Raw genomic sequence first — 257,122 nt, 5'->3', positions numbered from 1 at the left:
TCTTTTGAAATTCAGTGTCTTTGTATTCCCTTTATGTTTCCTATTTGTGTGATTTATACTGAAACTAATTGACCTGTGATCACTGTTACCTAAATTGCCCCGCATTTCCACATCCGTGATCAGGTCTGTATTGTTGGTAATCAGTAGATCCAGTAATGTTTTATTTCTAGTTGGTGCGTCTACCATCTGACCCATAAAATTGTCCTGCAAGACATTAAGGAACTGGCGAGCCTTAAATGAATGTGCGGTTCCCTCCGCCCAGTCTATGTCTGGATAATTAAAATCCCCCATTATGATAACACTTCCCATTCTTGCTGCTAATCCAATTTGTGATAGAAGATCCGTCTCCACTTCCTCCCTCAGGTTTGGGGGCCTATAGCATACTCCCAGTATTATTTTCCCCTTAGCTTTATCCCTTTGGAGCTCTACCCATAAGGATTCCACCTCCTCTCTAGCTCCCTCAGTGATGTCATCTCTCACATTCACTTGTACATTATTCTTGATATATAGGCATACCCCTCCCCCTTTTTTACCCTCTCTATCCTTGCGGTATAGGGTATACCCTTGAATGTTTGCCAGCCAATCATGAGAGCTGTTGAACCAGGTCTCTGAAATTCCCACAAAATCCAAATCCTCCTCGTACAACAGTATCTCTAGTTCACCCATCTTGTCCGCCATGCTCCTGGCATTGGTGAACATGCCACATAGTTTAGACCGGTCGCATATTGTCCTCGTATTGGGTGTTTCGAGATTGCAACTAGAACTTGCTACTATACTCACCTTGTGTTTTTGTGCTTTGGTTAACCTACCACTAATGCCCCCAATACTACCCTCTGGAATATCTTCCGCGCTGGCTATCTCTGCCTCTGGACCCTCCCCCCCATCGCCTAGTTTAAAAACCCCTCTAACTTTTTGGCCATCTTCCTTCCCAGCAGATCTGCACCCTCCTCATTTAGGTGCAGTCCGTCCCTTCTATAGTACCGGTTACCAACTGAGAAGTCAGCCCAGTCCTCCAGGAACCCAAACCCCTCCTTACTACACCAGCTCTTCAGCCACTTGTTTACTTCCCTAATCTCCCTCTTCCTTTCTGGTGTGGCTCGATGTACCGGTAGTATTCCTGAGAATACTACCTTGGAGGTCCTTTTCCTCAATTTAGCTCCTAAGTCCCTAAAATCGTTCTTTAGGACACTCCATCTGCCTCTGACTTTGTCATTGGTGCCAACGTGCACCATGACAGCCGGGTCTTCCCCAGCCCCTCCCAGTAATCTGTCCACAAGATCCGTGATGTGCCGAACCCGAGCGCCCGGTAGACAACATACTGTTCGGCACTTCAGGTCTTGGTTACAGATTGCCCTCTCTGTCCTTCTAAGAATTGAGTCCCCTACCACCAGAATCTGTCTTTCCTTTCCCTTTGCTGCCCCCCCACTCTCACTGGAGGAGTTCTTCCCCCGGCAGCTAGGAGAGTCCCTCATCTCCAGCAGTGCTGGTCCCTGACTGGTTTCACCAATGTCACTCAAAGTAGCGTACTTATTGGGATGCTCCAGTCCTGGATCGGCCTCCCTGGCATTTCCCCCTCTACCCCTCCTGACTGTCACCCATCTACTCTTTGCTAGTGCCAGCACCTCTTTGTCTCCACCCGCCTCTGTGCTGGCCCCTGCCGGCACCTGCCGTGTACGTTCCTGGCTCTCCTTTAGTATGGAGGGACTTCTCAGTGCTGACAGTTGCTTCCCCAGATTCAGAACCTGGGCTTCCAGGGAAACAATGTGCTTACATTTTGCACAGCAGTATTCGCCCTCGATCTGATGATCAAGGAACGCATACATGCGGCAAGATGTACAAAGAGTCGCCTCTCCACACCCGCCGGGCATCGTACCTATTAAATTTAGTGAGGATTTGGGGATTTTACCCTGTCCAAATTACCTAACAGCTAGCTTCCTGGCACTAATACTCAAGATGAGGAAAGTGTGGCAATAACCTATTCACTAGGATTTTTGAGAATAATTTATCTTGCTTGGGAATCACAATAATGTGGGCCCTCAAAGCGTCCTCTGTTTGCTTACCATTAGCAGAGATGGAGTTGTAAGCACATAGGAAGTAAGGAGAGAGAACGTCCTGAAATGTTTTATAGTATATAAGATTTAACCCGTTGGGACCGGGGGCCTTCCCTGGTTTAGAGGATTCTATCACCAAGTTCTTTCTTTGTTATAGGGGCCTCCATCCCTGCAATTACCTCTGGTGGAAGTAGGGGCATACCTGATTCTGTCAAAAAGGAGGAAATCAAATCTGCCCGGATAGAGCATTGCTGGGTTTGAGTATTTTGCAGATTATAAAGCCTCCAATAAAATTTTTGAAATTCCTGAGCTATAGCCGCAGAATCTGACAGCTTAATGCTGGAGTCGGACGTGATTTGTGTGATATGTGGTTTCGTTTGTGATCCTTTCAGTGCCCTAGCTAATAGAGCACCCGGTTTATTACCATACTCGTATATAGACTGTTTATATCGACTCAATTTCTCCTTTACTTCTGAATTCACAATTGATTATACTGCTGACATAGGGAGAGTAATTCTTACTGTGTCTGCTTAGCAAGTGTTTTTTTGTGAATGGACTCAAGTTTACCAATCCTGATGAGTAACATCTCAGTTTCCAACCGCCTTTATCCTGGCTCTGTGTTTAAGAAAGATTCCTCTTATAAAGCATTTATGCATCTCCCACAATACAGTTGGAGATGTGTTAGGTTGGTCATTCTGTCTAAAATATTCTGCTAAACCCTGTAGAACCTCAATCATGGTAGTTGGGTCTTTTAACAGTGTATCATTAAGCCTCCATGATAGGGTCCTTGAAGCCACTATATTTAGATCTATATCTAAGTGAGCCGGTCCATGGTCAGCAAGCAAAATTGGATCTTTTTTTGGAAGAAAAAAATAATTGATTCTTGAGTACTTGTATGATGAATGAACTGATGAGAAAAAAGTATAGTCTCTGACATTGGGATGTTGTAAACACCATACATCTACCAGTTGAGGAAGATTTAATTCTGCCTTTAGTCGCTTTAAATCAGAGAATGCTAGATGAGATACACCCCTTGAGACATTTAGGAGTGGGTCATATGCAAAATTAAAATCCCCTCCAAATCAATACCCCATCCCTATGCTCCAAAATCAAAGGAAACAAAGACCTTAGGAAAAGCAACTGATTCGAGTTAGGAAAATATACATTAACCAAGGTTACCCGAGTAGCGCCGATTACGCCCTTAACTATCAAAAATCTACCTTTGCTCATCGCTAATGTATGTACCTAGCGACCATGGAACAGACCTTGCTATAGGAATACTGACTTCCTTAGCTTTAGATATCGGGGATGGGCTATGATATACCACTGGGTAAGCTCTATTACTCGATTTAGGGATTTTCCCAGCCTGGAAGTGTGTCTCCTGGAGGAAAGCAATCGGACTTCGCATTTTGGTCAAGTCTCTCAGTAGTCTAGACCTTTTTTCGGGGACATTAAGGCCCTTCACATTAAGGGAGGTTAAAAACCAAGGAGAGTCGCGCTAAATTATTGGACTCGTGAGGCAGTATGACATGTACTCACAGTGACACAAGCCAGTGCACCACAGCAGGTGAAACCACAACAGGCTGAAACAAAATTCTACCCCGTGTGGATGCACTAGATGATGAATAATCAAAAGATGTTAAAAAAATTAAAGTGAATCCATGAAAAAAAGTCAATTAAAACCAAACAAACTAAATAATAAATGATCAAAACATAATATTGACATATATGAACAATAAGTGACTAAAGTCCAAAAACTGTTGGTGAACCAAAACAAGGGTGAAAAATGGAAAAGTCCATAAATTAATGGTCCAATAGTGATATCTTCAAAGGTCATGTGAAAACACCCCAAGGAAAAGTGACCAAAGTAGAAGTGCCTCCACCACAGCACACACTGCCGCTTACCAGATGATATTGGTCCCTTAATCACAGGGGACCACAATCAGCAGATGACTGTTACCCCAGCCTGGGATCTTTAAGGGGTACACCGGACTCTTCACTTCAAATGGTGATAGTCTCCACATAAAGTTAGATCAAACCCTTAGGATTTATTAAAATGAAAAAAGACAAATGCGCACTTACATTGAGGTAGACAAATAACAGCATGTAAAAAGATTGAGCCAGCCAGCCCCGTGACGACGTCCTGTTAGTGACATAACGAATAGGGAGGAGGAGCGACGCGCTGACGTCACCGCTTTATGCTTTAGTCCCGGAAGCTACGGGTATATTCGAGGCTGGCCGGCTCGATCTTTTTACATGCTGCTATTTGCGGGAACGATGTCATGTTTCCTCCTAAAAAAAGAAAAAAATTAGGGGGGGGGATACAAAAAGGAAGCAGTAGATGGAGAAAGGAAGAAAAAAGAAAAAAAAAACCCACAAAACTCTCCCAACTAAGCCCAAAGGGACTGGGAGAAACCTATTTGGGAGTGTGTCTATGGCCTGCTGTGTTGCCAGTGCCCTTAAAATACAAAAAACAAAACAAAAACCGAGCCAAAGCACTTCCTCCTCCGAGGGCATTAATGCTAAATAGTTACCTCTGGGCCTATTGTAGAAAACTGGGGGTCCAAAAAATTTCCAAAACTATCCATGGAGAACTCAAACCAACATAATCCACATAGATATACTCTATGAAGTAATACCAACACAGTAACACAAACGGAAAAAAAAAAAGAAAACCAAAAAAAAAAACCCCCCAGAAAACACAGACTTGCTCAGGTAGGGTCCAGCCAATTTGGAACTTGTATTGGATCACACCCTAAAAAACTAAATAGTTTAAGCTGATCCTGTGTGTGAAGTAAAAAAATACTGATTGTCTTTTTTAACGCTCAGATGGAATGGGTGTCCCCAGGAGTATGTAGCCCCCGAAGCTTTAATCTGATCTAAGGGTGGACGCGTTCATCCTCTCATGCGTTGTGTATTCCTAGATAAATCTGAGAGGACCATTATCCATACTTTTGCATGTTCAATCTGGCCCAGCTGCCATGCTCGACGCATAATCTGATCCTTTATATTAAAAAAATGAATGCGACAAAGAACATCTTGTGGACCTGACCCCTGGTGACTCCAATACGGAGTGACTCTATGTGCTCTGTCTATTATAAGCTCAGCTGATGAGGGTTTGCCCCAGATTTTTATTACAAATAGACTGTATTGTTGGTCTCAGTTCTGTGTCATCGACATTTTTGGGAATACCTCTAAAACGGATATTGTTCCTTTGGCTATGGTTTTCAAGCTCGTCTACCTGTAGTAGAATTGAGGTAAACTTTTACTGCGCTGCAGAATTCATTAATACCAGTTCATCCATGAGCATATTCACATTATCTATTGCAGATTCTAGGTTAGTAACCCTGGTCTCCACAATATCCAACTGTTCCTGCACCTCAGAAATCTCTTTCCATAAGGCCCCTTCTAAGCGTAATGCCACTGCTTCCAGATCTCCTCGATTTAGTAATAATTCTAGATCTTGTTTGGTAGGGAGTGAAAGCAATATTGCCCTCAACTCCTGATCTTCTGTCCATGGATGACGAATACTTGGTTGAGCTGAATTTAGAGGAGCAGATATTCCTGACTGTATATTGACTATACTCCTGGTCTCGTCTAGGGATACTGAGGCACAGGATTGAGCGACAGTTGCTATGTGTTCGGGTGCCTCCATTATTGCTGGCGTCGTAGCAGAGGGGGCATTATAGCCAATAGGAGGGGTTGGTAGGATAAATGGCAAGTTCACCGGTCCTCCCGTTCTAACCAAGTTATCCGCCGGTACCAGAATCATGGAGAAATTATCTCCACTGTCGCTGCTGATGATTCCTGTTTCCGAGGCTACCATAAGTCCCTGGTTACCCTTCCCCCCCCTGAGCCCTCTGAGCCCTGCTGGACCTCTCTTGAACTAACAGCTATATCTCCCCTGTTATCAGAGGGGTTTCCAGAAATGTTCTAATTTTCCTGGTGATGTTCCATATCAACCATGTCAGCAGGGGGGCCTATAGATTTAGCATTCCGGGTATTTCGAGCTATTGCTGAGGAAGGGGTAGCTTTTATTTTTGTTTTTCCAGAAATTAAAGAAGGAGCGGATGAGGAGGTAGAAATAGAGGTGGAGGTAGGAGGAACAGAGGACATATACCGATGAAGGCTATTTGGCCTAGACAGTTTGGGCTGTTTAGCTGTTGCTCCTGTAATTTGTTCTGCGTGCTTCCTACCCCTAGTCATGTCCTTGCAAAGTCTTCAGTAACGCAGAACTGGCTAAAGGACTCCCCAAGAAAAACATTTAACAACTGACCAATCCTATGAGGTCGGTACTATGACCGGTATGACCAGTTCTAAGGCCTGAAGTGAGCTAGATTAGTCAAGACTAGTCTAAGCTTAAGCAAAGCTGGGCCAGACTGAATCACGCTAGGTTGAGCAGGTTAAGCTGAATTGAAATATCTTAACATTGGGGATGCCAAAACAGAAACACAAGACTAAAGAAAAAAAAAAAACACCACTGAAAAAAAATGAATAGGCTGAGATATAGAACAAATATATTCAAATATTCATATCCCTATATACATATATAATATATAAATAATATAACATACTGTATATACATATATATATATACATATATATCCTTATATACTTATATACCCATAAACCAGGACAAAAACATAAAAAAGCAGTAACAAATGGGTAATAACAAATAACTAATATCTAATATCTAATTAATAAAGATTATAGCAATGGCAATAGCTATATGGCTATGGCTATAGCTATAGCAAAAAAAAAAAATCGACAATTGTCCGCAATATCTATCACAGTTTATAATTGTTCCACAGTGGTTGTAGCTGAAACTGTAGCAAAAACTGTAACAAAAACTATTAAAGCAACTGTTAAAAAAAAAAAAAAAAAATCTTTGAAAAATCCAAAAAATGTGAAAAAAAAAAAAAAAATGTCCTTAGTAGCGATAGCAATCTCTAACAGTTCCAATGTGGTTAATTCAGCTCTTCTTTTCAACCCCTCAAATATTTCTGATTTTCTTTTCTTTTTTTTTCCCATCAACCTTCTTATTTCTTTCATTTTTTTCAGTTTTTACCTGTGAGAGGTTATTGTCTCTCTTATTCAAACTAATTCATCCACCCTCCATGCAGCCGTTTATACCTTAATATACCTTTATACCCTTATACCTTCATACTAGTGTAGCACTTACCCCCGAAGGAGCTGCTGGTATTTGATTGGGCCTGTACTCCGCTCTCACACCCCCTATAACTTGGCTCAGTCCCCTTGACACAGCTTTGGTGCAGTGTTAGTGTGAAGCTAATAGTACAGGATAACCCCACAATGTGCAATATAATAACAATATACCTTTGTTATCACCTGGGCATCCGATGCTTCACCTGCTGAAATGAAGAAGAACAGCACTCCACACCAATGGTACTTAAAGGGGTTGTAAAGGTAATTTTTTTTTTTTTTTTAAATAACAAACATGTTATACTTACCTTCACTGTGCAGCTCGTTCTGCACAGAGTGGCCCCGAACCTGCTCTTCTGGGGTCCCTCGGCGGCTGTCTCAGCTCCTCCCCGCAATAACTAACCACCTTAATGCGAGCTCTCTCGCATGGTGGTTAGTTATTGCGGGCGCGCTCCCGTGATACAGCCGGTGGCTATAGCCGCTCGCTGTATCACTCGGTCCCGCCCCCGGCGCGCCGCGTCATTGGCTGTGATTGACAGCAGCGCGAGCCAATGGCTGCGCTGCTTTCAATCCATCCACTATAGCCAATCAGCGACCAGGCTGATCGGCTGAATGGAGGTCGGGAGCGAGCGGCCGAGTTTCGAGGTGTCAGGTAAGTAAAACAGGGGGGCTGGGGGCGGCGGTATTTTCAAAAGTTTTTTCACCTTAATGCATAGAATGCATTAAGGTGAAAAAATTTATACCTTTACAACCCCTTTAGCCAGGAACAAAATTTTAGTGGAACTGGTATAAAATAGTAATTACATTATTTGCACTGTCACACAAACATAATGCAACAGCCCAATAGGTATTCACAACAATCTGCACACAAAGGATTGTCCTAGATGACCCCTGAAAGTGCGTCTCCAAGTGGGACTAATGCTCAGAGTGGGTACCTTCTCACTTCCAGCACGCTCTGGTAACCACAAGAAGACAATGTTATTCAATAAAGCACAACACAATTTCTAGGGAGCTCCCCCTGATTTATAATGCACTTCCTCTTATCTTTAGCAGGATGCAAGACCTTGCAATGAGAGATGCAGTCCTTTCAGTCTTCTGTCTTCTGCTAGCTATTTGTGTTATGTTAATTGCAATCTGACAGTTGAACAAACAAAGGGTTAATGGAAAATGAATGTTAGAACTATTCTTGTAGTGCAGTACACCTGCAACTGCCTCCAGTCCAATTTGGCTTTTAGTAACACAGTGTCAGTAGTACAGCAAAGGATAGGCTTGAGGCCTGTTCAAACGCAGTCCATTCTTGAATAAGATCTTCTCTGTGGGACTACAGGTCCCAGCAACGCTGTGTCTATAGTCTAAGTGTGAAAAAGTGCGGTACAAACATTCTGGGCATCAGCCCTCTCACCACACTGGGTCCAGGCAGATGGATGCCTCCGCTCCACAGTATCTCAGTTCGTTCGCCGCGGCCAAGCCGTCATGCTATTCCATCTCACAGATGACCGGGCGTCCTCGGTTACCCTTCAAGGGTCTCTGGATTGATCACACTGCTGCTCCAGCACGCTGTGATGTAAGGCAGGATTGCTGGCTGCTCCACACCACACGATGTAGGCCGCGGCTCTGTGAGACACACACACCTACGGAGCCTTGCTGGCAGGCCATGCGTCCCAGGAACAAGAGAAAGAAAATAGCCGCGCGGGCCCTTTTATAACCTACCCAGCATGCAGTTCAGTCTCTTGGTGCTCATGGGAGGTCACTTGGTATAGTGGGTAGGTCAGTTCCTTGTACAATGTAAACAAACAGTCACTTCCTGTAACATTTCTCCATGCACTTGAAACAGAAAATAAATGAAGTCCATTTCACGTTTTAGCCACTAGATGGTGCCAAATACCCATTTATAACACTGTCTATTAGTTAACATTACATAGCAAAAATGTCAGCACTACACTAGGGAGGGTGGGGGGGTTAGGATGGGGGATTAGCGCTGAAGAAGACACTAAAAAATAATCACAAAATCACACAGTTGCGCAATTTCACAGTCTCACAGGCAGTATTTAAACCATTTTTAAACAGTTTCCTTTTTTATTTTTTATCCTTTGGACTTTTAGGAATTATAAGATGCCTTGCCTTGCCTTGTCTTGCTATGTCCCAATACCGTTGCCGTTACTGTAATAGGCTGTAATAGGCTGTAATAGACCCAGAGAAACAATGCAGGCAGTCACTTTTTTAGCTTTTATAGCTTTTGTAGCATAGCACACTCACCACGCCCTCGCCTCTGGAGAAACCATAAAGTAGGGATAGGTAGGCGGTAGGTAGATAGGTAAGCGGGGTGAGCACGGTGAGCCTCGGCAGAGCGCAGATTTTCTAGGGGCAACAGCAGGTCCGGTCACCGGTGTGTTTCCCAGGTGTGTGTTTACCCTGTGTTTCTCGGCGGCTCTCTTTGTACTCTCCAACATGCCCCAGCGCGATCTAACGTGGTCCCTCAGCAGTCTCTCAGCGGCATATCTTCAGCCCCCACATCTACTGTGAGTTTTGGTTTCAGATATGAATGAATGAAATTGAAGAGGCCGGATGCAGAGTGTAGGGGAGATCAGAGAGACCGCTGATTAAGAGGAAAGAGGACAGTCAAAACCAACAAAGCAGCGATAAGACTAGTCTCAGACGGCAAATTTCAAAACAGCTGCTCAATCCGATATCCAACGCTCTCCACGCTCTGCTGTTATACACATTTTATGCCATTTTTGATCACAATTATTAATTGCTATGTGTTATTATGTTGACATTATGTATATGGACCGATATTGGTTGGTTGTGTTTCTGCACATGTTACCTGTATATATGTGTTTTATTACTACAATACACTTTTGCAATACCAATCTGTTTGGTTTTTCCTAACCCCAACCAGTCAGCTGCTTCACTCAAAGTCCCAAATGCCCCCCTTTTTGCTACTTGAATCTGGGATGGAGGCACATCTTTTGATGTGCTTCATCTAAAGTCCCAAAATGCCCCCCTTTTTTCATATCAATAGAAATCAGCGCAAATTATTGTTTTCAGGTGGATGAAATCGAAAAACAGTACATTTTTGGATTTTGTGTTGACCAAAAAAGGAGACAAAATAGGAACAAAAACCTTTTTAAGGATACAAACCACAATAGCTACTGGGAGCTGCCACCACCCTAAGTGGTTTGGAGGAATCCCAAATGGTCAACTCACGCGCATAAGGCGCAATTGTAATAATTTCAATGCCTTTCACCAGCAATTAGAGGTATTATTGAATAGGTTTAGGGAAAAAGGCTACAGGAACAATATGTTGCAATCTGTTAAAGACACAGTTTATAGAATGAATAGAGAGACTTTATTGGAGGATAGTAACAGAGATAAAAACAAAAAGTTTGCTATAGCCTTTTTTACTGATTTTAATAGAGATTATACATCTATTGAAGGCATAATTAAAAAGCACTGGCCCATCCTTCTTAGGGATAAAACCCTGGCTGATCTCCTTCCTGCAAGACCAAAATGTATTTACCGGAGAGTTCCCAACCTAAGGAACAGAATAGCTTGTAATATACCTGTTCCTCCCAAAAAAAATTTAATCAAAGTGTTTTTTTTCTCTTGCGGAAGGTGTAAAGCATGCAAAACAGTTAAAAACAGGGTAAGGAAAACAACTTTGTTTAAATCTAATAGGGGAAGGGATATAAAATAAAAAGGTTTATCACCTGCCAGAGTGACCATGTTACATACTTACGGAGTTGTCCTTGTGGTATACAGTACCACAAGGAAGTTGGAAATTAGAATAAATGAACATATTAAGAATATTATAAAGGGATTCCCTAAACACGGTGTATCCAACTATTTCAGGTTAAACCACAATAAAGATCAGAGTTTGCTAACATTGTGTGGTATTGATAGGATTGAATGAGCTTAGATGGGATGCAATATGAAACCAAGTGGATCTTTGAGTTGGATACTTTATGTCCAGCTGGCATGAACGTGGATATTGGTTTAAATTGTTTTATTTCTAATTTCTATTTTTTTTATCAGATTTTGGTATTATCATTAACTCAATCAACTTGGAACATTTTTATGAACATTTAATGTTTTGTTTTTTTTTGAGAAGGGAGGGATAGGGGTACTAGAACTTTCACGTTAAATGTTTTGAATTGACTTATAAAAATATATATTTTTTAAGAATTTATAATAATAAAAAAAAGATAATATACAAAAAAATAAAAATAAACATTGAGGCTGGGTTCACACTGGTGCGATGTTAAACATTACATGTGATTGGCACCGCACTGCTGTGCAGCCATACAGATTAAAGGCTGAATTTGTATCGCATTCGCACCAAAATGGCGAAAGACCCTTTTTTGGTTCGCACTGGAATCGGATCACAAGGGTGTTCACACCCATACTATCCAATCCCTGCACCATGTGGCAGTTCGCACTGCGATCTGTGAACCGATCTTGGACTGTCATTAACTTTGTATTGACACCCACAGTTGTTCACATAGGACAGTGTGAACTGCCTGGCAGAGACATGCGATGAGGGAACCTGCAGTGGAATTGCGCTGGTTCCCCCATCGCAATAGTGTGAACCGAATCTTAATGGCTTTTCTCATAGCGAGTAAGACCTTGATATAATTATTGAGCGGTTTATATATTAGACTTTTTAAATTTTTTTACTAGCTTTACATATTTATGACATCTAGATGTCTCTACTGAGATCTATGTGTTTTGGTTCTTTATGGTGACCGAGGGCTTTGAGCATATATATTAGAATCTTTTTAATTTTAGGTATAACGATATACATATTTTCATAAATGATGCTAATTATAAATAATATATTTGCTAATTATACATATAGAAGTCACTAATTGTTTTTAATGAAAGGTTGGTTTTTAATGAAAGGATGGTTCTGATTTTAATTGTATTAAGAAAGATTCTGTGGGCAGTAAGAGGGGTATATATAATGAGTGAGACGGACATATGACCCCTGATGACGTCAGACGATGCTGAAGAAATGCGTTGGGAAAGACTTTCCGAGACACATCAGAGGCTTAAAACTTCATTGGTGGACCGAACATTTGCTACTTATTTGGGATATACTTACCCTATGCGATATTGACCTCCTTTGAGAGAAGAGGTCATATATTTCTGGTGAGAGTGGAGTGTTTCTATCTGGGAGAAGAGGAAGAGCACTGTTTTTCTTCTGGGTGTCACTTCTCTTTCAAGAGACGATTCTCAATACTTTTGTCACTTTATGTTGTATGATTTGCAGCAAGAAATTTTTTGGGGACTTTTTGGGACTGATTAACACATATGTAATTTTGGTATTTTTGTATTTAATTGAGCGCAGTACAGTTTTCCTAATTTAACCACTTGCCGACCAGCCGCCGCAGTTGAATGGCATGGCTTGACGAAGCCACGTTATGTAAAGTCGCTTTGCCCTGTGGCCACTAGGGGCACGCGCGTGCCCGCTGCTCAGGGTCATTTGGGTAGTTTCTGTTACCATTATGATTTAATATGAGTTGATGAGTAAACATAGTTGATTGATTATAAATGGCTTCAGCCAAACACTAAGCATGAGTGAAAGAAATGTTTTTGTGTTATCATTCATATTCTCTGAAAAATGGCCAATAAATCATAAATTCTGCCAGGGTATGTAAACTTATGAGCACAGCTGTGCTTGCAAGGTCGGTTGTAACAGCCCTATCTAGGAGTGGGCCAGCATGTGAGTTTTCCCACAGGGGACACATACTGTGCATTGAAAAAGTATTCATTGAAATTTTCCACATTTTGTCATTTACAACCAAAAACGTAAAAGTATTTTATTGGGACTTTATGAGATAGACCAATACAAAGTTGCACATAATTGTGAAGTGGAAGGAAAATGATAAATGGTTTTCAACCTTTTCTACAAATATGTGAAAAGTGTGAGGGGGGGCATTTGTATTCAGCTCCCGAGTCAATACTTTGTAAGATCACCTTTCGCTGCAATTACAGCTGCAAGTCTTTTTGGGTATGTCTCTACCAGCTTTGCACATCTAGAAAGTAAAATTTTTGCCCATTCTTCTTTGCAAAATAGCTCAAGCTCTGTCAGATTGAATGGAGAGCGCCTGTGAACAGCAATTTTCAAGTCTTGCGACAGATTCCCAATTGGATTTAGATCTGGACTTTGGGACATTCTAACACATGAATATGCTTTGATCTAAACCATTCCATTGTAGCTCTGGTTGTATGTTTAGGGTCATTGTCCTGCTGTAAGGTGAAACTCTGCCCCAGTCTCAAGTCTTTTGCAGACTCTAACAGGTTTTCTTCTTACGTCGCGTACACACGAGCAGACTTTTCGGAAACAAAAGTCCGACGGCCATTCCGGCAGATTTTCGTCAGACTTTTGATGGACTTCCAATGGACTTTAGAATGAACGGACTTGCACATACACGGTCACACAAAAGTCCGACCGTCTAGTACACGGTGACGTACACCAGGTCCGACAAGATAAAATGGAAGTTCAATAGCTTGTGCGCCACCCGTTGGGCCCCTTCTGCTAGTCTCGTGTTTATCTTGTGTTAGTAGAAGTTTGGTGAGAGACGGTTCGAGCTTGTGAGACTCATATTTAATGTTGTTCAGTTCGTGCTTGTGAGGTTTGTATCTGCTTTTCAGTGCGTGTAGTCAGTTTGCATTAATTTATTCAGTGTGTTATTGTCTGCTCGTTGCTGATTTTCAGCTCGCTCTTCACAGGCCTTGCTGTTCTTCAGTGTGTTCTGTTAAGTTCGTTCTGACCAGCCGACCGTTTTGAAGCCATGTTGCGTGTACGTACTCATCTTAGAGCTCGTGCATTGTATGTGCTTGGTTCGTTCTTCAGCAGAAGCCCAGTCCATGAACAGGGTGAGGAGGAGTTCATGGATGAAGAATTGGTTGCTCCAGCGTGACCAATTCTGTCACATGCCTTTGCTTCGTGAGATCCGTGAGAATAACCCTGAGGATTTCAGGAATTTTCTCCGGATGACGGACCCCGTTTTTGACCGTTTGTTGGCTTTGCTGACCCCTTATATCAGCAGGCAGGATACCTGCATGAGACAAGCCATCACTGCGGAGCAGAGGCTAGTCGCCACGTTGCGGTACTTGGCGACGGGGAGAAGCCTGCAGGACCTTAAGTTCTCGACAGGCATCTCCCCCCAGGCTCTGGGGATCATTATCCCAGAGACCTGTTCTGCCATCATCCAGGTCCTGCAGAAGGACTATATTAAGGTAAGAATTTTATCCTTTAACACCACATTTTATTGTATTTAATGTTTGCTAATGTAATGTATTTCTTTACTCAAACACTAATTACCATGATTGCAATATAGTGTGAATGTCCCCTTTGTCCTCATGCATGCTGTAATTTTTTAATGCTCTTTTTTGTACTGCATGCATATTAGCATTCACTAACCTCCCCAGCATGCTATGCTGGGCCCATATCCACCTAGTCTAGTCACTGAACAATGTATTTTGTCAGCTCCATTGTATTGCTTTACCCTAAAATGTTTTCAAATGATCTGTGTGTCCTTAAATTGATTTAGAATCCTCCCCCCCTAAAATGTCTGCAAATGGTCTGTGTGTCCTTAAATTGATTTAGAATCCCCCCTAAAATGTCTGCAAATGGTCTGTGTGTCCTTAAATTGATTTAGAATCCCCTCCCCCTCCTAAAATGTCTGCAAATGGTCTGTGTGTCCTTAAATTGATTTAGAATCCTTCCCCCTAAAATGTCTGCAAATGGTCTGTGTGTCATTAAATTGATTTAGAATCCCCCCCCCCCCCAAAATGTATCAATGGGCCATCAGAGGGGGTGATGAATCTGATACGTGGGCCTTATATTTTAGTCTTTAAATAATACTTATTACAATTAATGTTATACTGATGCTGGGCAATAATATTTTTTGTGTAATGTGCTTGCAAAGTTATGTGCAAGAGTACTTATATTTTTTTTTCTTGTTTCACTCCCCAGTTTCCTTTAACACCACAGGAATGGCAGACTGTGGCATCCCATTTTGCCACCTGTTGGGACTTTTCCAACTGTGGAGGGGCTATAGATGGGAAACATGTCCACATCCTGCCACCACTCCATTTGGGGTCATACTATTTTAATTATAAGGGGTTTCATAGTATTGTCTTAATGGCGGTGGTGTCGGCACAATGTGAATTTCTGTATGTGGACGTGGGGAAGAATGGAGGAGTCTTCGCCCAGACGGAGTTTACCAGGGTCTCCAGAGTGGTGGCCTGGGATTGCCACCTAATTCAGATAATGTGGAAGGATTCTCCTTTGTCTTCATTGCAGATGAAGCCTTCGGTCTGGGCGAGCACATGATGAGGCTATTCCCCCAAAGGACCCTCACCCCCCGAGAGGAGGGTTTTTAACTACCGGCTGGCCAGAGTGAATAGAGTTGTGGAGAATGCCTTCGGGATCGTGGCCAGCTGCTTCCACCTGTTTCAGACAGCTATCCACATGGTGGAATGCAAACTAAATCAGCTTGTCCTAGCGTGCTACATCCTGCACAATTATTTAAACAAACATTCGAGCAATTATATTGCATCACTTGGGCCTGAGGCCGGACTTATAGAGAATCCTCTGATGGGCCTGGATACTGGCCGTACTGGCTTGGCCCCCCCAAAGCGCCCATCAAGTTCTGGATAAATATGTTGATTTTTTTACGGGTAGGGGGGCCATTGCAATGCCAGACAATCTATAATTTGTTTTAATAAAAAATAAGGATCAGATAAAATCTCGAATTGTATTTATTGCTTGCCTTTCTTTTTGGCTGTCTCCTAGGTTATTCTAGTGCACTTAACGTGCCAAGTGTATTTTCCTTTAGTAAATAAGCCCCATTGTCACCGTAAACACCAAATAACTTCCAAAACTGGTATTGAGCATTGAATGAAGAAGCCATACATCTTGTTGTTTAATAACAGATTTTTTAAATCTGTGCACATTCACATGTTAAAATTTTAGGATTTAAAATATATATAATTTTTTGTTCATACAATAGAATTTTTTTTATTTAAAAAAATGATGTTTATTTTTTAAATTTTTTTTTACAAACAGGCCTCTATTTTTTTTTTTTTATACAAACGGGCCTCCATTTTTTTTTTAAAACAAACAGGTCTCTATTTTTTTTTTTAAACAAACAGGCTTCTATTTTTTTGTTTTTTTTGTTTTTTAAAAAAACAGGCCTATATATATATATATATATATATATATATATATATATATATATATATATATATTTTTTTTTTTTTTTTTTTTTTAATAAAAATTTTTACAAACAGGCATAAAATGTTTAAAAGTCAAAGCCCAGAATGGGGTCAGCAAAAAAAGAAAATGAAGAACATGATCGATGTTTTTTTTGTGAAAAAGGGATTTAGGTTTTTCCCAAAACATTGATCGATCGATGTTCTTCATTTCCTGCTGCGTATTGTCCAGGCAGTTACGCATTAGGTCAAGGTTAGTGCGCATGGCATCAATATTCTTGTGCACTGTCGGTGCTAAATGGTTCCCCTTCCACATCCCCTAAAATTAATGAAAAAAAGAGGTATTTAGAAATATGCAGGCATACATAGATTACCATAAGCTGGGGTGTCTGGGGTGTCAGACACTCACCTGGTGGGGTGCACATGTCGCCCACTTCCTCCACCTCTCCTTCGTCCACATCCTCGGGGGAGACGCTGGCACTTGGACATGCTTCCACCGCTTCTTCCCCTTCCACAACCAGATCACCTAAAATTAATGAAAAAAAGATGTATTTAGAAATCTGCAGGCATACATAGATTACCTTAAGCTGGGGTGTCAGACACTCACCTGGTGGGGTGCACATGTCGCCCACCTCTCCTTCCTCCACATCCTCCGTGGGGCTTGGGCTGATTAGCCAAACAGGCTGGTGAGGTCGAGGGTCCCTGGGTTCAGGTTGTCTGAGTCTTTTCTCCCCTATGAGAATGAAACAAAAGGTATACTTAGCACACAGATATTTGAGTCCAGGAATAGGAATATGAAACATTGCATTGAAGTGGTATACAATTGTCTGGGCAGAGATCCAAGTTGAAGACATAATTAAAATTCCCTTGGAAACAAGCTGGAATACTTACCTTTTTTGGTCACGTTTCACAGATAGAGACAACCCAACATGTATCCACTGGAGCATCTGTGTGGGTTAACCAAAAAAAATGTATTCTGGTGTCCCACACTAGTGCTCCTGAGTCCAGATGTGTAAACAGCTGCTGAGTGTCCTCTCCTTACATTCCACTGTATGAAGTTTGCTATTCATTCTAGTTTCAAAAGACATCTAGACAACAATGTCCTAAACTTATTTTAATAAGAAAAACTACCAAGACCAAAATGTTGTTTAAACCCTATATCAACTAAATACATTATACGATGTTTACTACGAACGATTAGGCTGGGCGTACGGTCCACGCTTCCCATCGTAATCTTTTTTTTTAAAAATTGCTACCATCTCCACCATCTCTTCAAAGTTATATTGGAGGCCTTAAATCTCTTCTTCCCGGATCGGGACATTTCGGGCTCCGGGCTTTCCTCGTTACTTGAGTAATTAGTACACACCTGCTGTGTCTCCGCCATTGTTGCTCCTACTGAGCACCGCAGAGAGAAGGGGTGGAGAATATTCGTTAAAAAAGAATGTCAGGAGCGGGCGACGCAGGCGGAGTTTCACGCATGCGGCGTTTCATGCATGCGGAGTTTCACGCATGCGCAGTGTGTATACAAAGCTATCATGCATGTGCCGTACGTACGTTCTGTGCGTAGAAAAAAGGGGGCAGAGAATATTCGTTAAAAAAGAGCGTCAGGGGCGGGCGACGCAGGCGGAGTTTCACGCATGCGCAGTGTGTATAAAGCTATCACGCATGTGTCGTATGTACGGTCTGTGTGCGGAGGATAGAGGAACTGAAGTTGCGAGTGTCCAAAATGAAGGTAAATTTTATTAACTTTGTAGCAGCCTATACAGGCATACCCCACTTTTAAGTACACAATGAGGTTTATTTACTAAAGCTGGAAAGTGCAAAATCAGCCTCACTTCTGCATAGAAACCAATGAGCTTCCAGGTTTCATTACCAAAACTTAATTGAACAAGCTGGGGTTAGAAGCTCATTGTTTTCTATGCAGAAGTGAGCCTGATTTCACACTTTCCAGCTTTAGTAAACAAACCCCATTGTGTACTTAAAAGTGGGGTATGCCTGTACTGCTTAGATTGAGGCCTATGTTGGGATAAGTAAGATTATGAGAGTTTAGCCTAACATTAGTGTTTTTGTCTTGTGTATTATCTTTGACAGAAAACATGAATGCTAAGTTTAAGGACCCTGAATTTCTGACTCAATTTATAGAGAAGTACAGGGAGATGAGGAATCTATGGGAGGTCAAACACCCTGCATATTATGTTAAAACAATAAGGAAGTCAACGTTGGAGAAACTTACCGCATTTGTGCAGACTTTCATCCCAGAAGCAACCTTTAAGTTTGTGGAAAATAAAATTGGGATCTTGCGAAATATGTATAGAAGGAAGCATAACAAGATCCAGATTTCCCTGAGATCAGGGGCATCAGCAGATGATGTATATGTATCCAGGCTGTGGTACTACGATAAACTATGTTTTCTTGATGACCAGACTGAAGCCAGGGCATCACTTTCAACCCTTCCCTCCACCCTTCCCTGCACCCTTCCCTCCACTCTTCCCTCCACCCCAGCAGAGGCTGATGAGGACCAAGCTGGGCCTTCAATCCTGGAAGAACCGGATGTGACCATCTGGAGCCAGGTATATTATTTTTAGACATATTTAGTGTCCTAATATTAATGATGTTAACTAGATGTTATAATTGATTACCTATTAAAGGATTTTTTCCAAAAAAATAAACCATAAACTATGACAGTAGTGGCCAAAAATGTTTGTCACCAGCTTTAAAAAATGCTGGTGTCAGATGTATACTCTTTTATATGTATTAACATTGAATTTGCAAGTCATGAGCTGAAAATTGTGTGTGATTGATGAACCAAAAACTAAAACTATGTCCCTTTTTTATACACAGGATGAGGTCAGCCAGGAGGAAGGTGTGGAAAGTGGCAGGCAGGAGGAGGCCGGGCCCAGTGTCATCCAAGAGGAGGCCGGGCCCAGTGTCATCCAGGAGGAGGCTGGGCCCAGTGTCATCCAGAAGTAGGCAGGGGTTAGTGTCAGCCAGGAGGTGGCCGGGCCCAGTAGGAGCCTCACACAATCGCAGGTTTCTCCCCTCCGCCTTCATACAAAAAGGCCCAGAAAGGGACAGTGACAGAGGAGGCATCACTGCGCCTCATGAGAGAAGCTACAAATTTCCTCAAGAGCCCCCCTGAAGCTGAAGAGGCCTATGGCTCCTATATAGCCAGCAGGTTGCTCGAAATGGAGAAGGGCCAACGCCTCCTGTGTGAAAAACTTTTTTCTGATGTCCTTCACAAGGGGCTGAAGGGCGAGTTAACTGTCAACACCCAAATAAATGAGCAAGTCCCTCCTCCTCCTCCTCCTCCTGCCACAAGTCAACCACCAGAGCCACAGCCTACAAGGAAGGCTGCAGGGAAGGCTGCAGGGAAAGGTGCAGGGCAGCCTGGAGGGAAGGCTGGAACGAAGAGAAGAAAGAGATGATCTGGCTTCAGTCTGGTCTGACAGAAGACGCAGGCTGGTGTAGTACCACAGCCTGGGGACATACAGTCAGGTTCATAAATATTGGGACATCGATACAATTCTAATCTTTTGGGCTCTATACACCACCACAATGGATTTGAAATGAAACAAACAAGATGTGCTTTAACTGCAAACTTTCAGTTTTAATTTGAGGGTATTTACATCCAAATCAGGTGAACAGTGTAGGAATTACAACAGTTTGTATAGGTGCCTCCCACTTTTAAAGGGGACCAAAAGTAATGAGACAGATTAACAATCATCCATCAAACTTTCACTTTTTAATACTTGGTTGCAAATTCTTTGCAGTCAATTACAGCCTGAAGTCTGGAATGCATAGACATCACCAGACGCTGGGTTTCATCCCTGGTGATGCTCTGCCAGGCCTCTACTGCAACTGACTTCAGTTCCTGCTTGTTCTTGGGGCATTTTCCCTTCAGTTTTGTCTTCAGCAAGTGAAATGCATGCTCAATCGGATTCAGGTCAGGTGATTGACTTGGCCATTGCATAACATTCCACTCCTTTCCCTTAAAAAACTCTTTGGTTGCTTTCGCAGTATGCTTCGGGTCATTGTCCATCTGCACTGTGAAGCGCCGTTCAATGAGTTCTGAAGCATTTTGCTGAATATGAGCAGATAATATTGCCCGAAACACTTCAGAATTCATCCTGCTGCTTTTGTCAGCAGTCACATCATCAATAAATACAAGAGAACCAGTTCAATTGGCAGCCACACATGCCCACGCCATGACACTACCACCACCATGCTTCACTGATGAGGTGGTATGCTTTGGATCATGAGCAGTTCCTTTCCTTCTCCATACTCTTCTCTTCTCATCACTCTGGTACAAGTTGATCTTGGTCTCATCTGTCCATAGGATGTTGTTCCAGAACTGTGAAGGCTTTTTTAGATGTTGTTTGGCAAATCCTAATCTGGTCTTCCTGTTTTTGAGTCTCAGCAATGGTTTACATCTTGTGGTGAACCCTCTGTATTCACTCTGGTGAAGTCTTTTCTTGATTGTTGACTTTGACACACATACACATACCTCCTGGAGAGTGTTCTTGATCTGGCCAACTGTTGTGAAGGGTGTTTTCTTCACCAGGGAAAGAATTCTTTGGTCATCCACCACAGTTGTTTTCCGTGGTCTTCTGGGTCTTTTGGTGTTGCTGAGCTCATCGGTGCGTTCTTTCTTTTTAAGGATGTTCCAAACAGTTGATTTGGCCACACCTAATGTTTTTGCTATCTCTCTGATGGGTTTGTTTTGTTTTGTCAGCCTAATGATGGCTTGCTTCACTGATAGTAACAGCTCTTTGGATCTCATATTGAGAGTTGACAGCAACAGATTCCAAATGCAAATAGCACACTTGAAATGAACTCTGGACCTTTTATCTGCTCCTTGTAAATTGGATAATGAGGGCATAACACACACCTGGCCATGAAACAGCTGAGCAGCCAATTGTCCCATTACTTTTGGTCCCTTAAAAAGTGGGAGGCACATATACAAACTGTTGTAAATCCTACACCGTTCACCTGATTTGGATGTAAATACCCTCAAATTAAAGCTGAAAGTCTGCAGTTAAAGCACATCTTGTTCGTTTCATTTCAAATCCATTGTGGTGGTGTATAGAGCCAAAAAGATTAGAATTGCGTTGATGTCCCATTATTTATGGACCTGACTGTATACGTCATCTGCTGCTGCTCTTGATCTCTGGGATGCCTGGACCAGATTGTGTTCTCTATTATATGGACTTCTCAAGATCCCAATTTTCTTTTCCACAGACTTGATGTGTGCCCTGGGGCCAGAAGTCTTCACAAATTCGAAAAGTTTCTCCAGCGTTTACTTCATCTTTATTTTGTTAGCCATAATAAATGAATATTTTATTTTATGAAAATACTTGCCTATGTGTTTTTATTAACATCAATTTTTTAGAGACATTGTCAAATTAACAAGGGACAACAACTTCCTTGAAGTTCCAAAAACAAAAAATTATATAATGTTCTTGTGGTAACTTTACATCAAAAAATAAAAAAGCAAAAAATATTTAAAAAAAAAAAGGTTCTTCTGGTAACTCTACACCAAAAATAAAAAGATATATGGAGATAAATAGAAAATAATTTTGTAACAATCCTAAAAAAAGATCTAGTTGAAATAAAAAATAATAAAAGATGACTCCAAAAAACATTTGTGTAAACATTAGTATGTAGATATGGCTTTTAAAAAATACAATATCATTCATGAGATCAAGAGAAATAATTCAGAAATAAGTTTGTGAGAACAGCAAAACAACTTTGTTCTTCTAGCATTATAAAGAAGACAATTAATGCGCAGCATTCAACAATCACAGAATTTGTGCTACCTACAATACAAACACTAGTTTTACCAGACCGAGCACTTCCATTTCATACTTGCTTCTGAGCATGTGTCGTTTTTTGTCTGTCGGACTAGCATACAGACGAGCGGATTTCTTGAAAGGGACTGGGTCCGGCGGAGTTACGTCGTAAAGATTTGAAGCATGTTTCAAATCTAAAGTCCGTCAGATTTTAGACTGGAAACTTCAGCTGAAGGTCCGATGAAGCCCACACACGATCGGATTATCCGCCGGACTCGAAAAGTCCGCACGTGTGTACGCGGCATAAGATTGCCAAGTATTTTGCTCCATCCATCTTCCTATCAACTCTGACCAGCTTCCCTGTCCCTGCTGAAGAAAAGCATCCCCACAACATGATGCTGCCACCACCATGTTTCACAGTGGAAATGATGTGTTCAGGGTAATGTGCTAGTTTTCTGCTACACATAGCGTTTTGCTTTTAGGCCAAAAAGTTCCATTTTGGTCTCATCTGACCAGAGCACCTTCTTCCACTTGTTTGTTGAGTCCCCCACATGGCTTCTCGCAAACTGAAAACGGGATTTCTTATGGCTTTCTTTCAACATAGGCTTTCTTCTTGCCACTCTTTCATAATGGCTAGATTTGTGGAGTGCACGACTAATCGTTGTCCTGTGGACAGATTCTCCCACCTGAGCTGTGGATCTCTGAAGCTCCTCCAGAGTTTCCATGGACCTCTTGACTACTTCTCTGATTCATGTTCTTCTTGCCCAGCCTGTCAGTTTAGGACAGCCATGTCTTGGCAGGTTTGCAGTTGTGCCATACTCTTTCCATTTTCAGATGATGAATTGAACAGTGCTCTGTGAGATGTTCAAAGCTTGGGGTATTTTTTTATAACCTAACCCTGCTTTAAACTTCTCCACAACTTTCTCCCTAACCTGTCTGGTGTGTTCCTTGGCCTTCATGATGCTGTTTGTTCACTAAGGTTCTCTAACAAACCTCTGAAGGCTTCACAAAACAGCTGTATTTATACTAAGATTAAATTGCACACAAGTGGGCTCTATTTACTAATTAGGTGACTTCTGAAGGCAGTTGGTTTCACTAGATTTTAGTTAGGGGTATCAGAGTAAAGGGGGCTGAATACAAATGCACTCCACACTTTTCAGTTTGTGTTTTTTTTTGTAATTTGAAAAACATTTATCATTTTCCTTCCACTTCACAATTATGTGCCACTGTGCATTGGTCTATAACATAAAATCCCAATATAATACACTTGCGTTTTTGGTTGTATAATGACAAAATGTGGAAAATTGTAAGGGGTATGAATACTTTTTCAAGACAATGTATCTGCTTACCCAGAATTCTTTCTCTCTCCAGCCAGCTCGAACTTGTAGTTTGCAGCAGCTTTAGAGCTATTGAAATCCCTGCTTTTCGGATTACATGTTCCATGATCCCCTGCTTTCAGTAGTGGTCTCTTCCTCTCTGCAATCAGGAAATTATGTCATAAATCCCCATGCTGGGCACTAGAGTGAACAAGGCTCAATGCAATCTTCATTAAGGAATGTCCCATGATGGCAAAAGCGATATAGCCAGTACTTCTACATCTATAAAAAACTTCTTTGTTTTTAAAAAAAAATGAAAACAGACCACTTATTAACCATAAATACTTTTACATAGGAGGATGTAATGCACAGCATAGCGTACAAAGTGCAGTGGTCAAGGAAATTAGCAGAAGCAGTAAAAAATGCCCCAGTGTGGGCGATCAGCTGGTCTTGGCAGTCAGTCATGGTTGGTGGTCAGTGGGAGGAAAAATTCTCCAGCTTTCTTTTTTTTTTTTGTAGAAGAATAATGCCCTGATGTCAAGGGCCATGGGAGGAATATCACTCAGCCAGGTTGGCATCTTGCATTGACGCCTCCTCCTGTGCCCCAAAAAAGATGTGGGGGTTTGCGGGGGGGAAGAGTGGCTGCACAAATATTCAGTCCTATGTGAATGAGAACAAGGCACATACGGTAGTATACATTGTTATTCATTCACAAAATTAAGTGAAAAAATTGTTCTTTACTGGAAAAAAAAAACAATAACCAATAGCCCTCGATGTACAGTAAATTCAACATCAATCATGTTTCCCAGTTGTAGGCAGGTACTGGTACTGCAATGTATACTTTTCATTCAAATTTACTGTGTAGTAATGTGGTGTGTCTGCCATTTGGGCCGTTTATATTCCAATAGCTGGGGTATTAAAGCGGGAAGATGTTGGACCTAGCGCTGGCCTGTGAAGACTTAGTGGTTGGAGATTGGCTGAGGGAGTGGTCACCACTTTGGCAGGAACCTGAAAATGGGACTGTGTAGCGAGAGCTTCTCCGATTAATGCTCTCCTTGCCCGGGCTGTCAGTTTAGGTGGATGGTGTAGTAGAATTTCATATTAACCAAAATATATTTTATGTTATTCATATTAATTTGCATATGTTTATTGATAACATAATTATTATTCATATTATTATTCATATTATTATTATATAGTAGTGGTCTTATCAATATTATTATTCAATAGTAAAAGCAATAGTTATTATTATAAAAGATTATTTTTTAATGTATAATATGTTATTCCATATAGAAAGTTTTCATTTTTAAATGTATAAGACAGTTTACTGGGTGAAAGTGTATTAGGATACTTCATAGTTTTTAAATTCACTAATTAGAAGAAGAGAAACACTTTGACAGCAGTTGAACTATAGTCTGATAAGATAACATTTCTTAAAAGGTAATAAATAAACATTGTCAAGTATAAAAAATTTTATGTGGAATATGGGAAAGTTATGTAAATTAATTTAGTTCGACAGGGTCAAAAAAGGTCTGCTTGTGCCCTCATTAAAACTGTTAAAATACATTGAATAAGAAGAACACTGATGTGTATGTATGTATTGATGGGTGATGCTGGGTTCCCTATGCATGTGTTATGGTGGGTGGCCATTTTATTGGTGTCTATGGAGAGCTTTGTCTTCTATGTGGTGGCCATCTTGAGGGAGCTGAGCGGTGGCGGCCGTTTTGGCTCAGTTCTTGCTTGGTCTCCAATGCGGCAGACATCTTGGGGGAGCCGAAACGGCAGTTCTCATTTTGGCTGAGTTTTTGCCTGGTCTCCAATGTGGATACCAGGCAAAGTTTTGCATGTGGCAGTTTCCCAGATAGCAAGCAATTAAGCTTCAAGTTTAAAAATTACTTGCTAAGCTATTGCTAAACTTGCCAGGCTTCATGGGTGTCCGCAGAACTTTTTCAGGGGTGGGGGGCGGCATAATTTTAAGGTCACCCAGGCTCCGCACCTTTTTGGCATTGTCTTGAAGGGGAGGGGCTTAGTCATCATATAAAGCGCAGGCATGCAAAGGTTTGAGAAACCTGATGCAAAAGCTTAATAGAAGGATCAAGCTGCCATTGTCTGATTAGCAATTTCTGTTCAAAATTTTTATTCATTTTAGGTAGATAGATAATAACAAACATGGCATGATAGACAATGACAACATAGAACAGTGAGGCGGTGTCTTCGTACATGTTAACCAGATGATAACATTACAACATTAATAAAGGGAGCGTAGGGGAGAATGGAATAGATATAGACTTCTCCGAAATTAGTGTGACAAAGTTGCCATCATCCCTGAACAGTATGCAATGGGAACCTCATTTGAATGGGGATTTTAAGGCAACAGACAAAAAGAAAATTTTTTTAAAAAAAAGTTAGATAAATTTTATTTATACAAAAATTGTTAAAAGGTAATTAAACATATGAAGATATACATTTACAAATAATGCAAAATGATACACTACAGAAGTGGCAAAGAATTATATGATCCAATGCGTTTCAAAATGATTACATTTCTTCTTCAGGGATAAATTTTTGCCATTATCTGAAAGGCACAAGAGTAACATAAATATATATACATATCTATTTTTGAACAACCAGCAAAAAATATGTGTAAAAAGGCTTACAGTAATCATGATTGACCCAGCGAATTCTCAGTATGATATTCCAAAAACCCCCATCCAGCCAGAAAACGGTCTTATATCGTGCAAAAGAGCCCTCAGATATTGAGATCCAATGAGAGACGCTAGATGTCCCAAGCAAAAAGGAAATGCTTGGGGGAAGGGGAATGTGAAATCTGAAAATATATATGTATAAAATTGTAGTCATCATCTGTAAGGGAGATAATGCATCCATGAAAAAAAAAAAAAAAAAAAAAAAAAAAAACCCCAAAAACACCCAACTAACCTTGCAACAGACCTGTGGGCTTGTATGCCTTCAAAAATGAAAAAATTCAAAAATTCAGTATACAATGAAGAGGGGAAATTCCCTTTCCTAAAAACAAGAAGAAGAGGAATTGAAATGAAAAAATGCAAAAATGGATAGGAAACACATAAATGAAAAAGATAAAAAACGAAAAAAAAAAAAAAAAAAACCCACAACTGCCCATTGTATCCCAGTATTTTAGTGGGCTTGATCCAAAAAAGGACGTAAAGGGAGACAGGCCGGCTTCCCGCTCCGCCCACCCCCAGCGTCAAAAACCGGAAGAACACAGGAGAGAGACATACATTGCTGACACCAACTGAAACGCCCGCACATCAGGGCGCAGGGAGAGACAGGCCGACACTCCGCTCGGCACCCCCCCACACACCCGCCCAAAACCAGCCGGACGCATACAGGAAAAAACATGGACTGCTAACAAAAAAACGTCCAAAGCCAGATCTCGGAGGAGGCGAAAACGCCCCCCATTAGATCCGCACAAGCAGGAGGGCCCGTCCAGAGACAGTTCCCACTCCTGTGGATTGAAAAATTATTATACTTAAAATAAAAAATTGAAATAAAGTGTACAGCAGGGTCTCTAGAAAAATATAGCAAATAAATCAAGGGATGTCATAAATAGCTGGATATGTGAAAAAATATCACATATCCAGTATTGAAGCAGAGACTTTTTTAGAGGAAGCATATCCAAGAGGGATAAATCCTCAAAGGGAGAACAAAAGCCCCCGACACAGGAAAATCCATCAAATGCCAGAGGATGGCGTCAAATAGACGTCTCAAATGGCAATGGAAAAAACAGGGGCCCCCAAACTTGAGTTCGGGTCCCCCCCTGTGCCGGGTGCACGATATGACCACAGATCCGAGTGGGGGCAGTTGGAGGACCATCCGGGAAACAGTCTAATCATGAAAACCGAAGCAAACAAATACATATACATAAATAAGTCGATAAACAAATTATGAAAAGTATATCATGGACAAGACTGGGGGAACACAAGGTTTTCCCAGCCTGCCCACGAAACATCAATATACACAACACAAAATTTCATAAATCATATATAAATAGAAATATACCCCAATAGACATTATCATTCCAAATGCTGATCCATAGGCTATATGTGATGTAAATAAATGGGACGGTGAAAGGGAAGACACAGGGAGGGAGGAAAAAGAAAGGAAAAAGAAAAAGAAAAAGGTTTGAAACATAAAAATCAATAAAGGGCAGGGGAGATTGTATTCAGTCCGTTTTACCAGAACTGAAACCTTCCAAAAACGGTCTAAAACTTTCTGCCTCATTCAGGCCTGGCGGGGTGGTGGCATTCAGGTGTCTTATCCAACGCATTTCGCGTTGTAGAAGGATTTTATTCCAGTCACCACCTCGCAAAGGGACATGGACATGGTCTACCACCGTGAAATTCACAGATGGCATCCTGTATCCATGTCCCTTGGCTACATGTCTACCCAGGGGAAGGTACAAGTTGCCAATCTGCATACTTAGTAGATGTTTGCTCACGCGTTGTCTAAATTCTTGGCGGGTTTTGCCAATGTAAAAGGCCCCACATTGGCATTGTACTAAGTACACTACCCCTTGGGTTTGGCAGTTGGCAAAATGCTTTAATTGAAAACGTTCCCCATTGGGTAGTAGGAAAACAGTCCTCTTCCTAATAACATTGCAAAAGGAACAGTTACCACAAGGGAAAGTCCCCCATGTTTTACAAGGGTCCCCTCTTTTGTTCCCCTTGTATTCACTTTGTGTTAGTGAATCTGCTAGAGAACCTGCCTTCCGGAAGGTAATTTGAGGTTTGGGGGTTAGCAGACTTCCCAGAACAGGGTCGTCGGTCAAAATTGACCAGTATTTTGTAAGGATTCTTCTTATAGAGCTATGCTCGTTAGAGTAGCGTAAGATGATCCTTGTTGTGTCATCAGATTTATGAGTTTTGGACCCAAAAATTAAAGTATGCCTGTCTTGGTTTTTGACACGGTTAAAGGCTTTTTTCAAAGAAGATTTGGTGTAACCCCTTATGAGTAATCTTTTACTGAGTTTGTCTGCTTCACATTGGAAAGTTTCCATCGTGGTACAGTTGCGTTTTAGTCTTAAAAATTGACTAAAGGGTATGGATTTCTTTAAAGGTTCCGGGTGGAAACTGTTAGCATGCAGGAGGGTATTGCCGGCAGTTTCCTTCCGGTATAGTTTGCTAGCAACCTGGCCATTTTTGTCCTTGTAAATGGTTACGTCCAAGAAGTTGATCTGTTGATGATCATAGGACATAGTGAAGAAAAGATTCATGGTGTTGTGATTCATTGCTTTGAGACAGCTTTTTAAAGCCTCTTCTGGGCCATTCCATATTAAGAATATGTCGTCTATGTACCTTTGCCATAAGATGACATGTTCCGTATACATAGTCAACTCGTCATTAGTCAGAAATCCCTTTTCCCACTCACCCAGGTACAGGTTTGCATATGAGGGAGCGCAACATGTCCCCATAGCAACACCCTGTACCTGGAGGTAGTGGGAACCCCTGAAGAGAAACACATTGTGTCGAAGGATAAAATCCAGCATTTCAAGAATAAAGTTGTTGAATTTCCATTCCGTCGTCGCCTTTTGGCGTAGAACATGACCAACCGCAGCTACTCCCAAGTCGTGTGGTATACTATTATACAGTGACTCAACATCTATAGTTACTAGAATAGATGACTCTGGAATCACAAGGTTCTCCAACACCTGTAACAAATGGATGGTATCCTTGGTATAGGATGCCAGTTCCAGAACATGGGGTCTGAGGTGTTGGTCAATGACTTGACTAATCCCCTCTGATATACTGCCATTGCCGGATATGATAGGGCGGCCCGGAGGATTGTGTAAATCTTTATGCACCTTGGGAAGTCCATACATGGTGGGGATACGGGGGTGTTTGGTACGTATAAAATCCAAAAGCTCACCCGTGATGGCTCCCATTATAAAAGCTTCATCTACAAGTCGATAGAATTCCTGATTGAAACCTTCAACCAAGGATGCTGAAATTTTTTGATAACACTTACGATTATTGAGGATCTTTAAACACATCTCCTCATATTTGGAATTATCCATCAGTACGATGTTACCGCCCTTGTCGGATCCCTTAATGGTTATATCTGAATTGTTTTTGAGGGAGTGTAGAGCATTATGTTGCTCAGGGGTAAGATTCCTGATTGATTTGTCTTTATTTAAGGATTCAATTTCCTTGGCAGTTTGTTTCCTTGCTACTTCCTCTCCAGACTCCTTTCCCTACCTGTGGACAGTATCTGGAGAATGAAAAAACATTTCTTACTCAGCTAAATTGATATTCCCTCATATACTAGACTTAGTCCCTTTTTTGGATCAAGCCCACTAAAATACTAGGATACAATGGGCAGTTGTGGGTTTTTTTTTTTTTTTTTTTGTTTTTTATCTTTTTCATTTATGTGTTTCCTATCCATTTTTGCATTTTTTCATTTCAATTCCTCTTCTTCTTGTTTTTAGGAAAGGGAATTTCCCCTCTTCATTGTATACTGAATTTTTTGAATTTTTTCATTTTTGAAGGCATACAAGCCCACAGGTCTGTTGCAAGGTTAGTTGGGTGTTTTTGGGGTTTTTTTTTTTTTTTCATGGATGCATTATCTCCCTTACAGATGATGACTACAATTTTATACATATATATTTTCAGATTTCACATTCCCCTTCCCCCAAGCATTTCCTTTTTGCTTGGGACATCTGGCGTCTCTCATTGGATCTCAATATCTGAGGGCTCTTTTGCACGATATAAGACTGTTTTCTGGCTGGATGGGGGTTTTTGGAATATCATACTGAGAATTCGCTGGGTCAATCATGATTACTGTAAGCCTTTTTACACATATTTTTTGCTGGTTGTTCAAAAATAGATATGTATATATATATTTATGTTACTCTTGTGCCTTTCAGATAATGGCAAAAATTTATCCCTGAAGAAGAAATGTAATCATTTTGAAACGCATTGGATCATATAATTCTTTGCCACTTCTGTAGTGTATCATTTTGCATTATTTGTAAATGTATATCTTCATATGTTTAATTACCTTTTAACAATTTTTGTATAAATAAAATTTATCTAACTTTTTTTTTAAAAAATTTTCTTTTTGTCTGTTGCCTTAAAAATCCCATTCAAATGAGGTTCCCATTGCATACTGTTCAGGGATGATGGCAACTTTGTCACACTAATTTCGGAGAAGTCTATATCTATTCCATATTCTAGGGGTGGAGAATACACCCATATCCTCACTTTTCAGACTTTCTCTTTTAGTTGTGAACCCCATACTTAGACTACCATATACCGCTTTGTTGTGAAACTCCAGGGTTGGCCCTTCATTAAGGGAGTTACCTCCGTTTTCTGGTTTTTCCCTCTTTTGGTCATTGGTTGTGTTTTTTGACCAAAACGCTATAACTATTTATCTTTCACTGTGTTTTTTCGTGTGGCTATTCTAGGATGGGTGACCTTTTGGGTGAGAATTGGGAGGACCTTATGTCTACTATTAAGAGCAATTACCAAGTAAAAGAACAAGTTAAGACTGATTTGACCTCACTCTTCCATAATCTGACCAAAGCATTGGAAAAGAAATGTACATTACATTGGCACATACAGTCCTTGGATCGATACATCCAAGAAAACATCAACCCAATAGGTTTAAGGATTCAAATCTTTCCTATCTTAGACCATATCTCCGATAATTTGAAGAAAAATTGGGAATCCAAACTCAATGACTGCTCTAGGAATCTTATGATGTTATTACAGGATGAATACAGATTACAACTGAACAATCTTGACACTGAAATTGATGCTCTTTATATTCGCTTGACTCCCCTGAAAACACACGAGGACTATTCAACCCTCGAAGAAAAATTAAGGGAACACCTTAAAAACTCCAGCAAAGCCATTCTTCAAAAAAAAGATAAAAAATTCTGGAGGGACAAAAATGCGTTTGGGGAGAATAGAGCATATAGATGGCATCAAAAGAAGGATTTCAGGAATAGAATAAGTAAAAAATCTTCCAAAAATAAAGGGGAGAAAAATGACTACAGTTCAGATACTAATTCTAATGCCTCCTCCTCAGCCTCCTCTCTTGCAGATCGCTTTACAAGGAAAAGAAAGGGTCCTTTTGCCAAAACACAAGAAATGGATGGGGAATTACAACAAATCCATAAAAAACAAACTGCAGAGACCCCACATACATCAAGGGGCGGCAAAGGTGAGAATACACCTAGACCCATGGAAAGTAGCAAAGGACCTAGCTCTGGCAAAGGTAAAACAACTAAAACCTCTAAAGATTTGGGAGCTATCCCAAAGAATCAAACTCAGTTAGATACTTTTTTAGACAAAATGACCTTAACACAGGCTCTAACTTCGCAAAAGGAGCAGGCTGCGATACCGACTCCAACTGTGTAGATGATAGGCTGAATATTATTAACCTATCCTCACACATATTGACTGAGGCTGAGAAGGAGGTTCTTTCTCTGGGACTCTCCTTTTGTCCCAGCAGAAGCCTTGACAACTTTGAGGTAGTTAAAGATATTTTTTTGTTTGCAAGAAAACTACTCTTCAAGAGCATGTACACTAAAACTAAGAAAAGTGAAGAGATAATTGCACCAAATCTCAAAACAGCGGACTTTAAGGCCCTTCGGGACCTAAATCTATTGTTACAGGAGAATGAGGGAATTGAGTCAAGTTGGCTTGATGCCTGGGAAAGTGACGATAGTGAAGAGGAAAAAATAGATGATTCAAAACAACACAAACCATTTAAAAGGAAATCACACAGATTCCCAGCACTTAGTCAGAACCCAGCCTTGGCATTGTTTGTTAAACAAACTGCCAAGGAAATTGAATCCTTAAATAAAGACAAATCAATCAGGAATCTTACCCCTGAGCAACATAATGCTCTACACTCCCTCAAAAACAATTCAGATATAACCATTAAGGGATCCGACAAGGGCGGTAACATCGTACTGATGGATAATTCCAAATATGAGGAGATGTGTTTAAAGATCCTCAATAATCGTAAGTGTTATCAAAAAATTTCAGCATCCTTGGTTGAAGGTTTCAATCAGGAATTCTATCGACTTGTAGATGAAGCTTTTATAATGGGAGCCATCACGGGTGAGCTTTTGGATTTTATACGTACCAAACACCCCCGTATCCCCACCATGTATGCACTTCCCAAGGTGCATAAAGATTTACACAATCCTCCGGGCCGCCCTATCATATCCGGCAATGGCAGTATATCAGAGGGGATTAGTCAAGTCATTGACCAACACCTCAGACCCCATGTTCTGGAACTGGCATCCTATACCAAGGATACCATCCATTTGTTACAGGTGTTGGAGAACCTTGTGATTCCAGAGTCATCTATTCTAGTAACTATAGATGTCGAGTCACTGTATAATAGTATACCACACGACTTGGGAGTAGCTGCGGTTGGTCATGTTCTACGCCAAAAGGCGACGACGGAATGGAAATTCAACAACTTTATTCTTGAAATGCTGGATTTTATCCTTCGACACAATGTGTTTCTCTTCAGGGGTTCCCACTACCTCCAGGTACAGGGTGTTGCTATGGGGACATGTTGCGCTCCCTCATATGCAAACCTGTACCTGGGGGAGTGGGAAAAGGGATTTCTGACTAATGACGAGTTGACTATGTATACGGAACATGTCATCTTATGGCAAAGGTACATAGACGACATATTCTTAATATGGAATGGCCCAGAAGAGGCTTTAAAAAGCTGTCTCAAAGCAATGAATCACAACACCATGAATCTTTTCTTCACTATGTCCTATGATCATCAACAGATCAACTTCTTGGACGTAACCATTTACAAGGACAAAAATGGCCAGGTTGCTAGCAAACTATACCGGAAGGAAACTGCCGGCAATACCCTCCTGCATGCTAACAGTTTCCACCCGGAACCTTTAAAGAAATCCATACCCTTTAGTCAATTTTTAAGACTAAAATGCAACTGTACCACGATGGAAACTTTCCAATGTGAAGCAGACAAACTCAGTAAAAGATTACTCATAAGGGGTTACACCAAATCTTCTTTGAAAAAAGCCTTTAACCGTGTCAAAAACCAAGACAGGCATACTTTAATTTTTGGGTCCAAAACTCATAAATCTGATGACACAACAAGGATCATCTTACGCTACTCTAACGAGCATAGCTCTATAAGAAGAATCCTTACAAAATACTGGTCAATTTTGACCGACGACCCTGTTCTGGGAAGTCTGCTAACCCCCAAACCTCAAATTACCTTCCGGAAGGCAGGTTCTCTAGCAGATTCACTAACACAAAGTGAATACAAGGAGAACAAAAGAGGGGACCCTTGTAAAACATGGGGGACTTTCCCTTGTGGTAACTGTTCCTTTTGCAATGTTATTAGGAAGAGGACTGTTTTCCTACTACCCAATGGGGAACGTTTTCAATTAAAGCATTTTGCCAACTGCCAAACCCAAGGGGTAGTGTACTTAGTACAATGCCAATGTGGGGCCTTTTACATTGGCAAAACCCGCCAAGAATTTAGACAACGCGTGAGCAAACATCTACTAAGTATGCAGATTGGCAACTTGTACCTTCCCCTGGGTAGACATGTAGCCAAGGGACATGGATACAGGATGCCATCTGTGAATTTCACGGTGGTAGACCGTGTCCATGTCCCTTTGCGAGGTGGTGACTGGAATAAAATCCTTCTACAACGCGAAATGCGTTGGATAAGACACCTGAATGCCACCACCCCGCCAGGCCTGAATGAGGCAGAAAGTTTTAGACCGTTTTTGGAAGGTTTCAGTTCTGGTAAAACGGACTGAATACAATATCCCCTGCCCTTTATTGATTTTTATGTTTCAAACCTTTTTCTTTTTCTTTTTCCTTTCTTTTTCCTCCCTCCCTGTGTCTTCCCTTTCACCGTCCTATTTATTTACATCACATATAGCCTATGGATCAGCATTTGGAATGATAATGTCTATTGGGGTATATTTCTATTTATATATGATTTATGAAATTTTGTGTTGTGTATATTGATGTTTCGTGGGCAGGCTGGGAAAACCTTGTGTTCCCCCAGTCTTGTCCATGATATACTTTTCATAATTTGTTTATCGACTTATTTATGTATATGTATTTGTTTGCTTCGGTTTTCATGATTAGACTGTTTCCCGGATGGTCCTCCAACCGCCCCCACTCGGATCTGTGGTCATATCGTGCACCCGGCACAGGGGGGGACCCGAACTCAAGTTTGGGGGCCCCTGTTTTTTCCATTGCCATTTGAGACGTCTATTTGACGCCATCCTCTGGCATTTGATGGATTTTCCTGTGTCGGGGGCTTTTGTTCTCCCTTTGAGGATTTATCCCTCTTGGATATGCTTCCTCTAAAAAAGTCTCTGCTTCAATACTGGATATGTGATATTTTTTCACATATCCAGCTATTTATGACATCCCTTGATTTATTTGCTATATTTTTCTAGAGACCCTGCTGTACACTTTATTTCAATTTTTTATTTTAAGTATAATAATTTTTCAATCCACAGGAGTGGGAACTGTCTCTGGACGGGCCCTCCTGCTTGCGCGGATCTAATGGGGGGCGTTTTCGCCTCCTCCGAGATCTGGCTTTGGACGTTTTTTTGTTAGCAGTCCATGTTTTTTCCTGTATGCGTCCGGCTGGTTTTGGGCGGGTGTGTGGGGGGGGCCGAGCGGAGTGTCGGCCTGTCTCTCCCTGCGCCCTGATGTGCGGGCGTTTCAGTTGGTGTCAGCAATGTATGTCTCTCTCCTGTGTTCTTCCGGTTTTTGACGCTGGGGGTGGGCGGAGCGGGAAGCCGGCCTGTCTCCCTTTACGTCCGGATACACAGGCGCCTTTATGACTTGTATTGTGAGCGGCGGAGGTGACGTCGCCTACGTTTTGCGGAGTGACGTCATCCCCCCGCGCTCGTTAAACCTTTCACCAGCAGGGACTTATAAGGAGAACGCCGGGAGCCCTCGAGCTGCCAGCGTTATTTCTCTGCTGTTTGCTGCTGAGAGTGGGTAATTGTGGGTCTGTGCTTGGGCTCGGGACGGATCTTTGTTTCCTCCTGGACCCCTGGTAGATTCCGCATTCACATATGCTCATCTGCGGGAGACATGCTGTTAAAATTATGGTAAGCTTGAAACCACTATTTCCATCAATGGATTATTTATTATTTATTTTTCATTTATCTTTTATTCTTCATTTATTTTTTATGTTCTATTTTGTCACCTCCTCTGCAGACCCCTGTCCCTACCTGTGGATAGTATTTGGGGATAATTTTTCCTTGCTACTTCCTCTCCAGACTCCCTTCCCTACCTGTGGACAGTATCTGGAGAATGAAAAAACATTTCTTACTCAGCTAAATTGATATTCCCTCATATACTAGACTTAGTTCCTTTTTTGGATCAAGCCCACTAAAATACTAGGATACAATGGGCAGTTGTGGGTTTTTTTTTTTTTTTTTTTCGTTTTTTATCTTTTTCATTTATGTGTTTCCTATCCATTTTTGCATTTTTTCATTTCAATTCCTCTTCTTCTTGTTTTTAGGAAAGGGAATTTCCCCTCTTCATTGTATACTGAATTTTTTGAATTTTTTCATTTTTGAAGGCATACAAGCCCACAGGTCTGTTGCAAGGTTAGTTGGGTGTTTTTGGGTTTTTTTTTTTTTTTTTTTTTTTTTTTTTTTCATGGATGCATTATCTCCCTTACAGATGATGACTACAATTTTATACATATATATTTTCAGATTTCACATTCCCCTTCCCCCAAGCATTTCCTTTTTGCTTGGGACATCTGGCGTCTCTCATTGGATCTCAATATCTGAGGGCTCTTTTGCACGATATAAGACCGTTTTCTGGCTGGATGGGGGTTTTTGGAATATCATACTGAGAATTCGCTGGGTCAATCATGATTACTGTAAGCCTTTTTACACATATTTTTTGCTGGTTGTTCAAAAATAGATATGTATATATATTTATGTTACTCTTGTGCCTTTCAGATAATGGCAAAAATTTATCCCTGAAGAAGAAATTTAATCATTTTGAAACGCGTTGGATCATATAATTCTTTGCCACTTCTGTAGTGTATCATTTTGCATTATTTGTAAATGTATATCTTCATATGTTTAATTACCTTTTAACAATTTTTGTATAAATAAAATTTATCTAACTTTTTTTTAAAAAAATTTTCTTTTTGTCTGTTGCCTTAAAAATCCCATTCAAATGAGGTTCCCATTGCGTAGGGGAGAATAAACTCCCATCTAACGCACATGACACAGGCAGTTATTGTACAAATATTTACAAAGGAGAGTAATGATTGTGGAAAGGGCCTCAGAGGAGTACCACGGGAGGTCCTGACCACATATCCTCAGGTAACATCAAAGGAGAGAGATGAGAGACATCTAGGAGAAAAAGATAAAAAGAGAGAAAATAGAGAAAGAGAAAGAAGAGTGTAAGGGAAACAGCAAAGAGGGAGGGGGGGAGAGGCCGTCTCTTCCGCTACGGGGCAAGGGACTAACTAAAGTGGAAGATTAGGCTTGCCACTTTAAGGTTCCAGGAGCTTGGGGTTGAATTGTGGAGGGAGGAGATGATCCATCCACGGTTGCCATATTTTCATGTGTCGTGGGATCTTACCTAGGATGGTCGCCTCAATCTTACTATGGATCATAGCTTGGGTGACCCTATATTTAGTCTCTAGCTAGCAGAAAGATGGGGATTTCCAGGCCCTCGAGATTGTCTGTTTAGAAGCTGTAATGATGTATATTGCTTGTTTCAATTGGGCCTTTGTAAGATCGGGTGGACAGTGGTTTAGAAGGCAAAAGCTGGGTCGGGGGTGGCCGGCCTCTTTAGTAGAGTGAACAATATTCTAAAGAAATGGCTGCACGATCAGGCACCAGATATGTACATATGTACCCCACTCTCTGCAACCTCGAGAAAACATGTAGGAGGTCGAAAGGTATTTAAGCTATTCTTGCCGGGACCAGATAGGAGCGCAAAAGCACTTTGTAGTTGGTCTCAACAGCGAGTATGTTTTGGGACAAGGAATTAGTCGTAGCCCAAATGTCATCCCAATCTTCCTGTTCTAGAGAGACGTTCAGATCATTGGTCCAATGGGCAGTATAGGAGGGAAGGTGGGAGGATGTAGTCGTGAGGTGGGTGTACAATTTAGAAATGATACCTGGAGCGTGGGGATCAGAGTTGCAAATACCTTCGTACAGTGTCATGTTAGCCGGTGATGTAGAGGCGTGCAGGTAAGAAGCAAAAAAGTGGGATATTTGTAGATAATGGAAGATTTCCCTGTTTGGGATTTGGAATTGCTCCTGCAGGCTCGAAAAAATTTTCAGGGAAGAGGAAGTGACCAGATTGATTAGCCTAGTTAAACCGAAACGCTTCCAAATTGTAAAAGCATCTGGGTCTATGTGAGCCGGCAAGAACAGCAGGTGGCCTAGGAAGGATAATAGGGGGTAGTGTGGAAAGTATAGTTTAAAGGGACCCTCGAGCCTATCCCATAGCTGCAGGGAGTGTGCTGTCACCGTGTTATGTAAAGACTTACGTTCTGGGCGTTGTAACCAAAGCAAGTTTTCTACCAAAAGAGGGTCATGGTCTATTGCTTTGAGGCTCACCCACAGCGGGACCTCCACAGTAGCATGATAAAGGGCAATCTGGGCCAGTTGGGCCGCCCTAATAGTATTTGGAAAAGCAAGGGACACCCAGTACACCGTGTAATCTGTGGCGCATTAGTATAGAGGAAGACACTCTGGGTTTAATGGGTCCCCATATGTATTTATGTATACGGCTCTGGACTATACGAAAAAAATAGGAGGGCACCGCTATGGGCAATACCCAAAAGAGATAGAGTATCTTAAGTAATAGGGACATCTTCACTGCAGTTATACGACCCAGCTAAGAAATGTAAAGGGGTTGCCAAGCTGCCATAAGGGCTGACAGATGGGCCAGCATAGGGAGATAATTAGTTCGATATAAAAGGGCTGGGTCGCCAGGAGTTTGACACCGAGCTAGGGGAGATGTGACGTCGCCCACCTAAAGGAGAATGTTTCCTGCAAATAGGAGACCTCAGTTGGCGGTAGGGAAAAATTGAGCTCTATGGACTTCGATTGGTTGACTTCAAGTCCCAATATAGTGGCAAAGCGATCTAAATTAAGTATTAGGTTAGGTATTGTAATACAGGGTGAGGTGACAAACATCAGGGCATCGTCGGCAAATAGGCATAATTTGTGGTCATAGGAGGCAACTTCAATACCTTTAATATCCGGATTCGCCCGAATTGATAGGGCCACTGGTTCTAGAATGAGGCCAAAAATTAGTGGGGAGAGGAGACAACCCTGTCTAGTTCCCCAGGCAATTGGAAACCTGTCCGATCGGAAACTGGAATATCTGATGTAAGCTTGGGGATTATCATAAAGGGCCATCGAAGGAAATGGGGGCCAAATCCCCATTTCCGTAAGATGTAATGAAGGTAAGACCAGGACAAGGTATCAGAGGCCTTTTTGAAATCGAGGGACAATAGGTGTAGGGAAATTTGTCATTTGCGAGCTAAATGTTGCAGAAGGACTACACGCCTGACATTGTCACTGGCCTGTCGGCAGGGAATTTATTTATTTATTTATTTCAGTTACTTTTATAGCGCCGTCAATTTACGCAGCGCTTTACATATACATTGTGCATTCACATCAGTCCCTACCCTCAAGGAGCTTACAATCTAAGGTCCCTAACTCACATTCATACATACTAAGGACAATTTAGACAGGATCCAATTAACCTACCAGCATGTCTTTGGAGTGTGGGAGGAAACCGGAGTACCCGGAGGAAACCCACGCAGGCACAGGGAGAACATGCAAACTCCAGGCAGGTAGTGTCGTGTTTGGGATTCAAACCAGCGACCCTTCTTACTGCTAGGCGAAAGTGCTACCCACTACACCACTGTGAATTAAACCTACTTGGTCCTTCTGAATAAGGGTACCAATTATGTTGTTGAGTCTACTTGGTCCTTCTGAATAAGGGTACCAATTATGTTGTTGAGTCGCAATGCGAGAACCTTGGCCAAGAGTTTGATGTCTAGATTCAGTAAGGATATAGGCCTATAATTAGCCCAGGAGGTATGATCAGAGTTAGGCTTGGGAATCATGGAGAATATAGTGGTGAGTGTTTCCCCACCAAAGGAACACAGCTTTAGAAGGGAATTGAAAGCATTAACTAAAAGGGGGGCTAGCCAATCATCAAATTTTTTATAATATGTGGCAGACAGACCATCGGGGCCGGGACGTTTATGGGGTTTAAGGGATTTGATAGCACGTAGCACTTCTTCGAGCGATATAGGGCTTTTTAGTGCATCTCGGTTCTCCGTCGAGAGTGTAGGGAGAGTTATATTAGTAAAAAAAGTGTCAAGTAAGGATGGATCAACATCTGTCTTGGACTCATATAAATGTGATAGGCGTTTGATTAGCAATTTCTAATCTGTTTTTAACCCTTACCCTGCCCCGCCCCCAAGTCCGCCCCTAAACACGCCCTCGTAAATTATCTCATGAAATTACACTGTTAAATGTTTTAAGCAGAATTAAGTTCCAAAAATATTAACAACAACTTGAACAATAATAACATAAAGCATATCAGTGCCCATCAGTGCAGTCTTTTAGTGCCCATAGGTGCAGCCTCATCAGTGCAGCCTATTAGTGCCCATTGGTGCAGCCTCTTCAGTGCCGATCGGTGTAGCCTTATCAGTGCCCATCAGTGCAGCTTATCAGTGCAGCTTATTAATTCCACCTCATCAGTGGCCATCAGTGCCGCTTCATCACTGCCCATCAGTTTAGCCTATTGGTGGCCATCAGTGCAGCCTATCAGTGCCCATCAGTGCAGCCTACCATTGCCCTTCAGTGCAGCAGCCTACCATTGCCCATCAGTGCAGCGTATCATTGCCCATCAGTGCAGCGTATTATTGCCCATCAATGCAGCTCATCATTGCCCATCAGTGCAGCATTTCAGTGCCCATCAGTGCAGTGTAGCATTGCCCATCAGTGCAGCATACCATTGTCCATCAGTGCAGCGTACCATTGCCCATCAGTTCAGCATACCATTGCCCATCAGTGCAGCGTACCATTGTCCATCAGTGCAACATATCATTGCCCATCAATGCAGCCCATCACTGCCCATCAATGCAGTGTATCAGTGCCCATCAGTGCAGCGTATCAGTGCAGCATATCATTGGCCATCAGTGCAGCATATCATTGCCCATACGTGCAGCCTATCATTGGCCATCAGTGCAGCATATCAGTATCCGTTAATGTAGCCTATCATTGCCCATGCGTGCAGCCTCATCAGTGCCCAGAAATGCATCAGGGGGGAACCAGGAGGATCTGCCGGCCGGATGACACAGAGCGGGGGTCTCCCGATGAGACACGGCTTGTATATGAATAGCCGCCGCTGTCAAATGAAGTCCCGCCTCCTAGACCGGCTACTCTAATAGACAGCACACTGGTCCAATGTCTAGTTCAGGAGGCAGGACTTTGTTTGACAGCTGTCGGCTATTCATATACCAGCCACGTCTTAGCGGGACATCCCCGCTTTGTGTCATCTGGCTGAACGATTCTTCTAACAGTTTCCTGGCTGATCGCTTATGGCAGAAGTGGTGCGACCTTTTGTACAGGACATCAGAATGGCCCGGGGACAGGGAGCCCCCCTCCGGGCCGCTCTGATGGCCACACCGCTTCTGCCAGAAGCGATCAGCCAGGAAATCGTCATCCCAGTCCGCAACTGCTCCACACTCACCCTCCATTAATTTCCACTTGCCAAACGTAGGCAGGCGAGTGAAAATTTTGAGGGCTGCATGTGTGGACACCTTGTTTCGGGGGGCACTTGCCCCCCATGCAGATGCCCATGCCAGGCTTCACAAGTTTTTTGCACAATTGCAGCAAGTCCACATTGCATGACTCCATATCAACTTTCTTTGCAAACATTCTGCAAGTCAAGGCAAGTTCTGGTTTAGTTATGTTGTGCAATAGTCATCCCACCACAGGGATCACTGACTTGCAGAGCTCTTGCTGTAGACTCACCACTAGAACTTTGCTTTTGCTAGAGACTTGCCATGCTAATCTGCTACAAATTGGATAAGTGTCAGCTAGAACTTGGGCTTCAAATGCTCTGCAAGTGTACACGTTGCTAGTGAAAATGTGCAGCAAGTTAACAAGATTTACAATTCAACACTGCCATAAATTTGTGGCAGCCTACAGCAAGAGCTCTGTAAGTCTATAGCATGAAAATTAAGCCACGGGGGCAGGAGGCGGAGCCTAGCGGAGCAGACATGCATTGTTAGAGCTCCACACCGCTGAGGAGAGAAGAGAAGGACAAAGCGGAGCCTGCAGGCTCAAAAGGTATCCATTTGAACCTTTTTGCCCCAGGGAACAAACTGTGAAAGTTTGGGCAGGAAATATGGTACTGGGAGGAAACCGTGGCAGAAATAAAAATCACCTCACAAAGAGCTCACAGGCACTCACTGCAGCTGAAGCAGCTCCAGTCACCTCACAAGATACAGCATCAGGGCGCTCTCACAGACAGAAAATGTCACAGCAAGACTCTCCATTTGAGTCAGATACAGAACAAATCCTCTCACAAACTTCTCCACAAGCCTCCTCAGTATCCCCAGTAATATTATTACAATTTGAAAAGATGCTTCATAAGGCTTTAAAACAAACCTCAGACCAAATAACAAAAAGCCTAACCAAAGAAATAAGAGAGCTGGGAAACCGCACCGCAGCCTTAGAAATAAAAATGGATGAAATTGAAATTACAACCCAAGAAACTATAACAGAATTGGAACAATTAAAAAAAGAGAATTTAATACTTCAAACTAAGCTCAAAGATTACGAAAATAGAGCCAGACGTTCAAACTTGCGCATAAGGGGAATACCTGAAACTGTGACAGACCTGCAATCTACTATTACTGCTCTATTACAAGAACTAAAGCCAGATATCCCTATTGAACGTTTAGAACTGGACAGAGTACACAGAGCCCTCACAGCCAAAAAGAAAGATGGACCCCCACGTGATATAATCACAAAATTTCATTATTACAGAACGGAAGAACAAATACTAATTGCTGCAAGAGAAAAAAAGGAACTTAATTTTCAAGGACACAATTATCAAATTTTTGCTGACCTATCCCAACTTACTATTACTAAAAGACGATCCATGAAACCCCAACTAATAGAACTGCAACGCCACAACATTATGTATCAATGGGGCTTCCCCTTTTCAGTCAGATTTAACTACCAAGGTACAATTTACAGAAGCAGATCAGCAGATGAACTACAACAAACCCTTTTAAAATTAAATCTGACAGAACCCACAAGCAGCAACACTCCCACACGCAGAAGAATGGCATCATCTTCACCTTCAGGCAGCACCCAGAAAATTTCAGAACAAAATGGGAATCATCATTCTCACAAAAGAGGCCGTTATGCCACATCATCCATGGACCAAGAAGATTCAATGGACTGACATCCTAATTCCTGATATCTCTTCATTTATTACACTAAGAGATGGTTCTCTATAAAAAACCTATATTTATAACTGACGGTAACTGCATTCTGATAGTCACACACTGTGTGGGATCATGTTACATTCCAGTTATATTTCTTATTACTTCTGATTCATATAGCCTTAGAATATATAAGTGAAATAAGGAAATTCTTGTTCAGTTATATATTATCAGGTAATAACAATAGATTTATTACTTTTTAGGACAAATATGTTCAATAATCCAGAAGTAATGGAAGTTTTTTCTTTCTTTTCTTAAAACAAATATATTATTACCTAACTAGTTCCTAGAACTATGTTTTTGTTTATTCTAATCTGAAGCAATACAACCTCAATTTTATGAGTTAACATATCTAAACAGTTACATATGAATAAAATATGTAATTGTTTACTCTAAAAGGGTTAAAATCCCAAAATAATTCAAACTATCTTCATCAATACCAAAGTTATTAACAGTACCTTTCTAACTGAATTATTTAGCCTAGGGCAAGACTAACCATATACAACCACCCTGGAATAAATAATTTCAACAAAAACTATATTCTGCACTCCAATTAATGAAACATCATTTTGATGTCTTTTGACATAGCACTTCTCTCCTGTAAGCGGAAGATCCGTGTACCCCCATTAGCCCTCCTCATTCTCCCAACCATATTATGTGGGAGTGTGACGAAGGCACTTATTCCTCTGAGAGAGATATTTATTCTCTTTCACGGGTAAATTGTGATTACTTGCAAAAAATAATTTATACAATGTATCATCTAATCTCATATGTTTTTTGTTTACTCTTTACTCCAGAATTCACTGGTTTCTTTTCTATCTATTCATCTCTTCAGTCCACACAGGTTGATCTGCGCAGTCAGCTCTGCATAACAAAAAGTAAGTCAAAACTATTTGATCTATTGCCATGGCACCACTGAATATACTTTCCCTGAATGTTCAGGGAATAAATGTCCCTCAAAAAAGGACCAAAGCCTTCCGTACTTTCCATAACAAGAAGGCTCACATAGTATGCCTCCAAGAAACACACTTCACCAAAGATTCTACTCCAAAATATATTTCTCCTTTTTATCAACAAATTTACACAGCTTCTGCCTGTACCAAGCAAAGGGGAACTCTAATTGCATTTCACCGATCCACACCATTCACCTTATCATCAGAAATTAAAGACCCAGAAGGTAGATACCTGATACTCATGGGTTATATAATGGATACAGCAATCACGGTGATTTCCTACTACGCTCCTAACAAACAACCTACACCATTCCTCTCACATATATTACAAGTGATTAATACACACAAAAGAGGAACAGTGATAATGTGTGGGGATTCGAACCAGGTCCTCCTCCCATTTCTAGATAAATCACCTTTTACACCATCCAAAATAACCTCTAGATTACCTTTTTCTCAACTTCTTTCCAAATACAATCTGGTAGATTCGTGGAGAGAAAGTAACCCAATGAAAAAGAAATTCACTTATTTCTCGCACCCTCATCAAACCTTCACCAGAATAGATCATATTTTTCTAACAATAGGAATGATACCAGAAATTATTGCATCAGATATAATTCTGATTCCGTGGTCTGACCATAATGCAGTATACACTACTATAGCCTCAGCCATACCAAAAGCGCATGACCCAACGTGGTACTTACCGGACATAATGCTCAAACACCCACTACATCAGATGGCCATTGAACAAGCTTTAAAGGAATACATATCAATTAATAATACAACAGACATCTCCCCAATAGCACTGTGGGAAGCTCATAAGCCTGTCTTGCGTGGTACAATACAAAGACAAATGGCACTATTTAAACGGGAACGCAAAAATCTAGCAAAAAAACTAGAACTCAATTTTAATGCAGCCTACATATCATTTCAAGATAATCCATCTCAGAGTACAAAATCTCATCTGGAAAAATCTAGATTGGAATACGATCTATTTCTCACTGAGTCAGTTGATAAATCCCTCAAACGCTCCAAACACAATTTCTACATGAATACAAACAAACCAGGTACATATTTGGCTCGGGCATTAAATTCAACTAATAAATCTTTCAAACCAATACGTTTGAAATTATCAAAAAATGTTTACACTTGTAATCCAGTTAAAATAGTTCATAAATTTCACTCACATCTCGCAACTTTATACAAGACAAACAATGAATTTAATCCTACAGAGGCTGAATCCTTCTTCTCAAAAATAACCTTACCTGAGTTATCTCAGAATCAAAAAAGCAGTTTGGATGAGCCTATAACTATAGATGAAGTTGCTAATGCCATAAAAGACCTAAAACTTAACAAAAGACCAGGCCCAGACGGCTACTCGGCTTTATACTATAAAACATTCTCAGAAATACTCTCTCCCATTCTCACTGAAACTTTTAACAAACTTCTAGATGGACATTCTTTTCGGCAAGAAACACTAATGGCAATTGTTTGTATGATCCCAAAACCCCTTTCTGATGATACTTCCTGTGTGAATTATCGGCCTATCTCTCTGTTAAACCTCGATATTAAATTATTAGCAAACATAATAGCAAACCGCCTCAATAGCATTATAGGAAAATTAATACATAGAGATCAAGTAGGCTTCATGCCAAATAGACAGGCAGGCGATAATATACGCAGGGCAGTGTTATTGGCACATATTGCTAAAAAACGGAAAATCCCTTTATGTTTTCTATCTCTCGATATTAAGAGGGCATTTGACACAGTATCCTGGCAATATATGCAATATTCATTACAAAAATGGGGTTTTGGACCCCACTTTTTAACATGGATCAAAGCATTATATAATAAACCCAAAGCCTATATAAAATATGCTGGATACAAATCTGAAGCCTTTAATATCGAAAGAGGTACCCGACAGGGTTGCCCATTATCTCCCTTATTATTTGCCCTTATACTCGAACCCATGGCCCAATACATCAGAACAAACCAAACTATAACTGGCATTGAAGTAGGAGGTATTACACACAAACTATGTATATTTGCAGACGATATATTACTTTTTCTATCATCACCACAGGTCTCTGGTCCTAACTTAATACCAGCTCTTGATGGATTTGCAGCCCTATCCGGCCTTATGATTAATCCTAAGAAATGCCTAGTGCTTAATATTTCACTCACAAACATGGAATTGATCCCGGCTAGGGCTGCACTCCCATTCACATGGGCAGAAAAATCAATCCCATATCTTGGAATTCATTTAACAGCATCTCATTCTGACTTATTCTCAACCAATTATCCTCCTGTATTAAGACAGATCACAAATCTAATAAAACAATGGTTGCAACTTCCTTTATCCTGGATAGGGAAGATTAATGCAATCAAAATGACTATTCTACCCAAATTGCTTTATCTATTCAGAGTCCTCCCTATTCCAATTCCTTCCTATTTTTTGAGAATAGTACAAAAAAGAGCAACTTCGTTTATATGGGGCTCTTCTAAACCACGTATACCTATACACACACTACATCTTCCCAAAAATAAAGGAGGCCTGGGATACCCTAATTTTACTAACTACTACAGAGCAGCACATTTGGCCAGTCTGTCCAAATACCATGCAAAACAGGAAATCCCATTATGGGTATTTATAGAGGCTTCAGAAAATGACCCTCTATTAATATCAAATTTATTATGGCTTGATCCTAAAGACCGCTTTAAAATTCATAATCCCATAACTAAACACTTCTTATCTCTCTGGGATAAACTAAAAACCAAATATCAGTTACAATCTCCACACAATCCTCTCCTTTCTTTTATAAGAAATCCGGCCTTTTATCCGGCATGGATCTACCCAAATTCTTTTAAAGCTTGGACAACATCAGGCATTCAGACACTAAATGGCTTCATAGCATCTAAATCATTCCTTTCATTCCCATCGCTTAGAGAAAAATATGATCTACCAAACTCTGAGATATTTAGATATCTCCAAATCAAAAATTTCTATACACCATTCCTAAAGGGGGATACACCATTATCCCAATTATCCATTTTTGAATCAATCTGTACAAAAGATCCATTTGCTAAAGGTACAATTTCATCACTTTATAATCAATTATATGGAGTAGCAAATCTTAATAGACCCTCTTACGTTCAGAGGTGGGAGGAGGACCTGGGACGAACTTTAGAAGACACAGACTGGTCTAACATATGGCTCACATCTAAGTCATCTTCACCCAACATCTTAGCACAGGAGACAAATTATAAAGTCCTAACTCGCTGGTACCTTGTACCCGCTAGAGTGGCAAAATATTCACCTAATACCTCAGCTCTTTGTTTTCGAGGATGCCCAGAAATAGGCACATATTTACACATATGGTGGACGTGCCCAGTAATCCAAACCTTCTGGAAGGAAGTCTTCGTGATTGCATCTAAAATATTTAAAAAAATAATACAACCAGATCCATATTTAACTTTACTTAATCTAAAACCAGAATGGTTAACACTCTCTCAATTCAAACTTATGATCCAACTAATAACGGCTGCAAAACAAACAGTGGCCAAGGCATGGAAATCTCCTACATTGGTACTAGCAGAAACAATTCACAGAATGAATAATACAATGTCCCATGCTAAGATGGTAGCCATCGATCAAAATCAAATTCCAAAATTTGAAAAACTTTGGCATCCTTGGATAAAACAACAGTTCCTGTCAAACTTCAATGACTCTGTCCTGTTGCCATGGTAACAGATTAAATGACTTACAGAGACACCCATTCTAATGCCCCGTACACACGGTCGGATTTTCCGATGGAAAATGTCCGATCGGAGCGTGTTGTCGGAAATTCCGACCGTGTATGGGCTCCATCGGACATTTTCCATCGGATTTTCCGACACACAAAGTTGGAGAGCAGGAGATAAAATTTTCCGACAACAAAATCCGTTGTCGGAAATTCCGATCGTGTGTACACAAATCCGACGGACAAAGTGCCACGCATGCTCAGAATAAATAAAGAGATGAAAGCTATTGGCCACTGCCCCGTTTTATAGTCCCGACGTACGTGTTTTACGTCACCGCGTTCAGAACGATCGGATTTTCCGACAACTTTGTGTGACCGTGTGTATGCAAGACAAGTTTGAGCCAACATCCGTCGGAAAAAATCCATGGATTTTGTTGTCGGAATGTCCGAACAAAGTCCGACCGTGTGTACGCCCTATAAGGCTTCAAAGAGAACTAAAAAGAATAATAAACTGACGAGCGGGACAACCTTGTGGACCATACCTCTACCTTTCAACCCTTTTTCTTCTTTCTCTTTCCTTTTCTCCACCTTATGATTAAAGCTCATTATCAGAATTTATTTGACCTATATACACTCTACTTGTAAACAATATGTATAGTAGGTATAAATCATTTAAACACCTACAAAAGTAACTAAGGAAATTATATATATCTTTAATTTAGGTTTACGTGAACCCAATGTTTAATATTTGAAATTTCATGATATTTATCTATATAAACCCTACTGTAAAACAATGAGCTTACTTTATAGATCCTTGTAAACTTACTTTATGTATCTTTATAACATTGTATACTCAATAAACTTCTTTTGACAAGGAAAATTAAGCCACAGTGACAGCTGTGGTGAGATGACTATTGCACAACATAACTGAACCAGAACCTGCCACAGACTTGCAGAATGTTTGCAAAAAAAGTATATGGGGAGTCATGCAATGCGGACTTGCTGCATTTGTACAACAAACGTGAAGCCTGGCAAGTCTAGCAATAGCTTAGCAAATCATTTTCAAACTTGCAGCTCAATTACTTGCTATCTGGGATACAGTGGCTTGGCAACTCACTTGTCTTGTGTACTAAAGTCGGTTCCTGTTCGGGTAAGACGCCCCTCCCCCTCCACTGAATAGTATGAACTGCTGGACGTAGGTGTAAAGGGAGATTCCGGGCACCACAGAGCTGCTCCCCACCTCACTGTATGGCAGGCTGAGTCCTCTCCATGCTGTCTGCCTCTGCCTACCCCTACCTCTCTGCATATCGCTCAGTCACACTGAGAGAAGGAGTGGAGCTGCTTGCCAGACTGCTCCATGGGGACTACAACTGACACAAAAAAAAATATTTTACTGCCCCCCTGCCACGAGCCTCTCATTGGACCCCCCTGTATGTGCAGATTTCTGGCTGCCCCCGGTTTACCTTCTTGATGTTTACTGAGCAGAGATGTTTAGAGAGCATGGCAAGCAACCCTAGTTATTGAGAATGGTGAGATTCTTGCCCAGATCTTGCTGATTGGGCTGCAGCGAGACATGCTGCCTGCCCTTCACTACAGGAGCTGGCAGCGACCTTACCAGGAGAAGAGCAGAGCTGAGGATCCCAGATGACCCAGGGGAAGGGGGAAGAGGAGGAAGCCGCGGCGCCCATCTCAATGTGGCGCTCAGGGCAGATGCCCCCCGCCCTTCCTAGTTTTGGCTCTGACCTACCTGCTTGGTCCTCTTCTGGGCTCCCCCACTGGCACTCTAGGCTCCCCCTCTTCTCTAGCCGATTCCTATGAGGGAGCACCTGCGGGCTCGCTCCCAAGCCAGACTGTGTGCATCCATAGACACACAAAGTACAGCTCAGCCGTGCTCCCTCACTGGATTTGATTAACAGCCATTGGCTCCTGCTTCCTCAGCAAATCCTTTGAGAGCAGGGAGAGAGGAGATAGCTGCTACAGATGGGCAAAGCACTGGATTGAGTAGGGACTTTAGGGGAGTGAGGGGGTGATACTATTACTGGGGACACTTTTTACCTTGATGCAGCAAATATATTAGGGTAAAACATGTCTAGCCTTTAGAATCACTTTAAGGCCCCTTCCACACAAGGCGGATCCGTTTCAGTGGAGTCCGCCAGCTCAGCAGGAGATCTCTCCGTTGATCTCCGCGGAGCCGGCAGATGACAGGTCTGTCTTTGCTCACTGAGCGGGGAGGGGCCTGTCAGAGCGCCGCTGATTCCTATGATGAGATCTGACGAAAACTGACAGCATGTCCCTTTTTATCAGATCTCATCCAATCCAATCTGCCAGGACGGATGGCGAACGTATTGAGATAATTCTGATTATAGTGGATCGGATGGAAGACGGGTGTCAGCGGACACATCTCCGCTGACACCCGCCTGCCCTTAGGAGTCAATGGGTGGCCCGCTTGGATCCGCCTGAAAAACCGACAGGCGGATCCGAGCGGGCTTGTCGTGTGAAAGGGGCCTTAGTGTACAGCAACACACCAGATCCACAGCATTATTGTTTTGCTTGATTAGGTGCAGACACAAACTGGGGGGTCTTAAGCTGTTTTAAGTGACGCTGGGCTTCTGGTGTGTTGCTGTACCTTTAGGAAGAACAGGGCTGGTTCCAGGCAAGTCAGTTCTCAAAATTTTTCATATATGTTTCCCAGAAAATAAATAAAGTCAGTATTGTCCAACAAAGCAAATATCATCCATCTTCTTTAATATGATTTTGCTAAACTTAACTTTCCCCATATCCGATTCTCCACAACATAAAAGATAATTATTCTGTAATGCAAATTTTAGAACTGGGAAATCTTGAGGCTACTTAGGTTTCCCAGCACAGTTTTCAATTAGTCGGCACAAAAAAATCTAACCAAACTGTTCCAACTATCAGGTTAACAACAGAGGTTTTTTAAATGTATTTGCAAATACATGTGAAACCACACTGCCTAGTCTAGACGTCTTTGTAAAGTATGGCCCCTAACTGAAAGCTGCCTGAGTTCCCAACTATAGAACTTATAGTATGTAGCAATGTATAACTGAGAACTGGTTACCCCCAAACCCCTCCTTCTTAACGTGGTTGTGAACCTCAAACAGAATGTTTGCAAAGAAAGTTGATCTGGGGGCATGGTCTGGACATGGCTGCAGGTGGACGCGTGTAGTCCGAGCTCCTGACCTGTGCCCACCTATACAGCTCCTATATCTACGGCATGCCCTCAACTAGGAAGCCGAGGTTCACATATGTGAACCTAGAAAAAAGGGGGAAAGGGGGAAGTGGGACTTTGAATGAGGCACCAGGGGTGCCTCCATCCCTATATGCGAAAATTAATAGGAGTTGGGACTTTAAATGAGGTCATGGAAGAAATGCAGGTACCGGGGGTAACAGTGCAATTTTATTGATCAAGTAACATGCATAAAAACAATTCAAGACAGGACCACATCATGTAAAGAAAGACATTGTGATAAATATCATTCCAAAATCACAGCACATGTATTTGTGCATAAGCGATCGGCATCAAGGATACAATCAACTTGGCGCCGCATAGTGGTCTCGTTGAGCGATTTAGTACATGTACACAGAATGCATAAAATATACAAATAACAATACCACAGCACAACAAGAAAAAAAAAAAAATAATATGTAAAAACCATAATGATTATTCTTGAGATTTTGCAATATAAACATGTGTATCTGGCTCACCAGCGCGCATGCTGCTGCACCTCAGCTCCCGGGAGAGATGCCTGCTGGTCCTGGCTCTGTACTTGTCATGTCTTACCGCATTATTCACATGTAAGTGCTTTAGGGCGAATCAACCCCTCTTTCGCTGTATGCGCTAATAGTTAAACTCACTTTTTGTTGCATTACCTTTGTAGAAATCCCTGACCATCTGGCCCCTGATGAGTGTAATCCACACGAAACGCGTCGGACATTTGGGACACCAACATATGTTTATATTGCAACATCTCAAGAATAATCATTATGGTTTTTACATATTATTTATTTTTTATTTTTCTTGTTGTGCTGTGGTATTGTTATTTGTATATTTTATGCATTCTGTGTACATGTACTAAATCGCTCAACGAGACCACTATGCGGCGCCAAGTTGATTGTATCCTTGATGCCGATCGCTTATGCACAAATACATGTGCTGTGATTTTGGAATGATATTTATCACAATGTCTTTCTTTACATGATGTGGTCCTGCCTTGAATTGTTTTTATGCATGTTACTTGATCAATAAAATTGCACTGTTACCCCCGGTACCTGCATTTCTTCCATGACCTCATTTAAAGTCCCAACTCCTATTAATTTTCACATATGTGAACCTAGGGTGAACCACTGTGCGATTCAGGTGCGATGCGGGAATCGGCACTGGATTTGCTGGGTTCTCGCATCACAATAGTGAGAACCGGGCCTCAATTGAACTTGCAGTAAACTCGCAGCACACAGTTCACATCTCTGCGAATTGTTCACTGTCTGCTTCCTGAAATTTGCAGTAAAATCGGGGTAAATTCACTGTAAAATTGCACCTGTTTACCTCAAAATGCAAGGCAAATTCGCACCTCACACAGGACAAAAGAAATATCAAATTCGCAGTACATCGCATCGTAGTAGTGTGAACATAGGCAGAATACTAGAAAAGGGGGTAGGTTTACCCTCCAAAAACTGCCCTGAGAACCTCTAGAGCAGAGATATGCAATTAGCGGACCTCCAGCTGTTGCAAAACTACAAGTCCCATCATGCCTCTGCCTCTGGGTGTCATGCTTATGGCTGTCAAAGTCTTGCTATGCCTCATGGGACTTGTAGTTCTGCAACAGCTGGAGGTCCGCTAATTGCATATCCCTGCTCTAGAGGTTCAGGTAATAGAGGAGTATAGAAAGCCCCTCAGAGGTCTATGACTACATTTCCAAAGGGCCATGGGTCCAACATTGCAGGTATACTACATTTAAGAGACAAGTGCAAGCATGGATCAGCTATTAAGGTCTGCGATGTAACCGGCGGAGAAGGTGTACTCTATCCAATAAAAGAATGTTTTGCGGAATTGTTCCTCCTTACTGTTGGTGGAGGCAAGCATTTCTTTTCCTGAACGTTTTGTAAATTTGGCATAACCATGTGCTCACAGGGGGTGGGTTAGTCTGCCGTCAGTACAAAATTCTGTTACACACAGTCAAGGCATAGGACCCCCTCAACGTGACCTCATAATTGGACTTTATTGTGTACAATTCTCTTTACTTTCTGTATGCAACACAGTACACTACTTCTGCCATCATGACTTGGCCACTGAAGATGCTCGACATGCAATTCTTTTACACACTTTGCAGACAACATTCACAACATCTCCAAACACTTCCCCATTGTAAGCATACAGTAAGTGCTATTTTTAAAATATGTAAATCGGGTGTGAACTCTAACAGCAAACTTCTCTTATTTCATCCCCTTTGGCCCTGTACATATACGAGAGGAGGAAAGGGTCACATGTTCTTTTTACTAATCTAGGGTGCTTCTAATTCGATATAGTACAGTGAGTAAGCGTTAAAGGAGAAGTCCAGCCTGAGCTCATTTGGCTGGGCTTCTCCTCTGGGTCACTGGAGTACAACTCATTTTGCACTCCAGTGACCCGTTTTCAGCAGAGAGCAGTCTGAAGTCGCTCTCTGCTGACGTCACCAAGATCAGTCCAGGCACTGTGTCATCACGACAATAAAGTCTGGATCTGCCAGGTGCCTGGACTGATGCCTGTCTCAGCCTCTCAGCAAGCCGCTTGGTTGTGTAGCAAAAAGATTACAGTGTCCAGCTCGGACTCTTCTGCCTGCGGCTACTGATCCCAGCACCACCTCTTCAGGCACTGCCAACCCACCTGCAGCTTCCCCTCTACTAGCCCTCCAGGCTAACTCCTCCATGCTGCATCCACCTAGGTAAGTATAAAAGGGGGAAAAAAAAATATACTTCTCTTTTAAAAAAAACTAAAAAAAGAAAAAACAAGTGCAGGTACCACATTGCAGCCTACTACAAGAACAGGTAGGCTGCAATATATTAATGTTTACTCCAGTGATTAGATATGTTTTAGACCTCTCTTTCACACTGTCCCCCCAGCAGCCAATTTGAAGCCTACAATACAGTTGGAGGGTTCTGTTTACATGCCATGGCCGCAAAGCTTTTTGCTGCAACAACAGTTTAATGCAGCATGCTGAGTTGACAGGCAGCACCACCTGTCAAACTCACCCATTCAAGTGAGCCAAATTCTTGACTGGTTTCAGCACATAGGTCCCATTGCAAATTGCAAAAAAAAACAAGAAAAAAAAAAAACAGTCATTCAGGAAGTGGCAGGATCGCCTTTTGAATGCCTGATAGTGGCTGGTTACTGAAAAGTGGTCCATTAAGTCTGCAAGTCTGCCCCATTATTTATATATATATATATGTAGTACACCCCCTTAAGGGCCGCAGATGAACTGGGATCCCTGCACAGCCAGGCACACTGAATTTTCACAGGCACTCCAGAGTCAGAGAACAGTCTATGATAGGGATGAGCTTTGAGTTCGAGTCGAACTCATGTTTGACTCGAACACCAGCTGTTCACAAGTTCGCCGAACAGCGAACAATTTGGGGTGTTGGCAGCAAATTCGAATGCCGCGGAACACCCTTTAAAAGTCTATGGGAGAAATCAAAAGTGCTAATTTTAAAGACTTATATTCATGGTATTGTCATAAAAAGTGTTTGGGGACCTAGGTCCTGCCCCAGGGGACATGGATCAATGCAAAAAAAAGTTTTAAAAACGGCTGTTTTTTCGGGAGCAGTGATTTTAATAATGCCTAAAGTAAAAAAATAAAAGTGTAATATCCCTTTAAATTTCGTACCTGGGGTGTGTCTATAGTATAGCTGTAAAGGGACACATGTTTCCCTTGTTTAGAACAGTCTGACAGCAAAATGACATTTCAAAGGAAAAAAGTCATTTAAAACTACTCGCAGCTATTAATGCATTGCTGGTCCGACAATACACATAGAAGTTCATTGATAAAAACGGTATGGGAATTCCTCACAGGGGAACTCCAAACCAAAATTTTAAAAAAAATGACGTGGGAGGTCCCCCTAAATTCCATACCAGGCCCTTCAGGTCTGGTATGGATATTAAGGGGAACCCCGGCCAAAAAAAAATGGCGTGGGATCCCCCTCAAAATCTATACCAGACCCTTCAGGTCTGGTATGGATTTTAAGGGGAACCCCGGCCAAAAAAAAAAAAAAAAAACGGCGTGGGGTCCCCCTAAAAATTCATACCAGACCCTTATCCGAGCACACAACCTGGCAGGCCGCAGGAAAAGAGGGGGGACGAGAGAGCGCCCCCCCTCCTGAACCGTACCAGGCCACATGCCCTCAACATTGGGAGGGTGCTTTGGGGTAGCCCCCCAAAACACCTTGTCCCCATGTTGGTGAGGACAAGGGCCTCATCCCCACAGCCCTGGCCGGTGGTTGTGAGGGTCTGCGGGCAGGGGGCTTATCGGAATCTGGAAGCCCCCTTTACCAAAGGGGACCCCCAGATCCCGGCCCTCCCCCCTGTGTGAAATGGTAAGGGTGTACAAAAGTACCCCTACCATTTCACTAAAAAACTGTCAAAAATGTTAAAAATGACAACAGACAGTTTTTGACTATTCCTTTATTTAAATGCTTCTTTCTTCTTTCTTCTATCTTCTATCTTCCTTCGGTTTCTTCCTCCATCTTTTTCTTCTTCTGGTTCTTCTGGCTCTTCTGGTTCTTCCTCCGGTGTTCTCGTCCGGCATCTCCTCCGCGGCGTCTTCTTCCCTTCTCCTCGGGCCGCTCCGCATCCATGATGGCATGGAGGGAGGCTCCCACTGTGTGACGCTTCTCTCTTCATCTTCTTCTCTTCATCTTCTTGTCTTCATCTTCTTCTCTTCATCTTCTTTTTGGGCTGCTCCGCATCCATGCATGGAGGGAGGCTCCCGCTGTGTGACGCTTCTCCTTTTCTGACGCCATTCCCGTGACGCCACAGGGAAGACCCGTCAAGTCACCGTGCCTCAGAGGGGGGCGGAGTCACTGGGTGGCCCCGCCCCATTATTTAAGAACCGTCAGAAGAGGAGAAGCGTCGCACAGCAGGAGCCTCCCTCCATGCATGGATGCGGAGCGGCCCGAAAAGAAGATGAAGAGAAGAAGATGAAGACAAGAAGATGAAGAGAAGAAGATGAAGAGAAGAGCGGGAGCCTCCCTCCATGCCATCATGGATGCGGAGCGGCCCGAGGAGAAGGGAAGAAGACGCAGCGGAGGAGATGCCGGACGAGAACACCGGAGAAAGAACCAGAAGAGCCAGAAGAACCAGAAGAAGAAGAAGATGGAGGAAGAAACCGAAGGAAGATAGAAGATAGAAGAAAGAAGAAGCATTTAAATAAAGGAATTGTCAAAAACTGTCTCTTGTCATTTTTAACATTTTTGACAGTTTTTTAGTGAAATGGTAGGGGTACCCCCTTACCATTTCACACAGGGGGGAGGGCCGGGATCTGGGGGTCCCCTTGTTAAAGGGGGCTTCCAGATTCCGATAAGCCCCCCACCCGCAGACCCCCACAACCACCGGCCAGGGTTGTGGGGATGAGGCCCTTGTCCTCATCAACATGGGGACAAGGTGTTTTGGGGGGCTACCCCAAAGCACCCTCCCAATGTTGAGGGAATGTGGCCTGGTACATTTCAGGAGGGGGGGCGCTCTCTCGTCCCCCTCTTTTCCTGTGGCCTGCCAGGTTGCATGCTCGGATAAGGGTCTGGTATTGATTGTTAGGGGGACCCCACGCCGTTTTAAAAAAAAAAAATTGGCAGGGGTTCCCCTTAATATCCATACCAGATCTGAAGGGCCTGGTATGGAATTTAGGGGGACCCCCACGTCATTTTTTTTTAAATTTTGGTTCGGGGTTCCCCTGTGGGGAATTCCCATGCCGTTTTTATCAATGAACTTCTATGTGTATTGTCGGACCGGCAATGCATTAATAGCCGCGAGCTTTAAATGACTTTTTTTCCTTTGAAATGTCATTTTACTGTCAGACTGTTCTAAACACGGGAAACATGCGCCCCTTTACAGGCATACTATAGACACCCCCCAGCTACGAAATTTAAAGGGATATTACACTTTTATTGTTTGACTTTAAGCATTATTAAAATCACTGCTCCCAAAAAAACGCTGTTTTTAAAACTTTTTTTTGCATTGATCCATGTCCCCTGGGGCAGGACCCAGGTCCCCAAACACTTTTTAGGACAATACCATGAATATAAGCTTTTAAAATTAGCACTTTTGATTATTCATGTTCGTGTCCCATAGACTTTAACGGTGTTCACGTGTTCAAACTAATTTTTTGCCTGTTCGCATGTTCTGGTGCGAACCGAACAGGGGGGGTGTTCGGCTCATCCCTAGTCTATGACTTTGTTTCTGTTATTTATTGAGGGTAATAACTTGGATAGGGATAGGAGGTTATAGGATGCCCCCTGAACTTTAGCAGAACTTCAGGGACACTCTTCCTATATACAGTCTCTATATACAGCTCCACTTCTTCCTCCAGTACTTACTTGCTTGCAGAACCCACCTGGATCACTGTGAAGATCTGACGGGCACTCAGTCAGATTAAGTGTAATGGCCCATTACAGGCAGGAAAATGAGGCCCCGTGGTTGTGTAGCAAAAAGATTACAGTGTCCAGCTTGGACTCATCCTCCTGTGGCTACTGATCCCAGCACCACCTCTTCAGGCACTGCCAACCCACCTGGCTGCAGCTGCCCCTCTACTAGCCCTCCAGGCTAACTCCTCCACCACAGTCCTCCAGACTGACACTAACCAACCCACCCGGCTGACTCTCAGGAGATCTCCCAGTAGTGCTGACCTGCTCCTGTTGTCCTCTCTTCTTGCTCCCGTTCCTTTAGGACGGGCTTCCTCCACATGTTGGTAGAATCCTTCCAGGAGGTAGAGGGAATTATGAGCAGTTCCAAATACCAGTCAATATTGGCACAAAACCTTCAGGCTTCTGCTATAAAGCTGAAGATGAAGCTTTAACATAAAGCTGAACATGAAAAGGAACTTCATCTTTCAGCATGACAACGACCCAAAGTATACATCCAAATCAACAAAGGAATGGCTTCACCAGAAGAAAATAAAGTTTTGGAATGGCCCAGCCAGAGCCCAGACCTGAATCCGATTGAAAGTCTGTGGGGTGATCTGAAGAGGGGTGTGCACAGGAGATCCCCTCGCAATCTGACAGATTTGAAGTGTTTTTGCAAAGAAGAGTGGGCAAATATTGCCAAGTCAAGATGTGCCATACTGATATGAGTCTATCAGCATGGCACATCTTGACTTGGCAATATTGGCCCACTCTTCTTTACTCTTCTCTACCCAAAAAGACTGAGTGCTGTAATAAAATCAAAAGGTGCTTCAACAAAGTATTAGTTTAAGGGTGTGCACACTTATGCAACTAACTAAGTTGTACAGATATATATATTTAAATACAACTAAGGTACAATTTAGCATGCTGTAAGCCACCACAATGCATAAATATCTGTGATCAATGGAAAGTGGTATTAATTTCAAGGAGATCCTTGAATTCTGGGCAAAAGGCTAACCTTGAGCTCCATTTAAGTGACTTTACCTAGAAGGAAATGTCCTCACTCCCCTCTCCTTCAGTGATCAAACTGCAACATTGTAACTTTGTAGTAAGTACCAAGGTAAGAAGCTGCAGCAAAGGCTGATCTCTGTCAAAATAGAACATAGCCAAGAACTGCATAGGCACCAAAACTGAAATGATTCTATCCCTGAATCAGCATTTAAAGGGTGACTCCTTTTTCGTGGGAAAAACAATTGGCAATTAAAAACAATAATATACAGTACATAGCATACAATTGCAACACAAGTCATATTGTATTTGAATGTTATTAAAAATTACCTTTCCTTTTCAAACTGCAGCACTGTAATGCTCCGTAAAATGCAATGCAATATGGCAACCTGGAGGCGTCCTGTACACAGATGGTGTACAGAACGCCCCCCCAAGTATGTAATTTCCTGCTTGTGTGATCGGTTTACTTATTTTCTTAGAATTCTGCACTAAGATACAAATTTGATTTTGTGCATCCACTGCAACAAAAAAAAAAATTGCATTTTTGGTGAGATATTCCCAAAGGAAATCATGACTAAAGGGTTGCAAGCCCTGCAATTTTCCTCATGAGAGCCCTGTAGGTGCTGCAGCTGAGTGATAATTACAAAACCACTCCCATACAGACTCACTTACCACATGGACACAGACAAATACACAGGGATTTCTTCAGAATAACAAAAAGGTAGTAATCTGCAACAAAGTTCCAGTCTTGAAGTTACTCTTTAAGTACAGGAAGTAGATGCTGAACAATGGTTACCTGTTAATAGTTGCTGCATCATGCCACCCCTGTATAACTATTACTGTAATTTTTTTTTCTTGCATAAAATATTATTATTATTATCATACAGGATTTATATAGTGCCAACAGTTTGCGCGGCACTTTACAAACATACACATATTAGCATTTGGACAATGAATAAATATATTTTTTTGCGTCAAAAGTCTTTGAAGGTACTTTACACTAAAATAAATTATAGTATCTGAGGAACCACAATTGACGGGCCTGTAACCACAGTGCACCGCCTCAGGCAACACTTACATTAACTGACTGTAGACACAGCCCTTTACCTCGATATTGGACTTGTCCGTACAAAAAAAAAGAAGCCATACCCCAGATGGGTCAGTTTGCACTTTATCACAACCAAAATGGCCATCTTCAGTGACCTTCTGGCACCCACCCATGGAACGTGGGTGGGAAGCCATTTTGATGCTCACAAGCTTCCAAATTAGGTCTCTAAGACCCCTCATCCCAAAAACCTCTTCCTCCAATCAGGTAGGAAAGGTTCCCCCCATCCACACTTGCAAGTTGGATGAGAGAAATCCTCTATGCTGTGCCATTGTATTCTGACAGCTGTTCTCCTCCGCTTTCAGAATACATGGCTCAGTGACTACAATATATTGGCTGCAGTCGGCTGAGCGACAAATGTTTTCCAACAATCCTATTTAACAGAAGCTGATCGTTAGATCAAGTTCTATCGAGTGGGAACAGCCATAGATAGATTAAAATTTCAATCCATCTATAGGCAACTAAAGTTTTATCAGCTCCAGGCCTGTCTTTAGTCTCAGAATTATTGCAATGTTTACACAGTGACATCAGTTCCATTCTTGCAACATCTTCCAGTGTATCAGCAATTATTGGAAAACAAATTATACACTTTTTTCACTTTTTGTACTGTTTATTTAGCCACAACCAGCGATTGTTTAATCATGATTCATTGGGATGATGTACTGAGCACACAAAGGACCTTTCTGAAATTGATTTTAAAGGGATCATCACTTGAGTTGAAATCTCAGCAATAATCATCTCTTGATGGTCAAAAAACTGTCTTGAGTCACCTTTATCCTGGGATGGTAATTCTTGTTTCCCACAAAACATAACGCCTTCTACTATGGCAGTAGGGATGGGCTGAACACCCCCCTGGTTTGGTTCGCACCAGAACATGTGAACAGGCACAAAATCTGTGCGAATATGCAAACCCTATTAAAGTCTAAGGGACACAAACAAAAAATCAATAGTGCTTTTTTTAATAGTGATAAATTTACTAAAGCGCTGAAGTGGAAAAACTAAATCAAATTATGTGAGAATATATTAAAAGATGCCCAAATAATAAAGCCGCAATAAATATGTGAACTCCACAAATACGTGATAAAATAGAAATAGATAATTGCGCTATTATTAACCAATTAATATCACACTAGGTGCTTAAAATTCATAAATAACATAAAATACACTGCAAGATACGGGTGAATGTGTATGTTAGTAAATAAAACAGACCTCCTGTGAATAAATAGTAGATATAAATGAGTAAATAAATAGTCCACTACTATGAAACAAGCAGGGATCCTTTTCATAAGAAACCGGAACCTTAAAAAGCAAGCTTGGATAGATGGCAGCGAGTTCAGTGATAATGTTCCCCTGCCGGTACTGAATGGTGAAATTCCCAGCCCTCAACGGCCATCCACAATATGAAAAACAAAAACGGGAAACAAAACCATTGCGCAGGAATTAAGCCAGAGTGATATGACAAGATAAGAGTAATCTCACTCACATGTCCCCGTTTGAAATGATTGCATAGAAATAAATGATCAGCTGCATTCAGCTTCGAGCTGAAAACTCCTCATTCACCTCCAGTGTACATACACAGATACTGCTGACACTGCTGAGAGCGTCACAGGCTCCTCCTCCCGATGCATCACCAGACACGTGACTTTTTCAAGAGTGCTTATTTTAACCACTTCCAGACCGCCGGACGACGATGTACATCCAAACTTTGAAGGGGGATACCGGGGTTATGGCAGCAGCTAGCTGCCATAACCCCGGTATCCCCATTTTTGTGCGGCGGCCAGCTTTCTGATAAAAGTGGTCCCTGTGGCGGATTCGCCACGAGATCACTTTTATCGGTGGCGGGAGAGGGGCCCACCACCTCCCGCCACAATCCGGTGCCCTCCGCCGCTTACCGGAGCCGTCGGTAGCAGCGGAGGTGATCGCATCCGTTTCCATCCTGTGCCTGGAGATGAGTGAGGCTAAGATGGCGCTCACTCGTCTCCATGACACTGCTGGGCGGAAGCGACGTCAAAACGTCACTTCCGCCCACGCCTCTTAAAGGCATTTTTTTTAATGTCATTTTTTTAAATGACTTTTTTTTTTTTTTAATTGCATTTTAGTGTAAATATGAGATCTGAGGTCTTTTTGACCCCAGATCTCATATTTAAGAGGTCATGCTTTTTTCTATTACAAGGGATGTTTACATTCTTTGTAATAGGAATAAAAGTGACACATTTTTTTTTTAAAACAGTGTAAAAAAAAAATAAAATAATGTAAAATAAATAATAAAAATAAATTTTTTTTAAAAAAACCCCTTCGTCCCGACCAGCTCACGCACAGAAGCGAACGCATACGCGAGTAGCGCCCGCATATGAAAACGGTGGTCAAACCAAACATGTGAGGTATCGCTGCGACCGGTAGAGCGAGAACAATAATTCTAGCCCTAGACCTCCTCTGTAACGCAAAACATGCAACCTGTAAAATTTTTTAAACGTCGCCTATGGAGATTTTTGAGGGTAAAAGTTTGACGCCATACCACGAGCGGGCGCAATTTTGAAGTGTGACATGTTGGGTATCAATTTACTTCGTGTAACATTATATTTCACAGTATAAAAAAAATTGGGCTAACTTTACTGTTGTCTTATTTTTTTATTCAAAAAAGTGAATTTTTTCCAAAAAAAGTGCGCTTATGAGACCGCTGCGCAAATACGGTGCAAAAAAAAGTATTGCAACGACCGCCATTTTATTTTATAGGGAGTTAGAAAAAAAACATATATAATGTTTGGGGGTTCTAAGTAATTTTCTAGCAAAAAAACCTGTTTTAAACATGTAAACACCTAAAATCCAAAACGAGGCTGGTCCTTTAAGCGGAGGTTTGCTGAAAAAAAAATATTAAAAGCCAGCAGCTACAAATACTGCAGCTGCTGACTTTTAATATATAGACACTTACCTGTCCAGGGAGCCCGCGGTGCCGGCAGCCGAGCCGATCCGTCCTTTGGCTGCTGCCGCCGCCATCCTCGGTAAGGGAATAAGGAAGTGAAGCCGTGCGGCTTCACTTCCTGGTTCCCTACTGCGCATGCGCGAGCCGCGCTGCGCGTCCTCACAGGTCCCTGCTGTATTCTGTGTCTCACAGAATACAGCGGGGGAGGAAGGGGTAGGCAGCAGAAGTGGCGTAGGTCACCGCAATCACCGCGGTGATCTATGCCAGGAAGTGGGAGCAAATACCTGTATTAGACAGGTATCTGCTCCCTCCTCCCCCCTGAAAGGTGCCAAATGTGACACCGGAGGGGGGGAGGAATCCAAAAAGTGGAAGTTCCATTTTTGAGTGGAACTCCACTTTAAGTGGTTAAAGGCTTATATGCAAGTTATTGCCATAAAAAGTGTATGGGGATCCAGGTACTGCTCCAGGGGACATGTATCAATGCAAAAAAAAGTTTTTTCAAGATCAGTGATTTTAAGAATGTTTAAAGGAAATAAGGAAATACTTCTAAAGGAAAAAATTTAATTTAAACTTGCTTACTGCTATAATGAAAGAATCAAGGAAAAAATCAGCGTAGGTCCCCCCCTCCCAGTCCATAAGGGTCTGGTATGGATTTTAAGGGGAATTCCACGCCAAAATATAAAATAAAAACAGCGTGGGGTCCCCCCCGAAATCCATACCAGGCCATTTGGGTCTGGCATAGATTTTAAAGGAAACTCCATGCCAAAATGTAAAAAAAAAATTGGTGTGGGGCCCCCCAAAATCTAAACTAGACCCTTATCTGAGCAAGCAGTTTGGCAGGCCAGGAAAGGGGGGGACGAGCGAGCGCCCCCCTCCTGAACCATACCAGGCCACTTTCCCTCAACATGGGGAGGGTTCTTTGGGGTCCCCCCCAAAGTACCTTGTCCCCATGTTGATGGGGACAAGGGCCTCGTCCCCACAACCCTGGCCCAGTGGTTGTGGGGATCTGTGGGTGGGGGGCTTATCGGAATCTGGAAGCTCACTTTAACAAGGGGGCCCCCAGATCCCAGCCCCCCTATATGAATGGGTATGGGGTACATTGTACCCCTACCCATTTACCAAAAAAAAGTGTCAAAAAGTAAAAACCACAATAGACAGTTTTTGAGAATTTCTTTATTAACAAATAAAAAGATAAATAAAAAGTGTCCCGCGATGTACATCCATTGAGAATCATGCCACCGGACCCGAAAAATAGAAAAAAATTTGAAAAAACTCTGCCTCCATGGGAGGCCTCCCGGCGACTGCTGTCTTTTGGCTGTGACAGCTGTTATATAGGCAAGGGCAGGGCCACCCACTGATGTAACCGGATGACCCCACCCCCCCTGACGTCACATGATGTCAGAAAGGGGTGGGGCAACAGGCAAGAGACAGCAGTTGCAGGGAGGGCTCTCATGGAGGCGGGATTTTTTCTATTTTTCGTGTCCGTCGGGCGGCGTGATTGAAAATGGATGGACATCGCGGGACACTTTTTTTTTTTAATAAAGGAATTGTCAAAATCCGTCTATTGTGGTTTTTACTTTTTGACACTTCTTTGGTGAATGGGTAGGGGTACAATGTACCTGATACCCATTCACATAGGGGAGGGGCGGGATCTGGGGGCTTCTAGATTCCAATAAGCCCCCCATCCGCAGATCCCCACAACCACTGTGCCACAGGACCAGCACCCTCCCCATGTTAAGGAAAAGTGGCCTGGTATGGTTCAGGAGGGGGGGGCGCTCGCTCATCCCCCCCTTTCCTGGCCTGCCAGGCTGCTTGCTCGGATAAGGGTTTGGTATGGATTTTGGGGGGACCCCACACCAATTTTGTTTACATTCTGGCGTGGAGTTCCCCTTAAAACCTATGCCAGACCCCAAGGGTCTGGTATGGATTTTGGGGGGGGGGACCCCACACTGTATGTCCATCATAGGGTGGGACTAGGCGTGACTGTTAGCGGAACTAGCCGAGTATAGCCGAGCACACTCGGCTGGGGCCTGCGGGGCCCCCTATTGGGCGGGGCCCATGGGCTTGAGCCCAGTCAAGCCCAATAGTAAGTCCGGCCCTGGTCACCTTCCATTGGGGTCACCTGTTTGGTTGATAACCGTATAACAAGGTAATTCCCCTCCCTTTGGGCTACTTTCTGTTCATTTCTGTTGCGTCTCTGGGACAGGAGGGAATGATAAAGTATAGAGAGCAATAAATAAACTGATCAAGGGGTTTAACTCTTCCCTACTCTATTTAAAACTGAAAAAATGTGTTTGGCAATACATGCTATTCAAAATGCAAAGTTATATCGTTATGACCACCTTCATACACTTAGACAAATGATCAAAATGTAACAGTCGATGAACTGGAGAATAGAAATTAGAAATTGTTATTACTGCTAATATGATTAATTCAGATTCAGAATACTTTATTAGCCCCCGTTCACATCAGCGCAATTTGACACGCGATTTGACAAGTCAAAACACACAATTACTTCACAAGCCCCTATTGTCACAAACAATTAAGTATTACTGTCCATATGAAATCCCATATTGGAAGCATACACAGATGCTGCTATACAGTATATCAGGCAGGCTTGCAGAGGGGATGGGAACGAGAAGAAAAAGCTCTCAAACCATAGAGCAGGGAGAGAAATGTCCTTTCTCTTTGGGTGTCCTCCTCCTTCAGATGGTGATGTAAACCACTGGTTCCTGAATGCAGTTGTGTCCCTCAATTAACGATAGAGGGATTCAGGTTTTTCATGTCCTGCTGAAGCCTGCACTAAGATGACACATATAACCTGGCTGCAATGATATAAGCACACAATTCTCATCAGATTTTATTTTTAATAGCCCATAACTCCATCCACATGACTTTTGTTTGCTATTCTCTCCTTCTATCAATGAATGCGGCAGCTCTCTCACGATTTTTAAGTCCCCATGAATTTTGGAGCTTGCCTGATTGTCCACAGGTGTGCTGCCTCTAGTCCTAAGATTCAGGGCGAAGATGCTAAAGTATACCATCCTCCCCACAAGCTGAGACAGATAGACCTTACCCATTTGCATGAACAGTGGTCAGGCTGGTGCAGGAGGCAAAAATTACAGCCCTAAGATTATATTTTTTTAAAAATTCAAACCTAACAATAATTTAAAAAGGAAGGCAACAACTGTGGCATTCATTTATAAATGAAGATTACAATGGAGAGTGGTTCCCCAGTGACACTTTCTGCTGTCACATGGACAAAGGAACCATGTTGATTGCATTGGGGGAATTGTGCTATCAAAGTATAAACGAAAAGGCAATTATGTACTGTCATTTTTCACTACATGGTTCTACAGAACACAAGAAGCAGCTGGGGTGATATAACCCCATCTAAGTGCCTAATGTGGATGCCTCTTCTGCCTGAGCCCTGTATCTCTAAATCTTTCCTGTTCACTACTAGTTTGGTTGAAAACCACATGAATAAGAAATTGTTTTGATCTTCCTCAATAAATGTATTCAGAGGAGGTAGTGATGGTGGGGTGATGCACAGCCAGAAGAGGCTCTGGACCACATCATCCAAGGCGGGTGGACATTGTTTTAAGCCTGGTCTGAAGTCATTAAGGAGTGCATGATGGTTTCTGACATATGAAAGAACAGGGTCAGTGAAGCACATGTTGGGTATGAAGCAAAAGGTCTACTTGGTATGACAAGCAGGGGGAGGAATGCAGTTTTTAAAGGTAACCAGTAACTACGACAAGATACATTGCAGCCGGTCATAAAGCATGGTACCTGGCATGGCAGAAGGTCCTCCAGTAATGAGGGGTTAGATGATCTGGCTCCCTCCCCTGCAGTCGGTTCCCTGAAGGTATCAGAACCAAACCCGCATTACGGGGACCAGGGGCGTAACTAGAAATAGCAGGGCCCCATAGCAAAATGTTGTATGGGGCCCCCCTGCAAACAGCCCCCCCCCCCACAGCTGCCCTAGTGTCAATGCAGCGTGACCTGTACCACATACAGCGTGACCTGTGCCCAATACAGCGTGACCTGTGCCCAATACAGCGTGACCTGTGCCCAATACAGCGTGACCTGTGCCCCATACAGCGTGACCTGTGCCCAATACAGCCTGGTCTGCCTGTGCCCCATACAGCCCCACTTATGCAGAGGAAGAGGCAAGCCACCTGGATCAGCAGAGAGCGGGATTGCCCGCTGTAATAGCTTTCATTTGAATTTCCTGTCTTCCCGGGGCTCATCATCACATAGCCCCACCTCTTGGCCCGACGCCTTTGATGATGTCACATGTCCTGCATTGGATCGGCGTTCTGTCTATCAAAGGCACCGGGCCAAAAGGTAGAGCTATGTGACGTGAGCCCTGGGAACACTGGAAGTTCTAATGAAAGCTCTTACATCGGGCAATTCAGCTTTCTGTTGATACGGACAGCTCGCCTCTTTCTTTCCTCTCTCTTCCCCTGGCTGGGAGACTGTGCCGGTGGTGCTCTTATCCTCACTGGGCCCCACTCGGCTACGGGCCCCATAGCACCCTCATGGGTCGCTCTGGTGGTAGTTACGCCCCTGACGGGGACCTATAGCTTAGCCGCATGGTATGGGAGAGTGAGGAAGTTAAGAAAATGCATGCGTGAGGTCCACGCTAGGCAAATGGCGGGACCCCATTCTGTCACTGGGAGTGAGGTGACAAAGGTACGCTGGACTGGTGGAGAGGACATGGGCTCAGCTGTGTGCCTTTTAAATGCAATGTACAACAAGGAAGGTGTGTTGTGACACAGGACAGCACTCTACAGTAGGACTCTTGTTGCACACAGTCTATGGCTCATTTCTAAGCCAGGGAACCGCCATAATGTTTGATGTCAGATGAATGCGGTCCCTGCCTAGTCCTGGTCATCAATGAGTGCACTCATGTGAAAAAGGTGCCCCTAAAAGGCAGCCATCCCAAATTGTAAACTCCCAGTTCTCTCAGGTGTGCCTCCCCAGTCCTCCCGACTGTGCTTCACTCATCAGCCCTCCTGGCTGCGACCAGTTGTCCTCCCTGTAGTCTCTTAGCAGTGTTTTCTCCCACTGTCCTTTTCTTGCTCTCTCATGTGCCTCTTCTCCAGGATGTCTTCTCTCCTCCTGGATGCACCCGAGCCCCAGGTCACCCCCCCCCAGACTGGGGAGCTCCCTGTGGGCCCCGACAGCCTCCACACTCTCTCACTCCATCTCTTCCACCCGACAACTCCTCCCCAGCTGGGCTGAACCTGGGTATTTAAGGAGGCCTGCCCCCTGCCAATCCAAGTTGGGGATTGATCAAGGCTCCTCAAAATACCCCAAGCAGCTCCACCTCTCCTCTCCTCCTCCCTTTCTAGCACCTTCTAGAAAGAAAAGGGTGGTGACAGTGATGCTACCAGTGAGTCACCCAGCCCCACTCTGAGCCACTCCCAGTCCAGAATGAAAACAAACAGGCCTAGCCACCAGCCAGTTTTCCTACTCTGCTAGAACAATCTTCACTCTAGCACCTACCTAACTAGAGGGTGCTGCGCTTAGATTAGGATCGAGGCTGTGTAGAAGTGATTTTCACAATAATTTGGGGTGTCCATTATCCAACTACACCTAACCTTCTTTTAGAAGACCTCTAATCTACACAGGGTGCCTTTCAGTTTTTCAGTACTAAGTTGTATGCTGAAACATGCCCATGATTCCCTTAAGTTGTTGCTGGGTTAATTCTGTAACAAGAGCTTTGGACTGGGTTTTGAAATAGTATTTTGTTTGGGAATTTTTGTGCCTGATTGTGTCTAGTTTGGCCAATAACATGATCCTTTGGATTTGTATGAATCTCTTTTACTTCTTCATAAAGCCCCACACAAATAATCCCTGCAGTTAGGCCTCCCAGAAGGTTTAGCTGTAATTCTTATTTTATACCTCAGTCTGGTAGGCTTCCATCATACTCTGCGACTTACCTTTTGACAGTCACAAGCTTTCTGACGTCATCATGTATAATGCAGGATCAGCAGTCCTGCATAGTACATGAGAATGATGAAGGCCCACCCAGATTCCAGGGCCTTGGAAAGAAGAGGAGAATGGCAGCTACTGGAGGAGTGAAGAATAAGACCTTAGTTGAAAACTGTCCCAAATTTCCTGGGACATTCCCGGGATTTAGACCTTTGTCTTGATCTTGCCGTTTCCCGGGAAATGTCCTGGGAAATCGACATTTTCCCGTTTTTCCACTGCTAGAGGTCCGCGGCCGGAACTGGTAAAATGTCTCTGCCAGCCACCATTTTACTGAAGACCAGCTATCGTGAGGAAAAAAGAAGAGGCGGAACCTAGGCTCTGCCTCTTGATTCTTCCCTTCGGCCTCCACGAGCTGGTCTTCTGTAATGGCGCAGAGGCCAAATCATCAGCGGCCCACACCCAGGTGAAGAGTGGACACCTGATGTAAGGAGGGACTCTCTGCTGGCTGGGGACACCTGATGTAAGAAGGGACACAGCTGGGGACACCTGATGTAAGGAGAGACTCCGCTGGGGGCACGTGATGTAAGGTGGGACTCTGCTGGGGGCACCTGGTGTAAGGAGGGACTCTCCTGGTGGCACCTGATGTAAGGAGGGACTCCGCTGGGGACACTTGATGTAAGGAGGGACTCCGCTGGGGGCACCTGATGTAAGGAGGGACTCCGCTGGTGGCACCTGATGTAAGGAGGGACTTTGCTCTGGACACCTGATGTAAGGAGGGACTCTGCTGGGGACACCTGATGTAAGGAGAGGCTCTGCTGGGGACAACTGATGCAAGGAGGGACTCTGCTGGGAATGCCTGGTGTAAGGAGGGACTCTACTGATGGCATCTGGTGGCAGGCGACGTGGCAAGTGACACACTCAGGGCTCCCACTGATTCTGCATTATGGTGAGTTGAACTATTTCATTTTATATTACAATATAATAATAAAAAAAATGCGCTTCAATCATCTTGACACCAATACCAACCATGGTGCCATGATGATTGAAGCACCAACACCATGTGTTTGGAGTATCTTTATCTGCTGATTGTTAAACTTTCTGTCCCTCCATCGCTCTTTCTTTCCTTCTTTCTCTCTCCTTCCCTCCCTTTTTCGTTCTTTCGTTCTTTCTTTCTCTCTCCCTCACTTTCTCCCTTCATCCCTCGTTCATCTCAGACTCTAACCACACTCCTTTCGAGACACGCCCCTTTAAGCCATACCCAATTTCCAGTTTAAATCACACCCATTTTAACCACGTTTTTCTTTCCTCGCTGTGTCCCGCCTTCAAACGAATGTCCCACCCCCTAATTATAGCAAGACTCCGCCTACAGACAAAAAAGTGTCCCTATAATTTTTTTTTGCAATGTTGCCAACTATGTAAGACAAATATTACCTCTTATTCCTCTACCCCTAGACTAAGCAAGCATTTATTCTTGCAGTGTAGAGTGACTTAACTGGAAGGTTTTTTTATGCCAGATTTAAATACTTTAATGCAAATAGTCAAAACACAGGTGCATTTGGCAATGGGATTATTTTTAAAAAATCTGCACCTATTATAAATAACCCTAGGTTCACACCTATGTGTTTTTTAGTGCGTTTTGCAGTTTGCAGAAATGCACTACAGTCCATTGAACATGGTTTCCTATGGTACATGTTCACATATATGCGTTGCAGCCGGGGCATTTTTGGAAAGGGTCGGTGACTTTTTCCAGCGTTTTGTGTGTAAGTGTTGTGTTTGTGATGCGACTTTTGATGTGTTTGGCGTTTTTTTATTTATCCATTTAAACACTGTATATAGCTGGTTGCTAAGGAGCGGGCCGAGAAGAAGAGGAAACATTTCTTCTCCTTGAGCTGTCTTCTCCGTGTGCTGTCTTCTCCTTGTGCTGACTTCTCCTTGTGCTGTCTTCTCCTTGAGTTGTCTTCTCCTTTTGCTGTCTTCTTCCTCGCCACCGCTTACACGCTAAAAACAAAAAAAAACTGATCTTCTTCTAATGCTGTCTTCCTCCGGCGTGTTGTCTCCCACTGTCCACCATTTCTTATATAGCCATGGGGAGTGGCCCTCCGGGGACGTTACCCGGAGAACCGCCCCTTGGGACGACACATGGTATGGATTTAGGTGGAACCCCATGCTGTTTTTTTCATGATTTTTTCTTTTTGTTTGCCAGCAATTTTTTTTTTTACATTTAGCTGTCAGCGGGAAACCCCGCTGACAGCTGATGACTCATCAGTTGTTAAGGACACAGCGGCTAGCTTCCGAGCCCACACATTAGCTACCAGCAATGTACAGTGTGTTTAAAGAGAAAAGGGTTTAAAACAAGGGTTTAAAAACAAAAAAAGCTCTGCAAAATGTGCCTGAAAAACGCATCAAGTGCAGCCGCATAGATGTGAACCTAGACTAAGAGGTGATCACTGATCTTCAAACAAGTGATTTTGCCTAGGCTGAAATGATGCTATCCATCTGAAATGTTTCCTCAGTCTCCTCTCCCCCCGTGATCAAAATGCAACATGATTGTGTCATCTCTAAACATGCATCTCTGTCCAGGAAGCAAAAGTTGACTGGATGATGGCTGAACAGAAAAAGGCGTTGCCTTATCAGATGATCCCAGTAAGGGGTGATAAATACAAAGAAGCATTACACTTACACAATATTATACAAGCATGTATGCCACTTGAACATGTAGCGCACACCCCGCAGGCTCAGCTGAGAACATGCCCTGTTCTCCCTTACCTGTTTAGAGTCTGCCAGGCCTAGACACCAGTTCCAAGCACACCAACAAACACAGGCTCAGTCTAGGGGATGTTTTTTGTGGATTTATTGCAGTAATTAACAGGAAAAAGGGATGAGGGTGCTGGATGCGCTAAATGATAAAATGGGTACAGGAGGTCAGATTCTCAAGCTCAAATCCTATAGCAGTAGCCATTGTTAGAGGTAGAGGAGATAGTCAGCTAACCTGAGACTCTGTATACTCAGTCTTTGCAGCAACAGTAGTCTCGGTCTTTGCAGCAACATAAGCATGAACCCCCAAAGCACATGCACACCTGGAGTCCTAGGCAAAGGTCCTAGTCACAATGTCCAAGGACAGCTTTTGTCCATCTAACTTCCATGACAACTCTCTTCGGTGAGAAATGAGGTCCTTCCTCAGCCCAGCTTTCAAAGGTGATGCCTTCCAGCTAATATCTTCCAGTCAAAATTCTTCCAGGCCCTCAGTCTGTCTCGTCAGCTTCAGATCATAGCAAAAGGGCAAGAGCTGTGACAGCTCGGTCACTGTGCTGGGAGTGTGCAGCGAGTGCGCAGAAACAGAACAGAAACCTCGGCCATCCATGGACACATATGTGTAACATGTAGTCATTAAAGCCCAACCTCTTTGCTGCCTCACTTATGTGTAACGTGGGCAGAGGGAGGTAAAGGACATCCCATTAGTACAAAAGAATTCAACCAGTGATTATATCAACACACCATTTAAGCTGGCCATACACGTGTGGGTAGGTGCCTACAAGAGGGTTAACATGTCCTCCTGTGTAAGTTCTTGTTTTTCCTGTCTGTGCTCATGCCCTCATGTTAATTGATCCAGCCAGGTGCAAATTGTTGCACTGTGTCCTCAGGTTGACTTGGGAGCTGAAGGTAACCAGGCTGTAAGGGTTAGCTTTTTTTCCCGCCATTTTCAGCAAGGCTGATGCCCCATACAGGTCAACTAACATAAAAGGGGCTGGCTCCAAGCCCCTGGAGGAGTTCCTGTGGAAATCCTGCCAGAATGTAACCTGTTACTCTTGAAGGATCACCTTCTTGGGAAGACAGGGGGTGTGATTGTAGCCCAGTTGGGGCTCCAGGTGGGGTCTGGAGCCTAGAGACCCCTGTGGACTTATACTGACAATATTCGATTTTTTGCCTTTATGGACTAATGCCAATGCACGGACTCTAAAGATTTGCACTACCTCTTGTGGATTATTTTCCTGAATGAACTTACTGCCTAAAAAGGGCTGCTTCATGAACTTGCCTTCTGCCTAAGGTATGCACACTTTATGGGACTCTAGATGAGCTTCATATAGGAACTGTGTTGAGAATGTATAGGGGTTGATTTACTAAAGGCAAATCCACTCTGCACTACAAGTGCACTGCAAGTACACTTGAAAGTGAACTCGTAAGTGCAGTCACTGTAGATCACTGTAGATCTGAGAGGAAGCTCTGAAATGAGGTGAAGCTCTGCTGATTTTATCATCCAATCATGTGCAAGCTAAAATGCTCTTTTTTATTTTCCTTGCATGGCCCCTTCACATCTACAGTGACTGCACTCCCAAGTGCACTTGCAGTGCATTTGTAGTGCAAAGTGGATTTGCCTTTAGTAAATAACCCCCATAGTGTATATGTTATATGCAAGGTAGCCAATTAGCCAATCACTCTGGTAGTGGAGGGGGTTAAGCACTGGGCACCTCCACTAGCGGCTGCTTCCCCACTCTTTGGGACCAGACCCGCAGCACAGAGTGCCTAGGGACCCAGCCTGAAGTCATGGAGGAAGGAAAGATACAGAGGGGCCCCAGGAGAGAGAGAGCTAGCATGGAGAATGGAGAGAGTGAGAGAGTTTCCTGTATCCCATAGCAACCATGGGATTAGTCACTGGGAGAGAAGTTACATGAACTGCTGGATTGGTGGTACAGGCTCAGTGGTACCGGTCCCTAAATGCTGCACACCTGAGAGCGGTGTCCTTTTACGGAGGGAAGTGTCAAGTGAAACAGCCACGGAGCAAAAGAGTTAACTGTGCAAGTGCTACCTACTTCTAAGTTGGAGTGCCACCATAACATTGATTTCACATGAAATCGGCCTGTGCTTCAGGCATTAGTGGGTGCAGTTCTGCAGTGTCCCCAGTAGGGCGCTTAAGCCCCGCCAAGACACAGGAAGAATTTTTGGTGAAAAAATTTGATTTTTGAACGATCGATAGTATTAATAGTTGTTGGGGGTTACATTGATGATCATTTTCGACCATAGTGAAGAAAAAAACTGGAGGAGGAGGAGGAAATTCTAAGTGTGAATGTGGTTATTGTTCCGAAAAATCCATTAATCCCTGAAATCGAGCGGTAACCACTTCCCGATCACGCTATAGCCAAGTGATGGCTACAGCACAGCCAGACAGTTCTGGGAGAGCATCATATGATGTCCTTCTGTGATTGAGCCACTGAGATGCGCGGGCAGCTTGTTTGTGATTGCTGTGTCCTCACAGATCAGGGTAAAGGGCCAATCATAGCAGCCTTTTACCACATGATCAGCTGTGTCCAATCAAAGCTGATCAGGATGTAAACACAAACTGGTTATCGGCATACCTTTCCTCACGCTGACAGCATGAGAGGAGAGCTGATAACTGGCTTGTGTAAAAGGGACATGTACACTGATATTCAGGGCACTGATTATTTATCAATGTCCTGATTATAAGTGCAGTCCCAACAGTGCCCACCAGTGCTGCCAATCAATGCCCACCAGTGCTGTAAATCAGTGCTCTTCAATGCCCATCAGTGCCTCCTCATCAGTGTCGTCTATCAGTGCTGACCATCAGTGTCACTTATCACTGCCCATCAGTGTCGCCTATCAGTGCCCATCAGTGTTGCCTATCAGTGCCCATCAGTGTCGCCTATCAGTGCCCATCACTGCCACCTATCAGTGCAGCCTCATCAGTGCCTCCTCATCAGTGTCGTCTATCATTGCTGACCATCAGTGTCACATATCAGTGAACACCAGTGCCGCCTTGTCAGTGCCCAATAGTGCCACCTTGTCAGTGCCCAATAGTGCCGCCTGTCAGTGTAGCCTCATCAGTTCCCTTCTCATTAATGCCCATCAGTGCCACATCAGTGTGCATCAGTGCTAGCTATCAGTGCCCATCAGTGCAACCTCATCAGCACACAATAGTGAAGGAGAAAAATTACCTGTTTGCAAGTTTTTATATCAAACTATAAAATACTTTTTTTTTCAAAATTTTTGGTCTTTTTTCCTTTATTTAGCAAAAAAATAAAAAACCCACTGCTGATTAACCACTTGCCGACCAGCCGCCGCAGTTGTACTGCGGCAGGTTGGCTCAGCTGCGTGATTTGCCGTCATTGTACGTCGGGCGCATAGAGGCGGATCTGCGTACGCATGCCCATTCGCTAGCGGGGGGAGCCAATCAGCAGGCCCAGCTGACTCGATGTCTGCCGGTCACCCGCGATCGCTCCACAGAGCGGCAGAATGGGGATCTGTCAGTGTAAACAAACAGATCCCCGTTCTGTCAGGGGAGTAGAGTGAGATTGTCTGTTCCTAGAGATTAGCTACAGCGATCTCTCTGTACTCCCTGTCAGTCCACTCCCCCCCCCAGTTAGAAACACCTCCCAGGCAACACATTTAACCCCTTGATCTTCCCCTAGTGTAACCCCTTCCATCGCTGTATAAATGTCACTGGTCCCAAAAAAGTGTCACAAGTGTCCGATCTGTCTGGCGCAATGTCGCAGTCCCGCTAAAAATCACTGATCACCGCCATTACTAGTAGAAAAAAAATAAATAAATATGCCATAATTCTATTCCCTATTTTGTAGATGCTATAACTTTTGCGCAAACCAATCAATATACACTTATTGTGATTTTTTTTTTACCGAAAATATGTAGTAGAATACATATTGGCCTAAACTGATGAAGACATTTTTTTCTTCCATTTTTAGTTTTAGACCATTTTAGACATTTTTTTCTTCCATTTTTTTTGGATATTTATTAAATCAAAAATTAAAAAATGTTTTCTTTTCAAAATTGTTAGTCTTTTTTTTGTTTATAGCGCAAAAAATAAAAACCGCAGAGATGATTAAATACCACCAAAAAAAAGCTCTATTTGTGGGGGAGGGAAAAAAAGGACATAGATTTTGTTTGGGTACAACATCGCACGACCGCGCAATTGTCAGTTAAAGCAACGCAATGCGATAGTCATTCAAAGTGTGACAGGGCTGAAAGCTGAAAGTTGGGCAGAGAGTAAAAGTGGGGGGGTAAAAGTGGTACGTGGTTAAAAGCAAATTTTGAAATTTTTAAGGACATTGCTCCAGTCTCTGATGGCAGTATTGAATGTAGTGGTGAAATTTTTCGTATGATAATCTACCAGTCTATGACCAGCATTATACTTTATTCAACAAATTCTTTAAAAGCATTTAGAAAACAAATCAGTTGCATAGTCCATCTGATATGACATTAGGGGTTATTTATTAAAGGAAACTCCACTTTGCACCGCAAGTGCACTTGGAAGTAAAGTCGCTGTAGATCTGAGGGGGACATGCAAGAAAAATAAAAAACAGCATTTTAGCTTGCACATGATTGGATGATAAAATCAACAGAGCTTCCCCTCATTTAAGATCTTCCCCTTAGATTCAGAGCGACTGCACTTTCAAGTGCACTTGCAGTGCAGAGTGGATTTTCCTTTAGTAAATAACCCCCATTGTCAACAATCAGCATTCTCTGTGCATCATATAGAATTCCATCATTACAAATTTTCCTTGTCAAAAGAAGTTTATTGAGTATACAATGTTATAAAGATACATAAAGATACATAAAGTAAGTTTACAAGGATCTATAAAGTAAGCTCATTGTTTTACAGTAGGGTTTATATAGGTAAATATCATGAAATTTCAAATATTAAACATTGGGTTCACGTAAACCTAAATTAAAGATATATATCATTTCCTTAGTTACTTTTGTAGGTATTTAAATGATTTATACCTACTATACATATTGTTTACAAGTAGAGTGTATATAGGTCAAATAAATTCTGATAATGAGCTTTAATCGTAAGGTGGAGAAAAGGAAAGAGAAAGAAGAAAAAGGGTTGAAAGGTAGAGGTATGGTCCACAAGGTTGTCCCGCTCGTCAGTTTATTATTCTTTTTAGTTCTCTTTGAAGCCTTAGAATGGGTGTCTCTGTAAGTCATTTAATCTGTTACCATGGCAACAGGACAGAGTCATTGAAATTTGACAGGAACTGTTGTTTTATCCAAGGATGCCAAAGTTTTTCAAATTTTGGAATTTGATTTTGATCGATGGCTACCATCTTAGCATGGGACATTGTATTATTCATTCTGTGAATTGTTTCTGCTAGTACCAATGTAGGAGATTTCCATGCCTTGGCCACTGTTTGTTTTGCAGCCGTTATTAGTTGGATCATAAGTTTGAATTGAGAGAGTGTTAACCATTCCGGTTTTAGATTAAGTAAAGTTAAATATGGATCTGGTTGTATTATTTTTTAAAATATTTTAGATGCAATCACGAAGACTTCCTTCCAGAAGGTTTGGATTACTGGGCACGTCCACCATATGTGTAAATATGTGCTTATTTCTGGGCATCCTCGAAAACAAAGAGCTGAGGTATTAGGTGAATATTTTGCCACTCTAGCGGGTACAAGGTACCAGTGAGTTAGGACTTTATAATTTGTCTCCAGTGCCAAGATGTTGGGTGAAGATGACTTAGATGTGAGCCATATATTAGACCAGTCCGTGTCTTCTAAAGTTCGTCCCAGGTCCTCCTCCCACCTCTGAGCGTAAGAGGGTCTATTAAGATTTGCTACTCCATATAATTGATTATAAAGTGATGAAATTGTACCTTTAGCAAATGGATCTTTTGTACAGATTGATTCAAAAATAGATAATTGGGATAATGGTGTATCGCCCTTTAGGAATGGTGTATAGAAATTTTTGATTTGGAGATATCTAAATATCTCAGAGTTTGGTAGATCATATTTTTCTCTAAGCGATGGGAATGAAAGGAATGATTTAAATGCTATGAAGTCATTTAGTGTCTGAATGCCTGATGTTGTCCAAGCTTTAAAAGAATTTGGGTAGATCCATGCCGGATAAAAGGCCGGATTTCTGATAAAAGAAAGGAGAGGATTGTGTGGAGATTGTAACTGATATTTGGTTTTTAGTTTATCCCAGAGAGATAAGAAGTGTTTAGTTATGGGATTATGAATTTTAAAGCGGTCTTTAGGATCAAGCCATAATAAATTTGATATTAATAGAGGGTCATTTTCTGAAGCCTCTATAAATACCCATAATGGGATTTCCTGTTTTGCATGGTATTTGGACAGACTGGCCAAATGTGCTGCTCTGTAGTAGTTAGTAAAATTAGGGTATCCCAGGCCTCCTTTATTTTTGGGAAGATGTAGTGTGTGTATAGGTATACGTGGTTTAGAAGATCCCCATATAAACGAAGTTGCTCTTTTTTGTACTATTCTCAAAAAATAGGAAGGAATTGGAATAGGGAGGACTCTGAATAGATAAAGCAATTTGGGTAGAATAGTCATTTTGATTGCATTAATCTTCCCTATCCAGGATAAAGGAAGTTGCGACCATTGTTTTATTAGATTTGTGATCTGTCTTAATACAGGAGGATAATTGGTTGAGAATAAGTCAGAATGAGATGCTGTTAAATGAATTCCAAGATATGGGATTGATTTTTCTGCCCATGTGAATGGGAGTGCAGCCCTAGCCGGGATCAATTCCATGTTTGTGAGTGAAATATTAAGCACTAGGCATTTCTTAGGATTAATCATAAGGCCGGATAGGGCTGCAAATCCATCAAGAGCTGGTATTAAGTTAGGACCAGAGACCTGTGGTGATGATAGAAAAAGTAATATATCGTCTGCAAATATACATAATTTGTGTGTAATACCTCCTACTTCAATGCCAATTATAGTTTGGTTTGTTCTGATGTATTGGGCCATGGGTTCGAGTATAAGGGCAAATAATAAGGGAGATAATGGGCAACCCTGTCGGGTACCTCTTTCGATATTAAAGGCTTCAGATTTGTATCCAGCATATTTTATATAGGCTTTGGGTTTATTATATAATGCTTTGATCCATGTTAAAAAGTGGGGTCCAAAACCCCATTTTTGTAATGAATATTGCATATATTGCCAGGATACTGTGTCAAATGCCCTCTTAATATCGAGAGATAGAAAACATAAAGGGATTTTCCGTTTTTTAGCAATATGTGCCAATAACACTGCCCTGCGTATATTATCGCCTGCCTGTCTATTTGGCATGAAGCCTACTTGATCTCTATGTATTAATTTTCCTATAATGCTATTGAGGCGTTTTGCTATTATTTTTGCTAATAATTTAATATCGAGGTTTAACAGAGAGATAGGCCGATAATTCACACAGGAAGTATCATCAGAAAGGGGTTTTGGGATCATACAAACAATTGCCATTAGTGTTTCTTGCCGAAAAGAATGTCCATCTAGAAGTTTGTTAAAAGTTTCAGTGAGAATGGGAGAGAGTATTTCTGAGAATGTTTTATAGTATAAAGCCGAGTAGCCGTCTGGGCCTGGTCTTTTGTTAAGTTTTAGGTCTTTTATGGCGTTAGCAACTTCATCTATAGTTATAGGCTCATCCAAACTGCTTTTTTGATTCTGAGATAACTCAGGTAAGGTTATTTTTGAGAAGAAGGATTCAGCTTCTGTAGGATTAAATTCATTGTTTGTCTTGTATAAAGTTGCGAGATGTGAGTGAAATTTATGGACTATTTTAACTGGATTACAAGTGTAAACATTTTTTGATAATTTCAAACGTATTGGTTTGAAAGATTTGTTAGTTGAATGTAATGCCCGAGCCAAATATGTACCTGGTTTGTTTGTATTCATGTAGAAATTGTGTTTGGAGTGTTTGAGGGATTTATCAACTGACTCAGTGAGAAATAGATCGTATTCCAATCTAGATTTTTCCAGATGAGATTTTGTACTCTGAGATGGATTATCTTGAAATGATATGTAGGCTGCATTAAAATTGAGCTCTAGTTTTTTTGCTAGATTTTTGCGTTCCCGTTTAAATAGTGCCATTTGTCTTTGTATTGTACCACGCAAGACAGGCTTATGAGCTTCCCACAGTGTTATTGGGGAGATGTCTGTTGTATTATTAATTGATATGTATTCCTTTAAAGCTTGTTCAATGGCCATCTGATGTAGTGGGTGTTTGAGCATTATGTCCGGTAAGTACCACGTTGGGTCATGCGCTTTTGGTATGGCTGAGGCTATAGTAGTGTATACTGCATTATGGTCAGACCACGGAATCGGAATTATATCTGATGCAATAATTTCTGGTATCATTCCTATTGTTAGAAAAATATGATCTATTCTGGTGAAGGTTTGATGAGGGTGCGAGAAATAAGTGAATTTCTTTTTCATTGGGTTACTTTCTCTCCACGAATCTACCAGATTGTATTTGGAAAGAAGTTGAGAAAAAGGTAATCTAGAGGTTATTTTGGATGGTGTAAAAGGTGATTTATCTAGAAATGGGAGGAGGACCTGGTTCGAATCCCCACACATTATCACTGTTCCTATTTTGTGTGTATTAATCACTTGTAATATATGTGAGAGGAATGGTGTAGGTTGTTTGTTAGGAGCGTAGTAGGAAATCACCGTGATTGCTGTATCCATTATATAACCCATGAGTATCAGGTATCTACCTTCTGGGTCTTTAATTTCTGATGATAAGGTGAATGGTGTGGATCGGTGAAATGCAATTAGAGTTCCCCTTTGCTTGGTACAGGCAGAAGCCGTGTAAATTTGTTGATAAAAAGGAGAAATATATTTTGGAGTAGAATCTTTGGTGAAGTGTGTTTCTTGGAGGCATACTATGTGAGCCTTCTTGTTATGGAAAGTACGGAAGGCTTTGGTCTTTTTTTGAGGGACATTTATTCCCTGAACATTCAGGGAAAGTATATTCAGTGGTGCCATGGCAATAGATCAAATAGTTTTGACTTACTTTTTGTTATGCAGAGCTGACTGCGCAGATCAACCTGTGTGGACTGAAGAGATGAATAAATAGAAAAGAAACCAGTGAATTCTGGAGTAAAGAGTAAACAAAAAACATATGAGATTAGATGATACATTGTATAAATTATTTTCTGCAAGTAATCACAATTTACCCGTGAAAGAGAATAAATATCTCTCTCAGGGGAATAAGTGCCTTCGTCACACTCCCACATAATATGGTTGGGAGAATGAGGAGGGCTAATGGGGGTACACGGATCTTCCGCTTACAGGAGAGAAGTGCTATGTCAAAAGACATCAAAATGATGTTTCATTAATTGGAGTGCAGAATATAGTTTTTGTTAAAATTATTTATTCCAGGGTGGTTGTATATGGTTAGTCTTGCCCTAGGCTAAATAATTCAGTTAGAAAGGTACTGTTAATAACTTTGGTATTGATGAAGATAGTTTGAATTATTTTGGGATTTTAACCCTTTTAGAGTAAACAATTACATATTTTATTCATATGTAACTGTTTAGATATGTTAACTCATAAAATTGAGGTTGTATTGCTTCAGATTAGAATAAACAAAAACATAATTCTAGGAACTAGTTAGGTAATAATATATTTGTTTTAAGAAAAGAAAGAAAAAGCTTCCATTACTTCTGGATTATTGAACATATTTGTCCTAAAAAGTAATAAATCTATTGTTATTACCTGATAATATATAACTGAACAAGAATTTCCTTATTTCACTTATATATTCTAAGGCTATATGAATCAGAAGTAATAAGAAATATAACTGGAATGTAACTTGATCCCATACAGTGTGTGACTATCAGAATGCAGTTACATTCAGTTATAAATATAGTTTTTTTATAGAGAACCATCTCTTAGTATAATTTATGAAGAGATATCAGGAATTAGGATGTCAGTCCATTGAATCTTCTTGGTCCATGGATGATGTGGCATAACGGCCTCTTTTGTGAGAATGATGATTCCCATTTTGTTCTGAAATTTTCTGGGTGCTGCCTGAAGGTGAAGATGACGCTATTCTTCTGCGTGTGGGAGTGTTGCTGCTTGTGGGTTCTGTCAGATTTAATTTTAAAAGGGTTTGTTGTAGTTCATCTGCTGATCTGCTTCTGTAAATTGTACCTTGGTAGTTAAATCTGACTGAAAAGGGGAAGCCCCATTGATACATAATGTTGTGGCGTTGCAGTTCCAATAGTTGGGGTTTCATGGATCGTCTTTTAGTAATAGTAAGTTGGGATAGGTCAGCAAAAATTTGATAATTGTGTCCTTGAAAATTAAGTTCCTTTTTTTCTCTTGCAGCAATTAGTATTTGTTCTTTCGTTCTGTAATAATGAAATTTTGTGATTATATCACGTGGGGGTCCATCTTTCTTTTTGGCTGTGAGGGCTCTGTGTACTCTGTCCAGTTCTAAACGTTCAATAGGGATATCTGGCTTTAGTTCTTGTAATAGAGCAGTAATAGTAGATTGCAGGTCTGTCACAGTTTCAGGTATTCCCCTTATGCGCAAGTTTGAACGTCTGGCTCTATTTTCGTAATCTTCGAGCTTAGTTTGAAGTATTAAACTCTCTTTTTTTAATTGTTCCAATTCTGTTATATTTTCTTGGGTTGTAATTTCAATTTCATCCATTTTTATTTCTAAGGCTGCGGTGCGGTTTCCCAGCTCTCTTATTTCTTTGGTTAGGCTTTTTGTTATTTGGTCTGAGGTTTGTTTTAAAGCCTTATGAAGCATCTTTTCAAATTGTAATAATATTACTGGGGATACTGAGGAGGCTTGTGGAGAAGTTTGTGAGAGGATTTGTTCTGTATCTGACTCAAATGGAGAGTCTTGCTGTGACATTTTCTGTCTGTGAGAGCGCCCTGATGCTGTATCTTGTGAGGTGACTGGAGCTGCTTCAGCTGCAGTGAGTGCCTGTGAGCTCTTTGTGAGGTGATTTTTATTTCTGCCACGGTTTCCTCCCAGTACCATATTTCCTGCCCAAACTTTCACAGTTTGTTCCCTGGGGCAAAAAGGTTCAAATGGATACCTTTTGAGCCTGCAGGCTCCGCTTTGTCCTTCTCTTCTCTCCTCAGCGGTGTGGAGCTCTAACAATGCATGTCTGCTCTGCTAGGCTCCGCCTCCTGCCCTCCCATCATTACAAATTTTAATAGATGATTATAAACGCAAGAAGGGAAACGCACATCTGCTGACACTTTTCATTGAAGCAAGAGTCACCTTCTATCTGAGGAAGAAAGTTCTTTCTTAACTGAATATGCTGATAATTATTATTGCAGTAATCTGGATTGTTTCTGTGCAGATGAAAACATTATAGAATCTCATATGATAAATAAAATGACAATTCTTTTACTGGAAATCCTAATTAATTCCTCTTTTTTGATATTACTTTTAGAACAGTTACGGGGGGGGGGGGGTGTGAGAAACTTCCTCTTTAAAGCTGAAATTCCAGAAAAAATGTCAAAACTACTCTTGCAGGGCTAAATGCTTTATTTTGTCTAGGGTACCATTTAAAAGCATTTTTTTAATCTTATCCCACGCTCCCCCCACCAGCCAACGCTCTCCTCTTCCCTCCAAGGATGTGGGCAGGCCCTCAATGTCCCCACTTACAATGCAGGACTGTTGGTCCTGCATGGCACATGATGGCTTTGTCCGGTTTCACATTGGTGTGCTGCACACGGGTGTACCCGCGATTTTCCTGCAATTTACCCCATATTAGCCGCGATCCCATAGACTTCTATTAAGCAGCACATTTTTGTCGTGTTTTCTGAAAGCGCACCAAAAATCCCGCATGCTGCATCTTTGGTGTGCTTTGTGCAAAACATGTGACCTAATAGAAAGTCTATGGGACCACTTCTAAAATTGTGGGTAAATTGCATGAAAATCACGGGTACATCTGTGCTGCCGCCAATCCGCAGTGTTCCAGTGTAAAGCCGGCCTTCAGAGTGCGACTGACAGACAGAGAGCCAAAGAGAAGTGGCTTTGGGGGACCAGTCACATGGGGAGGAGAAACCTGTGGGAGAGAGGGATAAGGTAAGTAAAATGCTATTTCATGGGACCCTAGGCAAAAATGAGCATTTAACCCTTGCAGCGGTTCTAAAGTGTAGTTTGAAATTTCTCTGAGGCCCAGCCCAGTTTTTTTTCCTCGTTCAAAGGTTTTTATTGAAAGATCAACATATGGTAACAAGTATAATGTATCAATTAACCACGTGCTTGCTGGCCCCCTAAACCCCCCTCCTGCCCACACCAATTTTCAGCTTTTAGCGCTGTCACTTTTTGAATGACAATTGCGCGGTCATACAACACTGTACCCAAATGAAATTTTTTATCATTTTTTTCCTCACAAATAGAGCTTTCTTTTGGTGGTATTTGATCACCTCTGGGTTTTTTATTTTTTGTTAAAAAAATTAAAAAAGACCAATTTAAAAAAAAAAAAAAATACAAAACCGTTTTATATTTTGTTAATAAACTTTGCAAACAGGTCATTTTTCTCCTTCATTGATGTACACTAATGAGGCTACACTGATGGGCACTGAAAGGGCTGCACTGATGGGCACTGATAGGATGCACTGATGGGCACTGATAAGGCGGCACTGGTGGGCACTGATGAGGTGGCACTGGTGGGCACTGATGAGGTGGCACTGGTGGGCACTGATAGGTGGAATTGGTGGGCACTGATGGGTGGCAATGATGGGTGGCACTGATAGGCGGCCCTGAAGGGCATTGATAGGTGGCACTGAAGGGCACTAATAGGTGGCACTGATGGGTGGCAGTGATGGGCACTGATGGGTGGCAGGGATGGGCACTGGTAGGTGACACTGATAGGCAGCACTGCTAGGTGGCACTGATGAGGCACTGACTGGCACCACTGGTGGGCATTGATAGGTGGCACCTGTGGGCACTGATAGGTGGCACTGATTGCTGGCAATTATTACTGTGGGCACTGATTGGGGGCACTGTGGGCACTAATTTGTTGCACTGGCAGGTGGCAATGGCAGGCAGTACTTGTGGACACATATGAGCCGGCTTAGCCTCTTCCTCTTCGGGACTGATGTCCCTTCAAACAGAAGCCGGCGATCAGCTTTTTTTTCTCACGCTGTCAGCGTGAGAAGAAAAAAGAACGATTACCGATCCTCTGTTTAAATCACGTGTTCATCTGTCATTGGCTGGCAGCTGATCACGTGGTAAGGGGCCGTGATCGCCCCCTTACTCGGATCTGTGATCACCCGAGTCTCATTGACTTGGGTGATCACAGTGCACTCCGCGCGCCCTCTTCAGGGGGGCGTGGCCAGCTTTGAAAGGGGGGGACGTCAATAGACGTCTCCCGGCAAAGCAGATCTGCACTGTAGCCATCATTCGGCTATAGCGCCGATCTGAACAAGTTAACCAGTTCCGGACCGCCGCACGCCGATGTACGTCCCTATTTTGAAGGAGGATATCGTTGTTATGGCAGCAGCTAGCTGCCATAACAGCTAGTGTCCGGCCGGCGGTCTGCTACAAGATAAAAGTGGTCTCTGCAGCGGATTTTCTGCGAGATCACTTTTATTGGCGGCGGGAGAGGGCCCCCGCGATCAGGAGCCGTCCGCAGCGGCAGAGGCGATCGGGTCCATTCCCTAGCTGTGCACGAAGACGAGTGAGGGGAAGATGGCCTCATCCCGCCAAGCTCACGTGCAGAAGCGAGCACATATGTGAGTAGCGTCTGTATATGAAAACAGTGGTCAAACCAAGCATGTGAGGTATCGCCGCGATCGGTAGAGTGAGAGCAATAATTCTAGCTCTAGACCTCCTCTGTAATGCAAAACATGCAACCGGTAGAATTTTTTAATGTCACCTATGGAGATTTTTAAGGGTAAAACTTTGTCGCCATTATACAAGCGGGCGCAATTTTGAAGCATGACATGTTGGGTATCAATTTACCCGGTGTAACTTCATCTTTCACAATATAAAAAAAATTGGGCTAACTTTACTGTTGTCTTATTTTTTAATTCAAAAAAGTGTATTTTTAAAAAAAAAAGTGCGCTTGTAAGATCGCTGCGCAAATACGGTGTGACAGAAAGTATTGCAATGACCGCCATTTTATTCTCTAGGGTGTTAGAAAAAAATGTATAATGTTTGGGGGTTCTAAGTAATTTTCTAGCAAAAAAAAAGGGTTTTTAACTTGTAAACACCACATCTAAAAAAGAGATCCGATTTTAAAGTGGTTAAAGGTATTTTAGCAGTTACATGTAAAATAAAGAAGCAGGTTACGGCATTGTATTAATATAACACACAGATGGTAAAATTAATGTTAGATAAGTTCCCTATTTATCAAAATGATACAGAGTTTTTAGACTGTTTCAATGTTAGCTTACATTAATATTTAGAGGATCATTATCAGTTAATGAAAGAAAATTAGGTATATTTGTGTCTGAGTTCTTATGTGTGTTAAGCAATTGAATAAAGTATATGTATCAAACTACTGAGTGTGATATTTTAAATATATTCAATATCACCTGTTGCGGTTAGGTACTTTATGAAATAATAATAAGAGAGAAATAAGGAAGAGAAGAAAAAAGAAAGAAAGAAAATACAAGTAAGGAAAGGTGGGGGGACAGAGGGCACGGGGTGTTCCGGAAGCATAATCTATTCTTATAGTTTTATCAATGTTGCATATAAAAATGTTAGTTACCATGACTGGAGTACCTGGTGGTCAAAGTTTGTATGTAAACAATGTGTGATCCATGGTTTCCATAGACCTTCATATCCTTTCAGATTTTCTTTATTTAGGGCTTCCATTTTTAGATGCAACAATGATGATTCATTCTGTGCTTGGTTTCTTCTATGTTTAGTAAGGGAGTTTTCCTTGCTTTAGTTATTGTCTGTTTCGCGGTCGTCATAAGTTGTATGAATAGCTTGAATTGTTTAACCTCCCTGGCGGTTTTCCCGAGTGTGGCTCGGGGTTAAAATTCAGTACCATTAGCGGTAACCCCGAGCCACACTCGGGATCGCATTGCAGGATCCTGGGGTGGCGTTACTTACCTTGTCCCCGGGATCCTGCGATGTCCCCCGCAGTGTCCGAGGGCTCCGTCCTCCTCCGAAGCCTCTCCGTGCCAGGCTCCGTTCCCTGCGAGCGGCGCGACGCACGGGGCGGAGCCTGGCGGCAAATTCAAAAAAATGTCAAAATCATAACACATACAGTACTGTAATCTTACAGATTACAGTACTGTATGAAATGATTTCACATCCCTTTTGTCCCCAGTGCTTTGTCCCATGCCCTGCATGCAGTTTTACATGATATACACTGTTCTTTCTGTCTGGAAACTGGAGATTGTCCATAGCAACCAAAAAGTGTCCCTTTACGTCAAAAGTGGCTTTAGACCAGCTAGAAAACAGCGATAGTAAATTAGAACACTTGCAGAACTGAGCGATAGTGAATTGTGGGGAAATTTATTTTATTACTATTTTTTTAAATTTTTTTTTATTATTTATTTTTATTTATTATATTATAATTTATGTTTTTGTGTTTCAAAATTTATCATACCCGGGATATCTACTAGACTCTGGTTTGGACAGATTTAAGTGTGTTATTGTTAAGATTTACAGACCTACAATATAAAACGCCAAATTTCCATGCAAAATAATTGTACCGCTTTCAGCACCTAAAATCCGAAATAATCATACCGCCAAGGAGGTTAAAAGTCATGTAATCAGGTTTTATATTTAAAAGGGCAATTTCTGGATCTGGTATTATTGTTATTTCAAACATTTCTGAAGCAAGTAAAAAAAACCTTTTCCAGAATTTTTTTTATAATAGAACAATTCCACCACATGTGTATATATGTTCCTTGTTCTGAACAGCCACAAAAGCAAAGACCTGAGTAATCAGGCGCGAATTTAGCTATTGTAGCAGGAACCAAATACCAGCGTGAGAGTACCTTGTAGGTGGTTTCAATATCTATCACATTAGGAGAAAAAGATTTGATATTGGACCAGATTGCAGACCATTCTGTTTTATCTATAGTTCGATCAAGATCTTTTTCCCATTTCACCACATAAGATGGTAATTTAACATTTGATTTAACAAGCAATGTGGAGTATATTGTTGATATGAGACTTCTGGCATGAGGGTCTTTCATGCATATATTTTCAAACTTAGTAAAATCATCTACAGAGTCGTCAATGCTTAGGAAAGGAATACAAAAGTTCTTAACTTGAGGGGAACAAAATATTTCTTATTGGGGGAGCCCAAAAGACTTGCATAAGTCTGGGAAGGGACGGATTGTTGTATTTAGGATCATGTGATGTAAACATGTTATACCTGCTTTGGACCAAGCCCGAAAAGATCTGGGATAAGTCCATGCTGGATAGAAAGCTGGGTTTTTGAGAAAAGAGAAGTGGATTATGTTTGGATTGCAGACCATGAGAGATTTTGAGTCTATCCCAGATAGCTAGAGAATGTTTAGTGATTGGGTTTTTTAAAGTTTTACGATCTATGGGACGTAACCATAAAATGGTGTGTATGGAGAAAGGGTCACAATCTATTGCTTCAATGGTAACCCACTGGGGAATCTCAGTTTTGGAGTGATATTTTATGGATTGTGCTAGTTGTGTGGCTTTATAATATAATGAAGCGTTTGGAAATCCTAGGCCATGGATTTTGGGAAGGAATAAGATTTCTCTAGATATTCGTGGTTTGAGTTTCCCCCAAGTAAATTTTATAAATGTTTGTTGTATTATTCTAAGGAAATAAGCCAGGATGTGTACTGGAAGAACTGTGAAAAGGTTCAGGAATTTAGGAAGTATGGCCATCTTTATTATATTTATTTTCCCAACCCATGTAGTCGGTATAGATGACCATTTTAAAAGCAAGTTTGTAGTTAATTTTAAAGCCCATCCCAGTTTTAAGCATATCTAAACCTCAAAACAAAAATGTAATATATTGTCACGGTTTATTGGTCCGGCTGGTCAATGTACCCAAACAATGTCTGTATCTGATTGCATGCAACTGCTTTTCAGGTGTATTTTTCATTTGGCCCCTTTGATCTTTGGATTGAAGGATGTCGGGTGGGAAGGGACTGACATAACCACCTACATAGCGAATTTCACATAGTGTACGGCCAGTTCTAGACTTTGTATCAGGATTTTATTGCTGTTTGTGTCCCCACTAGGGATGAGCTTCGTATTCGAGTCGAACCCATGTTCGACTCGAACATCTTCTGTTCGCCCGTTCGCCGAATTGCGAACGATATGGGCCGTTCGCGCCAAATTCATGTGGCGCGTCACGGCCCATAATTCACTGCGGCATCGCAGTGCATTGCTGGCTGATGATTGGCCAAGCATGCACTATGACCCGCATGCTTGGCCAATCACAGCGCCGTCTGAACAGAGAGCCGTAATTGGCCAAAGCCAAGGAGGCTTTGGCCAATTATGGCTCAGGGGATTTAGTACACGCCCCACACTATATAAGGCCGCCTGCATGGCGGCCCTGTGTAGTGTGTGTTCCGGCGTTCATTGAGAGAGAGAGGGAGACAGACAGTGACATTTGATTTGAGTTAGATAGATTAGGCAGAACAGTCAGTCAGTTAGCTGCACTTACAGTGTATTGTGTATAAATATGCATCCCAGGTGTTGCATATATATATATATATATACACTGTATTCAGTTTAGCTAGATCCGTTCCTGTTATCTTCCTACTGACAGGCAGGCTTGTCTTGTTACAGTATATACAGCTACCTGAAGAAAATTACTGGTGTTCTTTTGATCCTATTAGTACCACAGTCAGGCAGCTAGACTATTTACAGTTAGTGCAGTGCGTCCTGCTCACAGTGTTCAGCTAAACCTACAAGTTAGTGGGGTGCGTCCTGCTCACAGTGTTCAGCTAAACCTACAAGTTAGTGGGGTGCGTCCTGCTCACAGTGTTCAGCTAAACCTACAAGTTAGTGGGGTGCGTCCTGCTCACAGTGTTCAGCTAAACCTTCAAGTTAGTGGGGTGCGTCCTGCTCACAGTGTTCAGCTAAACCTACAAGTTAGTGGGGTGCGTCCTGCTCACAGTGTTCAGCTAGATCCGTTCCTGTTATCTTCTTTCTGACAGGCAGGCTTGTCTTGTTACAGTATATACAGCTACCTGAAGAAAATTACTGGTGTTCTTTTGATCCTATTAGTACCACAGTCAGGCAGCTAGATTATTTACAGTTAGTGCAGTGCGTCCTGCTCACAGTGTTCAGCTAAACCAACAAGTTAGTGGGGTGCGTCCTGCTCACAGTGTTCAGCTAAACCTACAAGTTAGTGGGGTGCGTCCTGCTCACAGTGTTCAGCTAAACCTACAAGTTAGTGGGGTGCGTCCTGCTCACAGTGTTCAGCTAGATCCGTTCCTGTTATCTTCTTACTGACAGGCAGGCTTGTCTTGTTACAATATATACAGCTACCTGAAGAAAATTACTGGTGTTCTTTTGATCCTATTAGTACCACAGTCAGGCAGCTAGACTATTTACAGTTAGTGCAATGCGTCCTGCTCACAGTGTTCAGCTAAACCTACAAGTTAGTGGCGTGCGTCCTGCTCACAGTGTTCAGCTAAACCTACAAGATAGTGGGGTGCGTCCTGCTCACAGTGTTCAGCTAAACCTACAAGTTAGTGGGGTGCGTCCTGCTCACAGTGTTCAGCTAGATCCGTTCCTGTTAACTTCTTACTGACAGGCAGGCTTGTCTTGTTACAATATATACAGCTACCTGAAGAAAATTACTGGTGTTCTTTTGATCCTATTAGTACCACAGTCAGGCAGCTAGACTATTTACAGTTAGTGCAATGCGTCCTGCTCACAGTGTTCAGCTAAACCTACAAGTTAGTGGCATGCGTCCTGCTCACAGTGTTCAGCTAAACCTACAAGTTAGTGGGGTGCGTCCTGCTCACAGTGTTCAGCTAAACCTACAAGTTAGTGGGGTGCGTCCTGCTCACAGTGTTCAGCTAGATCCGTTCCTGTTAACTTCTTACTGACAGGCAGGCTTGTCTTGTTACAGTATATACAGCTACCTGAAGAAAATTACTGTTGTTCTTTTGATCCTATTAGTACCACAGTCAGGCAGCTAGACTATTTACAGTTAGTGCAGTGCGTCCTGCTCACAGTGTTCAGCTAAACCTACAAGTTAGTGGGGTGCATCCTGCTCACAGTGTTCAGCTAAACCTACAAGTTAGTGGGGTGCGTCCACCTCACAGTGTTCAGCTAAAGCTACCTGTAGAAGGTTGGTGGTGTTCTCACACTACAGGCAGGCAGTTGATTTTGCTAGCTGCAGTATCAGTACATATATATATATATATATATATATATATATATATATATATCCCAGCTTAGTGCAGCTACAGGCCATTAGTATGTCTGGAAGGCCAAGAAGGAGAGGCAGACAGTCACAAGCCAATAAGAGAGGGCTCCATCACCCATGCCCAGGGTACTTTGTCTGGCAAAGCAGCGGCCTCTTCCCTCAGCTCAATGTCTTCAGTGACTCCTTCCCTAGCCCCACCATGTCCTCCTGAGGAGTCCCTCGAACTGTTTGACCACAGTGTTGGGTACATGCTCCAGGAGGATGCCCAGCATTTGGAAGGCTCTGATGATGATACTGAGCTCGATGAAGGCAGTAACATGAGCACGGACAGAGGGGGTGCCCAAGAAGGACAGCAATCTGGCAGTCATGCTCCCCCTGCTGCAGCATACTGCCAGGTTTGCTCCAGTGATGAGGAGGGAGGGGATGATGAGGTCACTGACTCAACGTGGGTGCCTGATAGGAGAGAGGAGGAGGAGGCAGCACATCACCAACGAGGCAGGATGCCCTCCAGGGGCCAGCCTAAGGGCAGCACATTGACTGCATCACACCCCAAAGCTCCACATGTGCAGGGCGCTGCAGTCTCTGCGCGTTATTCAAAAAGTTCTTTGGTGTGGGCCTTTTTTGAGACGAGTGCATCAGATCGCACCACTGCTATTTGCAACATATGTCTCAAGAGTATCTCGCGTGGCCAAAACATCTCCCGCTTGGGTACCACATGCTTGACCAGACATATGTTGACCTGCCATGCAGTTCGTTGGCAAGCGTATCTAAAAGACCCACACTAAAGAACAAAGAGGACCTCTCCTTGCTCCTCATCAGCTGAGATCTCCAACCCCACTATACCTTCAGTCCTCTCGGAGACCTGCACTGAGAAGAATGAAGGTGTAGAATTAGGTGTGTCACAGCCAAGTACTTGTGGGCAATCTGCTTTTGGTACACCGACGTCAGATTGTACCAGGCAAATTTCCCTGCCCCAGCTGCTGCACCGCCAAAAGAAGTTTGCTCCCAGCCATCCACATGCCCAGCGGTTGAATGCTAGCTTGGCAAAATTGCTAGCACTTCAACAACTGCCTTTTCAGTTGGTAGACTCTGCCCCCTTCCGTGAGTTTGTGGAATGTGCGGTTCCTCAGTGGCAGGTACCCAAACGCCACTTTTTCTCATGGAAGGTGATTCCGGCTCTCTACCGGCATGTGGAAGGCAATGTCCATGCCTTGCTGGACAGGGCGGTCAGCAGTAAGGTGCATATTACCGCTGACTCATGGTCCAGCAGGCATGGACAGGGACGTTACCTAAGTTTCACGGTGCATTGGGTGACTCTGCTGGCAGCTGGGAAGGATGCAGGACAAGGTGCAGTAGTGTTGGAGGTTGTTCCGCCACCACGCCTCCAAAATACTAATGATTGTGACACACCTCTCTCCTCCACCCCCTCCTCTTCTTCTTCCTCCATGGCCTCTTCCTGTGCTTTGTCCTTGGAACCAGCAGTGCTCTGTAGCCGTTCAAGGGGCTACGCAAGTACGCAGGCCAAAAAGATGCCATGCGGTGCTTGAGCTGGTGTGCTTGGGGGACAGGAGCCACACTGGGGCAGAGGTTCTGTCAGCTCTGCAGGGGCAGGTTCAGAGGTGGTTGACGCCACGCCAACTTAAGGCAGGAATGGTGGTTTGCGACAATAGCACCAACCTCCTCTCTGCCCTCCGACAGGGACAAATGACCCATGTGCCCTGTTTGGCTCACGTCCTTAACTTGGTGGTGCAGCGGTTCTTGGGCAGGTACCCGGGCTTACAGGATGTCCTGAGGCAGGCCAGGAAATTCTGTGTGCATTTCCGCCGGTCATATAATGCCAGTGCTCGGCTGACGGACCTCCAAAAGGAGTTTAACCTGCCCAAGAACTGCCTAATCTGTGACATGCCCACCAGGTGGAACTCAACGTTGGCCATGCTGCAGCGGCTGCACACGCAGCAGAGGGCCATCAATGAGTACCTGTGCGACTATGGCACCAGGACAGGGTCAGGGGAGCTTGTTTTTTTTTCCCCACGCCAGTGGGCCATGATCAGGGATGCATGCACTGTCCTGTCCCCATTTGAGGAGGCCACGAGGATGGTGAGCAGTGACAGTGCATGCATCAGTGACACTGTCCCCCTTGTCCACCTGTTGGAGCACACGCTGCGTGGAATAATGGACAGGGCACTTGAGGCAGAACAGAGGCAGGAAGAGGAGGACTTCCTTAGCTCTCAAGGCCCCCTTTATCCAGACAGTGTTCCTGCGTGCCCGCCGATCACACAGGAAGAGGACGAGGAGGAGGAGGAAGATTGTGTCAGTATGGAGGTGGAGCCTGGCACTCAGCATCAGCAGCAGTCTTTAAGGGATCAGTCCCAAGAAACACATGAACTTGTACGTGGCTGGGAGGAGGTGGCTGCGGACCATGTCGTCCTTAGTGACCCAGAGGACTCCGGAACGAATGCCTCAGCAAACCTACGCTGCATGGCCTCCCTGATCCTGCAAAGCCTGCGGAAGGATCCTCGTATTCGTGGTATCAAGGAGAAGAACCAATACTGGCTGGCAACCCTCCTTGATACACGTTACAAGGGTAAGGTTGCGGACCTTATCTTGCCATCGCAGAGGGAGCAGAGGATGAAACATCTTCGGGAGGCCTTGCAGAAAGGTCTGTGCAACGGGTTCCCAGAGACTGGGAGGTTACAAACTCCTATTTCTGGACAACGTGTTGCTGAGGCTTCGGTCAGTCAAAGAAGGAGCGGTGGAGAAGGTGGCCGTCTGACCGATGCGTTCAGACAATATTTTTGTCCGCAGCCCCAAGGTATGATCGGTTTCAGCAACCATCGCCAGCGTCTGTTTTACATGGTGCAGGAATACCTAGGGGCAAGATCAGACTTGGACACCTTTCCCACAGAAAATCCTCTGGGTTACTGGGTCTTGAGGATGGATCACTGGCCAGAGCTTGCACAGTATGCAATTGAGCTACTGGCCTGTCCTGCATCCAGCGTTCTTTCGGAACGCACATTCAGTGCTGCTGAAGGCGTGGTAACCGATCACAGGGTGCGTCTGTCCACCGACTCGGTCGATCGACTGACCTTCATAAAAATGAATCAGTCTTGGATCACCACCAGCTACCAAGCACCTGATGCTGATGTAACCGAATAATTTTTTTTGAAATCTCAGATCCCTTCAAAGACTGCCTATGCTGATGCTGAGTGACTATCCCTGAGTAATTATCCTCTTCCTCCTCAATGATCACACTGATAGCTTGTAAGAACATTTTTGGTTCTGGGCGCCACCACCAGTGCCTAAGGCACAATTTCTCAGCCCCTGTTTGACAGGGGCGTGTAATTACAATTTTTGATGCAATACTTTGCAGCAGGGCTCATTTCAACATTCCAACTAGAATATCTGTGAGGGGTTGCAGTGTTGTGGCACCAGCACCAGTGCCTAAGGCCCATTTTTTCTGCCCCTGTTTAACAGGGGCGTGTAATTACAATTTTTGATGCAATACTTTGCAGCAGGGCTCGTTCCTGCGTTCCAACTAGAGTGTCTGTGAGGGGTTGCAGTGTTGTGGCACCAGCACCAGTGCCTAAGGCCCAATTTTTCAGCCCTTGTTTAACAGGGGCGTGTAATTACAATTTTTGATGCAATACTTTGCAGCAGGGCTCGTTCCTGCATTCCAACTAGAGTGTCTGTGAGGGGTTGCAGTGTTGTGGTACCAGTACCAGTGCCTAAGGCCTAATTTTTCAGCCCCTGTTCAACAGGGGCATGTGATTACAATTCTTGATCTAATATTTCACAGCAGGGCCCATTTCTGCACCCACCAAGAGCGAGTGAGGACTTACAGTGTTGTGGCACCAGCACCACCACCACCAAAGGCCCAGTTTTTCTGCCCCTGTTCAACAGGGGCATGTAATTACAATTCTTGATCTAATATTTCACAGCAGGGCCCTGTGAGGGCTTACAGTGTTGTGGCCACAACAACACCTAAGGCCCAAATTTCTTCTGAGTATATAGGGCAGGCCCCTACTTTCAAACATCTAACTTACAAATGACTCCTACTTGCAAACGGAAGGAGACAACAGGAAGGGAGATGAAATCTACCCCTAGGAAGGGAAATTCTCTCCTGTAAGAGTTAATATGGGAAAAACATTTCTCCTTTCCACTGATGCTTTCCAATCCTTGTTCCACAAAAAAACCCAAATTTTCAAAAAACATTTGTCATTGGGACAAAAAGTGAGGTGAAATCTTCTGAAGAGGAGGAAAAACAGCAAAACAAATGTCACAGGGGTGATAACCCTTCCCTATGTTTTCCAAAAAGCTTAAAAAAGATTTTTGGCTGGAGCTAAACACGGTAAAAATGTACCTGTTCAAAACTACAAACAGATTCTACTTAACAACAAACCTACAGTCCCTGTGTTGTTTGCACCGCCTGTATACTGCTGTTCAGAGTATATAGGGCCTGGTGGCCCCACACCTTTCCTTATTTTAATTTGGGTGCGGGGTTCCCCTTAATATCCATACAAGACCCAAAGGGCCTGGTAATGGACTGGGGGGTACCCATGCCGTTTGTCTCACTGATTTTCATCCATATTGCCAGGACCCGACATTACATTAAACCCGCAAGCAGTTTTAAATGAGATTTTTTCCTTTAAAAATGACATTTGGTGCAGGGACTGTTCTAAACACGGGAAACACGCGCCACTTTACAGGCATACTATAGACACCCCCCAGGTACGATATTTAAAGGAATATTTCACTTTTTTTTTTTTTACTTTAAGCATCATTAAAATCACTGCTCCCGAAAAAACGGCCGTTTTTAAAAGTTTTTTTTGCATTGATACATGTCCCCTGGGGTAGGACCCGGGTCCCCAAACCCTTTTTAGGACAATACCATGCAAATTAGCCTTTAAAATGAGCACTTTTGATTTTGAATGTTCGAGTCCCATAGACGTCAATGGGGTTCTAACGTTCGTGCAAATTTTCAGTCCGTTCGCAGGTTCTGGTGCGAACCGAACCGGGGGGTGTTCGGCTCATCCCTAGTCCCCACTGTAGAGATTTGCCCTCTCTAGCTGTCCTAGTACAGAAGGTGATTGGAAATCCATCAAAGTTGTCACTGAAACAGGAGGTGAGGGAAAATCTTCCAATGCTCTGGTGAGAAATGTCTAAAATAGGATATCCCCTTGCTCGGCAGTGATCTTCTATTGCTGCATTTCTGGGACAATAAGTAAAAGGAAATCTCCCTGATGGGAGACACACAGCAAGAAAAAAGAAACCTAACAGAGGTCCTGATGATTCCATACTCTATCTCAGGCCTATTCAACTCATGGCCAGGGGGACCTTCATTTACGACCCTTGAGTTGCAGTGTATAATATGCAGTGGCGGCAGGGTGCCAAGTATACAGTGTCTACCTTCCCTGCACTTTGCTTACAGCGTCCACATGCCCCCCTGGGCAGGTCTCACATGTTGCATGCTCCTGGAGGACTCTGCAAGGACTGTTTCAGAGCAGATGCTTCACTAGGCAGAAGACAGGGTTGGGCAGTGGTCTCTGTAAAATGTAGGCCAGGCAGCCACAGGTTTTTGTTGCAATGACTTCTGTATAGAACTCTCATCAGGTTGACCAGCAGCAATTTGATGGCTCTTGGGTAAGTGGGTACTGCGGCAACACATGTCTATAGCCTAGAAGGTTGAGTTACAGGGCGCAAATGAAGAGTCTGGGCTGGTCAGTACTAAACAAGGGAAATGGGTCACTTACCTGGTGGCACATTGCCAGTGTCACCAAAATGGTAGAGGCTACGTGGCCACCAGGAACAACGTCAATGCAAACAGTGTGGTGGAGGATAGCTAGGTGACAGCCTGGTTCACTCCTATCACCAGAATGATGGAGGCTAGGTGGCAGCCAGGTACAATGTCAGTGCAACCAGAGTGGTGGAGGATAGGTAGGTCGAGTGCAAATAGGTGGCAGTCACTGGCAATGCCAGTGACTGGATTTGCGGGTATGTGGCAGACAGGTGGAGGAGGTATTATTGCTGCCACTGTCATTGACACCCATAAAGGAAATGGGTTATTATTATTATTGCCACTGACAACAGCACTGAGGATTATTTTTACTGACAAGGAAGAATGCTTTTCTATTTATAAATGCCTGGTTTTATTATGATTTGTGTAGTTATTGCCTAAAGTTTTTGAGTTGGAAATTGTAAAAAAAAAAAAAAAAAAGGTTTAGATGCAGCCCTCCACTTGACTTGTGGATATGTATATGACCCTTATGCTCTGTATAAATTGAACACCACTGCTCCACTCAAAAGCTAAAGAAAATAAAAATGTTGGCTTTACATACAGTTTTATTTTCCTCTTGAGTAATTTTATTTATTAATTGAGACCTATAATAAATGTATTCATCTAACTATACAAGGTTTTTTGTTTTTTTTATCTCTGTGTGTTTCAGAACCTAATCATATTTACAACCTTATGACATTTTTTTATAAGGGAAAAAAAAATGATCATCCAGCAAGAATTTTTATTTCCTTTTTTGAAAATTTAAGTGAGGAACTGTGATATAACTAGAGTGTGGTCATCCTTTTAGGTTCAGAGATAACTTCTCTATTTAATATCCTTAGTGCAGTGCTTATCTATATATCATAACACAATGACTAGCTCAAGAGGACAACTGCTATGGGGTGAGTGTCTGGACAACGGTCTGTGTGTACATTGCTATGGTGGATCGGGGGCTGAGTGTGCAGTGCTATGGTGGATCGGGGGCTGAGTGTGCAGTGCTATGGTGGATCGGGGGCTGAGTGTGCAGTGCTATGGTGGATCGGTGGCTGAGTGTGCAGTGCTATGGTGGATCAGGGGCTGAGTGTGCAGTGCTATGGTGGATCAGGGGCTGAGTGTGCAGTGCTATGGTGGATCAGGGGCTGATTGTGCAGTGCTATGGTGGATCGGTGGCTGAGTGTGCAGTGCTATGGTGGACTAGGGACTAAGTGTGCATTGCTAGGGTGGGCTAGGGACTAACGGGGGCTGAGTGTGCAGTGCTATGGTGAATCAGGGGCTGAGTGTGCAGTGCTATGGTGGACTAGGGACTAATTGTGCATTGCTAGGGTGGGCTAAGGACTAAGTGTGCATTGCTATGGTGGGCTAGGGACTAAGTGTGCATTGCTAGGGTGGACTGGAGACTGAGTGTGCATTGCTATGGTGGACAGGGGGCTGAGTGTTCATTGCTATGGTGGTGGACTGGGGGCTGAGTGTACATTTCTATGGTGGACTGAGAACTAAGTGTGCATTGCTATGGTGGAATAGGGGCTGAGTGTGCATTTCTGTCATGGATAGGGGTTGCATGTGCATTGCTAAGGTGGACAAAGGACTGAGTATGCATTACTCTAGTGGTTTGGGGGCTGTGTGTGCATTGCTATGGTGGACATGGAGTGTGTGTGCATTGCTATGGTGGAGAGAGGGAGTTGTGTGTGCATTGTAATAATAGACAGGAACTTTGTTAAATTTGTTCTTTAAATGTCTCTACCACCCCCCCCCCCCAAGCAGCCATCAACCTAAATACTTACCTTTAGCTCTTCTCCTGAGTTCCTTAACAAGAGCCACACAGCCTTTGCAGAAAAAAAAGTTCTATGACATAGACCCATACTTGTGGCGACTCCCAGCCATCCAAAGCAGTACAGCTTTAGCCATAGGAATTGGTGGGCTTAGTGACACATGTGCACAGTAAGAGCTGGTAAAGGCTGGAGCATCTTTCTACAATGACTGTGTAGTCGCACACAAAAAAACAGGAAGTATTTTGGCAGGTGGCCACTCATAAATGACAACTTCTCTTGATTCTTTAGGAATTCATTCTAAAGTGTAACCAAATTCCTTCTGCAGTCATACTAATGAGGAATGGGTTTTAATTGAGTGCTAAAGCAGTCTAGAAGGAATGAATAAGTAAGGGGCATGCTTAGTGACCATGAAACATTTAGGCTACTTTCACAGTGGGGCATTGGGGGCATCGGCTGTAAATTTTTAGCGGTGCTTTACCGTAGTTTTTGCTGAGGTTTTCAGCCGCTAGCGGTGCGCTTTTAACCCCTGCTAGCGGCCAAAAAAGGGTTAAAACTGCTTGCAAAGTGCCGCTGTAGCGTATCCTAAGGCTACTTTCACACTGAGTTGCTTTATAGGCGCTATAACGCAAAAAATAGCGCCTTGAAAGAACCTCTCCTCTCACTCCAATGTGAAAGCCTGAGGACTTTCACACTGGAGCGGTGTGCTGGCAGGATGATAAAAAAAAGTCGTGCAAGCTGCATCTTTGCAGCAAGCCGCATCTATACAGTGGGGACGGAAAGTATTTAGACTCCCTTAAATTTTTCAATCTTTGTTATATTGCAGCCATTTGCTAAAATAATTTAAGTTCATTTTTTCCTCATTATTGTACATACAGCACCCCATATTGACAGAAAAACACTGAATTGTTGACATTTTTGTAGATTTATTAAAAAAGAAAAACTGAAATATCACATGGTCCTAAGTATTCAGACCCTTTGCTCAGTATTTAGTAGAAGCACCCTTTTTGATCTAATACAGCCAAGAGTCTTTTTGGGAAAGATGCAACAAGTTTTTCACACCTGGATTTGGGGATCCTCTGCTATTCCTCATTGCAGTTCCTCTCCAGTTCTGTCAGGTTGGATGGTAAACGTTGGTGGACAGCCATTTTTAGGTCTCCCCAGAGATGCTCAATTGGGTTTAAGTCTCTTAAGTGCATTGGCTGGGCCATTCAAGAACAGTCACGGAGTTGTTGTGAAGCCACTCCTTCGGTATTTTAGCTGTGTGCTTAGGGTCATTGTCTTGTTGGAAGGTAAACCTTTGGCCCAGTCTGAGGTCCTGAGCACTCTGGAAAAGGTTTTCGTCCAGGATATCCCTGTACTTGGTTGCATTCATCTTTCCCTCGATTGCAACCAGTCGTCCTGTCCCTGCAGCTGAAAAACACCCTCACAGCATGATGCTGCCACCACCATGCTTCACTGTTGGGACTGTATTGGACAGGTAATGAGCAGTGCCTGTTTTTCTCCACACATACCGCTTAGAATTAAGGCCAAAAAGTTCTATCTTGGTCTCATCAGACCAGAGGATCGTATTTATCACCATCTTGGAGTCCTTCAGGTGTTTTTTGCCATAAAGCCCCGACTGGTGGAGGGCTGCAGTGATGGTTGACTTTCTACAGCTTTCTCCCATCTCCCGACTGCATCACTGGAGCTCAGCCACAGTGATCTTTGGGTGCTTCTTTACCTTTCTCACCAAGGCTCTTCTCCCCCGATAGCTCAGTTTGGCCGGACGGCCAGCTCTAGGATGGGTTCTGGTCATCCCCAAACGTCTTCCATTTAAGGATTATGGAGGCCACTGTGCTCTTAGGAACCTTAAGTGCAGCAGAAATTTTTTTGTAACCTTGGCCAGATCTGTGCCTTGCCACAATTCTGTCTCTGAGCTCTCGAGGCAGTTCCTTTGACCTCATGATTCTCATTTGCTCTGACGTGCACTGTGAGCTGTAAGGTCTTATATAGACAGGTGTGTGGCTTTCCTAATCAAGTCCAATCAGTATAATCAACACAGCTGGATTTAAATGAAGGTGTAGAACCATCTCAAGGATAATCAGAAGAAATGGACAGCACCAGAGTTAAATATATGAGTGTCACAGCAAAGGTTCTGAATACTTAGGACCATGTGATATTTCAGTTTTTCTTTTTGAATAAATCTGCAAAAATGTCAACAATTCTGTGTTTTTCTGTCAATATAGGGTGCTGTATGTACATTAATGAGGAAAAAAATGAACTTTTAGCAAATGGCTGCAATATAACAAGGAGTGGAAAATTTAAGGGGGTCTGAATACTTTCCGTGCCCACTGTACACCTCTCCTAAAGCGCCCCTGCTCATTGAAATCAATGGGCAGCACCACCGAACCGCCAGCAAATCGCCGCTACAGCGGCGCTTTGCGGGTGATTTTAACCCTTTTTCGGCCACTAGCAGGGGTTTAAAAGCGCCCCGCTAGCGGCCGAAAACCTATGCAAGAATGACGGTAAAGCACCGCTTTAAAGTGGCACTTTACCACCGACGCCCCCAACACCCCAGTGTGAAAATAGCCTTAAAGCAAAAGAGAGATCTGCATGAAACCAATAGAGCAATGTACATGGGGTGGTATAACCCTAGACACAGAATGCACAACAAGAAACTTCTTTTTTTTTTCCTCAGGTGTCTGTATTGCAGTACAATGGTTTGGTGTAATTGGTAAGTTCCTGGGAAAATGAATCTTTATTGTATGTTATTGATTTTGTATTGATAAGGGTTCACACCTGAGTGTAGTGCCACATAAAGCTTGAAGCTCTTAGCTTGAAAAGGTACATGAGTTTCTTTTGAGCTACAAGCTGCAAGCTTCAAGTGTTTTTGGCCCCAATAAGCTTCATTAGGAGCATCTGAAAATTGCCTGAACATGCAAAGAAAAGAAAATGTGTGAAAACAAACATAACAAGCATTTTTATCCCTAGTATTTAGCCCTTCATTGGCTACAAATAATTGAAAAGAAATGCTCAAGCCTCAAAAGCCTGCAAAAAAATAGCTGTGCAAACACTCAAAAAAAACAAACATGCAAAGCAACCAAAGACACACAACTCAAATGCAAATGCAGTCTTAAACCACCCCTTTTATTTGTTTTCTTGGTAGCCCCAGGGACCTCTTGGATAAAGGGTTTCTGTAATTAGTCCTTTTACAAATGGGCTTCGGTATGTACAAGATGTTTTAACAACACTATTTCAAAGAGAGCTTTGATGAAACCTTTAAAGTACAAGCTTAATAGTGATCTAGCTTGTACTCTACATAGTCTAAAATAGTGGTGGTCTTACAGAGCCCCTGTTGCCAGACCTTTCGCTTCAACAAAAATCTTTCCATAAGATTATATGCGCATTTACCATGTTTTATGCATGCTATTTACCTGTAAAAGACTTCCTTGCATAGACATCCAAAAGCCCTGAGACTGCTGCTGGGTGGCACCATCTTGGATCTGATGGCAGTGACCACAGTAGACTGAAGTGGCAGTTCAGTATTCACCTTCACTCTTTCTCAGTAAATAGAAACTCCCAGAAAAGGAAAACACTATGACACGACCAGGGCAATCTTAACAGCATCATGGGCCCCTGGGCAAAGTAATGCACTGGGGCCCCTACAAGCCTGTCCCAATTTTCGCACCTACTCTCAAGAATTAAAGTATAATTCCTCACTGTGGCCAACATTGTAGCCTCATCGTGCCCAACATTGCAGCCTCACCGTGCCCAACATTGCGGCCTCACTGTGCCAACAATGCAGCCTCACCATGCCCAACATTGCAGCCTCACCGTGCCCAACATTGCAGCCTCACCGTGCTCAACATTGCAGCCTCACTGTGCCCCCATTGCAGCCTCACTGTGCCCCCATTGCAGCCTCACTGTGCCCCCATTGTAGCCTCACTGTTCCCCCATTGCAGCCTTACTGTGCCCAACATTGCAGCCTCACTGTGCCCCTTGCAGCCTCACTATGCCAACATTGATTGCATCCTCACCGTGCCCCCATTGCAGCCTCACCGTGCCCCCATTGCAGCCTCACTGTGCCCTTTGCAGCCTCACTGTGCCCCTTGCAGCCTCTTCAGAAACCGAAAGTCTTGCTCCGCTGCTGAGACCGCTCCCCTCCCTCGTAGCCACGCTGTCTGAAGAACAGCAGAGTTGAGGGGAGCTTATTCACTAGCCGCGGTGCGCTACGAATGCTGGGGCGTCCGCGGCCTCTGACTGACGTCACTGGTTGCTAAGCTAGACGCTGGGCGGACGGCGATTCTAGCAAGTGAGCAACTAGTGCAGTGCACGCAGGGCCGATCCTAGGGTCACAGACGCCTGGGTGCAGAAATATTTCTGGTGCCCCCACATGGGCATGGTCATCTTACCAACTCCTCCCCAAATGTTTCTATGGCAATGACTCAAACACAGAGATGCTCCCCTTAGAAGTCTTCGTTACCCTGGGATCCTCCCACGATCTCTTAACAATAAAGAAAATACAGGAAGAGAGTACACTAATGAGACCTGGAGGGGAGTCTCTCTGATGCACACAGAGAGGGCTTCTGTTAGAAAGAGCCCCCAGACATAATACGGTCAAAGACTGCAGACATGATACAGGAGATGGTCAGAGACTGCAGACATGATACAAGAGATGGACAGAGACTGCAGACATAATACAGGAGATGGTCAGAGACTGCAGACATAATACAGGAGATGGTCAGAGACTGCAGACATAATACAGGAGAGGGTCAGAGACTGCAGACATGATACAAGAGACGGTCAGAGACTGCACTCATAGTACAGGAGATGGTCAGAAACTGCAGACATAATATAGGAGAAGGTCAGAGACTGTAAACATAATACAGGAGATGGTCAGAGACTGCAGACATGATAAAAGAGACGGTCAGAGACTGTAGACATGGTACAAGAGACGGTCAGAGACAGCAGACATGATACAAGAGATGGTCAGAGACTGCAGTTCCTACGGACGTTAGTAGATAATGGCCGATCGGCCCTCTCACCTGACCCAGCAATACAGCAATGGTTCCTCTGATCAGGAGTCAGCTCACTCTGAATTGCCCGTGGGGACTCCGCTGGGTAGCACCCAGATCTGTATTCCTGCAATGACTCCATTTCTTTCTCCGCCATAGATGGGGCTAGGCTGTGTGGCTTTCCCTCTGGTGGCGCAGGGCAGCGGGGTTCTCTCTCTGATGGTGTTCCCTCAGCACTGCCCTCTCCCTCTGGAGTCCTGGGTGTACTTTCCTGGGTGTAGGCCGCCCCCAGGACAAACCACCCCCCCTCCATTAGTACAGACCCCTACCAGGACAAACCCCCCTCCATTAGTACAGACCCCCCAGGACGAACCCCCCCCTTCATTAGTACAGACCCCCAGGACAAACCCCCTTCCATTAGTACAGATCCCCCAGGACAAACCCCCCCTCCATTAGTACAGACCCCCCCAGGACAAACACCCCTCCATTAGTACAGACCCCCTAGGACAAACCGCTCCCCCTCCATTAGTACAGACCCCCCAAGACAAACCGCCCCCCCTCCATTTGTACAGACCCCCCCAGGACAAACCCCTCCCATTAGTACAGACCCCCCAGGACAAACACCCCTCCATTAGTACAGACCACCCCAGGACAACCCCCCCTCCATTAGTACAGACCCCCCCAGGACAAAGCCCCCCCCTCCATTAGTACAGACCCCCAGGACAAACCGCTCCTCCTACATTAGTACAGACCCCCCTTCATTTGTACAGACCCCCCCAGGACAAAGCCCCCCTCTATTAGTACAGACTCCCCCTCCATTAGTACAGACCCCCCCAGGAAACCCCCCCTCCTCCATTAGTACAGACCCCCCCAGGAAACCCCCCCCCCTCCATTAGTACAGACCCCACCAGGAAACCCCCTCCTCCATTAGTATATACCCCTCCAGGACAAACCCTCCCCTTCATTAGTACAGACCCCCCTCCTCCATTAGCGTACATAAAAACACCCGGGCGGCAGCTAGTGAGGAGAGGACAGTGTGCAGCTGCGCCGCCCGGGTGGAGAGCAGTTGGTGACAGGCTTGGGCGGAAGTGAAAAACAGTGGAGGAGATCACGTCAGGCACGGACCTGCCCCCCCCCAGCAATGTCACTGCGCGGCTGGTCTCTCTCCACACAGAGACCAGCCGCTCTGATCTCCGGCGCTGCTCTCCTTCTATGATAGGGAGGGGGGACGGGCTTGAGCCTTGAAAGATACAGCGGCAGCGGTGACCCGCGGAGGGAGCCGCCTCTGGACACAGAGAGGAGGAAGAGGGAGGAGAGAACTCTGGCGCTTCAGCGGCCCCACCTCTCTGGCGCCCGGTCTGGGATCGGCCCTGCAGTGCACGAAGGCGTCAGTCTTCTGAAGCAGATTGCAGCGCTACTGCGCTGAGGATCGGCCCTGGGACTGGGTGGGGCCCTCCAGGCAAGTGGGGCCCCCGGGCAACTGCCCAGCGTGCCCAATCGATAAAACGGCCCTGGACACGACAGGAGAGAGGGGGAACTGTGGCTGTGGTTAGGATATGTAATCTTTCTGACATACTGTACAGTAGTCAAATTTTTAGCATGCTCAAAGGCACATTGCAAGTGATTAAAAAATTATTTATGCAAATGAAAAGCACTACAAGTAAGAAAATACCTGATGTTTTGGTTCCCTCCGTATGTATTTTTTAAATTGGTGACAGTCTTTTTAAACTTTCAGAATGGGTGCTCTTGTATCAAAAATTGCACCAGAAAATCTCATATTGGAACTAAGACGCATACAATGTCATGTCTGATGAAACCTAAGATATTCTGAAAGCTTGCCTACTGAGATCAAATCAAATCAGTATAATTCCAAATGTTCTTTTTTTCATTGGAGGCTAGCACAGTACAGGGGGTCCCCGGGTTACAAACAAGTTAGGGACTGTAGGTTTGTTCTTAAGTTGAATCTGTTTGTAAGTCGGAACAGGTACATTTTTTAAGTGTAGCTCCAGCCAAAAAAACTATTTTTAAGCTTTTTGGATAGCATAGGGAAGGGTTAACACCCCTGTAACATTTGTTTTGCTGTGTGTGCCCCTGTTCAGAAGATTTCACCTCACTTTCTGTCCCAATGACAATTGGATTTTGAAAATTTTGGGTTGTTGTGGAAACAAGCCTTGGTGATAAAGCATCAGTGGAGGTACCTTTTCCCCATAATAACTCTAACAGAAGTGAAATTCCCTTCCTAGGGGTAGATTTCCTCTCACTTCCTGTTGTCTCCCTCCGTTTGTAAGTAGGAGTCGTTTGTAAGTCGGATGTTTGTAACTAGGGGACCCCCTGTATACTGCTTAGCTGGTGAATGGCATGAGTAGAACTTGAATTTGTGTTCCTGTCTGCACTTCTACACATCATTTATAGCAGTTTTGGTGGGAGCTGGTGGGTGGTGGAAGCCAATAGAATATCATTTTAATGTTAAAAAGCAGATTTTCAGGTATGCCTGTATTTTTGCATAGTTTTATTGGTCCAGCTTGGGCCAAAGTAAGTATATACGGGCCATATACGGGTGATCACTAAAGTAGCGGTGCCGCAGTCTACTAAATAGATTTCCAGCTTCCAGGGGGATTGGCCACGTATGACATATGCATGCTTACACTGGTCCAAAATGGATCATTGTATCTATAAAAAAAATATCCATACCTGGAATTCAGCTTTAATTCCAGGTATGGTGGTCCAGGTGGCACATTTCTGGTACTCATCCACCCAGAGGATCCAGCGTTGTCCACTGAGATCCTCTTGGTCCTGCACCACCATGGTTTTGTGTCACATAATCGGGAGGTGCGCCGGGTCTTTCTAGTTCAGCCGGTGCGCCTTCTATAGATACGGCGCCCCCCTCCTTCTTTCTGAATGAAACAATATGCCTCCTGGGATATGCGATGTGCATATCACAGGAGGCAATGGGAGGACCTTGCACAGAATTTACCTAGACAAATGACATGTGAGGGGAGGATGGGGCCACAGTGGATTTATTACAGAAAACAAAACATAAAAAAAAGACACCCCGATTCTGGCAGTGGTGGGGAGGAGGGGGGTGGGAGTGGAGAGGTGGAAAGTCTCCCCTGAGGGTGCAGATATGCTTTTATTCAATTTTCTTTTTTATCACCTTATCACTTTTATTCACTTTATTATCTTTAGCTCCACATAAAGCTTTTGACTCAATGTTTTGGGTTTATCTTTTCCATATTCTAACGAAATGGAATTTTGACCCTAAGTTTTGCGCCCTATTACATACCCTATATTTGAATCCTAATGCCAATAACATCATGCAAAGCCATAAATTGCAAATAATCCACATACAGATAGGCACTAGGCAGTGTTTCCACTGTTATTCATTGTTGAGATAGAGATGTTGGCAAAAGCAATTCGAATTAATCCTGATAATCACGGCATTCAGAGTGCCTTCATGATTCACAAGAGTGCTTTTTTTTGCAGATGATATGCTGATGTTGTCTATCAAAACTTTGGCCAACTTATTTAAAGTGTTACTAAACCCACAACAGTAAAATCTGTCTGTATATGCAGCATAGCATGCTTGTTATACTCACTGTGAAACTTAAGGGGTTAATCCTCTGTATTGTGTAAAACGGCTGTTTTATCCTGTATGCACAGATCCTCTCCTCCCGCAGGGTCTCCAGATAAGACACAGTCAGAGTAGTAAAGCTGCACATGCTCAGTTTGGTCTCTATAGCTGGAGAGAACATTTCCTTGTTGCGCTTAGCTTTTCAGGTCACATGGTTTTGACATCACATATTTGGGCGTGTATACAGATCCTAAATGACATCCCAGTCCCTCCCACCTCCTCCATGCCCAGTAACTAAAAAAGAACACAGTGGGTGGGATGTCACATCTTGATTCATGGATGATCCATTTTCCATAACAGCATGAGGACACAGGCTGTAGTGGAAATCTCCTCCTACCCGAACACTCAGCACTTGGGCAAACCCTGCAGTTTATCACAAGACCATGGTATACAGATCAGCCAAAAAGGTGTATAGTGGCAGTATTTTAGTATAGAAAGAAGATTCATAAGCTCTGGGCACTGTGGAGGGAGTGGGGGGGTTTGAACTATCTTCATATTAATGGGTTTATTATTATTATTATTATACAGGATTTATATATCGCCAACAGTTTGTGCAGCGCTTTACAACATGAGGGCAGACATTACAGTTACATTGCAATTTGATACAAGAGGAATCAGAGGGCCCTGCTCCTTAGAGCTTACAATCTAAAAAGGAAGGGTCAATTGATACAAAAAGTAATAGCTGTGGGGGATGAGCTGATCGAGGAAGTAAAACAGCGTTAGTTAGAAGCAGGATAGGCTTCTTTGAAGAGAAGGGTTTTCAGGGATCGCCTAAAGATGGATAGATTAGGGGACAGTCGGAAAGATTGGGGTAGGAAGTTTCAAAGGATGGGAGAAGTTCTGGAGAAATCTTGGAGGGGAGCATGGGAGGAGGTGACAAGGGAGCTAGAGAGCAGGAGGTCTTGGGATGACTGAAGAGAGCGGCTTGGTTGGTATTTTGGGACTAGGTTAGTGATGTAGCTGGGGGCAGAGTTATGGATGGCTTTGTAAATAATTGTTAGTACTTTGAATTTTATTCGTTGGGTGAGGGAGTGGGGGGTTTGAACTATTTTCATATTACTGGGTTTAGTAACACTTTGAGGTTGAATGTACCAAGTTGATTGGTCGATCAACTTGGGTACAACCAGCTTGCCGGATTTTAGCAATAATCAGTGTCTTCTCCCGGAGGACCCCCCCCCTCCAGCTTAGAGAAGACAATGTTTTGGCAGGAAGGATTCCCCTGTCAGCACTGTCTGCGTCGATGGGAGAATCATGCAAATTTCGTTCCTGCAACCCAGGGAAGAAATTTGCACCATATATAATGTCTATTGCAAAGACATGGAAACTCCAGTGGTAAATATAGCCATGACTAAAAATAAAATCTCTTGGATAATGCTTCATGAGAAGTTGACTAGTATCTTCTGGGATTAGATTAGATTTAGGAAAATCTGGAACCCCTATATATTATACAGTAGCTACAATCCCCTATACAAACCCCTAAGGTTGAGATGCCGAATTGGAAGGAACAACCTTTTACAGCCTACTATTTTCTTTCTTTTCTTTTGCTTTTATTCTTAAGCACCTCTTTTTTTTATACTCCAATCCCTTCTTCTTTTTTCCCTCTCTGTATTATTTACATGCTACTTTACAATATTCAAGGATCAATGTCTAGTCTTTATGGATTTTGGTTTGCTATTCTCTGCTGTAGTAAGTTCATAAGCTGTTGGTGGTACCTGCTCAATGCCTTAAATGAGGATAGCCTGACAAAAAGGATATACCGGTACTTCTTCTGCAAATGTAAGCTGTACAGCGTTTATATCTCTGTATGGCTGTTATCCAATTGATTTTTCTAGTTAGTGCACTGTCTTCTCTTTGACAATCATTGCTTGATGGGCTGGATATAGTCCAATCCTGACTGTTAATCCTGACATATACTTGTACCTTTACTTTATTTTAAAATTTAAATAAAAAATATTAACAGAGAAAAATAAAAGGGGGAGCTACCAAAATTGCATTTTTACATGCAGACCAAATATCAGTTTTGAATGATCAGACTATCCATGTATGATATTTTAGTTTTTGGTGGATTGTAGACAGCTAAATCACCCAACATTTTCTTGTGTCACGGAGTAGATTTCCTAATTAACCACTTCAGCCCCGGAAGAATTTACTCCCTTCCTGACCAGGCAATTTTTTGTGATACGGCACTGCGTTGCTTTAACTGACAATTGCGCGGTCGCGCAGCGCTGTACCCAAACAAAATTTACGTACTCCCCCCCCCCCCCCCCCCACACAAATAGAGCTTTCTTTTGGTGGTATTTGATCACCTCTGCGGTTTTTATTTTTTTCGCTATAAACAAAAGAAGAGCGACAATTTTGAAAAAAAACACTATGGGGGTTATTTACAAAAGGCAAATCCGCTTTGCACTGCAAGTGCAAACTACAAGTGCAAAGTGCACTTGTAATTGCACTGAAAGTGCATTTGCAAGTGCAATTGCTGTAAATCTGAGGGGTAGATCTGAAATGAGGGGAAGCTCTGCTGATTTTATTATCCAATCATGTGCAAGCTAAAATGCTGTTTCAGTGCAATTTCAAGTGCACTTTGCACTTGCAGTTTGCACTTGTATTGCAAAGTGGATTTGCCTTTAGTAAATAACGCCCTATATCTTTTTGCTATAATAAATATCCCCAATTTAAAAAAAAATAATATTTTTCCTCAGTTTAGGCCAATATGTATTCTTCAACATATTTTTGGTAAAAAAAAAAATCGCAATAAGCGCATATTGATTGGTTTGCGCAAAAATTATAGTATCTACAAAATAGGAGATACATTTATGGCATTTTTATTATTATTTTTTTTACTAGTAATGGTGATCAGCGATTTTTATCGGGATTGCGATATTGTGGCGGACAGATCAGACACTTTTGACACATTTTTGGGACCAGTGACATTTATACAGCGATCAGTGCTATAAAAATGTACTGATTACTGTATAAATGTCACTGGCAGGGAAGGGGTTAACATTAGGGGAGATCAAGGGGTTAACTATGTTCCCTAGGTGTGTTCTAACTGTGGGGGGGAATGGGACTGACTAGGGGAGGAGACCGATCTGTGTTCATACTTAGTAGGAGTACACGCTCCGTCTCCTCTCCCCTGAGAGAACCAGGATTTGTGTGTTTACACACACAGATCCCGGTTCTCGCTTTGTCACGAACGTTCACGGGTGCCCGGCGGTCATTGTGCCCGCCAGGCACTCACAACGGCTCTGGGGACACGCTGCGGACGCATGCGCCTCCTACAGCGTCTTAAAGGGACGACGTACAGCTACGACGGCTCGCCCAGGGGAGGCATCTTGCCCCAGTATAACTGCGGCGGCCAGTCGGGAACCAGTTAAGTAGAGAAGGTTTGTACAGTATATGTATGTATACCACCCAACTTTTTGATATGGGAACGAGGGACACCTATGTAGGCATAGGACAAACCCCCTGTCACGCCCCCTTAAAGGACAATTATACAAAAAAAATGATTAGTAAAACCCACAAGTGCTTCTTTTTTACCACTACTATTCCTTTATATTGGCTTTTGAAACTTACAAATGCAGCAATTTAGAAATTGGATGAAAGATTTAGCACTGGGAAACACTTTTAAAAAGATAAAAAGTGCAGTTTATATACAACTACAGTGGTACCTTGGATTACGAGCATAATCCGTTCCAGGTGAATGTTTGTTATCCAAAGCACTCGAATATCAAAGCGGGTTTCACCAAGTCAATGTAAAGGAGGATAATTCGGAACGGAGTATTTCCGAGTGTTTCCGAGTATTTCCGAGTGTTTCCGAGTGTTTCCGAGTATTTCTAAACGACTCCGAACGGCTCCGAGTGTCATCGGCACCCCCGCACCTCTGGCCAAATGCGGTACTGCACACCATAGAGGCTTGAATCCTGCTCGTTTTGCGAGACAACACTCGAAAACCGAGTCAGAATTTAAAAAAAAAATTGCTTGTATTGCGAAATGCTCGTTAACCGTGTTACTCGCAGTCCGAGGTTCCACTGTATATAGATAAAACCAAAATGAGGGACAAATGAGGAGGAATGAGGGACTTTGTTCCAAATCAGGGACAGTTGGGAACTATGTGTCTGAATGGAACAATGGGGGTGCACAGTAATTTGGGGTGACATGCATGTATGTGACCTTGTTGTTTTGTGTGATTAAAGTTAACACATTCCCATTGCTAAGTGCACTGATAAGGGGGTGCAGCCAGACCTACCTGTATGGGGAGCGAATCGAATTGTGGATAGGAGGAGTTAATCAGTGCAGCAGAGGGGACAATTATTGGAACCAATCCCCTGTATGGCTCTCCTTGCTGCAGCTGAAAGACAACTTCCCCTCTTCTCCCTCCTGCCTGCTTTCAGCTCCTGATGAAGCCTGTACCCCCTTATTAACAACAGACTTGGGGGGCACACCCTAAAAATGCATTTACATTCAAGATGGTGCTGCTATAAGACCGCAAACAGAACAAAATAGATTACAGCACACACATACAAAAATTACATTTAAATCCTGCAAGGCTATTTAAAACACCTGAACATGTGTATGTGTATATGTGCGCTGTAATCTATTTTGTTCTATACCCCCTTATTGGCAGTCCTCCCCTTATATACCCTTTCCTTCTTGGTGGTGTGCGACTTCACTTCCTGAATGCAGATGCAAAACATGTTACCGTGTATGTTCACACCGCCTGAGCCCACCCCAACCACCCCCCACAGGGAAAGCCAGCCCCAATAACAAATCCCTAAAGGGGAGGAGGAGAGGCACCAAACATGGCCACCACCACAATGCCACCTAGTGGGGGAGGAGTCAGGGAGAAACTAAGCCAACCAGGCTCAAAAACAATGGCCACCCATTCCCATAATATAATTTTTAACAGGTAGGCTGTACGGGGGCCCTGTGACTTTTAACAGAAAACCCTGGCTAAATGAACATTCCCTATTCTTTTAATAAATCCAGTGATTGATGAGTGATGATTTCTATGCCTGACTTCTCTGGTCTTCTCCCTCAGCATGACATTCAAGAGGGCCCCTTTTCCATGTGTGGACTAACCCTTTAATAGAGAGACAATAGACAAGAAATATATTCAATACAAAACAAATAATACTGTAAATAATGTACTGCTTACTTCTCTTCTGTGTTGTAGGAAAATGGTACCCACCTCGAGAGGCCACTGATTTTGACCAATGCATAACTTCAGATGACTGTCCTGAGGATTATACCTGTGTAGAAACAAATGGTGGATTCTACGACTGTGCATGTGATAATGGATTCTTCTATGACCTACTGTCAATCTTTTACCCCGTAGGCCATTGTACAGGTAATGTACTACCCTCTAGTCACTGTTTAGTTAATTGATTAAATAGACAAGGTAGGCACTTGCCTAAGGAACTTGAGGGGGATGGGGTGTAAAATTTGTCACTCTTTACTTGCTATTGTTCTTTGTTTTTTAATAACCACAATAATACCTTACCAAATACTACAGTTAACAATTAAAATATTAACAATTAGGGAAAAGAAAACGTAAACATTGACCACTTATCTACTTGGTAAAGCCACTTAAATTTACTTTTTAAAGGGAAACTATCTGTCAGGGACCATGAATCAGATGGAGACAGAAAACGCAGTAAAAATCACACCTTTATGTAGTGGTAAAAATTGTACAAATAGTAAACGTAGTTAAAACATAGCCAGGGTTCGGTAACCAAATCGGGTAGTCCGGACAAGCTAGGAAATCAGGGAGCCAGAGATCAGCATAGTTCAGAACAAGCCAGGAAATTAGGGAGCCAAAGATCAGCGTAGTTCAGAACAAGCCAGGAAATCAGGGAGCCAGAGATCAGCATAGTTCAGAACAAGCCAGGAAAAATGGGAGCCAGAGATCAGCGTAGTTCAGAACAAGCCAGGAAATCAGGGAGCCAGAGATCAGCGTAGTTCAGAACAAGACAGGAAATCAGGGAGCCAGAGATCAGCGTAGTTCAGAACAAGACAAGAAATCAGACAGAGATTAGTGTAGTCAGAGCAGCAGACAGGATCAAGAACCAGAAGGGACGTCAGGCCAGGCAAGTCTTCAACAGGAAAACAGCAGAGAGGCTCTAGATATGTTGACCAAGGCGAAGGCACAGGAGATCTGATCCAAGTAGCTTAAATAACCAGCAGGGCTTGTTGACGAGCAGGATATGATCACCAGGTGAGTCACTGTGGAATGAAGAGTGCTGGCAATTAATCGACAGGTGAGCAGCCTGAGTTCTGAGAAGGGAGGGCTGAGCCCAGCACTGACACTATCACAGTTTTGGGTACATTTTAATTTAGTTTTGCTCCTCCCTCTACTCATTTCCCTCTATCCTCCAGTCAGCATGTTTCTTGTCAGCACATGTACACTGCAGCACACCTGATTGGCCCCTCGTGCCACCCATCCCCATCCCAGTTAAATGCTGCTAAAAAGGGGATTTCACAAGGCTGATAATTACACTAAGTGCATTCAAAGTGTATATGTGGCCAAAATGTAAAATAATATATTATTTCCACATTCTATTACAATTATTTTTTACTACTCCTAATAATCTGAACAATTTTGAAGTTTGCAAACTTACTTTGTGAAGATCCCCACACATTTACTTCCTTGAATTCTGTGACACGTAGTCACTATGCCCTGTGAGTAGGCACTACTGTGTCACCCATTTCACAGAGCCTGCCTCCTGACCTACAAAGGCGCTGAGGAGGAGTTTCAGGAGGCGGAGTCATTACAGGAATCACTGCTTGTAGGCAGCAAGGTACCATGGGATATGTAGTCCTTAGAAATGGAGAGTAAACCGCAGAGGAGAAGCAGGGAATCCAGGAAGTTGTAGGAAGAGATGATCAGCAGACAGGCAGCACTCCCAACATGCAAGGAGATTTTTTAAGTAAGCCTTTACTGGATTGTCAAATATAACTATTGCTTGTACTATTATTACATAGCGGCAGAAAAATCGGACACCTAACTGATACTTTTGACATGTTTGGGGACCAGTGACACTACTAGAGTGACAGTGCAAAAAATATGCACTGTCACTGTACTAATGACATTGGCAGGGAAGGGGGTTAACATCAGGGGTGATCAAAGGGTTAAATGTGTTCCTAGGGAGTGCTTGGTTACTGTGTGGGGGTGCATTTATTGTGGGAAGACAGAGATCCGTGTTTCTGCTTAGCAGAAACACAAGATCACTGCCTTACCTGGTCACAGAAGGGTGATCTGCCTTGTTTACATAGGCAGATCGCCATTCTGCTTATGCCTCGAACGATCAGTGGGTACCAATCAAACCGGGAGCAGGCCACCCCAGACCTGAAAGTGCAGAATCGTGTACCTGTACATGATTCTGCACACAGGGGCCGCCTCATGTATGTGGGGCAGTCGGCAAGATAAACATTTTACATAAGTAAATAAAAGCTGATCATTGTAAAATGGTTTGTCTTTTCCCTGTAACTGATACAATCTGCAAGAGGGCTTGTTCGTTTGAAAAACAACAGACGTACTGGCTGGATCACCAGATGAAAATAGAAGAAAGAAAGCCTACAAAAGGAAATACATCTAAGAATTGGTATGTCGGCAGGTAGAGGGCAAGATAGGCCCCTGTAAAGGTTACTCCTCATACATAGAAAATTGTGGGAGTCCCTATATAATCTAGAGGGCGAGGGGAGCTGAGAATGGCCTGGAGAGAGCGAGGGAAGAAGACAACTGTGCTTCTGCTCTCCACCCCCCCCCCCCCCTCCTCTCTGGAAGTTCCCTATTCTGGACTCCTGGAGGGGAATCATGTAAAGCTCCACTACATCAGAGATGAGGAAGAGGCAGTAAGGACTTGGTCCCCTCCTTTGTTCCCCCCTTTGGGGGGGGGGGGATTATTGAAAGCAGCAGATGGGAAAAGTGCTGGCCAATCGATTCAGCCAAAACTGAGAAGCAGGCATCATCTCCGGGGCAGTTATACACTACCTCTATCGTGTTGAGAACAGTTATGGATTAATGGAGCGTGATCTGTTATGCTGTCACTCAATTCTATGCAATAAAGGAGTTTATTGATCAACTCTGGCCTCCGTGTGTAAGTTTGAACAAGGGATGTGATCCACAGCCAAACCTGGTAGTAATAGTAGACATTATTTGTGTAAACCTGTTTGTCGAGCCCAGGAAGAAACGAGTGGGACCAGCGTGTAGATACCATTGGGAGGGAGGGGTTGAACAAACATCGCCAGGAGGGTGGAGGGGTCCAGTCTCCAGCCACCATCCTCACACAGGAGAATAAAGCCTGTTTGCCCTGGATGTCGGTACAACCTGTAGGGTAACCCGGCTGCTCGCTATGGCCAAAGCGATGCAGCCCAGGCCCCGCCTACAGGTAAGCTGCAATATAATAAATGCTTGCTTTTGGGTTTAATGCTTTTTTAAAGTGTATGTATAGTCAAAAGTTATTTTTTAGTTTTGGATAGAATAGGGAAGGGTTAAAACCTCTACCAGATTCTTTTTAGTGAAGCAGTGCTAAATAACTCAAAAACAATCCCTTGATATAAAGTGCTAATCATAAAGTGCCAGCAATATCTCACTTCCCAAATGTGCAAAACAGTGCAATACAATGGCTTCAAAGAAGTTTTAAGCCAGCAAATACAAGAATACGTGATCCAATATTAAAGTGTTTTCTAAAATATCTCAAGGTACTATGCAATAGTCTCTTATTAAAAAAAAAAAATAAGTGCAAAAAAAGTGAAGCAAAAGGGAGAAGAAAAAGAAACAGAGTCCAATTGAAGATAAAATGATAACTTGTAGATATCCTTCTCCAATCCACACCCAGTGTGTGCTAGCCTCTCACTTTAAAGATAGACCCCAGATGGGTCTAGTAGTGCATCAACAGACATATAACACCGATGTGTTCTTTACCTCCTCCGTGGGAATATCCTGGACAGAAGATTACTGCAGTGTCAAGGCTGTTTCTCCATATAATCCAAGTTCCACGACCAGCTCCTTTACATTGTCTCCAAGACCATAGGGTAGAAGAGAAGAGCCTGCAGTCACATGGCCATTTCCTCCTGTGTATCACTGGGAAAATTTGCTTTCGCACCCGGTCCCAGAGTGCAAATTTTGGATTTCCTCTCACTTTATTTCTTGATGACAATGGTCACCATTACAGATAGAAGAGTAAATCTCTGCAACAGGGGACTAAGACAGCATTAGGAACTTGACAGAACGACCAACTTTTCCCCTCTCAATGCAAAACTATCCAAAAAAAAAAAAAGGCTTTGCCTAGGCCTACAGTCATACACTTTTGTGCATATGCTTCAGCTTGAGCTAGTGAGATTTGTAAACAATGGGCTCAGAAGGGGATACTCTTAAACACAAAAAAACTAGAGCTTCACCAGTTGACTGCATGAGAAAATACTAAATATTCATATGCAATAACAAACTGTATATAGTGTACACTCACCGCCTACTTTATTAAGTACACCTTGCTAGTACTGGGTTGGACCTCCTTCTGCCTTCAGAACTGTCCTAATTCTCCATGGCATAGATTCAACAAGGTGTTGGAAACATTCCTCAGAGATTTCGGTCCATATTGACATGATAGCATCATGCAGTTGCTGCAGATTTGTCGGCTGCACCTCCATGATCTCCTGTTCCACCACATCCCAAAGGTGCTCTATTGGATTGAGATCTGGTGAATGTGGAGGCCATTTGAGTACAGAGACCTCATTGTCATGTTCAAGAAACCAGTTTATGATGATTTGAGCTTTGTGACATGGCGCATTATCCTGCTGGAAGGAGCCATCAGAAGATGGGTACACTGTAGTCATAAAGGGATGGACATGGTCAGCAACAATACTTGGATAGGTCATGGCATTTAAACAATGCTCAATTGGTACTAAAGGGCCCAAAATGTGCCATAAAAATATCCCCCACACCATTACACCACCAACACCAGCCTGAACCATTGATACAAGGCAGGATGGATCCATACTTTCATGTTGTTTACACCAAATTCTGACCCTACCATCTGAATGTCACAGCTGAAATCGAGACTCATCAGACCAGGCAACGTTTTTCCAATCTTCTATTGTCCAATGTTGGTGAGCCTGTGTGAATTGTAGCTTCAGTTTCCTGTTCTTAGCTGACAGAAGTGGCACCCGGTGTGGTCTTCTGCTGCTGTAGCCCATCTGCTTCAAGGTTCAATGTGTTCTGCATTCAGAGATGGTATTCTGCATATCTCGGTTGTAACGAGTGGTTATTTCAGTTACTTTTGCCTTTCTATCATCTCGAACCAGTCTGCCCATTCTCCTCTGCATCCTCTCCTCTCCATCAGCAAGGCAATTTCCTCCACACAACTTCTGCTCACTGGATATTTTCTCTTTTTCAGACCATTCTCTGTAAACCCGAGAGATGGTTGTGTGTGAAAATCCCAGTAGATCAGCAGTTTATGAAAGACTCGGACCAGCCCATCTGGCACCAACAACCATGCCACATTCAAAGTCACTTAAATCCCCTTTCTTCCCCATTCCGATGCTCGGTTTGAACTTCAGCAAGTCGTCTTCACCGCGTCCAGATGCCTAAATGCATTGGGTTGCTGCCATGTGATTGACTGATTAGCAATTTCTGTTACTGAGCAATTGAACACGAGTACCTAATAAGGTGGCCGGTGAGTGTATATTATGAGTAAAAACATGTTTTTACATTTTTGTAGTCTTTATCATAGAAAAGAAAAGGGCATAATATGAAAAACCACTAAACATTCATAGCTTTTAGGCAGCCCATAGATGGACCAAAACTCAGCTAGTTCAGCAGGGATCTGACCAATTTCAATCCATGTGTGGGCACCGTGGTTGAAGAGAACAACTTATGTTCAACCACTCTGTTAGAAAAATTTAGTCATACAAAGACACAGTGGGGAGAATCCATCTTAAATGTATGATGGGGAAATTGGGCCTTTTTTTTGTTCAACCCGCTGGTAAAACAAAAAGAACCGATTCATCTATAGCCAGCCTTATTTAGGAGGAACGACCTACAGTGCCTTGAAAAAGTATTCATATCACTTAAAATTTTCCTCATTTTGTCATGTTACAACCAAAAACGTAAATGTATTTTATTGGGATTTTATGTGATAGACCAACACAAAGTGGTACATAATTGTGAAGTGGAATGAAAATAATAAATGGTTTTCAACATTTTTTACAAATAAATATGTGAATAGTGTGACGTGCATTTGTATTCAGCCCCCCTGAGTCAATACTTTGTAGAACCACGTTTCACTGCAATTACAGCTGCAAGTCTTTTTGGGGATGTCTCTACCAGCTTTGCACATCTAGAGAGTGACATTTTTGCCCATTCTTCTTTGCAAAATAGCTCAAGCTCTGTCAGATTGGATGGAGAGCGTCTGTGAACAGCAATTTTCAAATCTTGCCACAGATTCTCAATTGGATTTAGGTCTGAACTGTGACTGGGACATTCTAACACATGAATATTCTTTGATCTAAACAATTCCATTGTAGCCCTGGCTGTATGTTTAGGGTCATTGTCCTTCTGGAAGGTGAACCTCCACCCCAGTCTCAAATCTTTTGCAGACTCTAACAGGTTTTCTTCTAAGATTGCCCAGTATTTGGCTCCATCCATCTTCCCATCAACTCTGACAAGCTTCCCTGTCCCTGCTGAAGAAAAGCATCCCCACAACATGATGCTGCCACCACCATGTTTCACGGTAGGGATAGTGTGTTCAGGGTGATGTGCACTGTTAGTTTTCTGCCACACATAGGGTTTTGCTTTTAGGCCAAAAAGGTACATTTTGGTCTCATCTGACCAGAGCACCTTCTTCCACATGTTTGCTGTGTCCCCCACATGGCTTCTCGCAAATTGCAAATGGGACTTCTTATGGCTTTCTTTCAACAATAAAGGAAAAACACATTGCTTTTGATTGGCCATCTTCTCATATTCATATATGTTTACATGCATATTAGCATTTTTATATTTATTTTCAGATTAGGAGTAAGAAGGGATTAAGCCATACTTAGTGTTTTTTTGATTGGCAATCTTCTTACATTCGTATATGTATATATGCATATTAGTATTTCCACATTTAATTTTTATTATTTTTCATTTATCATTTAATATTTTTCATTTTTTATTTATTTTTTATTATTCATTTTTTATTTTTATTTTTATTTTCATTCTATATTTTTTTATTTTTATTCTTATTTTCATTTTTTATTTTTATTATTTTTTTATTTTTATTTTTTATTTTTATTTTCAATTTTCATTTTTATTTTTATTCTTATTTTTATTTTTTCTTATTTTTATATTTATTTTTATTTTTTGTTTATTTTTATTTCCATCTTTATTTTTATTTTTTTACATTTTTGTTTATTTTTATTTTTATTTTTATTTTATTTTTATTTTTTATCTGATTCTTCTATATGCTTATTCTATATTGGATTCCTATTAGGCAAATCATGTTGATGAATTGAGACCTATCTACTAATTTGCATATTTATTTCTAATCAAATTATGTTTTTTAAGTGTTTCACTTACATATAACATGAATGATGTGTTCATGTTTTTTAACAATAAAGTTTATTGGTGTTGCAACAGGATATGATGAATCAGGACAAAGTGGGTGAAATACACCCATGAGCCTTGATTGGCTGTCACTTCTTTCATCCCCTTTAGGGAGGAGTTTACACACTATATATATTTGAACATCCGTGGGCTGGATGTTATGTCTTTGATGACGCCCTGGAGGAGGGGCGAAACGCGTCGACGCAATATCCCGCTCACGTTTTAAACCAGTGACGCTTCTTCCTGTTCCCCGTGGAACGCACGCTTACAGCGGCGATCGCGGAAGTTTTTCTGAAATGCCTGGTTGCAACCCTGAATCTTGTGAGTAGTGCTGTTATGCGCAAGCGATATCTTTCTCCACAGTACTTCACCATATTATTTCTCCTTGCTTTTTTGGGTTGGAATTGACGGTCTACACTTCCAAGCTTTTATTCCATTTGCCACGATCCAGAGCCTTTCTGCCTTTTGAACTGCAGCATATCAGAGCCATCCTTCTGCTTTTTGAACTTCAGTACTTCAGGTGACTGATTGTCAGCATAGGCTGAAGAGGTGATACTATCTAGTGGGATTGACACTAAGAATTTTGCACAGTAGTTTAGCTTATGGCACATATCTGTGGTCAATCACTGTCACTTTATTAGCAATTGTATATATTCTTTGTCAACATACATTTTTTATATATCAATTTTATATGTTTAGTACGTATTTTATAAGTGTTATGTATTTATGATCACAGTATCACCGGACAGTTCACTTTTCACTTAGTACTACATTCACGGTTGTAGTATTTTCTCTATTGTCAGCGCTGTATGTATTTGCTTTTCTTTCAACATTAGCTTTCTTCTTGCCACTCTTCCATAAAGGCCAGATTTGTGGAGTGCACTACTAATAGTTGTCCTGTGGACAGATTCTCCCACCTGAGCTGTGGATCTCTGCAGCTCCTCCAGAGTTACCATGGGCGTCTTTTGGCTGCTTCTCTGATTAATGCTCTACTTGCCCAGTCTGTCAGTTTAGGTGGACGGCCATGTCTTCGTAGGTTTGTAGTTGTGCCATACTCTTTCCATTTTCGGATGATGGATTGAACAGTGCTCCGTGAGATGTTCAAAGCTTGGAATATTTTTTTATAACCTAGCCCTGCTTTAAACTTCTCCACAACTTCATCCCTGACCTGTCTGGTGTGTTCTTTGCCCTTCATGATGCTGTTTGTTCACTAAGGTTCTCTAACAAACCTCTGAGGGCTTCACAGAACAGCTATATTTATACTGAGATTAAATTACACACAGGTGGACTCTATTTACTAATTAGGTGACTTCTGAAGGCAATTGGTTTCACTAGATTTTAGTTAGCGGTATCAGAGTAAAGGGGGCTGAATACAAATGCACACCACACTTTTGATATTTATTTGTAAAAAAAAAATTTTATTGCTGACTGTGTCTCCAATAGGGAGGTTCAGGCTCCATTCGCACATGTGCAACTTGTTATGTGACTTTGGATCCCAAAGTCACATGGCAAGTCACACCCCACGTTTCCCTATGATAGCTGTTCATATCTGTGCGACTTCAGGTTTCAGCAACTTCAAAGTAGTTCCTGCACTACTTTGGTCCGACTTTTATTCGACTTGGGGTCCATAGACCTCAATGTAAACCTCTAAAGTTGCATCAAAGTCACACCTGCATGATATAGATGCCATTTGGGTGCGACTTGTGAAAAGAATGCTGGCAATGAAAGAAATATGAAAAAAAATAGCGTGGGGGGGCAGAAGGGGGTCTGTCCACCCCCCAAAGCACCTTGTCCCCATTTTGATGGGGACAAGGGCCTCTTCCCCACAAACCTGGCCGGTGGTTGTGGGGGTCTGCGGGGGGGGCGCATGGGAATCTGAAAGCCCCCTGTAACAAGGGGGCCCCCACATCATCCCTATGGGAATGAGTATGTGCTACATAGAACCCCTACTGACTCACCAAAAAAAAGTGTAGTGTAAAAAATAACAGTAGGCAGTTTTTGACTATTCCTTTATTTAAAAAAATAAATAAATAAAAATGTCCCCCGGTGTAGATCCATCGTCAATCTCGCTGCCCGTCGCCACCGCCGGTCCAAAAAAAGGAAACAAAAACTCAAAACTTCCAGCCTCGACTAAAGCTCCCACCATCTGCCACATCAGCCATGTGACAGCTCTTAAATGACTTAACTGTGTGGCACTGCTCCTTGTGACCTCAACGACCCAGCATGCCCTCGGTCGATTATGTCATAAGGGACGGTGCTACCTGGTGACATCACAGGGTGACCCCGCCCCTTGGTTATTTAAGAGCTGTTACATGGCAGAGTTGGCAGACGGTGGATGCCTTAGCTGAGGCTGAAGGGTTTTGGGTTTTTGTTTCCTTTTTTCGGACCGATGGTGGCGGCGGGCAGGGCGATTGACGATGGATCTACACCGGGGGGGACATTTTTACATTTTTTACATTATTTACATTATTTATTTTTTAAATAAAGGAATAGTCAAAAACTGCCTACTGTCATTTTTTTACACTACACTTTTTTTTGGTGAATCAGTAGGGGTTCTATTTACCTCTATTTTCACATAGAGGTGATCTGGGGGGCCCCCTTGTTACAGGAGGCTTCCAGATTCCGATAAGCCCCTCGCCCGCAGACCCCCACAACCACCGGCCAGAGTTGTGGGCAGGGCCGCTGATAGCGTACAGCCTACCTGATGGGGCCCCCTTTAGCCCCATCCTGGCCCCGCCCCTGGTCCCTCCCCAGACCCTGCCTTGAATTAAAGTGCAGATTTGTATTTAAGTGATATTTATCTTTTTCCAGCCAGTTATAAGTTTGATTATCCAAAAGAAATACTGTAATGATACAAGAGATGGTCAGAAACTGCAGACATACTACAGGAGTTGGTCAGAGACTGCAGACATGATACAAGAGATCAATGCAGCCTCATCAATGCGGTCTCACTGTGCACATCTGCAGCCTGATCAGTGCCCATAAATGCAGCCTCACTGAGCCATCAATGCAGCCTCACTGTGTCCATCTGCAGCCTCACTGTGCCCATTTCAGCCTTATCAGTGCACATCAATGCAGCCTCACTGTGCCCATCAATGCAGCCTCACTGTGCCCATCTGCAATCTCACTGTTCCCATTTCATACTCATCAGTACACATCAATGCAGCCTCACTGTGCCCATTTCAGCCTCACTGTGCCCATCTGCAGCCTTACTGTGCCATCAATGCAGCCTCACTGTGCCCATCTGCAGCCTCACTGTGCCAATTTCAGCCTCACTGTGCCCATCTGCAGCCTCACTGTGCCATTCTGGAGCCTCACTGTGCCAAACTGCAGCCTCACTGTGCCCATCTGCAGCCTTACTGTGCCCATCTGCAGCCTCACTGTGCCCATCTGCAGCCTCACAGTGCCCATTTCAGCCTCACTGTGCCCATCTGCAGCCTCACTGTGCCCATTTCAGCCTTACTGTGCCAATTTGCAGCCTTAGACGCATCAGTGTTCTGTCTATCACAATATAGGAAGCAGGGCTTTGTTACAGTGAGTGGATGGCCGCCGAGTAGTTCAGACCCCAGCTCCATGACACAGAGGGAGATTTCCATCTTCCTCTGTGTGTGATTAGTTACACAAGTGGAAGGAGGGAGAGGAGGGAGGACTCTGCACTTAGATCGGCCCTGTGCGCCGCTGCAGGAGGGGCGCTGGTTGGAAAATTTTTTTTCTATTCTGCATGCATTCTTCTGTCAGATTGCCTGGACCCCCCTGCTGGCCAGGCCCGGTACAACAGGGCTAGTTGTACTGCCTTATCAGCGGCCCTGGTTGTGGGGAAGAGGCCCTTTTCCCCATCAACATGGAGAGCGGAGAGTCATTTACTGGCTCCTTCCTTTTCCGAATGCACCGAGTCAGTAAACACTGACTGTCCATTTATAACTGAGCATAATAAACTGTCTGTTTACGATGCTTCAGTTTATGAATAGAGAAGAGCCGCTGTCTCCTCTCCATTCATTTCAAGTGCAGCTGAGGCTGCTGAGAAAGGGAGTGGGGAACCTGTGTTCTCAGTCCCTTTCCCTGTCTCAAAGGGGAGATGTCAGGGTTCCAACAGTGCTGCATATTAGTGCCACTGTCACATGAGATTAAAAATGTATCGGTAATCAGTATCGCGAGTACTTGAAAAAAAGTATCGGTACTTACACTTGGTCTTAAAAAAGTGATATCTGTGCAACCCTATAATAAACCATACCATTTCAGAGATAGTATTGATATCAGATTGATATGTTCTATATATTTATATTGATATATCCTATTTTTTTTCAAGCCCTGAAGAAGGTGATGCTGTTGGACCTGGAAAACTGTGGCTACTTTTTGGGTTGTCCCTTTGAATTTTATTGGAATAAAGTTGTATTTGGACCTCCTGGCAGTGATGTGGTGCTTCATGTCAAGTCAGAAAAGTGTCATACTGTGCATATAGGCTAGTTCTCCGGAGATATAACTTTTGCATATACAGTGGAACCTTGGATTACGAGCATAACCCTTTCTCAGGAGAATGCTTGGAATCCAAAGCACTCGCATATGAAAGCGAGTTTCCCCATAGAAGTCAATGGAAACAAAGATAATTTGTTCCACATTGATTTCTATTGTATGCAGTACTGCATAAGGTGGGGGGGGGGGGTGCCAGAGAGACTTGGAAATACTCTGAGACCGTTCGGAGCCGCTCGGATGCACTCGGAAGGCCTCGGAGAGGTTCAGGAAACACTCAGGAACGGAGTGTTTCTGAGTATTTCTGAGTGCATCCGAGCAGCTCCGAACAGCTCCGAACGACTCCGAGTGCCCCTGCACCTCTGGCCAAATGCGGTACTGCACACCACGGAAGGCTTGAATCCTGCTCATTTTGGGAGACAACACTCGCAAACTGAGTCAGGATTTTAAAAAAATAATAGCTTGTATTGCGAAACGCTCATTAACCGCGTTACTTGCAATCCGAGGTATTACTGTAGTGACATTAAAAACAGAACACGTATTGTAAAAAAAAAACTGTTACTTTTCATGTAGGAAATGTTCAAATTTACTACTTACAGATACAGATTAGGAAAGTCAGAGAAAAGTCCAAACTTATCCGCATACTTGCTCTGGATTAGTGATTCAAGTATTGAAGCCAGAGAGTCATAATTACAACAAGGCCACTATGATTTTTCATGACACATTCTTTTTAAATAGCAGTGAATCATTAAAATGGTAGTAAAGTCTGCTATATTTTTTTCTTTTTAGCCACTCCTTGCAGGTACATGCCATAATGTGCTAGTATGCGCAGCATTTTAGCACAATATGGCAGACTTAAGTGTCAAAGAAGCCCTCCAGCGTGCGGTGTAGTGAATGGAAGTCTTTACAGTGGGGACACAGATGGCAATAAAACTATTTTTTCAGCGAAGCTGGGAAAGGTTAGAACCTATGTCAGGTTATTACTGTCTGTGACGTTCTTTTCCAGTGACAACCATTAGCCTTATTTTTTGTCCTACTGTTACAAGCTGTCAGAGGGACAGCATGTGAGATAAAATCTTCCCAGCCAGCAGGCCATAGGACAACAATACAAATTTGACAGAAGTATTTACTTTTTGTAAGTCTATCCAAAAAAAAAGTTTAAGGTGTACAAGGACAGCAAATAGCCAAGATGTAGAGCACATATGTCAAACACAAGGCCCACAAGCAGAATCCAGCCTGCCAGGCCTTGTCATGTGGCCCTCAGTTTATTTGCGCCCCCCCCCCAAAAATTTTGAGCACCAGCCACCACTGCCCCCCAACACATATCTAACTCTCCCCACTCCCATGCCAGCACTAGCCCTCTCCCCAGGACATATCTGACCCATGCATTCTGTGCAGAACACTTACAATTCAGTCATGCGCACTGTTTGCTGCGGCGAGCTATGGGCACATTACTACTCTCTTTCAGGCCACTAAAAGTGTCCCAGGTCTTTTACAATCTTATAGCCTATACCCCCCAAAAAAGTTGCCGCCGCTAAAGTGTTCGGGTTTGGCTTGAAGAAAAGATGGCAAACCTAGCCTGCCCCCCCTCCCCCCCAGTCCACACCAGGCCCTTCGGGTCTGGTATGGATTATAGGGGGAACCCCACGCCAAAATGTAAAAAAAAAAACGGCGTGGGGTCTACCCAAAAATCTATACCAGACCATTATCTGGGCATGCAGCCTGGCAGGTCAGCAGGGCCATAATCAGGGTGGTACTTGCAGTACTCCTGTAAGGGGCCCGCCTGGCCGGGCCCCCCCTTCCCCCCCCGCTGCCCGCTATAGAGAAGGGAGCATAAACAAGTCTGATGAGCTGCCGCCTTTCTTTCACTAGCTTTCACCCCCCCCCGGTGCCCGCTATAGAGAAGAAGAAGGCAGGGAGCTTACAAGTCTGAGCCACCACCGCCGCCCAGAGTCATCCTCATCCATTTTCCACAATGCAAGTCATCATCTTCATCCCCACCCAGCATTATCCATTCCTCCAGTCTCCACAATGTATCAACATCCATGCCCAGCATCATCCATCCATCCCTCCAGTCTCCACAATGTATCCACATCCATGCCCAGCATCATCCATCCATCCCTCCAGTATTCACATCCGCGCCTGGCATCATCCATCCCTCCAGTATACACATCCACGCCAGCATCATCCATCCATCCATCCATCCCTCCAGTCTCCACAATGTATCCACATCCACGCCCAGCATCATCCATCCATCCCTCCAGTATTCACATCCACGCCCGGCATCATCCATCCCTCCAGTATACACATCTATGCCCAACACCATCCATCCATTCCTCCAGTCTCCACAATGTATCCACATCCACGACCAGCATCATCCATCCATCAATTCCTCCAGTCTCCACAATGTATCCACATTCATGCCTAGCATCATCCATCCATCCCTCCAGTATCCACCTCCAAGGCCTAGAATCATCCATCATCCATCCATTACTCCTGTCGCCACAATGTATCCACATCCACGTCCAGCATCATCCATCCATCCATTCCTCCAGTCTCCACAATGTGGGTGGATTCAGTGTGACGGCCAGTGGGCAGGCCATTGGGAATGTTGGTGGCTGGCCCTGGGAAGCCCAGGCCTAAAGTTGTGTAAGAGGCCCCAAAATTTCTGATGGCTGCCCTGCAGGTCAGGAAAAGGGATTTCCCATCAGGCCCACCTGTCAGTTTTTCAAGCGGACCCGTTCAGAAGCTCCATGCATTTATAAGGTAAAATTTGGGTTGGTAAAGTATCTGGTGCACACAAAGTAGATTTTTCTCATTGTCACTAAGAGATTCAAATATTTTTTTTTTTGTACCCGGATTTCAGCTATAACAGTGCATTTAGGAAGCCTGTGCTTTATCTCACTACATTTGGCCCAAAGGGGATCCCAATTTTATTGATTGACAGAAGGTGCAGAGGATTCTCAATCTCTTGTAACATCAATGCTTTAAAAACAAATTATTTTAATTATAGTATATATAGTAGGGCAACAATGAACCCATCACAAGGGTTGGAATTTGTTCCAAAATTTCCCATGCTCTTTGTCAGTCAATAAAGGCTTGATCTCTACGAGGTCCTGCTCTCAGCTGACTAGAAGTTAGCCAAGAAGTCCACTATGTGGCATGAAGAGCGGGTTTCCTGAGAATGTCAGCTAGAATATGAATTCATAGAGTCCGGTGAACCCCTTTACTATATTAGTATACAAAGACGATTGGCAATCAGTGGTGAATATTTGCCAGCTGGAGATCAGCCCTAACCAGTATAAATCGCAATGTAGTTGAACCATTTGTTTCTTTTTACTGCAGCCATCTCTGTGAAGCTGTTTTCAAATCTGTCACACTGTCTGCAAATATTAAACTCTCTAAAAAACTAATGTCTCAATAACCTCTTGCTTTTATGAAGATAAATGTATATGGGATGTGGACTGCCCTGCAGGTACCTTTTGTAGGAACAAAGATTGTTATTGTGCCCCAGGACTGTGCAATGCCAAGAACTCAACACACTGCGAGGACCTGGTAAAGCTGGATGATCAATGCACAGGTAAACAATTGACAATATCCTATATAGGGATGAGCCAAACACCCCCCGGTTCGGTTCGCACCATTGACGTCTATGGGACTCGAACGTTCAAAATCAAAAGTGCTCATTTTAAAGGCTAATTTGCATGGTATTGTCCTAAAAAGGATTTGGGGACCCGGGTCCTACCCCAGGGGACATGTATCAATGCAAAAAAAACTTTTAAAAACGTCCGTTTTTCCGGGAGCAGTGATTTTAATGATGGTTAAAGTAAAAAAAAAAAGTGAAATATTCCTTTAAATATCGTACCTGGGGGATGTCTATAGTATGCCTGTAAAGTGGCGCGTGTTTCCCGTGTTTAGAACAGTCCCTGCACCAAATGTAATTTTTAAAGGAAAAAATCTCATTTAAAACTGCTTGCGGGTTTAATGTAATGTCGGGTCCTGGCAATATGGATGAAAATCAGTGAGACAAACGGCATGGGTACCCCCCAGGTCCATTACCAGGCCCTTTGGGTCTTGCATGGATATTAAGGGGAACCCCGCACCCAAATTAAAATAAGGAAAGGTGTGGGGCCACAAGGCTCTATATACTCTGAACAGCAGTATACAGGCGGTGCAAACAAGACAGGGACTGTAGGTTTGTTGTTAAGTAGAATCTGTTTGTCATTTTGAACGGGTACATTTTTAACGTGTTTAGCTCCAGCCAAAAAATCTTTTTTAAGCTTTTTGAAAAACATAGGGAAGGGTTATCACCCCTGTGACATTTGTTTTGCTGTCTGTGCTCCTCTTCAGAAGATTTCACCTCACTTTTTGTCCCAATGACAAATGTTTTTTGAAAATTTGGGTTTTTTTGTGGAACAAGGATTGGAAAGCATCAGTGGAAAGGAGAAATGTTTTTCCCATATTAACTCTTACAGGAGAGAATTTCCCTTCCTAGGGGTAGATTTCATCTCACTTCCTGTTGTCTCCTTCCATTTGCAAGTAGGAGTCGTTTGTAAGTTAGATGTTTAAAAGTAGGGGTCTGCCCTATATACTCAGCAGAAATTTGGCCCTTAGGTGTTGTTGTGGCCACAACAACGTAAGCTCTCACAGGGCCCTGCTGTGAAATATTAGATCAAGAATTGTAATTACATGCCCCTGTTGAACAGGGGCAGAAAAACTGGGCCTTTGGTGGTGGTGGTGGTGGTGCTGGTGCCACAACACTGTAAGTCCTCACTCGCTCTTGGTGGGTGCAGAAATGGGCCCTGCTGTGAAACATTAGATCAAGAATTGTAATTACATGCCCCTGTTGAACAGGGGCAGAAAAATTGGGCCTTTGGTGGTGGTGGTGGTGGTGCTGGTGCCACAACACTGCAACCCCTCACAGACACTCTAGTTGGAACGCAGGAACGAGCCCTGCTGCAAAGTATTGCATCAAAAATTGTAATTACACGCCCCTGTTAAACAGGGGCAGAAAAATTGGGCCTTAGGCACTGGTGCTGGTGCTACAACAATGCAACCCCTCACAGACACTCTAGTTGGAACGCAGGAACGAGCCCTGCTGCAAAGTATTGCATCAAAAATTGTAATTACACGCCCCTGTTAAACAGGGGCAGAAAAATTGGGCCTTAGGCACTGGTGCTGGTGCTACAACACTGCAACCCCTCACAGACACTCTAGTTGGAACGCAGGAACGAGCCCTGCTGCAAAGTATTGCATCAAAAATTGTAATTACACGCCCCTGTCAAACAGGGGCAGAAAAATTGGGCCTTAGGCACTGGTGCTGGTGCCACAACACTGCAACCCCTCACAGACACTCTAGCTGGAACGCAGGAACGAGCCCTGCTGCAAAGTATTGCATCAAAAATTGTAATCACACGCCCCTGTTAAACAGGGGCTGAAAAATTGTGCCTTAGGCATTGGTGGTGGCGCCCAGAACCAAAAATGTTCTTTCAAGCTATCAGCGTGATGATTGAGGAGGAAGAGGATAATTACTCAGGGATAGTCACTCAGCATCAGCATAGGCAGTCTTTGAAGGGATCAGAGATTTTAAAAAAAATTATTCAGTTACATCAGCATCAGGTGCTTGGTAGCTGGTGGTGATCCAAGACTGATTCATTTTTATGAAGGTCAGTCGATCGACCGAGTCGGTGGACAGACGCACCCTGTGATCGGTTACAAAGCCTCCAGCAGCACTGAATGTGCGTTCTGAAAGAACGCTGGATGCAGGACAGGCCAGTAGCTCAATTGCATACTGTGCAAGCTCTGGCCAGTGATCCATCCTCAAGACCCAGTAACCCAGAGGATTTTCGGTGGGAAAGGTGTCCAAGTCTGATCTTGCCCCTAGGTATTCCTGCACCATGTAAAACAGACGCTGGCGATGGTTGCTGGAACCGATCATACCTTGGGGCTGCGGACCAAAAAATTGTCTGAACGCATCGGTCAGACGGCCACCTTCTCCACCGCTCCTTCTTTGACTGACCGAAGCCTCAGCAACACGTTGACCAGAAACAGGAGTTTGTAACCTCCCAGTCTCTGGGAACGCGTTGCACAGACCTTTCTGCAAGGCCTCCCGAAGATGTTTCATCCTCTGCTCTCTCTGCGATGGCAAGATAAGGTCCGCAACCTTACCCTTGTAACGTGGATCAAGGAGGGTTGCCAGCCAGTATTGGTCCTTCTCCTTGATACCACGAATACGAGGATCCTTACGCAGGCTTTACAGGATCAGGGAGGCCATGCAGCGTAGGTTTGCTGAGGCATTCGGTTCGGAGTCCTCTGGGTCACTAAGGACGACATGGTCCGCAGCCACCTCCTCCAAGCCACGTACAAGTCCATGTGTTTCTTGGGACTGATCCCTTAAAGACTGCTGCTGATGCTGAGTGCCAGGCTCCACCTCCATACTGACACAATCTTCCTCCTCCTCCTTCTCCTCCTCGTCCTCTTCCTGTGTGATCAGCGGGCATGCAGAAACACTGTCTGGATAAAGGGGGCCTTGAGAGCTAAGGAAGTCCTCCTCTTCCTGCCTCTGTTCTGCCTCAAGTGCCCTGTCCATTATTCCACGCAGCGTGTGCTCCAACAGGTGGACAAGGGGGACAGTGTCACTGATGCATGCACTGTCACTGCTCACCATCCTTGTGGCCTCCTCAAATGGTGACAGGACAGTGCATGCATCCCTGATCATGGCCCACTGGCTGGGGAAAAAAAAACAAGCTCCCCTGACCCTGTCCTGGTGCCATAGTCGCACAGGTACTCATTGATGGCCCTCTGCTGCGTGTGCAGCCGCTGCAGCATGGCCAACATTGAGTTCCACCTGGTGGGCATGTCACAGATTAGGCGGTTCTTGGGCAGGTTAAACTCCTTTTGGAGGTCTGTCAGCTGAGCACTGGCATTATATGACCGGCGGAAATGCACACAGACTTTCCTGGCCTGCCTCAGGACATCCTGTAAGCCCGGGTACCTGCCCAAGAACCGCTGCACCACCAAGTTAAGGACGTGAGCCAAACAGGGCACATGGGTCATTTGTCCCTGTCGGAGGGCAGAGAGGAGGTTGGTGCCATTGTCGCAAACCACCATTCCTGCCTTAAGTTGGCGTGGCGTCAACCACCTCTGAACCTGCCCCTGCAGAGCTGACAGAGCCTCTGCCCCAGTGTGGCTCCTGTCCCCCAAGCACACCAGCTCAAGCACCGCATGGCATCTTTTGGCCTGCGTACTTGCGTAGCCCCTTGAATGGCTACGGAGCACCGCTGCTTCCGAGGACAAAGCACAGGAAGAGGCCATGGAGGAAGAAGAAGAGGAGGGGGTGGAGGAGAGAGGTGTGTCACAATCATTAGCATTTTGGAGGCGTGGTGGCGGAACAACCTCCAACACTACTGCACCTTGTCCTGCATCCTTCCCAGCTGCCAGCAGAGTCACCCAATGCGCCGTGAAACTTAAGTAACGTCCCTGTCCATGCCTGCTGGACCATGAGTCAGCGGTAATATGCACCTTACCGCTGACCGCCCTGTCCAGCGAGGCATGGACATTGCCTTCCACATGCCGGTAGAGAGCCGGAATCGCCTTCCGTGAGAAAAAGTGGCGTTTAGTTACCTGCCACTGAGGAACCGCACATTCCACAAACTCATGGAAGGGGGCAGAGTCTACCAACTGAAAAGGCAGCAGTTGAAGTGCTAGCAATTTTGCCAAGCTAGCATTCAACCGCTGCGCATGTGGGTGGCTGGGAGCAAACTTCTTTCGGCGGTGCAGCAGCTGGGGCAGGGAAATTTGCCTGGTACAATCTGACGTTGGTGTACCAAAAGCAGATTGCCCACAAGTACTTGGCTGTGACACACCTAATTCTACACCTTCATTCCTCTCAGTGCAGGTCTCAGAGAGGACTGAAGGTATAGTGGGGTTGGAGATCTCAGCTGATGAGGAGCAAGGAGAGGTCCTCTTTGTTCTTTGGTGTGGGTCTTTTAGATACGCTTGCCAACGAACTGCATGGCAGGTCAACATATGTCTGGTCAAGCATGTGGTACCCAAGCGGGAGATGTTTTGGCCACGCGAGATATGCTTGAGACATATGTTGCAAATAGCAGCGGTGCGATCTGATGCACTCGTCTCAAAAAAGGCCCACACCAAAGAACTTTTTGAATAACGCGCAGAGACTGCAGCGCCCTGCACATGTGGAGCTTTGGGGTGTGATGCAGTCAATGTGCTGCCCTTAGGCTGGCCCCTGGAGGGCATCCTGCCTCGTTGGTGATGTGCCGCCTCCTCCTCCTCCTCCTCTCTCCTATCAGGTACCCACGTTGAGTCAGTGACCTCATCATCCGCTCCCTCCTCATCACTGGAGCAAACCTGGCAGTATGCTGCAGCATGACTGCCAGATTGCTGTCCTTCTTGGGCACCCCCTCTGTCTGCGCTCATGTTACTGCCTTCATCGAGCTCAGTATCATCATCAGAGCCTTCCAAACGCTGGACATCCTCCCGGAGCATGTACCCAACACTGTGGTCAAACAGTTCGAGGGACTCCTCAGGAGGACATGGTGGGGCTAGGGAAGGAGTCACTGATGACATTGAGCCGAGGGAAGAGGCCGCTGCTTTGCCAGACAAAGTACCCTGGGCATGGGTGAGAGAGGATGAGGAGGATGAGGACGGCTTGGTCATCCACTCGACCAAGTCTTCCGCATGTTGTGGCTCAACACGGCCAGCTGCCGAAAAAAAGCCCAATCGTGTCCCACGGCCACGTGCTGATGAGGATGCACCGTCTCCATGACCAGCACTAGACACAGAGCCTGCTTGCCCTCTCTTATTGGCTTGTGACTGTCTGCCTCTCCTTCTTGGCCTTCCAGACATACTAATGGCCTGTAGCTGCACTAAGCTGGGATATGTATATATATATATATATATATGTACTGATACTGCAGCTAGCAAAATCAACTGCCTGCCTGTAGTATGAGAACACCACCAACCTTCTACAGGTAGCTTTAGCTGAACACTGTGAGGTGGACGCACCCCACTAACTTGTAGGTTTAGCTGGACACTGTGAGCAGGACGCACCCCACTAACTTGTAGGTTTAGCTGAACACTGTGAGCAGGACGCACCACACTAACTTGAAGGTTTAGCTGAACACTGAGCAGGACGCACCCCACTAACTTTTGTAGGTTTAGCTGAACACTGTGAGCAGGACGCACTGCACTAACTGTAAATAGTCTAGCTGCCTGACTGTGGTACTAATAGGATCAAAAGAACACCAGTAACTTTCTTCAGGTAGCTGTATATACTGTAACAAGACAAGCCTGCCTGTCAGTAAGAAGATAACAGGAACGGATCTAGCTGAACACTGTGAGCAGGACGCACCGCACTAACTTGAAGGTTTAGCTGAACACTGAGCAGGACGCACCCCACTAACTTTTGTAGGTTTAGCTGAACACTGTGAGCAGGACGCACTGCACTAACTGTAAATAGTCTAGCTGCCTGACTGTGGTACTAATAGGATCAAAAGAACACCAGTAATTTTCTTCAGGTAGCTGTATATACTGTAACAAGACAAGCCTGCCTGTCAGTAGGAAGATAACAGGAACGGATCTAGCTGAACACTGTGAGCAGGACGCACTGCACTAACTTGTAGGTTTAGCTGAACACTGTGAGGTGGACGCACCACACTAACTTGTAGGTTTAGCTGAACACTGTGAGCAGGACGCACCCCACTAACTTGTAGGTTTAGCTGAACACTGTGAGCAGGACGCACTACACTAACTGTAAATAGTCTAGCTGCCTGACTGTGGTACTAATAGGATCAAAAGAACACCAGTAATTTTCTTCAGGTAGCTGTATATACTGTAACAAGACAAGCCTGCCTGTCAGTAAGAAGATAACAGGAATGGATCTAGCTGAACACTGTGAGCAGGACGCACCGCACTAAGTTGAAGGTTTAGCTGAACACTGAGCAGGACGCACCCCACTAACTTTTGTAGATTTAGCTGAACACTGTGAGCAGGACGCACTGCACTAACTGTAAATAGTCTAGCTGCCTGACTGTGGTACTAATAGGATCAAAAGAACACCAGTAATTTTCTTCAGGTAGCTGTATATACTGTAACAAGACAAGCCTGCCTGTCAGTAAGAAGATAACAGGAACGGATCTAGCTGAACACTGTGAGCAGGACGCACCGCACTAACTGTAAATAGTCTAGCTGCCTGACTGTGGTAATAATAGGATCAAAGGAACACCAGTAATTTTCTTCAGGTAGCTGTAAATACTGTAACAAGACAAGCCTGGCTGTCAGTAGGAAGATAACAAGAACAGATCTAGCTAAACTGAATACAGTGTATATATATATATATGCAACACCTGGGATGCATATATATACACAATACACTGTAAGTGCAGCTAACTGACTGACTGTTCTGCCTAATCTATCTAACTCAAATCAAATGTCACTGTCTGTCTCTCTCTCTCTCAATGAACGCCGGAACACACACTACACAGGGCCGCTGTGCAGGCAGCCTTATATAGTGTGGGGCGTGTACTAAATCCCCTGAGCCATAATTGGCCAAAGCCTCCTTGGCTTTGGCCAATTACGGCTCTCTGTTCAGGCGGCGCTGTGATTGGCCAAGCATGCGGGTCATAGTGCATGCTTGGCCAATCATCAGCCAGCAATGCACTGCGATGCCGCAGTGAATTATGGGCCGTGACGCGCCACACGAATTTGGCGCGAACGGCCCATATCGTTCGCAATTCGGCAAACGGGCGAACAGCCGATGTTCGAGTCGAACATGGGTTCGACTCGAACACGAAGCTCATCCCTAATCCTATATTAAGGGCAGTAGTAAGTTTTGTTCTACAGACCAATGTTATAGTAAGAGAGATTACAGTTGGAGAGCCAAAAGAAGCCAAAAAGCCCTCAAAATACTGTGAAGATATTTACATGACATCACTTTTCATTAATGCAAAACTCTGTGATTTAGTATAATATGTTAAAGCAGGGCTCAATATTTCAAGTCCTTAGTTACTAGCCACGCCAGGCCTTAAGAGTTACACGCCACCAGCTACCCCACCCAACCCCTACACTGCTCCGCCCCTAAACACGCCCTCATAAATTATCTCATGAAATTACACTGTTAAATGTTTTATGCAGAATTAAGTTACAAATAAATATTAACAACAACTTAACATGAAGCATATCAGTACCCGTTAGTGTAGCCTCATGAGTGGCCATCAGTGCAGCCTCATAAGTGGCCATCAGAGGAGCCTCATCAGTCGCCATCAGAGCAGCCTCATCAGTGCTTATCAGTGCCCATCAATGCAGCCTATCAGTGCCCATCAGTGCAGCCCCACGGGCTCATCAACACAATGGACCAGGCGGAATTTGTGTTCATGTGAACAATCTAACATTAAGGCAGTCTCTCGACTTAGAGATGAGCTGACACTGCAAGTAGTCTAAAGCCAAATCTCTCTTCCAGGAGTTGTCCCATTGCTCTTCTTTCAGTATGTTATATATGTTGCATTCGGGGTGGCGAGCAGGACCATGCCACTCCACCAGCCAGTGTACCTCTGTTACCTCACTCATAGTAACAGGATGAAACCCCGCCGGACACATAGCGCGGGTCTCATGCATGTCCTAAGTTAACCGCTTGCCCACCAGCTGCTGCAGTTATACTGCGGCAGGCTGGCACAGCTGTGCGAATTGCCGTAGCTGTACGTCGGCCGCTTTAAGAGCTCTAAGGGGCATGCATGGCCGGCTGTCCCAATGTCTGCCAGCGACCCACGATCGTTCGAGAGCGAGACAGAACGGGTATCTGTCAATGTAAACAGACAGATCCCCGTTCTGTCAGGGAAGTAGAGAGAGATCTGCTGTTCCTAGTAATCAGGAACAGCAATCTCTCTCTACTCCCTGTCAGTACACTGCCCCCACAGTTAGAAACACCTCCCTAGGGAACACTTAACCCCTTGATCGCCCCAGTGTTAACCCCTTCCCTGCCAGTGACTTTCATACAGTAATCATTGCTTTAATAGACTGTAATGTAAGAGGGAAAGAGCATGCAGGTTTTATCAATAACTAAAAATTAGAGCATATTATTTGATAAGCAGTAGCCAGAAATATTGTACAGCAGGGGTTGCCAAACCTCGGGCCGCAAACTGGTGCCAGTTTGCAGGCCTATTGATGACTGGGCGGAAAAGCAGGAGATGAGCGTTGAATGCACTCCACACAGGGCTATTAGCGACCGTGGTCACCGCTTATCTCAAGCCTGTTTGTCCTTCCCCAGCTCCTCTGCCCACCTGCCTGAGAATGTCATCCAATTAACAGGGTGGGAGGCACAGCAGATCAGAATGGAGAGCTCCTCCCACCCCCTGCCCCGCCGGGAGAGTAAGCATCGACTGATCACAGCCTCTGCCCTGCCAAAGGTACGAGTCCTGTGCAGGGGAGACAGACATTAGAACAGGGAAGTGTCACGTTAGAGAGGAGTGGGGGGGGGGGGTGGAATGCAGGGGCACTGTGATGGAGGAGGCTGTGATTGCTAGGGGCACTATAATATAAAGGAACTGCACTGTAATCATTACAGTGGCCCTTTACAGTGTAGTACCCTTTACACTACAGTGCCCCCTTTACAGAGCAGTTCCCTTTATATTACAGTGCCCCTTTAAATCACAGCCTCATCTTTACATTACAGTTCCCATTTTACAGAGCAGTCCCCATTGCATTAATGTAAAGGGGCACTGTGAAGTAGAGGGGACTGCACTGTAAAGGGGCACTGTAATGTAAAGTGGGGGCTCTGATGTGAAGGGTAACTGAGGACACTGATATAAACGGGGGACTGTGCTGTAAAGAGGGGCTGAGGACAGACTCCGTAAATAGCACACCCCCCCCCAAACACCCCCCCGGTCCCTGGGAAAATTGGCTGCCGTGAAAGTGGTCCCTGGTGCCAAAAAGGTTGGGGACTGCTGTTGTACAGTCAATGAACAAGTCGTTTCTTAGTGCTAGATCACCTAGTTTATATTTGCAAAATAAAAAATATGATTGTATTTTTAACAGAAAAAACACCTGAAATACTGTACTGACATAGTATATGCATAGTATTTAAAACATTTTATTGAGCTGCAGTTTGGTAGAGAGATACCACACAGCTTTTAATTAAGAATCAAAATATGAGGGGAATTAAATATTTATGCCACTTATACACTACACAGGATTTCAGGTCATTTTAGTAGTTGCGTGCAGACTTTGACCTACCACGTATTTACCTGTTTTACTACTACCAACTCTGACTCTGCTGTCTGTGTGCAATTTGTTTCTCTGGATAATCCTATTATGCCCCATACACACGGTCGGACTTTGTTCGGACATTTCGACAACAAAATCCTAGGATTTTTTCCGACGGATGTTGGCTCAAACTTGTCTTGCATACACACGGTCACACAAAGTTGTCGGAAAATCCGATCATTTTAAACGCGGTGACGTAAAACATGTACGTCGGGACTATAAACGGGGCAGTGGCCAATAGCTTTCATCTCTTTATTTATTCTGAGCATGCGTGGCACTTTGTCCGTCGGATTTGTGTATACACGATCGGAATTTCCGACAACGGATTTTGTTGTCGGCAAATTTTATCTCCTGCTCTCCAACTTTGTGTGTCGGAAAATCCGATGGAAAATGTCAGATGGAGCCCACACACGGTCGGAATTTCCGACAACACGCTCCGATCGGACATTTTCCATCGGAAAATCCGACCGTGTGTACGGGGCATTAGAGTGCCTTCACTGGAGAAAATATTAAGCCAACCAGATCCTACCAAACTTATCTCCACATATTATGCTGCCCTCACTACAGACTGTAACCCTAGATCCCGGGTTGCTCAGACGAAATGGACCTCCCTGGACATTCCTCACACAGAGGTTGACTGGCCTGAATTTAGCGACACGTATAAGTCCTCAGTCATATGCTCTAGGGACCGCATTATACAACTGAAGCTCTTTCACCACTCCCACCTTACTCCTGCCACGTTATATAAAATGGGGTTGTCCCAAAATGCAGATTTCCTACACTGCTTCTGGACCTGCCCAGTGGTTCAGGACTTCTGGATAGATATAGGTTCCTTTATTTTCTCCGCACTAAGTCTGCCAAACATTATGAATCCCAAGAATTGCCTCCTGGGCATTTGTGGTGACCTGCCTATCCTTTCTCATGCTAAGAAACTACTCTGCGTCTTATATTTTTATGCAAAGAAGTCCATTTTTATTATCATGGAAGGGATCGAAGTCCCCAAATGAGACCCCTTTGGTTGAAATAAATCAATAACTCTTTACCATTGTATAAACTCACATTTGAGACTCTGAAAAAACCTGAAACATTTCATAAAATTTGGGGCAGACGGATAGCTAGCTCTTTGACCCTCACCCCAGTGTAAACATGCTAGCTATATTATTCTTTGGTCGTGCTAACCACCCTATTGATTTCAATTAATATATCCCTGAATCAAAACTATGTTACCTATATAGTTCCTTGTAACTATATATTTAATAACCACAAGAGACGTGTGTGATGATAATCGATTATTATTGTTTGCTGTTTATTGCTTGTTTGAGTGTATAGACCTCTGCTGTGCACTGCATTGGGCAACACAAGTTTTTTTATGTATGTAAGTTTGTCTTTAAAATAAATAAACATATCTTTAAAAAAAAAAAAAAGAATCAAAAATATCAGCATATTATTTCACAGCCATAAATATTGTACTGGCTTAATGCACAGTATTTTAGTAATTTAACTAGGCCACAGTTTCACAAAGAATGACCAGTCAGGTATTGATCAGGAAACAGAAACTAGAGTGTGCTAGTTAGCAGAATAAGGTCAAAAATATTGTACCAACTCAATACACATTATTTAAGAACATTTACTAAGCTGCAGTTTGACAGAGAAATACCATGCAGCTTTCAATCAAGAAGTGTATTATTTTGAATTACAAAGCCAGAAACATTGTACTGGCTTCATGCACAGATTTCTAGAACTTTTACTGAGCTGCTATTTCAGAGGGAGACACCATAAAACATTGAATGCATTGAAGAAATCAAAATTGGAGTGTAATTTTTTCACAAAAATAAATAATGTACTGACCCCATGTCAAGCATTTTAGCAGTTTTAATAGGCCACAGTATTACACAGGGAAAATCTCCAGGTTTATAATTGAGGAATTAAATAAACAGTATATTGTTTCACAGAAAAAGGGTAGAAGTGTTGTATTGACTTCATGCAAAGTATGTAGACTGCTTTAGTCAGACACAGATTTACAGGAAGATACCAGAAAGCATTTAGTCAAGAAATCAAAATGAGAGTGTATTATTTCACAGACAAAAAGCCACAACTATTGTACCAATTCTATGCATACTATATAAGCAGCTTTTACTAGGTCGAAGTTTCACAGGAAGACACCAGGCATCTTTACAAACCTGTGCGAATTTCTCAAGTATTCGCTCAGCTGTCATGAACAATTCTGTATTTTGCCCAATACGTTTATTTCCTATGATTATCAGCTCCATCAAGTGGCCATGTTGTGGTAATTTCTAATTGAGGTATAGCAGGAAAATAGAACATTATGGCCACTAGAAGGAGCTAACAATCATATACAGTAATACCTCGGATTGCGAGTAATGCAGTTAACGAGCGTTTCGCAATACGAGCTATTATTTTTTTAAAATCTTGACTCGGCTTGCGAGTGTTGTCTCGCAAAACGAGCAGGATTCAAGCCTCTGTGGTGTGCAGTACTGCGTTTGGCCAGAGGTGCGGGGGCGCCGGTGACACTCAGAAATACTCGGGAATACTCGAAAACACTCGGAAATACTCCATTCCCAAGTATTTCCGAGCCTTTCCGAGGGCTTCTGAGATCATCTGAGCCGTCTATGAGTATTTCCGAGTCTCTCTGACGCCCCCCCCCCCCCCTACCTCTGGCCACAGGCGGTACTGCATACAATAGAAGTCAATGTGGAACGAATTATCTTCGTTTCCATTGACTTCTATGGGGAAACTTGCTTTGATATGCGAGTGCTTTGGATTACAAGCATTACTAGTAATAACTGAGGAATGTTTGAGACATTCGCTCAGCAAATTTTTAAATAGAGGCCCCTATGTCAGCAGCTTTTACTGGGCCACAGTGAGACAAGGAGACCAAAGGCAGAGTTAATGAAGACATCAAAATGAGACTGTAATAACTCATAGGCAAATACCAAAAAATGGTTGTGACTTCTGGCACACTATGTAAGCAACATTTACTAGGTTTCAGTTTTACAAGTAGACAATAGGCAGGTTTGTAATCAGAAAATCAAAAGCCAGAAGTATTGTACCAACATCATGCGCTCTGTGTAAGCAGATTTTACTAAGCTGCAGTTTGACAGCAGGCATCTTTTAATCAAGAAATCAACATTACAGTGCAATTATTTCACAGGGAAAAAGCCAAAAATATTGTACTGACTCAATGTACAGTATTCCACCACTTTAATCAGACTGAGTTTAATCAAGAAATCATTTCAGCGTATTTATTTAAAGAAAAAGTCAAAAATATTGTATTGACTCCAGATACAGTATGTAAGCAGCTTTCGCTAGGTCACCATTTCATGGGGAGACAACAGGGAGATTGCAATCAAGAAATCAAAATGACAGTGTATTACTTAACAGAAAAATGGCAGAAATATTGTAGTAACTCCATGCACACTATGCAAGCAGCTTTTACTAGGCCACCATTTCATCTTCATATTCCACCTATCAGTTTTAGCTGAAATTTCACTTGAATAGAACAGTCTTGTTTATCTTCAAAAGAGTCAGGCAGTCAAGTGGTGCAAACAATGGTGATAATATGCAAAGTTCAGCAACCATCAACACTAATTCTCATACTAACACTGTCTGTCTATCTGTAACCCTCACACTAACCCTTCTTGTAACCCTTAATCCTCACCAATCCTCCCTGAATTCCTAATACTAACCTTCCCTGTTACCCTAATGCCGCGTACACACGGTTGGACTTTTCGGCTACAAAAGTCCGACAGCCCGTCCGACAGACATTCAACGGACTTTCGATGGACTTTTGGCGGACTTGCGGCGGACTTTCTAACGAACGGACTTGCCTACATACAATCACACAAAAGTCAGACGGATTCGTACGTGATGACGTACACCGGACTAAAATAAGGAAGTTGATAGCCAGTAGCCAATAGCTGCCCTAGCGTGGGTTTTTGTCCGTCGGACTAGCATACAGACGAGCGGATTTCTGGGTCCGGCGTAGTTACGACGTAAAGCTTTGAAGCATGTTTCAAATCTAAAGTCCGTCAGATTTGCGGCTGGAAAAGTCCGCTGAAAGTCCGGGGGAAGCCCACACACGATCGCATTGTCCGCCATATTTGGTCCGTCGGCGTCCGTCGGACTTTTGGAGACGAAAAGTCCGACCGTGTGTATGCGGCATTAGACCTCGTGCATACAAAGCTTAAAAAACATTGCTTATACATGACTAATGGATTCGTCAACCTGGTCCTAAAACCTGCCCTAAAATAAAGACACAGACTGTGCGACATGAGTTTTAATACGGCCACAACAGCCAATTTTATTAACACTGAATAAATAACATAACAACGAAAATACCAATCAAAAATGTAATTCTAAAAATGTAAACAAGGGGTCTTTGGGTGTCCATAAGGCACAATTTTACTGAAATCATCCATGTCCTCAGTCACACCCCAACTGGCTCGAAGACATACGACCTCACCATACTTCCATTCTCCCCCGGGGACCTAGCTCCTGGGGGGGGTGGGTACCACTAACCAACCACGTGTAGGTGCCATACCTTGGATGGACCCCACAATTTAGCAACAATATCAATAATCACAAGCTGCTATGACAAAATCTCTACCAACACAAGTACTCCCTGTTTTTTTTCTTATTTATTTATTTATTTATTTTTAATTACAAACAGAAACACAAAACAAGACATATACTCCCCAAACTTGACACTTCATGAAAATTTTATATAAAGGGTGGGTTTGAGGGAAGTTTCTTCTCTGCCTGAAAACTCCCAGAATGCCTGTCTTCCACATACCACCTACAGAAGCATCCCACCCCCTATGTCTATCCGCCAACCTCCCCTCCCCCCATAGCCCAACTGACCTAGCTGACCCCTCCCTGACCCAGTTCCTCCCCTAGTCATGCAGACCCTTTGGGCCATTTTCTTCTCCGGGTCTCACTGGTGTTAAGCATTTTTACTTCCGTAAAAGCACCTATATGTAAGGCTATGTGTCCATGCACACATAGGCGTTCACTGGTGTATTAGAAGTGGAGCATTTACAGACAAAAACTCCCACCAAAGGTGTGTTCTTGTGAGGAGCGTATCAGCAGAAAAATGCGCAAACATGCCTAAACGTGTCTAAATGCATCTAAACGTGCTTAAACACTATGCCCATAAAATGTATACTGGTAAATTAATACTGTTACTGCAACCATAACACTAACCATACTTTTAACCCTCACAATAAACCCAATTGTTATTCTAGCACTAACCCTAAAGTGATACTAAAGTCTCCTTTTTTTTTTAGTTAAAAATAACAAACATGTCATACTTACCTCCTCTGTGCAGTGGTTTTGCACAGAGCAGCCCAGATCCTCCTCTTCTCTTGTCCCTCTTTGGTGCTCCTGACCCCTCCCTCCTGTTGAGTGCCCCCACAGCAAACAGCTTGACCGAGCAGAACCACAGCTCCCTGTGTCCATTCAAACACCGAGCCGTAGCACAACCCCACCCCCTTTCTTTTCTCATTGGCTGACTGAGTTTGATTGACAGCAGCGGGAGCCAATAAGGAGGGGAGTTCCAGGCAGCCGAGAAAGTACTAGAGGGGCTGAGAGGGGCATACAAAAGCCTTTTTTATCCTAATGCATAGAATGCATTAAGATAAAAAAACCTTCTGCCTTTACAATTACTTTAACATTAACCTTCCCTGTAACCATCACAATACACGTCATTGTAACGGTATGGGTGACATTAGGGGCACAATACTATTAATTAAGTAGGCTAATTTTTAGCCGGTTATTGAACCCCCCTTTATATGTTTCTCCCCCTCTCTCTAGAACCTAATTTGGATGAGCTCAAGGTGTCCCCCCCCCTTTTTCTTGTCATTGTAACCCTAACATTAACTCCTTATGTAACCCTAACACCAACCCTCCCTGTAATCCTTATGCTCTGTATACACGACCGGTTTTGCCGTTGGAATAAACTCTGAACGTTTTTCCGACGGAATTCCGCTGAAGCTGTCTTGCATACACACGGTCACACCAAATTCCGACCGTCCAGAACGCGGTGATGTACAACATGTATGACGGGACTAGAAAGTGTAAGTTCAATAGCCAGTAGCCAATAGCTTCCGTCTCGTACTTGCTTCAGAGCATGCGTCGTTTTTGCTGCGTCGGAACTGCATACAGACTAGCGGTTTTTCCGATAGTAATTTGTTCCGTCAGAAAAATATTGAACACACACGGTCGGAATTTCCGACAACACGCTCCGATCGGACATTTTCCATCGGAAAATCCGACCGTGTGTACGGGGCATTACTGTGCTGGGATCCACTGCTCTGAATACCAGTTTTTTTTTGTATTAAAGATATGTGGAAACCACCATTCAAGTGCTTCTGCTGCACCTTCACTATCCAGTCATAAGCTGAGTTTGGAGATATAACCAGGGTATTTGGCAGTAGAGAAAAATAGGGTCACTATCCTGGCTCTGCTGTCTAGCAGGGGTGTGTAAAATGCAAGGGTAGTGTATCAGAAAGTGTATCAAATCCTTTGGCTGGTCAAACAGCTCTTTTATTAATTTAATTTAAGCTAATTTATTTTAACTATGTATTTGTTTAGGCTTGCTGTTTGGCTTAAACACCTATTTGCAGTTTATTAAAGCTCTTTTTGTTTGTTTAAAAAAATCAGCACAAGGGACATGATTTATTATCTGATGTGTCCTTTGTGCTGCTGGCCCTTTGTTTAGTTGAAATATTCGTATTCCAAACTACATCCCCCCCACCACCGCTGCTATAAACATCCAATGTGGTGGGGATTAAAGTGGAAGTAAACTTCCATCACTAAATTTTACCTATGGGTAAGCCTATAATAATGCTTACCTATAGGTAGTGTAAATATCTCCTAAACATGCACCATTTAGGAGAGATTTACTGTACATGCAGCAAGTGACATCACTGGCGCATGCGCTCTGAAGGAACGGCCACCTTCAGATACCTCTGCCACGAACAGTGGCTCCCACGGGTTTACAACAGCTTTAATAAAGCTGAGGGACCTATCATAAGTACTCATCAAGAGTACTGACTATGCCCATATACTATAGCTTCTATGAATGAAAAACGATCTCTGAATGGAGGAAGGGGAACTTTCATTCAACTGCCTGTCCTCGATTCAGAAAATATTCTTCATTAGCAGAAGCTATAGTATAGTTCATGAGCCAACACAGAGAACTTCACTGGTCACAGGGCTACAGACACCACAGTCAGGTGAGCAGTTCACTGGCACTAATTGTTGGTTCACTTCTAAATATTTCAGAAAGATTCACCATGCCTGAACAATACAGGTACACCAGGAACACTGTTCTGTGCCATTGTAGGCAAGTGTATGGTTCAGATATCCACAGCTACAGGCAGTAGAGTGTACCAAAACTCCTCGATACCTAGTACACTTTATACACAGGGCCGGATTTGCCATAAGGCCACCGAGGCCAGGCCTCGGGGCGGCAGCGGTGCAGGGGCGGCGCCGCTCCTGCGGCCGACTTCGCGGCCGCCCCCCCCTTTCAGGCTGCCCGTTAGATTTGATTAAGGGCACCGGTGCCCTTAGAAAAGATGGCCGCGAGCCACCCACTACTGCGCATGCGCAGTTCTGAAGCGGCTGGGCTCGGGAAAGCTCGTACGCGCTCGGCCGGGCGGCGCATGCGCAGTAGCGTGATTGCGCCGCCCGGCACCATTTTTGAAAACATTAACAAGTAATGTCAGCGGTGCGGCGGCGGGGGGAGAGAGAGAGATGACATCTCTCATTGCCAGCACCGCTGTTTCGCCCTCCTTCATCTGGTGGCAGACAGGCAGCGTAGCAAGTGACATCCCCATCTGGTGGCAGTGTGGCAAGTGACATCCCCATCTGGTGGCAGTGTGGCAAGTGACATCCCCATCTGGTGGCAGTGTGGCAAGTGACATCCCCATCTGGTGGCAGTGTGGCAAGTGACATTCCCATCTGGTGGCAACGTGGAAAGTGACATCCCCATCTGGTGGCAGTGTGGCAAGTGACGTCTCCATCTGGTGGCAGTGTGGCAAGTGACATCCCCATCTGGTGGCAGCATGGCAAGTGACATCCCCATCTGGTGGTAGCATGGCAAGTGACATCCCCATCTGGTGGCAACGTGGCAAGTGACATCCCCATCTGGTGGCAACGTGGCAAGTGACATCCCCATCTGGTGGCAGCGTGGCAAGTGACATCCCCATCTGGTGGCAGCATGGCAAGTGACATCCCCATCTGGTGGCAGTGTGGCAAGTGACATCCCCATCTGGTGGCAGTGTGGCAAGTGACATCCCCATCTGGCGGCAGTGTGGCAAGTGACATCCCCATCTGGTGGCAGCATGGCAAGTGACATCCCCATCTGGTGGTAGCATGGCAAGTGACATCCCCATCTGGTGGCAACGTGGCAAGTGACATCCCCATCTGGTGGCAACGTGGCAAGTGACATCCCCATCTGGTGGCAGCGTGGCAAGTGACATCCCCATCTGGTGGCAGCGTGGCAAGTGACATCCCCATCTGGTGGCAGTGTGGCAAGTGACATCCCCATCTGGTGGCAGTGTGGCAAGTGACATCCCCATCTGGTGGCAGCATGGCAAGTGACATCCCCATCTGGTGGCAGACAGGCAGTGTGGCAAGTGACATCCCCATCTGGTGGCAGCGTGGCAAGTGACATCTCCATCTGGTGGCAGCCAGGCAGTGTGGCAAGTGACATCTCCATCTAGTGGCAGCATGGCAAGTGACATCCCCATCTGGTGGCAGCGTGGCAAGTGACATCTCCATCTGGTGGCAGCGTGGCAAGTGACATCCCCATCTGGTGGCAGCCAGGCAGTGTGGCAAGTGAAATCCCCATGTGGTGGCAGGCATAGTGTCAAGTGACATCCCCATGTGGTGGCAGGCATAGTGTCAAGTGACAAGCGATGGTGGCAAGTGACACGCTCAGGGCTCCCAATGATTCTGCATTATGGTGAGTTGAACTATTTCATTTTACATTACAATGTAATGATAGAAATAATGTGTTTCAATCATCCTGACACCATACCAACCATGGTGCCGGGGATGATTGAGGCACTAACACCAGCCATTGCCCTGAAAAATTGCCAGCGAAAAATCCTTACCCCTCGCGCGCTTACCCTGAAGTATTTTTAGTCTGTACAATTAAAGCCAGTTGTTTTCAGTGTTCTCGTGTATGGAGATATGTTTTTAATTGATCTATTGTAGCAGTCATCGATAAAGGACGAGAATGGTGGTGTGTGTGTGTGTGTGTGTGGGGGGGGGGGGGCGGCATTGAAGGACCCGGCCTTGGGGCGGCAAAGGGAGTAAATCCGGGCCTGTTTATACATGCAATGATATCACCTTATCTCTGCACTCAGTCCTCATTTTGTTGGTGCCATATGACTTTTCTTTCCTAATATGGCAGACGACCTAGAGCAATAAGCTACACAGCCTTACATTTAGCCAAGATCAACTATCTCAATTCCTATGTGGGTATTTCAGTTGTACAGAAAATTATAGCACTATTTTGCTGATATCTTTGCTGTTACTTTGCAGTAAAGCAGGGAAGCAGAAAACCTTGTAGTGTATTAATGTGATTTTACTAAACAAGGATTCTGTACATACAAACTACTTACAAATGTAAGAAAAAAACACAACATACAGAGTTTTACAAATATGCATACAGCACACATATGCACACACTATCTATCCTTCCGTGCAAAAAAGCATTGACAATGGTCTGTATATGATAGGGATACACTAAAATGTAACTTAGCTTTGATTATAGGTCACAATTTTCATAACAAACAGGACTCCAGGCTACTCAAATGATTGCAAGAAACCAGGTGCTCTCATAGTGTAGAAAAGTATATAGGGCGCACAGGACTGACGTAGTCTGGGTAATGTCTCTATATAAGATAGGCAGTCCAAAATAAAAAGGGAGTACTGGTGGAGATAATGAAGATAGTGGAATGATTATCTTCAGCACAAAGGGCTGCGACTTTAAAAGACTGAAGCAGGATCTATAATGACAAAAAAACAAACAAAGGCGCCTCTAAGTGCAGAAGATAAACAAGTTTAATGCCCCAACTGGGTTCAAAAACACTTACAAGATAAAAGGTGTGTTCAGGCACATCGTGAATAATGCTGCATTGGAAGGGGTCACGGTCGGAGGAAGCCTTCAGAGAGGGTGGATGTAGTCACTGACAGCAGCAGTGTGGAACACAGGGATCCGCTGTGAAGCCGGCGTCGTCAGCATGGAGAGACGGCGTACCCGGAAGTGATGTCAGGAGTACGTGGTTAAAATTTCCAGCAGATGGACACCATCTCTTATGTGAGACTGGAGGGATTGGGCCAAAGGCTGGAGGAACTGGTCTATATATTGTGAGAATCCGCTGCTAATACTGTCCATTGACGCTACAATCGGTCGCCCAGGTGGTGTTTTTAGGTCTTTGTGCACCTTGGGCCAGTCCAAAGGTTCATGTATTGATGCTTTTTACCGCATTGTCCACGCAGAAATACAGGAACTGTGCAAAAACAATAAAAATAATAAAAAAGCTATTTCTAATCTCACCCATCATGAACAAAGAGCCCTTGACACACTTACCAACCATCTAGATTTGGTTATTAAGAGTGCTGACAAAGGAGGAGGTATAGTGATACAAAACAGAGCTGACTTGGTCTCCGAAGCCACCCGACTACTATCCGACACCAATACCTACATCAGACTCAATAAAGACCCTTTACCTTCATTTACCCTTGAAGCTTCCTCTCTCATCAAGAGAGCATTGAATGACAACATTATCACTCAACAAGAAGCTTCCTTTCTGGTCAAAGAAGTACATTTTACACCCTATTTCTACCATCTGCCCAAGGTGCACAAAGACCTAAAAACACCACCTGGGCGACCGATTGTAGCGTCAATGGACAGTATTAGCAGCGGATTCTCACAATATATAGACCAGTTCCTCCAGCCTTTGGCCCAATCCCTCCAGTCTCACATAAGAGATGGTGTCCATCTGCTGGAAATTTTAACCACGTACTCCTGGGATAACAACTACCACTGGGCCTCTCTAGATGTTCAATCTTTATATACATCCATACCCCATGAAGTGGGCCTCAATGCCCTACAGTTTTTTCTTTGTCAAGACCCCATGCTAAATCCGAGGCAAGCTTCCTTCATTGTTGAAGCCACTTCTTTTTGTCTTACACATAATTATTTCAAATTTGAGGACAATTTTTTTCTGCAGGTACAAGGGACAGCTATGGGGGCGCATTTCGCACCCTCATATGCGAACCTTACCATGGGGCACTGGGAGCACCAATATATATATGGAATAACAACCCGTTTTTTTCCCACATCGTTTTTTATGGCCGCTATATAGATGACGTGATTATCATTTGGGATGGTAGTGTATCAGTTTTTTCCGATTTCGTGACATACTGTAACACTAACAACATGGGCCTTACTTTTACCTCTGTCATTGATCAGAATAAACTAGCTTTCTTGGATCTCAAACTTTTTTGGATAGGTAAGGAGATACATGCCAAAAATTACACCAAGCCAACAGCTGGAAATTCGTTCCTCCACTATAATAGCTGTCATCACCCCCTATGGCTAAACAATGTACCTAAAAGTCAGTTCTGTAGGCTAAAGAAGAACTGTACTCTGAAGAGTGACTATGACATTGAAGGTAAAATTTTGAAAGAAAAATTTCTCGAAAAGGGTTTTCCTGTTGATCTTGTAGACACAGCTTATCAACAATATAAGAGTACACCTTCCATTGAGAACCCTCACCCACGTCTCAATACCCAGAAGAGTAATTTACGATTTATTACTCAATTCCATACTCACCATAAACAAATGGAAAATATTGTTAAAAAACACTGGCCTCTACTACTACAAGACGAACATCTACTTTCCACTCTGCCTAACAGACCTCAATTTGCCTATAGAAAGGCACCTAACATTAAAAGTAAGGTAGCGACCAGTAAACTCAGGGCCACACCTCTGCCTCCGGGCTACCATATGCCCACGTTCCTAGCAATCTCTGGGATGTATCAGTGCCGTAAGCCTCTCTGCAAGACCTGCAGTTTTGTGACACATGGCCAGAAAGACTTTGATGTTAAAGGTAAAACATACCCAATAAAGGGTTTTCACACATGTTCATCCGACCATGTTATATACTGCCTCACATGTCCCTGTGGTTTATTTTATGTAGGACGCACTATTCGGCCACTGCGTAAACGGTTTGGCGAACATCGCTGGTTCATCGAAGGTGGACTAGATAACCATAGTGTCCCTAGACACTACCTTCACGTCCACGATAAATCCACTAGTGGCCTTAGAGTATGGGTTATTGAGGCAATGCCAAAAGACCTTCCCCCAGCTGAACGCTACCGACGACTATGCCACAGAGAAATGTACTGGATTTTCCTATTTAATGTTTTAGCCCCTGGAGGGTTAAATGAGGATTTTGAAGTTAGTGCCATACTTTGATATCATATTCCTTTTTATAGATATTACTTTTAGGCTCCCTCTCTTATAACTATATTCTTTTATTAAAGATTATTTTAATCCATGGTAGTTTAATGTCACATTAATATATTATTATATTATAACACTTTGATATTATTAGTGACATACATGTCCCCTTTGGTTTTAATTTTAACACTGATATCAACTTGCTCGCTCTAATTATCCATATTTTGCTACGTGCGTGCAAGTCTTATGTTCTGTTATTATCAGACATTCTGATTACCAGATAATCTGTTTTTTAAATTTCCATTGTCCCAACTTTTGATTTTCTTTCTATATTTTTCTCTCTATTGTCCCGTTTTTAAGAATGCTGTTACATGTGTATTTATATATTTAAATGTATTTAATGGACTCATTGTTATTAAACTTTGATCGCTGTCCCCGCCCCCGGCCAATCCACTGCTATATATATCATTCCCAGTCATCACTATAGCCATAGGTTGAAAAAGGAACGATTGACGGTTCCGAAACGCGTCCCTTATTGATGACATCACATCCCCCCTCTGGCTGTGTGCTTGCGGTTCAGGCTGGTCACGGAGCCGCTCAGCGGATGACATCACTTCCGGGTACGCTGTCTCTCCATGCTGACGACGCCGGCTTCACAGCGGATCCCTGTGTTCCACACTGCTGCTGTCAGTGACTACATCCACCCTCTCTGAAGGCTTCCTCCGACCGTGACCCCTTCCAATGCAGCATTATTCACGATGTGCCTGAACACACCTTTTATCTTGTAAGTGTTTTTGAACCCAGTTGGGGCATTAAACTTGTTTATCTTCTGCACTTAGAGGCGCCTTTGTTTGTTTTTTTGTCATTATAGATCCTGCTCTCATAGTGTAGACTTTCTTGGTCTTTATTGAGCCCCTTTTGACACAGGCCTTCCTGTTATGGGGCCCCCTTTTTTTTCAAACCAGGTCTTCTCAGTGTTATGGAGCCTTCTTTCTTCTACCCAGGTCTTCTCAGTGTTATGGAGCCTTCTTTCTTCTACCCAGTTCTTAGTGTTTTGGGGCCCATTTCCTTTTATCCAAGTCTTCTCAGTGTTATGGAGCCCTCTTCCCTCTACCCAGGTCTTCTCAGTGTTATAGAGCCCTCTTCCCTCTACCCAGGTCTTCTCAGCGTTATGGAGCCCTCTTCCTACTACTAGACATGTGCAATTCGTTTAGTTCCAAATTCATTTTTTAACGAATCTTGACAAATTAGGTAATTCAGAAATTTCCAAATTTCCAAATTTTTCAATTTCTGAATTTTCGAATTCGAATTTCAAAATTTTGAAATTTGGAAATTCAAAAATTCGAAATTCGGAAATTGGAAATTTTGGAAATTGGAAAATTCTATATTTCAGAAACTGGAAATTTCGGAAATTGGGAATTTAGAAAATTCGGAAATTTGAAAATTCTAAAATTTGAAAATCCGAAAACTAGAATGAAAATCTAAAAATTCAAAAGAATGAAAATCCAAAAATTCCAAAATCCAAAAATCTGAAATAATAATTAACTAATAATACCTTAACCATTACTAACTATTAAATTATAGATGGATGGTCAAAGGCTCCCGACCCACAGATAGGAGTGAAAATGAAAAGAAGGACCAATAGTGCACTATCTTTTTAAAAACTTACATTTATTAAAAAAGAATCGCACCCACAGACTGATTGCTTGAATCTAGCACAGAATCTTGTGATGTGTCCAGTGCAAAAATGTTCCTCCTAAAAAAGTTATTCCTTATTTTTATGAAGGTTGTAGATCTGTAATCTTTAAAAGGGTGCATTCAGGTCCCAGGAGCACAGTTTGATTGAAGCATCTGTTGTCCTGTTGTAGACTTCTGTTCAGCTTCTGTGCACACACTGGCATCTGCAACCTCCCCGCTTCCTGGCTAGTCTTACTTGCAGACTTACATTACGTACGTTTTTAAAAAGATAATGCACTATCGGTCCTCCTTTTCATTTTCACTCCTATCTGTGAGCCAGGAGTCTTTGACCATCCGGAGTTCCACATAGACGGTGATACAGATCGAAGTCTCTCAGCTGAGAGCAGTGTATATGGCCATTGACCTTTGAGGTCTGGTAAGTGGCCATTAATTATTTGAGCGCGTTGGTGATAGAGTGTAGAAGGGGTTACACTTTCGCTACATAACAGTTGAAGATTCTCCTATGTGTGGACTTTTGCATTTCTGTTTTGCACGGGTGGACTATTCATAATTTATCGAGAGACTTTTTTTACCATCTGTCTTTTCAATGTGTATTCAATTTGGTTTCAGATTTTATTACTAGCGATCACAGAGATATATACTAATAAGGTTATACACTTATTTGATTTTACTCACCCTAATAATCCAGTCTGGGATATATCATATTCACAATTGATCACTTTAATGATCTTTATGGTCATTTATTAGCGCGATTCAGGTGTTTTCTGTTTTTGATTTGGTATATCTATGTCATATATTTTGAATTGCTGCTCTCACGGTTATAAGCTCACGTTATTTTTTATCACTTATTTCTTAGCGCAGTTTTATTATTCTCTTTTTTTCTTGCTTTATAAAACAGGGATAATTTTCAGGAGCTAAGAACCAACATCAAAAAAACATTTTAACTGTAATTCTCAAGTTACCACTAAAAAAAATTGACGTGCTAAAAATGATAAGTGCCAAAATCACGACAAGTGACACAAAATAAATTGCAATGATAAATAACCAAAAAATGAATCTTGGGTGTATCAAACCATATAAACCTAAATTGGTGTATCAATGTGCAGATACAAATGCTAGGTGAGTAAAAGAAAATATTGTACAAGAGTCCAATTAGCAATTGTCCATAAAGGTGAAGTGAAAAAAACGAAGATCAATCCATATATGAAAAAATAAAATCCATAATGTAAAAAATAAATCATAAAAAGTCAAATAAAAATAATAAAATAATCATTTATTATTTTAGACCATCCCTGTTTGTTTTAGTTCTTTAATAAGCAAAATATTTTTATTCGTTTTTACTGTTGACCCACACTTGCATGGCTCTTCAGATGTCTGACGGGTTTGCCCTTAGTTTTTACCTTGAGTGGGATGGCGCCCTTTGATTCTTTCCTCGTGACATAGATTGAGGCGTGGTTGTTAGTTTGATATTTAAGCGGCGCGCCCGTATCCCGTGACCACGTCTGCTAGTGACGAAACGACGTAGGGAGGAGGAGCTACGTCCTGACGTCCCCGGTGTCTGTCCAGTCCCGAAGTTACGGGCTGTGTGGAAGCCGGCCGGCTTATTCCTTCAGGTTTACTTACCTTGCGCATGTACATCCATCGTTTTGTAAGTGTCCATTTGTTTTTTCTACTCAAAATAAATGTTTAATGATTTACGCTATGTGGAGCCTTTATGTTTTTTTTGGTGAAAATACTACCATATGACCGATCCTTCTGCTGATCACCCCCGCTGACGCTGAGGAGTCCATTGCTTGCCAGGGAGATCCCGGGCTGGGGTTACAGTCACTCGCACAGTGTGGTCCCCTGTAATAAGGGACCACTGATTTCTGGTAAGCGGCAGTATTTTTCTGTGGTGGAGGCTATATCTTTTTTTTTTTATAAATTCTTTATTTTTGAATATCATATAATACATTCCACATAAAGCGCTTAACATAATCTTCATATCATCTCTTACATCTCCGTTTTACCATAATATAACAACATAATACATTTTCTTTTGAGTGGAGCTAAATCTCATCTACCCGATAAACATATATGATTTCCCTTTTTCTCTTATCATAACCCTAATACCAACGCCCACCCTCTAAAACCCAAAAAAAAAAAAGAGGAAAAAGGGGTGCCCCCTCCCCTTCCCGTTCGATCGCGCATGATCTACCTCTCCTGCTCTCTACTTTTATAATCCAGGAAGGGAGCCCATACCTTCCAGTATTTCTCATCCTGTTCTTTCAGCATCAGGGACAGATTCTCCATTTGTTGGATTTCTATAATTCTGGCCCACCACGCCCACCACTGTGTTTTGGTCGGAGGGACTGCACTCTTCCACAGAGCCGGTATACAGGCCTTCGCCGCCGTGAGAAGGTGTTTAAGCAAAGAATTCTTGTATTTTTCCACCGACATGGGGACATCATTTAATAGAAATGCAGCCGGGTTATCCCCAAGAGACACACCTGTAATATTTTTAATCGTTTCCTCAACCATTTTCCAGAATCCCTTAATCTTCTCGCAATCCCAGAATATATGCAACATCGTGCCCTCTAATCTCATACAACGCCAGCATAGGTTTGAGGCCTGTGGGAATATTTTATGTAGAACAGTTGGTGTTCTATACCACCTAGTGAGGATTTTGTATCCTCCCTCTTGGTACCTGCTAGCAACCGATGTCTTATGAGTGGATTTTAAAATTTTGACCTTTTGTCTTTGGGAGAACGTTACCCCATCTCTCTCTCCCAAGCTTGAATAAAATTAAGCTCTTGGGGGGCTTCCAGACTCGTTAATACCTCATAGAAATATGATAGGGAGTGCCTCATGTTCTCTCCATCTAAACATCTCTGTTTGAAGCAAGATAGTTCCCGTATCGCTGGATAAGTTTTAATTTTCAAACGGATAAATGCTCCTAACTGCATCGCCCTAAAATAGTCTAAATCTGGTGCCACTTCTCCCTCTATCTCACCTCGTGTCATCAAGCAGTTGCCCCTAGAAAAATGTATAAGCCTGTTTCTCCCCCTTTGTTTTAGTACCTCAAACCTCTGGTCTAATAGGCCAGGATGAAAGTCTGGTGAGCCCAACACCGGGGCCATAGGGCTCGGAAGTAGTGATAGGTTTGTCTTTTTGAAAATCATATTAATAGTACAGATGGTTGCACCTTTCAGTGGATGTTTTTTCACTATTGTAGGTAGTTTCGATTTTGCTATCCATGCCAAACCCTCCAAAGGAATTTTAACCATCGCTTGTTCTAATTGTACGTATGGTTTCCTCGCAGAGGCACACTATTCCACTACTCTGGCTAGCTGTGAGGCTTCCTGGTATCTCACTGGATCTGGAAAGCCAATACCTCCTTTTTCTTTAGGGAGCACTAAGATATTTCTCCTTACTCTTGCTGGCTTCCCAGCCCAGATAAACCTCAGGAACCTTGATCTGAGGTCTTTCATGAAACTCGAAGGGATCTTTATTGGCAGGGTTTGCAGTAGGTAAAGAAGTCTAGGCATCACGTTCATATTTATGATATTGGTCCTTCCAAACCAAGTAAAGATCTCCCTATCCCATCTCTTGCAGTCCAGTTTAATTTGTCTTAACATCGGGGCATAGTTTAGTTCGAACACTCTACTGAGTTTCTTTGGAATTTTAGTCCCCAAGTAGCTTATATGGGAGTCTGACCATCTAAAATTGAATTGTGACTTTATCTGTTGTATTTCAGGTACCTTCATTTCCATCCCCATGGCTTCAGATTTAGTGTAGTTCACCTTATAATTTGCTAACTCCCCATATTTACTTATCTCCATTAAAAGGGATGGAAGGGATATAATTAGGGGAAGTTATAAAAAAAATCAAGTCATCGGCATAAGCTGCCAACTTATGCTCCTCTCTTTCTGTCTTGATACCACTAATGTTGGGATTAGCACGTAACTTCCTTAAAAAAGGCTCCAATGTGAGAATGAAAATAATAGGCGATAAGGGGCGCGTTCCATTTCGTATCCTGAAGGGATCCGATAATCTGTCATTTACCTTAACCCTCGCACTCGGGATTGAGTAAAGGTTTGAGAACCAACTCAACATTCCATCACCCAGACCATGTGCTGTAGGGTGGCCTCAAGAAAAATCCAATCAACTCTATCGAATGCTTTTTCTGCATCAGCTGAAAATAATATTAAAGGTTTCTGTTGGCTCTGTGCAATGTAAATCGCATTAATTACTCTCTGTGTATTTTCCCTCCCCTCCCTTCCAGTGGTAAATCCCACTTGATCTGGTTGTATCAATGCGGGAATGTGCTCGTCTAGTCTGATCGCTAGGATCTTAGAAAAAAATTTTAAATCCACATTCAGCAATGCAATCGGCCGGTAACTGGAACATTGAGAAGGGTCCTTTCCCTCCTTAGGGATTACTGCTATGTGTGCCATCAATGTCTCACTGGGTAACATCTGTCCCTCCCGTAGTGAATTGAAAGCCGCTATAAATCTTGGAGCCAATTTCTCAGCAAAAAGTTTATAATACGCCAGGGTGTATCCATCTGGACCCGGTGCTTTCCCTACTTTTAAAAGATATAATGCTCTCTTAAATTCTTCTACTGAAATTGGTACGTCTAGATCTCGTGCTATCTCCTCTGTCAGCTTTGGCATTTCTGAATTACGTAGGTAGTCCCTTACCCTCTCCCATTTACTTTTACGCCTCTGTGGGGAAAGGTGATCATCCAATTGATAAAGACTCTCATAGTACTCCTTAAAAATATGTGCCATGTCCTGCGAGGAGCTGACCACCTCGTCCCTCTGTGTCTTAATACCGGACAAGTGCTTCTGTGTTGTAGCATCCTTAAGGGCCTTAGCCAGCATCCTACTCGGTTTGTTCCCAAATTCATATAGTGTCCGCCTTCCACGTTTCAACTTAGCTTTAGCCTGTTCAATAAGTAGTGAGTTCAGATCTTCCCGGAGACCACTTAGTTTTTCCTCTAATTGTTGTGTCTGAGATTTTTTATGCTTTAGCTCTACTTCCCGAATTTTTTTAAGTAGAACATCAATCTGTTCATTGAGCTTTTTTTTCCTTTGCGCCCCGAAAGATATCAAGACTCCTCTCATCACACATTTATGTGTTTCCCAAATACAGAGTGGGGTGACTTCCTCCGTATCATTTGTCAAGAAGAAAAAATCCAATTCCTGACTTAGTTTTTGTTCATACTCTTTATCTTTTAACAAAATCTCCTTAATCTTCCAATGCCACTCACGGCACTCTGCCTCACCTAAATCTAGTATACAATTTGTGGGAGCATGGTCCGACAAGGTAAATGAGCCTATATCAGCGCTCACCATTGATGGTATTACTATCTGTGATATCAAGATATAATCAATACGGGTGTACGATTTGTGTTTTGCCGAGAAAAATGTGTAATCTCTGTCTTGTACATGAAGCGCCCTCCAAGTATCTATCACCTGCAAATCACTTAATCATTTTTTAACTCTTCGTAATTTTGTAAATGAGAGGTGTGAAGCTCCCCTAGACGCGTCTATGAGAGGGTCCAGTGCTAAATTTAAATCTCCTCCTATCACCAAAATGCCCTCCTTATACTGATGTATCAATTGAAGGCAGGTTTCTAAGCAACCAACCTGGTCTTCATTCGGGAGGTACAGGTTCACTGATGTAACCTTTTGCGATCCAATTAGTCCCTTTACAATTAAAAGATGGCCCTCCTCATCTGTGATTACTTTCAACTCCTTCCATGGAATCTGTTTCGAAACAATAATAGATACGCCATTGGATTTAGCGCTTAAGGATGCACTATGATAAACCACAGGAAATTTATGGTTTATGAGTCTTGGTATTCTATCCCTTCTGAAGTGTGTCTCCTGCAAAAAAGCGATCTGCGTCTTTAACCTTCCCATTTCGGCAAGCAGCCTAATCCGTTTCTCCGGGATGTTCAGTCCCTTAACATTATATGAGGTGAATTTTATTCTAGTCATATCTTTACGATCGTCTGGGAACTACGGGGAGAGGAGACCCCCCCAAAAAAAAAAAAACCCTCCCCCACCCCCCGATTTCCTTATACCACTAGAAGGGATAATCCAATCGGCGAGAATCCTCGATGCCGTTGGAAAGAGGAAAAAAAAAAGACCCCAAAAAAACGCCTCTAACTTTACTCCACTCGGAGGAGAGACGTTTATTATTGGGGGATGTCCCCGAGCACGTGAAGTTTAAGCGTGAGCATGTCAGCAGCAGCGCACCCAATAAAAATGCAATTGTATTTACATTTCCATACATATTTGGCAGTTACAATCATAATACACGGTTTACCCCTCCCCCCTCCAGCCCCCCCCAGCCCATCCTCCATATCTGATCCACCACCTTTCTACCCTCTACTCTTAATAGAATACACCGTGCTTCTCACTCTTCCTTCCCATATCCCCCCACCCACTCCCCTCCCATGTGAACCCCACTCAGCCCGACCCCCCATGACGCCACCGCCCATCCCCCCCCCCCGAATCCCAAAGAAAGGAAAGAGAAACTATGTTGATTTTGAATGGTGTCATGCCCCATATTAACCTAACTCCATGACCCATCCCAAAACCCTTGTCTCCCGCATCTGTATCTATATTTTCACCGTGCTAAGCAACTTTACTTTGCAGTAAAAAAAAAAAAAAAAAAAAAAAAGGTCTATGTTGATTTAAAAAATGGTGTCATACCCCTTTTTAGCCCTATTACATGAATATCTCCAAAACACATTGTTTCCCACTCAAATTTATGTATAATTATCACCGTGCCAACCAAAAAAACATATGTGATACAATTGCTACATTAAGTATTTTCAAGATCTTTAGTGAAAAAAAAAAAAGTCTACGTTGATTTAAAAAATGGTGTCATACCCCTTTTTAGCCCTATTAAATGAATATCTCCAAAACACATTGTTTCCCACTCAAATTTATCTATAATTATCACTGTGCCAACCAAAAACATATGTGGTACAATTGCTACGTTAAGTATTTTCAAAATCTTTAGAGAAAAAACCAAAGCACAAAAAAAAAAAGAAAAAGTCTATGTTGATTTAAAAATGGTGTCATACCCCTTTTTAGCCCTATTACATGAATATCTCCAAAACACTTGTTTCCCACTCAGATTTATGTATAATTATCACCGTGCCAACCAAAAAAAAAAACATATGTGATATAATTGCTACATTAAGTATTTCCAAAATCTTTAGTGAAAAAAAAAAAAGAAAAAGAAACCTAAGAGCAGAGGTATCTCATAATAACAGCGATTTAAATACTATTGTCCTTTATCAGGGGTTCCCTCCAGACTTCGCAACTAGGGATGAGCCGAACACCCCCCCCGGTTCGGTTCGCACCAGAACCTGCACGAACGTTAGAACCCTATTGACGTCTATGGGACTCGAACGTTCGAAATCAAAAGTGCTCATTTTAAAGGCTAATTTGCATGGTATTGTCCTAAAAAGGGTTTGGGGACCCGGGTCCTACCCCAGGGGATATGTATCAATGCAAAAAAAACTTTTAAAAACGGCCTTTTTTTCGGGAGCAGTGATTTTAATGATGCTTAAAGTAAAAAAAAAAAAAGTGAAATATTCCTTTAAATATCGTACCTGGGGGGTGTCTATAGTATGCCTGTAAAGTGGCGCGTGTTTCCTGTGTTTAGAACAGTCCCTGCACCAAATGTCATTTTTTAAGGAAAAAATCTCATTTAAAACTGCTTGCGGGTTTAATGTAATGTCCGGTCCTGGCAATATGGATGAAAATCAGTGAGACAAACACCATGGGTACCCCCCAGTCCATTACCAGGCCTTTTGGGTCTTGTATGGATATTAAGGGGAACCCCGCACCCAAATTAAAATAAGGAAAGGTGTGGGGCCACCAGGCTCTATATACTCTGAACAGTAGTATACAGGCGGTGCAAACAAGACAGGGACTGTAGGTTTGTTGTTAAGTAGAATCTGTTTGTCATTTTGAATGGGTACATTTTTAACGTGTTTAGCTTCAGCCAAAAAAATCATTTTTAAGCTTTTTGGAAAACATAGGGAAGGGTTATCACCCCTGTGACATTTGTTTTGCTGTCTGTGCTCCTCTTCAGAAAATTTCACCTCACTTTTTGTCCCAATGACAAATGTTTTTTGAGAATTTGTTTTTTTTGTGGAACAAGAATTGGAAAGCATCAGTAGAAAGAAGAAATGTTTTTCCCATATTAACTCTTACAGAAGAGTTTCCCTTCCTAGGGGTAGATTTCATCTCACTTCCTGTTGTCTCCTTCCGTTTGCAAGTAGGAGTCATTTGTAAGTTAGATGTTTGAAAGTAGGGGCCTGCCCTATATACTCAGCAGAAATTTGGGCCTTAGTTGTTGTTGTGGCCACAACACTGTAAGCCCTCACAGGGCCCTGCTGTGAAATATTAGATCAAGAATTGTAATTACATGCCCCTGTTGAACAGGGGCAGAAAAACTGGGCCTTTGGTGGTGGTGGTGGTGGTGCTGGTGCCACAACACTGTAAGTCCTCACTCGCTCTTGGTGGGTGCAGAAATGGGCCCTGCTGTGAAATATTAGATCAAGAATTGTAATTACATGCCCCTGTTGAACAGGGGCAGAAAAATTGGGCCTTTGGTGGTGGTGGTGCTGGTGCCACAACACTGCAACCCCTCACAGACACTCTAGTTGGAACGCAGGAACGAGCCCTGCTGCAAAGTATTGCATCGAAAATTGTAATTACACGCCCCTGTTAAACAGGGGCAGAAAAATTGGGCCTTAGGCACTGGGGCTGGTGCCACAACACTGCAACCCCTCACAGACACTCTAGTTGGAACGCAGGAACGAGCCCTGCTGCAAAGTATTGCATCAAAAATTGTAATTACACGCCCCTGTTAAACAGGGGCAGAAAAATTGGGCCTTAGGCACTGGGGCTGGTGCCACAACACTGCAACCCCTCACAGACACTCTAGTTGGAACGCAGGAACGAGCCCTGCTGCAAAGTATTGCATCAAAAATTGTAATCACACGCCCCTGTTAAACAGGGGCAGAAAAATTGGGCCTTAGGCACTGGTGCTGGTGCCACAACACTGCAACCCCTCACAGACACTCCAGTTGGAACGCAGGAACGAGCCCTGCTGCAAAGTATTGCATCAAAAATTGTAATTACACGCCCCTGTTAAACAGGGGCAGAAAAATTGGGCCTTAGGCACTGGGGCTGGTGCCACAACACTGCAACCCCTCACAGACACTCTAGTTGTAACGCAGGAACGAGCCCTGCTGCAAAGTATTGCATCAAAAATTGTAATTACACACCCCTGTTAAACAGGGGCAGAAAAATTGGGCCTTAGGCACTGGGGCTGGTGCCACAACACTGCAACCCCTCACAGACACTCTAGTTGGAACGCAGGAACGAGCCCTGCTGCAAAGTATTGCATCAAAAATTGTAATCACACGCCCCTGTTAAACAGGGGCAGAAAAATTGGGCCTTAGGCACTGGTGCTGGTGCCACAACACTGCAACCCCTCACAGACACTCCAGTTGGAACTCAGGAACGAGCCCTGCTGCAAAGTATTGCATCAAAAATTGTAATTACACGCCCCTGTTAAACAGGGGCTGAAAAATTGTGCCTTAGGCACTGGTGGTGGCGCCCAGAACCAAAAATGTTCTTACAAGCTATCAGCGTGATGATTGAGGAGGAAGAGGATAATTACTCAGGGATAGTCACTCAGCATCAGCATAGGCAGTCTTTGAAGGGATCTGAGATTTCAAAAAAAATTATTCGGTTACATCAGCATCAGGTGCTTGGTAGCTGGTGGTGATCCAAGACTGATTCATTTTTATGAAGGTCAGTCGATCGACCGAGTCGGTGGACAGACGCACCCTGGGATCGGTTACCACGCCTCCAGCAGCACTGAATGTGCGTTCTGAAAGAACCCTGGATGCAGGACAGGCCAGTAGCTCAATTGCATACTGTGCAAGCTCTGGCCAGTGATCCATCCTCAAGACCCAGTAACCCAGAGGATTTTCGGTGGGAAAGGTGTCCAAGTCTGATCTTGCCCCTAAGTATTCCTGCACCATGTAAAACAGACGCTAGCGATGGTTGCTGGAACCGATCATACCTTGGGGTTGTGGACCAAAAAATTGTCTGAACGCATCGGTCAGACGGCCACCTTCTCCACCGCTCCTTCTTTGACTGACCGAAGCCTCAGCAACACGTTGTCCAGAAACAGAAGTTTGTAACCTCCCAGTCTCTGGGAACGCGTTGCACAGACCTTTCTGCAAAGCCTCCCGAAGATGTTTCATCCTCTGCTCCCTCTGCGATGGCAATATAAGGTCCGCAACCTTACCCTTGTAACGTGGAACAAGGAGGGTTGCCAACCAGTATTGGTCCTTCTCCTTGATACCACGAATACGAGGATCCTTCCGCAGGCTTTGCAGGATCAGGGAGGCCATGCAGCGTAGGTTTGCTGAGGCATTCGGTCCGGAGTCCTCTGGGTCACTAAGGACGACATGGTCCGCAGCCACCTCCTCCCAGCCACGTACAAGTCCATGTGTTTCTTGGGACTGATCCCTTAAAGACTGCTGCTGATGCTGAGTGCCAGGCTCCACCTCCATACTGACACAATCTTCCTCCTCCTCCTCCTCCTCGTCCTCTTCCTGTGTGATCGGCGGGCACGCAGGAACACTGTCTGGATAAAGGGGGCCTTGAGAGCTAAGGAAGTCCTCCTCTTCCTGCCTCTGTTCTTCCTCAAGTGCCCTGTCCATTATTCCACGCAGCGTGTGCTCCAACAGGTGGACAAGGGGGACAGTGTCACTGATGCATGCACTGTCACTGCTCACCATCCTTGTGGCCTCCTCAAATGGGGACAGGACAGTGCATGCATCCCTGATCATGGCCCACTGGCGTGGGGAAAAAAAAACAAGCTCCCCTGACCCTGTCCTGGTGCCATAGTCGCACATGTACTCATTGATGGCCCTCTGCTGTGTGTGCAGCCGCTGCAGCATGGCCAACGTTGAGTTCCACCTGGTGGGCATGTCACAGATTAGGCGGTTCTTGGGCAGATTAAACTCCTTTTGGAGGTCCGTCAGCTGAGCACTGGCATTATATGACCAGCGGAAATGCACACAGACTTTCCTGGCCTGCCTCAGGACATCCTGTAAGCCCGGGTACCTGCCCAAGAACCGCTGCACCACCAAGTTAAGGACGTGAGCCAAACAGGGCACATGGGTCATTTGTCCCTGTCGGAGGGCAGAGAGGAGGTTGGTGCCATTGTCGCAAACCACCATTTCTGCCTTAAGTTGGTGTGGCGTCAACCACCTCTGAACCTGCCCCTGCAGAGCTGACAGTACCTCTGCCCCAGTGTGGCTCCTGTCCCCCAAGCACACTAGCTCAAGCACCGCATGGCATCTTTTGGCCTGCGTATTTGCGTAGCCCCTTGAACGGCTACGGAGCACCGCTGGTTCCGAGGACAAAGCACAGGAAGAGGCCATGGAGGAAGAAGAAGAGGAGGGGGTGGAGGAGAGAGGTGTGTCACAATCATTAGCATTTTGGAGGCGTGGTGGCGGAACAACCTCCAACACTACTGCACCTTGTCCTGCATCCTTCCCAGCTGCCAGCAGAGTCACCCAATGCGCCGTGAAACTTAGGTAACGTCCCTGTCCATGCCTGCTGGACCATGAGTCAGCGGTAATATGCACCTTACCGCTGACCGCCCTGTCCAGCGAGGCATGGACATTGCCTTCCACATGCCGGTAGAGAGCCGGAATCGCCTTCCGTGAGAAAAAGTGGCGTTTGGGTACCTGCCACTGAGGAACCGCACATTCCACAAACTCACGGAAGGGGGCAGAGTCTACCAACTGAAAAGGCAGCAGTTGAAGTGCTAGCAATTTTGCCAAGCTAGCATTCAACCGCTGGGCATGTGGATGGCTGGGAGCAAACTTCTTTTGGCGGTGCAGCAGCTGGGGCAGGGAAATTTGCCTGGTACAATCTGACGACGGTGTACCAAAAGCAGATTGCCCACAAGTACTTGGCTGTGACACACCTAATTCTACACCTTCATTCCTCTCAGTGCAGGTATCAGAGAGGACTGAAGGTCTAGTGGGGTTGGAAATCTCAGCTGATGAGGAGCAAGGAGAGGTCCTCTTTGTTCTTTGGTGTGGGTCTTTTAGATACGCTTGCCAACGAACTGCATGGCAGGTCAACATATGTCTGGTCAAGCATGTGGTACCCAAGCGGGAGATGTTTTGGCCACGCCAGATACGCTTGAGACATATGTTGCAAATAGCAGCGGTGCGATCTGATGCACTCATCTCAAAAAAGGCCCACACCAAAGAACTTTTTGAATAACGCGCAGAGACTGCAGCGCCCTGCACATGTGGAGCTTTGGGGTGTGATGCAGTCAATGTGCTGCCTTTAGGCTGACCCCTGGAGGGCATCCTGCCTCATTGGTGATGTACCGCCTCCTCTTCCTCCTCCTCTCTCCTATCAGGCACCCACGTTGAGTCAGTGACCTCATCATCCCCTCCCTCCTCATCACTGGAGCAAACCTGGCAGTATGCTGCAGCAGGGGGAGCATGACTGCCAGATTGCTGTCCTTCTTGGGCACCCCCTCTGTCCGTGCTCATGTTACTGCCTTCAACGAGCTCAGTATCATCATCAGAGCCTTCCAAACGCTTGGGCATCCTCCTGGAGCATGTACTCAACACTGTGGTCAAACAGTTCGGGGGACTCCTCAGGAGCACATGGTGGGGCTAGGGAAGGAGTCACTGATGACATTGAGCCGAGGGAGGAGGCTGCTGCTTTGCCAGACAAAGTACCCTGGGCATGGGTGAGAGAGGATGAGGAGGATGAGGACGGCTTGGTCATCCACTCGACCAAGTCTTCCGCATGTTGCGGCTCAACACGGCCAGCTGCCGAAAAAAAGGCCAAGCGTGTCCCACAGCCACGTGCTGATGAGGATGCACTGTCTCCACGACCAGCACTAGACACAGAGCCTGCTTGCCCTCTCTTATTGGCTTGTGACTGTCTGCCTCTCCTTCTTGGCCTTCCAGACATACTAATGGCCTGTAGCTGCACTAAGCTGGGATATATATATATATATATATATATATATGTACTGATACTGCAGCTAGCAAAATCAACTGCCTGCCTGTAGTATGAGAACACCACCAACCTTCTACAGGTAGCTTTAGCTGAACACTGTGAGGTGGACGCACCCCACTAACTTGTAGGGTTAGCTGAACACTGTGAGCAGGACGCACTGCACTAACTGTAAATAGTCTAGCTGCCTGACTGTGGTACTAATAGGATCAAAAGAACACCAGCAATTTTCTTCAGGTAGCTGTATTTACTGTAACAAGACAAGCCTGCCTGTCAGTAAGAAGATAACAGGAACGGATCTAGCTGAACACTGTGAGCAGGACGCACCCCACTAGCTTGTAGGTTTAGCTGAACACTGTGAGGTGGACTCACCCCACTAACTTGTAGGTTTAGCTGAACACTGTGAGCAGGACGCACCCCACTAACTTGTAGTTTTAGCTGAACACTGTGAGCAGGACGCACTGCACTAACTGTAAATAGTCTAGCTGCCTGACTGTGGTACTAATAGGATCAAAAGAACACCAGCAATTTTCTTCAGGTAGCTGTATTTACTGTAACAAGACAAGCCTGCCTGTCAGTAAGAAGATAACAGGAACAGATCTAGCTGAACACTGTGAGCAGGACGCACCCCACTAGCTTGTAGGTTTAGCTGAACACTGTGAGGTGGACGCACCCCACTAACTTGTAGGTTTAGCTGAACACTGTGAGCAGGACGCACCCCACTAACTTGTAGTTTTAGCTGAACACTGTGAGCAGGACGCACTGCACTAACTGTAAATAGTCTAGCTGCCTGACTGTGGTACTAATAGGATCAAAAGAACACCAGCAATTTTCTTCAGGTAGCTGTATTTACTGTAACAAGACAAGCCTGCCTGTCAGTAAGAAGATAACAGGAACAGATCAAGCTGAACACTGTGAGCAGGACGCACCCCACTAGCTTGTAGGTTTAGCTGAACACTGTGAGGTGGACGCACCCCACTAACTTGTAGGTTTAGCTGAACACTGTGAGCAGAACGCACCCCACTAACTTGTAGTTTTAGCTGAACACTGTGAGCAGGACGCACTGCACTAACTGTAAATAGTCTAGCTGCCTGACTGTGGTACTAATAGGATCAAAAGAACACCAGCAATTTTCTTCAGGTAGCTGTATTTACTGTAACAAGACAAGCCTGCCTGTCAGTAAGAAGATAACAGGAACGGATCTAGCTGAACACTGTGAGCAGGACGCACTGCACTAACTGTAAATAGTCTAGCTGCCTGACTGTGGTACTAATAGGATCAAAAGAACGCCAGTAATTTTCTTCAGGTAGCTGTAAATACTGTAACAAGACAAGCCTGCCTGTCAGTAAGAAGATAACAGGAACGGATCTAGCTGAACACTGTGAGCAGGACGCACTGCACTAACTGTAAATAGTCTAGCTGCCTGACTGTGGTACTAATAGGATCAAAAGAACACCAGCAATTTTCTTCAGGTAGCTGTATTTACTGTAACAAGACAAGCCTGCCTGTCAGTAAGAAGATAACAGGAACAGATCTAGCTGAACACTGTGAGCAGGACGCACCCCACTAGCTTGTAGGTTTAGCTGAACACTGTGAGGTGGACGCACCCCACTAACTTGTAGGTTTAGCTGAACACTGTGAGCAGGACGCACCCCACTAACTTGTAGTTTTAGCTGAACACTGTGAGCAGGACGCACTGCACTAACTGTAAATAGTCTAGCTGCCTGACTGTGGTACTAATAGGATCAAAAGAACACCAGCAATTTTCTTCAGGTAGCTGTATTTACTGTAACAAGACAAGCCTGCCTGTCAGTAAGAAGATAACAGGAACAGATCAAGCTGAACACTGTGAGCAGGACGCACCCCACTAGCTTGTAGGTTTAGCTGAACACTGTGAGGTGGACGCACCCCACTAACTTGTAGGTTTAGCTGAACACTGTGAGCAGAACGCACCCCACTAACTTGTAGTTTTAGCTGAACACTGTGAGCAGGACGCACTGCACTAACTGTAAATAGTCTAGCTGCCTGACTGTGGTACTAATAGGATCAAAAGAACACCAGCAATTTTCTTCAGGTAGCTGTATTTACTGTAACAAGACAAGCCTGCCTGTCAGTAAGAAGATAACAGGAACGGATCTAGCTGAACACTGTGAGCAGGACGCACTGCACTAACTGTAAATAGTCTAGCTGCCTGACTGTGGTACTAATAGGATCAAAAGAACGCCAGTAATTTTCTTCAGGTAGCTGTAAATACTGTAACAAGACAAGCCTGCCTGTCAGTAAGAAGATAACAGGAACGGATCTAGCTGAACACTGTGAGCAGGACGCACTGCACTAACTGTAAATATTCTAGCTGCCTGACTGTGATACTAATAGGATCAAAAGAACACCGGTAATTTTCTTCAGGTAGCTGTAAATACTGTAACAAGACAAGCCTGCCTGTCAGTAAGAAGATAACAGGAACGGATCTAGCTGAACACTGTGAGCAGGACGCACCCCACTAGCTTGTAGGTTTAGCTGAACACTGTGAGGTGGACTCACCCCACTAACTTGTAGGTTTAGCTGAACACTGTGAGCAGGACGCACCCCACTAACTTGTAGTTTTAGCTGAACACTGTGAGCAGGACGCACTGCACTAACTGTAAATAGTCTAGCTGCCTGACTGTGGTACTAATAGGATCAAAAGAACACCAGCAATTTTCTTCAGGTAGCTGTATTTACTGTAACAAGACAAGCCTGCCTGTCAGTAAGAAGATAACAGGAACGGATCTAGCTGAACACTGTGAGCAGGACGCACCCCACTAGCTTGTAGGTTTAGCTGAACACTGTGAGGTGGACTCACCCCACTAACTTGTAGGTTTAGCTGAACACTGTGAGCAGGACGCACCCCACTAACTTGTAGTTTTAGCTGAACACTGTGAGCAGGACGCACTGCACTAACTGTAAATAGTCTAGCTGCCTGACTGTGGTACTAATAGGATCAAAAGAACACCAGCAATTTTTTGTTCAGGTAGCTGTATTTACTGTAACAAGACAAGCCTGCCTGTCAGTAAGAAGATAACAGGAACAGATCTAGCTGAACACTGTGAGCAGGACGCACCCCACTAGCTTGTAGGTTTAGCTGAACACTGTGAGGTGGACGCACCCCACTAACTTGTAGGTTTAGCTGAACACTGTGAGCAGGACGCACCCCACTAACTTGTAGTTTTAGCTGAACACTGTGAGCAGGACGCACTGCACTAACTGTAAATAGTCTAGCTGCCTGACTGTGGTACTAATAGGATCAAAAGAACACCAGCAATTTTCTTCAGGTAGCTGTATTTACTGTAACAAGACAAGCCTGCCTGTCAGTAAGAAGATAACAGGAACAGATCAAGCTGAACACTGTGAGCAGGACGCACCCCACTAGCTTGTAGGTTTAGCTGAACACTGTGAGGTGGACGCACCCCACTAACTTGTAGGTTTAGCTGAACACTGTGAGCAGAACGCACCCCACTAACTTGTAGTTTTAGCTGAACACTGTGAGCAGGACGCACTGCACTAACTGTAAATAGTCTAGCTGCCTGACTGTGGTACTAATAGGATCAAAAGAACACCAGCAATTTTCTTCAGGTAGCTGTATTTACTGTAACAAGACAAGCCTGCCTGTCAGTAAGAAGATAACAGGAACGGATCTAGCTGAACACTGTGAGCAGGACGCACTGCACTAACTGTAAATAGTCTAGCTGCCTGACTGTGGTACTAATAGGATCAAAAGAACGCCAGTAATTTTCTTCAGGTAGCTGTAAATACTGTAACAAGACAAGCCTGCCTGTCAGTAAGAAGATAACAGGAACGGATCTAGCTGAACACTGTGAGCAGGACGCACTGCACTAACTGTAAATATTCTAGCTGCCTGACTGTGATACTAATAGGATCAAAAGAACACCGGTAATTTTCTTCAGGTAGCTGTAAATACTGTAACAAGACAAGCCTGCCTGTCAGTAGGAAGATAACAGGAACGGATCTAGCTAAACTGAATACAGTGTATATATATATATATATATATATATATATATATATATATATATATATATATGCAACACCTGGGATGCATATATATATATACACAATACACTGTAAGTGCAGCTAACTGACTGACTGTCCTGCCTAATCTAGCTAACTCAAATGAAATGACACTGTCTCTCTCTCTCTATCTCTCAGCACACCGGAACACACTGCACAGGGCCGCCGTGCAGGCGGCCTTATATAGTGTGGGGCGTGTACTAAATCCCCTGAGCCATAATTGGCCAAAGCCAATTATGGCTCTCTGTTCAGGCAGCGCTGTGATTGGCCAAGCATGCGGGTCATAGTGCATGCTTGGCCAATCATCAGCCAGCAATGCACTGCGATGCCGCAGTGAATTATGGGCCGTGACGCGCCACACGAATTTGGCGCGAACGGCCCATATCGTTCGCAATTCGGCGAACGACCGAACAGCCGATGTTCGAGTCGAACATGGGTTCGACTCGAACACGAAGCTCACCCCTATTCGCAACAAAGTATTTAAAGTCTCGAGGGAGAGTCCCAAAAAGGAAAAAAGGATGGAGGGGGATGTGTGGGGGAAGGGAGTATAGGGAAAAAAGAAAAAGAAATCGAATGATACTCAGTACAATCTGGGCTATTTGAAAAAACCAAAAGGAAAAAGAAAACCACTGTAAACCCCAGAGTCCAGTTATTCTGCATCCTTCTCCCAGTTCCTTCTCCTCTGCCGTTTCTTCTGTTGGCTATACCCCCCCATAGTCTCAATTGGGATATCAACCCAGTCAGGAACCTCCACTACCTCTGAGCCCAGAAACGTGAATAAGTCTGGTAATTGCTCTGGAACAGACAGGATAAAAGCACGTTCTTCCTTTTTTATAATTAAGGATAGCGGGTACCCCCATCTATAGGTTGCGCCCTTTGCCCGTATTTGATCCAGTAATGGCCTCAGTAGCCATCTCCTTATCTTCGTCTGCCAGCTAAGGTCTGGAAACACCTGAACCTCCTGACCTGCAAATTCCAATACACCTTTCTGCCACACTGCTCTCATTATGTCCTCTTTTACTTTGAAAAAGTGCACTCGGCATAACACGTCTCTGGGGGCCCCTTGTTCCAGGATGAGCCCTACCGGACTCCTATGCACACGATCCAACTCAATATGAGTATCAGAGGGGTTATCCAAATATTTATTAAAAATAGCAATTGCTGTCTTTCTCAAATCAGGTGTTTTTATGGCTTCCGAGATCCCTTTAATGCGTACATTGTTTCTTCTGCTTCTGTTCTCAGAATCCTCAGCCTGCAACTGTAAAATTAACAATTTTTGGTGTTGTGTTTTTAACTTTCTCTCAACAAATCAATGCGGGCATCTACCGAGGACTGTAAAGACTCACAGCTGAACAATCTTTTGTCCATTAATTCTAACTTGGCACCTACTTCGCTCATCTCCTTCCTTACAGCCGCCTTTAAGTCGCTCATCAGGGCTTGTATGTCCTCTTTGGTCGGTAGCGCCCGTATGAGCTTCCTAATGTCCGGTTCACCACCACCAACCACCGCTGTCGTCTCCCCCATTTTTAAAGAACATACCTGAACCTCTGTGGTAGCCCTGGTCCACGGTATAATTGGGGAGCTTACTTCAACAGCCTCTGTCAGCTCGGTGCGGATGTTCCCCGCTGACCTACTTAAGGTGGCTGAAATGGCTACATCCTCCATGGCCGCTAGTTGTCTCTGAGCAGCCCGCGCAGCTCGCTGGGAGGCAACACCGGCCTCCACTGACATGACCGAGTCTTTCTTTGCTGTAAGGTACCTAGTAATGAGCGGGTGTCTGGGTGCCTCCGTCACTCCTGTGCTTTTCTCCCGTCCTCGTCCCGGCATGTGTTCCTGGCGTCTCTCACTCTGCCCGCTCTCGATCTCCTGCTCGAACGCGCCACTGCAGTGCACCGCCCCTCACTCCGTCATGCTCAAGCCGCACCCCCCGGCGTCAGCTTCTTTAGGCTATCTTTTTCACTTATTACTCCAGTGTGGAACCTCACACATATCACCTTTGAATCTACATCAATTAATTTGACTTTTTATGATTTATTTTTTATATTATGGATTTTATTTTTTCATATATGGATTGATCTTCGTTTTTTTCACTTCAACTTTATGGACAATTGCTAATTGGACTCTTGTACAATATTTTCTTTTACTCACCTAGCATTTGTATCTGCACATTGATACACCAATTTAGGTTTATATGGTTTGATGCACCCAAGATTCATTTTTTGGTTATTTATCATTGCAATTTATTTTGTGTCACTTGTCGTGATTTTGGCACTTATCATTTTTAGCATGTCAATTATTTTTCATTGGATTAGCGCGACTTTTTTGTTTTGTTTATCTGTTTGGTGTCGTATAAAAATTTATTTCAATAACACTGGATATCATGTCTCCTGTGGAGTAAGCCTTAAAGGCCAACAGGATATTCAAATATACTGTCGATAGATTGTGCAAAAATACAATAAAAATACAATATTTTCTTTTCTTTTTTTTAAACATGCACCTTACCTATAATATGATATATTAAATTTTTTTTTACCTGGAAATTAGGTTATTCTGCTAATGTGGAGATATAATATATTAATGTTGTAATGATATACACAGAAGTACACACTCACATACATACAGTATGCTGTATATAGTCATATTATATCACTGTACTATACATCCAAGGCATTCCGCTGGTAAATGGATCACACTGACTGTCCTGTTCTTTTTAACCAGAAAACATTTGTCCCAAATCAGGAAGCAGCTCCCCTTGTGTCTGTGGCCCCGGATCAATAAAGGCAAAAAATGATGCAGGACTTCACATTTGTAAAGGTAGGTAGGTTTTGGTAATTGGTATTGACGAGTACTTAAATAAAAGTATTAGCACTCGTACTCGTTAAAAAAATGGTATCGGCGCATCCCTACAAATCATTTTGACATAATGATTATGAAGAAACATAAAGATTTATTTAACAAACTAAACCAAAATGACACAAAACTAATTTTGTTATGCACATCTCTACTGTCAACATTGTTTTCATAATTTTTTTATTTCTTCTATTTTCTCCAGATTGTTGTTTACGATACAACAAAAAGCCTTTCTTTCTTAATAATAAAACCTATTAAAATATGAAGGCTAATGAGTTTCAACAAGGTGTTCACTATAATTCTGTTGCCATGCAAAAGGGATGGTACTCTGTTTCAAATGTTTAAAAGAGACCCTGTCACCAGAACACACCTATATTTCTTTGCTCCCTCTGGGCAATCATTTTATTACATAATTTCAAAATTACAGGTAACTGCAAAATGAGTAGTACCTTATTAGTCCCGCATTGCAATTTTCCTGATGCAGTATACGAGAAGTGAGTAGTATACTTCCCAATAAGGCGCAAGCCTGGTAACAAAGTTTAGTCCTTATTATATTGATCCATTTGTGGGTGGCCCAAGTTCTGGCAAAAAAACTAATTGCACTCAAATATTTTGTTTTCATGCAGATAAATGCGCAAATGATACGGATTGCCCTGTAGGTGCGACTTGCCAAAGCAAGAATTGTTATTGTAAAGATGATTTGTGTAATTCCAAAAGTTTATCACAGTGCGTCAAACTGCTTACACTAGATGAGGAATGCATAGGTAAGCATGTTACAGTATATCACATACAAAAGCTAACAGTAAATGTTTATGTTGGCAAACAGTTGTCATGACTAATCAGCTTACAACAGCCTTTCTTAATCCTATTACCATGGAGAACCCCTTAAAATACATTTCAGGTTTAAGGATCACCTCTTATTATATCTACAGCCTGTGGCACATAAGTTTCTCATTGAGCTGTAGGTATATTATTGAAGTAATAAATATGGAGTAACTTGTGTGTTTGGTACACAGAAGAGATTATACTTTCCAACCCCTTCCAATCTACAAAACTGAGTCAGTGGTGCTTCAGATGAGCAGACACAAGGAGGAAAAGAGGGATGAAAATCCACAAGACAGATCTCTCTAAGCATAGGACTCAGCATGTGAAAAGTATGGAAAAAAGTGTATTCATAAGGTTGCTGTATTACCCATTCTAGGGTCAAGCAACCTATTTTAGCACATGCAAAGTATAGACAGTTGCGCTTGATGCTCATCTGGGTTTTCTTGCACTGCGCTATGTTGCAATCAGATATGGGGAACAATGGTAATAAGGCCTCAAAATAGAATCAATATGTGGTCAGCTGAGGCACCCATTAAATAAAAAGGTATGTCAAAGTGGATTCTTCAGGAAGGTTGGTACTCATTGATCAAAAAACTGATTAAAACACCCTCACACCCTATCTAAAGTGTTTCATGGCCACTAAAGATCCACAAAATGTGTTGATGGTGTTTTAACCACTTGCTTACCAGTAACTTTTATCCCTTTTTACCCCCTTCCTGCCCAGGCCAATTTTGAGCTTTCAGCGGCGTCACACTTTGAATGACAATTGCACGGTCAGTGTACCCAGATTAACTTTTTATCATTTTGTTCACACAAATAGAGCTTTCTTTTGGTGGTATTTAATCACCACTGGGTTTTTTATTTTTTGCTATACAAGCGCGGTATTCGTTCCTCACTTTGCGTTGGGTGTATGCTAAAGTGGTCCATCTGCCACCACATCGGCACTCGGAGTGACGGCCGGTAATCTGAGTTTCAGTCGAGTCGACCTATTGGTGTTTTAAAGGCGAGTCTTTATATATGTGTGTTATAGTGCTGTTACCCACCAGTTGTTAAATAAATACTACACTATATGGGCAATTTATTTTATCTGCCTTGTGGTGATTTCTTACTGGGAGAGTGGTACAGTGCCTCGGGAGGAAGAATGCTTTGACTCTACATAGAGTGTCGGTGAGCGTGTGCTCTGTAAGGGTGGGGGGTTTTGCTTTGTGTGTTTTTGTACATATGAATTGAGCACAGTGTTTATTCACACTGTGTTTTTTATTAAAAAAAATAATCACAATAAACTGGTGAAGCGCTATCTTGCAATATATATTATTGTATTTTATTTTTATTGTATTATATAGTATTTTTCAGTGATATAGGGTTATTAATATAGGTTCTTGTGTTGTTTGGATTAGCGCAGGAAAAGTTTAACATTGATATTTATTAAAACATTACTACAATATATTAGTTTATATTTTACTTTTGAGCAACATGTGATATTGTTGAACTGGCTGGTGTCGCTGGAATAAATCTCCTTAGATGGAAAGGATGGATTGAGGACCTGATAATTATTAATTAATGCGTTTATGCTGAGTCCTAGTGTGATGCAGCATATACTTTTGCTGAGTTGCCAATCCTTTTATTTGGGATTCCAGTACCTGTGAAATTGAATGCTTTTTCAGGTTGACATCATAATAGACTATCTAATAATATAGTGGAATAGTTGGTCAAAGTGGAACTATTTTTGTACAAATATTTGTATTTTTATTTTCATAAACCCTGCAATTTTATTTTTATTGTTCATAAAATGTATTGTATATTACACTTTTATTGCTAGCGGCTAATACACTTTTATTAGAGTATAGCACTGACCTTATTTTAACCGGTTCAATACAGGGCATTTTCACCCCCGTTTGTGCAACGTTGTACCCAAAAAAAATTGACGTCCTTTTTTTTCCCTACAAATAGAGCTTTCTTTTGGTGGTATTTGATCGCCTCTGCGGTTTTTATTTTTTGCGCTATAAACAAAAGAAGAGCGACAATTTTGAAAAAAACACAATATTTTTTACCTTTTGCTATAATAAGTATCTCAATTTTTTCTTTTTAAAACAAATTTTTTCCTCAGTTTCGGCCGATACATATTCTTCTACATATTTTTGGTAAAAAAATCGCAATAAGCGTATATTGATTGGTTTGCGCAAAAGTTATAGCGTCTACAAAATACGGGATAGGTTTATGGCATTTTTAAAAAAAAAATATTTATTTATTTTTTTAGCAGCGATCGCGATTTTTTTTGTGACTGCAACATTATGGCGGACACATCGGACACTTTTGACACATTTTTGGGACCATTCACATTTATACAGCGATCAATGCTATAAAATTGCATTGATTACTGTATACATGTGACAGGCAGTGAAGGGGTTAACCACTAGGGGGCGGGGAGGGGTTAATATGTTTCCTAGGGAATGATTCTAACTGAAGGGGGCGGGGACGCACAAGGGGAGGAGACCGATCAGTGTTCCTCCGTTCTGGGAACACAGATCGCTCTCCTCAGAGCTGAAGGGCTGTGGATCTGTGTGTTTACACACACAGATCCACGGTCCGGCACGATTAACGGGCAATCGCGGGTGCCCGGCGGCGCGTGCGCGGCCCCTAGACGGCCGGGAATCCCAGGACGTCATATGATGTCCACCCAGGATGGGAGATCCCATCTGTGGACGTCATATGTCTATGGCTGGGTAGGGAAGTGGTTAAATTAATTGGGTCTGAAAACTTAACTCATCACATTAGCCTTTTCTCTTGTGGACTTTTAGTTACATTTTCTTTATTCTTTTTATCTGTCACATATTTATTTGTTTGTAATATAATCACTCTGATATTTACTGTTTATTCATGAGTATCTATTATTATTATTCAGGATTTATATAGCACCAACAGTTTGCGCAGCGCTTAACAAAATGAAGGCAGACATTATAGTTACATTACAATTTGGTACAAGAGGAATCAGAGGGGCCTGCTCATTAGAGCTTACAATCTAAAAAGGGAGGGTTAATTGATAAAAAAGGTAATAGCTGTGGGGGATGAGATGATGGAGGAAGTAAAACAGTGTATAAGTTATAAGCAGGGTAGGATTCTTTAAAGAGAAGGGTTTTCAGGGATCGTCTAAAGATGGATAGATTAGGCGACTGTCAGGTTGATTGGGGTAGGGAGTTTCAAAGGATGGGTGAAGCTCTGGAGAAATCCTGGAGGCGATCATGGGAGGAGGTGACAAGTGAGCTAGAGAGCAGGAGGTCTTGGGAGGACTGAAGAGAGCGGCTTGGTTGGTATTTTGGGACTAGGTTAGTGATGTAGCTGGGGGCAGAGTTATGGATGGCTTTGTAAATTATTGTTAGTACTTTGAATTTTATTCGTTGGGTGAGTGGAAGCCAGTGGAGGGATTGGCAGAGAGGGGTGGAGGACATTGAATGGTTGGTAAGGTGGATGAGTCTTGCAGCGGCATTCATTATGGTCTGAACGGGGGATAGTCTATATAAGGGTAAACCAATGAGGAGTGAGTTGCAGTAGTCGAGGCGAGAGATGACCAGGGAGTGAATTAGAAGCTTGGTGGTGTCATTAGTTAAAAAGGGGCGTATTCTGGAAATGTTGTGGAGGCTAAGGTGGCATGATTTGGACAGGGATTGGATGTGGGCCTGAAAGGACAGTTCAGAGTCTAAGGTTACCCCTAGCACCCTGGCATGTGGGGACTGACTGATAGATGTGCCATTGATCTTGACAGAGAAGTCAGGGGAAGAGGTACATGGGGGAGGAAATATTAAGAGCTCGGTTTTAGATAGATTCAGTTTGAGGAAGTGGTTTGACATCCAGGCTGACCCAGGGAGGATCGATCGATCTATCTATCTATCTATCTATCTATCTATCTATCTATCTATCTATCTATCTATCTATCTATCTATCTATCTATCTATCAACTTTTCTTCAAATAAGCACTGCACTGTTTGGATTTATGTTCAATGCCTGGTATCGAGGCAAAGTGCATAGCTACTGTTTATGAACTATTTCACCTCAAGCACAGATTTTATCACGTTTTTTTTACTTCCCCATTCAACTTACAAATGAAATCGGACAGGTGTTGTAGCCTTCCCCCTGTTGAAGATAAACATTGAAGATAAACAGTTGAAGATAAACATTTTTATTTCAGTCTGTCTGAATTCCCCTTACTTCCTATCTGATAAATGTAACCAGGATAGATAGTGAGGATACATCTCTCTAATGAAACCTTGGATAACAGTAAAAACCTGACGGGTTCTAATCTTTTCCCACTCCTAAAACTAAGAAAAAAAGTTTTAGCTGTGGCTACACTTCAAGTCTTCGCTTTGTTTTCTTTAGTTTATGATACCCAAATTAATATAAGTCTTTCTTTTTAGATATCACTATCACCGCTCAACAGCCAACAGAGAGAACCTCACTGATCACAAGCGAACCAACAACACAGTTAGGTGAGCAGTTCTTACAAATAAGGTTTACCTAATTTTCATTGGGGTGTTCCAAGTAAGACACTGTAATAGATACACCAAAACACCTATATGCCGAATATACTGATCTCTACACTTAGGCTGGGTTCACACTGCAGCATGAAGCTGCTCACAGCAGGGGGTCCAGTGCGCCCCCATTCACTGTTTCAGGTCTGATTTCAGCATTGTTTGTTTTCATCATTTGTTTTTTTCCCCAGTCACATAAAACAAATGTACATGCACTTTCACTTGATGAATTGCTATGTAAATGTTTATAAATATATCCTAATATGTATGACAGACCCAACCAGGGACAAGGACTTTTCAAGGAGACAAGGGGCAAGCCTCCTACCCACTGATTATGGCCCATGGAGAGAGATCAGATCATTCTCTAATGATGGACAATGTGATGAACACTGAGAGCGAGGCTTGGATTAATTCTCTGATAAGGACAATAAAGCATCCCTTCTTAATGGTCAGAGGTTAATGGTCAGAGGGAATATGGTGGCCCTCCTACAGACTGGGTTGGAAAAAACCCTCCACTTGGGACAGAAATATTTATCAACAATATCTCTCAAGAGATCTATGAAAATAAATGAGATCCCCTGTATCAGACTTGGGGAACAGTGTTTGTCTTCTGATGACTTGTCTAGTGGACAGATTACACAAGTTTGTGTCTCTCTCATCGTGTATCTCCTAGGTGTCAATTCCTATTGTTAATTAAGTCACCTATTGTTTCTGTCTGTTGGCTAATTTGGCTACCTCTTGGAGGTTCCTATGAAATGATTAGCCTTGTGTCAACTCTACCTCATTATCTAACTATTGTGGGATGGTTATGTGTTCATGATTATGATAATGTGTAATGTACTTTGTGTACCCAGGGTGGCAGACTGGGCTGGACAGTCTGAGCTGGGTGGGATCTCTGGTAAATCAAAGCATTGTCTGAGTGCGTACTGCGTCACCTACAGTGCCCTGAAAAAGTGTGATGTGCTAATTTTAAGGCACTTTCATAATACAGCTATGGCGCCAAAAAATGTGCAATCCTGCCCCAAATAAACTTCTGTGGGGCACATAGTGGTTTATTTACTAAAGCTGGAGAGTGAAAAATCAGGATCACTTCTGCATAGAAACCATTTAGCTTCCAGGTTTTATTGCAAAAGTTTAATTGAACAAGCTGAGCTTAGAAGATGACTGGTTTCTGTGCAGATGTGAGCCTGATTTTGCACTCTCCAGCTTTAGTAAGTAAACCCCATAGTGTCTAAAAAGTGTGGAAAAACATGCAAAAATATCCCCCCCTCCCCCTCTCTGTTTGAAAACCTCATACAAAGTTATACTGTATATAAGGACATAGGGAGAAGCTCTGACCCATTCACTTGTGTATCTAAATTTCAGCTTGAGAGTCAATAAGGAAACTCTGGAAATCATGTAAAAATAAACCAAAAGCGCCACTTGCTGACTGCATATGAAATTACAAAATAATAATTTATAATATTTCTTAGTTACCTGCATGATAACCAAATTTTAATGTTATTTTTTGTCCTGCTCATAATGAATAAAGGGAATATATACAAAACCACTACATGGTCTTTTTAAAAGTTCATAATATGGATAACTTGCATCAACAGACCTTTTAGTTGCAATTCTCAAATTACTAGTAAAAACCTTTGTTCATCAGACCTAACCCTCTCCTCTGTGCAAACAGCACAAAGGACACCAAGTGTAGAGATGAATACAACAGCAGCCCTTACATCAAGGTCATCAACTTTACATGTCACTTCTCAAAAACCCTCAACGTCATAACGGCTGCAAAACAAACAGTGGCCAAGGCATGGAAATCTCCTACATTGGTACTAGCAGAAACAATTCACAGAATGAATAATACAATGTCCCATGCTAAGATGGTAGCCATCGATCAAAATCAAATTCCAAAATTTGAAAAACTTTGGCATCCTTGGATAAAACAACAGTTCCCGTCAAACTTCAATGACTCTGTCCTGTTGCCATGGTAACAGATTAAATGACTTACAGAGACACACATTCTAAGGCTTCAAAGAGAACTAAAAAGAATAATAAACTGACGAGCGGGACAACCTTGTGGACCATACCTCTACCTTTCAACCCTTTTTCTTCTTTCTCTTTCCTTTTCTCCACCTTACGATTAAAGCTCATTATCAGAATTTATTTGACCTATATACACTCTACTTGTAAACAATATGTATAATAGGTATAAATCATTTAAATAAGGAAATGATATATATATCTTTAATTTAGGTTTACGTGAACCCAATGTTTAATATTTGAAATTTCATGATATTTACCTATATAAACCCTACTGTAAAACAATGAGCTTACTTTATAGATCCTTGTAAACTTACTTTATGTATCTTTATAATATTGTATACTCAATAAACTTCTTTTGACAAGGAGAAAAACCCTCAACGTCCCCACAGCAGCCACAGACAACACAGACAGGTGAGCAGTTCATTACCTCTTCTTCTGTAATATGCCATGGTGGTAGCTCAAAGTATAACTCCATCATTATCCTTTATTTCCATTGCATTAAATATATAGAGTAAGTCTTGGGAAGCAACAAGACAATATAACCAGTCTAATTTTGATGACGGGGCTAAAGCAAATCAAAAAGCCCTTTATCAAGACAGGGTGAAGTACAGCATTGACTTCTTAAAGCATAGCTACATAGCTACATAGCTAGAACCAAAATGTATTGTACTGCAGCTCACCACTGTTTAGATGTTCTGGCTGTATTAATTTCTCTCAAAGCCAGAGGGAATTTTCTCTTGGACAGTTGTCATCAGCACAGGCATATCTACAGACATAATTCCCTACTCCTTTTTTTGTGACAACTCGAAAACGTGTCAGATCAGAGTCCTGAACTCAACCCGATAGAACACCTTTGGGATGCATTGAAGCGGAGACTGCGAGCCAGGCCTTCTAGACCAACATCAGTGCCTGATCTCACAAATGCGCTTCTGGAAGAATGGTCAAACATTCCAATAAACGCACTCCTAAACCTTGTGGACAGCCTTTCCAGAAGAGTTGAAGCTGGTATAGCTGAAAAGGGTGGGCCAACTCAATCTTGAACCCTACGGACTAAGACTGAAATGCCATTAAAGCTCATGTGCATGTGAAGGCAGGTGTCCCAATACTTTTGCCAATATAGTGTATGTTGCTACACATGCAACAATTAAATTATATCTGGTGATGCTACTACCAAGGTGTATCTCCTGCTACTTCCTTTCCTAGGGTGACAACGCTTACTCAAATCAACTATGACTCATGCTCTCAAGTTATACTGCAAACAGTTGTGCCAATGCGCGGTGCAGTGGGATGTTGCAGTGCAGGCTCCGCTGTAAAACGGTGATGTTCATTACCTGTTTGATTGCACTTGTTCCTAGGAAGAGAACACATGAACAAAGAAAGGGGGAAGCTATATTTTTAACACATAGATGTAGCACACCCCCTAAGAAGCCGTTGGTTTACTGGACCCTCTGAAATTTGTTTCCTTCTCAGGTTAGCCCGTACCGCTTTGGCACACCTCTCAATAGAATGGACAACACCACATTCGATAAACACTCTCTGTATTAGAAATAAATCAGTCAAGTAAGGAAAGATGACACAATCTGTGACCAGAATGAGATAACGCCAATTCCTATACAGAGTACTTCTATACCAAATTTGTATGCAAAAGTAACTGGGCTCAGGTTTTACTACTCAGCTTAACCTATAACAGAATCACCTAGAGTGTCATAAGGACAGCCTGAACACGGATAGTATAAACCCACGGAAGCTATGCTGCCTTCTGGAGTGACTCTGCTAGATCCAAGTCTGCCACCAGGATTTCACTATTCCAGGAAGGTAGAAATTGACAAAATCTATACAAAATACTATGAGTCAGAATGAGATAGTCTAAAAGAAAAAAAAAGAGTAGTTATTTCTGCCGGCTTTCTTGGGGCCCTTACAGTGGTGCACTGATGGTGATATTGGGTGTCTTCTGGCTGCTTCCAGTTCCGGAGGGCAGAATATTGAGGAGGGGCTTTGGTAGAAATAACTTGCAGAAAATGCTGAAACAGTAGTGAAAAAAGCATACAACAAGTTTGAGGAAAAGTTAAAGTGGTTATGGGTCAATGGGAAAAATCCTGAATAGGTGGTATGGCAATGCTCATTGGTTTGCTAAGTGAGCGAGACTGTGGGGGTGATTTACAAAAGCCATGCGCCATCAGTTGAGGCGCAGGCGCAACGCACATTTCCATGTTTACGAAATGGTGCTCCGGTAACTCCCAATTCTAGAGGCATAATAATGGTCTAGCACAGGGGTCTTCAAACTACGGCCCTCCAGTTGTTCAGGAACGACAATTCCCATCATGCCTAGTCATGTCTGTGAATGTCAGAGTTTTACAATGCCTCATAGGATGTGTATTTCTGCAACAGCTGGAGAGCCGTAGTTTGAAGATTCCTTATCACTTTAGCACAGTGGTCATCAACCCTGTCCTCAGGGCCCACTAACAGGCCAGGTTTGCAAGATAACTGAAATACATCACAGGTGATATCATTTGCTGCTCAGTGATTGCAGTATTCCAGTCTGCATCTCCCCAAGGTAATACATAAAACCTGGCCTGTTAGTGGGCCCTGAGGACAGGGTTGATGACCACTGCTCTAGCATGTCTTGAAAAAAGGTGGTTTTTCATGTGCCTTGTATAATGCCCAAGAAATATAGTTAGGGAAATACAAATGGGTCATGGCACATCTACATTCCAAATTTGGCACTTAAGATGGTCATGCACTATGCAATCTGATTGGCCAATCTCTGTACAACTCGATATTTAGGCAGAATAGGTAATAGGAAGACACACTTGAACAATTAATTCAAAATATAGGAAACCAAACAGGCTGTCATGGTTATGCAATAGAGTTTGTCTGTCAGCTTACCTGTCTCCATGTGTTCATCTCTAGAGACCAGCTGACCCTCACCTGACTGCTTTTGTAAACTCTCCTCTAGCATGGCTCCACCCCAGCTCCTATCAGGGAACCATATATTAACCTGTGCACTGCAAGCCAGCAGTGCTGATCAACCATTGTGTATTAGCTTTCGTGTGTACTTGCTGTGTTTCCTACGTCTGATTCCAGTTACTGACTTTGGCCTGTTCTTAACTATTCCTGTCTGCTCGTGACCCTGACCTTTGGCGTGTCCCCGACCATCCCTGTTTGCCTGTGACCCTGAACCTTGGCTTGTCCCTTACTTTCCTTGTTGTTCCAGCCTGCTGCCTCCTTCCTCTTCTCCTGTAGTCTACCGTGAGCGTGAGCTGTGAGACCCTGGGGGCCGCGACCTGGAGCCAGACTGCAGCGCAGTCCATCCTCACCACTAGAGGCTCTAGTGAACACCTGCTGGCTCTTAGACTCCACGCCCTGGGGAATCTATGCTCTAGCTCCCAGTGGGATCTGTGTCAGTGATCCAGTAGAACTGCTTCCTGAACCTCCCAGGGTTCAATCAGCAGCAGTCAGTCCTAGGGTCCACTACCTAGCGGTGCACTTCTGACTCCTACAGAGTGCATCTGTCACCTAGCCTCAAGGTGACCTGACACAGGCTCTTGCACTAAATCTAATTTATTTAAGATCTAAATGTGATTGCAATGTATGGTCACCTTTCAAGATCAAGATCTGAAAATATTAATTTATTGCGCTCAGAAACACTTCTCTGTTCTTTGTAATGTATTGAAAGATTTGGGTAAAAAAATAAAAAAAACACATTTTAAAGATACCGTATTTATCGGCGTATAACACGCGCCGGCGTATAACACGCACCCCAAGTTTAAGAGGGAATTTTAAGGAAAAAACCTTTAGGAGGGAAGTTTAAGGAAAAAAAACTTGTTTTAAAATGCCCATCAATGCAGCCTTATCGTGTCCATCTGCAGCCTTGTCAGTGTCATTGCAGCCTTTTCAGTGTCAGTGCAGCTTTGCCCCAGTGTCCATTGCAGCCTTGTCAGTGCAGCTTTGCCCCAGTGCCGCCTTGTCAGTGCACCTTTGCCCCAGTGCAGCCTTGTCAGTGCAGCCTTGTCACTGCAGCTTTGCCCCAGTGCAGCCTTGTCAGTGCAGCTTTGCCCCAGTGCAGCTTTGCCCCAGTGCAGCTTTGCCCCAGTGCAGCCTTGTCCGTGCAGCTTTGCCCCAGTGGTCAGTGCAGCCTTGTCATTTCAGCCTTGCCCCCAGTGTCCATTACAGGCTTGGACAGATCGCCGCAGACATACACATAGCGTGTAGATGTAAACATGGCGCCGCGGAGTTCGCAGGGACTCGGCAGAGCTGAACGAGCGCCGCCGAGATCACAGTGACTGGGCGGAGCCGAGATACACATAGCCGAGTGTTCTCGGCTCTTCTCGGCGCCGCTCACAGTCACGCCCAGTCCCGCCCTATGACATAACACAGGTCCACTGGCGGGACTGTGAGCAGCGCCGAGAAGAGCCGAGTACACTCGGCTATGTGTATCTCGGCTCCGCCCAGTCACTGTGATCTCGGTGGCGCTCGTTCCGCTCCGCCAAGTCCCTGCGAACTCTGTGGCGCCATATTTAAATCTACACGTACACGCTCTGATCGATCACAATTAGCGGGGATCGGCGTATAACACGCACCCATGATTTTCCCCTGATTTTAAGGGGAAAAAAGTGTGTGTTATACGCTGATAAATACGGTATATTATTAGTGATAGGAATGAGATTAACATCAAAAGGGTTAATGAACTGAGTACACCTACTAATTGCCTAACAAGACACATTCAATGAGATGAAATTAACCAATTCTATTGGGCGTGCGCTATTATCAATGAGAAAACCGCAGTTACCCTAGCGCCAGTTGCAGTTTACATATCCGGTTATTTATTATCATTATTTGCGCTTCAATGTGCGTTGGTTCGCACGTTCAATTAATTACTTTTCCGGCTCACCAATTAATGTATGAACTGATGCAGTGCCTTCTTCTTAGTAAATCGTCCCCAATGTCTAAGGAACAGAAGGGCAAACTGTGTTGGACTAAAGTTTCAGTTCCTGCTGTAGAGCGTGTTTACTGGGTTGACAACCCTCTCACCAATCCTGCACTTCAGCTGTGGATGCTGACGGCGGAGGGGCCCCTCGTGGATCGATGGTTTGAGCTCCGGTAAACCTGCTCTGTACTGCTGGAGATTTGTTGTCCTTAAAGGGTTCCTGTGCCAGCACCTGGCTATATAGATATGATCTTGTTTTACTTTAAAGCATCTGCTGTACTTACCTCCCCTCCAGCAATGTGACATCAGCAAGCTTCTTTTGCAGCTGTTGACATCTTTGCCCAGTCTTCTTCTAGGTTCGATGTCTTTGGCTATTTTGATCAACCGCCATGGGATGACATAACTCCTTTGTTTGTTTATTTAGCAGAAGAGGATGTGGCAGACAGAAGATGAGCTTTTACTGCAGAAGAAACATAGAGAATCTCTTCTTCAATAAAAGCTTACCTGCCAGCAATTTTTCTCAGTATGGCTATGGTTCCACACAAAAAGGAATGAAGTACTCTTTTGGGAGAGTTTAGCTCACCTTTTGATTCTCTTTTATTTTCTCAGATTACAAGGGATGCCATTCACAGTATAGCAATGAGGAATGTAAGAAGTCCATGAACCAGGTGTGTATTGGTTCTGAATGATACTGTAAGGCTGAGTTCATATTTATGTGATGCAGTAATACATGCAAAATTGTGCGCGTTCCCGAAACAAACTAAAATACACATCTCTTTTTCAGGCACTTGGCGGTGTGAATAATTCTTTATTGTACCCCAGCACACATGGCAATTAATTTTTAATGGCACCCAAGGCGCACCTTGCTAACTTGTGACCAAAAATCACACTCCAAAGCGTATGGTCACAAAGTACCCATGCGTTTTGGTGTGGGGTGAACTAAAAAACAGTGCTTGCACCTCTTTGGTGCAATTTTTTAAATAAATGGGCTGCCCTAAACGCCTAGCATGAAAATGCAAACGCAGCATCACATCTGCGTAAGTGTAAATGAAGCCTAATGCCGCGCACACACGAGTGGACTTTTCGAACGGACTGGTCCGACGGACCGAGTCCGGCAGACAATTCGACCGTGTGTGGGCTTCATCGGACCTGCAGCAGACTTTTTTGGTCAAAAATCTGACGGACTTTAGATTTGGAACATGTTTTAAATCTTTCCGACACACTCGAGTCCGGTCGAAAAGTCCGCTCGTCTGTATGCTAGTCCGACGGACGAAAACCGATGCTAGGGCAGCTATTGGCTACTGGCTATCAACTTCCTTATTTTAGTCCGGTTGTATCGTGATCACGTACGATTCCGTCGGACTTTGGTGTGATCGTGTGTAGGCAAGTCCGTTTGTTCGCAAAGTCCGTCGGAAGTCCGCCGAAAGACCGTCGGATAGACCGTCAGACCAGTCCGGTCGAAAAGTCCGCTCCTGTGTACGCGGCATAAGATGACCATGGGCAGTCCTGGTGCAGTGCCTTAAGTCTTTTGTGATTTGTGATGCTGGTTTCATATGGTGTATTCATTGGTTTCCTCCAACCCAAAAAACTTAAGGGTGGGTTTCTGAAACACTCAGAATGTGAATGCGTGTGTTTGTATGACTGCTGGATGGAAGATAAATAAAACAATACACTATATGCTTATTACCCTTTCGTGTTTCACCTTTCCCATTCAAATGTAAAGCCACCCATGACCACTTTATACTCGTTTTATACTTACCATTCCTTGTTTCATTACGACCACCAAAATATGCAATAATATGATATTTATAATATGACATTTATGTTTTTTGTTTTACTATAGGATGCATTTTGCAATTTGTTGAGGCAAAATGCCCGTATTCAAGAAACGTCATGTCAAAGGAATGACACCAATATTACTGTGCAGGTAAGAAAATATAATATGGTTGTAACAGTCATAAAGCAGATTGAAAGTCAAACATTGACAACAGATCTAATGTTACCTTTAATTTTGCTTTATCACACTAAAATGTTTATCATGTTAAAAATATCACTATAAACGTGCTCAGTATTGAATTGCAGAAAATGCACCCTGGATGAAGCACACATAAGAAAGGGAAGGGACTGTAAAGACTGAGTGGAACAGGAGATCAGTATTCAATTGTAAAGCACAGGAGGTAGTGCTTTACCAGTGACCATAGTGTTTTATACATACCTCCCAACTTTTTGAGATGGGAACGAGGGACACCTATTAGCAAAGGTATGTAGGCATAGGACACACCCCCTGCCATGCCCACTTAAAGGAGAATTCTACAAAAAAAATTATTCGTTTTTTTTTATTTTACCACTAATATTCCTTTATACTGGCTTTTGAAATGTACAAATGCAGCAATTTGGAAATTGGGTGAAAGGTTTAGCACTGGAAAACACTTTTTGAAGGATAAATATTGAATTTTATATACAATTATATAGATCAGTCCAAAATAAGGGACAAATGAGGAGGAATGAGGGACAGAGGGACTTGGTTGCAAATTAGAGACAGTCCCTCGAAATCAGGGACAGTTGGGAGCTATGTTTTATAGCCGCTCTGCTTCTGGGTGCCAACAAAGCTGGGGGATCAGCCATTTGCCACAGTGTCGTCAGCACCGAAAAGGAAATTCTTTAATATAAAAAGGAATATGTGTTAGAGATTCTGTATATAGTCCTACGGAACAAACAGTGCACAGTCCACATGTGTTATTATCCTGCTTCTGCCAACAGGAAACTTTATTCAGAGAAAAGAGTTTACCATAGAGCAGCTACAAACTTACAAACACTACCATATACTGGCTGAAGAATATATCTCTACTGAATACTGTAATGTAGTTGTTGTACAAAAATACATGAACATTGTATTCCAACACCCCCAATCAACAACTACTCCTTATGTGAATCCCATTTTTTTATCTCAGTTCTTTAAATCTGTTTCTTGTGAGCAGTTTTGTCAAAGCATCTGATCCACTCTTGTTTCTTATGGGTTGGAAGTTTTTGTATCTCATCTCATAAATCTGGCTCTGGTTTTAATGCTACGGGGGCAACATAGGACAGACATTTGGCTGGGATGCCTTTATTGCTTCTGATGGAATTCCTGATTGAAGCCACTTGTGACACTGGTGTGGAATTTCCCTCAGTTGAAAGTGTTTGTATTAGTTCATGAAATTTTGAACACATTGAAGTTTCATCAACATTTCTACTGATGGTTACTTTGTTTATGTCTTGGTGTAGAATTCTGTATCCCTTTTGAGATTCACTGAACTCCACAAGTACATCTTCCTTTGTGGAAGCATGCCATTTTGTATGTTTTTCTTTTGGGATGTGCACAAAGGCTTTGCTTTCAAAAAATTTTTGATGGTTCAAATTCAGGGGCTTTTCCATTCCACAGTTCATATGAAGTTTTCTTGATTTTGGAGATAGCATGCGGATATAATTGCCTCCCCCAATATGTGGTTGGTATATCTGCATCAAACAGCATGGTTCTTCCACTCTCACTTAGAATATGGTTCATTCTTTCTGCAACCCCATTTTGTTCTAGGTTGTATGGTACAGTAGTTTGAAATATTATGCCATGCTTTCTGAGAATTGCCTGTGTGTTATCGCCTGTATATTCAGCTCCATTGTCTGTGCATAATATACTCTACATTTTGACAAATTAGTTGCTTACTTGAGATAAAATACTGTTCAAGTCTCTCTGGTACTTCACTTTTTTTGTGTAACAGATAGTTTAGTATACCTGGAGTAATCATTTATAAAAGTGAGAAAATACCTCTTTCCTGAAGTTGATTTTTCCATTGGGCCACAAAGATTTGAATGAATTCCAGAGGATTTTTACCTCTGCTGTTACTCTGCTTTAAAAAGGTTTTTCTTGTCATTTTTCTTTTTATACAGCCGGTGCATTTCACTGTGTGATTACATGGACTAATTGTTATTCCACTTGCATAGTCATTCTCACTTAATTTCTTTATTATAACAGGACTTATGTGCCCAAGTTGTCTTTGCCATGTGTGAATGCAGTTTGAATGTTTTTCCATCTTGGCAGTGTTAACCACCTCATTGCAGTTCAGCTGATACAGTTCATCTGTATTTTTAGCCTTTGCAAGTAAGGCATACCCTTTTGTGATGGCACCACTGTCATCTTAGAAGGTCACTACATTACCTTGTTTTCTGGGCCTCCTCACTGGCAAAAGATTAGTTTCAAGAGCAGGGAAATAGTGGACATTTTTCACAGGTATCTTTCTGGTGATACTTTAGGAAATAAGACAGTAAAGAAAACCGTTTCCTATTCCTTCTGATTCCATTATTTGCCTTTTAGCTGTACTGATTTTTCTATGTTTTACTCTGGTCAAGGTGAATAAAGACATTTTTGTCATTTGTCATGTGACTCATAGATCCTGAATCAACACATCATGCCTGCGAAGATTGGAAGAAAAATCAGTTTCTTCCTTCACACTGTTGGCCTTTTGTAGTTTAGTTTGTTTTTGCATTCTAGCTTTGCAGGTTCTGCAGTCTGCTTTTAACCACTTCACCCCTGGAAGATTTGGCTGCTCAATGACCAGAGCACTTTTTACAATTTGGCACTGGTAATTGCGCGGTCATGCAATGTTGTACCCAAACAATATTTGCGTCCTTTTTTTCCCACAAATAGAGCTTTCTTTTGATGGTATTTGATTGCCTCTGCTATTTTTATTTTTTGAAAGAAAATGATATTTTCTACTTTTTGTTATAAAAAAAATCCAATAAACTAAATTTTAGTCATATATGTATGTATGTATATATGTATTCAGCCACATGTCTTTGGTAAAAAAAAAATGTCAATAAGGGTATAATTATTGGTTTGCGCAAAGGTTATAGCATCTACAAACTAGGGTACATTTTCTGGAATTTACGCAGTTTTTAGTTTATGATTGCCTATCTCGTTTCTTGAGGTGCGAAAATGACAGGGCAGTACAAACCCCCCCCCCCCCCCAAAATGACCCCATTTGGAAAGTAGATACCCCAAGGAAATTGCTGAGAGGCATGCTGAGCCCATTGAATATTTTATTTTTTTGTCACAAATAATTTAAAAATGACACAAAAAAAAAATTACACAAAGTTGTCACTAAATGATATATTGCTCAAACACTACATGGGCATATGTGGAATTACACCCCAAAATACATTCTGCTGCTTCTCCTGAGTACAGGGATACCACATGTGTGAGACTTTTTGTGAGCTTAGCCGTGTACAGGACCCCAAAAACCAATCACTGCCTGCAGGCTTTCTAAGGGTGTAAAATGGTGATTTCACTTCCTCACTACCTATTACAGTTTTGGAGGCCATGAAATGTCAAGATAACACAAAACCCTCCCAAATGACCCCATTTTGGAAAGAAGACACTTCAAGCTATTTGCTGAGAGGCATGTTGACTCCATGGAATATTTTATATTTTGCCACAAGTTTCAGGAAAATTAAAATTGTTTTTTGTTTACACAAAGTTATCACTAAATGATATATTGTTCAAACATGGCATGGTTATATGTGGAATTACACCCCAAAATACATCCTGCTGCTTCTCCTGAGTATGGGGATACCACACATGTGAGACGTTTTGGCAGTCTAACCATGTACAGGACCCCGAAAACCAATCACCACCTTCGGGCTTTCTAAGGGCGTACATTTTTGATTTCACTCCTCACTGCCTATCACAGTTTTGGAGGCCATGAAATGCCCAGATAGCACAAAACCTCCCTCAAATGACCCCATTTTGGAAAGTAGACAACCCAAGCTATTTGCTGAGAGGCATGTTGAGTATTTTGCAGATCTCACTTTTTGTCACAAAGTTTTGAAAATTGAAAAAAAAAATATTTTCTTTCTTCATTTTCAAAAACAAAGATAGAGCTGCAAAATACTCACCATGCCTCTTAGCAAATACCTTGGGGTGTCTACTTTCCAAAATGGGATCATTTGTGGGGGTTTTGTGCTATCTTGACATTTCAGGGCCTCGGTAACTGTGATAGGTAGTGAGTAAGTGAAATCACCATTTTACGTCCTTAGAAAGCCTGAAGGCGGTGATTGGTTTTTGGGGTCCTGTACACGGCTAGGCTCCCAAAAAGTCTCATCCCCATACTCAGGAGAAGCAGCAGAATGTATTTTGGGGTGAAATTTCACATATGCCCATAGAATGTTTGAAAAATATAAAATATTCCATGGACTCAACATGCCTACCAGCAAATAGCTTGGGGTGTCTAATTTCCAAAACCTGACCTGTGCCCTCAAAGCATCTGACCACACCAAAATCGGTGTGATAAAATGCTTTCCCAATTTCCCAATGGCGCTGTTTATATCCGGCGAAACCATGAAATGCTCGTAGCTTCCGGTTTCCTAGGCCATAGAGATGATTGGAGCCATTCTGGTCTCCGATCAGCTCTATGCTCAGCTGACAGAACCACCGGCTGCATTCTCGGGTTCCCTGTTGGGACAGGAGAGCCCGAGAAAACCAGTGAAGACGGTGGGGGAGACGTTCCCTCCCACTGCTTGTTATAGCAGTCTAGAGGATAATAAGCCACTAGGATTGCTTTTACATGAAAGCCGACCGCTGGCTGAAAAGAATGATACCAAGATGATACCTAAACCTGCAGGCATCATTCTGGTATAACCACTCAAAGTCCAGCAACATACCAGTACGTTGCTGGTCCTTGTTGGGCAAATATTGTAATGATCTTTTTTTCATGCAGCATGTGGGCTGAATGAAAAAAAGAGATTGATTGGGTATGCCCACCATTAGAATACCGCCCTTCATCCACCCACTTCTAATGATGGGCATACATGCACCATTTTTTTTTTAACTGTGGTGGTGAAATCACCTCCTACAGCGCTGGAGTCGCTGATTTACGTATTGTGAGAGCAAACGCTGTTGCTGTCAAGATAAATAAATCAGTGCTGCAGCTGAATGGCGTACCTGCTAAGCAAATGAGGGTTAACAATAAAACAAAGTAACATTACAGTATAACAGTAAGACTTACCATACCTGCAAAGCAAATACAATAAAACATAGTAAAAATAAACAATTTTTTAACGCAATCTGTGCCTAAAAAATATATGCTGAAGCAGGGGGGCAATCCACCCCTAATGTTAGGAGCAAATCGCTCCTCCACCCCTGCCCCCATGCTTCGGCATATACAGTGCTGGGACAAGGCCATTTGGTGCCCAGGGCGAAGATGGCAAACTGCGCCCCCCCCCCCCCCATTTTTAAGAAGGAATCAATGTCGTTTCAAAACAAGAATATACTTAAAACAATACAAATTCAATTATCACCCCACACACAGTATTTCACCCTTTACATGACCCCCCCACACACACACACACAGTATTGTTACTCTTATGCCTGCTAACAACCCGCCCAGGGCCGTCGTTAACCACTTGCTGACCAGCACACGACGATATACGTCACAATGGCACGGCTGGGCAGATTTTTTTTTAAAAAGTTTTTATTGAACAATTTACATTTTGAACATAGTTCTGCAAGTTCTAAGGAAATACTGGAGAAATGCATAAAACAAAGAAATGTGGCTTATACACATATAGACACAGCAGATCAAAAACTTATTCAGATAGCCACCTCTGTATCCCCCCTTCCACTGTCACCTCTGTATAAACCCCTTCTATAGTCACCTCTGTACCCCCCCTTCTATAGTCACCTCTGTACCCCCCCTTCTATAGCCACCTCAGTATCCCCCCTTCTATAGCCACCTCTGTATACCCCCCCTTCTATAGTCACCTCTGTACCCCCCCTTCTATAGTCACCTCTGTATACCCCCTTCTATAGTCACCTCTGTACTCCCCCTTCTATAGTCACCTCTGTATACCCCCCTTCTATAGTCACCTCTGTACCCCCCCTTCTATAGCCACCTCAGTATCCCCCCTTCTATAGCCACCTCTGTATACCCCCCTTCTATAGTCACCTCTGTACCCCCCTTCTATAGTCACCTCTGTATACCCCCCTTCTATAGTCACCTCTGTACCCTCCCTTCTATAGCCACCTCTGTATACCCCCCTTCTATAGCCACCTCTGTACCCCCCCTTCTATAGTCACCTCTGTACCCTCCCTTCTATAGTCACCTCTGTACCCCCCCTTCTATAGTCACCTCTGTACCCCCCCTTCTATAGTCACCTCTGTACCCCCTCTTCTATAGCCACCTCTGTATACCCCCCTTCTATAGCCACCTCTGTATACCCCCCTTCTATAGTCACCTCTGTACCTCCCCCCTTCTATAGTCACCTCTGAAACCCCCCTTCTATAGTCACCTCTGTATAAACCCCTTCTAAAGCCATCACTGTATACCCCCCTTCTATAGTCACCTCTGTATACCCTCCTTTTATAGTCACCTCTGTATACTCCCCTTCTATAGTCACCTCTGTACCCCCCCTTCTATAGCCACCTCTGTACCCCCCCTTCTATAGTCACCTCTGTACCCCCCCTTCTATAGCCACCTCTGTACCCCCCCTTCTATAGTCACTTCTGTACCCCCTCTTCTATAGTCACCTCTGTACCCCCCTTCTATAGTCACTTCTGTATACCCCCCTTCTATAGCCACCTCTGTATACCCCCCTTCTATAGCCACCTCTGTATAAACCCCTTCTATAGTCACCTCTGTACCCCCCCTTCTATAGCCACCTCAGTATCCCCCCTTCTATAGCCACCTCTGTATACCCCTCCTTCTATAGTCACCTCTGTACCCCCCCTTCTATAGTCACCTCTGTATACCCCCTTCTATAGTGACCCCTGTACTCCCCCTTCTATAGTCACCTCTGTATACCCCCCCTTCTATAGTCACCTCTGTACCCCCCCTTCTATAGCCACCTCAGTATCCCCCCTTCTATAGCCACCTCTGTATACCCCCCTTCTATAGTCACCTCTGTACCCCACTTCTATAGTCACCTCTGTATACCCCCCTTCTATAGTCACCTCTGTATACCCCCCTTCTATAGTCACCTCTGTATACCCCCCTTCTATAGTCACCTCTATACCCCCCCTTCTATAGCCACCTCTGTATACCCCCCTTCTATAGCCACCTCTGTACCCCCCCTTCTATAGTCACCTCTGTACCCTCCCTTCTATAGTCACCTCTGTACCCCCCCTTCTATAGTCACCTCTGTACCCCCCCTTCTATAGTCACCTCTGTACCCCCCCTTCTATAGTCACCTCTTTATACCCCCCTTCTATAGCCACCTCTGTATACCTCCTTTCTATAGTCACCTCTGTACCTCCCCCCTTCTATAGTCACCTCTGAAACCCCCCTTCTATAGTCACCTCTGTATACCCCCCTTCTAAAGCCATCACTGTATACCCCCCTTCTATAGTCACCTCTATATACCCTCCTTTTATAGTCACCTCTGTATACTCCCGTTCTATAGTCACCTCTGTACCCCCCCTTCTATAGCCACCTCTGTATACCCCCCTTCTATAGCCACCTCTGTACCCCCCTTCTATAGTCACCTCTGTACCCCCCTTCTATAGCCACCTCTGTACCCCCCCTTCTATAGTCACTTCTGTACCCCCTCTTCTATAGTCACCTCTGTACCCCCCTTCTATAGTCACCTCTGTATACCCCCCTTCTATAGCCACCTCTGTATACCCCCCTTCTATAGTCACCTCTGTACCTCCCCCCTTCTATAGTCACCTCTGAAACCCCCCTTCTATAGTCACCTCTGTATACCCCCTTCTAAAGCCATCACTGTATACCCCCCTTCTATAGTCACCTCTGTACTCCCCCCTTCTATAGTCACCTCTGTATACCCCCCTTCTAAAACCATCACTGTATACCCCCCTTCTACAGTCACCTCTGTACCCCCCCTTCTAAAGCTACCTCTGTATACCCCCCCACCGGTCCACAACCCCCTCTGTATCCAAACCCCGCCCCCCTCTACCTCCATCCACAGCCAGCATTGTAATCCTCCCTTTAGAGTTCTCACCTCTTTTCACAAATTCCTCCCCCTCCTTCTCACAGATCTCATCCTCACTCCGTGACACTGCACCTTTCTGGTATGTGTGTGCGCTCTTTTTCCATTCCAACACACAGTCTCAGATCTGTAGCATACAGGCAGAACACTTCACTCTGTTGCTATAGATGTGTGAGGGGGGGTGACGGGATGGGGGAGCATGGACGACCGCTCTGCCTCACTCCCTGTCACAGGACAGCCACTCCGATCCTGCAGCTCCTGACAGAGGGAGAAGCAGGACGAGTCGGCACTTACACACACAGCCCGCAGCTGTTCTCCTCCCCTGTCAGTGTGGCCGCTTGTGTTAACCCAGCCAAGAGAGCAAACGGGGGAGGATGGCACAGCTGTGTTCGTGACCGCTACACCTGACCGGGAGAACTATTCTAAGGCAGCGCGGGCTTCAGGGGCAGCTGCTTTTGCTCTGCGTTAAAGAGTGCCCTGAACCCGCCCCCTCTCACACACATATATGCACTTTTTTTTTAACTGTGGTGCTGAAATCACTTCCTACAGCGCTGGAGTCATGGCTTTACATATCGTGGGAGCAAACGCTGTTGCTGTCAGAATAAATAAACCCATGCTGCAGCTGAATGGCGTACCTGCTAAGCAAATGATGGTTAACAATAAAACAAAGTAACATTAAAGTACAGTATAACAGTAAGACATACCATATCTGTAAGGCAAATACAATAAAACATAGTAAAAATAAAACATTACAGGAACAACAAAAAGAGAACAATAGATATAGAACAATAGAGAGTGAACAATAGAGCGAACATAAGAGAGAGAACAAAAAGTCGCACTAATCAATGAATAATGCAAAATGAAAAGCAAAAATTAAACGTGAATATCAAACAACCCATATTATAAATTGATAATAATACATGTAAATATCCAAAGACTGAAATGAGGTGCATCTAACAACACATATCGTGGTTGTGCACAAAATGTGCAAGTGAGAAAAAAAATGTAGTAAAAATTTGTGGCATAATAAAAATCAAAATAACAAAAATCCGTGAAAATCAATCCATAAATGAAAAAAGTCTATATGAATAAGTATCAGAAAATCCAATAGTGAAGGTAAGTCCACAGTGATGAATAGTGAAGGTCCATACCGAAGTGACAAGTGCAATATGAGAATCTCCTCCACCACTGAGAAATACTGCCGCTTACCAGAAAGTGTTGGTCCCTTATTACAGGGGACTACACAAGGCGGATGGCTGCAACCCCAGCCCGGGGATCTCACTGGCAAGCCCTGGTCTCCAAAGTGTCAGCACAAGTGGTCAGCAGACAGGATCGGTATGTGCCAGTATTAAACCAAAAAGACAAGAAAACTCCACATAGTGTAAATCCTATTACATTTATTCGGATAAAAAGACAAGTGGTAACTTACATCAAGAAGAATAAAATGCGCATAATAAAAGATGACGAGCCGGCCGGCTTACACAAAGCCCATATGCTTCCGGGACTACAGCGGTGACGTCAGGGCATAGCTCCTCCTCCCTATGTCTTTTTGTCACTAGCGGACGTGGTCACGGGATACGGGCGGCGTCCTGACGCACCGCTTAAATAGCAACCTAGCAACCCCGCCACACTCGGAGTCACGGGGTAAGAATCGCAGGGCGCCATCCCACTGAAGAGAAAAAACTATGGGCAAAACCCAGCGAACCATCTGCAAACCATGAACAATAGAGCCCCAGTGGGAATAGATAAAACTATGGGATATATTAAAAAACTGAATGACAAAAAAATATTAAAAAATTAGAAAAAGATGGACTAAACATCTAATGCAAATGGGGACAACGCGTAATATGAATAGTGAACCAATAATTAAAATTACCTAGTGGCAACATACCTCAACCGTTAGGTTAAAGGTTACAGCCACCAGAGGGAGCCCAAACATACCACACATAAACAAGTGGCAATTTGAGGCAAAGAGTGTACCAAGAGGCTCGCAAAATCTGTTAAATAAATTAAACAGTAAAAATAGCGAAAATTTATAATTACATAAAAAACATCCCTATTGCTGGGAAAGCGCCCCACCATTCTCCATGGACCACTCACAATATTATATATACATATTGTAACCTAGGGGACAGGTAGCAGGTACAAAGCTCCCTGGGATAAGCAGTCTTTCAGGCACAGATACCAAATCCAGTGAAATAGTGACAAACAGTGCGGTGTTTATTTGTGATATATACATGTCTATATATAGGTGCTGTACAGTGTTCCAAAAAAACAAATAGGATCAAAAATAGCCAAAACAAAACCTAGCCGTGTCTCGGCACTAACTAAACAATATTTACAGATCCTAACTACAAGGCTGAGCAAGCCTACAGCTTGTAAGCTTCCACATACCTTTTTGCTCTCCTACACAGAAGTTGTCTGAGTATCCCAAGCCAAGAACAAAGATTGTCTGCTCAGGTGAGCTTAAATTAGCCTGGGGGAGAGGACCAAGACCTGAATTGGACCATGGATCAGAGATCCCTGAACGTGTATGAGAGGAGCCTGGGAGATGTATAAACCCCGAACAGGACTTTTCCTGGCTCTCTCTGGGACGCTCTGCTACATATCCCCCCCCTTGTTTCAACCCCAGGGTTGGAACACTTGTAGCCCAACAGGAGTGAACACGGGACAGGGCATCTACATTCCCCATCTCAACACCTGGCCTGTGTTTTACAGTGAATGAGTAATCCTGTAGAGCCAAAAACCACCGGTTCACCCGTCTATTAGTCTCCTTCTTTTGGGCCATCCATTTCAGAGGAGCATGGTCAGTTATTAACTCAAACTGGCGCCCTAACAAATAGTACCTGAGTGCGTCCACGGCCTACTTTATTGCTAAACACTCCTTTTCAATGACTGCATACCTTTGCTCATGGTCATTGAGCTTTCTGCTTAGGTACACCACAGGGTGTTCTTCCCCATTGTGTACCTGTGACAGTACTGCCCCGATACCAACATCAGACGCATCCGTCTGAACCAAAAAATCTTTGGAGAAATCGGGGGAGTACAGTACTGGTTGTGCACAAAGAGCCTTCTTCAGGACTTGGAAAGATTCCTCTGCTACTGAGGACCATTTCACCATTACATAGTCTTTCCCTTTCGTAAGGTCTGTCAGTGGGGCAGCTATAGTTGCAAAATTTGGGATAAATCTTCTATAATACCCCGCAATGCCAAGAAAGGCCCTGACCTGCTTCTTGTTTGCAGGACGTGGCCATTCCTGGATGGCTTCTATTTTATTCACTTGAGGTTTTATGACACCACGCCCAATAGTGTAGCCCAAATACTTGGCTTCCTCTAGACCAATGGCACTTTTTTTGGATTTGCTGTAAAACCTTCTTTGAAGAGGGAATCAAGGACAGCCTGGACACGGGGCAAGTGAGACTCCCAGTCAGTGCTATGTACCACTATGTCATCTAGATATGCTGCTGCATATTGTCGGTGGGATCTTAGAGTCCTGTTCATGGCCCTCTGAAATGTCGCGGGGGCATTTTGCAACCCAAAAGGCATTTTTTTATATTGAAAGGAACCCTCCGGGGTCACAAATGCAGTCCTCTCTTTGGCGCTACCAGTCAGGGGTATTTGCCAATAACCTTTTGTCAAGTCCAAAGTGGTCAGATAGCGAGCCTTGCCAAGTCGGTCTATAAGTTCGTCCACTCTGGGCATTGGGTATGTGTCAAACTTTGTCACGGCATTAAGCTTCCTGAAGTCTTTATAGAACCTCCAAGTGCCATCCAGTTTTGGGACTATCACGATGGGGCTAGAGCAGTCACTATTGGATTCCTCAATGACATCTAGCTCCAACATTCTTTTAACTTCCTCGCTGATGTCCTTTCTTCTCGCTTCAGGAATTCGGTACGGTTTGAGCTTGACACGGACCCCTGGTTCAGTAACAATATCATGCTGAACTGCTGAAGTCGTGCCAGGTAACTCTGAAAATTTCTCTCTATTTCTTATCAGGAATTCTCTAGTTTCCTGCTAGTGACCTCGGGGATCAGAAGGGACTCAGGACCCTTACGCGTTACCGGGAGGGACCTCGCAGTTAACGCCAGTCTATCCTTCCAGGGCTTTAACAGGTTTATATGGTAAATCTGTTCGGGCTTCCTTTTCCCTGGTTGATATACCTTGTAATTGACCTCCCCAACTCTCAATTACTTCAAAGGGACCCTGTCACTTAGCCAGGAACTTGCTCTCAACAGTGGGAACTAACACCAGGACCCTGTCACCAGGGGTGAGAAAACAGGGAGTTGGGCCCCCCTGTTGTATATCCTCTGTTGGGCTGCTTGGGCCTGCAGTAAGTGTTCTTTTACCATTGGCATGATTGCTGCAATCCTGTCCTGCATTTGAGCGATATGCTCAATGACACTTTTATGGGGTGTCTGCTCCCCCTCCCAAGTTTCTTTGGCTATGTCTAAGAGTCCCCGAGGGTGTCTCCCATAAAGCAACTCAAATGCAGAGTACCCCGTGGAGGACTGGGGAACCTCCCTGATGGCAAACATCAAGTATGGTATCAGGAAGTCCCAGTTTTTCCCATCCTTGTCAACAACCTTTTTTAACATGCTGTTTAATGTTTTATTGAAGCGTTCCACCAAGCCATCCATTTGAGGATGGTACACCGAGGTTCGCAATTGCGACACCTTAAATAACTTGCACAGCTCTCTAGTTATTTGTGACATAAATGGGGTGCCCTGGTCTGTAAGGACTCCTTTAGGGATTCCAACACGACTGAACACCATAAACAGCTCTTTGGCAATGTGTTTAGCAGACGCGGTGCGTAAGAGAATGGCCTCGGGGTAACGGGTAACATAATCTATGATTCCAAGGATATGCTGATGACCTCGGGCAGACTTGGGGAGTGGACCCACAAGGTCCATGGCAATCCTCTCAAAGAGCACTTCAATAATGGGCAAGGGCACTAAAGGACTTCGGAAGTGTTGTAGTGGGGCTGACATCTGACACACAGGACAGGATTGACAATAATTCTCAATATCATTCTGTATCCCGGGCCAATAAAACCTGCGCAATACCCTTTCAGTAGTTTTCTCAACCCCTAAATGACCTCCTAGCAAGTGCCCATGGACAAGTTCCCACATCACCCATCTGTATGGCTTAGGGACCACCAACTGTTCAACCACTTCATCATTTTTTTTACATACATGATACAGTAAATCCTCATTGCTGCTAAAATAAGGAAAACAGAGCCTGTCCCCTTATTCGACAGGTACATCATTAATCACCATTACATTTTCCCAGGCCCTGGCAAGGGTTGGGTCTTTTCTCTGCTCGGTGCCAAAATTTTCCTTGTGTACATTAAGGTCAGCAAACTCCAACGTAGGCTCAGATTCAGCAGATGGCTGTCCAGCTCCACTGGTTGTGGGGACCTCCTCAGGCTCCTCCAGCTCTTCTGCCATAACTGAGAAAGGAAAACCCGGGGAGCCCTGAGAAGAGTCCCCTGAACCCACATTGTCAGTAGCGGCCAGGAGTTTTGGCTCTTTCACTGAGTGAGCTACTGCGACCGGGTCGGGACGATCCCACAGTTCCCAAAACTTAGGGAAGTTCCTACCAACGATGGCCTCGTGCACCAAGTGGGGCACAAGTCCAACCGGATGAGTCACCGTACCTAAGCCAGTTTTAAACTGGACAGTGGCTATAGGATACTCGCGGGTATCCCCATGTACACAGATCACAGCAACTTTTTTAGCATGCAAATTCACAGTTTCAACCATCTCAGCTGTAACCAAAATCACTAGACTTCCAGAGTCCAGCAAGGCCGTAATAGGCTTATTATTAACAGTCATTTGGCACATGTGTTTTCCCATACTTGGTGCTGCAGCGCATGAAACAGCAGCAAACATAGACTGCCTTCTAATAGATAGATCACACTGCATTGGTTCATCTGTCAATGGACAGTTTGCAGCAACATGTCCCAGTTCTTGGCAACAAAAACACCTGATGTTTCCCCAGTTTGGTTTGCTGACAGGCAGTAGCTTCCCTTGTTTGGGACGCCAAACTTCAGTCCTGGCACCAAAAATCCTCCCCCCTATTTCCTTGCCATGCTTACCACCCACTTCCCCTGGAACAGTCTTACCGGTTGCCTGGGGAGGTGACCAGGCTCTCTGCAGCAAAGTACCTTTCAACGAGTTCCACGAGGTTGTCCGCCGAGTTGGGGTCTCCTTAAATCACCCACTTCTGCAGGGGAACTGGTAGTGACCTCAGGAACTGGTCCATGACCACACGCTCCACTATTTGTGGCCCAGACACAGACTCCGGCTGTAGCCATTTTCTCACCAAGTGAATTAGGTCGAACGTCTGCGATCTTGGGGGCCTCTCGTCTTGGAAGAACCAGCTGTGGACCCGCTGTGCTCGAACTGCCAAAGTGACACCAAGTCGCGCCAGGATTTCCCGCTTGACCTTTTCATAGTCTCCTGCTTCTGCTGACTCCAAATCATAGTAGGCCTTCTGCGATTCTCCAGACAGCAAGGGGGCGACCAGTCCTGCCCACTGGGTTTTGGGCCAACCTTCCCTCTCAGCGGTCCGTTCAAACCTTAAGAGAAAGGCCTCTGGATCATCATCTGCAGTCATCTTAGAAAGAAAGCGACCCACATGGATGGCTGAGGGCTTGTCTCCAACAACATTAACTTTAGCAGGTGAACACTGTGCTAGCGTCTCCACAACCACAGCCAGGGTTTTCCTATCCTCTTTTGCATCAGTGGCTAGCTGTTCAAACAGCCTCTGCGATAGCTCCTGTACAGCACCAATCTGTTGACACAGCGCCTTGGTTTGCTCCTGTGCGATAGCGTTTGTTTGCTGCTGTGTAGTGTTTGCTTGATGCAGTGCAGTGTTTGCTTGTTGCTGTGCAGCATTGGATTGTTGCTGTGCAGCGTTGGATATCACCAATTGTTTTAGGATTTCTTCCATGTTTAGTCACTCTAGGTACTGGCCTTTTAAGTAGTAACTTACTACAGCTGGTCGCAGTCTCCACCATATGTAACCTGGGGGACAGGTAGCAGGTACAAAGCTCCCTGGGATAAGCAGTCTTTCAGGCACAGATACCAAATCCAGTGAAATAGTGACAAACAGTGCAGTGTTTATTTGTGATATATACAAGTCTATATACAGGTGCTGTACAGTGTTCCAAAAAAACAAATAGGAACAAAAATAGCCAAAACAAAACCTAGCCGTGTCTCGGCACTAACTAAACAATATTTACAGGTCCTAAATACCAGGCTGAGCAAGCCTACAGCTTGTCAGCTTCCACATACCTTTTTGCTCTCCTACGCAGAAGTTGTCTGAGTATCCCAGGCCAAGAGCAAAGGCTGTCTGCTCAGGTGAGCTTAAATTAGCCTGGGGGAGAGGACCAAGACCTGAACTGGACCATGGATCAGAGATCCCTGAACGTGTATGAAATGAGCCTGGGAGATGTATAAACCCCGAACAGGACTTTTCCTGGCTCTCTCTGGGACGCTCTGCCACAATATACACAGTAAATAAAAATTAAATCATAAAAATATGTATATATATATGGATAAAAAAATATAAGTGAAAAAAAATTATTAAACAAAAAATAAATAAACAAATGATATACTGGCATCAAAAAATTGCCTACCAAGGGCGCCAACTGGCGTCCCAATGTGTAGGCGAATATCCCACTGATTCAAATCTATGAGTTGTCAATGAAAGAGTTGACATCAACTTCAATGTTAAGACCGAAAGGGGTATAACATTTAATCTTATGGACCCAGGCCATTTCCAGCCTAGAGATACTTTTAACCAACCCGCTACCCCTCCAGTGGGGTCTAAATTTATCAATCCCTAAAAAGATAGTACCAGAAGGGTCTCTCTTATGGGTGGTCAGGTAATGTTTAGAGACGGAGTGTTAAGTAAACCCTCTACGTATGTTATTAATATGCTCATTTAGCCTTACTTGCAAGGGCTGCTTGGTCCAGCCCACATACTGCAGGCCACAAGGGCACTGCAGCAGGAACACGACCCCAGATGTAGCGCAAGTGATAAAGGGCTCTATGGTAAATGATTTTGAGGTACAAGTAGAGACAAAACTGACAGTTCTTCTACATCCATTTATTGAACAGACCTGACATCTCCTACATTGATAATACCCTGTTAGTTTGGAGAAGAAACCCGATCTAGGTATAGGAGGATTCAAAATGTTAGGTGCCAGTTTGTCCTTAAGGGACGGTGCGCCCCTAAACACTCCGTCTCTAAACATTACCTGACCACCCATAAGAGAGACCCTTCTGGTACTATCTTTTTGGGGATTTATAAATTTAGACCCCACTGGAGGGGTAGCGGGTTGGTTAGAAGTATCTCTAGGCTGGAAATGGCCTGGGTCCATAAGATTAAATGTTATACCCCTTTCGGTCTTAACATCGAAGTTGATGTCAACTCTTTCATTGACAACTCATAGATTTGAATCAGTGGGATATTCGCCTATACATTGGGATGCCAGTTGGCGCCCTTGGTAGGCAATTTTTTGATGCCAGTATATCATTTGTTTATTTATTTTTTGTTTAATACATTTTTTTCACTTATATTTTTTTATCCGTATATATATATATATTTTTATGATTTAATTTTTATTTACTGTGTATATGTATATATAATATTGTGAGTGGTGCATGGAGAATGGTGGGGCGCTTTCCCAGCAATAGGGATGTTTTTTATGTAGTTATAAATTTTCGCAATTTTTACTGTTTAATTTATTTAACAGATTTTGCGAGCTTCTTGGTACACTCTTTGCCTCAAATTGCCACTTGTTTATGTATGGTATGTTTGGGCTCCCTCTGGTGGCTGTAACCTTTAACCTAACGGTTGAGGTATGTTGCCACTAGGTAATGTTAATTTTAATTATTGGTTCTTTATTCATATTACGCATTGTCCCTATTTGCATTAGATGTTTAGTCCATCTTTTTCTAATTTTTTTATATTTTTTTGTCATTCAGTTTTTTAATATATCCCATAGTTTTATCTATTCCCACTGGAACTATAGTTCATGGTTTGCAGATGGTTCGCTGGGTTTTGCCCATAGTTTTTTCTCTTCAGTGGGATGGCGCCCTGCGATTCTTACCCCGTGACTCCGAGTGTGGCGGGGTTGCTAGGTTGCTATTTAAGCGGTGCATCAGGACGCCGCCCGTACCCCGTGACCATATCCGCTAGTGACAAAAAGACGTAGGGAGGAGGAGCTATGCCCTGACGTCACCGCTGTAGTCCCGGAAGCATACGGGCTTTGTGTAAGCCGGCCGGCTTGTCATCTTTTATTATGCGCATTTTATTCTTCTTGATGTATGTTACCACTTGTCTTTTTATCCGAATAAATGTAATAGGATTTACACTATGTGGAGTTTTCTTGTCTTTTTGGTTTAATACTGGCACATACCGATCCTGTCTGCTAACCACTTGTGCTGACACTTTGGAGACCAGGGCTTGCCAGTGAGATCCCCGGGCTGGGGTTGCAGCCATCCGCCTTGTGTGGTCCCCTGTAATAAGGGACCAACACTTTCTGGTAAGCGGCAGTATTTCTCAGTGGTGGAGGAGATTCTCATATTGCACTTGTCACTTCGGTATGGACCTTCACTATTCATCACTGTGGACTTACCTTCACTATTGGATTTTCTGATACCTATTCATATAGACTTTGTTCATTTATGGATTGATTTTCACGTATTTTTGTTATTTTGATTTTTAATATGCCACAAATTTTTACTCCATTTTTTTTCTCACTTGCACATTTTGTGCACAACCACGATATGTGTTGTTAGATGCACCTCATTTCAGTCTTTGGATATTTACATGTATTATTATCAATTTATAATATGGGTTGATTGATATTCACGTTTAATTTTTGCTTTTCAGTTTGCATTATTCATTGATTAGCGTGACTTTTTGCTCTATTTATACATTTGTTTGGTGTAGTATAACACTTTTTAGTCGCAGCTCTTTTTTGCTTTGGTTTTATTTATAGCGCAGTATTTTTTATATCCATAAGAGAGAGAACAATAGAGAGAGAAGAAAAATAAAACCACAACTATTTTTGGCTTTTTTATTTTTTTGTGTTTTTGTGTTTTTTTTTGTTTTTGCACTTTTATATAAACTGTAAACTTTAAACGTTCCAGATTAGGGTCTCTCAAAATGTGATGGCCATCTCATCTTTCGAGACCCTGTGTAAGTGTGCCGTAGGACTGTGTAGTGCTGTACCCTACGCTAATACTCCACTAGTGTGTGGTAGCGTTTGAAACAGTCACCGATGCAGAGACTAGGTTGGTCAGGACAGGAGGGACAATAAAAGTGGGTGTCACGCCTAAATCCGCGTTTACTGCAGACACAACATCTTCTTTGGGGTGTTCTTTTGGCAGGGGTACCAAGGAGGACATACGGAAAATGCCTCTCATGCTGCCAGCTCACTGCAATTGCGTTGGGAAGGTGGGGCATAGCAATGTCTGGAAACAGAAGGGCTGTGACGATCTCTTCCTGGAATTTTAGGAAGGATCCAGTTCGTCCTGAAGCTTTGTATAGCACATAAGCATTCAGCAGAGCCAATTGGAATAAATATACAGACACTTTTTTATACCAGCGTCTGGCCTTACGGGCAATTAGGTACGACGCCAACAATTGGTTGTTGATGTCCACCGCTCCCATGTTAAGGTTGTATTCGTGGACACAGAGGGGTTTCTCCATAACACCAGTCGCCGTAGGAATTTGGACTGTCATATCTGCGCGAAGGAACGACAGAACGAAAACATTGCGTGAATCCCTCCACTTCACTGCTAACAAATTATTACATTTTAAGCAGGCTCTCTCCCCCCGTCTAAGTCGGGACTCTACAAGCCGTTGAGGAAGCCACGGCGATTAGATCGCACGGTGCCACATGCGCCAATTCCACAATAAAAAAGGTGACTAAAAAGTGGTAATAATTGTCCACATACAAGTGGTACCCCTTTCCGAATAAGGGTGACACCATGTCCCACACTATCTTACCAGCGCTCCCTATGTAGTCTGGGCAGTTCTCCGGCTCCACTAATACAGTTATCACTGGTGACAGGGGGTGATCATGGGGTTAAACCTTTATTAGGGGGGTTTAGGGGGGTCCCTAGACCTATCTAGACCTACCACTAAGTACCCTAACGCTGATTATTGTCACAAATGACACCAGTACAGTGATCAAAAAAAAATATGAACACTGCACTGGGTGACACAGTGACAGGGAGTAAAGGGGTTAACTGGGGGGGGGGGGGCGATCGGGGGTGACAAGTGTGCCTATGTGTACTGTGTCAGTGTAGTGTTGGTGCAACATACCGTGAGATGTCTTCTCTCCTCTCTCTGGAACGGAAAAGAGTTCCACGAGGGGAGATGACATCACTTCCCCTGCCTGTGTTTACACTTACACATGTAGGGGAGGATTTCATTCGCCAGACCCGATCACCATGTCCACGCCAGAAATCATTGGCCTGGGCCTGTGGTCTGATCGGTTCTGAAGCGAATCGGCTTGTTGTGACCGCCTAGGGGCTAGACGTACAGCTACGACGCTTCGCCCAGCCGAGCCAACCTGCTGCAGTATAACTGTGGTGGCTGGTCCGGAACTGGTTAAAAAAAGCTTGTTTCCATTGTATTCCAACATTATGAAAAATAAGCATAAATGTATATGTGCATGTCTTATGAGAAGCTTGCAAAGGACAGATTACCAATATTGCCTAGAGATACACTTTAATCAATAGGTATGGTAAGTCTTAATGGAATCACATTGTTTTCAAACAACAGTAGAGTTTAAAAATGACCATGGCATATGAGATATAATATTTAGACACACACACTAGTGAATTGTTTTTTATAGTAATCTGTACTCTTGGAACTGATCCTGACTGCTGGATCATCCAGAACGTTCCCACATTATCTCCTGTGCCTGACAACATTAAAAGGGTTGTAAAGTTTCGTGTTTTTTCACCTAAATGCATCCTATGCATTGGGGTGAAAAAACACTTTTTACTCTCCGGCCCCCCAAGCCCCTGCTTTACTTACCTGCGCCCCAAATCTCAGTGGGCGCGATCCCGTGTTGCTTTCCCCCAGCTCCTGTGAGCTCTTCATTGGATTATTGATAGCAGCGCAGCTATTGGCTCCCGCTGCTGTCAATCAAATCAATGACGCAGCATGCCGAGTGTCTCACACGGGAGCGCGTACGCAAGCTAACCCCCTTGGGAGAGCGCTTCCCAGAGGGGGGTTAGCTCTTGCGGGGAGGAGCCGAGACAGCCGCCAAGGGACCCCAGAACAGGAGGATTGGGGCCACTCTGTGCAAAACGAACTGCACAGTGGAGGTAAGTATGACATGTTTGTTATTTAAAATACACTTTGCGGTCAGCCTGCTGGTTGAATGAAAAAAACTACTTCCTGTATTGGCTGCATAAGAGACTAGCTCCGTCTCGCCCAAAATCTGAGATGCTCTGTGAGTTGAGCTCTCTCTCCAAACATTACAGGAGCGAGTGCTGTTCCTCGTTGAAATCCCACAAGTGCGCAGTGTGCTGAGCTACATGGTTCAGTGGTTTTGGGGTCTGCGTCCACAGGCTTTTGTTTTTGCCGGAACTAATTGTTTCCCTATTGTGGTCAAACGAAATGAAAAATCAGCTTGATGAAGCTTAGAAAGAGAATCAATTGCAGGTCAGAAGGCGGTGAAATACTGGTCGGAATCTCTTATAAAGGAGCTCAGATGGAACTTTCAAACTAATCTCAAATGAAAGCTGAATGCACCTGAAAAGGAATTCTGCATTCTACATTTGCCCATCGACGGAAGCCCCTATTCTCTCACAGGTTATTCTCATTTCTACAGACATCAAATTTGTGGTTTTGGTATGCAGATGTGGTCATACCTCATTACATTAGGCATTTACAGCACTGAAAGAGACTTTCTCACTCTTCTAATTCCAGAGTTTGTTTTCAAACTTTAGGGGCATCTGAAAGCTGATTGTTCCCTTCTTATGCTTACTAGGCGGACCTAGTCCTCTCTGAATATATGTGCTGGGTTTGTCTTATGCAATGATAATGTGGATCTAATGAGACTCTCCCTGGAACTTATCAGCTGTCCTAATATCCAGATAATTTCTAGTATTTTTACTAATCTTCTAGTAGAAAGATGTTTAAATTGAATAAACCCGGCCATGCATGGATCAAAATTCGTCCGGTTTGACAGGGACTGGCCTAATTTCAATCCATGTATGCACGCGGTGGTTGTACAGAAGTTGATCTACTTCTGCACAACCGTCCTGTCATATTTTTGCTGTTCGATCAGTGCTGCTGGCTATATCCGGCAATGCTGATCAGTGTATTCTGATGGTGGGGAAGTCAGAATACAAAGGCACAGTGGGAGGATTTCCCTATCCACCTTGAATGTGTGGATGGGGGAATTGGGTCATTTTGTTTTCGTTCAACCAAAAACTAATAATCTATGGGCTGCTTAAGAATATACTGACCTTATTTGTTTATTCTATTATATTGAGTCTACAGCTGTCTGCAAACATTAGACAGTGGCTGACCAAGCATGCCAAAGATCTTTGTGAAAACATTACCTATGTCAGAACAAACAGTTTTGATTGGCAAAGAAAGTCTAGCCCGGCCAATTTTCATTTTCCTGAACAGGCGCAGCCAGGGTTGTGGAAGTGCCCACAAATTTAAGAAAGTCCTCTTTTCTGAATATAAATGGCCTGGTTGGGCAAATACTCTCTTTAGATGTATATGTAGATTTCTGTAGACTTCTGTTTCTGTATGTCTTTCATTGCCTTTCACGTTTTATTTTCATAGCAAGTTGCTAAAGAGTTCACAGAAATTCTTAACCACACGATCTTGAACAATATGACTGCTTCTGACCTACGTTCAGCTGTCTCCTCCATAGTGGAGACTGTGGAGACCTCACTGTTGGTAACATTCTCAAAACACCCTAAGAATCAAAACATCAGTACGCCCGAGCTGGGTAAGTGGATGGACACAATGGCTTCAAAGGTCTATTAAACTGGTTGCTGATGTCACTGTATTGACAGCAAATATGCTTTACAATATCATACACTCAAGACTTTTACATCATACAGCTTCTAACACCATTTATCATTTGGTATTGCACATATATAACTATGGGCAATCACTGAAAGCCTGTCACCAACCTAAAAAAATGCAGGTAAAGCACGCAAAAGTCAAGCATTGAAAATTATTACTTACAGTGTTCTTCCTTCCACATTCAATACTTCCTTCTTTTAACCCTATTACCATAGGTATTTTTTTTTTTCTAATGCACACCTAACCACCTGCCCCCTGGACCCTGTTCCCTCACAACTATTGTGATCACCCTCTTGCACTAGAATACACTCTCTAGCTCACATCTTCAATTTTTCCCTCTCTAATGGCATCATCCCCAACCCTCTAAAACATGCATTAGTCATTCCCATACTTAAAAAGCCCTTGCTGGACCCACCAATTTTAACAACCTAAGACCCATCTCCTTTCCCCGTTTACCTCCAAAGTCTTAGAACCCATTTGACCCATTTCAGTCAATTCAACCAATTTTGCCCACAATACTCCAAAGAATTGCTCCTAAAACCTAAACTCACAACTCACGACTTACTAACTGCAAAAATCAATGTTCACCACCATGTACTCTTATGCCCTGTACACACGACCGGTTTTGCAGTCGGAATAAACTCTGTAGGTTTTTACGACAGAGTTCCGACGGAATCCCGCTCAAGCTGTCTTGCATATGCACGGTCACACCAAATTCCAACCATCCAGAACGCGGTGACGTACAACACGTACGATGGGTCTAGAAAACGAAAGTTCAATAGCCAGTAGCCAATAGCTTCTGTCTCGTACTTGCTTCAGAGCATGCGTCGTTTTAGGTGCGTTGGAACAGCATACAGACGAGCGTTTTTTCCGATAGTAATTTATCCATCGGAAAAATATAGAACATGTTCTCTATCTAAGTCTGTCTGAATTTTCAACAAAAAAAGTCCGATGGGGCATACACATGGTCGAAATATACGATGAAAAGCTCCCATCAAACTCTTTCTGTCGAAAATTCCGCTCGTGTGTACGCGGCATAACTCTCAAACTTCTCTGTTGCTTTTGATATAGTTGACCACCCACAAAAACTCCCCTCCCTTGCCATCTGTGACTCTGCTGTTTCTCCTCTTACCTATCTCACTGTACCAATAATAACTGTATGAAAGGTTTCCCTTTTTCATGGAGAAGTCAAAGCATACCTTCGGTCAAAATGTAAAGTCATATATTTATTTCCACATTGTATTTCAATTAGCTCTAGCCTACAGCTATTAATCTGAACAATCTGGTAGTTTGTAATCTTACTCTGTGAATATCCCTACACATTTACTATACCTGTACATTTTGTGACACGTAGTCACTGTCCTGTGAGTAGGCAATGCTGTGCCACACATTTCACAGAGCCTGCCTTCTAAACTAGGAGGAGGCAGAACCACTGCTTGCAAGTACCATGGGATATGTAGTCCTTAGGAACTGAAACTAAACAACAAAGGAGAAGCTGCAAAGTATGCAGGGAATCCAGAAAGTTGTTGAAAGAGATAGCCAGCAGACAGGCAGCAGTCACAACATGAAAGGGGATTTTTCAAATAAACATATATTGGATTGTCAAAAATAATTATTGTCATCATTGCTGTTACAATGCTCTTTTTATAAAATGAAAGCAAGGGTTGTGATCATTTATTTAGATTAGGTTTAGCTTTAGATATGCTTTAGGTATAGATTAGTTTCAGTTATTAATAAGGGTTAAAGCCCTTAAAATTCTAGCAAAATCTTTTCATGGTTTTTATAAAGTATTAAAGGTTACAAATGCTGTCAACTTTTTATTCCTGTCTTTGCCCCCTTTTTGGAGATTTACCCACATTTCTTGTCTACTTGGCACGTTTTAGACAGAAGGGGAAGTGAGAAATTATTTCTTTACTTCCTGTCTGTTTTTACGGGTGTAAGACAGAACTGGAAGCAAGGGGAAATCCCTCAGAGAGGACACAGTCAGTTGTAAAAGCTTATTTTCCTATTTTGACAGGCAAATCATTTTTTAATAATCAGACATCAGATTATGCATAAGGCTAGATTTACATTATTGTGATTTTATGGTCTCTCCATGATTATTTGTCTTTCTTCCAGAGGTTCACATGAAGGCTGCCATAGACATATGTAGTGGAGGAGAAACTTCCATAACCTTAACTGTGCTGGAGAACACCATGCAGGTCCCTTGTACACATGTTAGCGGAGACAGGGGTGAGTTCCGATTTTATGTAATGATGCAAAGAGCAATATGCAAGCGGTAGGAGTCCATTACTGTTGTACAGAAATTACCTTTTACTGCACAGCTCAAAAGAAACCCTTCTAAACAAAACCAGCATCACACTTCTATATTAAATTACATATTATAGATTATTAAAGAAATACAAAAATACATTTTAACACATCTCCCACAACAGTACAAAAATCCACATCCATTTTTTTAAACATTTAAAACCAGACAACCTAAAAACATTTAAACTATTTAAAACATAGTAGGGGGAGATGCCAAATCTCTAGACCACACCCTGGACGAGTAGGCTGTGTGAACGGTGTTGGTGGAGGAAGATAGTCATCTATTGTTGGATCAATTGAACCATATGCACCATTGGAAATGATGTGATGGAAGTTTTTTGAACATTGCTGTACTCACAATATATTGACTTCCTGGACACTGTACTAAAAGTTTAATCCATACAATTTATACACACTGGAGATAGCTGGTGGTGTGCTATGGTGAGGTCTATATTGCCAATTTGCACATTGACTGTATGTTTGTTAATTTGCTAGGGACATCTAGTGGTCGTGTGTTATCATTGCACTCAATTTGCACTTTATTTATATATGCTTTGTTAAAGGAATAGGATGCGGGGTTTACTACATCTTTTTCACATTGTTCAATAAGGGCCCTTGTGTGATGGTATTACTGTATAAAAAGATACACATCTGTGTTAAAGGGAACAGGCTAAATATCCATCTTTATCACATTTACATATTTCTTCCTAGATGGAGCAATGTTCATTTCCTATAAAGGATTGGAATCTAAGTTGAACGCCAGCCTTCTTGGGGCTATAGGAGAAACTGACAATAAAGTTATGGAGGAGATCAATTCCCCCATTATAAGTGGAACCATCACTAGTCCCAATATAGCATACCTGGAACCCCCGGTGGTCTTCTACCTGAAACAACTAAAGGTCAGTACAAAAAAAACATCAAACTGATAATTTATTAATTTGTTCTATATCAAGTATCCTCTCACCTATTGGAGCACCACCAACTAGGTCTACAAGCATATCTGCAAATATCACTGTAGCTAGAATACAATAGAACCATTTGGAGGGTTTTTTTTTTGTTTTTTTGTTTTTGTATTAATTATTTTTCTTATGGCGTTTTAGTGTCAAAATATTTATCATAAGTTTGTTTTTGTGGCAGAAACAACCAGGACCACTTTGAGAGGATAATGTTTAGGAGATATTTACACTACCTATAGGTAACCCTTATTATAGGCCTACCTAAAGGTAAAAGTCAGACATGGGAGTTTACTCCCACTTTAAAGAAGATCCTGTCAGTACACGAATTGGTCTGACATTTTTGTAATGAGGACACAGACAAAAACAAAGCACATTTTAGTAGAGTGGGAACTTTTGGCAATGTTTCTATTCCTCTGTGCTTTTCTATCTGGTTGAACACCACACTCCACCATTTCTTCATTTCTTTGATGGGCTTGACAGCGACAGGAGGCGAGGGAAAATCTCACCAATGTAGTTGCAGACAGGGTGTCTCATTTCTCCCCTCTGTTGAAAATGAAAAAAAGCTACATTTGGCCTGGAGGACTCTGCTTTATTCAGTGGGAGATCGATCCGCTGATTCCCGCTGAGCAGGCGGATGACAGATCTGTCTCCGCTCACTGTGCAGAGACGGACCTGTCAAAACCCCGCTCTCCTCTATGGGGAGAGCAGATGAAAATGGACCGCCTGTCCATTTTCATCCGATCTGATCCACCAGACGGATGGAAAATAGGGTCACCATCCATCTGGATTTCACGGACAGGATTGGATAGCAGCGGGTGTCAGTGGACTTGTCACCGATGACATGCGCAGCTCCATAGGAGTGAATGGAGGGTCCAATGAGGTCCACCTGAAAAACTGACAGGCGGACCTGATCGGAATGTGTGAAGGAGGCCTTAGGCTTCAAGTTTATCTTTAAAGGGAAACTATACAAGTTTGAGGTTAAGTTTATTTTAAGTTTATACTTGACACTAATCTTTTATAGTTTTTGGACTATTTATTTAAAGAGGAGTTCCACCCGAGGTCCAGTCAAAAAAAAAAAAAATGAAAAGTCAGCAGCTACAAATACTGCAGCTGCTGACTTCTAATTGGACACTTACCTGTCCCAGGGTCCAGCGATGCGAGGGATCAAAGCCCCGCTCGTCTCCCCCTCCATTCAGCGGCGCCGGCATTGCAACTGTGGGCGCCGGGCTGTGGCTTCACAGCCTGGCACCCACTGCACATGCGCGAGCGGTGCCGCGTGCCGTGATTGGCCGCTCAGTCACCTGGGACCTGTAATGGGTCCCAGATGATTGACAGGAGGGAGCAGAGCTGAGCCCTTCCTGTGCCGAGGGGGAAGTGATGTCACCAGCCCAGGCACTGGAAGAGGCAGACTACGAGGGACCCCCTAGCAACAGGCATTTAGAGGTAAGTAAAAAAAAAAAATATCCAAATTTTTTTTGTATTTTTTTTTTTAGGATTTTTCATGTAGTTTTTTTTTGGGGTAGAACCCCACTTTAAATTCATTTTTTATAACCAATACAAGGTGCATCAATAAAATTGATTATACAGCATTATGGACTTTCTAAAGAGCAGAACAGAAGCTGTTTGCTTTTGGGCTCTCCCGCGCTCTCCAATTGAAACTGCGGAGGAGCTTAGAAGAGCAGGAGAGGGACAGATGGTGTATTTTGAGTTTGGGCTATTGATCGTTGACAGTAGCATGATTTTCTTCAACAGAGTAGCTAAGAATAAAACAGGTAAAAAAACAATGCCATCAGTACTCATTAGAATTAGTGGAATTTTGTTTACAGTATGTCATTTAGATGGGTGTAAATGTAAAGCAGGTGTTACCTTTAAATATCTGCATTATACCTACTATATTTTCCCCAATAGGTTGTTCCACCTTCTTTTATTTTACAATGTGTGTTCCTGGATACGGAGCTGAAGACTTGGTCAAGCCGTGGATGCAAGACAAGGAAGTCTGACAGAGTGAACAGCACTCTCTGTGCCTGCAACCACTTGTCCACCTTTGCTGTCCTTATGGCACCCGGTGACATCCAGGTGATATAAATTGTGATGTCTATGTTGTTAAATAAGGATTGTGAAACATTGGGGAGATTTTGTCATTTTACCCTATCAGAGCAAAATGGCAGGTTCTCTTGTAAGAACAATCCCCCAAGCACTTTGGCTCCAACAGAGCCATTGATAAATAACCAGTTCTCATATTATTCTAATTAACTATAAATATAGATATATGTTTGTAGGTTAGCTAATAATGGATAATAATAGTGGATAAGCACCCAGTTTGCAACCCCTTTGCCTTTATTCTTAAAGCCTAGTTTAGCTAAAATCAAAAACATAGGGATCGGGATCTCTGAATGAGGCAGTGGGGGTGGTTGGGGGGGGTGGAGATTAGGACATAGGATGATTTTTCCTAAAAGGAGAAGAATCAGCACAAGGGACACATTATACTAACTGTAAGTTAATGTTTGTCCCTTGTGCTGAATTTTATGTTTTTGATTTTAGTCAAATTTAGGCTTTAAAAACTGTTGAGAAAAGATATTTTTCAGACAGGGAACACTTTGTTTTCAATGGGTCAGCTGACACACTATGAGAAGGAGCAGTAAAGCACAATTATTTTGCAGCACTGCAAAGTAGGAAGCAGAACCTCAGTATGTAATGGCTAAGAATGGCCAACATTTCGCCACACAAATTGTGTGAATATTCTGTTCAGTTATATGAAACGCAAAGTCCTGTTTACTTCCGATACCCAGTGATGAATCAAATGAAAAGGATTTTGCTTTTCACATGATTGTGTAATTGAAATAAATTTTCACACAATTTGTTATGTGAAGATTCTCAACTTCATTAGTATATCAACCTAATTCTTTCTAAATAGCAGTTGTACTTTTGATACATTCAAGCCAGAAATATTAAAATCCTTTACAGGTGGACAACCTTTTAAAAGTTTCATTTATCTCATCTACAGGAGAATTATGGCTTAATTCTGATCTCTCGCATTGGCCTGAGTGTGTCTGTTGTCTGTCTCTGCCTATCATTGATCACATTCATCCTGTGTCAGTCTATAAAGAGTGCTCACACCTCCTTCCTGACAGCTCTGTGCGGGTGCCTCTTCCTTGGACAACTACTTGCTCTGTTTGGCTTGCAGCAGACTGGGAATCAGGTAAATTTGTAATTTTCTCTTACTTAACTTCATAGACCTGAGAAATAGACCCTATGCATTCGGCAATTGAATAAGCATAGACGACCTTCAGTGAAAACCACATAACAAGAACAAAACAATTAGTAGAACTGGAGATATGGGCAGGTAAATGTATATGTAAATATTCACTTTTACTGTAACGCCCTGTACACACGATAGAATTTTCCAACAACAAATCTTCGATAGGAGCTTGTTGTTGGAAATTCCGATCGTGTGTACACAATTCCGACACACAAAATTCCTTGCATGCTCGGAATCAAGCAGAAGAGCCCCACTGGCTATTGAACTTCATTTTTTCGGCTCGTCGTATGTGTTGTACGTCACCGCCTTGTTGACGTTCGGAATTTCCAACAAAATTTGTGTGACCGTGTGTATGCAAGACAACATCCGTCGGAAAAAAATCCACGGTTTTGTTGTTGGAAAATCCTATCGTGTGTACAGGGTAAGAGTCAAGCTTGGTTCTGCACCCTACTGAGGTGCCTGATAATATACACTTTATTAGGTACACCTAGCTAGTATCGGGTAGGACCCCCTATTGCCTTCAGAACTGTCTTAATTCTTCATGGCATAGATTCACCAAAGTTCTGGAAACATTCCGCAGGGATTTTTGTCCATATTGACATGATAGCATCACGCAGTTGCTGCAGATTTGTTGGCTGCGCATCCACCACATCCTCTATTGGCTCTATTGGATTGAGATCTGGTGACTGTTGAGGTCATTGGAGTGCGGTGAACTCATTGTCATGTTCAAGAAACCAGTTTGAGATGATTTGATGTTTGTGACATGGTGCATTATCCTGCTGGAAGTAGCCATTAGAAGATGGGTACACTGTAGTCAGAAAGGGATGGACATAGTCAGCAACAATATTCAAGCAGGCCGTGGCATTTAAATGATGCTCAGTTGGTACTAAAGGGCCCAAAGTGTGCCAAGAAAATATGCACCACATCATTACACCACCACCACCAGCCTGAATCGTTGATACAAGGCAGGATGGATCCATGCTTTCATGTTCTTTACATCAAATTCTGACCCTACCATCTGAATGTCGCAGGTGAAAATGAGACTCATCAGACCAGGCAACATTTTTCCACTCTACTATTGTCCAATTTTGGTGAGCCTGTGCAAATTGTAAAAGAAATATATTCTAAATATATATACTCGTGCTAGAAGTAAAAAATATAAATATGTTAAACTAAATAAAAATCTGAATAAAGTTTGCAGCTGCTGTACACAAGGTGCTATACACTCAACCAATAAAATAAAAGTAATATAGTACAGCGCACGCAATAGCGCAATGATGTATCAAAAAATAATAAATACTACAGTGAAAACAATTAATAAGTAAGTGAATGTCCATATATTGGTGAATGATGTGCTCCAATTCATAAAGTGCGATCGTGCTTCAAACTCCAAGTGTGCCACACTCCCTCCCATGTCCCCACTCACCGGATGGAATAGACCCCCAGCTTTTCAGTCTAGGGGTCGTTTCACACTTATGCCGCGCACACACGATCGGACATTCTGACAACGAAATGCGGCAAGCCATCACTCCCGAGCAGAGGCTCGTCACCACCTTGCTGTACTTGGCGACGGGGAGAAGTCTACAGGACATTAAATTCTAAACAGGCATCTCCCCCCCAGGCTCTGGGGGTTGTTATTCCAGAGACCTGTTCTGCCATCATTCAGGTCCTGCAGAAGGACTATAATAAGGTAAGATTTCTCCTTTAACATCACATTATATGTATTCAAATGTATTTTTTCAAATAAATGTGTATTTTAAACTGAAAAATATTTCCCTTTGATTTACTGCTTATGTTTCTTTTAGCTGTCTCCTAGGTTCTCCAATGGGCTTATTTTTGTGGCCATTTTCAATAGTGCAAACATAATTTCTGGGATACATGAAGTGAAATCTCTTCTTCAGCTAACTATTATGTTGTTGTTCTGCTACACACATACCTTGTTTTTGTTGTTAATGTATGTAATGCATTAATGATAAAAATATTCATCATTTTCAGCACCATTAATTAATTTTTTGTAGTGTTGCGAAAATGGCCTGATTGATGCAAATTATAAAGCACTGTGGGTGTTATTTACTAAAGGAAAATCCACTTTGCACTACAAGTGCACTGCAAAAGTACATTTGAAAGTGCACTGAAAGTGCACTGAAAGTGCACTTGTAGTGCAAAGTGGATTTGCCTTTAGTAAATAATCCCCATTGTCACTGTAAACACCAACTTAAGCAAAAAACTGCTATTAAGCATTGAAAGAAGAAGCCACACATTGTTGAGTAGAACATTTTTTACTCTGTTCACATTCACATGTGCGTTTAGAAAAGGGTTTTTGAAAAAAACAACATATTTTTGGAATAAACTGTTTTTTTGGACAGTAGAAATATCCTTTTTTTGTGGTAAAAATGCATGTTTTTAAAAACATAAAACAATACACAACTCAGGAACTTACAAAGTTCAACTTTGATAAACTGAAGGCAATATCAGACATTAGTATGGCCAAACTGTGTTGATCTTGCCTTCATCATATGGGGTGATGTCACCCCTATGAAAGCCAAATTTTGAAGATGAACACAAATTGGGAGTCAAAATGGGGATTTCCCTCCTGATCCCATGCCTAATCTCAACATGTGCTAGCTCCCATCATGAGGGATCAATGGATGTGTTTCGGGGGTAAAACCCCTTCCTCTCAGCTACTTTAGTTGCAAGGAAGGGGTTGCACCCACAAAACGCGTACATTGATATACCGTGAGGGCAGATAGCACATGTTGACACACTGTGTGCATCTTCAAAATTTGGCTTTCAACATTTTGTAGAAAAGTTATAAAAAAAAAATCAAAAATGTTCTGCCTAAAACATCAATGATGTTTTTGAGTCTTTTTTGCACATCATTGATGTCTTTCTTGATCTTCTGTAAATCACGATTGCACACCATGATCTCCCTGATGAGGACGTGTGCACTTGCACTTGTGAAATATGTTTCTTCTTCCACAACATCCACATCACCTAAAATAAAAAAACACCATGTATTATAAATATGCAGGCATCCATCTATTACCTGAAGCTGTGGTCTCAGACACTTACCTGTCGTGGTCACTATTTCACCCACTTCATAAACCTCTCCTTCCTCTACATCCTCCTTCCTCTACATCCTGAGGTTGTGGTGTGGGGATTTCCCCTTCTTTAGGAGGTGGGGGGTCCCTGGTGTCCTCTGCTGTCCCGATTCTTTTCTCCCCTATGTGAAATAAAAAAAAGATATACTTAGCACACAGATATTTGGCGGCAGAAATAGTAATATGAAACATTGCTTGGAAGTGTTGTACAATTGTCTGTTGGCAGTTCCAAGCTGAAGACATTTTTTTCCCTTTCTTAAAGCTGGAATACTTACCTGTTTTGTGCAAGTTTTACACATGTAGAGACCCCTAGTATCCACTGGAGCCACTGTAAGGGACACCCTACAAACCCATCTAGACAACAATGTACTAAACTTATTTTAATCCAAATAGGCATGAACAAATGTAGTTAACCTGCATTTGCCAAAAACATCGTATTAGTGGGTGAACGAACAATGTTTACTACGAATGATTACTGTGCCCACGAACTTGAAACTTGCCATTTTAAACTGTACAACAGTAAAGAAAAGCACATGGAGCAGCACAAACGTAATAATAATAGTAGGAACACAGGACAAATACTTACTTTTTTGCAGCACTCTCTTGATTCTTTTGTACTGATCATGCTCCCTCAATGTGAGGTCTGACTATCATTTCCTCAGTTGATCCTTGGATCGTCGTACCCCAAAATTCCTGTGGAGACTTTTCACAACTTTAGTCATGATCTTGGCCTTTCTGACATTGGGTAAGGTCCATGCTTCCCATCATAGTCGGCCCTCTTAAAGGTGTCCACCATCTCCACCATCTCTACAAAGGACATATTTGAAGCCTTAAATCTCCTCCGGGATCGGGACGTTAATGGCTCCGGGCTTTTAACGTTCCTGCTGTCTTCATGCACTTGTTCTTTCTCCGCCATGTGCTCTCCCACTGCGCCGAAAGAGAAGGGGTGGGGAATATACTATGAAGAAGGTCAGGGGCGGGCGGAGTTTCATGCATGCACAGTGTATATAAAGCGTAACATACGTGCGTCATACGCACGATCTGTGAGCAGAGGACGGGGTAGCAGAAGCGCCGATTGTTCTAACAAAGGTACAATTTTAACTTGGGGCATCAGTGGCCTATACTGCTATGCAAGTTTAGCCTGACATTAGGGTTTGTCTTGTGTTGTGTCTTGCAGATAAAATGGATCGGATCATGATTTTCTCCCTCAATTCATTGATTTGTACAGAGAGCTGCCCTGTCTGTGGCAGACAAAACACCCCTTTTATACAAATCGACTAAAGAGGAAGGCAACACTAGATAAATTGCTGGAATTTGTGAAGCCGCAGATCCCCACGGCAGACATCAACTATTTGAAGTGCAAAATTGGTGGCCTGAGGAGCACTTATATTAGGGAGCGCAAGAGGGTCCAGGATTCCCAGAGATCAGGAGCAGCAGCAGATGACGTTTATATACGCAGGCTTTGGTACTACGACAGACTGCGGTTTCTGTCAGACCAGACTGAAATCAATCCATCACTCTCAACCCTTCCTTCCACTCTTCCTTCCACCCCAGCTGAGGCTTCCGACGTCCAACCTGGGCCTTCCATCCAGGAAAAAGATGTTAAGGAGCCCAGCTTGAGTCAGGTATAGCATTGTTCAACATATTTCTAAAAATTGTGTGTGATTCATGAACAATAAACTAAAACTATGTCCCTTTTTCATACACAGGAAATCCTCAGCCAGGAAGTGGCAGGGGACAGTGACAGCCAGGAGGTGGCGGGGGTAAGTGGCAGCCAGGAGGTGGCCGGGCCCAGTAGCCTGATTGAATCCCAGGTCCCTCCCCTCTGCCTTCAACAAAAAAGACCCAGGAAGGGGAGTAACATGGAGGAGTCAGCACTTGGGTTAATTCGGCAGGCTTCTGCGGCCCTCAGAACCCCCCCAGTCTTCTTCTTGAAGCCTATGCCTGCATGGCTGCCAACAAAATGCATGAAATGGAGGTGGGCCAACGCCTCTTTTATGAGGAAGTGATATATATTGCCCTAAATAAGGGGTTGAGGGGTGAACTCACAAGCAAAACCCATCTGTGTGAGTTGGACCATCCTCCTCCTCCACCTCCTCCACCTCCTCCCACAACTCCAACACCAGAGCCACAGCCTGGAAGCAAGCGTGGAAGCAAGCGTGGAAGGAAGACAAGAGAGTGATGGCCTGGGTTCGGTCTGGTCTGGCAAAAGACACAGGCTGTGGAAAGACCACAGCCTGGGGACATATGTGTCTCAGTCTCCATCTTAAATGCACGGCCACCAGCATCGGATTTTCTCCACGTCAGACCACACAGGAGTTCCAACGTGATCTGATTGGTCGGGAGGGGACTGCCCGATATTGAGGTTTTCTGTTTATCCTGAAGCCATCCAGTATCTTTATACATGCATTCCTAGATCCTCTGTTATGGGGGATCATGGAGCTCTGGTAAGAGTCCATTTCTGTTGTTTTGGTGGTGGATTCAACTAAAACCTTTACTTAATTTTTTTTTACTTAATTTTTTTTAAATCTTTCCGATGATATTCAGCTTGCATCTTATGGACTTTTCATTCATATATTTTTGCACGGGTGTTTTTTTGCTGTCTTGTCTGTAGATGTTTATCTTTATTTATTAATAATTTTTATTCACTGATTTTTTTATATATCACATTTTTTATGGGATTTTTTCATGAACCATTGAATCATATTCACATTTGTGTACCACACTTTATCTACAAAGCACGCATTTATTAATAGTCTTATCACCAATTTGTATATGAACATGTAGATGTTTGGGTTTCTATTTAAACGTACCCTTGACGTTCATTATTAATAGATGAATGTATGAAATTTATTTTGATTACTGATATCAATTTTTTATAGCGCGATTCTGTTTTTTTTCTGATTGTTTTCTTGTATTTATGTTTACATGAGAATTGCAGCTTTTGGGGGGCTGTGCTTCGGATACAGCTCCATTTAACATTTATCTTAGCGCAATTTATTTTCCCTATTTTTCACATATATGTCACCTGCTGCTGTTTCTGATCTCTCGGAGTCCTGGACTAGATTGTGCTCCCTATTAAATGGACTCCTCAGGCTACCAATTTTGTGTGTCAAATAGTTGATGTATGCCCTGGGGTAAAAAGGCTTTGCTAATTTCACCAGTTTATCCAGTGTTTCCTTCCTCTTTATTTTGTTATGACCCCTAATAAATGTTTTTTTTTCTTAAATCATTGGCTATGTGTTATAATTAAAAAAGGACAGTTTGTTTGTGAGTAGGCAGGTACATTTCAAAAATACAATGTCAATTTAACAAGAGACACCAACACCAACCAATCTCTTTGAGGTTAAAAAAATACACGATAATAATGGTGTTGTGGTAACTTGACACACAAAACGAGAAAAAATATTATGTAGATCACTAGAAAAAACAAAAACAAAACAGGGGATCCTGATTTTTTTTTAAAAAAAGGAGATCACTATAAACAAAAATTATAAACATTATTCTGGACATCTGGCGAAAAAAAAAAAAAAAAGAAATCAGTTTGTCAGAACTCTGTGTGAATAACAACAGCAAAACAACTTCATAATTCTAGCATTATAAAGAAGAAAAGAATGTGCTGCATTGAAAGATTTCAAAATTTGCAGTGTGACGAATGTGCTATCTCCATTACGAACCCTAGTTTTACCAGACCGAACGCTTCCGTCTTGTACTTGATTCAGAGCATGCGTGGAATTTTGTGCATCCGGTATTTCCAACAACAAAATCTGTTGTCGGAAAATTTGAGAAACAGCTCTCAAATTTCTGCTGTCGGAAATTCTGACAAAAAATTTCCGATGGAGCCTACACACGGTCGGAATTTCCGACAACAAGCTCCCATCGAAAATTTGTTGTCGGAATGTCCGATCATGTGTACGCGGAATTAGAATGTTGGCTAGGGATGGCTATTCATATCAGGATACCAGGGAAATCTCCAATGCTCATGACAATCAAGCGTGAATCATAGTACCCAAAACTACATAAAGGAAGGGGACCATAGTGAAGTACTGCTTGGTAAAGGTATTTATTACGCAGATAAAAAGAACTTACAAAATGTAGGTTTAAAACTGGCATAGATTTATCAAAGGATTACAATGAGAAACACCACTGCTGGCATGCGTTCCACCGAAAATCGGAAGTGACGTTGTATGGATTTAAAACTGGAAATTGCATCAATGCATTTCACCCTCCCACAGGGTGTCATCAAGGAAGTTACGTCGTATGGATTTGAAGCCAGAAATTGCGTCAATGCATTTCGCCATCATCAAGGGTGTCATCAAGAAACTTGATGACACCCTGTGGGAGGGCGAAATGCATTGACGCATTTTCCAGTTTCAAATCCATACGAAGTCGCTTTCGGTTTTCGGTGGAACGCACGCCAGCAGTGGTGTTTCTCATTGCAATCCTTTGATAAATCTATGCATTTTAAGCTTACATTTTGTAAGTACCTTTTTTTCTGCACAATAAATACCTTTACTAAGCAGTACTTCACATTTGCACTATTGCGAGCGCTGTAATTAGGGATGAGCTTCGTGTTCGAGTCGAACCCATGTTCGACTCGAACATCGGCTGTTCGATCGTTCGCCGAATTGCGAACGTTATGGGCCGTTCGCGCTAAATTCGTGTGGCGCGTCACGGCCCATAATTCACTGCGGCATCGCAGTGCATTGCTGGCTGATGATTGGCCAAGCATGCACTATGACCCGCATGCTTGGCCAATCACAGCGCCGTCAGTAGAGAGAGCTGTAATTGGCCAAAGCCAGGGTGGCTTTGGCCAATTATGGCTCAGGTGATTTAGTACACACCCCACACTATATAAGGCCGCCTGCACGGCGGCCCTGTGTAGTGTGTGTTCTGGTGTGCTGAGAGATAGAGAGAGAGAGAGACAGTGTCATTTGATTTGAGTTAGATAGATTAGGCAGAACAGTCAGTCAGTTAGCTGCACTTACAGTGTATTGTGTATATATATGCATCCCAGGTGTTGCATATATATATATATACACTGTATTCAGTTTAGCTAGATCCGTTCCTGTTATCTTCTATCTAGACTATTTACATTTAATGCAGTGCGTCCTGCTCACAGTGTTCAGCTAGATCCGTTCCTGCTATTTACATTTAGTGCAGTGCGTCCTGCTCACAGTGTTCAGCTAGATCCGTTCCTGTTATCTTCTAGACTATTTACATTTAGTGCAGTGCGTCCTGCTCACAGTGTTCAGCTAGATCCGTTCCTGTTAAATTCCTACTGACAGGCAGGCTTGTCTGGTTACAGTATATAAAGCTACCTGAAGAAAATTACAGGTGTTCTATTTGATCCTATTAGTACCACGGTCAGGCAGCTAGACTATTTACATTTAGTACAGTGCGTCCTGCTCACAGTGTTCAGCTAGATCCGTTCCTGTTATCTTCCTACTGACAGGCAGGCTTGTCTGGTTACAGTATATAAAGCTACCTGAAGAAAATTACAGGTGTTCTATTTGATCCTATTAGTACCACGGTCAGGCAGCTAGACTATTTACATTTAGTACAGTGCGTCCTGCTCACAGTGTACAGCTAGATCCGTTCCTGTTATCTTCCTACTGACAGGCAGGCTTGTCTGGTTACAGTATATAAAGCTACCTGAAGAAAATTACAGGTGTTCTATTTGATCCTATTAGTACCACGGTCAGGCAGCTAGACTATTTACATTTAGTACAGTGCGTCCTGCTCACAGTGTTCAGCTAGATCCGTTCCTGTTATCTTCCTACTGACAGGCAGGCTTGTCTGGTTACAGTATATAAAGCTACCTGAAGAAAATTACAGGTGTTCTATTTGATCCTATTAGTACCACGGTCAGGCAGCTAGACTATTTACATTTAGTACAGTGCGTCCTGCTCACAGTGTTCAGCTAGATCTGTTCCTGTTATCTTCCTACTGACAGGCAGGCTTGTCTGGTTACAGTATATAAAGCTACCTGAAGAAAATTACAGGTGTTCTATTTGATCCTATTAGTACCACGGTCAGGCAGCTAGACTATTTACATTTAGTACAGTGCGTCCTGCTCACAGTGTACAGCTAGATCCGTTCCTGTTATCTTCCTACTGACAGGCAGGCTTGTCTGGTTACAGTATATAAAGCTACCTGAAGAAAATTACAGGTGTTCTATTTGATCCTATTAGTACAACGGTCAGGCAGCTAGACTATTTACATTTAGTACAGTGCGTCCTGCTCACAGTGTTCAGCTAGATCCGTTCCTGTTATCTTCCTACTGACAGGCAGGCTTGTCTGGTTACAGTATATAAAGCTACTTGAAGAAAATTACAGGTGTTCTATCCCAGCTTAGTGCAGCTACAGGCCATTAGTATGTCTGGAAGGCCAAGAAGGAGAGGCAGACAGTCACAAGCCAATAAGAGAGGGCAAGCAGGCTCTGTGTCTAGTGCTGGTCGTGGAGACGGTGCATCCTCATCAGCACGTGGCCATGGGACACGCTTGGCCTTTTTTTCGGCAGCTGGCCGTGTTGAGCCGCAACATGCGGAAGACTTGGTCGAGTGGATGACCAAGCCGTCCTCATCCTCCTCACCCTCTCTCACCCATGCCCAGGGTGCTTTGTCTGGCAAAGCAGCGGCCTCTTCCCTCAGCTCAATGTCATCAGTGACTCCTTCCCTAGCTCCACCATGTCCTCATGAGGATTCCCTCGAACTGTTTGACCACAGTGTTGGGTACATGCTCCAGGAGGATGCCCAGCGTTTGGAAGGCTCTGATGACGATACTGAGCTCGATGAAGGCAGTAACATGAGCACGGACAGAGGGGGTGCCCAAGAAGGACAGCAATCTGGCAGTCATGCTCCCCCTGCTGCAGCATACTGCCAGGTTTGCTCCAGTGATGAGGAGGGAGGGGATGATGAGGTCACTGACTCAACGTGGGTGCCTGATAGGAGAGAGGAGGAGGAGGAGGAGGAGGCGGCGGCACATCACCAACGAGGCAGGATGCCCTCCAGGGGCCAGCCTAAGGGCAGCACATTGACTGCATCACACCCCAAAGCTCCACATGTGCAGGGCGCTGCAGTCTCTGCGCGTTATTCAAAAAGTTCTTTGGTGTGGGCCTTTTTTGAGACGAGTGCATCAGATCGCACCGCTGCTATTTGCAACATATGTCTCAAGCGTATCTCGCGTGGCCAAAACATCTCCCGCTTGGGTACCACATGCTTGACCAGACATATGTTGACCTGCCATGCAGTTCGTTGGCAAGCGTATCTAAAAGACCCACACCAAAGAACAAAGAGGATCTCTCCTTGCTCCTCATCAGCTGAGATTTCCAACCCCACTAGACCTTCAGTCCTCTCTGAGACCTGCAGTGAGAGGAATGAAGGTGTAGAATTAGGTGTGTCACAGCCAAGTACTTGTGGGCAATCTGCTTTTGGTACACCGACGTCAGATTGTACCAGGCAAATTTCCCTGCCCCAGCTGCTGCACCGCCGAAAGAAGTTTGCTCCCAGCCATCCACATGCCCAGCGGTTGAATGCTAGCTTGGCAAAATTGCTAGCACTTCAACTGCTGCCTTTTCAGTTGGTAGACTCTGCCCCCTTCCGTGAGTTTGTGGAATGTGCGGTTCCTCAGTGGCAGGTACCCAAACGCCACTTTTTCTCACGGAAGGCGATTCCGGCTCTCTACCGGCATGTGGAAGGCAATGTCCATGCCTCGCTGGACAGGGCGGTCAGCGGTAAGGTGCATATTACCGCTGACTCATGGTCCAGCAGGCATGGACAGGGACGTTACCTAAGTTTCACGGCGCATTGGGTGACTCTGCTGGCAGCTGGGAAGGATGCAGGACAAGGTGCAGTAGTGTTGGAGGTTGTTCCGCCACCACGCCTCCAAAATGCTGATTGTGACACACCTCTCTCCTCCACCCCCCTCCTCTTCTTCTTCCTCCATGGCCTCTTCCTCGGAACCAGCGGTGCTCCGTAGGCGTTCAAGGGGCTACGCAAGTACGCAGGCCAAAAGATGCCATGCGGTGCTTGAGCTGGTGTGCTTGGGGGACAGGAGCCACACTGGGGCAGAGGTTTTGTCAGCTCTGCAGGGGCAGGTTCAGAGGTGGTTGACGCCACGCCAACTTAAGGCAGGAATGGTGGTTTGCGACAATGGCACCAACCTCCTCTCTGCCCTCCGACAGGGACAAATGACCCATGTGCCCTGTTTGGCTCACGTCCTTAACTTGGTGGTGCAGCGGTTCTTGGGCAGGTACCCGGGCTTACAGGATGTCCTGAGGCAGGCCAGGAAAGTCTGTGTGCATTTCCGCCGGTCATATAATGCCAGTGCTCGGCTGACGGACCTCCAAAAGGAGTTTAACCTGCCCAAGAACCGCCTAATCTGTGACATGCCCACCAGGTGGAACTCAACGTTGGCCATGCTGCAGCGGCTGCACACGCAGCAGAGGGCCATCAATGAGTACCTGTGCGACTATGGCACCAGGACAGGGTCAGGGGAGCTTGGTTTTTTTTCCCCACGCCAGTGGGCCATGATCAGGGATGCATGCACTGTCCTGTCACCATTCGAGGAGGCCACGAGGATGGTGAGCAGTGACAGTGCATGCATCAGTGACACTGTCCCCCTTGTCCACCTGTTGGAGCACACGCTGCGTGGAATAATGGACAGGGCACTTGAGGCAGAACAGAGGCAGGAAGAGGAGGACTTCCTTAGCTCTCAAGGCCCCCTTTATCCAGACAGTGTTCCTGCGTGCCCGCCGATCACACAGGAAGAGGACGAGGAGGAAGAGGAGGAGGAGGAAGATTGTGTCAGTATGGAGGTGGAGCCTGGCACTCAGCATCAGCAGCAGTCTTTAAGGGATCAGTCCCAAGAAACACATGGACTTGTACGTGGCTGGGAGGAGGTGGCTGCGGACCATGTCGTTCTTAGTGACCCAGAGGACTCCGGACCGAATGCCTCAGCAAACCTACGCTGCATGGCCTCCCTGATCCTGCAAAGCCTGCGTAAGGATCCTCGTATTCGTGGTATCAAGGAGAAGGACCAATACTGGCTGGCAACCCTCCTTGATCCACGTTACAAGGGTAAGGTTGCGGACCTTATCTTGCCATCGCAGAGGGAGCAGAGGATGAAACATCTTCGGGAGGCCTTGCAGAAAGGTCTGTGCAACGCGTTCCCAGAGACTGGGAGGTTACAAACTCCTGTTTCTGGACAACGTGTTGCTGAGGCTTCGGTCAGTCAAAGAAGGAGCGGTGGAGAAGGTGGCCGTCTGACCGATGCGTTCAGACAATTTTTTGGTCCGCAGCCCCAAGGTATGATCGGTTCCAGCAACCATCGCCAGCGTCTGTTTTACATGGTGCAGGAATACCTAGGGGCAAGATCAGACTTGGACACCTTTCCCACCGAAAATCCTCTGGGTTACTGGGTCTTGAGGATGGATCACTGGCCAGAGCTTGCACAGTATGCAATTGAGCTACTGGCCTGTCCTGCATCCAGCGTTCTTTCGGAACGCACATTCAGTGCTGCTGGAGGCGTGGTAACCGATCACAGGGTGCGTCTGTCCACCGACTCGGTCGATCGGCTGACCTTCATAAAAATGAATGAGTCTTGGATCACCACCAGCTACCAAGCACCTGATGCTGATGTAACCGAATAATTTTTTTTGAAATCTCAGATCCCTTCAAAGACTGCCTATGCTGATGCTGAGTGACTATCCCTGAGTAATTATCCTCTTCCTCCTCAATCATCACGCTGATAGCTTGTAAGAACATTTTTGGTTCTGGGCGCCACCACCAGTGCCTAAGGCACAATTTTTCAGCCCCTGTTTAACAGGGGCGTGTAATTACAATTTTTGATGTAATACTTTGCAGCAGGGCTCGTTCCTGCATTCCAACTAGAGTGTCTGTGAGGGGTTGCAGTGTTGTGGCACCAGCACCAGTGCCTAAGGCCCAATTTTTCTGCCCCTGTCTAACAGGGGCGTGTAATTACAATTTTTGATGCAATACTTTGCAGCAGGGCTCGTTCCTGCGTTCCAACTAGAGTGTCTGTGAGGGGTTGCAGTGTTGTGGCACCAGCACCAGTGCCTAAGGCCCAATTTTTCTGCCCCTGTCTAACAGGGGCGTGTAATTACAATTTTTGATGCAATACTTTGCAGCAGGGCTCGTTCCTGCGTTCCAACTAGAGTGTCTGTGAGGGGTTGCAGTGTTGTGGCACCAGCACCAGTGCCTAAGGCCCAATTTTTCTGCCCCTGTCTAACAGGGGCGCGTAATTACAATTTTTGAAGCAATACTTTGCAGCAGGGCTCGTTCCTGCGTTCCAACTAGAGTGTCTGTGAGGGGTTGCAGTGTTGTGGCACCAGCACCAGTGCCTAAGGCCTAATTTTTCAGCTCCTGTTCAACAGGGGCATGTAATTACAATTCTTGATCTAATATTTCACAGCAGGGCCCTGTGAGGGCTTACAGTGTTGTGGCCACAGCAACACCTAAGGCCCAAATTTCTGCTGAGTATATAGGGCAGGACCCTACTTTCAAACATCTAACTTACAAACGACTCCTACTTGCAAACGGAAGGAGACAACAGGAAGTGAGATGAAATCTACCCCTAGGAAGGGAAATTCTCTCCTGTAAGAGTTAATATGGGAAAACAATTTCTCCTTTCCACTGATGCTTTCCAATCCTTGTTCCACAAAAAAACCCAAATTTTCAAAAAACATTTTTCATTGGGACAAAAAAGTGAGGTGAAATCTTCTGAAGAGGAGGAAAGACAGCAAAACAAATGTCACAGGGGTGATAACCCTTCCCTATGTTTTCCAAAAAGCTTAGAAAAGATTTTTTGGCTGGAGCTAAACACGTTAAAAATGTTCAAAATTACAAACAGATTCTACTTAACAACAAACCTACAGTCCCTGTCTTATTTGCACCGCCTGTATACTGCTGTTCAGAGTATATAGGGCCTGGTGGCCCCACACCTTTCCTTATTTTAATTTGGGTGCGGGGTTCCCCTTAATATCCATACAAGACCCAAAGGGCCTGGTAATGGACTGGGGGGTACCCATGCCGTTTGTCTCACTGATTTTCATCCATATTGCCATGACCCGACATGACATTAAACCCGCAAGCAGTTTTAAATGAGATTTTTTCCTTTAAAAATGACATTTGGTGCAGGGACTGTTCTAAACATGGGAAACACGCGTCACTTTACAGGCATACTATAGACACCCCCCAGGTACGATATTTAAAGGAATATTTCACTTTTTTTTTTACTTTAAGTATCATTAAAATCACTGCTCCCGAAAAAACGGCCGTTTTTAAAAGTTTTTTTTGCATTGATACATGTCCCCTGGGGTAGGACCCGGGTCCCCAAACCCTTTTTAGGACAATACCATGCAAATTAGCCTTTAAAATGAGCACTTTTGATTTCGAACGTTCGAGTCCCATAGACGTCAATGGGGTTCTAACGTTCGTGCGAACTTTCGGTCCGTTCGCGGGTTCTGGTGCGAACCGAACCGGGGGGTGTTCGGCTCATCCCTAGCTGTAATACATTCATTTAATTTTATCTGTGCGAATTGTAGCCTCAGTTTCCTGTTCTTAGTTGACAGGAGTGGCATCTGGTGTGGTCTTCTGCTGCTGTTGTCCATCTGCTTCAAGGTTCGATTTGGTGTGTGTTCAGAGACGGTATTCTGAATTCCTTGGTTGTAACGAGTGGTTATTCGAGTTACTGTTGCCTTTCTATTATCTTGAACCAGTCTGCCCATTCTCCTCTGACCTCCAACTCTGGATATTTTCTCTTTTTTTGGACCATTAACTGGAAACCCTAGAGATGGCTGTGTGTGAAAATCGTAGTAGATCAGCAGTTTTTGAAATACTCAGACCAGCTCTTCTGGCACCAACAACCATGCTATGTTCAAAGTCACTTAAATCCCCTTTCCTCCTTTCAGATGCTCAGTTTGAACTTCAGCAAAGTAGTATTCACCACATCTAGATGACTAAGACCCCTTTCACACTGGGGCGCTTTCTGGGCGTTTTAGTGCTAAAAATAGCACCTGTAAAGTGCCTGTAAAGTGCCTCTTATGCCTCCCCAGTGCTTTCACATTGGGGCGGTGCGCTTGCAGGGTGGGAAAAAAAGGCCTGCAAGCAGCATCATTGTGGCTGTGCGTATACACCGCTCCCAAAACACCCTGCCCATTAAAATGAATGGGCAGCAAACTGCTTCAGGGGTTAAAAACGCCCCGCTAGCGGTTGGAAAACACTGCTATAACAGCGGTAAAACCGATGATGCCGGCACCACCCCAGTGTGAAAGTACCCTAAATGCATTGAGTTGCTGCCCTGTGATTGGCTGATTAGCAGTTTGTGTTACCAAGCAATTAAACAGGTGTACCTAATAAAGTGGCTGGTGAATGTATATAATACAATTGTAGAGAGTTAACTATATAACATTAGCTTCAGATTGTAAAAATGGTCTATACCTATTTATAGTTGTTTCTATAGTTGGGCATTCATTGGCTCAAGGTGCAATACAAAAAAAGAAAACAAACCAAAAAGCAAGGTAACTTAATGGTAATACATAATAAAGTATACACACTCAAGTCCACCAGAAATAAAGAAGCCAAGAAATAAAGTTAAAATTGAAAGGACGGGGATGCGCTTGCCCACATATTAAATCTACATGGCCTACCTACATAACTTTTATTAAATTATACATCAATAAAATAAAATGAATTATACAGTATTATACAGTATAAATTGAAGTCTATCAAATTCCCATGTGTATGTGAGCTCACTCATAGGGAAGTGGACTTATTCTCTGTGTCTCTACTCTCTGCTTTATGCGTTTCAGGTCCTTTGTGCAGTGATTGCGGGTCTCCTCCAGTTCTCCTTCCTCTGTGCCTTCTGCTGGATGTCTCTGGAGAGCGCTCTACTCTTCATGACAGTCCGAAACCTGCAAGCCATGAATTACATGACATCTCAACGCCAACTTTTCCCATACGTTTGTATAGCCGGATTTGGAATTCCTGTCATCATCATTATTATCTCTGCAGCAATGCGACCTGGTTCATATGGAACAGAAAATTAGTAAGTTGTTTAGGCAGTATAGAAAAGACTTATCCCTTTTTCTATTTCTGATAACTTTCCAAATTATCCTTCCAGAGTATATCATCTCTTTGATTTTCTCTGCAGTCATCCCTCTGTTCACAGATTGTTCATCCCACTGTGGGAACAATCTTTATTCCTTCCAAAGTTGTCCTAAAATTCTCACTTCTCCATCATTTACTCTTACTTTACTCAACATTCTGCTCTCTTTACCAATTACCCTTCCTAAGATTGTTCCACTCCACCACTGACTTTTCCCAAAATTGTGCTCTCCCACTAATTAATGTTTCAGAGGATTCTTTTCTTTCAGTAATCACCCTTTCCAAGGTTCTTCTCTATCTGCTAATATACCTTCATGAAATTCTCTTCTCTCCATTATTAACTCTTCCCTTGATTCTCCTCTCTCCATTATTTTACCTTCCTGATATTCTCCCCTGTACCAACTATGCTTCCTAAGATGCCCACTCTGTTCAGCTATTGTGCTTTCTGAGTATCTTCTTCAGGAACCTTCCCTGAGATTCTTTTTTTCCTTGATTACCTGATATTTTCTTGTATTCAATTATTAAAATCCCAGAGCTTTTCTTTTTAAGGATCACCTTTCTGAGATTCTCTTCCTTGTAAACATGTTTAAAAAATATAGATTTACACATAGTCACCTGAAAACCATACTTATGTGTTCCTTCTAGTTGTTGGCTTAAAAAAGATCTCATCTGGAGTTTCCTTGGTCCAGTTTGTGTGCTTATTACTGTGAGTATATAAAATGAGACTCCTTGTACTGACTGTATTCCTATCTCTAGCTAGTTACATTTTGGGTTGTCCTACACACTTGGTGGTTGTTTTTAATGCTACTGATTTTAGAAGGAACAACATTTTGTATCTATGAATTTCCAACAGCCTCTGTATATCTCCTGTGAGGTATTAGCCAAGTTGGAGTATTTTATTCAGTGGGCGGTTATCAGATAAGTGTCAGCTCAAGGGGGAGGATTTATGATCTAAAAAACATGCAAGGATACAAATAGTAGAGCTGGCCATACACTGTAAAGCTGGCTATACACTAATAGAATTTTGTTCAAAATTATTCATTTTAAGAGCATTCATTTAATTTTCTAATTGTTAGTGGGGTCAAGTCAAAGTTTGATTTTGACTGCAGTGAAAAAATTTGAAGGCGCAGGATGGAAAATATTTCTCGAACAAACACATTTATAACAGTGTATGTGATTTTTGTTTGGGAAATTATATATATACCAGAATCAAATGTTAAAAGCAAACAGAATGTTGAAGTTCTTTCAGACAGCATTGGTACAAATGTTAATTTGAAAATCTACTAGTGTATAGCCAGCTTTAGGTGAACGGATAAATTCCCCCCCTGGAGATTGGCTGATTGACTGCAGCTGCTGATCAAAAAAAAATTTCCAACATATCACTCCAACGGAAGTTGATTAAAGAAACAACTTCTGTCAAGCATGGAAGCCCACCTGCTGATTGAAATTCGGAAAGTCCCTGCTGAGTTGACTGAATTTTGATCAGTGTAAGTTTCATCTAGATAGAAGATCTTTCAGAAGATGATCTGACCATTGTAAAAAAATCTTTAGCTAACCCTTTTTCTTTTAATGTGTTTCCTTAGATAAATGTCATCCTCTTGGTTCTTACATTTGTGCTCCTTAAGAAGAAACTGGCATCTCTCAATAAAAATGTTTCAACTTTAAAACACACCCGGTAGGTATGGCAAATATAGGTTAGGGAAAGTACAATGTGCAAAGTGTAGCAACACACAGCAGCCAATCAAAATGCAACTTTTTTCTGATATCTCCAAACTAAAATTTGATTGACTGTTTTGCGATATGGCACATTCTATACCCTCCTTACTTTTTTAATAACTTTGTTTCATATACTTAAAAGTGTGAACAGTGGCGTAACTGTTGTCATGGCAGCCCATATGGGCGGGAGGGGACCCATTAGAGAGACTGTTGAGGCAAAATAAACACAGAAAATTTGATTGCACCTGATAACACAGGCATAGAGATCATTAAAGATTGGTGAGGCCCAGTCCCGAGCTATCCTTATTATGCCAGAAATGCACTGTGGATATTCCTGGACTGGACGATGAAGACTGAAAAGAGATCTGGGACTTTCCCTTTTCTCATTTTTTCTCCGCTAGGGATAACATGATTCAATTTAAAATCTTACACAGAGCTTACTACACCCCGTACAGACTCCATAAGATGATTACATCTCTTTCCCCAGAATGCTGGCACTGCTCGCACCAAACCAGGGAGTTTTTTTTACATCTTTTGTACCTGTCCGGTATAGTACAATTAGGCAAGGTGTATTGGAAGTGATAAGTCATGTGAGGCAAATTGCCATTCCCCTTGAACCACAATATTGTTTACTGGGTCTGGTAGAATCCTTAGCTGCTATGATGGCGTAAAGGACCCTTGTCAGCCTCCTGTTATTTTATGCCTGTAAGACAATCACTATGTGTTGGAAACAAATCTCTCCTCCCACAATGTCCTTTTGGATGTGTTTAATTCTAATCTGCCTCTGTACCAAGACACTTATACTAATAGAGGTTGTCCCCGTAAGTTCCAGAAAGTCTGGTCTTGTTGGTTAGATGATGCCTCCACGGCTGCTATGGTGGCAGATGATGTACATTAAAACTCAGGTGTTTCTGGAATATGCTGGCCAGGGTTGCAATGATGTCTTACCTATGCCTTAATCCTTAATATGTTGTTTGAGCCTAGCGATTCCTGTACTATCCCCTATCCCTCTCTGGTAGTTAATTTTGTAGATAAATCGTAAGTGTTTGTTCTCTTCTCACACTGGGCCCTCATTTTTTGTTTTTTTTGTGTGGCCCTGCCCCTGCACGGGTGATTCTGTTTTATGTTATGTGTAATTGATTTAAAACTTACTAAAAATATATATATATATAAAAAAAAAAAAAAAAAAAGATCAGAGAGGTTGTATTGACACAGATCTCTCTTGAGCCCCTGTGAAGTCAATATCTGAGCTGACCTCCCATGCACAGAGTCTTCAGGGTCCTCACTAGTCCCAAATCCAAATCCATCAACTTTTTTTTTCTTTACCTTTTCTTACCTCTTTCAGTCCTTGCTTAATGACAAAAACCTGGTGAACTACTGAGAACAGATTAGTAAGCTAGAAAAAAGTTATTGGTTTACATTGGTAATTTGGTGCACTTCTGCCCCCCTCTTCCCTGACAAATCATATCCACAGCACTGGTCCCTGACTATGCTGACAGCTCTCCTACTACCTGCCTTTGATTTAGACCTACCTAATGTTAATATCAATGTCAGTATTGTCACAGGTGCTTCAGAGGGAGGTCACAGGGAAGCATCGAGAGACACTTCTGAGTATCACTAATAGGGTGTAAATAAAAAAGACCGAAGGACCATTCTGACAGTATAATACTACAAATATGTACTGCACAGTTCACCCAGAATGCAGAGTGGTGCAGTTCAGAAACCAATGGGAACTTTAAAATGCATAGAGAGCATGTTCTTCTGCTACCAGAAAAGGCTTTAAGATGCAGTATTTTTTTTAATAGTAATGTTTACCTTTCTCCTGAACCGGACTAGCCACATGTTACTTATTGCCATAAAGTATAGTGTCATATTTGGTCATTCACCTGAATTGTCACTCAGCCAGTAGGTTGGGTGTGCTCAGCTCCTTAGACTAGAATGGGAAAGCCTATAAATCCTTACATTACTAATGTACACGTGCCAGTTTCATTGCTTCCTCATAGTGTTTAAAGTTAGGGACATGTAAGGGGTGAAACAGCGGAATAACAGGTCATCATTATGACCCTAACTGGTCAGTATAAAATTTCAGTAGCTCGGAAGAGCACTGCTAAGAGGGATGGGGGGAAACTGCTATGTTATAGTGGTCTGGGATTCAGGGCACCTTGAAGACTGCAGCAGCCTGTTCGATACTTTTATGGCATTGAATGGCTAAATTGAAACTGATGACCCTTCAAAAATATGTAGGGCTAAGCAGAGAGCTGACACATTTCATATAATGCATCCACTTCCTACTCCAAAACAACAACCTCAAGCAGATCACGTTGGATAAACATTACTAGCCAGGGTCTGCAAAACCTCTAAAGACTTCTAATTAAGCCCTGTTGTAAAATTGCCATGTCATAAAACATCTAGCAGAGCCCTCAACAAGATCTCCTGTATCCTGATCATAACTGGGTATATAAGCCTCAAATAAGACAGAACCTACTAATAGCTATTGTAAAATAGTCATTAAACACTCCAGGAATGGTTGTAAGCAAACACACATCCTGGTCTGGTGCTTTTTAACCTGCCAAAATCTACTTATATTCCATAAATCCTGCGATGATAAAAATCACACTCATAAAAAGCAATTGCACAGATGTATTAGAAAATAGCTATCAGTTACACCAAACATGGTTATATTATGAGGTGCAGAAGGTGGGTGGGACACATTAACTCCTGAGAAGACTATAAATAAGATCTATACAGATCTTATTTATTCAATAATACATTGGTTGTCGCATTGTGAAACCTTTATATTTGGAAATATTGTTAAAATATGAATAACTGGCATTAAGGGAGTGTCTCTAAAGTATTATAAAATACTTCAATACCCATCAGCACACCCTTCAGCACACCACTCAGACCCTTTGATTGCTTATTTCATTTCCATAAACACCCTTTGAGGGGTCAACACAAAGCTGCTGCAATTTGCAGCTGTAACTCACGCTTTGCACCAAAATTGTAATGGTTCGCTAAAGGTCATTCATGAGAGCTGATACCTTAATACATACATTTGGACCTACTCTACGGGGGATTGGATTCTGCTGGAAATTTTATATAAGCATTTTTTACTTTTATTCTATTTTATTTTAATGTTGCAATTGTCTATTTTGTAATACCTTTAAAATATCTGTAATATCTGTAAAAAACTTTTTTCTTTAACTTTTTTTCATTAACATGATTTTTTAAAATCATTAAGCTAATTTTTAAAAGATGTAATCAAAAATTAAAGAATCCTTGCTCCTTCAAACAAATCTGCCATATTTTAAACTCTCTTACCTTCCCGTCTGCTGTGGCAGTGAGTGTCACAAGTATTTCTTAAAGGTCAGAATCACTACACCAGATTCTTTAAACGGTGCTTGTTTCCATTAAATTATGTGGTAGTAGCTGCTGTATTTGTTGAAAATCGAATATGTGAAATGAGCTCTACATACCATCCCCACTCGGGCACCATCCCAATGAAGCATTGCCAAAATGAGGAAAACAGGGGTCCGTTCACCCCATGGGACAACACCCAGGGTAAGGCAGAAAACCCCAAAAATGGGACTTTAAGTTGTGCTAGACTGGGCGATACAATATTGTACAAACATAATAAAAACACAATGTTTTATTACAAAGTTTAAAATGTTACATTAAAAGCCCAATATATATCCAATGCCATATCTCTATATATTTTTACAGTAACAATTGATCACTATCTTTTATAAGCATGTAGGATTGATGTGTTGGACGTGTTAGCGTAACTTGATTCCTCAGGATCCACGCTTGCACATAGAGAATAGATATGTCTAGAGCAAACAAATAATCAAATGAACATCATATACACAGAAGTAAACCATATATATACAGTGGGTATATGCTTGTAATGATAGAAGAAAAAATGGATGGGGCAAAATACCATCAATTTTTTAAGGAAAATCTGCTGACCTCTGCCAGAAATTTGTCAATGGAAAGAAGGTTTACCTTCCAACATGACCTAAAGCACACAGCAAAAATGACTACACAGGGGTTGAAGGAGAAAAAAAGGTAAATGTCCTTGCATGGCCTAGTCAGAGTCCAGACTTAAACCCCATTAAAAATCTGTGGAATGACTTAAAGATTACAGTCCACAAACAGTCACCATCAAATTTTACTAAACTTGAGCAGTTCTGCAAAGAAGAGTGGGCAAATATTGCAAAGTCTACATGTGCAAAGTTAGAAGAGACATATCCCAACAGATTAAAGGCTGTAATTAAAGTAAAAGGTGGTTCAACAAAATACTAACACAAGGGGGTGATCCTTTTTCAAACTATTCTGTCTGTGCTCAAGAGTGGATCCTGAGGAAGGACCACACATCAAGCCTACACACTTATAAAAGATACTGATTGGTTATTATTGTAAAAATTATATAGAGATATGGCATTGGATGTATATTGGGTTTTTAATGTAACATTTTAAACTTTGTAATAAAACATTGTGTTACATTCTGGTGACAGTGGGGGTATTGGAATTAACTTTATCATCACACAAGATATACATTGAAAATAAAGTTGTTTAAATGTCCCATCCGCATTTTATACAGGTATTATCTCATCTATAGCTGAAAGAATGGAAAGCATCTGAGCTTGAAATGTAAATAGTCAAGTGTTGAGTTTAAAGCCTAATTACATGCAACGTTTTAAAAAGGCTGTAAAAGGACTAGAATTAGAATTGTTTTTGCTCTTTATGCCTCTCATAGGGAATGACAGAATGTCACAGGGACTATAAGTGAGAAGAAATCATTAACACATACAGCAATAAAAAGGACTGGTTTTAAACCCTCACCACTCTATTAAGAAAAAAAAATTTTGGGATGGCGTTGAACTTTAATTTGAGACACATTTGCATTGTGTTTTTTTTTAAACTTATGTACATTACTTTTCCCCCACAGTCTTCTGACATTTAAGGCTTTGTCCCAGCTGTTCATATTGGGCTGTACCTGGATTATTGGGATCTTTCAGTTTGGGTCGGGCTCCCTGGTCATGTCCTACATCTTCACCATCTGCAATAGCCTCCAGGGATTGTACATCTTCTGTGTACACTGCCTGCTCAACCACCAGGTCATGTGACATAAATTTATTTACCAAGCTTTGTGTCTATGGTGCTATTCCATATTTCTCTGCTAAATAACAGTTTCCTTGTTACATGTCCAGGTAAGAGAAGAGTATAGAAGAGGATTCCGAAGATTCCAGTCCAAGAAGTCAGACTCAGAAGCCACATCTGGCAGTACAATGCCTATGATTATAAAGTTTGTAAGTTCTGACCTTCATATGTTTTAATATTCTGCATACACTACAAAAAGTGCAAACAGACTCTAATAGAGATATGATAAAATGTATCTAAATCCAAGAAAATATTAAAACTTACCAGTCCACAGATGAGGTGGCTGCATTCAATTTCGTTTTAAGGTTTTTTTACCCTTTATTTTCACCTGGTATCCTGCCAGTTCCTGTCCTAAGGTAACAATGCTTACTCAGTGTACTAAATCTATGGAGAAGAAGCATTGTTACCGTAGGACAGAAAGTGTGTTAGGACTAAAGAACACCTCCCCCTCAAACCTCTCCATAATAAGACTGCAGACTATGAACTGTTCAGAGCTCATAGGATTTCTGATGGATCAACAGGTACTTTTTGGCACTTATCGAACAGATGTAACAAAATGCCTTCAAAGGTATGTTTTACAGTCCAAAACTGGGCAAATAAGAGAAGTTCATAGTTTACATACACTTTAAAAGCATCCTAATGATTATTTTCTCCAAATGTCCTGTCATCTTTCAATAGACTATCAATAGGGATGAATAAAACAGAGTTCCCATTTTTCTGAAATCAGGTGATTTTCACAAAACTTTGCCAATCTTGTCTAAAGCACTGGAGTCATTTCATAGGGAAGACAAAAGGAATGTGTTTTTGGTCATTTTGGATGGTGCAGTGGGCTTTAACTGGTTCCTGAGGGTGTAAGAATCTCTTTTTAACTACCCTTGACCTGTTCTTGTTCCCCTCATTAACTTCATAAAAGAAAACATAAACATTAAAAACCTAGTGACCAATAATGATCAAATACAGAAAAAGGACTAAATAGAATAAACTGAACTACCCTTAATGCAGTCCCTCTGGCCTTCTACCCCAGCATAACCCCCCCCACACACACGCACACACACACGCACACACGCACATGCAAGAAAACTAACACTTTCTAAATTAAAATAAAAGAATGTTTTTTTTTTTTTGTTAAAACAAATTTCCCCTAAACAGGTCAATGAGCCAAATTAAGCCTCCGATTCAGTATAATTTCAGTATAATTTCACCATTAGCTAAATCAGTAATTCCACAGTAAAATATGTTTTTTCTCAAATCACTATACTATAATCTTCATGAGCCACATCCATTCAGTCATCACAATCCTGCTAGACATGTGTGATTGGTTTTAGTTTCGAATCAAAATTTGGATGAAATTTTCGTTATTCAGAGATTCGGAGGTATCCAGGTCTCCGAATCACAATAGTAACGAATTTCAACTTCAAAAAAAAAAATTTAATTCTGACCTGAAATAACAACATAATGAATGACCTGAATTGATTTGGATACATTTAATTTTTATGTTGCATTAACATTTTTCATTATTATAAGAACATACTACATATGAAATGGGAACATATTGCAATAAACGCAGTAAGGTATAAAAGTAAAATAAGTTGATGTTTCCTACTTATTGTGTTTGGGTTGGATGGAGGTGAATCCATCAGAATCTCTGAATCATAACACAACAAACAAATCCAAAATGTATTTTGTTTCATTCCATTATGTTATGATTCTGATGGATCCACATCCATCCAACCCAAACACAATACATTAATAATGTCCCAAAATAATTAATTAACGCGTTAAAATGAATATAGCCAATCTTCTAAAATAGCTTCCGAAAAACGAATCGATTCAGAATGAAATAATAAACTAAACATATCCAAATATATAAAACGAATCTGAATATATAAACGAATTCTGAAAATGAATCATGTCTGCACTGCTAGTATTTTCACAAGTGATAATAATGATAAAATATTTTACTTTGTAGCAGAGTCAAGCCTCGGAGGTATCAAATCTGGAGGTGAAATCAGTGGTGTGGAAAGTTGTGGAAAATCAGTATGAGCTCTGAAGAATCGTTTTTGCTAAATCTTAAAATAAAACACTGTAAATGAAAAGACTGAGGACTTTGTAAATTACAAGGACATTTGGAGATAATATATGATGGAATAGTGAAAGAAGGACCAGCAAAGAATCTTTACAACTAACGAATCAAAAACACAACTGTGAATGTAAAAAAAAAACAAAAAACTTTTATAAACAACAATCCTGTAAGTGCTGGCTAAGAACCATATACGAATTGTATATTCTCTAATCAACATAATTTCCAAAACACTGCTACCTGTATAATTTTTTAAATAACTTTTTAGATACATGAGTAAAAAAATCACCAGCTGGATGTGAATATAGTTATTAATGTATGTCTATTTTAAAATAAAAAAACATTTGTATAATTTTTGTAATTAAATATATACTTTGGAACAGCCATATTTAGGTCTACTTTATGCTTTTCAGAGCTACATAATAATTGAAATTATTTCCAATTCCTTATTACAATGGAGGACTTTGGAGTTGATTTACTTGTATAGTACAGCATGTTCACTTTGCAGTGTGAATTTTCACGTAGCTCAGTGAATGCCAAAATGAAACTGTGTTCACTGTGTCACTTTTTTTTTTTATTGGGTTTTCCAATAAACAAAGTTAACTATCTCAAGGTGAGGACAATTCCAAAGCATATATAGACAAAAGACAGCAGAAGTACAACCATTTTACTAGAGCTAGGAGCTAACCAGTGGCGTCTCCAGCTTTCATATTTAGGGGGGGCACATGGGGGGACAGGGACAAAAATAGGGGGGCAATATAAAATGCAAATATATATATATATATATATATATATATATATATATATAAAATATATATAGATAGATAGATATATCTATCCTGGGGCCCTTTACCCATTTACTACGATCCCACAACGGCCATTTCACATGTTCTGCAGTGAGCTCCCTTCCTACTGTATTGGGCCCCCCAGGGTGACAGAGAACAAGAGATATATGTCACAAGCATACCAAGAAAATATAAGGGTCCAAAGCAGTGGGAGAACTATCAGGGTTGCAAAGGTTGTCTTGCCACCGGGCTCTGGTGTTCTGTCACTGTGGAGTTCCCCAGCCTCCTCTTGCTGTCCTGCCCCTGCTATTGACAGCACTGGTCTAGCATTTCTTGGAATTTACAGGTTGGTTCTCCTGTCCTAAGGACGGGAGAAATCAGTCTGTTTTTTCAGTAACTGAGAGTCCTGGTGGAGTCCTTCCTGCAACTCGCTCTTCTCCCTGCCAATGAGGATGCAGGGGAAGGAGCAGATCGGGCAGCCGTGGTTGTGTGAGCGCTCGCATTATGCAGTGTCAGCGAGCAGAGGGAAGGGGGAGGAATCACCCGCAGGAGCTGACTGGGGACGTTCTCCCTCTCAATAGAGACTGTGTTACCCCAGCGGTGGCCCGAGTAAGATGCGGCACATCCAATATGAATACAAACAAAAAGAAATTGCCTTTTTGTAAAAAAAAAAAAAAAAAAAAATTTGGGGGGGGGGGGGCACATGGTGGGACCCAGCATAATGTTGGGGGGGTCAGGGCCCCCTCTGGCCCCCCCCTAGGGTCGCCATTGGAGCTAACAGAGGGCTTGTATACGTCAAGCACAAATAACTGCAGGATCAAATCAGTAAATGGGTTGATGGTACCACTAAATAAAGGACAGACATAAAGCACCAGTCCAAAATAACACAACTAAAACAGAAAAGACCAATGAGAACAAGTGGCATCAGTTCAGCATGGGTGGGATGAAGGGCAGAATCTCCCCAATTTTATGAGGCGGTCGGTGTAAGTAAAGTGATTCTGAGGCTGTCAGTACCTTGGTGACATATTGATCCCATTTGCTGTGGAAGCCGACTGAATTTTTATGATGAGACAGGTACTGTGTCACTTTGACTACCCAATCATGTGCAGGAATAAGGAAAATAGGATTTATGCTTGTAAATAACAGTCACACATCTTTATCTCCTTCACTAAGTTAATTCAAAAATGAATTTAGCTAAGTGAACAGCCAATACTCCTTTAGTAAATCAACTCCTCTAAAACAACCGATGCAATCCCTGTGGGGTGGATATCTTATAAGGAAAACAACTACCTCTACTCATAATGAAACATTTTGAAAGTTTATGTACAAGAGAAGAGTTAAGAAATAAATGTAAGGGTTATAAAGTAGAGTAAAGAGTATAAAATAGAGAGTAGAGAGATTGACATGCACATGGAGGTTGGACCTAGTAAGTGAGTCAACACCTTGCATCTTCACGTAAACGGAGGTTTTGAGGCTTCATGCACACTAGCCTAAAAAAACGCCAGTGCTCTTAGCAGAAAAAATGCTAGCGTTTACGAGCATTTTGCATTTATTTTTTTCTGCCATAAAAACATTGCAAAATAGTTTTTTTTTCCTCCCTCTAAACGCTGAGCTTAAAAAATGCCTCTAGACTACTTATTGTGTATGGACACATAGGATTACCTGTCCTGGAATCCAGCGATGTCGGCACTGCAGCTGATGTTTCCATTGGCTGTCGGGTGCTGCCGCCGTCATTGCTGGTAAGGGAACCCAGCCGGGAAGCTTGTAGCTGCACTCTCTTACTGGCCTGGCAGTAGGGGAAGGAGGAGTGAGGAGGAGTGGGCCGAACTTTTGACGGACCTCACCGCGGCGGGGTCCTACAGAAGTGGGGACAGGGTACCTGTCAAAAACAGCTACCTGCTCCCCCCTCCCCCCCGCAAGGTGTGTTAAATTCATAAAAAGTCCCAAAAAATGCTCTTGCTGCAAATCATAAAACATAAAGTAAGAAAAGTGTTGAGAATCATGTCTTGAAAGAGAAGTGACACCCAGAAGACAAACAGTGCTCTTCCTCTTATCCTAGATAGAAACACTCCACTCTCACCAGAAATATATGACCTCTTCTCTCTATGAAGGCCAAATTGTATAAGGTAAGTATATCCAAGATAAGTAGCATATATTCGGTCCAACAATAAACTCCTGAGCCTCTGGGATTTTCGATGGAGGGGACATGGGGATTCCCTTATTTACAACAGGAGGGGTTCATGGAACCCCACTAGGGGGAGACCTATGTACAAAGGGAGAAGGGGAGGGCAACATTGGAATTACCCACACGCCCCCCCCCCAGTGGCCACCAAGGGATCAGCAAAGAAATTATATAGAACGAGCCCAGGAGGGCTTAAGAATTAAAAAAAAAAAAGAATATTAGGCCATGGGATTTATAATTTAAGCAGTAAGGAATTTACAGAATATGAGTTGAAGGTTCTAGATCTGGGACTGAATATGCCCCAGATAAAGGTGTTAACAAATTCAAAGTTTTTATTGATACACAGAGATTTGTAAGGAAACTAAAAAAAAATTTTTTAGCTGGAATACCGCAAATTATAGAAACAGAAAGTTCTGAATATAAAAACAGTGGGTTAAAAAATCGTTTAACGTTCACTCCTAGCAATCCTTCCACTCAGTTTTTAGAAGTTTTTAAAGTGGTTGTAAAGACTGAAGGTTTTTATCTTCATGCATTCTATGCATGAAGGTGAAAAACCTTCAGCAGTGTGCAGCTCCCTCCACAGCCCCCCTAATACTTACCTAAGCCTGATCTAGATCCAGCAATGTGCATGAGACCGGAAGCTCTCCCAGGTCTCTCCCTCCTGATTGGCTGAGATGCAGCAGCAGGAGCCATCAGGTCAGCTTCTGCTGCTGCCAATCACAGCCAGTGAGACGGAAGCAGGGGGGGTGGTGGGATCTGAGCCGCGCTTTGTGTCTTATGAAGAGAGCCGGCTCAGAAGCGAGCATGCACGAGTGACCTCACAGCAAGCGGCTATGGGGACACTCGGCAATAGGAAGGGGCCCAAAGCGCCAGTGGGGGACCCGAGAAGAGGAGGATTGGGGCTGCTCCATGCAAAACCACGGCACAGAGTAGGTAAGTATGACACGTTTGTTATTTTTTTTACATAAAGACGTAATGTTTGAATAAGATAATAAAATGCTTGAGTCTACACCATGTCATAAAAAGGAGACATTTTAAAAGGTATTGAGGGTTTGGTTTTCAATAAAGATGATTATAACATGGAACTGGATAGATTAGTAAATAACACAATGTATAAAAAACCCTCCTGGCAATCCCACAAAAAATATATAAAGCCAGACTAGTCAAGCTGGATAATTATGGAAGAGCCCTGGGGCAATTATAAAAAAAAAATACAGAATTATGAGTTTGAAAAAATAATTTTTTTTTTTTTACAGAATTCTGAGTTTGAAAGTCAGAATTCTGAGTATGAAAGTCAGAATTCTGAGATTCAAAGTCAGAATTCTGACTTTGAAACTCAGAATTCTGAGATTCAAAGTCAGAATCGTGAGTTTAAAAAAAAAATCTACAGAATTCTGAGATTAAAACTCAGAATTCTGAGATTAAAAGTCAGAATTCTGAGTTTCAAAGTCAGAATTCTGAGATTAAAAGTCAGAATTCTGAGATTAAAAAGTCAGAATACTGAGTTTCAAAGTCAGAATTCTGAGTTTCAAGGACAGAATTCTGAGTTTATAAATATAGTAGTCTCTATTAGGAAGATTTTAGGACCAATGAGCAATAAGGTAGTAACACCCACAGATCATCATTCTGCAGACATACATGTCTTCTGCTCTGTATATGAATATAAAAATTTTTTTTTTTTTTTACAGAATTCTGAGTTTGAAACTCAGAATTCTGAGTTTCAAACTCAGAATTCTGAGATTCAAAGTCAAAATTCTGACTTCGAAACTCAGAATTCTGAGATTCAAAGTCAGAATCGTGAGTTTAAAAAAAAAATCTACAGAATTCTGAGATTAAAAGTCAGAATTCTGAGATTTAACGTCAGAATTCTGAGATTCAAAGTCAGAATTCTGAGTTTAAAAGTCAGAATTCTGAGATTCAAAGTCAGAATTCTGAGATTCAAAGTCAGAATCGTGAGTTTAAAAAAAATCTACAGAATTCTGAGATTAAAAGTCAGAATTCTGAGATTAAAAGTCAGAATTCTGAGATTTAAAGTCAGAATTCTGAGATTCAAAGTCAGAATTCTGAGATTCAAGGTCAGAATTCTGAGTTTAAAAGTAAAATCTATCTTACAGCTACAGTTACAGCACACAGTATAGGGAAGCAGACAGTGCTGGATTCTCTGGTTCCTCTACTGTATTAATTAGTTCCTCGGTTTGCTGTCTTATCCTTCTTCTCTGTCATCTGCTCCAACATAAAGAGCCATGCTGAAAACGTGTATATTGTGTGTGAGTGGGGGGGACACAGCTTCCATAGATAACAGAACACAATGGCCAGCACAGCACAGCTCTGCACCCACACTTGTAGGACACATTGCACTTTTGCCCCTACATGAGGGAATTGTGAATGGCTAGAAGGCAGCAGGACAATGTGTGTTTATGGTCATAACAGATGAATCATAGCAATTAATTATATGGGCTGATAAGGTGTTTCACACACAATTTATCTACTATTAAACATAAAAAGCATTGAATAGAAGTCTTTAAGTGATAGCCTGGTGGTTAGCATAGCACGCTTATAGTGTTGAAGGTTGTGGGTTCTAATCCGATTCAGAGCATAATCAATAGTAATATATTGATTTTATATTAAACATAGTGTAAAATATATTATATATATGTATTTTATTTATATATCCAAATTGATTTCAAGGCATTTTAATTAACAAAGACATATTGATAAAATTGTTGTATATGCTGACTACTATAAATTAGAGAGTAGGGATTTTTTTTTACAAATCTGTGTATATATTGGGATGATTTTGGTGACATGGGGCCAGTTCTCAATTTCAGGAGATTGTCCCTGGAAGCTGCATTATAACCATCATGTCTTATAACTCAGCCCTGAGCTCTGCACTATAATCTGTGTGTATTACAATGTACATGCCGATATCTCCCCTTCACTGATTGGCTGCACTTTATCCCCACTGACACCGATGCAGCGCCATTTTCCTCTTAGCTACACCATTGACACAGAAATTTTTTCCATCCAGTGACACCACCGATGCAGGATCATATTTTCCATCCGGTGACACCACCGATGCAGGGTCATTTTTTCCATCCAGTGACACCACTGATGCAGGGTCATATTTCCCATCCAATGACACCACCGATGCAGGGTCATTTTTTCCATCCAGTGACACCACCGATGCAGGGTCATATTTTCCATCCAGTGACACCACCGATGCAGGGTCATTTTTCCCATCCAATGACACCACCGATGCAGGGTCATTTTTTCCATCCAATGATACCACCGATGCAGGGTCATTTTTTACATCCAGTGACACCACTGATGCAGGGTCATTTTTCCCATCCAGTGACACCACCGATGCAGGGTCATTTTTCCCATCCAGTGACACCACCGATGCAGGGTCATTTTTTCCATCTAATGATACCACCGATGCAGGGTCATATTTTCCATCCAGTGACACCACCGATGCAGGGTCATTTTTCTTCTTCACTACTGTTAGCCCCTTATGTGTGCACCAGTTTTAAACTTACATACTACAAATATATAGATAGATAGATAGATAGATAGATAGATAGATAGATAGATAGATAGATAGATAGATAGATAGATAGATAGATAGATCTATATATACAGATACAGTATTTTGCTCTGCATGCCACTATTTTCCCCCCTGGCCTGGAGGAGGGGCGGCTCGGGCTGTTGTGGTTGACAGCCGGGAGATGGTGCCGCACTCGCGGGTGTCTGTGAGCCCCGCCATCAATTACGGGAGACTTGGGATGTCGGCATTGCCATCATATACTGCTGATTGAACAGAACTGTTATTATACACGGCTCACTGCCCTGACACTGCATTGTGTTTAATCACTGCCCTGACACTGCATTGTGTTTAATCACTGCCAGTACATACAGGTTATGCCTTGCTCTGCCATTATATGCACTAGTTACTGTGCTCCTCCCCCCTCTCAGGCGGGGATTCGGGGAAAATAGTGGCATGCAGAGCAAAATACTGTATCTGTATATATATATATATATATATATATATATATATATATATATATATATTTGTAGTATGTAAGACCCCTTTCACACCGAGGGCGTTTTGCAGGCGCTTTAGCGTTAAAAATAGCGCCTGCAATCCGCCCTACATTCACTCCAGTGTGAAAGCCCGAGGGAGCGGTGCGCTGGCAGGACATCAGGAAAAGTCCTGTCAGTAGCATCTTTGGAGCGGTGAAGGAGCGATGTGTTTACCGCCCCTCCACCACTGCTCCCCATTGAAATCAATGGGGCAGCGCTGGGATACCGCCGGCCAAACGCCGCTATTGCGGTGCATTGCGGGCGGTTTTAACCCTTTCTCAGCCAGCCACTAGTGGGAGTAAAAGCGCCCCGCTAGCAGCCGAAATGTCATTGGATGGAAAAAATGACCCTGCATCGGTGGTGTCACTGGATGGAAAAAATGACCCTGTATCGGTGGTGTCACTAGATGGAAAAATGACCCTGCATCGGTGATGTCATTGGATAGGAAAAATGACCCTGCATCGGTGGTTGAGTTATAAGACATGATGGTTATCATGCAGCTTCCAGGGACAATCTCCTGAAATTGAGAACTGGCCCCATGTCACCAAAATCTTCCCAATATATACACCGATTTGTAAAAAAAAATCCCTACTCTCTAATTTATAGTAGTCAGCATATACAACAATGTTATCAAAATGTCTTTGTTAATATGCCTTGAAATCAATTTGGATATATCAATAAAATACAATTTAAGTCCTCACTAACTTATAGTTTAAAATATGTTTAATATAAAATCAATATATTGAAAATATATAGAGAATTAAAATACATGCTCTGAACTAGATAAGAACCAGAGCTTTCAACAATCTAAGCCTGGTACTCTAACCACTATACTATCACTTAAGGATTCTTGAAAGTTTCTTTCTATGTTTAATATGAGGTCAATTCTCTGTGAAACAACTGTATTAATCCAGACAAGTGATTCATGATCGAATTGTTATGACCAGTCTCCTGAAATTGTGAACTGTCCCCCAGGGGAAAATGAAGATGACACCCTAATGATCCCATCTGATCCCCCTAATAATATATACACAGTTTTTTTTTTTTAAATCTCTACTCTCTAATTTATAGTAGCCAGCATATACTACAACTTTGTGTGCTCAATATATCTGTCTGTCTTTGGTAATATACCTTGAAATCAATTTTGGATTTATTGATAAAATACAATTTAAGCCCTCACTATCTTATATTTTAAAATATATAAAAAAAATTCCCTCACCTGGGTTAGAACCCACAACTTCAGCAATATAAAACTGTTGCTTTAACCACTATGCTATCTCTCAGTAGTTGTTTTGGTATGCTTTTATATTTAATATGAGGTCAATTGTGTGTGAAACACCTCTATTAGTCCAGATAACTAATTGTTATGATTAATTCTTTATGACCATAGACACACATTGTCCTGCTGCTTTCTAGCCATTCACAATTCCCTCATGTAGGGCCAAAAGTGCAATGTTTCCTATAAGTTGGGGTGCAGAGCTGTGCTGTGCTGGCCATTGTGTTCTGTTATCTATGGAAGCTGTGCCGCCCCCCCCCACACAACACACATGTTTTCAGCATGGCTCTTTATGTTGGAGCAGATGACAGAGAAGGATAAGACAGCAGAGGAACCAGAGAATGCAGCCCTGCTTGCTTCCCTATACTGTGTGCTGTAACTAAGATAGATTTACATATCCATATACAGAGCAGAAGACATGTATGTCTGCAGAATGATGGTCTGTGGGTGTTACTACATTATTGCTCATTGGTCCTAAAATCTTCCTAATAGAGACTACTATATTTATAAACTCAGAATTCTGACTTTGAATCTCAGAATTCTGACTTTGAAACTCAGAATTTTGACTTTGAATCTCAGAATTCTGTAGAAATGTTTTTTTTTTTTTAAACTTACATTTCTGAATTTCAATCTCAGAATTCTGAGTTTCAAAGTCAGAATTCTGTTTTTTTTTTTTATGATGGCCCCAGGGCTCTTCCATAGGATAATAAAGCAAAAAAGAAAGGCATATTAAATAAAAAAGAGGCTAAGTATCTTATTCCTGAGGCACCCAAGGTGCCTATAATTTACCATTTAACAAACATACACAAGAACACAGAGAAACCCCCAGGGAGACCATAGTGGGATAAATTCAATTTCTTCCGGGATTAGGTAAAGCATAAATTACTTTTTACAGCCACTAACTCAAAAATATCCTTCACATTTAAGCGACAGTAAACATTTGATGAATATACTGAAGAAACTATTGACATTGAGTCACTTTACTCCAGCATAAGACAATTAGATGCATTGGCTGCTGTTAAAATGGCTTTGGACAGTAAATCACATCTACTACAGTACATCTAAATCACCAGCAGGTGTCTCCTGGCAGTCTGGAGCTGTCAGGGGAGCTTTCCCCTGCTGGTACTGATCTGTGGTACTATGTGATCTTTGGGCCGCAGTGCTGGCGTCCACCAGTGGGTGGTTCCTGGCAGTGTGGAGCCAACATCATCTCCTGCGATCAGGTGTCATCTGAGCCTTATTGCAGGAGATGTGTATAAATACCCGGCAAGCGCACAGACCTTACCTTGGTATTTTCCTTGCGCCCTGACCTGAACCTGAGAGCTTTGTAACTGTATCTGAACCTGATTCTGTCTGTATACCTGAACCCTGAACCCTGCACCTGAACCTTGTCCCTCCTGCGATCCTGTTACCCTTACCCTTGTCCTTGAGCCTTATCCATCCATCCTTTCCTTGTCCTGTTTGTTCCCTGTCCCCTTCTGCTGACCTCCCGTTGATGACCCTGGCCTGGCTACGTTTATGATTCCGGTATACCCTATATATATATATATATATATATATATATATATATGTATATATATATATATATATATCTGTCTGATCATTATTATTATTTTTTGTGGGTCTCTGTATTTGTTTGGTTGTGCACTGTATTGTATTGGAGGTGGTTGTGTTTATATGTTTCACTTATCTTAATAAATGATAATATTTTCACTTTCACATACGTCTGGGTTCCTCTGTTGCTGTCCACACAGTTCTGGTCACACCTGATATGTGACACAGGGATACGTAATTACTTCTGGCATAATGGTTCCTTCTTTATTCAGGTGAAAGGAGTGGCTATGGGAGCAAAGTATGCCCCCAGTGTAGATAACATTATGTTGGGAAAATGGGAGGAGAGCGAGAGATTTTGTGGCAAAACCCAACCCGAATTGACCTTCTATAAGAGGTTAATAGATGACATTGTCATTTTATGGAAAGGATCAGAGGAGAGTCTCAAATAATTTTTTCGGAAGATATCAATATCAACGGCCTAGCTCCCACATATACTACAGCTCGGTATATCCTATAAGTACCCAGAACGGACATTTTGTCTCTTCTGGTTGCACTGAGTCAATTATCTAATTTGCCTATGCTCTGTTGTTTCAGATACCCTATAGCATCTGCCCGAGGAAGTGTTTTTACACGAAACGCGTCAGACATCAAGGATGTAGCTACATGCTTCAATAGGACTATATTTAGATGTACCCAATTACCGTATTTATCGACGTATAACACGCGCCGGCATATAGCTCTCACCCCAAGTTTAGGAGGGAAGTTTAAGGAAAAAAACTTTTAGGAAGGAAGTTTAAGGAAAAAAACTTACATTTTAAATGCCCATCAATGCAGCCTTGCACACTGTCCATCTGCAGCCTTCCCCAATGTCCATCTGCAGCCTTCCCTAGTGTCCACCTGCAGCCTTCCCTAGTGTCCACCTGCAGCCTTCCCTATTGCAGCATGATGGGTTTTTAAATTTAGTGCCGCCGAGATACACAGATGTCGTGTGTATTTCCTCTCAGGCTCGATTTCCCCCTGATTTTAAGGGGAAAAAAGTGTGTGTTATACGCCGGTATATACGGTACTTTTTGACCTATACAATTTTATAACCATGTTACACCATGTCGTTATGTACTGCTCAGTTCATTGTGTTTATACACATTTTTATTTTTTTTATTCAAAGATTTTTCCAAACTTTAAACAATTATGTAGAAAAAGAAGACAAACAAAAAATGAACCTATTACAAAACCAACTAAGCTAAGCATGTACATCTAATAGGCCAACATTGACACTTATTAAATTTATAAACTAAAGATATAAACTAGAGATAAGTGATTAATGCAGATATAAATTAATATGCCACCATAATGCAAATTCACTTCGAATCAAATAATAACCTCCAAAATATGTCAATATGCATCGATTACTGCAATTGTTAACCTATATGCTTATATCTTAACTTAACTACTTTAAAATGAGAAACCTTTCTCCTGACCCCATCAATGGGGGTCCGGAGACAAAATCTACTAAAAAAAAAACGGAGAAAAAGAGAAAAAAATTTTAAAAATGTAAAAAAAAGGAAGGAAAAAAGAAGGATTAAATATAACTTACTCAAACTCAGAACCTTCACTGCCTCCCCCCCTCCCAGAGTTCCCCCATTTGGGCCCAGCTCATCCTTATGAATCCACCCTCCCAACCTATACAGAAATGCAATCAACATATTGAGGGGTGCCCGAAAAGGTCATCCATGGCCGCCAGGCATTCCTACACTCCTCCTCAGTACCATAGAGAGACGCCATCAAAAATGCCATTGTCCTAATTTCGTCTATCCTACAAAACCAGTGTTTCAGAGAAGGTGTACTTGTGGACTTCCACATGTCTGGAATACAAGCCCGGGCAGCATTCAGCATTTGCGCTAAAAACAGCTTTCTATAGTGGTGAAGGGGTTGTTCATTTACATGCAAAGGATAGCCCAAAGGGTCCGAACCAAGGTCAACAAATGTCAATTTTTTAATCATCTCCCCCACATCCTTCCAGAATGCTGTAATTAAAGGGCACTGCCAATAAATATGTAATAATGTCCCAGTCTCTTTATTACATCGCCAGCATAACTTAGAAATTTGCAGGTAGAATTTGTTCATTAAGGCAGGAACCCTATACCACCTAACCAATAGCTTATAACCCTGTTCTTGAAAGCGGCTTGCTATGGAGGATTTATGGGCCAATAGGATAATCCTGTTAATTTGCGATATTGTAAAAAAGATCTAAAGGTCCTCCTCCCAGAGTTGTATATACGCAGGAATCTGGCCTTCTGGAGGCTAAATAATCTGTTTATACAAGTGACAACATGTGTGGTACATGTTCCCCCTCCGCACATAAATGCTCAAAGGGTGTCAGTGGCCTTACATATAATTCTGCATCTGCTATGGACCTTAAAAAGTGTGACAATTGAAAGGCAGACCACGGACTTCAAGGGAGGCTGGGAAAGAATGGAAATGTCTTGCGTTGACATCCAACCCTGTTGGGTAACAAAATGCATGCCACTGGTTCTACCTATTCCTATCAACCCCCAAAGCTGTTTATTATCAAGCCCAGGCGTGAAATCTGGATTCTGGATCACTGGTGTTAATGGGGAAGGGAGAGAGGCCTTTTGTGTATGAGTAAGAACTGCAATAGTGTCCCCAATTGTAGGATGCCTCTTCAATCCCCGATAGTATTTATGAGCGACCCATGGAAGTACAGACAGAGCAATCGGTGAAGCATGTTGTTCCACTTGTACCCACAGTTTAGTCTGTGAAGAGGTGCACCATGACACTACTCTGGACAAATGTAAGGCTCGATAGTAAGAGATCAGATCAGGCAGACCAATACCCCCCTCCCCCCTGATTTAGGCAAAACCAGCAACGGATAGTGAAATCTAGCCACTTTGCTGCTCCAGAGAAATTTAGTTAACAGTGTCCGGCACGAGAGAAAAAAAGCTTGAGGTAGTTTAATAGGAATCGCTTGCATTAAATATAGGATCTGAGGAAGCAGTGTCATCTTAAATGCATTACACCTCCCAAACCACGTGAGGGTAAGGGTCTTCCATACTTGAAAATATGATCGCGGGGGGGCAGGAGGCGGAGCCTAGCGGAGCAGACATGCATTGTTAGAGCTCCACACCGCTGAGGAGAGAAGAGAAGGACAAAGCGGAGCCTGCAGGCTCAAAAGGTATCCATTTGAACCTTTTTGCCCCAGGGAACAAACTGTGAAAGTTTGGGCAGGAAATATGGTACTGGGAGGAAACCGTGGCAGAAATAAAAATCACCTCACAAAGAGCTCACAGGCACTCACTGCAGCTGAAGCAGCTCCAGTCACCTCACAAGATACAGCATCAGGGCGCTCTCACAGACAGAAAATGTCACAGCAAGACTCTCCATTTGAGTCAGATACAGAACAAATCCTCTCACAAACTTCTCCACAAGCCTCCTCAGTATCCCCAGTAATATTATTACAATTTGAAAAGATGCTTCATAAGGCTTTAAAACAAACCTCAGACCAAATAACAAAAAACCTAACCAAAGAAATAAGAGAGCTGGGAAACCGCACCGCAGCCTTAGAAATAAAAATGGATGAAATTGAAATTACAACCCAAGAAAATATAACAGAATTGGAACAATTAAAAAAAGAGAATTTAATACTTCAAACTAAGCTCGAAGATTACGAAAATAGAGCCAGACGTTCAAACTTGCGCATAAGGGGAATACCTGAAACTGTGACAGACCTGCAATCTACTATTACTGCTCTATTACAAGAACTAAAGCCAGATATCCCTATTGAACGTTTAGAACTGGACAGAGTACACAGAGCCCTCACAGCCAAAAAGAAAGATGGACCCCCACGTGATATAATCACAAAATTTCATTATTACAGAACGAAAGAACAAATACTAATTGCTGCAAGAGAAAAAAAGGAACTTAATTTTCAAGGACACAATTATCAAATTTTTGCTGACCTATCCCAACTTACTATTACTAAAAGACGATCCATGAAACCCCAACTAATGGAACTGCAACGCCACAACATTATGTATCAATGGGGCTTCCCCTTTTCAGTCAGATTTAACTACCAAGGTACAATTTACAGAAGCAGATCAGCAGATGAACTACAACAAACCCTTTTAAAATTAAATCTGACAGAACCCACAAGCAGCAACACTCCCACACGCAGAAGAATGGCGTCATCTTCACCTTCAGGCAGCACCCAGAAAATTTCAGAACAAAATGGGAATCATCATTCTCACGAAAGAGGCCGTTATGCCACATCATCCATGGACCAAGAAGATTCAATGGACTGACATCCTAATTCCTGATATCTCTTCATTTATTATACAAAGAGATGGTTCTCTATAAAAAACCTATATTTATAACTGAATGTAACTGCATTCTGATAGTCACACACTGTGTGGGATCATGTTACATTCCAGTTATATTTCTTATTACTTCTGATTCATATAGCCTTAGAATATATAAGTGAAATAAGGAAATTCTTGTTCAGTTATATATTATCAGGTAATAACAATAGATTACTTTTTAGGACAAATATGTTCAATAATCCAGAAGTAATGGAAGCTTTTTTCTTTCTTTTCTTAAAACAAATATATTATTACCTAACTAGTTCCTAGAATTATGTTTTTGTTTATTCTAATCTGAAGCAATACAACCTCAATTTTAAGAGTTAACATATCTAAACAGTTACATATGAATAAAACATGTAATTGTTTACTCTAAAAGGGTTAAAATCCCAAAATAATTCAAACTATCTTCATCAATACCAAAGTTATTAACAGTACCTTTCTAACTGAATTATTTAGCCTAGGGCAAGACTAACCATATACAACCACCCTGGAATAAATAATTTCAACAAAAACTATATTCTGCACTCCAATTAATGAAACATCATTTTGATGTCTTTTGACATAGCACTTCTCTCCTGTAAGCGGAAGATCCGTGTACCCCCATTAGCCCTCCTCATTCTCCCAACCATATTATGTGGGAGTGTGACGAAGGCACTTATTCCCCTGAGAGAGATATTTATTCTCTTTCACGGGTAAATTGTGATTACGTGCAAAAAATAATTTATACAATGTATCATCTAATCTCATATGTTTTTTGTTTACTCTTTACTCCAGAATTCACTGGTTTCTTTTCTATCTATTCATCTCTTCAGTACACAGGTTGATCTGCGCAGTCAGCTCTGCATAACAAAAAGTAAGTCAAAACTATTTGATCTATTGCCATGGCACCACTGAATATACTTTCCCTGAATGTTCAGGGAATAAATGTCCCTCAAAAAAGGACCAAAGCCTTCCGTACTTTCCATAACAAGAAGGCTCACATAGTATGCCTCCAAGAAACACACTTCACCAAAGATTCTACTCCAAAATATATTTCTCCTTTTTATCAACAAATTTACATGGCTTCTGCCTGTACCAAGCAAAGGGGAACTCTAATTGCATTTCACCGATCCACACCATTCACCTTATCATCAGAAATTAAAGACCCAGAAGGTAGATACCTGATACTCATGGGTTATATAATGGATACAGCAATCACGGTGATTTCCTACTACGCTCCTAACAAACAACCTACACCATTCCTCTCACATATATTACAAGTGATTAATACACACAAAATAGGAACAGTGATAATGTGTGGGGATTCGAACCAGGTCCTCCTCCCATTTCTAGATAAATCACCTTTTACACCATCCAAAATAACCTCTAGATTACCTTTTCCTCAACTTCTTTCCAAATACAATCTGGTAGATTCATGGAGAGAAAGTAACCCAATGAAAAAGAAATTCACTTATTTCTCGCACCCTCATCAAACCTTCACCAGAATAGATCATATTTTTCTAACAATAGGAATGATACCAGAAATTATTGCATCAGATATAATTCCGATTCCGTGGTCTGACCATAATGCAGTATACACTACTATAGCCTCAGCCATACCAAAAGCGCATGACCCAACGTGGTACTTACCGGACATAATGCTCAAACACCCACTACATCAGATGGCCATTGAACAAGCTTTAAAGGAATACATATCAATTAATAATACAACAGACATCTCCCCAATAACACTGTGGGAAGCTCATAAGCCTGTCTTGCGTGGTACAATACAAAGACAAATGGCACTATTTAAACGGGAACGCAAAAATCTAGCAAAAAAACTAGAACTCAATTTTAATGCAGCCTACATATCATTTCAAGATAATCCATCTCAGAGTACAAAATCTCATCTGGAAAAATCTAGATTGGAATACGATCTATTTCTCACTGAGTCAGTTGATAAATCCCTCAAACGCTCCAAACACAATTTCTACATGAATACAAACAAACCAGGTACATATTTGGCTCGGGCATTAAATTCAACTAACAAATCTTTCAAACCAATACGTTTGAAATTATCAAAAAATATTTACACTTGTAATCCAGTTAAAATAGTCCATAAATTTCACTCACATCTCGCAACTTTATACAAGACAAACAATGAATTTAATCCTATAGAAGCTGAATCCTTCTTCTCAAAAATAACCTTACCTGAGTTATCTCAGAATCAAAAAAGCAGTTTGGATGAGCCTATAACTATAGATGAAGTTGCTAACGCCATAAAAGACCTAAAACTTAACAAAAGACCAGGCCCAGACGGCTACTCGGCTTTATACTATAAAACATTCTCAGAAATACTCTCTCCCATTCTCACTGAAACTTTTAACAAACTTCTAGATGGACATTCTTTTCGGCAAGAAACACTAATGGCAATTGTTTGTATGATCCCAAAACCCCTTTCTGATGATACTTCCTGTGTGAATTATCGGCCTATCTCTCTGTTAAACTTCGATATTAAATTATTAGCAAAAATAATAGCAAAACGCCTCAATAGCATTATAGGAAAATTAATACATAGAGATCAAGTAGGCTTCATGCCAAATAGACAGGCAGGCGATAATATACGCAGGGCAGTGTTATTGGCACATATTGCTAAAAAACGGAAAATCCCTTTATGTTTTCTATCTCTCGATATTAAGAGGGCATTTGACACAGTATCCTGGCAATATATGCAATATTCATTACAAAAATGGGGTTTTGGACCCCACTTTTTAACATGGATCAAAGCATTATATAATAAACCCAAAGCCTATATAAAATATGCTGGATACAAATCTGAAGCCTTTAATATCGAAAGAGGTACCCGACAGGGTTGCCCATTATCTCCCTTATTATTTGCCCTTATACTCGAACCCATGGCCCAATACATCAGAACAAACCAAACTATAACTGGCATTGAAGTAGGAGGCGTTACACACAAATTATGTATATTTGCAGACGATATATTACTTTTTCTATCATCACCACAGGTCTCTGGTCCTAACTTAATACCAGCTCTTGATGGATTTGCAGCCCTATCCGGCCTTATGATTAATCCTAAGAAATGCCTAGTGCTTAATATTTCACTCACAAACATGGAATTGATCCCGGCTAGGGCTGCACTCCCATTCACATGGGCAGAAAAATCAATCCCATATCTTGGAATTCATTTAACAGCATCTCATTCTGACTTATTCTCAACCAATTATCCTCCTGTATTAAGACAGATCACAAATCTAATAAAACAATGGTCGCAACTTCCTTTATCCTGGATAGGGAAGATTAATGCAATCAAAATGACTATTCTACCCAAATTGCTTTATCTATTCAGAGTCCTCCCTATTCCAATTCCTTCCTATTTTTTGAGAATAGTACAAAAAAGAGCAACTTCGTTTATATGGGGCTCTTCTAAACCACGTATACCTATACACACACTACATCTTCCCAAAAATAAAGGAGGCCTGGGATACCCTAATTTTACTAACTACTACAGAGCAGCACATTTGGCCAGTCTGTCCAAATACCATGCAAAACAGGAAATCCCATTATGGGTATTTATAGAGGCTTCAGAAAATGACCCTCTATTAATATCAAATTTATTATGGCTTGATC

General features: G+C 42.9%; 1 protein-coding gene across 1 annotated transcript; it reads left to right on the top strand.

The window, feature by feature from the left end:
- The first annotated feature begins 97,034 nt into the window (after positions 1–97,034).
- LOC141133239 (adhesion G protein-coupled receptor E3-like) lies at positions 97,035–239,390 on the top strand. Its single transcript, XM_073622497.1, has 19 exons — positions 97,035–97,129; positions 100,674–100,709; positions 111,795–111,968; positions 171,024–171,119; positions 171,782–171,919; positions 176,390–176,461; positions 184,074–184,132; positions 185,308–185,391; positions 207,276–207,444; positions 209,643–209,756; positions 210,546–210,733; positions 212,699–212,866; positions 213,795–213,989; positions 229,983–230,218; positions 230,923–230,983; positions 231,861–231,952; positions 236,945–237,113; positions 237,207–237,305; positions 239,126–239,390. The coding sequence occupies exons 1-19, from the start codon at positions 97,099–97,101 to the stop codon at positions 239,204–239,206; spliced, it is 2,262 nt and encodes a 753-aa protein (XP_073478598.1). The 5' UTR covers positions 97,035–97,098; the 3' UTR covers positions 239,207–239,390.
- The last annotated feature ends 17,732 nt before the right edge of the window (positions 239,391–257,122 follow it).

Source organism: Aquarana catesbeiana, linkage group LG03, assembly GCF_042186555.1.
Source record: "Aquarana catesbeiana isolate 2022-GZ linkage group LG03, ASM4218655v1, whole genome shotgun sequence".
In the NCBI taxonomy this organism is placed as follows: domain Eukaryota; kingdom Metazoa; phylum Chordata; class Amphibia; order Anura; family Ranidae; genus Aquarana; species Aquarana catesbeiana.
The sequence above is the reverse complement of the archived record's forward strand: the minus strand, read 5'-3'. Positions and strand labels throughout refer to the sequence as shown.

What these genes read in the sequence shown, in the direction of transcription:
- LOC141133239 (XM_073622497.1), top strand. Translation starts at nt 97,099, where the DNA reads ATGACTAGCTCAAGAGGACAACTGCTATGGG. An exon ending in ACTAGATGAGGAATGCATAG is followed by an intron (nt 171,920 to 176,389) that starts GTAAGCATGTTA and finishes CTTTCTTTTTAG; the next exon opens with ATATCACTATCACCGCTCAA. An exon ending in TGCCTATGATTATAAAGTTT is followed by an intron (nt 237,306 to 239,125) that starts GTAAGTTCTGAC and finishes TTTACTTTGTAG; the next exon opens with CAGAGTCAAGCCTCGGAGGT.